General features: G+C 45.2%; 4 protein-coding genes and 1 non-coding gene across 10 annotated transcripts; 3 read left to right on the top strand and 2 right to left on the bottom strand.

Moving 5' to 3' along the window:
- The first annotated feature begins 65,016 nt into the window (after positions 1 to 65,016).
- On the top strand, positions 65,017 to 189,443 carry NSD1 (nuclear receptor binding SET domain protein 1). 2 transcript variants are annotated; one of them, XM_056575029.1, is made up of 23 exons: positions 65,017 to 65,592; positions 66,150 to 67,018; positions 89,752 to 89,875; positions 107,596 to 107,765; positions 122,635 to 124,708; positions 128,392 to 128,516; positions 133,959 to 134,193; positions 134,714 to 134,832; positions 135,238 to 135,295; positions 141,062 to 141,168; positions 141,309 to 141,449; positions 142,403 to 142,526; positions 142,649 to 142,849; positions 143,808 to 143,987; positions 144,261 to 144,417; positions 144,502 to 144,707; positions 144,787 to 144,899; positions 160,802 to 161,071; positions 161,225 to 161,341; positions 180,505 to 180,646; positions 180,918 to 181,024; positions 182,753 to 182,942; positions 185,158 to 189,443. In XM_056575029.1, exons 2-23 carry the CDS (start codon positions 66,167 to 66,169, stop codon positions 186,657 to 186,659), a joined length of 7,314 nt encoding a protein of 2,437 aa, XP_056431004.1. In that variant the 5' UTR covers positions 65,017 to 65,592; positions 66,150 to 66,166; the 3' UTR covers positions 186,660 to 189,443. The 2 variants fall into 2 exon arrangements, with proteins under 2 accessions (XP_056431004.1, XP_056431005.1); XM_056575030.1 differs by lacking the exon at positions 65,017 to 65,592 and adding an exon at positions 65,628 to 66,024.
- On the top strand, positions 77,568 to 77,755 carry LOC130267960 (U2 spliceosomal RNA). Its single transcript, XR_008843351.1, has one exon. It is a non-coding gene; the product is annotated as a U2 spliceosomal RNA (small nuclear RNA).
- Positions 189,444 to 216,072: 26,629 nt separating the features above from the next.
- RAB24 (RAB24, member RAS oncogene family) lies at positions 216,073 to 264,190 on the bottom strand. 4 transcript variants are annotated; one of them, XM_056575033.1, is made up of 9 exons: positions 264,052 to 264,190; positions 263,554 to 263,774; positions 244,054 to 244,122; positions 241,263 to 241,341; positions 226,569 to 226,636; positions 226,389 to 226,488; positions 222,788 to 222,838; positions 219,780 to 219,842; positions 216,073 to 216,644 (listed from the first exon to the last, which is right to left on the bottom strand). In XM_056575033.1, exons 2-9 carry the CDS (start codon positions 263,668 to 263,670, stop codon positions 216,580 to 216,582), a joined length of 612 nt encoding a protein of 203 aa, XP_056431008.1. In that variant the 5' UTR covers positions 263,671 to 263,774; positions 264,052 to 264,190; the 3' UTR covers positions 216,073 to 216,579. The 4 variants fall into 4 exon arrangements, with proteins under 4 accessions (XP_056431008.1, XP_056431007.1, XP_056431009.1 ...); XM_056575032.1 differs by having other exon boundaries at positions 264,017 to 264,136; XM_056575034.1 differs by having other exon boundaries at positions 264,032 to 264,133.
- On the top strand, positions 264,087 to 270,425 carry PRELID1 (PRELI domain containing 1). Of its 2 annotated transcripts, none has more exons than XM_056575035.1 (6): positions 264,087 to 264,226; positions 265,393 to 265,621; positions 267,771 to 267,996; positions 268,512 to 268,625; positions 269,481 to 269,559; positions 270,055 to 270,425. In XM_056575035.1, the coding sequence occupies exons 2-6, from the start codon at positions 265,530 to 265,532 to the stop codon at positions 270,192 to 270,194; spliced, it is 651 nt and encodes a 216-aa protein (XP_056431010.1). In that variant the 5' UTR covers positions 264,087 to 264,226; positions 265,393 to 265,529; the 3' UTR covers positions 270,195 to 270,425. The 2 variants fall into 2 exon arrangements, with proteins under 2 accessions (XP_056431010.1, XP_056431011.1); XM_056575036.1 differs by lacking the exon at positions 264,087 to 264,226 and adding an exon at positions 264,385 to 264,408.
- A 9,098-nt stretch (positions 270,426 to 279,523) lies between these two features.
- MXD3 (MAX dimerization protein 3) lies at positions 279,524 to 287,525 on the bottom strand. The gene is made up of 6 exons (XM_056575028.1): positions 286,754 to 287,525; positions 284,817 to 284,913; positions 283,958 to 283,987; positions 283,622 to 283,736; positions 281,514 to 281,688; positions 279,524 to 280,702 (listed from the first exon to the last, which is right to left on the bottom strand). The coding sequence occupies exons 1-6, from the start codon at positions 286,821 to 286,823 to the stop codon at positions 280,584 to 280,586; spliced, it is 606 nt and encodes a 201-aa protein (XP_056431003.1). The 5' UTR covers positions 286,824 to 287,525; the 3' UTR covers positions 279,524 to 280,583.
- Between the last annotated feature and the right edge of the window lie 833 nt (positions 287,526 to 288,358).

Here is a 288,358-nt window from a genome sequence, read left to right as displayed (position 1 = left end):
TCAATATAAAATGTATTTAAAATATCAATTTTCCTTTCAAGCAGAGAGTTTCAAAGTTAGAAAAATGCAAAATTTTCTAAATTTTCATGAAATTTTGGGATTTTTCACCAAGAAAGGATGCAAGTAACGACGAAAATTTACCACTATGTTAAAGTAGAATATGTCACGAAAAAACAATCTCAGCATCAGAATAATCGGTAAAAGCATCCCAGAGTTATTAATGCATAAAGTGACAGTGGTCAGAATTGCAAGAAAAGGGCTGAGTCCTTAAGGTGAAAATAGGCTGAGTCCCTAAGGGGTTAATTACATAGTTGAGCAAAGAAAGCAAATAAGGGTTGACACTACACTATGCAATATGCTCTACACATTTTCCATCCAGTCCGGAGAGTCTATGTAATCCACCAGCTACACAGTGGCTCAGGTTGCATTAGCGGTGCTCAGCTTTTGACAGATAGTAGATACACAACACAAAAGGAGAGTGGCAGTAAAAAATCTGTCAATTTATTGTGGGCGTAACAAGAGCATACACACTCTTTACAGGGGATATTGCAGAGGCTAAACATTCTTTCTTCATAAATCTACTATCCATAATTTGTAATGTTATTTTGTTTTAAACAAATTTAATTTGAATGTGTTTAATGAGTCCACCATCACAACATTATATGGTAGAGAGTTCCATAGTCTTACTGCTCTTACAGTAAAGAATCCCCATCTATGATGATGGTAAAAATATCTTTCCTCTAGATGAAGAGGATGTCCCCTTTGCGTGGTTACAGGTCTAGGTATAAAAAGATCACTAGAAAAATCTCTGTACTGTTCATTCATATATTTTTACATTGTGATTAAATTGCCTCTAAGACATCTTTTCTCCAAACTAAATAACCCCAAACTTGATAACCTTTCTTGGAACGCTAATCCTACCATTTCCTTAACCGTGACATTAACCTTGGTCATCCCCCTATGCACCCACTCCACTTTAGCTAAGTCCATTTAATACAGGTGCCCAAATTGGACACAATACTTCATCTGTGGTCTGACTTCATCTATGTTCTTGTCACAAACCTCTATGCCTCTTTTGATGCGTCCAATTACATTATTAGCCTTGGAAGCAGCTGCCTGGTACTTGTCACTAGTCACCAGTTGAAATGATTGTCTTTTATATCCCCAAGTTCTTTTGTAGTGGTAGTTTTACCCAGAGTTTATTATGTAGAACAAATTTGTACATTTTTTTTATGGTCCAAGTGCATTTTCCACATAAAACTTTCTCAGGTCCCTCTGTAATATTACATTATACTCCTCTGTGGTGATTACCTTACTTACCTTACCCAGTTTAGTGTTGTTTGCAAATATTGAAATTCTACTCTGTAATCCCTCTACATTAATAAACATATTATAAAGAAGTGGACCCAAAACTGCCCCCTTCGGTACCCTTCTTGTTACTTTCACTCAATCGGAGTAAGGTCCATTGATAACTACCAGTGGGGATCCGGGCTGGTATGCAGGAAGGGCACTGGAGTGGATCCTCTGTGTCAGTGAGGCGATGGCGTGGGCCGTACCAGGGGAACGGAATCTAAGAGGTTACTGGTTTTCACCAGAGCCCGCCGCAAAGCGGGATGGACTTGCTGTGGCAGGTAACCCCCAGGTCGTTCCACCTGATAGCGACTCAACCTCACTGACAGCTGAGACAGGCGCGGTACACAAGGACAAGGCAAGGCGAGGTCAGACTAGCAGAAGGTCAAGGCAGGCGGCAAGGTTCGTAGGCAGGGGCAACGGCAAGGGGTCAGGATACACAGGCTAGGGAACACACAGAAACGCTTTCTCAGGGCACAAGGCAACAAGATACGGTGAGGACAGGAAGGGGAAATGGGATTATATAGTGTGGGGAGTGATTGGAACTGATTGGGCCAGGCACCGATTAATGGTGCACTGGCCCTTTAAATCTGAGAGACCCGGCGCACGCGCAGGTGAGTGGAACGTGATGCGACCCGCGGGCAGGCACATCCTGACGCGCGGATCGCATCCCCGCCGGGGGACACAAAGCAGCGGTCCCAGTCAGCGAGTCTGACCGGGGCGCTGCAAGCAAGATCAGAATGCCGCGAGCGCTCCAGGGGAGGAGCGGGACCCGGAGCGCTCGGCGTTACAGTACCCCCCCCCTTAGGTCTCCCCCTCTTTTTGGAACCAAGAAATTTGTGGATAAGCTCCTTGTCCAGAATATTGGCCTCAGGTTCCCAGGACCTTTCCTCAGGACCACAATTCTCCTAGTCAACCCCAAATTTTTTTTTACCTCGAACAACCTTGGAGGCGAGGATCTCCTTGACAGAAAAGACATCAGAGGAGCCAGAGACAGGAGCAGGAACAGTGACCTTGGGAGAATAACGGTTAAGTATGAGAGGTTTGAGAAGAGAAACATGGAAAGAGTTGGGAATACGAAGAGAAGAGGGAAGATGGAGCTTGTAGGAGACGGAATTGATTTGATTTTTGATTATAAATGGCCCAAGGTACCGAGGACCAAGCTTGTAGCTAGGGACACGGAAACGGATGTATTTGGCAGAGATCCACACTTTGTAAGGAGGAATTCTTCTCTTCTTATCAGCATGTCTCTTCATGCGGGATGAGGCCAGTAAGAGCGACTTTTGAGTCTCCTTCCAGATAGAGGAGAAGTCTTGTGTCAATTCATCTACGGCAGGAACTCCAGAAGAAGTGGTAATGGGGTGGGGGGGAAGCGGGTGACGGCCGTACACCACTAAAAAATGGAGATTTGGAGGAAGATTCAGAATTTTTGAAATTGTACGAGAATTCAGCCCAGGGCAGAAGGCCAATCATCTTAACGGGAGGAGACAAAATGTCGCAGGTAGTCCCCAAGAATCTGGTTTACTCCATTGGATTGGGGATGATAAGCGGAAGAAAAATGTTATTTGATTTTTAATTGACTGCAGAGTGCTCTCCAAAATTTTGAGACAAATTGGACACCTCTATCAGAGACGATATGCGTGGGAAGCCCATGGAGACGAAAAATTCGCAGAAAAAATTGTTTCTCCAATTGTGGCGCAGAAGGAAGACCTGGAAGCGGGACAAAATGAGCCATTTTGGAAAAATGATCAACGACCACCCAAATGACAGTGTTATGATGAGAAGAAGGTAAGTCGGTGATGAAGTCCATAGCTATATGGGACCATGGCTGTTCAGGCACAGGCAGAGGAAGGAGAAGACCTGCAGGTTTCTGGCGTGGAGTTTTGTCACGTGCACACACTGTACAGGCCCGTACGAAATCGGTCACATCATTCTCCAGGGAAGGCCACCAGTAGTGTCTGGCAATTAAAGGGTACCTCTCATCAAATAAACTTTTGATATATTTTAGATTAATGAATGTTGAATAACTTTCCAATAGCATGTTAATGAAAAATATGCTTCTTTCTATTGTATTTTCCTGATCAGTCCTGTCAGCAAGCATTTATGACTCATGCTGGAGTCCTAAACACTCAGAGCTGCCAGCCTGCTTTGTTCACAGCCAAACAGGCTGTGAACAAAGCAGGCTGGCAGCTCTGAGTGTTCTCCTTTGTGAACAAAGCAGGCTGGCAGCTCGTAGTGTTTAGGACTCCAGAATGAGTCTGAAATGCTTGCTGCCAGGACTGGTAGGGAGACCCTCAGAGGTCATTTCTTCAAAGTGGAAAATTAAATAGAAAGAAGCATATTTTGTAATAACATGCAATTGTAAATTTATTCTGCATACATTAATCTATGATATATCAAAAGTTTTTTTGATGAGAGGTACCCTTTAACTGTATGGACTTTTTGATTCCAGCATGACCAGCCAGATGGGAGGAATGACCCCATTTGAGAGTCTGGAGGCGAAGACGAGGAGGAACATAAGTTTTTCCCAAAGGAACAGGCACCAGAGAAGCAGGGGCAGAGGAGATCAGACACTCAGGAGGTATGATGTGCTGAGGAAGAGCTTCGGATTCAGAGGCATCAGTGGAACGTGATAGAGTATCAGCCCTGACATTCTTGTCCACAGGACGAAAATGAATTTGAAAATTGAAACGGGCAAAAAACAAAGACCATCTAGCCTGGCGAGGATTTAACCGCTGGGCGGATTGAAGATAAGACAAATTTTTATGGTCTGTGTAGATGGTGATGGGATGAAGAGATCCTTCCAGAAGATGTCTCCACTCCTCAAGTGCCAACTTAATGGCCAATAGTTCACGGTCTCCTATAGAATAGTTTTTTTCAGGAGGAGAAAAGGTTTTGGAGAAAAATCCGCAAGTGGCATTTTTTCCCTTAGCGTTTTTTTGAAGAAGAACAGCTCCGGCTCCAACTGAGGAGGCATCAACCTCAAGGAAAAAAGGCTTCAGAGGACCTGGCCTGGACAAAACTGGTGCAGAAGTGAAGGCGGCCTTAAGGCGAATAAAAGCTTTATCCGCTTGGGGGGGCCAGGACCTCGGATTCGCGTCTTTCTTAGTCAGTGCCACAATAGGAGCAACAATGGTGGAGAAATGGGGAATGAACTAACGATAGTAGTTGGCAAATCTGAGGAAGCGCTGGATGGCATGAAGTCCAGAGGGGCGAGGCCAATCCAACACCGTGGAGAGCTTGTCAGGATCCATTTGAAGACCTTGACCGGAGACTAGGTATCCCAGGAAAGGAAGACAGCTGCGTTCAAAAATAAATTTTTCAAACTTGGCGTACAGATGATTAACACAAAGTCGCTGGAGCACTTGACGGACATGGAGACGATGTTCTTCCAGGTTGGAAGAATAAATTAGGATGTCATCCTGCTGTGGGGGCAGAAGTTGCTGTAGCATGGCCGTCAACTGAGTCAGTTGTTGTCCTTGTTGAGCGATCAGCTGGGATTGCTGGGAGACCACGGTGTTGAGGTCAGCAATACTGGGCAGCGGCACCTCAGCGGGATCCATGGCAGGATCTACTGTCGGAATCCGGGCTGGTATGCAGGAAGGGCACTGGAGTGGATCCTCTGTGTCAGTGAGGCGATGGCGTGGGCCGTACCAGGGGAACGGAATCTAAGAGGTTACTGGTTTTCACCAGAGCCCGCCGCAAACCGGGATGGACTTGCTGCGGCAGGTAACCCCCAGGTCGTTCCACCTGATAGCGACTCAACCTCACTGACAGCTGAGACAGGCGCGGTACACAAGGACAAGGCAAGGCAAGGTCAGATGTAGCAGAAGGTCAAGGCAGGCGGCAAGGTTCGTAGTCAGGGGCAACGGCAAGGGGTCAGGATACACAGGCTAGGGAACACACAGAAACGCTTTCTCAGGGCACAAGGCAACAAGATCCGGAAAGGACAGGAAGGGGAAGTGGCATTATATAGTGTGGGGAGTGATTGGAACTGATTGGGCCAGGCACCAATTAATGGTGCACTGGCCCTTTAAATCTGAGAGACCCGGCGCGCGTGCGTCCTAGAGAGCGGGGCCACACGCGCCGGGACTGAGCAGGAGGATGGGGCAGGTGAGTGGAACGGGATGCGACCCGCGGGCAGGCACGTCCCGCCGCGCGGATCGTATCCCCACCGGGGGACACAGAGCAGCGCTCCCGGTCAGCGAGTCTGACCGGGGCGCTGCAAGCAAGATCAGAACGCCGCGAGTGCTCCGGGGGAGGAGCGGGCCCCGGAGCGCTCGGTGTTACACTACCCTTTTATATAATTTTGAAGGAGAAATTATCATTCATTTCATACTTAGTATTTTCTTAATTGCATGTTACTCTAAACAGCCTGATAAAAGGAAGGATAAATGAAGAAGACATTCATAGGAGGGTCACGTGACGAGAGGATGTGATCTCGTCAGCTCCGGCCGCTCCAGGGCTCTCTCCCTCCTCTCCCCCCCCCCCCCAGGAGGCATGATGCTGACCCTGGGACTAACGTCCCTGACTAGGGCGAAAAAAGAAAGAAAGAGAGGAAAGAGAGAAAAAAGAAAAACCACCTGACGGACGGATCTGCTCCCCGCGGTGGTATGGAGATGGAGGTGTCCGATGTGGGAGGGGGTGTGGCGGCCTCGCTGCAGTGGACAGTGGTGGTGGAGGTGAACGGGCTGAGAGGCGCACAAACAGCAGAAAAGAGATCCGGCAGGAAGAAGAGGAGGAGACGGAGCGCAAGCACGAGTGATGCAAAGCAGCTCGAGGGACCACGTGAGCGGGCTCGGCGTGCGACGGAACACGCTGGCCGCTCCGGGAGCCCTGCAATCAGCTCGGGTAACAGAGGCCAGGATCAGTGCCAGACTGGTGGGAAGGGACCAAGCGGCGGTGAGCTGGAATCTATTTCTTTTAACTGAAGTCTGTTGTAGGAAATCTTTTTTGAAATGCAGGCTGGCAATGGCAGTCTATGAGAGTCTTGTGGGGTATACTTCCTCACCCTGGTTACAGATGACAGGATAAGCATGTGAGATCGAGAAATCTGGATGAGCTACTGTACTGAAAGTGGTGGAGGGGGGGGGGGCAGAGGTGTGTCGGAGCTACCACAGTTTTGGAACTAAAAAGTGACTTCCCCCCTCACTATATCTCTATACCCCTTATAATCCTCCAGCTACCCCTCCTCTATATGGATATTGTTGTGAAGAGTATATGTGAATGTGATTGGCAGTCTGTAGGACTGGGTATATAAGCTGATTACCTTATGTGGGGGAAATTTTCAGCTACCCCCAAGGTGAAACAAAAATGTGTTAACCGAAGGCATCGGGAGAGAGGAGGAGGTGTATACTGTAAAGAATTGCTCTGCCTGAATCTATAAAATAACCCACTGAAGAAAGATGAGCTGGTGACTCTGTTATTGAAGGGTGTATGATTTTTTGCAGGACGTATGCATTAAGATTTACAGCTTAGAGCCGGCAGAGTTGAACAACAGATGTCACGATCCCGGCTGGTAGGAGGTGGATCCTCTGTGCCAGAGAGGGATTGGCGTGGACCGTGCTAGTGGACCGGTTCTAAGTCACTACTGGTGTTCACCAGAGCCCGCCGCAAAGCGGGATGGTCTTGCTGCAGCGGTAGTGACCAGGTCGTATCCACTAGCAACGGCTCAACCTCTCTGACTGCTGAAGATAGGCGCGGTACAAGGGAGTAGACAAAGCAAGGTCGGACGTAGCAGAAGGTCGGGGCAGGCAGCAAGAATCGTAGTCAATAAGGCAAGCAGGAGGTCAAGTACACGGTATGGATAAACACAGTAACGCTTTCACTAGGCTCTAAGGCAACAAGATCCGGCAGGGAAGTGCAGGGACAGAGAACAGATATAGTCTGGGAGCAGGTGGAAGCCAATTAAGCTAATTGGGCCAGGCACCAATCATTGGTGCACTGGCCCTTTAAGTCTCAGGGAGCTGGCGCGCGCGCGCCCTAGAGAGCGGAGCCGCGCGCGCCAGCACAAGACAGCAGGGGACCGGGACGGGTAAGTGACCTGGGATGCGATTCGCGAGCGGGCGCGTCCCGCTGTGCGAATCGCATCCCCGACGGCCATGACAGTGCAGCGCTCCCGGTCAGCGGGACCGACCGGGGCGCTGCGAAGAGAGAGACGCCGTAAGCGCTCCGGGGAGGAGCGGGGACCCGGAGCGCTAGGCGTAACAGTACCCCCCCCCCCTTAGGTCTCCCCTTCTCTTTGTCCGGTAACTGCCTCCCCTGGGATGAGGAGACCGGGAAAGAATGGAGGGTTTCCTCAACGGCAGGCAGTCCAGCAGGAGTGGGAATGGGGAGGGAGGGCAGAGGGCGAGGCCTGGCACGGGGCAGTGTGACACCAGGACGGGGGTCATGGGGAGGCACCGAGGCTTGCCTGACTGGACTGGGAGGGGGGAAGAGGCACTTCTTATGGCAGGACGGCAGACCGGTTACAGGGGGAACCACAGGGTCACGGCAGGGAGTACTGGGAACCGGTTTAAGGCAGTCCTTGAAACAAGAGGAACCCCAGCTCTTGATCTCCCCTGTGGACCAATCCAGGGTTGGGGAATGGTGTTGAAGCCAGGGTAGTCCAAGGAGAATTTCGGAAGTGCAATTGGAGAGGACCAAAAACTCAATTTTTTCGTGATGAGGTCCGATGCACATTAGGAGGGGCTCCGTGCGGTAACGCACGGTGCAATCCAACCTGACTCCGTTGACCGCGGAAATGTAGAGTGGCTTGACGAGACGGGTCACCGGGATGCGGAATTTATTCACCAAGGACTCACAAATAAAATTCCCAGAGGCACCAGAGTCCAGGCAGGCCACGGCTGAGAGGGAGGAGTTGGCTGAAGGGGAAATCCGCACGGGCACCGTGAGACGTGGAGAAGCCGACTTAGAATCAAGAGACGCCACACCCACGAGAGCTGGGTGCGAGCGTGCGTTTCCCAGACGTGGAGGACGGATAGGGCAATCCACCAAGAAATGTTCGGTACTGGCACAGTACAGACAAAGATTTTCCTCCCTATGGCGATTCCTCTCCTCCTGGGTCAGGCGAGACCGATCCACTTGCATGGCCTCCTCGGCGGGAGGCCTAGGCGTAGATTGCAATGGAGACTGTGGGAGAGGTGCCCAGAGATCTAAGTCTTTTTCCTGGCGGAGCTCCTGATGTCTCTCAGAAAAACGCATGTCAATGCGAGTGGCTAGATGAATGAGTTCATGCAGGTTAGCAGGAATTTCTCGTGCGGCCAGAACATCTTTAATGTTGCTGGATAGGCCTTTTTTAAAGGTCGCGCAGAGGGCCTCATTATTCCAGGATAGTTCAGAAGCAAGAGTACGGAATTGTATGGCGTACTCGCCAACGGAAGAATTACCCTGGACCAGGTTCAGCAGGGCAGTCTCAGCAGAAGAGGCTCGGGCAGGTTCCTCAAAGACACTTCGAATTTCCGAGAAGAAGGAGTGTACAGAGGCAGTGACGGGGTCATCGCGGTCCCAGAGCGGTGTGGCCCATGACAGGGCTTTTCCAGACAGAAGGCTGACTACGAAAGCAACCTTAGACCTTTCAGTAGGAAACTGGTCTGACATCATCTCCAAGTGCAGGGAACATTGCGAAAGAAAGCCACGGCAAAACTTAGAGTCTCCATCAAATTCGTCCGGCAGGGACAAGCAGAGGCTAGGAGTGGCCACTCGCTGCGGAAGGGGTGCAGGAGCTGGCGGAGGAGATGGTTGCTGCTGTAGCAGAGGCAGAAGTTGCGACTGAAGTTGTTGCACCATGGTGGACACTTCCGACAGCTGGTGGGTTAGATGGGCGATCTGTCGGGATTGCTGGGCGACCACCGTGGTGAGATCAGAGATAGCTGGCAGAGGTACTTCAGCGGGATCCATGGCCGGATCTACTGTCACGATCCCGGCTGGTAGGAGGTGGATCCTCTGTGCCAGAGAGGGATTGGCGTGGACCGTGCTAGTGGACCGGTTCTAAGTCACTACTGGTGTTCACCAGAGCCCGCCGCAAAGCGGGATGGTCTTGCTGCGGCGGTAGTGACCAGGTCGTATCCACTAGCAACGGCTCAACCTCTCTGACTGCTGAAGATAGGCGCGGTACAAGGGAGTAGACAAAGCAAGGTCGGACGTAGCAGAAGGTCGGGGCAGGCAGCAAGAATCGTAGTCAATAAGGCAAGCAGGAGGTCAAGTACACGGTATGGATAAACACAGTAACGCTTTCACTAGGCTCTAAGGCAACAAGATCCGGCAGGGAAGTGCAGGGACAGAGAACAGATATAGTCTGGGAGCAGGTGGAAGCCAATTAAGCTAATTGGGCCAGGCACCAATCATTGGTGCACTGGCCCTTTAAGTCTCAGGGAGCTGGCGCGCGCGCGCCCTAGAGAGCGGAGCCGCGCGCGCCAGCACAAGACAGCAGGGGACCGGGACGGGTAAGTGACCTGGGATGCGATTCGCGAGCGGGCGCGTCCCGCTGTGCGAATCGCATCCCCGACGGCCATGACAGTGCAGCGCTCCCGGTCAGCGGGACCGACCGGGGCACTGCGAAGAGAGAGACGCCGTAAGCGCTCCGGGGAGGAGCGGGGACCCGGAGCGCTAGGCGTAACAGTACCCCCCCCCTTAGGTCTCCCCTTCTCTTTGTCCGGTAACTGCCTCCCCTGGGATGAGGAGATCGGGAAAGAATGGAGGGTTTCCTCAACGGCAGGCAGTCCAGCAGGAGTGGGAATGGGGAGGGAGGGCAGAGGGCGAGGCCTGGCACGGGGCAGTGTGACACCAGGACGGGGGCCATGGGGAGGCACCGAGGCTTGCCTGACTGGACTGGGAGGGGGGAAGAGGCACTTCTTATGGCAGGACGGCAGACCGGTTACAGGGGGAACCACAGGGTCACGGCAGGGAGTACTGGGAACCGGTTTAAGGCAGTCCTTGAAACAAGAGGAACCCCAGCTCTTGATCTCCCCTGTGGACCAATCCAGGGTTGGGGAATGGTGTTGAAGCCAGGGTAGTCCAAGGAGAATTTCGGAAGTGCAATTGGAGAGGACCAAAAACTCAATTTTTTCGTGATGAGGTCCGATGCACATTAGGAGGGGCTCCGTGCGGTAACGCACGGTGCAATCCAACCTGACTCCGTTGACCGCGGAAATGTAGAGTGGCTTGACGAGACGGGTCACCGGGATGCGGAATTTATTCACCAAGGACTCACAAATAAAATTCCCAGAGGCACCAGAGTCCAGGCAGGCCACGGCTGAGAGGGAGGAGTTGGCTGAAGGGGAAATCCGCACGGGCACCGTGAGACGTGGAGAAGCCGACTTAGAATCAAGAGACGCCACACCCACGAGAGCTGGGTGCGAGCGTGCGTTTCCCAGACGTGGAGGACGGATAGGGCAATCCACCAAGAAATGTTCGGTACTGGCACAGTACAGACAAAGATTTTCCTCCCTACGGCGATTCCTCTCCTCCTGGGTCAGGCGAGACCGATCCACTTGCATGGCCTCCTCGGCGGGAGGCCTAGGCGTAGATTGCAATGGAGACTGTGGGAGAGGTGCCCAGAGATCTAAGTCTTTTTCCTGGCGGAGCTCCTGATGTCTCTCAGAAAAACGCATGTCAATGCGAGTGGTTGGATGAATGAGTTCATGCAGGTTAGCAGGAATTTCTCGTGCGGCCAGAACATCTTTAATGTTGCTGGATAGGCCTTTTTTAAAGGTCGCGCAGAGGGCCTCATTATTCCAGGATAGTTCAGAAGCAAGAGTACGGAATTGTATGGCGTACTCGCCAACGGAAGAATTACCCTGGACCAGGTTCAGCAGGGCAGTCTCAGCAGAAGAGGCTCGGGCAGGTTCCTCAAAGACACTTCGAATTTCCGAGAAGAAGGAGTGTACAGAGGCAGTGACGGGGTCATCGCGGTCCCAGAGCGGTGTGGCCCATGACAGGGCTTTTCCAGACAGAAGGCTGACTACGAAAGCAACCTTAGACCTTTCAGTAGGAAACTGGTCCGACATCATCTCCAAGTGCAGGGAACATTGCGAAAGAAAGCCACGGCAAAACTTAGAGTCCCCATCAAATTTGTCCGGCAGGGACAAGCGGAGGCTAGGAGTGGCCACTCGCTGCGGAAGGGGTGCAGGAGCTGGCGGAGGAGATGGTTGCTGCTGTAGCAGAGGCAGAAGTTGCGACTGAAGTTGTTGCACCATGGTGGACACTTCCGACAGCTGGTGGGTTAGATGGGCGATCTGTCGGGATTGCTGGGCGACCACCGTGGTGAGATCAGAGATAGCTGGCAGAGGTACTTCAGCGGGATCCATGGCCGGATCTACTGTCACGATCCCGGCTGGTAGGAGGTGGATCCTCTGTGCCAGAGAGGGATTGGCGTGGACCGTGCTAGTGGGCCGGTTCTAAGTCACTACTGGTGTTCACCAGAGCCCGCCGCAAAGCGGGATGGTCTTGCTGCGGCGGTAGTGACCAGGTCGTATCCACTAGCAACGGCTCAACCTCTCTGACTGCTGAAGATAGGCGCGGTACAAGGGAGTAGACAAAGCAAGGTCGGACGTAGCAGAAGGTCGGGGCAGGCAGCAAGAATCGTAGTCAATAAGGCAAGCAGGAGGTCAAGTACACGGTATGGATAAACACAGTAACGCTTTCACTAGGCTCTAAGGCAACAAGATCCGGCAGGGAAGTGCAGGGACAGAGAACAGATATAGTCTGGGAGCAGGTGGAAGCCAATTAAGCTAATTGGGCCAGGCACCAATCATTGGTGCACTGGCCCTTTAAGTCTCAGGGAGCTGGCGCGCGCGCGCCCTAGAGAGCGGAGCCGCGCGCGCCAGCACAAGACAGCAGGGGACCGGGACGGGTAAGTGACCTGCGATGCGATTCGCGAGCGGGCGCGTCCCGCTGTGCGAATCGCATCCCCGACGGCCATGACAGTGCAGCGCTCCCGGTCAGCGGGACCGACCGGGGCGCTGCGGAGAGAGAGACGCCGTAAGCGCTCCGGGGAGGAGCGGGGACCCGGAGCGCTAGGCGTAACAACAGAACTGTAAGTCTATTACTTTTTAAAAACCTTCACGCCTCAAGGGGGGGAAAAGGTAAGAAAGCACCATGGACCTTTTTTTTTTGCCTCTTTTCTGTGCAGGTGTTCTCCTTGAGTATAACATAAAAAAAACAACCAAATTAATATGGCTCCCAAGATCCAGCCTAGGAGATCAGGCGGGAATGTTACAGGAGAAGCAGGCAAAATGGACAAATTTCTAAAATCACCTAAAGAAACAATAAAAACTAGAACACAAAGACATGGGGACAGCATGTACGGCTCTAAATATGCAGCCCTTCAGGAGGAAGGAGGAACAGAGGAGGGAGAGAGTGAAGATGTGAATAATTCCATGCTAACTTCCATATTAAGTGGTGTGGAAAAAAGTAATAAAGCATTAGAAGACTTAACTGTACAAGTGGGCAGTCTCAGCTCAGATGTGAGTTTTATCCGTGAAGATATAAAAAAGGTGAAAGAAAGAGTGGGAAAATAGAGAGCATGGTGCCCCAGATGGACGGTAAACTACAAAGCATCGAGAAAGTGCAGGAAGAACTCACAAAGGAAAATCGGGAAAAAAAGGGACGACAGCCTGGAAATCGGTTAGAAGTAGAGATGATGGAGTAAAAGAGTATGGGGACTCAGGGTAGCCAAGGAGGTAAAATGTTAGTATGGAATATTAGAGGTATTAAGGAGAGGAGGAAAAGAGTAGCTATTATGGATAGGGTTAAAAATTATCTACCTGCAGTGGTATGTTTGCTAGAAACACATTTAACAAAAGAATCTGTCCATCGAATGAAAAAGAAATGGGCTGTTCAAGAATTCCACTCGTTTGGAACAAACTACTCATCGGGGGTCTCGGTGTTGATTCATGGTAAAATGAATATGCAGGTAAAAAATGCTCGCTGTGATGATAGAGGGAGATTTGTTTTTCTCCACGTAGAGTAGAATATGGTACAAGTTATTCTTGCATTTGTTTATATTCCTCCCCCTTTCAAAACAGAGGTATTGGTTAATCTGGTGAATTTTTTAAGTGATAAAAATTACAAAGATTTATATATTATGGGGGATTTTAACTCAGTAATGGATAACAAAAGGGACCGGAGAGGAGGAGTAATGAGGGAGGGGAGGAATATCCTGGCAGATTTTTGTAAAGAAGCAGGTTGGAGAGATGTATGGAGAAACCTGAATCCTTTGCGAGAAAATTTTTCCTGTTTTAATTTGAGCCATAAAACTGCATCACGTATCGATATGATTCTGGCCAATGATAGTGGAGCAAGGGGTTTTGAAAAAATTGTCTATGAGCCCAAGGGCTTATCTGATCACTCCATGATGGTCTGTAGTTTTGGTGGTGAAGATCGGGTCCCCCCCCCCCCCCAGAACATGAATAGAAATATTAATCCGCATTGGTTTGAGGTGGAAGATGTGACAAAGGGTATAGAGGAGGAGATTAAATGGTTTTGGGCTACAAATAAAGGTTCGGCCGATATATTTATGGTTTGGGATGCTATGAAAGCATATTTGAGGGGGATTTTGTCCCGAAATATAACCCAGTTTAGGAGGAAAGTAAGGAAGAAAGAAGGTAACTTGGTAGATCAGATTAAAAAATTGGAGGAAGTTTATGCAATTGATGCCAGAGATGAGAACTGGGAAAAACTGGAACAAGCGCAAAAAGAATATAAAGAGTTAATGCTTGAGAAGGCACAACATAGGATCTTTTTCTGGGGACAAAAACGCTATGCGGAAGGGGGGAAATCCAATAAGTGGCTCTCTGTTATAATAAAAAATCAAAGGGAAAATACGGACGGAATTACTAACTTAGAAAATACGGACGGAATTACTAACTTAGAAAATAAACAGGGATTAATAGTAACAGATCAAGAGGAGATAAGGAAGATAGCGATGGAGTATTATCAAACATTATATGAATCTGAGGGGGGAAAATCAGAATCGGCGATTAAAACATTTTTACAAAATTTAGTTCTGCCAAGTTTAAATGAGGAGGGGAAGAAGAAAATGAATGAGGGGATTAGCCTGGGGGAAGTCCAAGAAGCATTGAGAACATGTGCGGGGAATTCCGCCCCAGGGTCTGATGGGTTCTCATTTGATTTTTATAAAAGATTCCATGGGTCTCTGCTGCCCTACTTGTTGGAGATTATTAATGAATCCTTGGAAAGAGGGGCTATGACCCCTTCAATGTCTCAAGCAGTGATAATATTGATCCCCAAGAAGGGGGGCAACAGGGAAAAGATGGAGAATTACCGTCCTATATCACTATTGAATATGGATTACAACATTTTTGCAAAAGTATGGGCAGGAAGATTAAAAAAGGTTTTGGGTGAGATGATAGGGCAAGAACAAAGGGGTTTTATGGTAGGTAGGAATATGTTTTCAAATATACACAGGACATTCCTTAACATTCAAACACGTGGAGGGGATCCCCGCTCCATCCTGTCGTTGGACGCCAACAAAGCGTTCAACAGGGTGGAGTGGGGTTTCCTCTTTGGGGTGGTGGAAAGATTTAGTTTGGGCACTTTATTCTTAAAAGCTATAAAGACGATTTATTCAGCTCCTATAGCAAAAATTAGTATTAATGGGAAATTTACGAATAAGCTTTTTTTTTAAAAAGAGGTTCAAGACAGGGATGTCCGTTATCACCTTTATTATTTGCACTCTTTATAGAGCCATTAGCAGCTATGGTTAGGAACACAGAAGTCTTTCAAGGGTTTGGGGTACAAGGGGATAGAGAAAGAATGTTATTATATGCCGATGATGTGCTTTTGTTTGTTAGGAATCCGGTAGAGAAAGTACAGGAAGTGATTAGGTTAGTGGAAAAATTTGGATATTTCTCAGGAATGAAAATTAATTGGCATAAGTCTGGTCTCATGCCTTTGGATGAAGAAATTGAGGTCCCTATTGGCCCTGTAAAAGTACTAAGACTTAATGATAGTTTGGAATATCTGGGTGTTAAGATCTCTAGCGCTGTCTTGGAGTTTGAGAGATTAAATTTGGAACCTCTGATGGAGAAGGTAAGGGGAAAGGTAAATACATGGAGGAAAATGAGATTGGGAATGGCAGATAGAATAGGACTGCTGAAAATGGTATTACTCCCCATGATAACACATTATTTGAGAGCTTCTCCCATATGGATTAATAAGACTTGGTTTCAAAAATTGGAAAGTATATTAAACAATCTTATAAGGGGTGGAAAAAGAGTTAGGATCAAGAGTCAGTATTTGTACCATCCCTTAGAGGAAGGAGGGCTGGGTCTCCCTAATTTTCATCAATACTTCATAGCATCCCAATTAACATTGATTATTCAAGAGCAACAAACATTGTTGGATTATTTGGAAAGGGGGTGTAAGAAATATGGGTCCATATGGGAGTGGTTGGAGAGTGGGAGGTTGAAGAAGGGTGTAGAAGAGGAGAACATAGCTAAAGATTTATTGGTACAAGTATGGGATAGTATGAAGTCAGCAACAGGGATAATGAGTAGTGTGTGGTGCACCCCCTTATGGGAAAATGAGAACTTCCCAGAAATAAAGAAAATTGCAGAATATGTGAATTGGGAAGATAAAGGAATTAGGTTGTTGGAGCAGGTTTGCACAAAGGGGGAAATAATAGATTGGGAGTGTTTGAGTGAACGCTTTAATCTAAAAAATACGAATTACTTTGGTTACATACAGTTAAAACACGCCTGGGGACAGGAAGAACCGAAAGGAAAATTAAAGGTAGGGTGTTATCACATTACAGAATATATTAAAAGTGCACGGGGGGGGGGGGAAAGAAAATAATGAGTACTTTATATAAAATGTTAGGCCAGAAGGGTTGGGAGGACGTAGTCAAATGGTTAGGACAGGCACTTGATATAGGTGGAATTTCAGAAGAAGAGTGGAAACTGGTGTTAAAGAATATTAGAAGAACAACGATCAATGCAAATAATAGGGTGTCTTTTTTGATGTTAATATATCGGGCACAGTACTCACCGCAATTTCTTTATTAAAATTAATGTTAGGGAGAATGCACAATGCCCCAAGTGTGGGTTTGAGGGAAGTAATTGGTTACATATGATATGGAATTGCACGAAGTTGCTAAAATTTTGGAGTGTAGTGTTTGAAACTATTAAAGTTAGAATAGGTGTGGTATTGCTCCTTGAACCTAAGGTTGCAATTTATGGATTAGGAACAATGGGAACTAAGCATACTGATCTCATACTTGGAGTATTAGGAGTGGCAAAGAATTTAATTCTTAGGAAATGGTTGGCCCCAGCGGTTCCATCAAGGGAAGAATGGTTAGGAGGAATAAATAAGGTTCCAATTTATGAGTTGTTGTGGTTCAAGGACAGTGAAAGAAATAAAAAAATCGAGAATAAATGGCTACCCTGGGAGAAAGGAGAGAGCAGATAGTGAAAAGGAGAAAAGAGTAAGAGAGGAGTAGGAAAAGGAAGGAAGTCAATGGATTTTGGGCAGGCTGTCTTAAGGGGAGGGAGGGAAAAGGGAGGGGGAGGGGTTTTGTTAATTTTCTTTTGTGATAATGATGTAAGCATTAATGGACTTTGTATGTATTAAATTTATAATAAAAAAAAAAGAAGACATTCATAGGAATTAGGAAGCATGACAAGCTTAAAATATATTGCTGAAACATGATGTTAGCTACATAACTTGACAGTCATCAGAGTGGTACAATAATTGCTGACTTTTACAAAGGGGAAGCAGCCTCAAACTGGAGCACAAAGACCCGCCAGAAAATATGCACGCAACCTCTGAATTATGCAGATTAAGATCATCTTAAATTCAGTGGTATGATATACCACATTTCATCTTAAAGGGGCTATACCATTTTAAAAAACAAACAAAAAAAAAAACCTTTTATCTATAGAATAGGTTATTTAGTGCCTTGTTGAAGCATTCTTTCCCTCTGATAAAACAATCCAATGGCATAAAAAAAAAAAAGGGAAAATAGCCACTATACGTAATGTATGGTGAACTGAAAATATGTTATATTAAATCTGCTCTGGACAAGAGGGTGGTCTTATCAAAAATGTGTTCTTTCACTGTAAATAAATAAAAAAAATACTGAAATGTTTTGAGCACATTTATATTTACCCCGTTTTCCAAGAAACACCTAAATAATATTTGATCCAAACTATCACTTGAGAAGTGTAAAAATGCATTAAATGCAGCCCCCTTGTGTGCAATGAAATCAAATTTGGAATGACGGAGTGCTGTAGTTGTCTAATATTTTGATACAGGTAGTCTGTTGGGTGCAGGGAAACTCCAGAAGAGGAAGGTGAAGAAGAGAAGCGGGGGTTCCATCTCTGAACGAGTGTCATGGCCCCAGACTTGAACAGAGGGACCCAATTCACCAAAGGGCAGTACAACTTTTACAAAAATTGTTAAATTTATGAAACCTTCATCAGCTGGGGTAAAGACATAAAAACACAAAATGTATCGGCAGATAAAATCCATTTAGCCCTTCTACAGGATGGCTATTCCATACATCCACTACTCTCTCAGTAAATAAATACTTCCTGATTTTACTTTTACCCCTCTAATTAAAAACTACAGTATGTCCTCTTGTGGTAGTTTTTCTTATTTTATATATACTCTCATTCTCCTTTAACACTGCCGTTGCACCCCGTCAAGAACGGCCATCAAACTTTCTTTTTATTTTCCAAGTTTGATGGCCGTCATTTTGATTGAAGGGGCAACAGCGGGTGCCGAAGGACCCCATTATAGTCAATAGAGTCCATTGGGCGCCGCTGTCTTTCAGTGGGAGTAGCGGGAGAAAAAGACTGCGCAAGCAGTATTTTTTCTCCCATTATTCCCCTGGGCTTCCCAGATGGCTGTAACAATGCCGTGTCCTAACGGCAGTGTGAAAGAAGCCTTACTGCGTTGATTCCCTTTATGAATTCAAAAGTTTCTACTATATCCCCTCTATCTCATCTTTCTTCCAAGTTATAAATGTTAAGGTCCTCTAACCGTCCCTGGTAGGTTTTATCCCATAATCCATGTAATAGTTAAGTAGCTCTTCTCTGAACTCTCTCCAAAGTATGTATATCCTTCTAGATACGGTTTCCAGAGCTGCGCACAATACTCTACTACTTTGGATAGGGGATAAGATGTCTATGGGTGGAGTACCCCTTTAAACTTTCATTTACAGTTACATCAGATACAAAATCTATATTTGAGAATACGAAATCTAAAATGGTCTTCGATCGGGTTCGCTCCTCAACTACTAGTTGCAGAGATAATATCAGTATGAAATTTAAAATATCTGTACTTCTGGCAGAACTAGCTATTTTGGTTTTCCAGTTTGCATCCATCAGAAAGATTAAAGTCTCCCATAATGATAACTGGCCTTTTTAGCTATTTCCTCAACTAGTAGATCATCTAATTTTTTTTGGCATGGCGGTCTATAGAGCACACCTACACGAGTTACTGTATGATTATCAAACTGCAACTCAACCCAGACTGACTCTCTATGTTTGGGTTGTATTAGGTTATATTGTATAAAACGAGAAGAGATTAAAACCTCCGTCACCAGGAGAAGGTCTATTGGATAAGGGGACAATAAGCGTTTACTGGAAAGAAAGAAGGAAGTGCAGGTCATGGACACTAAAGATCCAGAAGTATTGCAAACAATTCTTTTAGAGGTGCAAGCCTGTATTAAGACAATAGGTGATGGCGGCTTAATTGGGCATTTTGGCCTCCGAAGTATCCTTTTTAAAGGATGATGCTATAAAGCTAAGACAAAGAATGCTTGTTAACCACTTAAGGACCACGGGCGTACAGGTACGCCCTCGCTCATTGGTACTTAACCTCTTGAGGATGCAGGGCGTATGCATACGCCCTGCATCCCCGATCCTTAAGGACTCAGGGCGTACCTGAACGCCCTGGTCCCATTTACCGGGATTAAACCGTTCTCACCAGCAGCCAGGACCCACGGCTAATGCCGGGCACGGCCGATCGGGCTGATGCCCGGCATTAACCCTTTAAAATGAAAGTAAAATAATCCCAACAAAATCGCGATGTCCCTATCAGCTTACCGGACGACGGGAGGGTCCTCACCTGCCTCTCCGTCATCCGATCGGCGACCTACTGCTCCATGCCTGTCTAGGAGCAGCAGAGTGCCGGTCACACTGATCAATGCTTTGCAATGGCAGAGCACTGATCAGTGTATGCAATCAGAAGATTGCATGTTTTAGCCCCCTATGGGGGCAAAAAAAAGTCAAAAAATTTTTTTTTTAAAGTTCATTAACCCTTTTCTTATTAAAAGTTTAAATAAAATTTTTTAAATAAAATAAAAGCTAAATCACACGGTCGATTGCGTTCACATAAAAAAATTGTGCATTTTTGGTCACTTCGTATAATATAAAAATATTGATAAAAAGCGATCAAAATGTCCCATCAAAACAAAAATGGTACCTATAAACACTACAGATGAAGGTGCAAAAACGGAAAAATAAAAAAGTTATAGGGGTCATAAGATGCCAATTTTAAACATCCTAATTTTGGTGCACGTAGATTATACATTTTTTAAGTATTAAAATAAAATAAAAACCTACATAAATTGGTTATCCTTATAACCGAATGGACCTACAGAATAGAGATAAGGTGTAATTTTTACCAAATATTGCACTGCATAGAAACGGGAACTCCCAAAATTTACAAAATGGCGATTTATTTTTTTTATTTCACCGCAGGTTATATTCTAAAATAAGTTATGTAATTGCAAAGTACAATTGGTGATGCAAAAAACAAACCTTTATATAGGTCTGTAGGTGCAAAATTGAAAGCGTTATGATTTTTAGAAAGGAAGGATAAAAAAGCGAAAATGCATAAAACGAAAATTTGTCCTTAAGGTGAAAATAGTCCCTAAGGGGTTAAGGACAAAGGGCGTACTTGTACGCCCGTGGGAAATGTCGGTCCTCGAGCGCCGGGCGGGGACCGGACTGGGATGACTGCTGATATCTATCACACCAGCGATTTGCGGCAAATCCAGGTCATACAGGTCCCCGGTGACCCGGAAAATAAGAGGGATCGAGGTTGTCCAAGACATTCACGATCCCCCTGAAAGGATAGGAGTGAGGTGGCCGGGGTGCCACTCCTCCTACGACTGCTATTGGTCGGTCAGAAGCGACCGTCCAATAGCAGATCGGAGGCGGGGGGGGTCACGATCACACCCTATTGGTCCAGCCAAGACGCTAGAGAGAGTGTGATGGTGCAAGGGTTAAAGCCGCCAGACCTCTGGGTATCCACTACTAGTCCCAGCAAGTCACCAAATTAACCCTCAGATAAACGTGTTTCCACCCGAGCTGCCTTCAGAAAGGTGAGCTCATATATTTAGAGATCAAAGACCAGAGCTGATTAATTAAACATTTAATCTGATAAAAGGTATCACAGTGCTATGCATAAAAATAAACAAATGACATACAGGTATAAGAATATATATAAGAGTTTAGCAAGACAAGTTCAGAAAGCAAAAATGAAGTTCTTACAGCACGATGATATTAGCAGTCCATGAGAGAGAGTGAGGTTCCAGCTGTTCTTAGGATGGTCTTGTCAGCTTGTTCCACAGCATTGAACACCCAACTTTTAGTCTAGAATTGTTTAAATATATCATAACTGCTTTCTTGGGAGGGAGACTCCATTTCCCCCTCCCCTCTGATCCCACCAGTGGGACTTCTCTCTTCCTGGCCCCTTATCTGTTTGATTATATGATGGGACCAGGGTGCATGACTTCAAAGATGTAAACACACAGCCAGACCCCCCAATAAACTGCAATACACAAAAGACACAGGATACACCATCTGAATGACCCCTCACCCCCCAGGTCTTAGTTTATACATAGATGCAATTATAAAACACATGTTTGTATCCATAATCAGGCCTTGGGCCTGACAGGGTGTTTGTTTAAAGTTCGGTTCCCCTGTTCTGCCCACCCACAGTAGTCCGGGCAGAATGGGGGAACCGACGGTGACCGTCGCCGGAGGTCCACTTACCATCAGCGATCTGCGTCGGGCGACAGAGGACGGCGATGCGGGTCCCTGGTGTGGCGATCCTACGGAAGCCGGTGAGTGGTTGCCTAGCAACATCTGGAGAGCTACAGTTTTGAGACCACTATACAGTGGTCTCTAAACTGTAGCCCTCCAGATGTTGCAAAACTACAACTCTAAGCATGCTCAGACAGCTGTTTGCTGTTGTGCATGCTGGGATTTGCAGTTTTTCAACAGATGGAGGGGTACAGTGTGGAGATAACTGTGCAGTGGTCTCTAAACTGTGGCCCTTCAGATCTTGAAAAACTACAACTCCCAGCATGTCCAAACAGCAAACAGGGAGTTGCGTACCTCCAGCTGTTGCATGATTACATCTCCCAACATGCCCACCGATGATCAGTACATGCTGAGAGTTGTAGTTTTGCAACAGCTGAAGGCACACTGGTTGGAAAATACTGAGATAGGTAACAGAACCTAACTGAAGGTTTTCCAACCAGTGTGCCTCCAGCTGTTGCAAAAGTACAACTCCCAGCATGCACGGTCTTCCCCCCCCCCATGTGAATGTTCAGGGTAGATTGACACGGGTGGGTTTACAGTGAGTTTCCTGCTTCAAGTTTGTGCTGTGGCAAATTTTCCGCCACAGCGCAAACTTCTAGCGGGAAACTCACTGTAAACCTCCACCAGTGCGACTGTACCCTAAAAGCACTACGCTACACTAACACATAATAAAGGGTAAAACACTACATATACACCCCCTTACCCTGCTCCCCCCCCTCAATACAAATGAAAACATATTGTGCGGCAGTGTTTACAAAACGGAGCCTCCAGCTGTTGCAAAACAACTGCCCAGGCATGCTGGGAGTCTAGCAACTGCTGGAGGCACCCTGTTTGGGAATCACTGGCGTAGAATACCCCTATGTCCACCCCTATGCAATCCCTAATTTAGTCCTCAAATGTGCATGGCACTCTCTCACTTCGGAGGCCTGTCGTATTTCAAGGAAACAGTTTAGGGCCACATATGGGGTATTTCCGTACTTGGGAGCAATTGCACTACAAATTTTGGGGGGCTTTTTCTCCTTTTACCCCTTATGAAAAGGAAAAGTTGGGGTCTACATCAGCCTGCTAGTGTAAAAAAATGAAAATTTTACACTAACATGCTTGTGTTGCCCCATACTTTTTATTTTCACAAGAGGTAAAAGGAAAAAAAAAAACACCCAAAATTTGTAACACAATTTCACAAAAATAGTACAAAAATACCCCATATGTGGGCATAAAATGCTCTGCAAACGCACAATAAGGCTCAGGAGTGAGAGCGCACTATGTACATTTGAGGCCTAAATTGGTGATTTGCACAGGGGTGGCTGATTTTTCAGTGGTTCTAACATAAACATAAAAAAATAAATACGCACATGTGACCGTATTTTGGAAACTACACCGCTCACAGAACATAACAAGGGGTATAGTAAGCCTTAACTTCCCACAGGTGTTTGATGAATTTTCGTTAAAGTTGGATGGGATAAAGCTGGTGTTACCCCAAATTTTTCATTTTTACAAGGGAAAATATGAAAAGCCCCCCAGAAATTTGTAACCCCATTTCATCTGAGTAAGAACATACCCCATATGTGGATGTAAAGTACTCTGCGGGTGCACTAAAATGCTCAGAAGAGAAGGAGCACCATTGGGCTTTTGGAGATAAAATTTGTCCGGAATTGAAGGCCGTGTGTGTTTACAAAGCCCCCATAGTGCCAGAAGAAAGGACCCCCCCCCCCCTCCATTTTGGAAACTACACCCCTCATGTAATGTACTAAGGGGTGCAGTGAGCATTTACGCCCCACAGGTGTCTGACAGATTTTAAAATTTTTCATTTGCACAGCCCACTGTTCCAAAGATCTATCAAACGCCAGTGGGGTGTAAATGCTCATTGCAACTTTATTAAATTCTGTGAGGGGTGTAGTTTCCAAAATGGGGTCACATATGGGGGGGGGTCCAATGTTCTGGCTAGAGATGAGCGAACTTTTGAAAAATTTGATTCGGACGATTCACCGAATTTTTAGAAAAAATGTGGTTCGATCCGAATTTATTTGTGGTGAATCTATATTAAAAACAGCTATTTCTGGCCTATAGAGAGCCTCAATAGGGGTGTAGAACACTTTTCTGTGTTCTAACACGCATATGGAGTGTGCTGAGGTAGTGACATAATACTGTTATTCAGAATAACATGGAGATTACCGACATAGCTTTTAGAATCACTGCCGCAGACCGGCACAATGACAGAGCCTGGAGGTGGCATCAGTATGAGGAGACCATATAGTGGCTGGATGATACAGCATGGGGGTTTTGGCAGCATGAGGAGACCATATAGTGGCTGAATGACACAGCGTGTAGGTGCTGGCAGGATGAGAAGACCATTTAGTGGCTGAATGACACAGCTTGGATGAGGATGAAGCATGAGGAGACCCATATAGTGGCTGAATGACACAGCGTGGAGGTGTTGGCAGAATGAGGAGCCCATATAGTGGCTCAATAACACAGCCTGGAGTTGGCAAAAGCATGAGGAGACCATTGAAATATAAGAATATATACTCATCAGCCTGAGTAGACACCAGGGCTTCACAATCCCTAAGAAAAAAACTGTCCTAGGCTCAGCAACATCACTAGTAGTTGCTCAATGACTCAGACAAGAGCAGTCAGCAGCAGGAGTACACAAGAGGGTTTCATAACCCCTAAGAATGAAATATAAATGTTGAAATCTCAATGAAATATGTATGTAAGCTAGTGCTAACATCTAAAAATGTAAGGCCCAAGCACAGCAGCATCAGTAAGCCAAGTAGTTCCTGAAACATACAGTCAGGAGCAGGCATCAGCAGTACACCAGAGGGTTTCATAACCCCTAAGATTTAAAGATTAACCTCTTAAGGACCCAGCCATTTTACACCTTAGGACCCGGCCATTTTTTGAACATCTGACCACTGTCACTTTAAACATTAATAACTCTGGAATGCTTTTAGTTATCATTCTGATTCCGGGATTTTTTTTCGTGACATATTCTACTTTAACATAGTGGTAAAAAAAAATTGTAACTTGCATTCTTTCTTGGTGAAAAATTTGAAAATTTTATGAAAAATTTGAAAATTTTGCATTTTTCTAACTTTGAAGCTCTCTGTTTGTAAGGAAAATGGATATTCAAAATATTTTAATTTTTTTTTCACATATACAATATGTCTACTTTATGTTTGCATCATAAAATTGACAAGTTTTTACTTTTGGAAGACACCAGAGGGCTTCAAAGTTCAGCATCAATTTTCCAATTTTTCACAAAATTTCCAAACTCACTATTTTTCAGGGACCAGTTCAGGTTTGAAGTGGATTTGAAGGGTCTTCATCTTAGAAATACCCCATAAATGACCCCATTATAAAAACTGCACCCCCTAAAGTATTCATAATGACATTCAGTCAGCATTTTAACCCTTTAAGTATGTCACAGGAATAGCAGGAAAGTGAAGGAGAAAATTCACAATCTTCATTTTTTACACTCGCATGTTCTAGTAGACCCAATTTTTGAATTTTTACGAGGGGTAAAAGGAGAAAATGTATACTTATATTTGTAGCCCAATTTCTCTCGAGTAAGCACATACCTCATATGTCTATGTAAAGTGTTCGGTGGGCGCAATAGAGGGCTCAGAACCGAAGGCGTGACAAGGGGATTTTGGAGAGTACGTTTTTCTGAAATGGTTTTTGGGGGGCATGTTGCATTTAGGAAGCCCCTATGGTGCCAGAACAGCAAAAAAAACACATGCCATACCATTTTGGAAACAAGACCCCTTGAGGAACGTAACAAGGAATTAAGTGAGCCTTAATACCCCACATGTGTTTCACAACTTTTGCATATGTAAAAAAATAAAATAAAATTTCACTAAAATGTGTGTTTCCCCCCAAATTTCACATTTTTGCAAAGGTTAATAGCAGAAAATACCGCCCAAAATTTGTAACCCCATCTCTTCTGAGTATGGAGGTACCCCATAAGTTGACCTGAAGTGCACTACGGGCGAACTACAATGCTGAGAAGAGAAGGAGTCATATTTGGCTTTTTGAGAGAAAATTTTGCTCGGGGGCATGTCCCATATAGGAAGCCCCTATGGTGCCAGGACAGCAAAAAATACCCACATGGCATACCATTTTGGAAACTAGACCCCTTGAGGAACGTAACAAGGAATAAAGTGAGCCTTAATACCCCACACGGGTTTCACGACTTTTGCATACGTAAAAAAAAAAAAAAATCATTAAAATGGGTGTTTCCCCCCAAATTTCACATTTTTACAAGGGTTAATAGCAAAAAATACCCCCCAAAATTTGAAACCCCATCTCTTCTGAGTATGGAGGTACCCCATAAGTTGACCTGAAGTGCACAACGAGCGAACTACAATGCTCAGAAGAGAAGGAGTCATATTTGGCTTTTTGAGAGCAAATTTTGCTCGGGGGGGGGCATGTTGCATTTAGGAAGCCCCTATGGTGCCAGGACAGCAAAATAACCCCCACATGGCATACCATTTTGGAAACTAGACCCCTTGAGGAATGTAACAAGGGGTACAGTGAGCATTTACCCCCATTGGTGTCTGTCAGATCTTTGGAACAGTGGTCTGTACAACATTTTTAATTTGCACAGCCCACTTTTCCAAAGATCTGTCAGACACCAGTGGGGTGTAAATTCTCACTGAACCCCTCATTACATTCCGTGATGGGTGTAGTTTCCGAAATGGGGTCACATGTGGGGTTTAGTTTTTTTTGCGTTTGTCAAAACCGCTGTAACAATCAGCCACCCCTGTGCAAATCACCTCAAATGTACATGGTGCACTCTCCCTTCTGGGCCTTGTTGTGCGCCCCCAGAGCACTTTGCGCCCACATATGGGGTATCTCCGTACTCAGAAGAAATTGCGTTACAAATTTTGTGGGGCTTTTTTCCCTTTTACCTCTTGTCAAAATTAAAAGTATAGGGCAACACCAGCATGTTAGTGTAAAAAAATAATTTTTTTACACTAACATGCTGGTGTAGACCCCAACTTCACATTTTCATAAGGGGTGAAAGGAGAAAAAGCCCCCCAAAATTTGTTAGGCAATTTCTCCCGAGTACGGCGATACCCCATATGTGACCCTAAACTGTTGCCCTGAAATACGACAGGGCTCCAAAGTGAGAGCGCCATGCGCATTTGAGGCCTAAATTAGGGATTTGCATAGGGGTGGACATAGGGGTATTCTACCCAGTGATTCCCAAACAGGGTGCCTCCAGCTGTTGCAAAACTCCCAGCATGCTTGGACAGTCAACGGCTGTCCAGCAATACTGGGAGTTGTTGTTTTGCAACAGCTGGAGGCTCCATTTTGGAAACAGTGGCGTACCAGACGTTTTTCATTTTTATTGGGGAGGGGGGCTGTGTAGGGGTATGTGTATATGTAGTGTTTTTTACTTTTTATTTTATTTTGTGTTAGTGTAGTGTAGTGTTTTTAGGGTACAGTCACACGAGCGGGGGGGTTACAGCGACTTTGAGCTGCTGCGCAAAATTTGCTGTATCGCAAACTTGCAGCCTGATACTCACTGTAAGCCCCCTGCCCATGTGAATGTATCCTGTACATTCACAGGGGGGACCTCCAGCTGTTGCAAAACTACAACTCCCAGCATGCACAGTCTATCAGTGCATGCTGGTAGTTATAGTTTTGCCACAGCTGGAGGCTCACGGGTTGGGAAACACTGAGTAAGGAAACAGACAATGTTTCCCAACCAGTGTGCCTCCAGTTGTTGCAAAACCACAACTCTCAGCATTCTCAAGCATGCTGGGAGTAGTAGTTCGGCAACATCTTTAGAGCCAGATGTTGCCGAACTACAACTCCCAGCATGCTTGGAGTTGTAGTTTTGCAACATCTGGAGGACTAGTTTGTAGACCACTAATACAGTGGTTCCCAATCTGTGCCCTTCCAGATGTTGCAAAACTACAACTCCCAGTATGCCAAAACTGTCCAGGCATGCTGGGAGTTGTAGTTATGCAACATCTGAAGGGCCAGATGTTACAGAACTACAACTCCCAGCATGCCTGGACAGTAAGGGCATGCTGAGGATGTGTAGTTTTGCAACATCTGGAAGGGCACAGTGGTCCCAAACTGTGGACCTCCAGATGTTGCAAAACTGCAACTCCCAGCATGCCCAGACGCCAAGGGCTACAGGGTCCCATTACAGCAATGCATGTCGCTTTACGGCGACGTGCATTGCTGTAAAGGGCCCGACCGCGGCTGAAGATCTACTCACCTGTCGCCGCCGCCGCCATCTTCCTCGCCGGGATCCGGGTCTTCAGGGACGAGGTAAGTATCGGGGCCGGTCCCCAGCACTCCCCCGTCCCCCGCCACGTCCTCCGGTCTTCCTCCCGTCCTCTCCGGACTTTCAGGGGCCGGGCAGGACGGGAGGAAGTAACCGCCCCCCTCCTGCGATTGGTCGGTTAACTAACCGACAGATCGCAGGGGGATCGGAGGAGGTGGCAGGCTTGCCACCTCGCTCCTAGGCTCCAGCATGGTCCTGGCTGTCTGTGACAGCCGGGATCATGCGAAATTACCGGGCGGTCGGGTCCCAGAGATCCGATCAGCCCGGTATCGCCGCAGATCGCAAGGGCGATTTCCCTTGCGATTTGCGGTGATCGCCGACATGGGGGGCCTACATGGCCCCCCTCGGCGTTTGCCCTGGATGCCTGCTGAAGGATTTCAGCAGGCATCCAGTTCCGATCTCTGCCCGGCGCGCGGCAGAGACCGGAAAACGCCAGGGCGTATGGATACGCCCTGGGTCCTTAAGGCCCAGGGTGTGAGGGCGTATCCATATGCCCTGGGTCCTTAATAGGTTAATGCTGAAATTTCTATTAAGCATGTATTTAGCTAGTGCTAAACATCCAAAAATGTAAGGCCCAAGCCCAGAGGCATCAGTAAGCCAAGTAATTCCTGAAAGACAAAGGAGCAGTCAGGAGCAGGCATCAGCAGTACCCAAGAGGGTTTCATAACCCCTTACATTGAAAGATTAAGCTTGAAATCTCAATTAAGCATTCATGTTAGCTAGTGCTACCATAACATATTTGGAGTTAATATCCCAGTCCCAGCAGCATCAGAAAACGATATATTGGCTGAATGACACAGCTTGGAGGTGGGGAAAGCATAAGGAGCCCATATAGTATCTGAATGGTACAGCCTGAAGGTGTCTGCAGCATGAGGAGACCATATAGTGGCTGAATGGCACAGCCAGGAGTTGGCAGCAGCATGAGTAGACACTAAGCCTTCACAATCCCTAAGATTAAAAGATGAATTCAGAAATGTAAACCAAAGATTTTGGGTAACTAGTGCTACCATAACAATATTTTTATTCCCAGACCCAGGCTCAGCAGCAGTGTCAGTAAACCATATGTTGCCTGAATGACACAGCCTGGAGTTGGCATAATCATGGGGAGACCATTGAAATGTATAATTTTGAAATTTAAATTTAAGATTTTGAAATTTTAATAAAAAATTTTGAAATTGAACTTTTAACTCCCAAGGTTTAGTGTCCCGGGCCCCGGCATGTGGGGACAAAGGACCAAATCTAACTGTTACTGCCTGCGCTCCGGACACACATGTCGGCCATGAGCGCATTTTTCATACTCCCGGCGGGTCCGGGATGCGCATCGCGGGACGCGCCCTCATGCGAATCCCGGCCCGTCACTCATCCAGTACTGCTGCCGCTTCCGCTCCTGTGTCTCGGCCCTGTCGCGCATGCCCCCGTCTCCTAGGGCGTGCGCGATGGAGCTCTGAGATTTAAAGGGCCAGTACGCCCTTAATTACTGTATGCACCTGACACTAACTAATAAAGTCCCTGTACCTCCCACACTTCCCTGCCGGATCTTCAGTGCACTTTGCCTAAGAGAAAGCATTCCCATTGCCTGTTTTGCCTACCCGTGTTACCAGACTTACTTGCTACGTTTTTTGACTACAAACCTTTGCCGCCTGCCTTGACCTTCTGCTACGTTTACTACGCCTCTGTCTCATCCTCCTGTACCTCTCCTTGCCCAGTACCTGTGTGGTCGAGCCATATCGGGGGTAGCGACCTGGGTGTCGCCTGCCGCAGCAAATCCATCCTGCCTTGTAGCGGGCTCTGGTGAAGACCAGCAGCACCTTAGACTCCGCTCCCCGATACGGTCTGAGTCATCAGCCACACAGGTAGAGGATCCACTACCTGCTCCGTGACATCCACATCCAGGTACGTGACACTAACAAGGAGTCACATGTCACATGGCAGCACAATGACAGAGCCTGGAGGTGGCATCAGTAGGAGGAGACCATATAGTGTTTGAATGGCACAGCCTGGAGTTGGCTAAAGCATGAGAAGACACCACATAGTGGCTAAGACAATAGGGCCACACAATCTCTAAGAATAAAAGATTAATTTTGAAATTTCCATTGAAGATGTATGGTACCTAGTGCTACCATAAACATATATAGGTAATGTCCTAGGCCCAGCAGCATCACTAAACAATGTAGTTGCTTAATGACACAGACAGGAGAAGGCAGCAGCACACAAGAGTACACAAGAGAGGTTCACATCCCCTAACATTAAAAGGTGAATGTTGAAATTTCTATTGAAGATGCATGTTAGCTAGTGCTACCATCCCAAAATTAAAGGCCCAAGCCCAGCAGCATCAGTAAGCCAAGAAGTTCCTGAAACACACAGTCAGGAGCAGGCAGCAGCAGTACTCAAGAGGGTTTCATAACCCCTAATATTGAAAGATCAATGTTGAAATCTCTATTGAAGAGGTATGTTACCTCGTGCTATCATCAAAGAATTTAAGGCCCAAGCCCAGCAGCATCACTAAACCATATAGTTGCTCAAATACGCAGCCTGGAGCAGGCATCAGCATGAGTTTACAAGAGGGCTTCAAAAGCCCTAACATTAAAATGTTAATGCCGAAATCTGTATACAAGATGAATGTTAGCTAGTGCTAACATCCAAAAATTTTAGGCACAGGCCCAGTAGCATCAGTAACCCAAGTAGTTCCTGAAACACACATCCTGGATCAGGCAGCAGGATGCGTACATAAGAGGGCTTCACAAGCCCTAACATTAAAAGATCAATGTCGAAATCTCGATGGAGCATGTATGTTTGCTAGTGCTAACATTAAAAATTGTAGGTAATATCCAAGACAGTCCCAGCAGCATCAGAAAACAATATATTGGCTGAATGACACAGCCTGGAGGGGGGGAAAGCATAAGGAGCCTATATAGTGTCTGAATGCTACAGTATGGAGTTGGCCGAAGCATGAGGAGACCATATAGTGGCTGAATGAAACAGCCTGGAGGTGGCAGCAGCAGCTTCAGGAGTCCTGAAAGTGACCTGGTGACAGAGTGGTGCAGTGGGTGGCAATACCAGTACCCAATGATGAAGGTGGCTGGAATGTTTGTAACTGGGTAGCAGTGCCTTAAATCTGTTTTGCACTATTCATATTTGTGAAGTGTTGGTGTGACACCATGGTCAATCTATTCTGGTGCATCTGGCATTGGTGGGTGGAAATCCTGGCTGATCCATGCCTGAGACGAGTTCTCCTTGGGGTGACTATGGCCCCCGCCGCACTAAACACCCGCTCTGATGCCACACTACTGGCCAGGCAGGACAGCTTTTCAAGGGCAAACTCTGCTAGTTGCGGCCATAAATCAAGTTTGGCTGCCCAGAAGTCCAGCGGATCTTCAATATTTGTTGACATGGCCATGTCAAGGTATGCCACCACCTGCTGGTTCAGGTCCTGCTCCATGTCTACCTGCTGCTGATGAGTTGCTTCACTATGCAGGTGAAGAAAGGCAACAATTAGATATAGGGGGGCTCAACTCATGTATACATTAAATATATCTTAAAGGGGTATTCCGCCACTAGACATCTTATCCCCTATCCAAAGGATAGGGGATAAGATGTCAGATCGCCGGGGTCCCGCTGCCGGGGACCCCGGGGATCGCTGCTGCAGCACCTCGCTATCATTACTGCGCAGAGCGAGATCGCTCTGCACGTAATGACGGGCAATACAGGGGCCGGAGCATCGTCACGTCACGGCTCCGCCCCTTGTGATGTCACGGCCCGCCCCCGTCAATACAAGTCTATGGGAAGGGGGCGTGGCGGTCTTCACGCCCCCTGCCATAGACTTGCATTAAACGGACGGGCCATGATGTCATGAGGGGCGGAGCCATGACGTCACGCTGCTCCGGCCCCTGTATCGCCCGTCATTACACACAGAACGAACTCGCTCTGTGCAGTAATGATGGCGGGGTGCCGCAGCGGCGATCCCTGGGGTCCCCAGCAGCGGGACCGCGGCGAGCTAACATATTATCCCCTATCCTTTGGATAGGGGATAAGATGCCAGGGGCGGAATACCCCTTTAAGTACGGGGGGTGCAGCTCCAGTGAAAAAACAAACATGACAACTAGACACAAAAGAAATCACTGGAATGAGCGCACACCACCAATTTAATAATGAAAATACAAAAATTATTTATTACACATATTAACAATCCATATAAAGGGAAACACTTAAAAAAATTAAAATAGCCCAAAAAAGAGCATAGCACAACCCTGGGGAAGGGCCATGAACCCCCTCCCACAGGTAAGTGACCCCGTATGTAATAAACACACAGTGCAATGATGACAAATAGTAACACTATGTCCCAATTACCTATCCTGCTCAAGCATAGAAAAATTTATATGACAAAAAGTAAAGTCCTGAATAATAATTAGGCGAGAGACAGAGATGGACATCCAATATCAAAAAGGACGGGGTCACGCCAGAGCCCCACGCGTTCCGTCGCAAGGCGACTTCCTCAGGGGTGTTGTGCTAAAAGAGTCTCTCCCTTCACTATAAATACAAGTCATAATTAGGGCAATACCTGACAGCTGAGCTCATTCCGCGCCCGCCATTCCTGTACGTCATACAAGTGTTTCCTGTAAGGGTGACTTCCGGTCTCCATGTCACGTGATCTCGGGAGGCTAAGTCCCGATCACGTGACAAATTCTTGCGAGACAATACCTGATGAGCTGCGGGCTCAGTATAGAGTGAATTGAACCATCAGTAAAGTAATTTGCGCTTGTCCAAACGAAAAGCCAACCGCGCATGCAATATACCGCATATTCGTGGTTATGGTGAGCGCTCAATCATCACTATGGAAAAATAGCTGATGCGCATGTTTGCTTACTAACGCATGTGCAGCAGCTATTTTTCCATAGTGATGATTGAGCGCGTGCGCGATAACGCTTGAAGCTGACATTTAGCTTCATTATACTTGGTATGGCGTAGTCTCGCGAGACTAGCTGAGTGCTCACCATAACCACGAATATGCGGCATATTGCGGACCGGTGCGCATGCGCGGTTGGCTTTTCGTTTGGACATGCGCACATTACTTTACTGATGGTTCAATTCACTCTATACTGAGCCCGCAGCTCATCGGGTATTGTTTCGCGAGAATTTGTCACGTGATTGAGACTTAGCCTCTCGAGATCATGTGACATGGAGACCGGAAATCACCCTTACAGGAAACACTTGTATGACATACAGGAATGGCGGGCGCGGAGTGAGCTCACCTGTCAGGTATTGCCCTAATTATGACTTGAATTTATAGTGAAAGGAGAGACTCTTTAAGCACAACACCCCTGAGGAAGTCGCTTTGCGACGGAACGCGCGGGACTCTGGCGTGACCCCGTCCTTTTTGATATTGGATGTCCATCTCTGTCTCTCGCCTAAGTATTATTCAGCACTTTACTTATTGTCACATTCATTTTTCTATGCTTGAGCAGGATAGGTAATTGGGACATAGTGTTACTATTTGTCATCATTGCACTGTGTGTTTATTACATACGGGGTCACTTACCTGTGGGAGGGGGTTCATGGCCCTTCCCCAGGGTTGTGCTATGCTCTTTTTTGGGCTATTTTAATTTTTTTAAGTGTTTCCCTTTATATGGATTGTTAATATGTGTAATAAAGAATTTTTGTATTTTCATTATTAAATTGGTGGTGTGCGCTCATTCCAGTGATTTCTTTTGTGTCTAGTGGTGAAGAAAGGTACTCATCAGCGACTGTAGACTCAGGCTGCTGCAGCCATGGCAGTGGAAGGTGAGCGCAGAGGGCCCCCCGAGTAAGACCTGCTAGTGGATGGACGATGGCGCTGATAGGCATCGGCCAACTGACTACGTAGGATCTCTCTGTAGTAGGTCAGTTTGTCCTCCTTCTCAGTGGGTGTAAAAAAGGCCCCATTTTGTGTCGGTAGCGAGGGTCCAATAAGGTGGAGAGCCAGAAGTCATCCCACTGCCGAATGGTGACAATTCGGCTTTCACTACGCAAGCAAGTGAGCATGCATCGTGCCATTTGTGCAAGTGACTCAGAGGGACTCCTTGCCTCCATCTCCACTGCATACTGTCATGGTGTGTCTGGGTTCTCTGTCTCGCCACCTGTCAGATGTAGAAACACTGCCGATCTCATGAAACCTAAACTGTGCTCCACTGTACCCCTCATCCTCCTCCTCCTCCAGTTCAGCCCCCACAGGACTCATGTGGCCGTGAGATGTAACCACAACGTCTCCATTGCCCAGACCAGCCATCATTTCCAACATTTGTTGTAGGAAATGAAGCAGTGGAATGACATCGTTCATCCCGTAATCCTGGCGACCTACGTATAATGTGGCTTCCTCAAAGGGCCTGAGCAAACCGCAGGTGTCACGTATGAGCTGCCACTGGTTCACATTGAAGTTACACACAAGAGTACCCGTATCAGCTTGGATCATCAAGAAATCGGTGATGGCTTTTCTCTAGTTCGTACAGTCGGTCCAACATATGGAGGGTGGAATTCCAACGTGTGGCAAGGTCACAAATCAGACTATGTTTGGGGATACCATTCTGACGCTGCAGCTGATGGAGGGTGTGCTTTGTGGTGTACGAGTGGCTGACATGCATGCAAAATGTCCTTCCCATACTTAGGATGTCTCGCAAATGGAGGGAACACTTCAGGAACTGCTTGACAACTAGATTTAACACTTGCAATGCAGGGCGCATGTTTCACCCTTCCTTGTCGCAGCACGGCCAAGATGTTCTTCCCTTTGTCGGTCACCATGGTTCCTATTTCCAGATTTTGTGGAGTAAGCAATGCTCTGATTTCTTTACGAATGACTTTTAGCAGTTCCTCCCCTGTGTGACTCTTTTCGCCAAGGCAAACCATGTGAAGAACAGCGTGACACCACCATGCCCTGCACACATGGTATGCTGAAGGGCCACTGAGACTTGTTCGGGCAGTGGAGGCTGAGGACAAGGTGGAGGATGAGGAGGCAGAGTGGCACATTGTCACAGGACCAATGGGCTGACAGAATGGAGGAGGAAGCGGCGTGACCTGTCCAAGTTGGGGTTGTGGCTTTGCAGGAACCACATTCACCCAGTGAGCCGTAAAGGACATGTATTGTCCCTGACCGTAGTTACAGCTCCAGACATCGGTGCTGCCATGCACTTTGGTATACACCAACAGGCTGAAGGACTGGCCCACCTTCTTTTCCACAAAATTGTGCAGCGCTGGAACTGCCTTCTTCTCCACCTTGGCTCCACACAAGCCATCAGTTCTCTGAAAGGTGCAGAGTCCACCACTTGAGGGACTGCAGCACCAGCAACTTAGACAAGAGTACATTCAGCTTCTGCACCATTGGATGAGTGGGTGCAGAAGCTGAATGAGTGGTGGAGCCTTGGCTGGCTGAAACAGGGAGCGGCATGCCACTGGGTGATTCAGTAGGCTGGACCACTACATCGGAGCCACGGTTCTCCCAGGCCGCTTTATGGTGACGAAGCATGTGTTGACGCAGGGCCATGGTGCCAACATTGAGACCCTATCCACACTTCACCTTCTGCTGATTTTGCATGTGGCTATGTGAACCTCCTCCGGATGCTTGATGAAAAACGACCACACAGCTGAGTAGCTGATTTTCCCACCAACAGTCAGCACTAATTGACTGCTACTGCCGCCATCTCCAGGAACGCCTGTTCCACTACCTCCCGGGAAGGTAGGCTGCCGCGAAGCAGGTGGTCTCCCCTGGGCACGTTTGGCTCCAGAATTTCCACTTCTGCCACCAGGCTGACTGCAAACCATGCTTCCACCTTGCTGGCTCAGCTGCTGCCTCACAGGCAACCTGCAACTCTCTTCTCCTGATGGTGAGGAAGACCCTTCTGCACCCGGCTCCCAATTGCGATCGGCTTCATCATCATCAACAAGTGTCTGCATGTCACTGATGTATTTCTCAGGTTCCTCAACAGTGTCTGCTTCAGGACCCTGAACCCTGGCAACACCACCTCCCACGTCACTCTCCTCATCACTACTTGCCCGCCTAGCAGAGCAAGCGGCCGGTGTCTCCTCCACTCCTTGGCTGGGCAGTAGCTGCTGACTGTCCTCTATTAGATCGTCCTCTGTGAATACTGGAGATGAACCCACAGCATAAGATACTTCTGAAGGAGAGGGAACAGCATAGGACAGAGGCAATGGGAGGACAGGGACTGCTCCCGGGCCATGCCAACTGAAGGTTGTGTCTGAGGAACCCACCGACGGTTCAGGGTGTCAGATGTCACTTGTGACGAAGTGGATGACCGTGTTAACCAATCGACGACGACAGATGGGTTGCTGGTCAAGACACGACCGCTAGCTGATAATGCGAGCTCAGGCCTCTCGCTGCGACTCCTGCTGCCACTCACCCCTAGTCTGCTGCAACCTCTGTCTAAGGATTTAGGCCTCTGCCACTCCTCTATGCACGTTTTGGCACTTCTCTGCCTGACATACTTAGTGCGTATATGAGGGGAGTACAATATGCTTCACTACGCTTAAAACAGTATTTGTCAAGAAGAGCAGCAGGTGTGCATTTTTTGCTGTCCTTTCATAGTACCTAGGCCCTTGACAGATTAACAGGTACAAAATAGTACACTACTTAGATGTAGGTATATAGTATGCACTAATGAGGGCAGAAAAATGCTCTACAGTACACTTACAAAAGTATCTGAGTACAACACCAGCTGATGACTACTTTTGCCTGTACTTTCACAGTATGTAGGCCCTTTATAGATTAACAAGTACAAAATAGTACACTACTTAGATGTATGAATGCGGTATGCACTTATGAGGGCCGAAAAATGCACTACAATGCGCCTAAAAACTCTGTATATTTGTAAAACACCAGCTGGTGATTACTTACCCCTGGCCTTTCACATTATGTAGGCCCTTGACAGATTAACAGGTACACAATAGTACTAGGGATGAGCGAACTTTTCAAAAATTCAATTTGGCCGATTTGCCAAATTTTCTGAAAAAGTTCAATTTGATCCGAATTTTTTTGCAGCGAATCTATATTAAAAAAGGCTATTTCTAGCCTACTGACAGCCTCAAGAGAGGTATAGAACACTTTTCTGTGTTCTAAAACGTACATGGAGTTTGCTGGGGTAGTGAAATAATACTGTTATTCAGAATAACATGCAGATTCCCGGCATCGCATTTAGAATCACTGCCGCACAGCAGCACAATGACAGAGCCTGGTGGTGGCATCAGTGTGAGGAGACCATATAGTGGCTGAATGACTCAGCGTGGAGGTGTTGGCAACATAAGGAGACCATATAGTGGCTGAATGGCACAGCGTGGAGGTGTTGGCAGCATGATGACACCATATAGTGGCTGAATGACACAGCTTGGATGAGGCTGAAGCATGAGGACACCATATAGTGGCTGAATGACACAGCGTGGAGGTGTTGGCAGCATGAGGACACCATATAGTGGCTGAATGACACAGCATGGAGGTGTTGGCAGCATGAGGAGACCATATAGATGAATTTAGACATTTAAACCGAAGATTTTGGATAGCGGGTGCTACCTATGATAAAATTTTAATTTCCCAGGCCCAGCAGTGGCAACAGTAAACCATATATTTCCTGAATAACACAGCCTGGAGTTGGCTGATACACGAGTACACACCAGGGTTTCACCATCCCTAAGAAAAAACACAACAATTTTTGAAGAAGAATTTGGATAGCGGGTGCTACCTATGATAAAATTTGAATTCCCAGATCCAGGCCCAGCAGCGGCATCAGTAAACCATATATTGCCTGAATGACACAGCCTGGAGTTGGCTGATGCACGAGTACACACCAGGGCTTCACAATCCCCCCCCCCCAAAAAACACAACAATTTTAAAAAAAAATTGAAGATTTTGGATAGCGGGTGCTACCTGTGATAAAATTTGAATTTCCCAGAACCAGGCCAGCAGCGGCATCAGTAAACCATATATTGCCTGAATGACACCGCCTGGAGGTGGCTGATGCATGAGTACACACCAGGGCTTCATAATCCCCCCCCCCAAAAAAAACACAACAATTTTAGAAATTTTAGAAGATGATTTTGGATAGCGGGTGCTACCTATGATAAAAATTAGAATTTCCCAGATCCAGGCCCAGCAGCGGCATCAGTAAACCATATATTGCCTGAATGACACAGCCTGGAGTTGGCTAATGCATGAGGAGACCATTGAAATGTCAGATTTTTTTTATTTGAAATTTAAATCAAACTTTGAGTGTCCCGGACCCCAGCGTGTGGGTACAAAGGACCAAATCCAACAAGCCCCCACAGGGCTCATGTGGCCTTGAGATGTAGGCCCTGACTGGCCATTGTTTCCAAGACTTTTCACCAAGGGAAACCATGTGAAGAACAGCGTGACAACGCCGTGCCCTGCACACATGGTATGCTGAAGGGCCACTGAGACTTGTCCGGGCAGTGGAGGCTTAGGACACAGTGGAGGATGTGGAGGCGGAGTCGCACACTGTCACAGGACCAACGGGCTGACAGAGTGGAGCAGGAAGCAGCATGAGTACACAAGAAGGGTTCACAACCCCTAAAATTAAAAGGTGAACTTTGAAATCTCTATTGAAGATGCATGTTAGGTAGTGCTACCATCCAAAAATGTAAGGCCCAAGCCCAGAAGCATCAGTAAGCCAAGTAATTCTTGAAAGACCCAGGAGCTGACATCAGCAGTACACCTGAGGGTTTCATAACCCCTTTACATTGCAAGATCAATGTTGAAATTTCAATTAAAGGGGTACGCTCTGTGCGTAATGACGGGCGATACAGGAGACGGAGCAGCGTGACGTCATGGCTCCGCCCCTCGTGACATCATGGCCCGTCCCCTTAATGCAAGTCTATGGCAGGGGGCGTGATGACCACCACGCCCCCTCCCATAGACTTGTATTGAAAGGGGCGGGCCGTGACATCACGAGGGGCGGAGCCATGGCGTAACGATGCTCCGGCCCCTGTATTACCCGTCATTACGTGCAGAGTGAACTCGCTCTGTGCTGTAATGATAGCACAGTGCCGCAGCGGGGATCCCCAGCAGCGGGACCGCGGCGATCTGACATCTTATCCCCTATCCTTTGGATAGGGGATAAGATGTCTAGGGGTGGAGTACCCCTTTAGGCTAGTGCTAAATATCACAAAATTTGAGGGCCAAGGCCAGAAGCAGCATTAATTAAATTAGTTCCTGATAAAAACAGTCAGGAAAAGGCATCTGCAGTACACCGGGGGATTTAATAAGCAATAAGATTGAAATATCAATTAATTCGAGGATTTTAATTATGTAACTCAAGATCACCCGATAGCAGATTCTAAACTATATGGTGTCTGAATGCCACATCCTTGAGGTGGCTGGAGCAATAGGAAGCCATTATGGCTCACACACATAGGAAATAGGTACATCCAAAGAAGCAACAAGTAATTAATTAGAGGATTTTAATTATTTAACTCAAGATCACCTCATAGCAGATTCTAGACTATACTGTCACGATTCGGCTAGCTGGTTGTGGATCCTCTGTGTCAGCGAGGGATTGGCGTGGACCGTGCCGGTGGACCGGTTCTAAGATGCTACTGGTATTCACCAAAGCCCGCCGCAAAGCGGGATGGTCTTGCTGCGGCGGTAGCAACCAGGTCGTATCCACTAGCAACGGCTCAACCTCGCTGACTGCTGAGAAGGCGTGGGACAGAAGGACTAGGCAGAGGTTCGTAGTCAATATGGCAATAGCAGGAGGTCAGGAACACAGTATGGACAAACACAGTAAAAGCTTTCTCAAGGCACTAGGGCAACAAGATCCGGCGAGGGAGTGCAGGGGAAGTGAGGTATAAGTAGGGAGTGCACAGGTGCAAGCTAATTAAGGTGATTGGGCCAGGCACCATCATTGGTGCACTGGCCCTTTAAATCTCAGAGCGCTGGCGCGCGCGCGCCCTAGAGAGCGGAGCCGCGCGCGCCAGAGCATGACAGCCGAGGACCGGGACAGGTAAGTGACCTGGGATGCGATTCGCGGGCGGGCGCGTCCCGCTATGCGAATCGCATCCCCGCCGGCCATGTCAGTGCAGCGCTCCCGGTCAGCGGGTCTGACCGGGGCGCTGCAGGGAGAGAAACGCCGCGAGCGCTTCGGGGAGGAGCAGGGACCCGGAGCGCTCGGCGTAACAGTACCCCCCCCCCCCCTTAGGTCTCCCCCTCTTTTTGTCGGGATGTCGCTCCACAGAGGACGAGAACATCGGGAGCGACTGTAGAGTCTCCCTCCGGGGGACAGCGAAGTCCTGGGTATGCCCCTGCATGGCAGACAGACCAGAAGTAGTGGGAATTTGGAGGGGGGGCAGAGGGTGAGGCTTGACACGGGGCAGAGTGTCACCAGGACGGGTACTATGAGGGGGCACGGCACAGTCCTGACAGGCCTTGGGGAGACCAGGCACAGGAGGGGACACTGAGGACCGACAGACGGGGCTGGGAGCAGACGTGAGGCACTCCTTGCGGCAAGCAGGACCCCAATTCTTGATCTCCCCGGTGGTCCAGTCAAGGGTGGGAGAATGGTGCTGGAGCCATGGCAGACCGAGGAGGATTTCAGAGGTACAGCCGGGCAAAACCAAAAATTCAATTTCCTCGAGATGCGATCCAATGTTCATAAGAAGGGGCACTGTGCGATAACGCACAGTGCAGTGCAGCTTGACCCCGTTGACCGACGAAATATAGAGCGGCTTGATGAGACGGGTCACCGGGATGCACTACGTATCAAGCAAAGAGGCCAGAATAAAATTTCCAGAAGAACCAGAGTCCAAGACGGCCACAGCAGAGAAGGAGGAGTTGGCAGAAGGAGAAATCCGTACGGGCACAGAGAGAGATGGAGAAGCAGACTCCGTACCCAGAGACGCCAGGCCCACATGAGCAGGTTGCGTGCGTGCATTTTCCAGACGTGGAGGACGAATAGGGCAATTCACCAAGAAATGTTCGGTACTAGCGCAGTACAGACATAGATTTTTGTCCCTACGGCGAGACCTCTCTTCAATAGTCAGGCGAGACCGATCTACTTGCATAGGCTCCTCGGCGGGAGGCACAGGGGTAGATTGCAAGGGATACCGAGAGAGAGGTGCCCAGGGATTAAGGTCTTTTTCCTGGCGGAGTTCCTGGTGTCTTTCCGAAAAACGCATGTCAATGCGGGTGGCCAAATGGATAAGTTCATGCAGGTTGGCAGGAATCTCTCGTGCGGCCAGCACATCTTTGATGTTACTGGATAGGCCTTTTTTAAAGGTCGCGCAGAGAGCCTCGTTGTTCCAAGATAATTCGGAAGCGAGAGTACGAAATCGGATGGCGTACTCGCCTACTGAAGAATTACCCTGGACCAGGTTCAGCAGGGCAGTCTCGGCAGAAGAAGCTCGGGCTGGTTCCTCGAAGACACTGCGAACCTCAGAGAAGAAGGAGTGTACAGAGGCGGTGACAGGGTCATCGCAGTCCCAGAGCGGTGTGGCCCAAGACAAAGCCTTCCCAGACAGGAGACTGACCACGAAAGCCACCTTCGACCGTTCTGTAGGAAATTGGTCCGACAACATCTCCAAATGTAGGGAACATTGTGACAAAAAACCACGGCAGAGTCTAGAGTCCCCATCAAATTTGTCCGGCAGGGACAAGCGGAGGTTAGGAGCGGCCGCTCGCTGCGGAGGAGGTGCAGGAGCCGGCGGAGGAGAAGGTTGTTGCTGTTGCAGCTGCTGTAGCTGTGACTGAAGTTGCTGTAGCTGTGGCTGAAGTTGCTGAAGCTGTGACTGAAGTTGCTGTGTCATGGTGGTCAAGTACGACAACTGGTTTTCTTGTTGGGCTATCAGTCGGGATTGCTGGGCGACCAGCGTGGATATATCAGCGATACTTGGCAGCGGCACGTCAGCGGGATCCATGGCCGGATCTACTGTCACGATTCGGCTAGCTGGTTGTGGATCCTCTGTGTCAGCGAGGGATTGGCGTGGACCGTGCCGGTGGACCGGTTCTAAGATGCTACTGGTATTCACCAGAGCCCGCCGCAAAGCGGGATGGTCTTGCTGCTGCGGTAGCAACCAGGTCGTATCCACTAGCAACGGCTCAACCTCGCTGACTGCTGAGAAGGCGTGGGACAGAAGGACTAGGCAAAGACAAGGTCAGACGTAGCAGAAGGTCGGGGCAGGCGGCAAGGTTCGTAGTCAATATGGCAATAGCAGGAGGTCAGGAACACAGTATGGACAAACACAGTAAAAGCTTTCTCAAGGCACTAGGGAAACAAGATCCGGCGAGGGAGTGCAGGGGAAGTGAGGTATAAGTAGGGAGTGCACAGGTGCAAGCTAATTAAGGTGATTGGGCCAGGCACCATCATTGGTGCACTGGCCCTTTAACCCCTTAAGGACCCAGCCCAAATATACCTTAAGGACCCGGCCATTTTTTGAACATCTGACCACTGTCACTTTAAGCATTAATAACTCTGGGATGCTTTTACCTTTCATTCTGATTCCGAGATTGTTTTTTCGTGACATATTCTACTTTATGTTAGTGGTAAAATTTTGTCGATACTTGCATCATTTCTTGGTGAAAAATTCCAAAATTTGATGAAAAAATTGAAAATTTTGCATTTTTTTAACTTTGAAGCTCACTGCTTGTAAGGAAAATGGATATTCCAAATAAATTATATATTGATTCACATATACAATATGTCTACTTTATGTTTGCATCATAAAATTGACGTGTTTTTACTTTTGGAAGACACCAGAGGGCTTCAAAGTTCAGCAGCAATTTTCCAATTTTTCACAAAATTTTCAAAATCGGAATTTTTCAGGGACCAGTTCAGTTTTGAAGTGGAGTTGAAGGGCCTTCATATTAGAAATACCCCACAAATGACCCCATTATAAAAACTGCACCCCTCAAAGTATTCAAAATGACATTCAGTAAGTGTGTTAACCCTTTAGGTGTTTCACAGGAATAGCAGCAAAGTGAAGGAGAAAATTCAAAATCTTCATTTTTTACACTCGCATGTTCTTGTAGACCCAGTTTTTGAATTTTTACAAGGGGTAATAGATGAAAAATCCCCCCAAAATTTGTAACCCAATTTCTTTTGAGTAAGGAAATACCTCATATGTGTATGTCAAGTGTTCGGCGAGTGCACTAGAGGGCTCAGAAGGGAAGGAGCGACAATAGGATTTTGGAGAGGGAATTTTGCTGAAATGGTTTTTGGGGGGCATGTCACATTTAGGAAGCCCCTATGGTGCCAGAACAGCAGAAAACCCCAACATGGCATACCATTTTGGAAACTAGACCCCTCAAGGCACGTAACAAGGGGTCCAGTGAGCCTTTACACCCCACAGGTGTTTGACGACTTTTCGTTAAAGTCGGATGTGTAAATGAAAAAAAAAAATTTTCACTAAAGTGCAGTTTTTCCCCCAAATTTACCATTTTTACAAAGGGTAATGGGAGAAAATGCCCCCCAAATTTGTAACCCCATCTCTTCTGAGTATGGAAATACCCCATGTTAGGACGTAAAATGCTCTGCGGGCAAACTACAATGCTCAGAAGAGAAGGAGTCACATTTGGCTTTTTGAAAGCAACTTTTGCTGAAATGTTTTTTTGGGGGCATGTCGCATTTAGGAAGCCCCTGTGGTGCCAGAACAGCAAAAAATACCCACATGGCATACTATTTTGGAAACTACACCCCTCAAGGAACGTAACAAGGGGTCCGCTGAGCCTTAATACCCCACAGGTGTTTGACGACTTTTCGTTAAAGTTGGATGTGTAAATGAAAATTATTTTTTTTTTTTACTAAAATGCAGTTTTTCCCCAAAATTTTACATTTTTACAAGGGGTAATAGGAGAAAATGACCCCCAAAATGTGTAACCCCATTTCTTCTGAGTATGGAAATACCCCATGTTAGGACGTAAAATGCTCTGCTGGCGAACTACAATGCTCAGAAGAGGAGGAGCGCCATTGAGCTTTTGGAAAGAGAATTAGTTTGGAATGGTAGTCAGGGGCCATGTGCGTTTACAAAGCCCCCCGTGGTGCCAGAACAGTGGAACCCCCCACATGTGACCCCATTTTGGAAACTACACCCCTCACAGAATTTAATAAGGGGTGCAGTGAGTATTTACACCCCACAGATCTTTGAAACAGTGGGCTGTGTAAATGAAAAAGTTTATTTTTCATTTTTACGGACCACTGTTCCAAAAATCTGTCAGACATCTGTGGGGCGTAAATTCTCAATGTACCCCTTATTACATTACGTGAGGGGTGTAGTTTCCAAAATGGGGTCACATGTGTCGGGGGTCCATTGTTCTGGCACTATGGGGGCTTTGTAAACACATGTGGCCTTCAATTCCGGACAAATTTTCTCTACAAAATCCCAATGGCGCTCCTTCTCTTCTGAGCATTGTAGTTCGCCCGCAGAGCACTTTAAATTCACATATGGGGTATGTTCTTACTCAGAAGAGATGGGTTTACAAATTTGGGGGGGCTTTTTTCCTATTTCCCGATGTGAAAATGAAAAATTTAGGGTAACACCAGCATTTTAGTGAAAAAATATAATTTTTTTCATTTTCCCATCCAACTTTAATGAAAATTCGTCAAACACCTGTGGGGTGTTCAGGCTCACTATACCCCTTGTCACGTTCGGTGAGGGGTGTAGTTTCCAAAATGGGGTCACATCCGCTGTAAAATCAGCCACCCCTGTGCAAATCACCAATTTAGGCCTCAAATGTACATGGTGCACTCTCACTCCTGAGCCTTGTTGTGTGCCCGCAGAGCATTTTACGCCCACATCTGGGGTATTTCTGTACTCAGGAGAAATTGCGTTACAAATTTTGGGGGTCTTTTTTTCCTTTTACCGCTTGTGGAAATAAAAAGTATGAGGCAACACCAGCATGTTAGTGTAAAAAAATAAAAAAATTTACACTAACAGGCTGGTGTAGCCCCCAACTTTTCCTTTTCACAAGCGGTAAAAGGAAAAAAATACCCCCAAAATTTGTAGTGTAATTTCTCCCGAGTACGGAGATACCCCATATGTGGCCCTAAACTGTTTCCTTGAAATACGACAGGGCTCCGAAGTAAGAGAGCACCATGCGCATTTGAGGACTAAATTAGGGATTGCATAGGGGTGGACATAGGGGTATTCTACGCCAGTGATTCCCAAACAGGGTGCCTCCAGCTGTTGCTAAACTCCCAGCATGCCTGGACAGTCAGTGGCTGTCCAGAAATGCTGGGAGTTGTTGTTTTGCAACAGCTGGAGGCTCCGTTTTGGAAACCCTGCCATACAAGACGTTTTAAATTGTTTATTGGGGGGGGGGGGGGGGACAGTGTAAGGGGTGTATATGTAGTGTTTTACCCTTTATTAGGTGTTAGTGTAGTGTAGTGTTTTTAGGGTACATTCACACTGGCGGGTTACGGTGAATTTCCCGCTAGGAGTTTGCACTGCGGCAAAAAATTTGCCGCAGCCCAAACTTGAAGCAGGAAATTTACTGTAAACCCGCCTATGTGAATGTACCCTGTACGTTCACATGGGGGGGCAAACCTCCAGCTGTTTCAAAACTACAACTCCCAGCATGTACTGACAGACCGTGCATGCTGGGAGTTGTAGTTTTGCAACAGCTGGAGGCACACTGGTTGGAAAACCTTCAGTTAGGTTCTGTTACCTAACTCAATATTTTCCAACCAGTGTGCCTCCAGCTGTTGCAAAACTACAACTCCCAGCATGTACTAATCACCGAAGGGCATGCTGGGAGATGTAGTTATGAAATAGCTGGAGGTACCCAACTACAACTCCCAGCATGCCGAGACAGCTGTTTGCTTTCTGGGCATGCTGGGAATTGCAGTTTTGCAACATCTGGAGAGCTACAGTTTTTAGACCACTGCACAGTGATCTCCAAACTGTGGACCTCCAGATGTTGCAAAACTACAACTCCCAGCATGTCCAGACAACAAACAGCTATGTGGGCATGCTAGGAGTTGTAGTTTTGCAAGATCTGGAGGGATATAGTTTAGAGACCACTGTATAGTGGTCTCAAACTGCAGCCCTCCAGCTGTTGCAAAACTACATATTCCAGCATGCCCAAACAGCTGTCTGGGCATGCTGGGAGTTGTAGTTTTGCAACATCTGGAGGGCTACAGTTAGAGACCACGGTCTCAGACCGTAGCCCTCCAGATCTACTTACCGGCTTCCGTAGGATCCCGGCAGCCGTCCTCTTCAGACGCACGTGACGCCGCCCGCCGATCAACGTCGCCGCAGCCTCCGGACGGGTAAGTGGACGTCGGCGCCTGGTCCCCTTCGGTTCCCCGTTCTGCCCCGCCTATTGTGGGTGGGCAGGACGGGGAAAACCCCCCCGCCCCCGGTCTGCTATTGGTCGTCGCATCTGACGATCAATAGCAGACCAATAGCAGGGATAGGAGGGGTGGCAACCCTGCCACCTCACTCCTATGCCTACAGGGGGATCGTGGGTGTCTTAGACAACCGCGATCCACCTTCTATTCCGGGTCACCGGGTCACAATAGACCCGTATGACCCGGAATCGGCGCAAATCACAAGTGTGAATTCACTTGCGATTTGCGCCGATCGCCGACGGGGGGGGGGTCTGATGACCCCCCTGGGCATTTGCACGGGGTGCCTGCTGATTGATATCAGCAGTCACCCCGGCCCGGTCCCCGCCCGGCGCGCGGCGGGGACCGAAATTCCCACGGGCGTATGGATACGCCCTGGGTCCTTAAGTACCAGGACGTCAAGGCGTATCCATACGCCCTAGGTCCTTAAGTGGTTAAATCTCAGAGCGCTGGCGCGCGCGCGCCCTAGAGAGCGGAGCCGCGCGCGCCAGAGCATGACAGCCGGGGACCGGGACAGGTAAGTGACCTGGGATGCGATTCGCGGGAGGGCGCGTCCCGCTATGCGAATCGCATCCCCGCCGGCCATGTCAGTGCAGCGCTCCCGGTCAGCGGGTCTGACCGGGGCGCTGCAGGGAGAGAAACGCCGCGAGCACTTCGGGGAGGAGCAGGGACCCGGAGCGCTCGGCGTAACATATACAGTGTCTGAATGCCACATCCTTGATGTGGCTGAAGCAATGGGAAGCCATTATGGCTCACACACATAGGAAATAGATACATCCAAAGAAACAAAAAGTAATTAATTTGAGGATTTTAATTATGTAACTCAAGATCAACTGATAGCAGATTCTAGACTATACGGTGTCTGAATGCCACATCATTGAGGTGGCTGAAGCAATGGGAAATCACTATGGCTCACACACATAGCAAATAGGTCCATTCAAAGAAGCAAAAAGTAAATCCTTCGAGGATTTTAATTATTTAACTCAAGATCAACAGATTGCAGATTCTATCTCAGAAATTCAGACAGACACTCCAATTTAAATAGAAAGTAAAAATGACAACCTTTAGACACTCTCATTAAAAGTGGTTAACAGTGTTGAGTCACATGACACAGCAGTCAGCTGAAGCCCGGTTCCATCAAATAAAGACTCGCACAAAATTGAAATTCCCACAATAAAGAATAGACTGAATAAAAAAAGGCTAACTTCAGTGTTTATTAAAAGGTGTACTAGAAGAATTCAATAGTTCTCTCAGTCAGAAGAAAATATTAAAGTTGTTTTAGGTATGTTGTCTGATTTAATTACCTTTGTGTTAGAACAAGTGCATATCCAAGAGTCCAGAAGACTCTATAATGCATGACGGTGGACCACAAAAAGGCATTCTTCTCTAAAGTAATGTGTTCTGACATAAAGGGGCAGAGTTCATCCCATCCCTTATTTTGGCAACATTTTTATTTAAAAAAATCACACACAACAAGCGTTCCATGGTGTCATGGTTAGTACTCTGGAAAATTCAAGTTTACTTCTGAGAAAATTATCAGAAAATTTGAAAAAAACTGAACCCAAGAGGGTTTATTAACCCCATACATTGCACCATAAATTTTGAAATTTAAATTAAGCATGTATGCATCTAGTCCAAAAATCCAAAAATTTAAGGCCCAAGACTAAAAGCATCAGTTATCCAAGTAGTTCCTGAAAGACACAGTCAGGAAAAGGCATCAGCAGTACACAAGAAGATTTCATAACACCTAAGATTAAAAGATCAATGTTGAAATCTCAATTAAGCATGTATGTAAGCTAGTACAAAACATCCAAATTTAAGGCCCAAGCCCAGAAGTATTAATAAGCCAAGTAGTTCCTGAAACACACAGTTAGGAGCAGGTATCAGCAGTACACAAGAGGGTTTCATAACCCCTTACATTGAAAGATCAAAGTTGAAATTTCTATTAAGCATGTATTTATCTCGTGCCAAACATACAAAAAATTTAAGGCCCAAGCCAGAAGCATCAGTAAGCCAAGTAATTCCTGAAAGACACAGGAGCAGGCATCAGCAGTACACCTGAGGGTTTCATAACCCCTTTACATTGCAAGATCAATGTTGAAATTTGCATTAAGCATGTATTTAGCTACTGCTAAGCATCCAAAAATTAAAGGCCCAAGGCCCGAAGCATCAGTGAGGGAATTAGTTCCTGAAAGAGACAAAGGATGAGTCAGGAGCAGGCATTTCCAGTACCCAAGAGGGTTTCATAACCCCTTACATTTAAAGGGGTACTACCGTGCTGACAACTTATCCCCTATCTAAAGGATAGGGGATAAGTTGCCTGATCGCGCTGGGTCCCGCCGCTGGGGACCCCCGCGATCTCGCATGCAGCACCCCGCTCTCATCAGGCCCCGGAGCGAATATCTGCTCCGGATCTGATGACGGGGCCGGTGATCGTGACGTCACAGTTCCGCCCCCTGTGACAGTTGTCTCGCCTCCTGCCATAGACTTACATTGAGAGGGCGGAGCGTGATGTCACATGGGGGCGGAGCCATGATGTCACAATACTCCGGCCCCGTGATCGGCATTCATCAGACCCGCAGCGATGTTCGCTCAGGGGCCTGATGAGAGCGGGGTGCTGCGTGCGAGATTGCGGGGGTCCCCAGTGGCGGGACCCCACGCGATCAGGCAACTTATCCCCTATTCTTTAGATAAGGGATAAGTTGTCAGCACGGTAGTACCCCTTTAAAGATCAATGTTTCATAACCCCTTTACATTGCAAGATCAATGTTGAAATTTGCATTAAGCATGTATTTAGCTACTCCTAAACTTCCAAAAATTAAAGGCACAAGGCCAGAAGCATCAATGAGGCAAGTAGTTCCTGAAAGAGACACAGGATGAGTCAGGAGCAGGCATTCGCAGTACCTAAGAAGGTTTCTGTTACGCTGAGCGCTCCGGGTCCCCGCTCCTCCCCGGAGCGCTCGCTACACTCTTCCCGCTGCAGCGCTCCGGTCAGATCCACTGACCCGGGGCGCTGCGATTCCGCTTCCAGCCGGGGTGCGATTCGCGATGCGGGTAGCGCCCGCTCGCGATGCGCACCCCGGCTCCCGTACCTGACTCGCTCTCCCTCGGTCCTGTCCCGGCGCGCGCGGCCCCGCTCCCTAGGGCGCGCGCGCCGGGTCTTTGCGATTTAAAGGGCCACTGCGCCGCTGATTGGCGCAGTGATTCCAGTTAGTGTCTTCACCTGTGCACTTCCCTATATCACCTCACTTCCCCTGCACTTCCTTGCCGGATCTTGTTGCCATTGTGCCAGTGAAAGCGTTCCTTGTGTGTTCCTAGCCTGTGTTCCAGACCTCCTGCCGTTGCCCCTGACTACGATCCTTGCTGCCTGCCCCGACCTTCTGCTACGTCCGACCTTGCTTCTGTCTACTCCCTTGTACCGCGCCTATCTTCAGCAGCCAGAGAGGTGAGCCGTTGCTAGTGGATACGACCTGGTCACTACCGCCGCAGCAAGACCATCCCGCTTTGCAGCGGGCTCTGGTGAAAACCAGTAGTGGCTTAGAACCGATCCACTAGCACGGTCCACGCCAATCCCTCTCTGGCACAGAGGATCCACTACCTGCCAGCCGGCATCGTGACAGTAGATCCGGCCATGGATCCCGCTGAAGTTCCTCTGCCAGTTGTCGCTGACCTTACCACGGTGGTCGCCCAGCAGTCACAACAGATAGCGCAACAAGGCCAACAGCTGTCTCAACTGACCGTTATGCTACAGCAGTTACTACCACAGCTTCAGCAGTCATCTCCTCCGCCAGCTCCTGCACCTCCTCCGCAGCGAGTGGCCGCTCCTGGTCTACGCCTATCCTTGCCGGATAAATTTGATGGGGACTCTAAGTTTTGCCGTGGCTTTCTTTCCCAATGTTCCCTGCATCTGGAGATGATGTCGGACCTGTTTCCCACTGAAAGGTCTAAGGTGGCTTTCGTAGTCAGCCTTCTCTCTGGAAAAGCCCTGTCTTGGGCCACACCGCTCTGGGACCGCAATGACCCCGTCACTGCCTCTATACACTCCTTCTTCTCGGAAATCCGAAGTGTCTTTGAGGAACCTGCCCGAGCCTCTTCTGCTGAGACTGCCCTGTTGAACCTGGTCCAGGGTAATTCTTCCGTTGGCGAGTATGCCGTCCAATTCCGTACTCTTGCTTCAGAATTATCCTGGAATAATGAGGCCCTCTGCGCGACCTTTAAAAAAGGCCTATCCAGCAACATTAAAGATGTTCTGGCCGCACGAGAAATTCCTGCTAATCTACATGAACTTATTCACCTAGCCACTCGCATTGACATGCGTTTTTCCGAAAGGCGTCAGGAGCTCCGCCAAGATATGGACTCTGTTCGCACGAGGCGTTTCTTCTCCTCGGCTCCTCTCTCCTCTGGTCCTCTGCAATCCGTTCCTGTGCCTCCCGCCGTGGAGGCTATGCAGGTCGACCGGTCTCGCCTGACACCTCAAGAGAGGACACGACGCCGCATGGAGAACCTCTGCCTGTACTGTGCTAGTACCGAACACTTCCTGAGGGATTGTCCTATCCGTCCTCCCCGCCTGGAAAGACGTACGCTGACTCCGCACAAAGGTGAGACAGTCCTTGATGTCTACTCTGCTTCTCCACGTCTTACTGTGCCTGTGCGGATGTCTGCCTCTGCCTTCTCCTTCTCTACTGTGGCCTTCTTGGACTCTGGATCTGCAGGAAATTTTATTTTGGCCTCTCTCGTCAACAGGTTCAACATCCCAGTGACCAGTCTCGCCAGACCCCTTTACATCAATTGTGTAAACAATGAAAGATTGGACTGTACCATACGTTTCCGCACGGAGCCCCTTCTTATGAGCATCGGATCTCATCACGAGAGGATTGAACTTTTGGTCCTCCCCAATTGCACCTCGGAAATTCTCCTTGGACTTCCCTGGCTTCAACTTCATTCCCCAACCCTGGATTGGTCCACTGGGGAGATCAAGAGTTGGGGGCCCTCTTGTTCCAAGGACTGTCTAAAACCGGTTCCCAGTAACCCTTGCCGTGACTCTGTGGTTCCTCCAGTAACCGGTCTCCCTAAGGCCTATATGGACTTCGCGGATGTTTTCTGCAAAAAACAAGCTGAGACTCTACCTCCTCACAGGCCTTATGATTGTCCTATCGACCTCCTCCCGGGCACTACTCCACCCCGGGGCAGAATTTATCCTCTCTCTGCCCCAGAGACTCTTGCCATGTCGGAATACGTCCAGGAAAATTTAAAAAAGGGCTTTATCCGTAAATCCTCCTCTCCTGCCGGAGCCGGATTTTTCTTTGTGTCCAAAAAAGATGGCTCCCTACGTCCTTGCATTGACTACCGCGGTCTTAATAAAATCACGGTTAAGAACCGCTACCCCCTACCCCTCATCTCTGAACTCTTTGATCGCCTCCAAGGTGCCCGCATCTTTACTAAATTGGACTTAAGAGGCGCCTATAACCTCATCCGCATCAGAGAGGGGGATGAGTGGAAAACGGCATTTAACACCAGGGATGGACACTTTGAGTATCTGGTCATGCCCTTTGGCCTGTGCAACGCCCCTGCTGTCTTCCAAGACTTTGTTAATGAAATTTTTCGTGATCTGTTATACTCCTGTGTTGTTGTATATCTGGACGATATCCTAATTTTTTCTGCCAATCTAGAAGAACACCGCCAGCATGTCCGTATGGTTCTTCAGAGACTTCGTGACAATCAACTCTATGCCAAAATTGAGAAATGTCTGTTTGAATGCCAATCTCTTCCTTTTCTAGGATATTTGGTCTCTGGCCAGGGACTACAAATGGATCCAGACAAACTCTCTGCCGTCTTAGATTGGCCACGCCCCTCTGGACTCCGTGCTATCCAACGCTTTTTGGGGTTCGCCAATTATTACAGGCAATTTATTCCACATTTTTCTACCGTTGTGGCTCCTATCGTGGCTTTAACCAAAAAAAATGCCGATCCCAAGTCTTGGCCTCCTCAAGCGGAAGACGCCTTTAAACGACTCAAGTCTGCCTTTTCTTCGGCTCCCGTGCTCTCCAGACCTGACCCTTCCAAACCCTTCCTATTGGAGGTTGATGCCTCCTCAGTGGGAGCTGGAGCTGTTCTTCTACAAAAAAATTCTTCCGGGCATGCTGTCACTTGTGGTTTTTTTTCTAGGACCTTCTCTCCGGCGGAGAGGAACTACTCCATCGGGGATCGAGAGCTTCTAGCCATTAAATTAGCACTTGAGGAATGGAGGCATCTGCTGGAGGGATCAAGATTTCCAGTTATTATTTACACCGACCACAAGAACCTCTCATACCTCCAGTCTGCCCAACGGCTGAATCCTCGCCAGGCCCGGTGGTCTCTGTTCTTTGCCCGATTTAATTTTGAGATTCACTTTCGTCCTGCCGATAAGAACATTAGGGCCGATGCTCTCTCTCGTTCCTCGGATGCCTCAGAAGTTGAACTCTCTCCGCAACACATCATTCCACCTGACTGCCTGATCTCCACTTCTCCTGCCTCCATCAGACAAACTCCTCCAGGAAAGACCTTTGTTTCTCCACACCAACGCCTCGGAATCCTCAAATGGGGTCACTCCTCCCATCTCGCAGGTCATGTGGGCATCAAGAAATCTGTGCAACTCATCTCCCGCTTCTATTGGTTTCCGACTCTGGAGACGGATGTTGTGGACTTTGTGCGAGCCTGCACTATCTGTGCCCGGGATAAGACTCCTCGCCAGAAGCCCGCTGGTTTTCTTCATCCCCTGCCTGTCCCCGAACAGCCTTGGTCTCTGATTGGTATGGATTTTATTACTGATTTACCCCCTTCCCGTGGCAACACTGTTATTTGGGTGGTCGTTGATCGATTCTCCAAAATGGCACATTTCATCCCTCTTCCTGGTCTTCCTTCAGCGCCTCAGTTGGCTAAACAATTTTTTGTACACATTTTTCGTCTTCACGGGTTGCCTACGCAGATCGTCTCGGATAGAGGCGTCCAATTCGTGTCTAAATTCTGGAGGGCTCTCTGTAAACAACTCAAGATTAAATTAAATTTTTCTTCTGCATATCATCCCCAGTCCAATGGACAAGTAGAAAGAATTAACCAGGTCTTGGGTGATTATTTGCGACATTTTGTTTCCTCCCGCCAGGATGACTGGGCAGATCTCCTTCCATGGGCCGAATTCTCGTACAACTTCAGAGTCTCTGAATCTTCCTCCAAATCCCCATTTTTCGTGGTGTACGGCCGTCACCCTCTTCCCCCCCTCCCTACCCCCTTGCCCTCTGGTCTGCCCGCTGTGGATGAAATTTCTCGTGACCTTTCCACCATATGGAGAGAGACCCAAAATTCTCTCTTACAGGCTTCATCACGCATGAAGAAGTTCGCGGATAAGAAAAGAAGAGCTCCTCCCGTTTTTTCCCCTGGAGACAAGGTATGGCTCTCCGCTAAATATGTCCGCTTCCGTGTCCCTAGCTACAAGTTGGGACCACGCTATCTTGGTCCTTTCAAAATTTTGTGTCAAATTAATCCTGTCTCTTACAAACTTCTTCTTCCTCCTTCTCTTCGTATCCCTAATGCCTTTCACGTCTCTCTTCTTAAACCACTCATCCTCAACCGTTTTTCTCCCAAATCTGTTCCTCCCACTCCTGTTTCCGGCTCCTCGGACATCTTTTCTGTCAAAGAGATCTTAGCTTCTAAAAAGGTCAGAGGGAAAACTTTTTTTTTAGTGGACTGGGAGGGTTGTGGTCCTGAAGAGAGATCCTGGGAACCTGAGGACAACATCCTAGACAAAAGTCTGCTCCTCAGGTTCTCAGGCTCTAAGAAGAGGGGGAGACCAAAGGGGGGGGGTACTGTTACGCTGAGCGCTCCGGGTCCCCGCTCCTCCCCGGAGCGCTCGCTACACTCTTCCCGCTGCAGCGCTCCGGTCAGATCCACTGACCCGGGGCGCTGCGATTCCGCTTCCAGCCGGGGTGCGATTCGCGATGCGGGTAGCGCCCGCTCGCGATGCGCACCCCGGCTCCCGTACCTGACTCGCTCTCCCTCGGTCCTGTCCCGGCGCGCGCGGCCCCGCTCCCTAGGGCGCGCGCGTGCCGGGTCTTTGCGATTTAAAGGGCCACTGCGCCGCTGATTGGCGCAGTGATTCCAGTTAGTGTCTTCACCTGTGCACTTCCCTATATCACCTCACTTCCCCTGCACTTCCTTGCCGGATCTTGTTGCCATTGTGCCAGTGAAAGCGTTCCTTGTGTGTTCCTAGCCTGTGTTCCAGACCTCCTGCCGTTGCCCCTGACTACGATCCTTGCTGCCTGCCCCGACCTTCTGCTACGTCCGACCTTGCTTCTGTCTACTCCCTTGTACCGCGCCTATCTTCAGCAGCCAGAGAGGTGAGCCGTTGCTAGTGGATACGACCTGGTCACTACCGCCGCAGCAAGACCATCCCGCTTTGCGGCGGGCTCTGGTGAAAACCAGTAGTGGCTTAGAACCGATCCACTAGCACGGTCCACGCCAATCCCTCTCTGGCACAGAGGATCCACTACCTGCCAGCCGGCATCGTGACAGTTTCATAAACCCTTACATTTAAGGATCAATGTTGAAATTTGCATTAAGCATGTATTTAGCTACTGCTAAACATCCAAAACTTAAAGGCCCAAGGCCTGAAGTACCCGTGAGGCAAGTAGTTCCTGATAGACACAGGATGAGTCAGGAGCAGGCATTCACAGTACCCCAGAGGGTTTCATAACCCTAATTGATAGGGTGTAGCAGCATGGTCAATCTACTCTGAGGCATCTGGCATTGGTGGCTGGAAATCCTGGCTGATCCAGCCCTGATTCATCTTGACAAAGGTCAGTCTCTCCACATTTTTCGTGGACAGACGAGTTAGCCTTGGGGTGACTATGGCCCCGCTGCACTAAACACCCGCTCTGATGGCACACTACTGGCGGGGCAGTTTCCAGGGCAAACTCTGCTAGTTGCGGCCATAAATCAAGTTTGGCTGCCCAGAAGTCCAGCGGATCTTCAATGTTTGTTGGCATGGCCATGTCAAGGTATGCCACCACCTGCTGGTTCAGGTCCTGCTCCATGTCTACCTGCTGCTGATGAGTTGCTTCAGTATGCGGGTGAAGAAAGCTACTCATCAGCGACTGTAGACTCAGGCTGCTGCTAATGGAGCTGGTACGCTCCTGCCACCCCTGCCCTCCTTAGCCACCATGGCAGTGGAAGGAGAGCGCAGAGGGCCCCCCGAGTCAGACCTGCGAGTGGATGGACCATGTTGCCGATAGGCATCGGCCAACTGACTACATAGGATCTCTCAGTAGTAGGTCAGTTTGTCCTCCCTCTCAGTGGGTGTAAAAAAGGCCCCCATTCTGGGACGGTAGCGAGGGTCAAATAAGGTGGAGAGCCAGAAGTCATCCCGCTGACGAATTTTGACAATTAGGGGGTCACTACGCAAGCAACTGAGCATGCATTGTGCCATTTGTGCCAGTGACTCGGACGGACTACCTGCATACTGCCACGGTGTGTCTGGGTCCTCTGTCTTGCCTTCCTCATAACCCTCTAGCTCCTCTGGCTGCTCCTGCTCCTCCTCTCCTGTCCAATGACTAGAAACATCGGCCATCTCATCCAACTTAAACTGTGCTCCACTCTGCCCCTCATCCTCCTCCTCCAGTTCAGTCCCCACAGGGCTCATGTAGCCTTGAGATGTAGGCGCAACATCTCCATTGCCGAGACCAGCCATCGTTTCAATCATTTGCTGTAGGAAATGTAGGAGTGGAATTACATCGTTCATGCTGTAATCCAGGCAATTTACAAATAATGTGTCTTCCTCAAAGGGCCTCAGCAAACCGCAGGTGTCACTTATGAGCTGCCACTGGTTCACATTGAAGTTACATCGGGGAGTACTCCTATCTGCTTGGATCATCAAGAAATCGGTGGGTTTTATTTTGTTCGTATAGTCTGTCGAACATATGGAGGGTGGAATTCCAACGTGTGGCAACGTCACAAATAAGACTATGTTGTGGGATACCGTTCTGACACTGCAGCTCAAGGAGGGTGTGCTTTGCGGTGTACGAGTGGCTGAAGTGCATGCACAGTTTCCTTGCCATTGTCAGGATGTTTTGCAAATGGGGTGAAGACTTCAGGATGTGCTTGACAACCAGATTTAACATGTGTGCCATGCAGGGAGCATGTTTCACACTTCCTTGTCACAGCGCGGAGATGATGTTCTTCCCGTTGTCTGTCACCATGGTTCCCATTTCCAGATTTCGTGGAGTAAGCCATACTCGGATTTCTTAACGAATGAATTTTAGCAGTTTCACCCCTGTGTGACTCTGTTCGCCAAGGCAAACCATGTGAAGAACAGCTTGACACCGCCGTGCCCTACACACATGGTACGATGAAGGGCCACCGAGATTTGTACGTGCAGTGGAGGCCGAGGACATGGTGGAGGATGAGGAGGCGGAGTCGCACACTGTCACAGGACCAACTGTCTGAGAGCGAGAGAGTGGAGGAGGAAGCGGTGTGACCTGTCCAAGTTGCTGTTGTGGCTGTGCAGGAACCACATTTACCCAGTGGGCCATAAAAGACAAGTATTGTCCCTGCCCGTAGTTACAGCTCCACACGTAGGCGCTGCCGGGCACTTTTGAACACACCGACAGGCTCAAGGACTGGCCCACCTTCTCTTGTACAAACTTATGCAGGGCTGGTAATGCCCTATTAGCAAAGAAATGACGGCTTGGGACTCTCCACCTCGGCTCGGCACAAGCCATCAATTCTCTGAAAGGTGCAGAGTCCACCACTTGAAAAGGGAGGGACCGCAGCATCAGTAACTTGGACAGGAGCACATTCAACTTCTGCGCCGTTGGATGAGTGGGCGCTTACCGTTGTCTCTTGGACATGGCTTCGCCGATGGATTGTTGGCGGAATGGCTGACTAAAAGCGGGAGAAGCAGGAGCATCTGGAGTGACAGAAGGAGGGTTTGACACACAGCTCCCTTCGGCTGAGGTGGTGGTCTTGGCTGGATGAAGGAGGGAGCAGATGGCCACTGGGTGATGCAGCAGGCTGGACCACTACATCAGAGCCACGATTCTCCCAGGCCACTTTATGGTGGCGAAGCATGTGTTGACGCAGGGCCGTGGTGCCAACATTGGGACCCTGGCCATGCTTCACCTTCTGCCGACATATCTTGCTATGTGAACCTCATCCGGATGCCTGATGAAAAACTGCCACACCGCCGAGTAGCTGATTTTCCCACCTACAGTCTGCACTAATTGACTGCTACTGTCGCCGTCTCCAGGAACCCCTGTTCCACTACTTCCCAGAAAGGTAGGCTGCCGTGAAGCAGGTGGTCTCCCCTGGGCACGTTTGTCTCCAGAATTTCCACTCCTGCCACCATGCTTACTGCCAACCGTGCTACCGCTTTGCTGGCTCAGCTGCTGCCTCAAGGGCAACCTGCAACTCTCTTCTCCTGATGATGATGAAGCCCCTTCTGCACCCGGCTCCCAATTGCGATCGGCTTCATCATCATCAACAGGTGTCTGCATGTCACTGATGTCCTCCTCAGGTTCCCCAACAGTGTCCGCTTCAGGACCCTGAACCCTGGCAACACCACCTCTCACGTCACTCTCCGCATCACTACTTGGCCGCCTAGCGGAGCAAGCGGCGCATGTCTCCTCCCCTTTTTGGCTGGGCAGTAGCTGCTGACTGTCCTCTATTAGATCGTCCTCAGTGAATAGTGGAGCTGAACCCACAGCATAAGATACTTCTCTAGGAGAGGGAACAGCATAGGACAAGCCTTTGTCCTATGCTGTTCCCTCTCTTATAGAAGTATCTTATGCTGTGGGTTCAGCTCCACTATTCACTGAGGACAGGGACTGCTCCCGGGCCATGCCAACTGAGGGTTGTGTCTGAGGAACCCACCGACTGTTGACTGGGGGTGTCAGATGTCACTTGTGATGAAGTGGATGAGCGTGTTAACCAATCTACGATGGCAGATGGGTTGCTGGTCGAGACACGACCGCTGGCTGTTAATGGGAGCTCAGGCCTCTCACTGCGACTCCTGCTGCCACTCGCCCCTAGTCTGCTGCCTACTCTGCCTGAACTATTTAGGCCTCTGCCACTCCTCTGTGCACATCCTGGCACTTCTCTGCCTGACATAATTAATGCGTATATGAGGGTATTACAATACGCTTCACTACTCTTTAAACAGTCTTTGTCTAGAACAGCAGCAGGGGATTACTTTTGGCTGTCCTTTCACAGTATGTAGGCCCTTGACAGATTAACAGGTACAAAATGGTACAATACTTGGATGTACATATGCGGTATGCACTGATGAGGAAAGAAAAATGTGCAACACTACGCAGAGAAAATCAGTATTTTTTGTAAAACACCAGCCAGTGCTATTGTTTGGACTTTCACAGTATGTAGGCCCTTGACAGATTAAAAGGTACAACATGGTACACTAATTAGATGTACATATGCGGTATGCACTGATGAGGGCAGAAAAATGTGCAACAATACGCAGAAAAACTCTGTATTTTTGTAAAACACCAGCTGGTGAGTACTATTGTTGGGACTTTCACAGTATGTAGGCCCTTGACAGATTAACAGGTGTCAATTTTTATTCCTGAGTCACCAACAAACTCAGGAATCACAAGCTCGTGGTCCGAGTCCAGACAAGTTCGCCAGTACCAGGCACCAGTAAACTTGGCTGGGGGGCTTGACTAGTAAGAGCGCCAGGGGGACTCATGCTAGCATGTCTCACAGGGTCACGAGCAGAGGAGGTTTGCGGTCCCGGATGGCGGCGACTCCGCCGCCTTTTTTGGCTCATCATCAGAACTAGATGAAGAGGAGTACGAGGAAATAAGGAAGGTGGGGTCTTCCTTGTCCTCTGTGGAGCTTTCAGTGTCGGAGGCAAGTATGGCATATGCCTCCTCTGCTGAAAACGCCCTGGGGGCTATTTCCCTACTCTGATGGGGATGGGGGGTGTGTGTATGTGTGTGTGGGAAAAACTTTATTTGTGTATGTGCTGTGTGTGGTGTGGTGCGAGACTACCTCCCTAACCCGCCCTAACCTAACTAAACCTAACCTAACAGAAAAAATATATAAACTAAAAAGGGCCTACCCTCAAAAAAATGCTGATCACTGACAGCGCTGGGGAAGGCCACACACAGAGGTACAGTCCGTCCACACAGCACAGACCTGCTACTGGTGGCACGGACCGCCTATAGGTGCAAAAAATTTTTTTAAACCCGCTATAACCCGAAAAACGCATGCACCACAAAAAAACAAAAAAACAAAACAAACGCTGATCAGTACTACGGGACTGATCAGCGGCGGGTGGGCTTTAGCCATTAGTCCATAGAAGAAGAGGTTCCAGCTCCCGAAAAAATTATAAGTTTTAAAAGTCCAAAATTTATTCAGTCCATATTAAAATCAAAAAGGAAAAACACCCTGTGGTTAAAAACCCCCCACGCCGACGCGTTTCGGACTGTCTAGTCCTTAGTCATGGCACAGGAAAGGAATAGTAACTGACCTTATATATCCTTTGTGAGTAACTGATACATTCAGTAACCACCTGGTTGACTCCCAGGATCTGGCGTCTGCCGTCATTTCCTGGGTGTAACCTCGGAACTTTCAGAATTCTCCCAACAAATTAACCCCTTAGTATATAGATGAATGGAAAACCATATTCATTCATTCTAGGCTGCAATTCAGAAGAGTCATAATGAGGGAAAAACTAACCATCCTGTAACCTTCTCTATACCTTATAGTGTTCAATTCAACCAAATCAAGAATATTATAAACAAACATCTCCCTGTTCTTCTTGATAATGAGGAGAACTGTAAGATCTTAAACAATGGAGTACGAATTGTTGCGAAAAAAGGCAAATCATTACAGGGGAGATTGTCAAATAGCGATTTTAGAATGCCTAAGACAGTTGGTTGAGCACTAAAGGTAACTATAGATGCTCACATGCGAGATGCAGCCTTTGTAAACATATGGTACACAGTAAGCAGTTTTATTCACCAGCAAATGGTAAATTATTTGATATCAATTCCTTTATTAACTGTGATACTACTCATGTAGTCTACTCAGCAATCTGTATGCACCTCTAGGAAACTAAAAAAACGTTTTTATGAGCATTTTTATGTTAAACAAGGGGTTTTCAAAAGGGAGGCTTTTTGGATATTAAGGCTTGACTCACGCCAGCCACAGGGTTTAAATTCCCGTAACGATCTTTCATACTTTTATTGATGATTCTGTATTATCGGGAGAATTGTGAAACATTATTATTGTATAAAAAAAATTTCCCTTGTGGTCCGAATTGCAGCCTAGATGTCACGATGCCGGCTGGCAGGTAGTGGATCCTCTGTGCCAGAGAGGGATTGGCGTGGACCGTGCTAGTGGATCGGTTCTAAGTCACTACTGGTTTTCACCAGAGCCCGCCGCAAAGCGGGATGGTCTTGCTGCGGCGGTAGTGACCAGGTCGTATCCACTAGCAACGGCTCAACCTCTCTGGCTGCTGAAGATAGGCGCGGTACAAGGGAGTAGACAGAAGCAAGGTCGGACGTAGCAGAAGGTCGGGGCAGGCAGCAAGGATCGTAGTCAGGGGCAACGGCAGGAGGTCTGGAACACAGGCTAGGAACATACAAGGAAACGCTTTCACTGGCACGATGGCAACAAGATCCGGCAAGGAAGTGCAGGGGAAGTGAGGTGATATAGGGAAGTGCACAGGTGATAACACTAATTGGAACCACTGCGCCAATCAGCGGCGCAGTGGCCCTTTAAATCGCAAAGACCCGGCGCGCGCGCGCCCTAGGGAGCGGGGCCGCGCGCGCCGGGACAGGACTGACGGAGAGCGAGTCAGGTACGGGAGCCGGGGTGCGCATCGCGAGCGGGCGCTACCCGCATCGCGAATCGCATCCCGGCTGGAGGCGGTATCGCAGCGCCCCGGGTCAGTGGATCTGACCGGAGCGCTGCAGTGAGGAGAGTGTAGCGAGCGCTCCGGGGAGGAGCGGGGACCCGGAGCGCTAGGCGTAACACTAGAATGAATGAATATGGTTTTCCGTTCATCTATATACTAAGGGGTTAATTTGTTGGGAGAATTCTGAAAGTTCCGAGGTTACACCCAGGAAATGACGGCAGATGCCAGATCCTGGGAGTCAACCAGGTGGTTACTGAATGTATCAGTTACTCACAAAGGATATATAAGGTCAGTTACTATTCCCTTCCTGTGCCATGACTAAGGACTAGACAGTCCGAAACGCGTCGGCGTGGGGGGTTTTTAACCACAGGGTGTTTTTCCTTTTTGATTTTAATATGGACTGAATAAATTTTGGACTTTTAAAACTTATAATTTTTTCGGGAGCTGGAACCTCTTCTTCTATGGTCTATCTATACCAGGACAACGGCTTGGCTTCTACTCCGGGCTTCCGAACCAATTCCTACGAGTGTCAGGATCAAATCATTACAAACGGTGAGCTGGCTATACACCTTTTTCTTTGTTTTAGCCATTAGTGGCAGACCGCTCTTTTATGGCCCCAAAAAAACATTGGCGCAGACCGCAGTGACCCTGTACGGCCCGGGTCATGCAGCTAAAGGTGCTGCGGACCCGCAGACATCTACAGATGGTACACTGACAAAAAAAATTATCATTTTTTTACCTCCTAACGCTGTCTCTGCCTAATCTAAACTTTCCCTAAACGCTGCAGTGCTAGGGGGCACAGAACATTGCCAGATGGCACTTTTATGACTGTGAGGGGGGAGAATCAGCACAGGGCTCCGCTCTGCTCAGCACCAGTTGGTAAAATGGTGCTGATCAGAGCGGAGCAACATGCTCCTGCCGTCCTCCTCCCTCCTCATACACTGTGATTGGTGTGTTCACTACAACCGCCCAATTACATCATTATGGGGGGGCAACACTGCCACCTCCCAGTACTGTACGGATGGTGATTGGTGGTGTATATTACACCACTGATCATCATCCTTATCTGGGACCCAGATGACCCGGAATTGTCCTCAGGACCTTCGTCGGCACTCTGCCGGGATGCCAGCTGAATGATTTCAGCAGGCATTCGGCTCCAATCCCTGCCTGGTGAGCGGCGGGGAACGGAATCGCAGCAAATCGCCAGTTAGAATTGACCGGCGATTACCGATATGGGCCCCCTCGGCGATGTGTCGGGATGCCTGCTTAGTGGCAGGGACCAGAAATGCTCAGGGAGTACAGGTACGCCCTAAGTCCTTAAGGGTCAGGGATGCAGGGCGTATGCGTCCCCAAGAGGTTAAGGGAGCAAACAGGAAATAGCCAGTTCACAAAAACATAACATCAGCTTTATGGTAGTCTCACAACATAGCCATTTAGCCCCAAGACAAGTGCGGATCCTTCCTAAGCATGGCTATTACTGTCTGGCAGGAACATACTAAAATCAATTAATGAATAACCCCTTTAAGGCCTCTTTCACAATACAGTCGGACTCCAGCGGCAATTCCTTAAAAAATGACTGAAGTTAAGTGGAGAAAAATGTGTGCATGCACAATTGTTTTCTCTGCTAAACTCCACTAAACTACTGGATCTTCTAGAGCTAGGGGATAAGTTAATTTTGGCTGGTGTTCTCCTTTAATATATATATATATATATATATATATATATATTTTTTTTTTTTTTTAACTCAATGGCCCTCATTTACTAACCCTGGAGTGTAGGTTTCTTTGTGGGTTTTAATTCCCTACAATTTATTTTCCATGGTATTTACTAAGGTTTCCCTAAATTTTCCACTTTCCCTACACTTTGCTTTTTATACACATGCTCTGATCTCTAGGGTTTTCCTCAGGTCAAATCCACCACATTTTATGTGGAAACCTTAGTAAATATGTTGTTTTTTTGTGAAAATGTCGTGAATACGCCCCTTTTTGGAGACCATGCCCCTTTTTCAGGTTGTCTTAGCAAAAGAGAGTTAGTCGGGGGTTCTTCAATTCTGGCGCAAATTCAGGCGCGACAGAATCTGGCGCACAACCCGACAAAACATGTCAGGTTTGCAATAGTAAATGAGGGCCAATGTGTGTATGTATGTGCGTATGTTCCCGCGTCACGTCCAAACGGCTGAAGATATTAACATGAAACTTGGCACGTGTTACTTATATGTCAACAACAAACATAGGATAGGTAATTTAACCCTTACTCACCCCCATTTGCCAGGGTCGGGGTTTTTGTTTAAAGGGGTACTCTGCACCCCTAGACATCTTATCCCCTATCCAAAGGCTGGAGATATTTCAATACCTGGAACACATATTACAGGTCGGGATATGAGGACGGGATGGGAGGTCGAGATAGGAGGACGGGATGGTCGGGATAGTAGGTCGAGATAGGAGGTCAGGATAGGAGGACAGGATAGGAGGACAGGATAGGAGGTCGAGATAGGAGGACAGGATAGGAGTACGGGTTAGGAGGACGGGTTAGGAGGTCGGGATATGGGGTTGGGATATAACAACAATATATGAGGACGGGATATGAAGTCAAAAGCTTCCTCCTTTGTTTATTTTCCTCCCCAACAAGGATTAGGAAGGAAAAACCGGGCAATGCCGGGTACTCAGCTAATATATATATATATATATATATATATATATATATATATAAAACTCAACGTGTGTCTGTATGTGTGTGTGCATGTTCCAGCATCACGTCCAAACGGCTAAAGATATAAACATGAAACTTGGCACACATGTTACTTATATGTCAACAACAAAGATAGGATAAGAAGGGAAAAAACGGTCAATGCCAGGTACTCAGCTAGTTTAGATATATAAAATTAGTTGTGCGCATCTTAGAAATCAAAATTCCAAGACATTTGGATTCAGATTTTTAGGATCATCTTACCTTTGCCACTGGTTAGGTGTAGGGACATAAATTCCTGAAAACTGCGCCCCACACAAACTAATTTCTTTGAATTGCGCTGCACCTTTCCTGCATTTGGGTTCAGCGTTATTCAAAGAGATTTGTTTATGTTGCGGGTGGGGGTGCAGTCTTCAGGTAATTTCCTGAGGGTGGGGTGCCATCATGCTGTACCCTCATGTTTGTGGAAGGGTCGGAGGGGGATTGCATTTACGCTGTACCCTCATGTTTGTGGTGGTGTCAGAGGTGGCAGCAGGGTGGGGGCACCAAATGCACATATGTCTGGGTAGACAAAAATCTTTGCACCAGCCCTGCCACCAAGAACATCAGCATTGAGTTTGTATGTTCTTCCTGGGTTTGTACAGTTTTCTTTCAGACTTAAAACTGTGGAATTTAGATTGTGAGCAGCAGAACCCATGTGAGTAATGACAAGCTTTGTAAAGTGCTGTGGAATATGTTGGCGCTGTATAAAAGAATTACTATTTCTGTCAGCCATTTCTGTTCCTCTGCCTCTCTCTGCCCTCTAGTTTTCGGAATCACCACAACAGGTTATGGAGTTGCCAGTCCGGCAGTTCTCCTGTGTCCCCTGCAGAGGAGGAGCCGCAGTACAGCCTCCTCAGTGTATTAGTAGTGTACACGACGATTTGAATTCCGAGGCCTAGTGTGCGGGGTGCAGAGTGGCCTCTAGGTGGCGGAGCACGGCTCTGGACTGGAGCTCCGCAGTCCTCATGTTTATTCATTGCTGGTGACTGGAGACAAAGTAGCGAATCAATGCTGTGGTGTATAAGACGGATGGCAGTTCTGTTCTCCATAACGTTATGTGGCGTCAATAATGTCTCCCTGTGGCAGGCTTTATGCCTCTTTCGTCCAGTCACTCATGGTGCTGGGGCTCCCCAGGACAGGCCGCACCCGGCCGCCATGTTCATTTTGTGTACCTCTTGCACTAGCACTGCTTGGTGAGAGGACACAAGTGTATCGTGAGGTGGGGGCGAATGACCTTCTGAGTCATGGTGAGGGAGGAGGAGGAGGGGAGGTGGCCTGTCGGAGGGGTAGAAGCCGCTGTATAAGGAGCAGCACACTGCCATGTTCTCTCAGCTGGTTCACACCGCCATTGCCTGTGGGCCGGGAACTTGCCATATTTACAGCGGCCAGCAGGGGGTGCACACAAAGCCTGTACTTTACATATTACATTGAAGCGCGTCCTGTGATTGTATAGAGCGCCCCCTACTGCCGACGTCTAGCACACAATGGCTTCCCTATGTATTCTCCTAATGCAGCGATCACTTCAGCCATCGTGTTCCCCTTTATAATGTATGTGGCAAAGGCTGTCAATCATCGTGATCCTAGGCTCGTCCAGTCAGCTATGCGAGCGGAGCCATAGTGGGGCCAGCCTATGCTAAGTACCCCAGCTTTGTGCAGTGCCCCCAGTGCCCGGCCTGCAGTATTACCCCTCCCCCACCACACACACACACACACACACCAGCAGGCTAGCCTCCCGAGCAGCCAACTACCCCGGCGCAGACTGCAGCCTCCCCTCCCCCACGCAGGCTCCGCACGCCTCCCGTCCTCTTCCAGGAGAGCAGCAGTGGCCGCAGCGTGCAGTGCGGGGGGAGCAGGCCAGTGGACCGGGCCTAGCGCCGTGTGATGAGGGGCAGGCGCACGGTAAGGCCGGGGCTCACGGCTCCATCTTCCATGTGTATTAGGGCACACTGGACTTTTTCCTGGGCGCCTTATTTATTGCATGCAGTTTGTATGTGGGTGCGCTTGGCGGCTGCACGTTACCGCATGCGTTGTTGTGCACGTAACCTGCGCTCCCTGTTTACATAATACGGGGGGGGGGGGACACAAAGCCGGTTCCCGGGATTAACCCTGGCATTGCCGGATCCGTGTACACTCTGCATCCCCCGGCGGGGCTCACATGGTGGTGTTGGGGGAGGGCACACCGAGGTCCCCGGCACACCGAGCTGCTGCAGCCGCCTCCTCCTCCTCCTCACCCCCGGCAGTGAGCGCTCACCGGCAGACATTGTAGGCCTCTGCCCGCCGCCTCCTGCCGCTGGTGGCTGCCATTTTGGCCGGAGGACGTGATTGCACTTGGTAGGTGTGAGTGAATGGAGCTGCCTCCGTGCCCATCATTGGAGGGGGCAGCCATTGTATGTTTAGCAGGACTACCTGCCATTGTTCACTGCTGCCTTGTGCTGATCTTTGTGTTTTGTGTCTAGGTCAGTGCCTGCACAGGATGGATGAAGCCTGTAATCTAGGCAGGCTCAACAGTGCTGCTGGATACTACAACTCCATAGAGGCCAATGCCCCCTATAAAAGGTGCCTGGAGCCACGCACTCGCTGCAACACACCATTGACTTCTACCCTGCAAAATACCCCAGGATATGGGCAGGATTCCTCTTCCCATTACATTCCTCTACAAAGGCTCCAAGACCTCGCCTCTATGATGGATATAGAAGACTTGAACGGATCACATGAAATGGAAAGACCCGAAGCCAATTCCCAATCGTATTTCTATAATTGTAATGAGCCGGCGATTCAGGCCGCCAGACCGGATCCCAACCATGGCTATGCAGACGCTCCTTTAAAGTTCAATAAACCTGTAAAAAATGGAATGCACCCTTTGGATTCTTACCATCACATGGACCCTGAATATGGCATGGAGCATCTAAATTATAATCTAGAGGAATCTGGATTTGGCATGGAATTGCCTGCGTATGGACAGCAGTCTTCATCAGTAGAAAGTATTGGGGAAACTGACACCAAGATAAGCACCGCTCCAGGCTTTGATACTGAATTAGCGGATTTGGTTCCCTTAGATTGGGGAGAAGATGGTGAAAATCCACTGCAGAGTAAGGACATGGAGAGAAAAACTTCTTTTTTAGCAATGATTCAAGACCCAGAAATTCCTAATGGGGCCCATGCCAGTGCATTATCAGACAGCCTTTTAGCTCCCGCTCAATTGGATAAGCTTGGTGGCCAAGGTCCACTTTCTTTGCACGGAGATGAATCAATGTCTCTAGATGAAGATCTAGAAGTTTCTGAAGAAAACCATGAACTTTCTCCTGGGAACTTGGATTTACAAGATGTAAGCAAAGTCTGGTATTTTCAGAGGGTTTAACAATTGGTTACTTGGCGGATTATTACCATGGTGCAAAACTAACATGTCCAGTGTTTAAAACTAAGCAAAAAGATTTTCTTTTAAGGGTTGTCTTGTCGATCAGCTGTCAGAGTTGCAAAGACCCAGCAAACAGCTGTATGGGGAAGATAAGGCCAGCTTTGTGTAGTAAGACATGGTAGACTGGCATTGTTGTGATGGTACATCCCTTTTCAAGGGTTTTGTAACCATCTTAGTTATTCAGCTATTGCTTAGGTATCATGATGATAGAAAGTCAGTGTGCTTTGTAGGTGTCATGACACTAAGGGTTTATACTTACTGTATCCATAAGTGGTGGTGCTTGGCCTGGGACCATCACCGGCTGCTAGAGTAATATCTCTTTAAGGTTTGAGACATCTATTTTTTTTTTATTTTTTTACAAATTTAAAGGTATTATCTGGTGGTTAAAAATGAATGGCTTGTCTTCAGTATTGGCTAAATGGGGGACTGGCATCCACCAAGACCTATTGATAAGAGACTGTAGCACTTTAAGGGGTAATCCATCAAACCCATTTTGGTGTCCAGACTGTTTAACAAAAAACAGCCTTTACTTATATCCCTCAGCCTCCGATATCTACCACCCAGCCTCTATCACCGTACAGAGTCTCTGCTGAACTTCACTTCCTGGAGTTGCAGGCAGAAAATGAAGTTACCCTTCATCCAATCACTGGCCACCGGTTTACTGCCTTGGCTAGTGATTGGCTGAACGGCAGTGTGACTTAGGCTTCTTTCACACTACAAAATTCTCCATTTTTAAACATCCGTATGAAGTTCCGTCTGTAAACCAGCTGAAATTGGCAGTAAAAAAATCCTATACGTCCGTTAAAAAATCCCATTATAGTCTATGGGATTTTCTAATAGCCGTTTGAATCCGTTATTGATAATGGACGTTATTTTGTGACAGAAGATAGTAACGGGAGAAATAGTCATTAACTATTTCTCCCGTTACTATCTTCTGTCACAAAATAACGTCCGTTATCAATAACGGATTCAAACGAATATTAGAAAATCCCATAGACTATAATGGGATTTTCTAACGGACGTATAGGATTTTGTTACTGCCGTTTTCAGACGGAACTTTATACGGATGTTTAAAAACGGAGAATTTTGTAGTGTGAAAGAAGGTGTCTGCATCTCTAGAGAGAAAAGATCGCAGAGACTGGTACTAGTTATTGGGAGCCAATGGCCCATAAAAACACTTTTAATCCACAAGCAAAACCAGCAGCGCTTTATTTACATGTAAACGTGCCGTAAGGGTAAACCTTCAGATTATTTGTATAAAATTATCTGCAGAACAAATGTGCACAGAATTGTGTGGATTTCCTCTTGCAGATTTTGGTGTGGTTAGGTGGGTGCGCTGAAACAAAATCTGCAGCAGTACTTTGACTCTCTATGGCAGGAGAATGAAACTTTGTACAGCCTGTTACTGGCTCTGTACTGTATTCCATTATTGTTTTTACCTGCAAAATTAGCAGACATTGACTCCTGTATGAATTAACCCTTAGGACACCAGTTTTATGCTGCCACCTATATTTTTTCTCATTTAAAGGGGTTATATGGTCAAAACTGTTTTTAACCTATGTGCCCAGGCTTGCAATTAATACAAAAAAAGCTTTTACATACCTCCCTTACTCCCCGCCAAGTTCCGGTGTTAGGTGGTCCCGTCTGCGGCTGCTGACACTCAGGTTCTCATGGCTGCAGATCGTAGCTTCTGCAGCTGACGTAGCACACAGTGCTGCGTAGCCAATCGCTAGCAGAGGCGGGACACTGCTGTGGCCTGTTATTGGCTGAGCGGCACTGTGTGATTGTCTGTCTGCAGCCGAAGACGGGACCACCTGTCACCGGAGCCTGATAGGGAGCTACGAATAATCTTTTTATTTTATTTGCATGCCTAGGCACATAAGGTTAAAGTTTTGGCTGGGTAACTTCTTTAAGGCATTTAGTGAAAGGTTTTGCGACAATGTCATCTCCAAAAATCAAGGACAGACCGCAGGTCTAATTCAAATTACACAATAATGGTGAGCCCTGATGTTGCCAGAGTGAGTCATTACCAGGTTTAACGCTACATAACTAGGTGGAACACCTTAAATAAATAGGGGTTTCTTACAATGTTTGGATGCCCTCCCGTTCCCTTACAGTATGGTAGTGAGGCCAAAGTAGTCATCAAGGCACGTGGCATCCTAAAGCAGTCACGGTGCACTGAGGTGTAATCACACCTACTCAGGCATGATTGACAGCTCCAGTACAGCCGACATCACCTAGAAGTTGCTTTTTGCCATGGATATTGCTGTCTGGGCCTGCGCAAGCTTTCAGTAAAAGGCGATGACGTAGCTGTCAATCCTGCATGAGTTGGGTGTGACGTATTTCAGAATGCCATATGCCCCAATGACTGTTTGGTCTTTATTACCATACAGAGCAGGACTTGGTTAAAACTATTTTTTTTACACTAAGGACTACAGACAGGAAGACATCTAGACATGATAAAAAAAATTAAAAAAAAACTTTATTCCATATAACTTGTTGCCTCCATTTACACTATGTAAAATCTGATGACAGGCTCCCTTGAAACCCTAAAAAATGAATTTAACTGATTTCATTTACCCGCAGAAAACTTCCGCAATGACCATATTTTAAACGCAAATATAAGCCATCTTGGCTACTCGTTTCAAGATGCTCTAAATCATTGATTTCATTTTTCAAAGAATGGAATAAGTATCCATAATGTTCAACCTTTCCTCTCTATCTTATGCCCTTCAAATTGATAATTGTAATTCTGTTCTTAAAGGAGTACTCTAGTGCAGACTACTCCTACTCCGTCCTGCCCGGGCTGCAAAATAAATGAAAATGAACCATCACTCACCTCCCTGGGTTCCCGCGGAGCGCCACTACAGCTGATCGGTCCTCCGGTCCATCTCCTTCACACTTCCGTGTGAACGAAGCGTCACATGGTGCTCAGCCTATTATGGGCCGAGGCTGAACATCGCGACGGCCGGCGATAGGCTGAGCGCCATGTGACTGCCCGGAAGTATGAAGGAGATGCACCGGAGGACCGATCAGCTGTAGTGGCGCTTCGCGGGACCCCAGGGAGGTGAGTGATGGTTCATTTTCATTTATTTTGCAGCCCGGGCAGGACGGAGCAGGAATACTCTGCACCAGAGTACTCCTTTAAGTGTTGATTCAATTTTCTTGACATTCATTATTAGTTTAAAGGGGTATTCCAGGCCAAAACTTTTTTTTATATATCAACTGGCTCCGGAAAGTTAAACAGATTTGTAAATTACTTCTATTAAAAAATCTTAATCCTTCCAATATTTATTAGCTTCTGAAGTTGAGTTGTTGTTTTCTGTCTAACTGCTCTCTGATGACTCGCGTCCCGGGAGCTGTGCAGTTCCTATGGGGATATTCTCCCATCATGCACAGCTCCCAGAACATGACATCATCATTGAGCAGTTAGACAGAAAACTTCAGAAGCTAATAACTATTGGGAGGATTAAGACTTTTTTAATAGAAGTAATTTACAAATCTGTTTAACTTTCCGGAGCCGATATAGATAGATAGCTATATATATTTTTGCCTGGAATACCCCTTTAACCCCTTAAGGACGCAGCCCTTTTGGGCCTTAAGGACGCAGACAATTTTATTTTTCCGTTTTCATTTTTTCCTCCTCGCCTTCAAAAAAATCATAACTCTTATATTTTCATCCACAGACTAGTATGAGGGCTTGTTTTTTGCGCGACCAGTTGTCTGTTGTAATGCCATCACTCACTTTACCATAAAATGTATGGCGCAACTAAAAAAAATACTACTTGTGTGGGGAAATTAAAAAGAAAACCGCAATGTTGCTAATTTTGGAAGGTTTCGTTTTCACGCTGTGCAAATTACGGTAAAAATGACGTGTTCTTTATTCTTTGGGTCAATACGATTAAAATTATACCCATGATAACATACTTTTCTATTACTGTTGCGCATAAAAAAAAAATCACAAACTTTTTAACCAAATTAGTACATTTAAAATCCCCCTATTTTGAAGACCTATAAGGGCCTATAAGTATGAGGGCTCATTTTTTGCGCCGTGATCTGTACTTTTTATTGATACCATATTTGCTTATATAAAACTTTTAATACATTTTTTTTTTTTTTTTGGAATAAAATGTTATAAAAAAAAAAAGCAGCTATTTTGGACTTTTTTTTTTATGTCCACGCCCTCCATTAACATTTTATTTTAATAGTTCAGATATTTTTGCACGTGGCGATACCAAATATGTATATAAAATATTTTAACACTTTTTGGGGGTGAAATGGGGAAAATGTAACATTAACGTTTTTATTGGGGGAGGGTGTTTTTCACTTTTTTTTTAACTTTTTTGTTTTTACACTTTAATAGTCCCCATAGGGGACTATTTATAGCAACCATTCAATTGCTAATCCTGTTCAGTGCTATATATAGGACATAGCACTGATCAGCATTATCGGTCATCTTCTGCTCTGGTCTGCGGGAAGGCAAATCAGAGCAGAAGACTCCCGGAAGGCAGCGGAGCCAGGTGAGGGGACCTCCGTCTGCCGTGCTGGATGATCGGATCGCCGCGGCAGCGCTGCGGGCAATCCGATCATCCATTTTAGTGACCGCGATGCTGCGGATGCCGTGATCTGTATTGATCACGGCATCTGAGGGGTTAATGGCGGACATCTGCGGGATCGCGGGTGTCCGCCATTACCGCCGGGTCCCTGGCTGTGATCAACAGCCGGGACCTGCCGCGCATGATCCGGACATCGCGCCGATGCCCGCGGTTATGCTTAAGACATAAATGTATGTCCTGGTGCTGTAAATACCACCTCACCAGGACGTACATTTACATCCTTCGTTAAGGGGTTAAATACTTTTGATTGTCTGCAATGTTTCCTATATATTGGATATTGATCTTGATCTTCTCAAAGTGCAAAGATAACAAAGGCATCTCCCCTGCAGGGCCAGATCTATTTAGGTTGTTATTAGACATCTATCTAAAAAAAAAAAAAAACACTAGACCTTTTAAAATTTAGAAAATAGGGCCACAGTTACGATTTAAATATGTTCTGATACGCTACTGACAAAGCATATACAAAATAGAGCGACGGTGTACGGTGGAGGTATGAGGAGATTACTATATTTGCCCACAATTTATGGAACTCATTGCGAAAGAGTGGTAAATTTTGCGCAAAAGTGGTAAACTGCTTCTACCATAAACAAATGATACACGTCCCCCATTAGGTACAAAACCCTTTCTCCAAATTGTTAGTTTGTGTTCTACAGCTTCTGTTAGTAAAAGATGGACTTCTAATCTGCTTAGAAGGTGGCACAGCAGAGAAGAGAGAGGCTGATAAGAACCCCAACAGAATGTTCTTTGACGGACAGAAGCTGTAGAACAAACTAAACTTCATAAATATGTATGGAGAAAGTAATTGGAGGATGTTCATAATGGGTGGTGTAGGTGAACGATTATCTGTATGTGCAGCAAATGTATTAAATGGTGCAGGGTATGTGATCAATATGGTGCTAGCGTGCAATTTTCTGAAATTACACTTTAGTACACCGCTATGTATGGATCTTCTCTGCATCTTTTTAACCCGTTGCGCAAAAACTTTATTAACCCCTTAACGCATCTTCTGAGGTATGACGCCCGCTCAGCAGGTGAGCGCGCATCATACCCGGTGGGTCCTGGTTGCTATAAGCAACCAGGACCCGTAGCTAAATCCGGACACCGCCGATCGTGCTGATGTCCGGTATTCACTATTTAGACGCGGCGATCAAAGTTGATCGCCACGTCTAAAGTGAAAGTAAAAGCCTCCCGGCAGCTCAGTCGGGCTGATTGGGACCATCGTGGTAAAATTGCGATGTCCCGATTAGCTAGTACGCAGCAGAAGGGTGCCTTACCTACCTCCTGCGCGTCCGTTCGGCGATTGATTGCTCAAAGCCTGAAATCCAGGCTTGAGCAATCAACCGCCGATAACACTAATCCCTGCCATTGAATGCAATGGCAGTGATCAGTGTTAGAGATGAGCGAACTTACAGTAAATTCTTTTCGTCACGAACTTCTCGGCTCGGCAGTTGAGGACTTATACTGCATAAATTAGTTCAGCTTTCAGGTGCTCCCGTGGGCTGGAAAAGGTGGATACAGTCCTAGGAGACTCTTTCCTAGGACTGTATCCACCTTTTCCAGCCCACCGGAGCACCTGAAGGCTGAACTAATTTATGCAGGAAAAGTCATCAACTGCCGAGCTGAGAAGTTTGTGACGTGATCGAATTTACTGTAAGTTCGCTCATCTCTAATCGGTGTATTGAATCAATGTACTGCATGTTATAGTCCCCTATGGGAGCTACAACATTGCCAAAAAAGTGAAAAAAAAGTTAATAAAGATCATTTAACCCCTTCCCCAATAAGTTTGAATCAGCCCTTTTTTCCCCAATAAAAAAAAAAAAACTGTGTAAATAAAAATAAACATATGTGGTATCGCTGCGTGCATAAATGTCCGAACTATAAAAATAAATCGTTAATTAAACCGCATGTTCAATGGTGTGTGTGCAAACAGTCCAAAATAACGTAGTTTTGGTGACTTAGTTTTTTATTCATTTTTTATGGTAAAAAATAAATAAAAAAGTCCGATCAAAACAAAAATGGTACCGATAAAAAAACTTGAGATCACGGCGCAAAAATGAGCGCTCATACCACTCCGTACATGGAGAAATAAAAAAGTTATAGGGGTCAGAAGATGACAATTTTAAACTTATAAATTTTCCTGCATGTAGTTATGATTTTTTTCAGAAGTACGACAAAATCAAACCTATATAATTAGGGTATCATTTTAACCGTATGGACCTACAGAATAAAGATGATGTGTCCTTTTTACCGAAAAATTTACTGCATAGAAACGGAAGCCCCCCAAATTTTTGTCTCACAATTTTTTTTTTTCCCGTTTCACCATAGATTTTGGGGTAAAATGTCTGATGTCGTTACAAAGTAGAATTGGTGGCGCAGAAAAATAAGCAATCAAATAAATTTTTAGGTGCAAAATTGAAAGTGTTATTTTTAGAAGGTGATGGAAAAAACGAAAATGCTAAAACTGAAAAACCCTCTGTCCTTAAAGGGGTTCTCCGCCCCTAGACATCTTATCCCCTATCCAAAGGATAGGGGATACGATGTCATATCGCCGCGGTGCCGCTGCTGGGGAGCCCCGAGATCCCCACTGCGGCACTGCGCTATCATTAAAGCACAGAGCGAGTTCGCTCTGCACGTAATGACGCGCAATACAGGGGCCTGAGCATCGTTACGTCACGGCTCTGCCCCTCGTTACGTCACGGGCCGCCCCTTTCAATACAAGTCTATGGGAGGGGGCGCCGCGATCGTCACGCCCCCTGCCATAGACTTGCATTAAGGGGACGAGCCGTGATGTCATGAGGGGCGGAGCCATGACTTCACGCAACTCCGCCCCCTGTATCGCCCGTCATTATGCACAGAGCGAACTCGCTCTGTGCTTTAATGATAGCGCAGTGCCGCACTGGGGATCTCGGGGCTCCCCAGCAGCGGCACCGCGGCGATCTGACATCTTATCCCCTATCCTTTGGATAGGGGATAAGATGTTTAGGGGCGGAGTACCCCTTTAAGGGGTTAAAATACAATTCACTGGCAGTTTTGTAAGGCTGGGTCCACACTACGTTTTGTCCCATACGGGAGCGCATACGGCAGGGGGGAGCTAAACGCTCGCGCTCCCGTATATGACCGTATGCGCTCCCGTATGTCATTCATTTCAATGAGCCGACCGGAGTGAGACGTTCGGTCCGGTCGGCTCATTTTTGCGCCGTATGCACTTTTACAACCGGACCTAAAACCGTGGTTGACCACAGTTTTAGGTCCGGTTGTAAAAGCGCATACGGCGCAAAAATGAGCCGACCGGACCGAACGTTTCACTCCGGTCGGCTCATTGAAATGAATGACATACGGGAGCGCATACGGTCACATACGGGAGTGCGAGCTTTTAGCTCCCCCCTGCCGTATGCGCTCCCGTATGGGACAAAACGTAGTGTGGACCCAGCCTAAGCTGGGTCTGGGCTGGTGTATGTTTGTAGTGTATTTGAGGGCTTTGCTACAAACTTGGCAAAATTTGCACAAATTTTGGGACTTTTCTAAACCAAAAAAGGCTCTAAACCTGTTTATAAGCCTCCACCTTTGTTTTTATTTTTGCCAGAATAAAAGGAAAAAAGGCTTTTCTTAGGGTATGAGCACACTGCGTTTCTGACTAATACAAAGCTGTTGTGGTTTTTGCGAAATTTCCAGGACTGGAGTTTAGTATTGCATTCTACAGGAGCAACCCTTTTTTTTTAGTGCAGTTGCTCCAGAAAATGTATCACTTGTGAATAGGTTGTTTGTTAGGTGCAGTGTGAGCAAAGTATTGTTGAAAGGGATACTCCGATGGAAAACAATTTTTATTTTTATTTTTTTTAATCAACTGGTGCCAGAGAGTTAAACAGATTTGTAAATTCTATTTAAAAATCGAAATCCTTCCAGTACTTATCAGCTGCTGTATAATACAGAGGAAGTTACTTTCTTTTTGAATTTCTTTTCTGTCTGACCACAGTGCTCTCTGCTGACACCTTTTATCCATGTCAGTAACTGTCCAGAGCAGGAACAAATCCCCATAGCAAACCTATCCTGCTCTGGACAGTTCCTGACATGGACAGAGGTGTCAGACAGAATATCAAAAAGAACTTCCTCTATATTAAACAGCAGCTGATAAGTACTGGAAGGATTAAGATTTTTAAATAGAAGTCATTTACTTTCTGGCACCTGTTGATTAAAAAAAAAAAAAAAAAGTTTTCCACTGGAGTACCCCTAGACATCTTATCCCCTATCCAAAGGAAAGGGGATAAGATGTCTGATCGGGGGGGGGGGGTCCCGCCACTGGGGACCCCTGCAATATAGCATGCAGCACCCACCAGTTTCTGGTCCGGAAGTGCTGGAGGGTCTTGGTCCCGACCATGACTCCTCCCCCACCCGTGTGACCTCACGCCCCGTCCCCTCAATGCAAGTCTATGGGAGGGGGCGTGACGGCCATAGGATGTCTAGGGGTGGAGTACCCCTTTAAGTCAGGACTACTCATGAGCTGCAGGCCCCTCCAGCTGCTTTCTGCACAGTTATAGAAGACTGTCACTTAGCAGTGGGTTGACAGGATTAGCCTGCAGCTGAAGGATGTGGAAACTCTAGAGAGCGCGCATATCTTTGAGAGGACTCCAGGCCCAAACACTTGGCTTGTGCAGGGTCTGATAACTTGATTTTATAAAAATGCCATCATATTAATGTTGTGCCACATTGCTGAAATCTTGGTGTCACTACTTTATGCTGCCCACAGAGTGGCACAGACATGGTGACAGAATTTTGCCTTGGGACGTGAACATGGTGTGACATGGCTTGATTGTAGACTCTATTTATTGGCTCGAGCGTGTAGTTTTTTTTTTTTTTTTTTACCTGCATTATTGATCCTCTAGATAGAAACTAGCCTTAGAATTCAAGGCGTTTTCCAGGGCTTCACTATTGATTGCCTGTCGGATTGAAGTGGTTGGAAAGACGATCAGTAAAGTTCCAGAAGACTTAACCTAGGAACAAGTACTGAGGCCATGTTCACACGGCAGAATGTTTGTGAGGAATGCTTTATGAATCTTGCTGTTCATATGGCAGAATTTCCATGCCAGATGTTTCCACCATTCCACCATGTGAATATAGCTTAGGTGTTAAATGGGGTACTGCTTTGAAAAGTGACTTATCCCCTTTCCACAGGATAGGGGATAAGTGTAATATCACTGGGAAACCCCAACCCCCCCATGATCTCCTGAATGGGCCCCGGCTCTCTGAGAGGAGTGTGTGCTGGGGTCGGCAGAAGTTGCATTAATTCTCTGTAGAAGCGTGGAAGAGACCCGAAAGCTGTACTTGAGTATCTCTGGTGCTCCCTTAGAAATTTATATGGACCACTTGTCCACTCCAGCACGCGCTCCTGTCAGAAAGCCAGGTCGTGTTCAGGATAGGGGAAAAGTTACTTTTCGTTGCAGTACCCCTTTAAACTGGCCCACTCTCTCTGTTGGGTTTTCTGAGGTTACTGAAACAGTCTTTTAGAAATTTGCATAGGTTCTATTTTGGTGGGTGAATGACAGAATGGTTGGAGCTTAGTAAAGAATCCTGAGGCAGGATTTCAAAATCTTTAGGGGGTTGGAGGCTTTGTTGCAGCCTTTTTGTCTTAAGCTGGATTTACATGAGCATAATATGGGAGGGTTTTAGCTTTCATATTAAGGCTGCAAGTCCCGGCTCAACCACCGGTCACTTGACCTGAACTGACAGTGTCATAGATCACTATGATGCTGTTAGATTGGATGATTAAACCCACGAACTGAAAAAACCTGGTTGACTATGAATTTCAGACTGAATCCAAAGTCAGGTGCTCCGAACATAAACCAAGCATTGCTTCTCGACCTTTTGGCTAAGATCAAGTGTAGTATTTGTAATCAGTTTTATTGGTGGATCAGGCACCACTGATGTATGACTGGTGAGGATGGGTGCTGCATGGAAGGGGCAGGTGTCCCGGGGCTGGTTTAGAAGGAATCAGCTCAACAGCTATCCTGATGTGACCTGCTTTCTTCGGGTCTCACCATGAGGCTGGGAAGGTGCAGAGCGCTACCATCACCGCTAGCGGGGTCCCTGTGCCCACTAGCGGTGTCACAAGAATGCAGAGCGCGGCTCTGTTCCCCGTCCCTGTCAGCTCTCGGGGTACGGGAACAGATTTAAAAGCCTCGCGCGCAGCTAACGTAGTACTGCGCAGGCGCAGTATTGCGCAAATAGCTCCTAGCGCTGCCTACGTTAGCACTACGCTATTTGCGTAGTGCTGCGCGCGAGGCTTTTAAATCTGTTCCCTTACCCTGAGAGCTGACAGGGACGGGGAACAGAGCCGCGCTCGGCATTCTTGTGACACCGCTAGTGGGCACAGGGACCCCGCTAGCGGTGATGGTAGCGCTCGGCATTCTTGTGACACTGCTAGTGGGCACAGGGACCCCGCTAGCGGTGATGGTAGCGCTCGGCATTCTTGTGACACCGCTAGTGGGCACAGGGACCCCACTAGCAGTGATGGTAGCGCTCGCGGGGGGCACATTTGACACCGCCAGTGGGCACAGGGACCCCGCTCGTGGGGGGAGGGGGGGGGGACAGGCGGTAATACTGTGATACCGCGATAATAAAAAAAATACCGTGATATTCATTTTAGGCCATACCGCCCAGCACTAGGCTCACTGAGTGGAAGCACTGGCACCATATCGCTACACCTTGTGGCACTCACCTCTAAATTCCCGGCCTTCTGGCTAGGATCAGAAAAACTTTTATAGATCCGGCCGGATGTCCTGGCAGTAAACTTGCACACATTCTCATTTTGTTTTCTTTTTGTTCACTGTGTCACTTTTTGCGTGCTGTGTCCTCCGGATTTGTCAGGATGTGGTAGCCCTTCTCTATGTCCCTCCTGGCGGTCTAGGGGAGGTGTGTGTGGCCATCCGGTTCCGCACCTCCCTGCAAAAACCCCGGGTACTCCTGCATGGGCAGGGTACCGACTGTTAACGGCTCTGCGGGATGATGGTCACGCACAAGGGATGGCTGATGGCCACGGGAAAATAAAGGGCAACTACTTCCTGCTGATTCTCTTTTTGGCTGTACTTGCTGTGGACATGTCAAAAACTGTTTAAAGAAAAGCCACGAAAATAGAAGCCATTCACAGGATAGGAGATAGCTATTTGACTGAACCAGTGCTCTCTTAGCTCTCTTTCAATGGGACTTAAAAACATAGCTGGGTTCAGTGCTCAGCTGCAGTGTTTGGAAGTCCCATAGCTTTTTGTGTGTGTGTGTATTTTTTACAGAATATTTTCCAAGGCATATGTTTATTGGACTGAATTGACCCTTAACGACATAAATGTACATGAGGTGGTACACCAGGACGTACATTTATGTCGTATACATAACCGTGAGCATCGGAGCGATGCTCGGGTCATGCGCGGCAGGTCTCGGCTGCTGATAGCAGCCAGGGACCCGGTGGTAATGGCGGACGTCCGCGATCACGCAGATGTCTGCCGTTAACCCCTCTAATGCCGTGATCAATACAGATCACGGCATCTGCAGTATTGCGGTCTATAAAATGGATGATCGGATCGCCCGCAGCATTGCCGTGGCGATCCGATCATCCAGAACGGCAGACCGAGGTCCCCTCACCTGTCTCCGCTGCCTTCCACGGGGCTTCTGCTCTGGTCTGCGATCGAGCAGACCAGAGCAGAAGTTGAGCGATAATACTGATCAGTGCTATGCCATATGCATAGCACTGAACAGTATTAGCAATTCAATGATTGCTATAAATAGTCCCCTATGGGGATTGTTAAAGTGTAAAAATAAAAGTAAAATAAGTTTTAAAAAGATAAAAAAAATAATAATAATAATTTGAAAAACACCCCTCCCCCAATAAAAACACATTGTCCCATTTTCCCTATTTCGCCCCCAAAAAGTGTAAAAAAAATAATAATAATAATAAAAAAATATATATTTTAATGTACACATTTGGTATTGTCGCGTGCGTAAATATGCGAACTATTAAATTAGAATGTTAATTATACCGAACGGTGTAAACGTGAAAAAAAGGCCAAAATTTGCTGCCTTTTTATAACATTTTATTCAAAAATTGATAAAAAAATGTATTAAAAGTTTTATATGAGCAAATATGGTATCAATAAAAAGTACAGATCATGAGCCCTCATACCGCCGCTTATACGGAAAAAAGAAGAATTTATAGGTCTTCAAATTAGGGGGATTTTAAACGTACTAATTCGGTTAAAAAGTTTGCGATGCTTTTTTTTTTTTTAAAGCGCAACAGTAATAGAAAAGTATGTTGTCATGGGTATCATTTTAATGGTATTGACCCAAAGAATAAAGAACACATGTCATTTTTACCGTAAATTGTACGGCGTGAAAACGAAACCTTCCAAAATTAGCAAAATTGTGGTTTTCTTTTTAATTTCCCCACACAAATAGTATTTTTTTTGCTTGCGTCAAACATTTTATGGTAAAGTGAGTGATGGCATTACAACGGACAACTGGTCGCGCAAAAAAGAAGCCCTTATACTAGTCTGTGGATGAAAATGTAAAAGAGTGTTATGAGTCCTTAAGGCCCAAATGGTCTGAGTCCTTAAGGGATTAACCCTTTAACGACGCAGGACGTATATTTACGTCCTGCGCCGGCTCCCGCGATATGAAGCGGGGTCGCTCTGCGACCCCGCATCACATCGCGTCAGTCCCAACGCTCATCAACGGCCGGGACCCGCGGCTAATACCACACATCGCCGATCGTGGCGATGTGCGGTATTAACCCTTTAGAAGCGGCGGTCAAAGCTGACCGCAGCTTCTAAAGCGAAAGGGAAAGTACCCCGGCTAGTCAGTCGGGCCGTTCGGGACCGCCGTGGTGAAATCGCGGCGTCCCGAACAGCTTGCAGGACAGCGGGAGGGCCCTTACCTGCCTCCTCTGTGTCCGATCGACGAATGACTGCTCCGTGCCTGAGATCCAGGCAGGAGCAGTCAAGCGCCGATAACGCTGATCACAGGCGTGTTAATACACGCCTGTGATCAGGATGAGAGATCAGTGTGTGCAGTGTTATAGGTCCCTATGGGACCTATAACACTGCAAAAAAAAAAAGTAAAAAAAAGTGTTAATAAAGGTCATTTAACCCCTTCCCTAATAAAAGTTTGAATCACCCCCGCTTTTCCCATAAAAAAAATAAAACGTGGTATCGCCGCGTGCGTAAATGTCCGAACTATAAAAATATATCATTAATTAAACCGCACGGTCAATGGCGTACGCGAAAAAAAATTCCAAACAAATGAATAAAAAGTGATCAAAAAGTCCGATCAAAACAAAAATGAGACCGATAAAAACTTCAGATCATGGCGCAAAAAATGAGCCCTCATACCGCCCTGTACGTTGAAAAATAAAAAAGTTATAGGGATCAGAAGAGGACATTTTTAAACGTATACATTTTCCTGCATGTAGTTATGATTTTTTCCAGAAGTGCGACAAAATCAAACCTATATAAGTAGGGTATCATTTTAACCGTATGGACCTACAGAATAATGTGTCATTTTTACCGAAATATGTACTGCGTAGAAACGGAAGCCCCCAAAAGTTACAAAATGGCGTTTTTTCTTCGATTTTGTCGCACAATGATTTTTTTTTTCCGTTTCGTCTGAATTTTTGGGTAAAATGACTGATGTCACTGCAAAGTAGAATTGGTGACGCAAAAAATAAGCCATCATATGGATTTTTAGGTGGAAAATTGAAAGGGTTATGATTTTTAAAAGGTAAGGAGGAAGAAACGAAAGTGCAAAAACGGAAAAACCCTGAGTCCTTAAGGGGTTAAAGGGGTATTCCAGGAAAAAAAAACTCAACTTCAGCAGCTCATAAGTACTGAATGGATTAAGATTTTTTAATATAAGTAATTTACAAATCTGTTTAACTTTCTGGAGCCAATTGAGATTTTATATATATATATATATATATATATATATATATATATATATATATATATATATATATATTCTCAATTCTCTCTCTCTCTCTCTCTATATATATATATATATATATATATATATATATATATATATATATATATATATATATGTATGTGTGTGTGTGTGTTTTTTTTTTTCCTGGATAACCCCTTTTAAAAAGCACTAAAATGTTTGTTAAAATGCAGCAGTATAGGGTCTGACCTGTATCACTTGTTTTATGCTGGCAAGCCACTGATATTCTTTAGCCCAGTATCCTTCCCTTTCATGTTCTACCTACATCTAGTCATGCAAAACTAACATGTTTTATAAGTGCTAGGACAATATACATCATACAGCTGTGAAGCATGCAAGTTCAGTTCAGTACACAGAAGTCGGCAGAGGATTATAGAACTTATTGCTGACACAAATGCCGGCAAGTAGACAATAATATCAAGTTATAACAGCTCAGACAATTTACACCAGCAACTTGTGGAGCTATACGATGAGAGGATGTCGAGTCAGGTAGTTTAACCCCTTAAGGACCAGGCCAATTTTCACTGTAGGACCTTAGCGTTTTTTGCACATCTGACCACTTTCACTTTAAGCATTAATAACTCTGGGATGCTTTTACCTATCATTCTGATTCCGAGATTGTTTTTTCGTGACATATTCTACTTTGTTAGTGGTAAAATTTTGTCGATACTTGCACCATTTCTTAGTGAAAAATTGAAAAATTTGCATTTTTCTAACTTTGAAGCTCTCTGCTTGTAAGGAAAATAGACATACCAAATAAATTATATTTCATTTCACATATACAATATGTCTACTTTAGGTTTGCATCATAAAGTTGACATGTTTTTACTTTTGGACGACATTAGAGGGCTCCAAAGTTCAGCAGCAAATTTTCAAATTTTTCACCAAATTTTCAAAATCGGAATTTTTCATGGACCAGTTCAGGTTTGAAGGGCCTTCATATTAGAAATACTCCACAAATGACCCCATTATAAAAACTACACCCCTCAAAGTATTCAAAATGACATTCAGTAAGTGTGTTAACCCTTTAGATGTTTCACAGGAATAGCAGCAAAGTGAAGGAAAAAATATAAAATCTTAATTTTTTACACTTGCGTATTCTTGCAGACCCAGTTTTTGAATTTTTACAAGAGGTAAAAGGAAAAAAATCCTCTCAAAATTTGTAACCCAATTTCTCTTGAGTAAGAAAATACCTCATATGTGTATGTCAAGTGTTCGACGGGCTCTGTAGAGGGCTCATAAGGGAGGGAGCGACAATGGGATTTTGGAGAGTGAGTTTTTCTGAAATGGTTTCTGGGGGGCATGTCACATTTAGGAAGCCCCTATGGTGCCAGAACAGCAAGAAAAAAAAAACACATGGCATACTAATTTGGAAACTACACCCCTCAGGGAATGTAACAAGGGGTACAGGGAGCCTTAACACCCCACAGGTAGTTCACGACTTTTTGTTTAAAGTCAGATGTGTAAATGAAGAAAGAAAATTTTTTCACTAAAATGCTGGTTTTTCCCCAAATTTTAAATTTTTACTAGGGGTAATAGGAGAAAATTACCCTCAAAATTTGTAACCCCATGTGTGGACGTCAAGAGCTCTGCTGGTGCACTACAATGCTCAGAAGAGAAGGAGCGCCATTAAGCTTTTGAAAAGGGAATTTGTTTGGAATGGAAGTCAGGGGCCATGTGTGTTTACAAAGCCCCCTGTGGTGCCAGAACAGTGGACCCCCCACATGTGACCCCACTTTGGAAACTACACCCCTCACAGAATATAGTAAGTGGTGCAGTGAGTATATACACCCCACTGGCGTTTAACATATCTTTGGAACAGTGGGCTGTGCAAATGGAAAATTACAATTTTCATTTTCACGGACCACTGTTCCAAAAATCTGTCCGACCCCTGTGGGGCGTAAATGCTCACTGTACCCCTTATTACATTACATGAGGGGTGTAGTTTCCAAAATGGGGTCACATGTGGGTATTTATATTTTTGCATTTATGTCAAAACGGCTGTAAAATCAGCCACCCCTGTGCAAATCACCAATTTAGGCCTCAAATGTACATAGTGCACTCTCACTCCTGAGCCTTGTTGTGCCGCCGCCGAGCATTTTACGCCCACATATGGGGTATTTCTATACTCTGTACAAATTTTGGGGGTCTTTTTTTCCTTTTACCTCTTGTGAAAATAAAAAAGTAAAGGACAACCCTAGCATGTTAGTGTAAAAAAATTTTTTTTTTACACTAACAGGCTGGTGTAGACCCCAACATTTCTTTTTCATAAGGGGTAAAAGGAGAAAAAGCCCCCCAAAATTTGTAGTGCAATTTCTCCCGAGTACGGAAATACCCCATATGTGGCCGTAAACGGTTTCCTTGAAATGCGACAGGGCTCCGAAGTGAGAGCACCATGCGCATTTGAGGACTAAATTAGGGATTGCATAGGGGTGGACATAGGGGTATTGTACGCCAGTGATTCCCAAACAGGGTGCCTCCAGCTGTTGCTAAACTCCCAGCATACCTGGACAGTCAGTGGGTGTCCGGAAATGCTGGGAGTTGTTGTTTTGCAACAGTTGGAGGCTCCGTTTTGGAAACACTGCTGTACGATACGTTTTCATTTTTATTGGAGGGGGCAGTGTAAGGGGGTGTATATGTAGTGTTTTACTCTTTATTTTGTATTAGTGTAGTGTAGTGTAGTGTTTTTAGGGTACATTCACACTGGCGGCGGTTTACAGTGAGCTTACTGCTAGGAGTGCATGCTGGGAGTTGTACTTTTGCAACAGCTGGCAGCACGCTGGTTGGAAAACCTTCAGTAAGGTTCTGTTACCTAACTCAGTATTTACCAGCCAGTGTGCCTCCAGCTGTTGCAAAACTACAACTCCCAGCATGTACTGATCGCCGAAGGGCATGCTGGGAGGTGTAGTTATGCAACAGCTGGAGGTACGCAACTACAACTCCCAGCATGCCGAGACAGCTGTTGGCTGTTTGGGCATGCTGGGATTTGCAGTTTTGCAACATCTGTAGGGCTACAATTTAGAGATCTCCAAACTGTGGACCTCCAGCTGTTGCAAAACTACAGATCCCAGCATGCCCAGACAGCAAACTGCCAGTGATCTCCAAACTGGGGCCCTCCAGCTGTTGCAAAACTACAAATCCCTGCATGCCCTAACAGCTGTCTGAGCATGCTGGGAGTTGTAGTTTTGCAATATCTGAAGGGTTACAGTTTAGAGACCACCGTATAGTGGTCTCAAACTGTACCCTCCAGATGTTGCTAGGCAACTTACCGGCTTCCGTTGGATCCAAGGAGCCAGCCGCACGACATCGCCGGACTCCGATCTCCTCCACCGATGGTTGCCCGAAGCCTCGCCTGCGGGGTAAGTGGACGTCGGCGCCGGTCCTCTGTCGGTTGCCCGTTCTGCCTTGCCTATTGTGGGTGGGCAGAACGGGGAAACCGAAAGTAAAGCCCCCCCCCACCCCCGATCTGCTATTGGTGGTCGTGTCTAGACCACCAATAGCAGGGATAGGAGGGGTGGAACCCCTGCCACCTCACTCCTATCAGTTCAGGGGGATCGTGGGTGTCTTGGACAACCACGATCCCCGTTATATTCCGGGTCACCATAGACCCGTAATGACCCAGAATCGTGCAAATTGCAAGTGTGAATTCACTTGCGATTTGCAGCGATCGCCGACATGGGGGGGGGGTCTGATGACCCCCCCTGGGCATTTGCACAGGGTGCCTGCTGATCGATATCAGCAGTCACCCCCGTCCGTTCCCCGCCCGGTGTGCGTCAGGGACCGAAATTCCCACGGACGTACAGGTACGCCCGTGGTACTAAAGTACCAGGGTGCAAAGGCGTACCTGTACGCCCTTGGTCCTTAACCCCTTAATGACCAAGGGCGTACAGGTACGCCTTTGCTCCCTGGTATTTAAGGACCAAGGGCGTACCTGTTAGGGATCGACCCATTATCGGTATGGCCGATAATCACGATTTTGGGCATTATCGGCAATTATCTTGCCGATAAACCGATAATGCCCCCGCCGCACCGCACCCCCGACCCACCGCACCGCGTCGCACCCCCCACCGTGATGCTGGGCGGTATACCGGTATGGATTTTTGCCCATACCGCTATACCGGTCGGGCCCCTCCCCCACCCTCCGAGTCAATAAAAAAATTAAACTTACCCGTAATGGGGGTGGTCCGGGCCATCCATCCTTCCTTCCTGTAGTGCGTTCCGGGTGAAGAGTGAACCGGTCCGGGCTGTCCTTCTTCTCCGGCGGTCATCTTCTCCACTCCGGGCAGGCTCCGGCCTAGTACACTGCATAGACGTCGCTACTCTGTGAAGTCAGGTGCGTCACTGCGCAGCGGTGTCTATGCAGCGTAGTAGGCCGGAGCCTGCCCGGAGTGGAGAAGATGACCGCCGGAGAAGGACAGCCCGGACCGGTTCACCCGGATCGCCCCCCGACACTAAAGGAACGATGGATGGATGGCCCGGACCACCCTGACAGGTAGGGGGAGAGAAGCGGGTGGCGGCGGTGGCCTATGGCCCCGCAAAAGCCACTGCAGATTATTGATTTAAAGCGCCCGCTTTAAATCAATGATCTGCAGCAGTGTCGCAGGGGGTTAAATAGCCGATAACTTATACCGGAATATCGCTATAAGTTATCGGCTATCGGCCCTAACCTGCACAGATTATCGGTATCGGCCCTAAAAAAACGATATCTGTCGATCCCTAGTACCTGTACGCCCGTGGGAATTTTGGTCCCTGCCGGGCGGGGACCGGACCGGGGTGACTGCTGATATCTATCAGCAGGCACCCCGCACAAATGCCCAGGGGGGGGGGTCATCAGACCCCCTCATGTCGGCGATCAGCGCAAATCGCAAGAGAATTCACACTTGCGATTTGCGCGATTCCGGGTCATTAATGGTCTATGGTGACCCGGAATAATAGGGGGATCGCGGGTGTCTAAGACACCCACAATCCCCCTGAAGAGAGAGGAGTGAGGTGGCAGGGGTGCCACCCCTCCTATCCCTGCGATTGGTGGTCTAGACGCGACCACCAATAGCAGATCAGGGGCGGGGGGGGGTAACTTTTGTTTTCCCCGTTCTGCCCACCCACAATAGGCGGGGCAGAACGGGGAAATGACAGAGGACCGGTGCCGGAGTCCACTTACCGATCTGTGGAGGCTGCGGGCGACGATCGGTGTCGGAGATCAGCGGGCGGCGATGTCGTGCAGCAGGCTCCCTGGATCCGACGGAAGCCAGTAAGTTGCCTAGCAACATCGGGAGGGCTGCAGTCCGAGACCACTATATAGTGGTCTCTATACTGTAGCACTCCAGATGTTGCAAAACTACAACTCCCAGCATGCCCAGACAGCTGTTTGGGCATGCTGGGAGTTGTAGTTTTGCAACAGCTGGTGGGCTACAGTTTGAGACCACAGGGTACATTCACACGGGCAAGCTTACAGTAAGTTTTCTGCTTCAAGTATGAGCTGCGGCAAATTTTTCGCCGCAGCGCAAACTCCTAGCAGGGAACTCACTGTAAACCTCCGCCAGTTAACCCCTTAAGGACGCAGGACGTAAATGTACGTCCTGGTGAGGTGGTACTTAACGCACCAGGACGTACATTTACGTCCTAAGCAAAACCGCGGGCATCGGAGCGATGCCCGTGTCATGCGTGGCTGATCCCGGCTGCTGATCGCAGCCAGGGACCCGCCGGCAATGGCCGATGCCCGCGATCTCGCGGGCGTCCGCCATTAACCCCTCAGGTGCCGGGATCAATACAGATCCCGGCATCTGCGGCAGTTCGCCATTTAAATGAACGATCGGATCACCCGCAGCGCTGCTGCGGGGATCCGATCATTCATAACGCCGCACGGAGGTCCCCTCTCCTTCCTCCGTGCGGCTCCCGGCGTCTCCTGCTCTGGTCTGTGATCGAGCAGACCAGAGCAGGAGATGACCGATAATACTGATTTGTTCTATGTCCTATACATAGAACAGATCAGTATTAGCAATCATGGTATTGCTATGAATAGTCCCCTATGGGGACTATTCAAGTGTAAAAAAAAATGTAAAAGTAAAAAAAAAGTGAAAAATCCCCTCCCCCAATAAAAAAGTAAAACGTCCGTTTTTTCCTATTTTATCCCCAAAAAGCGTAAAAAACATTTTTTATAGACATATTTGGTATCGCCGCGTGCGTAAATGTCCGAACTATTAAAATAAAATGTTAATGATCCCGTACGGTGAACGGCGTGAACGAAAAAAAATAAAAAAGTCCAAAATTCCTACTTTTTTAATACATTTTATAAAAAAAATAATTATAAAAAATGTATTAAAAGTTTTTTATATGCAAATGTGGTATCAAAAAAAAGTACAGATCATGGCGCAAAAAATGAGCCCCCATACCGCCACTTATACGGAAAAATAAAAAAGTTAGAGGTCATCAAAATAAAGGGATTATAAACTTACTAATTTGGTTTAAAAGTTTGTGATTTTTTTTAAGCGCAACAATAATATAAAAGTATATAATAATGGGTATCATTTTAATCGTATTGACCCTCAGAATAAAGAACACACATCATTTTTACCATAAATTGTACGGCGTGAAAACAAAACCTTCCAAAATTTGCAAAATTGCGTTTTTCGTTTTAATTTCCCCACAAAAATAGTGTTTTTTGGTTGCGACATACATTTTATGATATAATGAGTGATGTCATTACAAAGGACAACTGGTCGCGCAAAAAAACAAGCCCTCATACTAGTCTGTGGATGAAAATATAAAAGTTATGATTTTTAGAAGGCGAGGAGGAAAAAATGAAAACGTAAAAATTAAATTGTCTGAGTCCTTAAGGCCAAAATGGGCTGAGTCCTTAAGGGGTTAAATTCAGATTGCATTTCCACTCTTGACATCTGAACTTTTCTTAGAGGACCAGTGTTCTCTCCTGACCTATACTTTTATTCCCAATGAAATTGTGGAACTTTTCTTAGATTTCCATGTTTTTGTTCCATTCTTATGTTATTCACCTTAAGAATGTATGAATAAATTTGAGTAGGTTACAATGGCCTGGCAATGAATAATGATATTAATATCGAACATATGGCCGGTCAGGACTGTGACAGCATCTCTGTTGCACCTTGTACCTAGAGCTGTCTTGTAGTTTGTCTAGTTGCTACCCAGGTAGCATATTATAAGAAGAAAGTTAATTTTTTTTATTTTTTTTATGCATGGATTGCCCACTGTCAATCTAGGCCTCTGCTGTAAGCTAGGATGTTTTCACACAGGCTCCAGTTGCATGGAGTTTCCTCCTATTTTCCTTTGTAACTTGTATGAAAGAGGCTGTGTGTGTGTCTTAGCTCCTTTCTCTGTCTCAGAATAAGCAGTAAAAGAGAAGGGGGCTGGCTTATGTGATAAAGTGAGAGGAAGCTGTCTGCCAGCCAAGCCTGTGTCAGGGTGCCATGGTTTACAGCAGACAGGGTCGGAAATCAGGTGATATTTGCTTTGTGGAAGAGTGCTCAGAAAAACCCCAAAACATTTTAAGGGCTCAAGCTTGAAGGGAACTGGTTATCACTTTCATGTTGCCTCTACCACATGTCATCAGGGTGGTCCCCGATGCGTTCTCTGCCTTAGGGTGGGTTCACACTATGATTTTACAGTACGGGAACCGGCTGGTAGGAGTGAAAATCGGGCGCTCCCCTATCCCGTGGTATGCTGCGGTTTTAGGTCCGGTTACGAAACCGGATGCGGGCCAAAAATGAGCTGACCGGAGTCACTTTTTGACTCTAGTCAGCTCGTTGAAATTAATGAGATACGGGCCAGGTCCGGTTACTGTACTTTAAAATCGAAGTGTGAACCCACCCTTACTAGCCTTGACTGATCTATTAATCAAGCCTGGCAGGGAAGGCAGAAGCCACTGGTGGCTCAGGCACCATGAAAGTGATAACATGAAAGTGATAACCCAGCCAATGCCTGCTTAACCAATCATTAAGCTTCTCTTTACAGTGCAAGTTAGGGTAGATAACCTGTTTTTGTTTCAAATATTTTTTCCCCCCTCTTCCTCACTAGAGACAGCCAAGGAGAAAAATACCTGTCCCCATGTTTGAAGAAGGGGATGTTGTTTGGGCAAAATTCGGTCAACGCCCGTGGTGGCCATGCAGAATTTGTGCTGATCCTCGGCAGGATGTCAAAGGTAAGTGGAAAGTGCACGAACAATTATGTTTTTATTATGTATCTCTTCAAATAATCTTTTTTCCATTTAGGTTATGGCACCATGTTCTGGACTTTGGTGCAGGTATGCTGCTGGCGATTTTTGGATTAAAGGGGTACTCCAGGGAAGTTAAGAAACATAAAAATGCCCCAAAGCCACCACAATACCTCTTTAGTCTGTGTCCTCTGCAGTTATCCATCTAGTTTTTGCAGCTCTTTTGGCCCCTGATGTCTCCTAAATACTTTTTCCTTGTTTGCAGCACAGACAACAACTCCCAGAAGTCAGTGCTGCTCTGTGTATTGGCTGCCAGCCAACTGCTTTCACTATCTAAGTGCATATTCACACTGCAACTTATACACTGTACGTGTCTTTTCTTTCAGACCATACTTCCCCCAGCAATAAATCACGCTGTGCTCTGAATAGCAGAAGTCAGTAATAAGATTTTCTGCAGTAAAACAGCAGCTTTTTGCTCAGTTCTCAGGCTGAGAATCTTCACTGCTCTTCTGTCAGGGCTCACAAGCTCCTCACACAGGGAGGGGAGGTATGGCTGTACAGCCAGAGCTCAAGACCAAACAGAAATCAGACAGAAATCAGGTGGTGTCTTGGAGAGGGGGCCAAAGTGGATCTAAAAATAAAAATTTTCTCTCACTTGCTGCATGTAAGTGACAGCTGAAAGAGGGAAACTGTTCTATATAGCTAATGAATGATATTTAGACAAATTCATAGGTTGGTGAGAGGGAAAGGATGGGCTATGGGTTTAGTTCCCCGGAGTACCCCTTTAATATGCTATTTGGAACACTTGCTTACCTTGCTTAAAACTAGTGATCACAGCAGGTATTAGTAGGGGGACCTGGTGCGATAAAAAACTTTTTATGATCATATTTGTTACTAATGACAAAAAAGTTGATGTATTTAAAGGACATCTGCAGCGTGATTAACACTTATCCCCTATCCACAGGATAGGGGATAAGTGTTTGATACCGGGGGGTCCGACCGCTGGGACCCCCTGTGATCTCCTGTATGGGGCCACGGCTGTCCCGTGCAGGGGGGCGTGCCAGCCGCAGCATGAGGTTGAGGCCGGCACGCCTCCTCCATACATCTCTATGGGAGAGGCGGGGAGGCAGCGTTCGTGCCTCCCCCAATAGAACTGTATTGGGACGGGGAGGAGACGGGGCATCACCGTCGACCTCCAAGTCGACGCTACGCGCCTTAGCGCTCACTATGAGCGCTAATGGTGGTGCCCCGTTATGGAGATCATGGGGGGGTCCCAGCGGTCGAACCCCCCGCGATCAAACACTTATCACCTATCTTGTAGATATGGGATAAGTGTATATTGCGCTGCAGTTGTCCTTTAATAGGGATCGACCGATTATCGGTTTAGCCGATATTATCGGCCGATATTCACGATTTTGGGCGTTATCGGCAATTACCTTGCCGATAATCCGATAATGCCACGCCCCCAATACCGCCCCCACCGCGCCGCACCACCCACCGCACCGCGACCGCCCCCCTCACCGACCCACCGCCCCGGCCCCATTGCCTCCCCCATCCCCGGTTTTATAATTACCTGTTCCCAGGGCCTGGGGTCCCCGCTACTTCTGGCTCCTGCTGACAGCTCAGGAGGACGCCACCGGAGCCAGATGTAGAGTGGACCCCGGGAACAGGTAATTATAAAACTGGGGATGGCATGGGGCTGGTGCGGTTTGGGTGGGGTGGGGTGGGGTGCGGTGCGGCGGTGGCAAGTGGCGGTGATAGGACTCAGGAGGACCCCCGGACAGGCAGGGGAGAAAAGCGGGGGGCGGCAGCGACCTATGGCACCACAAAAGCCGCCGCAGTTCGTTGGGGGGGGGGGGGGGGGGGGATAAATAGCCGATAACTTATACCTGAAAATCGGTATAAGTTATCGGCTATCGGCCCTAACCTCCACAGATTATCGCAATCGGCCCTAAAAAATCAATATTGGTCGTTCCCTAGTATTTAAACCACACTTATGGATTTTGCATAATCCATTTTTGCATGGTAGTAAAGTCTGCAACACCTGTGCTTAAATTGCAGAGTAAGCTTTCCCCATTAAAGTCACTGCTGTGTTCACATGTTGGAATGTCTGCACGGAAAATTTCTGTGTGGACGTGCCAACGACGGCGGAGCGCCAGCAGAACATGCCGATGCTAGGACCACACAGAAATGCACTGTCTTGTGGACAGCAATGCATTTCTGTGCGGACTCCCCAGAATGAATAAACACATCTATGCTTTTTGCGGACTCCAGAATCAGGATTTCCGCCATGTGCACAGTGCAGCAAAATCACACAGAAATCAATGGGACTGCAGCGAAATGTCCATGCGGAATTCTTCTGCAGAATTTCGCACGGAAATCGTGTGAACATAGCCACTAGGGAAAATCTGCAATAAAACTGCAGCAGATCAGACACAACAATTGACGTGCTGTGGTAGCATCTGTATATAAGTTGTGCCCCTGTCCCAGCAGGATATACCCGCCTTCAGGCTCTGAGCTAATCAGTTTAAGTTCCAGATCATTAGGAGGAGACCAATAGGTCAAAGAAAGACCCAAGAACTGTCCGAGAACCAAAAGAAAAAAACATAACTGAAAACACCCTCGGACAGAGAACGAAAGGAAAAAAAAACCAAAAAGGGCGGGAGCTGTGTCCCCCAATGGATCCTTCGAGAGAGATTTTACGGTAAGTGTTAAAAAATCTCCTTTTCTCTATCGGCTCCATTGGGGGACACAGACAGTGGGACGTAGCAAAGCCGTCCCTTGGGTGGGCAGATAAGTAATCAGGCAGACGGCCGATCCACTGCCGCCTGCAGCACTTTATGCCCCAGACTAGCATCAGCCGATGCGAAGTTTGAACCCGGTAAAACCTTGAGAAAGTGTACACAGACGACCAGGAAGCCGCCTTGCAAATCTGCCAGACCGAGGCCCTATTCTGGAGAGCCCAGGATGCCCCCACAGAACATATGGAATGAGCCACAACCCTGAAAGGAGGAATCTTCCCTTTACAGCGATAGGCTTCCGAAATGGCGGACCGAATCCACCTAGAAATGGTAGCCTTGGAAGCAGGTTGTCCCTTGCGATGACCTTCCGTAAGGACGAAAAAGGAATCACACTGACTAAACGAAGAAGTGACGGAGATATAAGACCGAACAATGTCCTTAGGATGCGAAGGAGCCGGACAAAAAGACGGGAGGACAATGTCCTCATTCAGATGAAAAGCCGAGACCACCTTAGGCAAAAAGGAAGGATCTGCTGGAAAACGACCTTGTCCTGGTGGATCACCAGAAACGGAGAACGGCAGGAAAGAGCTGCCAATTCAGACACCTTCCGGATGGAGGTGATAGCCACAAGAAATGCCACTTTCCAAGAAAGGAGGCGAAGAGGGGCTCAAAGGGTGCACCCTGGAGGGCACTCGGAACCAAGTTCAAGTCCCAAGGGGGAGAAGGTGACCGATAAGGAGGAACGGCGTGCGCCACTCCTTGCAGGAAGGTCCGGACATGAGAATTAGAAGCCAAGGGTCGCTGGAAAAGAACAGTAAGGGCCGAAACCTGACCTTTAAGGGAACTGAGAGACAACCCCAGTTCCAGCCCCGACTGTAAAAAGGAGAGGAGATGGGGAACTGAGAAGGTCACCGGGGAGAAGTCCTAAGCTTCACACCAACAAAAATTAAGACCGGCAAGTACGGTGGTAAATTCTAGCGGAGGAGGGCTTACGAGCCTTGAGCATGGTGTGAATGACTTGTGAGGAGAACCCTCGGGCCCTCAAAACCGCAGTCTCAACCGCCATGCCGTCAAATGCAGCGACTGTAAATTGGGGTGGCAAAGAGGACCCTGAGAGAGAAGGTCCGGGCGAAGCGGAAGGCGCAGAAGGGCACCGTCCAGGAACCTGACTACGTCGGCATACCACGACCTTCGGGACCAATCTGGAGCTACCAGAATGGCGGAAAAACGACCTCTGCCTTGAGCTTCCTCAGCACTCTGGGAAGGAGCGGAAGAAGAGGGAACAGATAAGGCAGAGCGAACCCCGTCCAAGGAATCACTAGGGCGTCCACGGCCAAGGCCTGAGGGTCTCGGGACTTGGACACAAATGGAAGAATTTTCCGACACTGCCGGAACGCGAAGAGGTCCACGTCCGGAAGGCCCCAGAGGTCGCAGAGCTGCGTGAAGACCTCCGGATGAAGAGACCACTCGCCGGGGTCGGGTGAGGACCGACTGAGGAAGTCCACTTCCCAGTTGAGCACTCCTGGAATGTAGATCGCCGAAATGTCCGGAACCTTGCTTTCTGCCCAGATGAGAATCTTGGTCACCTCGGCCATGGCTGCCGAGCAGAGAGTGCCTTGTCGATTTATGTACACCACATCCGTGGCGTTGTCCGACTGGACACGGACAGGACGGGACTGAAGCCGGGACTCCCAAAGAAGAAGACAAAGAAGAATCGCCCGTAATTCCAATATGTTTATCGGAAGAAGGGTCTCCTGGGGAGCCCAGAGAAGAGACCCTGAACCGTCCAATCCCTTAACACGCCGCCCCAGCCTGACAGGCTGGCATCCGTCGTAACCACCTGCCAATGAAGGGGAAGGAAAGACCGTCCCTGGAGAAGAACGGGCGAGCGGAGCCACCAGAGCAGAGACTGACGGACCCTGGGAGGGAGAGTAATATGACGATCCAGGGACAGAGGCGACCTGTTCCATCGAGAAAGAATCGCCAGATGGAGAGGGCGGTAATGGAACTGAGCAAAGGGCACGGCCTCCATGGCTGCCACCATCCGACCCAGGACTCCCATACAAGTGCGTATGGAGACTGATGCCTGAGTCCGTAGGGAGCGGACCCCCTTCCGCAGCGCCAGACACTTATCCGGCGGAAGACAAATTCGGGCAGAGGCCATGTCGAAGCGAAACCCCAGAAAGGTTAGAGACTGGGTAGGCCGGAGGACTGACTTGTCCCGATTGACCAGCCAGCCGAAACGATCCAGAGTGTGGAGAGTGACGTCCAGATTCTCCAGAGTCTGGGCTCCGGATGGATGCCAGATGCCTCTCGACCCTAACAGGCCCAACACGGGCGCATGGACCTTCGTAAAGACCAGAGGAGCCTTGGCTAGGCCGAAGGGGAGAGCTACAAATTGAAAGTGCCCCTCCGGAACCGCAAAGCGGAGGTACCGATGATGGCCCGGAAATATTGGCACATGGAGGTAGGCATCTTTGATGTCCACCGATGAAAGGAACTCCCCCGTTCCAGGGACGCCACCACCGAGCGGAGGATTCCATCCGGAAGTGGCGGATGAGAAGATGACGGTTGAGACGCTTGAGGTCTAGGATTGGCCGTACAGAACCGTCCTTCTTGGGGACCACAAAGAGATTTGAATAGAAACCCCGAAAACGTTCCTCTCGGGGGACGGGAACAATGACCCCCTGGAGAAGTAGGGACTGGAGAGCAGCACGAAATTGCTTCGCCAGGGGAGGAGACCGGGGGGCCCGGGATTGAAAAAAAGCGATCCCTCGGAAGGGAGGCAAATTCGATTTGGTAACCGTTTGGATACCACGTCCTTGACCCAAAAGTCCTGAATGTATGAGGTCCAGATGTCTCGGAAACAAAAGACGACCTCCCACCCGCAAGGAAACCGCGGGTGGGGGCCTGACTTCATGCAGAAGTGGGTTTGCGGTTGCCCGATTTGGGTGCAAAACGGCCAGAGCGGTTGGAGCCCGACTTCCAGGACGGACGTGCCGAAACGAGGGAGCCTTCTTGTCCCTCGAGGGCGCCTGCCCGGACCCCTTGTTGGAGCCAGAGGTCCGAAAGGACCGAAGGGAAAAAGACTTCCTTTGGTAAGTAGGACAAGCCTTATTTTGAGGTAACAAGGAACTCTTACCTCCCGTTGCCTCGGAGATAATCTCATCAAGGCGTTTGCCAAAAAGACGGCCACCCATAAAGGGAAGCTCAGTGAGAGACCTTTTGGAAGCGGCATCTGCATTCCAAGCCTTAAGCCACATAGAGCGGCGGAGGGCTGCTAGATGACCCTCAGCAAAGGCAGAACAACGGGCTGCCTGCATGGAAGCTGCACATAAGTCCTCAGCCTTAGCACAACGGAGAGCATGAGCAGATAGATCCTCTGGGGGGGATCCCGCTAAGATATCCTGATGGAGCTGTTGACACCACTCCGACAGGGCCTTGGACACCCATGTCGAAGCGAAGATGGGGAAAAAAGAGAAGAGCCAGCTGCTTCTATAGCGAACTTTGCTAAGGATTCTACCTTTTTGTACGCGGGATCCTTGAAGGCAGCGTCATCTGCCAAAGGCAGTGCAGTCGCCTTTGATATCCGGGAGATTGGTGGGTCCACAGAGGGAGGGGAAGCCACCTTAGTGACAAAGTCCTTGTCAAATGGATAACATTCCTGAGTTGTCTTGACTCCCGGGAATCTCTTGTCTGACGACATTCTGAAATCCGCATGGAAACATCCAAAGTCAGTGTGAGAGCTGAACCTTTGAGGTGCTGGCTTAGTACGATGAAAGGATACTCCTGGATTGACATCCGAAGATCCTGGGTCCTCCAAGTGAAAGGTGTTTCTTATGGCTGTAACCAATGAGTTCACCTTAGCAATTGAGTCCGAGCGGTCCTCTGGGTCAAATGCCGGTTCGGAAGCCTCGTCCACTAGTTCACCAGGGGAATGTGAATGGGTAGAGGCAGTCTTGGAGGGGGGGCGATCCAGACCGGGTACGCGGCTCTGGCGTGGCAGAGCGGCGACTCCGGGAACGTCCTCTAGAGGAGCGACGTTTGTGCCCATATGATAGGAGCGGGACCCGCGAAGGGAACGCCCACGTCTATCCGAAGACTCAATGGAAGGGTCAGACGAGGCACCCCTAGCACGCTTGTGAGAGCGTGAGGTACAAGGGAATGAAGAGCGGGCCCTCTCAGAGGTCCTGCGCTGGGATGACCCCTTCAAAGCGGACACTATTTCGCGGGAGGCCTCAGCCACTGAACGGTAGACTTGGGACAAGTCATACATACACTGGGTCAGGGAAGAAACCCAGGCTGGAGGAGCGGCTGAACCCACTGGACCGAAGGGGCACCAGGGGGACTGGGGCAGCAGAGGAGCATGCAGAGCCAGTGGGTCCAGCGGAACCAGGCATCTAGGTAGTACAGTGCTTGCAGGTATAGTAAGTCACGAAGTTCCCAGGCTCCTGTTCAGAGGGATGAACAGCCCTGGGTACGACATAAAGGGTTAAAAAGAAGGCAGGCACTTCTCACCAGATCTGTGTCCCCTATTAGCTGCAGTGAGGAGACATTGCTCTGTGCAGCAGCTAGACTAATAAGGCCAGCTTATAGGGAGGGAGGGGCTTGCCTAGCACGAAGTAACTGACCCCTAAACACAGAGAATGGCGCCCACAGCGTTGATTGGGCGCTGATTGGGCGCTGCTTCGCGCCTCTGAGAGCTCCCCCCCGGTAGTGGGCAGAGCTACAGCGTCAGGGAAGAAGTGTCATGGCGCCCGCTCCTTGTCCCGAGCGCCCATATAACTGTATATGCGCTCGGGGGAACGGAGCGGGCGGCCAGAGCGCCGGCAGCCTCTGCCGGCGAAAAGGAAAGTAAAACAAAGCCGGTGCAGAAGCGCCCGGCTCATAACCGCGCCGCGGCTGCAGCCGCGTATAAGGCGCTCTGAAGGATATATATGCGCTCAGGGCCAGAGCGCCGGCAGCCTCTGCCGGCGAAATGAAGTACAACTGAGCCGGCGCTGAAGCGCCCGGCTCATAACAGCACCGCGGCTGCAGCCGCGTATAAGGCGCTGTGAGGAGAGAAATAAGCCGGCGCTGAAAGCGCTCGAGCAGAAAAAGCGCTGCGGCTGACAGCCGCATATGAGGAGCTCAGTAGTGTCCAAAAACACAAAGCACACACAATAAAGGAATCTTTGGAATAATATATGCCCCCTTAGTAAAACTGCTGCCGCAGCAAATGCAGCCCCTGTTAAAAAAGAGTCCCAAAAATTGAGGTGGGCCAAGACAGGGGGGTCTCCAGAGGTTGCGAGGCTGTACCTGTGGAAAAAGGTACTTACCTCAGTCTGAAGAACTTACCTAATGGAGTCTTCAGTGAAGTCTTCAGCCAGCTTATGGTCCCTGCATCACGCCTGGCTGCTATGCGCGAGCGAGGCGAGCAGAGACATAGGGGGACCCGGACCCATGAGGTACCACCCAGGCACTGGCCGTTGGCGAAGGGGGGTTAACAGCGCATATACGAAATGTCTGTGCCCCCTTACTCGCAATGGGGAAACAGGGAACCGCAGTCCCTGAGTCCCCACCTGAAAACAGAAAAGAAAAGGAATTATAAAACTAACACGTCCCTAACTAGGTAAGCAAAAAATCAGAAGACCTGGTCTGGAGAAACCCAGACCCTGTCCACCTCCTCAGACACTAAGCTTAAACTGACTAGCTCAGAGCCTGAAGGCGGGTCTATCCTGCTGGGAGGAGCCAACTGTTTTTGTTGCCATAGTGTCACCTCCTAGAGACTGCAAGATACACCCACTGTCTGTCTGTGTCCCCCAATGGAGCCGATAGAGAAAAAAGGATCACATACTAAGTTATGTGTTTCCTAGTATGGGAATTTGGCAAGTAGGTGGCTTAGTGAGACAAGCCCTTACAAGTAAATCATCCCTCAAAACCTATATAGGAAGTTTTCTGTACAGGTAAGTTCAGTATTTCACTTCCCAGAAGTTATAATCATAGTCAAGTCTACTGTATGCAGGGTTCTTGCTCTGAAGAACATACTTTGGCTGGGTTATTGGAGGCTGTGCTGTGGGTAAAGGCAGTATTAGACATCCCAAGCCGCCCTATAGTTGAGTGCTTATCTCGTATATCAGCACTTGTTTACAGAGCCTATTAGATGGCTCGAGCGTGGTGCTGGTAGAGCCGTACAGACGATCCCTGGATCTTTAGTGTGGACCTTTGCAGCAGTCACACGGAGGTACGCGGGCTGATAACTTTTTTGGCCTGTCTTTTAGATGACCGTAACAGTCTGTGATGTTTTCTTGTGATGTGCCTTGCAGGCTCCTCGCCTTCCAGTGACACTTTTTATCCTGCTCCCTGATGTCAAACAAGTGCTGCTTCCCGATAATGGCGCCTTGATCTGTAATCCTGGTATAGTTTGATAGATATAGATACATATCTGTTATCTTATAGATATCTATATAGCCATACTGTAGATATTCATAAATGTTATTTGGTAGAGCACAGTTCAGGGTTCTTGTTGCTTGCTGTGCTGTGTAGTCATTGTCAGCAGGATATTTTGGCTAATAGGGGGAGATTTATCAAAACCTGTCCAGAGGAAAAGTTGCCCATAGCAACCAACCAGATCACTTCTTTCATTTTTAACAAGGCCTCTGCAAAATGAAAGAAGCAATCTGATTGGTTACTATGGGCAACTGGGCAACTTTTCCTCTGCACAGGTTTTGATAAATCTGCCCCATAATTTTTAATGCAATGCATAGGCACTGTCATTGGAACTAGCTTTGCATAGCGCAAAAACAAATATAAGAAATTTTAAGATATGATTTTTTTTAAGAATAGTAAATAAGTCTCAGATGGTGGGGGGTCCGACCTCTGGGGCCCCCTGTGATCTCCTGTACGGGGCCCCGGCAGCCCGCGGGAAGGGTGCGTGTTGACCACCGCACGAAGCGGCGGCTGACACGACCTCTCAATTCAACTCTATGGCAGAGCCGGAGCGCTGCCTTCGGCAATCTCCAGCTCTGCCATAGGGTTGTATTGAGGGGGCATGTCGGCGTGCGGTGGTCGACAAACCACGTGGCGTGCGGTGGTTGGTATACATTTTTCAGCACTGGACTACCCCTTTAAATCACAGTAACTTTTCTTTTTTTTCTTTTTTTTTTAGCCCCCATAGGAGACTGCCATAAGCATAGCATTGATAAGTGTTATCGGCGCTCTGCTGCTTCAGCCTGCTGAGCAGGCATAGAGCAGCATATCGCCGATTGGATGGAGAGGAGGCAGGTAGGGACCCTCCCCCTGTCCTCTCAGCTGTTCACGACGCTGCGATTTCAACGCAACGGTCCCGATCAGCCAGGAACTGTTTACTTTCACTTTTGGGGTTAAGGGGTTAATCCTGGGCATCACCACGATTGGTGATGTCGTCTGGCATTAGACAGCCTACCCGTCTATGAAGCGGGGTCAGCCCGTGACACTGCGTCATAGCAGCGGAGTGGGACCAGGACGTATTTTTCCATATACGGGGCTGTTTGAGGGCTCATTTTTTGCATGGTCTGTAGTTTTTATCCGGTACTTTTTTTTGTTTTGGTGGGACTTTTTGAATGATATATATAATTTACACACACAGCAATACCACATATATGTATGTTTATTTTTGTTTACATATATATAATTTAATTTTTTATGGGAAAAGGGGGCCATTCAAAGTTTTATTAGGGAAGGGGTCAAATCGCTTTTTTTTTTTTTCTTCGTTGAATCGCATTTATCTTTTTTTTACTCTATTTTTTAGTCCCCATAAGGGACTACATGCATACACTGAACAATGCTATGCCACTTTCATTTTAGATGCCGTGCCTAAAGGGTTAATGCCGGGCACCAGCCTGATTGTTGATGCCCGGCATTAACCTTTGGTCCTGGCTGCTGATCAGCCTGTGAGCGTCCTTTTAAACACCGGTAAGGGGACCAGGGCATACTTGTATGCCCTTAGTCCTTAAGTACCAGGATGCAAGGGTGTACCCATATGCCCTTCATCCTTAAGGCAGGGGTTAAATAAATTTATTTACTTTTTTTACATTTCTACACCATTTTATAGTCCCCATACGGCACTATTACTTGCAATCTTCTGATTGCATACACTGTTCAATGCTATGACATAGCATAGGTCAGTGTGATCGGTGCTTCATTGCTCCAGTCTGCCATGGCTGACTGGAGCTTTGGATTACCGATTGGACAGCAAGGAGGCAGGTTAGGGTCCTTCTGCCCTCCTCTCAGCTGATCGGGGTACCACGGTGGTCCCGATCAGTACCGCTGAGAAGCCGGGAAGGTGTTTTTTAAATGCCGCAATCAACTTTGATTGAGGCGTCTAAGGGGTTAATCCTGAGCATCACCGTGATCGGTAATGTACGGCATTAGCCACAGGACCTGACGGGATCACCCCGCTATGACCCACGCTCAGCTCCTGAGCGCACGTCATAGAAAGGGAGCGGAACAAAGGAATACAAGTACGCCCTTCGTCCTTAAGAGGTTATTAATGTTTCATAAATTATTCATTCTAGCAGTTATGAAAACTTAAAATTTAGACCTTAATTATTATCTCTCTATCGGCTCCTTTGGGGGGACACAGACCGTGGGTGTATGCTGCTGTCTCTAGGAGGTGTGACAGTATGGTAATAAAAAAAAGTCTGCTCCTCCCAGCAGGAGATACCCGCCTTCAGGCTCTGAGCTAATCAGTTTAAGCTTAGTGTCTGAAGGAGGTGGACATGGTCTGGAATTCTCCAGACCGGGTCTTTTGATTTTTAGTTTTCCTAGTATAGGGACGTGTTAGTTTTTTTTATTCCCTTTTCCTTTCTGTTTTCAGGTGGGGACTCAGGGACTCCGGTTCCCTGTTTCCCCATTGCGAGTAAGGGGGCACAGACATTGCGTATATGCGCTGTTCACCTTCCCTCGCCAACGGTCAGCGCCTGGGTTGGTACCTCATGGGTCCGGGTCCCCCTATTTCCCAGCTCGCGCATAGCAGCCAGGCGTGATGCAGGTAACTAAAGCTGACTGAAGACTCCGTTAGGTAAGTTCTTCTGATTGAGTTAAGTACTCTTCCCCCCCCCCCCTTTTCTCCATAGGTACGGACTTGCAACCTCTGGGGATCCCCTGTTTTTGGCCCACCTTTCAGGTTATGGGGCTGGCTTATACAGGGGCTGAACTTTTATTCTGGGGGAGCAGTGGCACCTTAGGGGGCATGTAATATGTGTCCTACATTGGGCACTTCACTGTATGTATGTGTGTGTGTGTTTTAGTGCGACTATGTCCACAGCACCTTATATGCGGCTGTCAGCCGCAGCGCTGATACTGGCCGGGAGCTTTCTCTCACTTTCTCCAGCAGTCTCTGCCAGCGTATAGGCCGCCCACTCTATTCCCCCGAGCGCATATGCGGCTGACGTGTGCTCGGGACCAGGAGCGGGTGCCATTACAGTTTCTTCTCGGCCGTTTATAGCTCCGCCCACAGTGCTGGGAGCTCTGAGGCGCGAAGCAGCCTCCAATCAGCAGCCTCCAATCAGTAAGAAGGGGCCAATTAGTTAGTGCCTTGCTTCAGGCACGCCCCTCTCTTCCTATTGGCTGGCCTGTTCCTTCACTCTAGCTGCACGGAGCCAAGTTCTCCTCACTGCAGCTGCCAGGGGACACAGACTAGGGTGAGAAAGTTCCTGTCTTTTTTTCTCATTATGTCCGTACCCAAAGCTGTTCCTCCCTCTAAACAGAAACCTGGAGCTTCAGTGACTTATTTTGTCTGTAAGCACTGTAATACAAAGATGTCTGGCTCTGCTGAGCCCACTTGCCCTGCCTGCTCCACTGCTCCCCCTGATGCCCTTTCGGTTCCGGTGGGTTAAGCCGCTCCACCAGCCTGGGTTTCTTCCCTGACCCAGTATATGGCTAACTTGACCCAAGTCTCCCGTTCGGTGGCTGAGGCCTCCCGGGAAGTGGTGTCCGCCTTGAAGGGGTCTTCCCTGCGCAGGGCCTCCACCACATACTTCACACTCTCACAAGCGTACTAGGGGTGCTTCGTCTGACTCTTCCATTGAGTCTTCAGATAGACGTGAGCGTTCCCCTCGTGGGTCCCGCCCCCCCTGTCATCTGGGCACAAACGTCGCTCCTCCAGAGGACGTTCTTGGAGTCGCCGCTCTGCCACACCAGAGCCGCGTACCCGGTCAGGGTCGCCCCCCCTCCAGGACTGCCTCTACTCATTCACATTCTCCTGGTGAACTAGCGGACGAGGCTTCCAAGCCGGCATCTGACTCAGAGGACCGCTCGGACTCAATTGCAACGGTGAACTCATTGGTGACAGCCATAAGAGACACCTGTCACTTAGAGGACCTAGGATCTTTGAATGTCAATTCAGGAGTATCCTTTCATCGTGCTAAGCCAGCACCTCAAAGGTTCAGCTCTCATACTGACTTTGACAACATTCTGGAATCCGCATGGAAACATCCAGACAAGAGGTTCCCGGGAATCAAGACGATTCAAGAACGTTATCCATTTGACAAGGACTTTGTCACTAAGGTGGTTTCCCCTCCCTCAGTGGACCCACCAATCTCCCGGATCTCTAAGGCGACTACATTGCCTCTGGCAGATGCCGCTGCCTTCAAGGATCCCACAGACAAGAAGGTAGAATCCTTAGCGAAGTTTGCCTCTGAAGCAGCTGGCTCTTCTCTTCTTCCCATCTTCGCCTCGACATGGGTGTCCAAGGCCCTGTCGGAGTGGTGCCAAAAGCTCCATCAGGATATCTTAGCGGGATCCCCCCCAGAGGATCTATCTGCTCTGGCTCTCCAATGCTCTAAAGCTGGGGACTTCCTGTGCGCAGCTTCCATGCAGTCAGCCCGTTGTTCTGCCTTTGCTGTGGGTTACCTAGCGGCTCTCTGCCGCTCTGTGGCTTAAAGCTTGGAATGCGGATGCCGCTTCCAAAAGGTCTCTCACTGAGCTTCCCTTTATGGGTGGCCGTCTTTTTGGCAAACGCCTTGATGAGATTATCCCCGAGACAACGGGAGGTAAGAGTTCCTTTTCCTTTCGGTCCTTTCGGACCTCTGGCTCCAGCAAAGGGTCCGGGCAGGCGCCCTCGCGGGACAAGAAGGCTCCCTCGTTCCGGGCACGCCCGTCTAGGAAGTCGGACTCCAACCGGTCCGGCCGTTTTGCGCCTATATCAGGCAACCGCAAACCCACTTCTGCATGAAGTGAGGCCCCCACCCGCGGTTTCTTCTCGGGTGGGAGGTCGTCTCTTGCTTTTTCGAGACATCTGGACCTCACACATTCAGGACTCTTGGGTCAGGGACGTGGTGTCCAATGGTTACCAAATCGAATTCGTCTCCCTTCCGATGGATCGCTTTTTACGATCCCGGGCCCCACGGTCTCCGCCTTCTGGCGAAGCAATTTCGAGTGGCTCTCCAGTCTCTGCTTCTCCAGGGGGTTATCGTTCCTGTTCCTCCAGGGGAACAGTTTCGGGGTTTCTATTCAAATCTTTTTGTGGTCCCCAAGAAGGACTGTTCTGTGCGACCAATCCTAGGCCTCAAGCGTCTCAACCGTCGCCACCTTATCCGCCACTTCCGAATGGAATCTCTCTGTTCGGTGGTGGCGTCCCTGGAACAAGGGGAGTTCCTTTCATCGGTGGACATCAAGGATGCCTACCTCCATGTGCTGATATTTCCAGGCCATCATCGGTACCTCCGCTTTGCGGTTCCGGAGGGGCACTTTCAATTCGTAGCCGTTCTCTTTGGTCTAGCCACGGCTCCTCGGGTCTTTACAAAGATCCTTGCGCCAGTGATGGGCCTGTTACGGTCGAGGGGAATCTCGGTGATACCCTATCTGGACAACCTTCTCATCAAGGCTCCAACCAGAGCCCAGACTCTGGAGAATCTGTATGTCACTCTCCACACTCTGGATCGTTTCGGGTGGCTGGTCAACCAGGACAAGTCAGTCCTCCGTCCTACCCAGTCTCAAACCTTCCTGGGACTTCGATTCGATACGGCCTCTGCCCAAATTTGTCTTCCGCCGGACAAACGTCTGGTGCTTCGGTCGGGGGTCCGCTTCCTTGTATGGAAGTCCTGGGTCGGATGGTGGCAACTATGGAGGCCGTACCCTTTGCCCAGTTTCATTACCGCCCCCTTCAACTGGCGATTCTCTCTCGATGGAACAGGTCTCCTCTGTCCCTCAATCGTCAGATTGTTCTCCCTCGCAGGGTCCGTCAGTCTCTGCTCTGGTGGCTCCGCTCCCCCCTTCTTCTCCAAGGGCGGTCATTTCTTCCCCTTCACTGGCAGGTAGTTACAACGGATGCCAGCCTGTCAAAGCAGAGGACTTCCCCGCCATTCTGGTAGCTCCAGATTGGCCCCGAAGGTCGTGGTACGCCGACGTAGTCGGGCTCCTGGACGACGCTCCACTGCGCCTTCCGCTCCGTCCGGACCTGCTCTCTCAGGGTCCTCTTTGCCACCCCAATTTACAGTCGCTGCATTTGACGGCGTGGCGGTTGAGACCGCGGTTTTGAGGGCCCGCGGGTTCTCTTCCCAAGTCATTCACACCATGCTCAAGGCTCGTAAGCCCTCCTCCGCAAGAATTTACCACCGTACTTGGCGGTCTTATTTTCGTTGGTGTGAAGCTCAGGACTTCTCCCCGGTGACCTTCTCGGTTCCCTGTCTTCTCTCCTTTTTACAGTCGGGGTTGGAACTGGGGTTGTCTCTCAGTTCACTTAAAGGTCAGGTTTCGGCCCTTGCTGTTCTTTTCCAGCGGCCCCTGGCTTCTAATTCTCATGTCCGAACCTTCCTTCAAGGAGTGGCACACGCTGTTCCTCCTTATCGGTCACCCTCTCCCCCTTGGGACTTGAATTTGGTTCTGAGTGCCCTCCAGGGTGCACCCTTTGAGCCCCTTAGAGAGTTGTCTCTTCGCCTCCTTTCTTGGAAAGTGGCATTTCTTGTTGCTATCACCTCCATCCGGAGGGTGTCTGAATTGGCAGCTCTTTCCTGCCATTCTCAGTTTCTGGTGATCCACCAGGACAAGGTTGTTTTCTGGCCAGATCCTTCCTTTTTGCCTAAGGTGGTTTGGGCCTTTCATCTCAATGAGGACATTGTCCTCCTGTCCTTTTGTCTTGCTCCTTCTCATCCTGAGGAGCGCTTACTACACAAACTGGATGTAGTTCGGGCTGTTCGGTCTTATCTCTCCATCACTTCTTCGTTTCGTCAGTGTGATCCCTTAATAAATAGGGCCTAAATTCGCTTGCAAATACCCCAAAAAACTAAAGTCTTGTACGACTATAAAATTGTTGTACCAGGTATTCTGGCAGGCAATGTACAAACTGTTTGTCCCCACCAACTCAACAATCACTCTGTAACCAGCACAGTTAACAATGTTTAACCCCTTAAGGACTGAGGGGTTTTCGGTTTTTGCACTTTCGTTTTTTCCTCCTCACCTTTTAAAAATCATAACCCTTTCAATTTTGCACCTAAAAATCCATATGATGGCTTATTTTTTGCGCCACCATTTCTACTTTGCAGTGACAGCAGTCAATTTACCCAAAAATCTACAGCGAAACGGAAAAAAAATCATTGTGCAACGAAATTGAAGAGAAAACACAATTTTGTAACTTTTGGGGGCTTCCATTTCTATGCTTCCATTTCTATTTTTAGTAAAAATGACACCTGATCTTTATTCTGTAGGTACAAACGATTAAAATGATACCCTACTTATCAGTTTGATTTTTGTCGCACTTTTATAAAAAATCATAACTACATGCATGGAAATTTATACGTTTAAAATTGTCATCTTCTGACCCCTATAACTTTTTTATTTTTCTGCGTATGGGGCCGTATGAGGGCTCATTTTTTGCACCGTGATCTGACGTTTTTAACGGTACAATTTTTGTGTTGATCTGACTTTTTGATCGCTTTTTACTCATTTTTTCATGATGTAAAAAGCAACCAAAAATACGTTATTTTGGAATTTTTTTGCGCGTACGCCATTGACCGTGCGGTTTAATTAATTAATGATATATTTTTATAGTTCGGACATTTACGCACGTGAGGATAACACATATGTTTATTTTTATTTACACAGTTTCTTTTTTTTTTATGGGAAAAGGGGGGTGATTTGAACTTTTATTAGGGAAGGGGTTAAATGACCTTTGTTAACTTTTTTTTTTTAACTTTTTTTTTTGCAGTGTTATAGGTCCCATAGGGAGCTATAGCACTGCACACACTGATCTCCTATGCTGATCCCTGCAGAGCCATAGCTCTGCACGGATCAGCGAGATAGGGGCTCGATTGCTCAAGCCTGTAGTTCAGGCTTGGAGCAATCAAACTCTGATCGGACGCCGCTGACACAGGTAAGGAGACCTCCGCCTGCGTCCCAGCTGATCGGAACATCGCGATTTTATCGCGATGTCCCGATCAGCCCGACTGAGCTGCCGGGAAGCGTTAACTTTCGTTTTCAGACGCGGCGGTCAACTTTGATCGCCTCATCTGAAGGGTTAACAGCGCGCGGCACAACGATCGGTGCCGCACGCTGTTAGCCCAGGGTCCCGGCTATGATTAGCAGCCGGGACCGACCCGGTGTGATGCGGGGTCACGGTGTGACCCCGTTTTTAACACAGGGAGCGAGCTCAGGACGTACAGGTATGTCCTAAGTCCTTAAGGGGTTAATGAGAAAATTTATAGCTAAACTAAAACATACTTACAAACATCACTGGATCTACCCAAGATCAGACATCCAAGATAATGGATAGGGAATAGGTTGTATTTCCCTGGAATATCACTTTAACCTTGACTGAAAACCCATGCCTGCCAAAACAGGTAAGCACAAGTCCTATACAAGAACCTCTGCATTATTCTCTAATAGCCTACGCTGCACAATATTATATAAGCAAAAATGTATGTATATATATATATTTTTTATAGGCTTTAAATAACATTATTCTGTAAATTACAAATTTCTCCCCCCCCCCCCCCTTTGAATATTTTACAGAAGTAGACACTAAAAACCCACCTCGGCAGTATTATGTGGAAACTTTGGGAGAGCTTACTGAGAAGGTTTGGGTTACTTCTAAAGCAGTTGTTCGTTTCAAAGGGATATATCAGTTTGAAAGATTGCCAGACTCGCAACATCCTCAAAAGATAAAGGAAAGTTTTCACAAGGTAAGTACTATTATGCTTAAATGCAGCTTCCTCACTTATTGAAATTTAGTTTTTTACTCAAAACCTGCTTCTTTTCCATATAAAAAAGAACTTCTCATGCTCTTAAAGGAATAAAGGGAGGCGGGGGATGTCACGTCACACATGGAGGATGATTAACCCCTTAACGACGCAGGACGTATATTTACGTCATGCGACGGCTCCCGCGATATGAAGCGGGATCGCGCCGCGATCCCGCATCATATCGCGTCGGTCCCGGCGCTCATCAACGGGACCCGCGGCTAATACCTCACATCGCCGATCGCGGCGATGTGCGGTATTAACCCTTTCGAAGCGGCGGTCAAAGCTGACCGCCGCTGTAAAAGTGAAAGTGACCAGGCTGCTCAGTCGGGCTGTTCGGGACCGCCGCGGTGACATCGCGGCGTCCCGAACAGCTGACCGGACACCGGGAGGGCCCTTACCTGCCTCCTCGGTGTCCGATCGGCGAATGACTGCTCCGTGCCTGAGATCCAGGCAGGAGCAGTCAAGCGCCGATAACACTGATCACAAGCGTGTTAATACACGCCTGTGATCTGTGTAAAAGATCAGTGTGTGCAGTGTTATAGGTCCCTATGGGACCTATAACACTGCAAAAAAAATGTTAAAAAAAAAAGTGTTAATAAAGGTCATTTAACCCCTTCCCTAATAAAAGTTTGAATCACCCCCCTTTTCCCATAAAAAAATAACAGTGTAAAAAAAAAATAAACATATGTGGTATCGCCGGGTGCGTAAATGTCCGAACTATAAAAATATATAATTAATTAAACCGCACGGTCAATGGCGTACGCGCAAAAAAATTCCAAAGTCCAAAAAAGCGTATTTTGGTCACTTTTTATACCATTAAAAAATGAATAAAAAGTGATCAAAAAGTCCGATCAAAACGAAAATCATACCGATAAAAACTTCAGATCACGGCGCAAAAAATTAGTCCTCATACCGGCCCGTACGTAGAAAAATAAAAAAGTTATAGGGGTCAGAAGATGACATTTTTAAACGTATAAATTTTCCTGCATGTAGTTATGATTTTTTCCAGAAGTGCGACAAAATCAAACCTATATAAGTAGGGTATCATTTTAACCGTATGGACCTACAGAATAATAAGGTGTAATTTTTACAGAAATATGCACTGCGTAGAAACGGAAGCCCCCAAAAGTTAAAAAATGGCGTGTTTTTTTAGATTTTGTCGCACAATGATTTTTTTTTTCCGTTTCGCCGTGCATTTTTGGGTAAAATGACTGTCACTGCAAAGTAGAATTGGCGAAGCAAAAATTAAGCCATAATATGCATTTTTAAGTGGAAAATTTAAAGGGTTATGATTTTTAAAAGGTAAGGAGGAAAAAACGAAAGTGCAAAAACGGAAAAACCCTGAGTCCTTAAGGGGTTAAAGGGGTATTCCGGCTTTATACATCCTATCCCCTATCAAAATGACAGGGGATAAGATGTATGATCGTGGGGGTCCTGCCGCTGGGACCCCCGCGATCTTTTGTGCAGCCCCCTCCATTCATGTCAACGGCCGTCACACCTCCTCCCATAGACATGAATGGAGGGGTTGTGGCGTGGCGTCACGAGGTGGCGTGGCTTCAGGCCTCGGAGGCAGTGCCCGGCACAGAATGCCGGGGGCTGCACCGTGATTGCGAGGGTCTCAGCAGCGGGACCCCTGCGATCATAAATCTTATCCTCTATCCTTTGGATAGGGGGTAAGATGTATAAAGCCAGAATACCCCTTTAACCCCTTAAGGACTGAGCCCTTTTTCACCTTAAGGACTCGGCCATTTTTTGCAAATCTGACCACTGTCACTTTAAACATTAATAACTCTGGAATGCTTTTAGTTATCATTCTGATTCCGAGATAGTTTTTTCGTGACATATTCTACTTTAACGTAGTGGTAAGATTTTTTGCTAACTTGCATCCTTTCTTGGTGAAAAATCCCAAAATTTGATGAAAAATTTGAAAATTTTGCATTTTTCTAACTTTGAAGCTCTCTGCTTGTAAGGAAAATGAATATTCAAAATAATATTTTTTTTTATTCACACATACAATATGTCTACTTTATATTTGCATCATAAAATTGAGGAGTTTTTACTTTTGGAAGATACCAGAGGGCTTCAAAGTTCCGCAGCAATTTTCCAATTTTTCACAAAATTTTGAAACTAGCTTTTTTTCAGGGACCAGTTCAGGTTTGAAGTGGATTTGAAGGGTCTTCATATTAGAAATACCCCATAAATGACCCCATTATAAAAACTGCACCCCCGAAAGTATTCAAAATGACATTCAGTAAGCGTTTTAACCCTTTACGGGTTTCACAGGAATAGCAGCAAAGTGAAGGAGAAAATACACAATCTTCATTTTTTACACTCGCTTGTTCTTGCAAAAATTCAAAAATTGGGTCTACAAGGGGTAAAAAGGAGAAAATTTTTACTTGTATTTGAAACCCAATTTCTCTCGAGTAAGCACATACCTCATATGTCTATGTTAATTGTTCGGTGGGCGCAGTAGAGGGCTCAGAAGGGAAGGAGCGTCAAATGGTTTTTGGGGGGCATGTCACCTATAGGAAGCCCCTATGGTGCCAGAACAGCAAAAAACCCCACATGGCATACCATTTTGGAAACTAGACCCCTCGGGGAACGTAACAAGGGGTAATGTGAACCTTAATACCCCACAGGTGATTCACGACTTTTGCATATGTAAAAAAAAAAAAAAAAATTTTTTTTACCTAAAATGCTTGGTTTCCCTAAAGTTTAACATTTTTAAAAAGGGTAATAGCAGAAAATACACCCCAAAATTTGAAGCCCAATTTCTCCCGATTCAGAAAACACCCCATATGGGGGTGAAAAGTGCTCTGCTGGCGCACTACAGGTCTCAGAAGAGAAGGAGTCACATTTGGCTTTTTTGAAGGAAATTTTGCTCTGGGGGCATGCCGCATTTAGGAAGCCCCTATGGTGCCAGGACAGCAAAAAAAAAAAACACATGGCATACCATTTTGGAAACTAGACCCCTCGGGGAACGTAACAAGGGGTAAAGTGAACCTTAATACCCTACAGGTGTTTCACGACTTTTGCATATGTAAAAAAAAAATTTACCTAAAATGCTTGGTTTCCCAAAAAATGTACATTTATACAAAGGGTTAAAGCAGAAAATACCCCCCAAAATTTGAAGCCCAATTTTTCCCGATTCAGAAAACACCCCATATGGGGGTGAAAAGTGCTCTGTTGGCGCACTACAGGTCTCAGAAGAGAAGGAGTCACATTTGGCTTTTTTAAAGCAAATTTTGCTCTGGGGGCATGCCGCATTTAGGAAGCCCCTATGGTGCCAGGACCGCAAAAAATACCCACATGGCATACCATTTTGGAAACTAGAGCCCTCGGGGAATGTAACAACCTTAATACCCCACAGGCGTTTCACGACTATTGCATATGTAAAAAAAATTAAAAATTTTTTACCTAAAATGCTTCTTTTCCCAAAAACTTTACATTTTTAAAAAGGGTAAAAGCAGAAAATACCCCCCAAAATTTGAAGCCCAATTTCTAACGAGTACGGCGATACCCCATATGTGACCCTTAACTGTTGCCTTGAAATACGACAGGGCTCCAAAGTGAGAGCGCCATGCGCATTTGAGGCCTTAATTAGGGATTGCATAGGGGTGGACATAGGGGTATTCTACGCCAGTGATTCCCAAACAGGGTGCCTCCAGCTGTTGCAAAACTCCCAGCACGCCTGGACAGTCAACGGCTGTCCGACAATACTGGGAGTTGTTGTTTTGCAACAGCTGGAGGCTCAGTTTTGGAAACCATGGCGTACCAGACGTTTTTCATTTTTATTGGGGAGGGGAGGGGGGTTGTATAGGGGTATGTGTATATGTAGCGTTTTTTACTTTTTATTTTATTTTGTGGTAGTGTAGTGTAGTGTTTTTAGGGTACAGTCGCACGGGCGGGGGTTCACAGTAGTTTCTCGCTGGCAGTTTGAGCTGTTGCAGAAAATTTGCTGCAGCTCAAACTTGCAGCCGAATACTTACTGTAAGCCTCCGCCCATGTGAGTGTACCCTGTACATTCACATTGGGGGGGGGACATCCAGCTGTTGCAAAACTACAACTCCCAGCATGCGCTGACAGACTGTACATGCTGAGAGTTTGTTTTGCAACAGCTGTAGGCACACTGGTTATGTATCACGGAGTTTGTGACCTTACTCAGTGTTTCAAAACCAGTGTGCCTCCAGCTGTTGCAAAACTACAACTGTCACGCCCCCTCTCATAGGTTTGCATTCAGGGGCGGAGCCGTGACGTCACACGGGAGCAGAGCCATGACGTCAAAACACGCTGTCCCCGTGATCGACAGTAATCAGACCCGGAGCGAACACGCTCCGGGGACTAATTTTAATGGGGTGCGGCATGCAAGATCATGGGGGTCCCCAGCGGCGGGACCCCCGCAATCAGGCATCTTATCCCCTATCCTTTGGATAGGGGATAAGATGTCTAAGCGCCGGAGTACCCCTTTAAGCTCTTACCGTTACTTAATTTTTGGGGTTTGTCCACAATCCTGACTTCCATGGGGGTATCCCACCACCTATATTTTGCCTTTGGCAGACCAAGGGACTATGTAGACTTGCCTCTTTTGTTGATAGATCTAGGTGACATCTGTGCACCTTTACCTACCAAAGACCAAAGTTTGACATCTTGGGGCCCCCACCCATTCTCTTACCTGCAAGCCTTTAGTTATCTTCCTAGTATCACACAACACAAGAAGGACAATGAACGTTTCCTCTCCCTGATTACCTTGCAATTAAGTATTATCTAAGGGTGGGGTCACATCACGTTTTTCAACTATGGTTCCCGCATATGTTTTCGTTAGTGAAAACGTATGGAATGGTATTGAAAACGGTATACATAGGCAAAGCATTGCAAACCGTATGCACCCTGATGCGTACGGTTTGCTTGCAATACGGTTTTTAACAGAACTCCAAACCGTGTTCGACCACGGTTTTGACTCTGGGTTAAAAGCCGTATTGCAACCGCATACTTTTTTTTTTTTTTTTTAAATGGACGTCACGGGAAATGTATACGGTTCCATACGGGAAACCGTATGCGTTTTTTTCCTTTTGCACATATGCATGTGCATTCTAAAGTCCCAACCCAAGACCCCTCCCATTAAAAATGGACAACATTTTCAAAAACTTATGTTATTTTTTTTTTTTTAATAAAAACGGATGGAACTGTATGCACTTTCAAAAACAGTATACGGTTTAAAAAACGCATACGGTTTACTTTTTCCCATACTGTTCAATCTGTTTTTTGCCATACGGTTTTCTTGAGAAAAACGGATTGAAAACAGTATGGCAAAAACGTGATGTGAACCCAGCCTTATGCTGACATGCAAACTTCTCTACTTGGATGGGAAATCCGGCTTGTCGTACTGGGTGACTTTACTCGACATTACCACTGACTACATCTTAAAGGCTTTGCTAAATACCTTCCATCTGCATTTTATAGATTTTTGAGAGATCACACATAGGACATATATTTCCTCCCACAGGGGTTGCCTTATTACACCACTTATCACACATGCCAAAAAATGTAGATGTAGCCCTCATGCTGACCTCATGCTTTGTTTTTGGTTTTGTCCTTCTTTTAAAGCCTTCTATTTCCGCCTTTTCCTCTCACCTCACATTGGTGTGTTTAGTATTCTCTTTCCCGGTGAGATTGGTCCATGAGAAACGACTCTTGTTCTGTATATCCGCTGCTGCTAGAAAATCCATACCCCATTGCTGGATATCAAATTCACCTCTCTTTACCTGTCTTCTCCTTAAAATCTTGAATTCATCTTCAGTATGAACTGAATAGTCTTCATAGCTCAGGGAGGAGTCGGGTTAAAAAAAGTCTTCCTTACCTGGGCTAGCGTCCTACCTTTTTTCCCTGCACATATCAGACAAAAACTGAAGGACTGCTTTGGGCTAACTGAGTAGTACTTAGAGCAATCCATAGGTGGTAGAGATCCACTAGGCTCTGACTGACAGCACTTACACACCTTTCCCTCATGGTATACTTTTGGGTTTATGCTCCTCCATGTGCCCAGTTGCCAAAAGGAGTGTGATCTATCTTGCCCTTTGGGGACTTGGGTTCCAGCTCAGATTCTATTAATCGCAAGTTGGACTTCTATACCAAGAAAGCTTGAGAGGCAGTAGTAGTTTTTTTCTATCTGATGAATCATTCTATTTTCAAAAACTTTCAGCTAGAACAGCTTCCATTTCCACTAGAAGGGTGATATGTTTGAAAGCTTGCAAAAGTGTCCACTTTTCAAAAGGGAAACTTCGTCCCCATTTATAAGAGCCAAGAACCAGTGATTGGTCAGCAGCCCTCAATATTTTAACACTACTTCTTCAATTGGGGTAATATAGACTTGGATAGAACCCAATAAATGTTGATATGAGTCTTAAAGAGAGAAATTACAATTTACACATTATCATTTTACGAAATTTCTGAAAAAGTGTAAACTGTCTTGTGTCTTCTCAATGAAAACAGTAGGGCCACATTGCATGCAAAATACACACACAATATATTTTTTTTCCCAGAGCTATAGACAGCACATCACATTGCCGTTCAGCCAAGCATTTTGAGGTGTGACACCTCTACCAAGTCTGAAAAAAAGGATGTAACAGCGCTCCGTGGTGTAATAAGAGGACCATTCAAGATATATGTAAAGCTGTATAGCTGCTCACCTGGTACAGTTGTGTAACCACATACACAACAATGGTGAGCGTATGATAATCGGGTGTCCGCAGCCCACCGGCTTAAAACAATTGTAGAAAGAAAGTATCTTCAGCAGGAACGCCGGCTCAGAGTGGCGCTGGACACAGACAGCAGAAGGTAAGTAAAAGCAAAGGTAATTTATTTTCCCAGAATGCAACGCGTTTCACTGCAAAGGCAGCTTCATCAGGCATAGGTGAGAACAACAGAATGATGCATTTATCTTGGTACTATTTAGTCACAGCAGGAGGAAAAACTCCATGGACCAATGAATACTAGACAAATACATTAACAAATAAAAATTCAGATGATTTTTACCCTAAAAGTGCATAAACAAATAATAATGAATCATGATCATAAGAGGGAAATTTTTGAAAACAAAAAATACACATATTTATATAGAAAAATGAAAAATGCAGTCACATAATAAATGGGCAACATTGTGTGCACAAATAAAACATGCGCTCCAAGCAAAAATATAAAAAATATTAGACCTGATGTTATGAGGATTAACAAACGAAAATGTTTGAAAATATCAACTACCGTATTTTTCGCCGTATAAGATGCACTTTTTCTTTCCCAAAACGTGGGGGGAAAAGTTGGTGCGTCTTATACGGCGAATATACGCCCGAGGCTGCTGCGGGCGAGAGCGGGAAGTCAGCGGTAAGTACAGAGGCTGCGGCGGTGCGGTACAGCGCTGACTACCCGCTCCCCACCCGCAGCAGCCTCATGACCGCCGGTGAATTTTTCCCCTCACACCGGCTATGTTTATTGCCCTATGCCTGGAACATACAGTTCCGGGCGCCGGGCAGGTGAATTACTAATAACTGTATACTAAAAACCAGGGTGCCTCCAGCTGTTATGAAACTACAACTCCCAGCATGCCCGGCCCGGCAAAGGCTGTCTGGGCATGCGGGTAGATGTAGTTTCACAACAGCTGGAGGCCCCTGGTTTTTAATATACAGTATTAGTTTTTACCTGCTCTGGCCGCCCCCCGCCTGCAGCCGCACACAGGAGCCGGCCCGGGCAGATAAAATCATAGGTTTTCCTATGCCGGACATCACTATGTCCTGAAAAATCTTTTCGGGACATAAGGATGTCCGTGGGTCACTAACCATTCCCCGGCCGATGCGCGCCTTCCTCCGGTCCTCCTGCGGTCTTCCTGCGATCCTCCCCCTCTCTATGGTTGTACGCACAGGACCTCTGTGACGTCCCGCACGTACAACCATAGAGGCGCCGGAGGACCGGAGAAAGACGCGCGCCGACCGGGGCCTGGTGAGTGACCGGCGGTGTGTAATCTTCAGTGTTCTGGTCACCGCTCCTCTGGTCCCGGCACCTACTGCTATGGTCCATAGGCCATAGCAGTAGATTGTGACACCGGGCCTGAGGAGCGGTGACCGGAACACTGAGGGGGCAGCAGTACAGACATACAGCCTCCAGCTGTACACTGTATATGGCTGGAAGCTGTATGTCTGTGGGGGGGGGGGGGGGGGTGCTGCCTACCATTGTGGGGGAACTATACTGCCAACTATTGTGGGGGGGGGGGGGAGGAACTGCCAACTATTGTGGGGGGGGGGGGAAGGAGCTGCCTACCATTGTGGGGGAACTATACTGCCAACTATTGTGGGGGAACTATGCTGCCAACCATTGTGGGTGAACTATACTGCCAACCATTGTGGGGGAACTATACTGCCAACCATTGTGGGGGAACTATACTGCCAACCATTGTGGGGGAACTATACTGCCAACCATTGTGGGGGAACTATACTGCCAACCATTGTGGAGGGGGGGAGCTGCCGACCATTGTGGGGGAACTATGCTGACAACTATTGTGGGGGAACTATGCTGACAACCATTGTGGGTGAACTATACTGCCAACCATTGTGGGTGAACTATACTGCCAACCATTGTGGGGGAACTATACTGCCAACCATTGTGGGGGAACTATACTGCCAACCATTGTGGGGGAACTATACTGCCAACCATTGTGGAGGGGGGGGAGCTGCCTACCATTGTGGGGGAACTATGCTGACAGCTATTGTGGGGGGGAGCTGCCAGTGCCTACCATTGTGGGGGAACTATACTGCCAACCATTGTGGGGGAACTATACTGCCAACCATTGTGGGGGAACTATACTGCCAACCATTGTGGGGGAACTATACTGCCAACCATTGTGGAGGGGGGGGAGCTGCCTACCATTGTGGGGGAACTATACTGCCAACTATTGTGGGGGAACTATGCTGCCAACCATTGTTGGGGAACTATACTGCCAACCATTGTTGGGGAACTATACTGCCAACCATTGTGGGGGAACTATACTGCCAACCATTGTGGGGGAACTATACTGCCAACCATTGTGGAGGGGGGGGGGGGAGCTGCCTACCATTGTGGGGGAACTATACTGACAACTATTGTGGGGGGGAGCTGCCAGTGCCTACCATTGTGGGGGAACTATACTGCCAACCATTGTGGGGGAACTATACTGCCAACTATTGTGGGGGAACGATACTGCCAACCATTGTGGAGGGGGGGAGCTGCCTACCATTGTGGGGGAACTATACTGCCAACTATTGTGGGGGGTAGCTGCCAGTGCCAACCATTGTGGGGGAACTATACTGCCAACTATTGTGGGGAAACTATACTGCCAACCATTGTGGGGGGGAGGGGGGAGGAGCTGCCTACCATTGTGGGGGAACTATACTGCCAACTATTGTGGGGGAACTATACTGCCAACCATTGTGGGGGGGAGAGGAGCTGCCTACCATTGTGGGGGAACTATACTGCGAACTATTGTGGGGGAACTGAACTGCCAACTATTGTGAGGGAACTATACTGATATAAAATATTTTACTACAGTATTTGGTTCAGAATCTTTTTTTTTTCTTCTAGATTTTCCTCCTTTAAAATTGGGTGCGTCTTATATGCCGGAGTGTCTTATATGGCGAAAAATACGGGTAAATACTAGAAAGGGCAAGCATGTTAATATATATGGTAATAAACTGGAAACTACTTTTTTTTTTTTTCTTGGGTTTTCAGTTTACCATATATATGTGTGTATATATAATATACACAGTGACCCCCCCCCCCCCCCTACAATGGCCGCCAACCTATGATAATTTCAACATACAATGGCCTCACAGAGGCCTTCGCATGTTGAATGCAGCATCAACATACAATGCTTTTGTATGTTGGGCCATCGCACAAATGGTTATCCGGCAGCGCAGACTGCTTCAGCTGCCGCCGGATAGCCGTTTAAGGTGCCCCATGTGGTCCGGTGACTATCACATGTCCCGGCGCTATGGACCGTCCTCTTCGGGATCCCCTGCATCGCTGTCGCTCTCTGTCGTCGGGATGATGGCGATAAGAAAAGACGGTCCCGGGCAGCGGAGACGGTCTGGAGCGGCGGGGACACCACGGGGACGCGGCGACAGCGATGGACGGCGACATCCAGGGCAGCGGTGACGGTCAGAAGCGGCGGGGACAGGTGAGTATACCTTCCTATATATAACATACATACAATGGTTTCAACAAACAATGGTTCATTTGGAACGAATTACCATCGTATGTTGCGGGACCACTGTACATATATTTTTTTTATCTATGTTCTATTCTTGCGCACAATGCTTTCCCTTTCTAGTATTTAGTTGATATTATTTTCAAAAACTTTTTATTTATTAATCCTCATAACATAACATCAGTTCTCATATTATTTTTATATTTTTGCTTGAGCTCAAGTTTTATTCGTGCACACAATGTTGCCCATTTATTATTTTTCATTTTTCTATTTTTATATATAAATGTGTATTTTTTGTTTTCAAAAATTTCCCTCTTATGATCATCCATTATTATTTTTTTATGCACTTTTAGGGTAAAAATCTGAATTTTTATTTATTTGTAAATGTATTTGTCTAGTATTCATTGGTCCACAGAGTTTTTCCTCCTGCTGTGACTAATTGATTCCAAGATAAATGCATCATTCGGTTGTTCTCACCTATGCCTGATGAAGCTGCCTTTGCAGTGAAACGCGTTGCATTCTGGGAAAATAAATTACCTTTGCTTTTACTTACCTTCTGCTGTCTGTGTCCAGCGCCATGCTGAGCCGGCGTTCCTGCTGAAGCTACTTTATTGCTACACCTCTACCAAGTGGCTGTGACCTATTGTCTGCTGCTCCAGGAAGAAAGGTTTACCAGATACCCAGCACTTGATAAGAGTCACCTTATACAGCCTGGGCACATTTATTGAAAAGAGAAATGCGGCAGAAATCTTTTAAGTTCCCCTGTGCCCAGGCTGCAAAAACTTAAAAAACAAACCTTTAAACTCACCTTCCTACATTCCCCCTTTGCCCCTGGTATCTGCGTCCCGTAGGCCTTGGACGTCACACAGCGGTCAGCTTATCGCTGACCCCAGTGATGTCCCTTCTCGGCCGGTGATGGGCTCAGCGCACTGTTATGTAAGGAGCCGGCCCGAGCTCCTTACATGACAGTGCACTCAGCCTATTACTGGCCTAGGCGGGATATCGCTGAGGCCAGCTATACGCTTACCACAGTGTGACGTTTTGAACCTAAGAAGCACGGAGTCGAGCAGCGTCGGAGGAACGGTATGCCGATACTGGGGGAACGTAGGAAGATGAGTAAAAAAAAATTTTTTTTTTTTGTTTTTTGCAGGCCGGGCTCAGGGAAACTTAAAAGATTTGACGCATTTCTCCTTTAAAAAAAAAAAAAATTTTTTTGCTGGATAATCCGTTTTAAGAATGTAATTTGCCAAGGTGATACACATGCACAATTGGTGGCTGACTAAATACTTTTTTGCCCCACTGTATGTGTAAGTTCTCCCACTTAAAAAGAAGAGTATTGTAATTTTCATCATAGGTATACCTTAACTATGAGAGACCTAATGAGAAAAAAAATCCATAAAATCATTGTCTGATTTTTTTTTTTTTTTAAGAATTTATTTGCAAATTATGGTGGAAAATAAGTTTTTGGTCCCCTACAAACAAGCAACATTTCTGACTCTCACAGACCTGTAACTTCTTCAAGAGTGTTCTCTGTCCTCCGCCCACTTGTTACCTGTATTAATGTCACCTGTTTGAACTGGTTATCAGTATAAAAGACACCTGTCCACAACCTCAGTCACACTCCAAACTACTACTCCACTATGGCCAAGAACAAAGAGCTGTCGAAAGACACCAGAAACAAAATTGTAGACCTGCACCAGGCTGGGAAGACTGAATCTGCAATAGGCAAGCAGCTTGGTGTGAAGAAATCAACTGTGGGAACAATTATTAGAAAATGGAAGACATACAAGACCACTGATAAATCCCCTCCTTCGATCTGGGGCTCCACACAAGATCTCACCCGGTGGTGTCAAAATGATCACAAGAACAGTGAGCAAAAATCCCAGAACCACACGGGGGGGGACCTAGTGAATGACCTGCAGAGAGCTGGGACTAAAGTAACAAAGGCTACCATCAGTAACCTACTACGCCACCAGAGACTCAAATCATGCTGTGCCAGAGGTGTCCCCCTGCATAAGCCAGTACATGTCCGGGCCCGTTTGAAGTTTGCTAGAGAGCATTTGGATGATTCAGAAGAGTATTGGGAGAATGTCCTGGTCAGATGAAACCAAAGTATAACTTTTTGGTAAAACTCAACTCGTCGTGTTTGGAGTAGAAAGAATGCTGAGTTGCATACAAAGAACACCATAACTACTGTGAAGCATGAGGGTGGAAACATCATGCTTTGGGACTGTTTTTCTATTAAGGACCAGGACGACTGATCCGTGTAAAGGAAAGAGTGAATGAGGCCATGTGTCGTGAGATTTTGAGTGAAAATCTCCCATCAGCTAGGGCATTGAAGATGAAACGTGGCTGGGTCTTTAAGCATGACAATGATCCCAAACACACTGCCTGGGCAACAAAGTTGTGGCTTTGTAAGGAGCTTTCCAAAGTCCTGGAGTGGCCTAGCCAGTCTCCAGATCTCCACCCCATAGAAAACCTTTGAAGGGAGTTGAAAGTTTGTGTTGCCCAGCGACAGCCCCAAAACATCACTGCTCTAGAGGAGATCTGCATGGAGGAATGGGCCAAAATACCAGCAACAGTGTGTGAAAAAACTTGTGAAGACTTAAAGAAAATGTTTCACCTCTGTCATTGCCAACAAAGGGTGTATAACAAAGTATTGAGATTAACTTTTGTTTTTGACCAAATTCTTATTTTCCACCATAATTTGCAAATAAATTCTTTAAAAATCATACAATGTGATTTTAAGGATTTTTTTTTTCTTATAATCTCTCTTAGTTGAGGTATACCTATGATGAAAATTAAAGGCCTTTCTCATCTTTTTTAAGTGGGAAAACTTGTACAATTGGTGGCTGACTAAATACTTTTTTACCCCACTGTATATTACTCATAATATTTACAAAAATCAATAATTACCGCCTGGACATGTGGACGTAATACCCAGGACAATGGACGTAAATGTACGTCCTGATGCGTTGGTACTTAACACACCAGGATGCACATTTACCGGACCGTTCATGATGCGATCACCGGACCGGTGCCCATATCATGCAAGGCAGGTCCCGGCTGCGATCAGCAGCCAGGGAGCCTGCAGTAATGGCAGACATCAGCAATCGTGCCGATGTCCGCCATTAACCCCTCAAATGCCGTGATAAATACAGATTATGGCATCTGCGGAAATGCGGGCGTTTAAATGGATGATCTGATCACTCGTGGCACTGCCATGGGGATTCGATCATCTATCATGGCGGCCGGAGGTCCCCTTACTTGCTCCGGCTATCATCTCGGGGTCTTTTTCTATGGTCTGACATCGAGCAGACCAGAGAAGATCGCCGGTAATACTGATCAGTACTATGCCTATGCTTAGCACTGTTCAGTATATGCAATCTAAAGATTGCTATAAATGTTCCCCTATGGTGACCTTAAAAGTGTAAAAGACCAAAAAAGTGAAAAAGACCCTCCCCCAAAAAAAATTCGCCCCTTTTATTAATTTTATCCCCAAAAAAAAAAAAGAATAAATCCTCCTGTGCGTAAATGTCCGAAATATCAAAATATAATGTTAATTATCCTGTACAGTTAATGGCGTAAACATTTCAAAAATAAATATATATATATAATTTTAGACACACATACGTATGTATATATAAAATTTCAGCTTTTTTCACATTTAAAAAAAAAATAAAATTACATATTAGCAAAATTGGTACTGATAAAAAGTACAGATCCCGGCACAAAAAAAATTAACCGTACACTTCATGGTAAAAACATGTAATTTTTACCGTAACGTGTACAGCGTGAAAATTAAAGCTTTCAAAATTTGCTTAATTGCATTTTCTTTTCAATTTCCCCACACAAATAATAATGTTTTGGTTGTGCCATACATTTTATGGTGAAATGAGTGATGTCATTACAAAGGACAATTGGTAACCCAAAAAACAAGCCGTTCTATGGGTCTGTGGATAAAAATGAATTATGATTTTTAGAATGCGAGGAGGAAAAAACTAAAATGCAAAAATAAAATTGGCTGTGTCCTTAAAGGGGTACACCCGTGGAAAACTTTTTTTTTTTTTAAATCAACTGGTGCCAGAAAGTTAAACAGATTTGTAAATTACTTCTATTAAAAAATCTTAATCCTTCCAGTACTTTTTAGGGGCTATATACTACAGAGGAAATGCTTATCTTTTTAGATTTCTCTGATGTCATGACCACAGTGCTCTCTGCTGACATCTGCTGTCCATTTTAAGAACTGTCCAGAGCAGGAGAAAATCCCCATAGCAAACATATGCTGCTCTGGACAGTTCCTAAAATGGACAGCAGAGGTCAGCAGAGAGCACTGTAGTCATGACATCAGAGAAATCTAAAGAGATAAGCATTTCCTCTGTAGTATATAGCCCCTAAAACGTACTGGAAGGATTAAGATTTTTTTTAATAGAAGTAATTTACAAATCTGTTTAACTTTCTGGCACCAGTTGATTTTAAAAAAAAAAGTTTTCCACGGGAGTACTCCTTTAAGGCCAAAATGGGCTTGTTCCTTAAGGGGTTAAATGTCCATTTAAATATGGTTATTTCTTACCTTTTCAGATTCCATCTAAACTCCTATCACAATGGCAGTCAAGCATTGCCCATGCTGTAGACTGCCTTTCCAAGACAGAATATGGAGATCTTGTGCATCTTGGAAGTCATGCTGATCAACAAGTGGAGTATGCTGAAAAGGAGTTCAATGGCACAATGAACAGCGGATTGAATGGTTATGTCAAGTCCACTGTGCTTACCCCTCTCCCATCCCCTTGCGATAAAATAAACTCTGTTAATAAAAAAGGCATTAGCCATAAGCCTATAACGAAGATTGCTGCCAACACCAAACAGTTGCATGAAGACTCTGTTAACTCTATAAAACCAATGTCTCCCGATTATTTGTGTAGCAAAATCGACGATACTAAGTTTACATTCTCACAGAAGGAGGTTAATGCCGGACAAGGATTTAATGACACCTACCACCTTAATCAGGAAGTTAGTTCCAGGGCAAATAGTTGTGATTTAACTTCCGGCATTTCCTCAAAGTTGTGTGAGAACAGTGCCTGTCTTGTGGAGCAAGATCCTTGCTTGGTGGAAACAAAATCTCAGAGTGACAGTGAGTCCTCTACATCTGAACTCTTTAATCTTCAGACTGATATGAGTCCTAAGCAGTGTGAAAGGTCAGAAGGATTGTTGACAGGAATTAGTAAAAATAAGAAACGGGCAAGAGACTCCTCTGTATCCAGCCCTGTAAACAAGAAGCCTGCTACATTTAAAGAATTACAGGAATGCAACAAAGACACAAAGTCCCCTAATAAAGAGCAGCCCATGATGGCCGATAAATTGGACAGTCCAAGTGCGCAGAGTAATGAGGGTTTTCCAAGTGACTCTCAATCATACAAAACCACTGTTATTTCTTCAGCATCAGATTCTTCTCTGAATTTAGTGTTTAGAGGTAACAGTGAACATAACAATTCAACTATGGAAGAAATGCCTCTAAAAGTAGATAACGATTCTTGTTCAGATGTGGAGAATTTATCATTGCATCCAGAACCTGAAAATGTTAAGGTAAGCTCCACAACTGGAAATGAGGATCTGCCAGCAGTTACTATGAATTGTCATAGAAGATCTTGTGGTCCTTTACAGGTGGGGGAAGTCAAGCATTTAATGTCTGGACTAAAGGAACCATCCAGTAGGGCAGGTAAAGAGGACACTTGTGAAAGCGCAGACGCAGAACAATCTCAGCAGAATAAAATTCCCATGGAACCAGGTTATGAATATAGCACCCTATTGATGATGATCAAAGATATGCATGATTCCAAGGCAAAGGAGCGGCAAATAATGACTGGACAGAATACAGATTCCATGTATAGCCGTCAAGACATCTCTTCTGAAAAAAGATCAGTGATGGTATGTAAGCAGTCAATGACTAGTGTGAAGTCTGACTATAAGCCTAATGACAGTACCAGTTCTGTGATGGTTGACTCTGCTAAATTACTGTCTAGTGCACCACCTCGGCCTGTGTCCGTAGGTAGTGTGGACAATTCACTAAACCTTAATTGTAAAGTAGCTTGCTCAAACAAAAGATTTATAAAACCATGTATTCTGCAGAAAAGAAGAGTCCAGACTACAGAAAAACAAATTTTGGATAAATCAATTAACTCAATTTGTGAGGGCAACTCGTCTTCAGTTCTTGCAAAACACTCATTTGCTGGAAGTGCACTTGGTGGGACAGAGCTGGATTCTTCCTTCCACTGCAAGCCATCCCCCAAAAAAGAGACACTAACAAAAGAAAATGTAGGTACTTTTGCCCAGTCAGTTGTAAAAACCCATGATGCAAGGAAAGCACAGCCTCACCAAAGCCATAACAGTGAAGTGCTGGTTGCAGCAGAATCTGAACAACAGAGTGCTGAGTGCCTAGGATTGGATGAGTCTGAGTCGAACTGTGTTGCACCAAAAAAGCGCTGGCAAAGGTTTAAGCAAACTGGTAAAGTGAGCCAAAGCAGTAGCTCTTGTAGCCTTCCTACTGCCAATCAGCTTGACAAAGAAGAGACGGCACCTCAGCAGTCGGATTCTCCTGCTGCAATTTCAGCAACTGGGTTTTCTGAAGTGGTAACACAAGCAGGACCACCTAAGCGAGGTAACTCATTCTTCTAATAAATACTTTTTGTATATGCTTTCAGGCCACATTCAAAAATTCTCACTTATTTAGTGCCAAACCTAAGTGTGGCACATGAACTGGGTACTATGATTCATGTGCTGTGGACTAAGCAGGAGGTTCACCAACTAAAATTCTGAATTAGGTGGTTTCTGCAGCATATGCATTTTCAGATAAATGAGTCTCTGAAATGGCTGAATGTTTTCAGTTTTTTTTCAAATGCAATCATCAAGTGCTATTGGCAAGCCACTCATCTGCAGTGTCCATTTTAAAAGGCAAAAACTTTACATGAAAACTGTCAGCTTGTTCACCCACACTAAACCCAATACACTGGGTTATAGCGTGTGTGAACAGGTGTCCACTTACAAAAGTACATCCAGTAGGTCCTGAGCTATGCCCCCAGAAGTTTCTCTGCTAAATGCAGTGAATTGCGCGCTAGAGGCAGGCCCTGACAGCTCTTCGTTGTCTGTAACGATTCCACGTTACTAGGACGTGGAGTCAGTCATATGAACATTCTGCTCATTATGGCGTGAGAGCTGAATGTAGTCAGTCAGCACATGCTCTCTATGCAAAGAGCAGAATGCTTATGTGACCAGTGACTCCACCTCACTAGGTCTGCGCTGAGCTATGTCCCCCAGTAGATTTCTTGCTAAATTCAGTGAATTGTAAGCTGACTGCTACATATTCATTGTCTGTGACTCCATGTCCTAGTCACATGAGCTCTGCTCTTTGCATAGAATGCATGTGCTGATTGACTATATTAAGCTCTCACATGGTAATGAGCAGAGCTCCCATGTGACCAATGATTTCATGTTACTAAGACGTGAAGTCACAGACCATAGAGATGTAAATTGAGTCAGCGCGGCCTCGCCTTTAGGGACCAAATTACTGAATTTATCAGAGGATCTTCTGGGGGACGTAGCTCAGGACCTACTTGGATGTATTTTTAGTAAGGGTCCCCTCGTTGGACTCCTGATCATCCACACTATAACCCAATGTATTGTAATGTAATGGGCTGACAGTTTTCCTTTAAAGGGAACCTGTCATCTCTTATATGGCCCGAATCAGGGTGGTTCCCAGTGGCTTCTCTTGGCCCCACCAGCCTTGATTGATAGATCTTTCCCTTTACCCAAGGCTGGTGGTGCTGAATAGGAGCCACTGTTGACTACCCCAATAATGTGGGATTCGGGCAGCATTAAAGTGATCACAGGTTTCCTTTTTAAAAATTCCTTAATTTCTTCCTTTCATTCCAATCCTTTTTCTAATTTTACAGTTAACCCTTTATGATTCATCATGAGCAATTTGACCTGATGTTTTTAAAAGTGCAGGCTACCGTTCTGGACACAATAGTGCAGCATACACAGCATGTTCTATCAGCTGTAGAATGGCTGCTGTTCTCAAAACGTTTTACATCCATATCATGTTTGTATAAGGCTGTGTTCACATCTCTCTGTTGCAGGTTCTGTCATCTAGTTTTCCAATCTTAAGACACAGTAGAGACGACTAAAATGCAAATGTAAAGAGAACTTGATATATTTACAATATGGAAGCATATGAAAGGCTTTATAAATAAAAATGCTGATGACAAAACGCAAACACAGCTCTAAAACTATGGACTGAGTACCTGATACTCAGATCCTAGTAGTGATGGTGAAATGTTTTATGTGACTAGTATTAAGTGTGTCTTAAAGGGGTTACACCAGTGAAAAACTTTTTTTTTTTAATCAACTGGTGAAAGAAAGTTAAACAGATTTGTAAATTAAAAGAGGGGAAAAAAATGTGCAAGTGCAGCTCCCAATTATTATATATCACTAACCGAGGTCAGAACAGGGCATGCAACTATACCCCAGTTGCAAAAATAGAAAATACAAACAATTTGCCCAGACCTTCAAGGATAGTGTAAATAGTGGTATAAATACTGTATAAAGAGTAATATGAAATGGATTACTGGGACGTGCTTCAATAATAATTTGTTTGTTTTATTAAAATAACATAATTATAAAATGCAGTAAGTTACTCCTCACAGGGCCCGTGTGAGAAGAACACATAAAATGTAGACAATCTTATAATATAAATAAATCAATCAATCAATCACTGGTATACATGAATGGCTTGATATAAGCAGATAGTTCCTAGAACTGAAATTCGCAATAGGATGCTGATAGAAATTATGTGTCCTTTTGGACAAAGCAGTTTGTATCAATAGTATATTATGTTACCGGTCCTGTATGTGATTGTTGTAACAGCTTTGGCAGCTCACGAGGCAGGTAGAGTTGTTCCCGTGCCTGAATGGATTACGGCACAAAAGAGCTCCGAGCGGTGGTCCTAGATGGTACCGGAGATGTACCTGGCAAAGTCCTATAGCAGGCGGTGGTGGTCGTCACAGGTTGGAGGCACTGGCGGTTTCGGGAGACCATCTAAGTCCTCACCGCTGGACTTACATGGTGACAAGGTATAACCGGAGACCGCACGTTGGGTGCAGGGAGCTTGCCTCGTGTTGCCGGCGTGTGACGTCAGCGAAACCAAAGTTGGAGTTGTAATAACAGGACCGGACACATATAGGACTGGATCGACTTCAGCATAAAAGTCCACAGAATATGTTCGCTTCCTCCGCAAGTAGTAAGCACAATTCATATTTAGCGTTATACCAGTGATGATGCAAACAGGACTAGACGCGTTTCAGGGTTCTCTAATGCGACCCTTTCCTCAGTAGTCATAGATTTGTAAATTACTTCTATAAAAAAAAATCTTAATTCTTCCTGTACTTATTAGCTGCTGACATCTCTGTCCATTTTAGGAACTGTCCAGAGTAAAAGGAAATCCCCATAGCAAACACATGCTGTTCTGGACAGTTCCTAAAATGGACAGATGTCAGCAGAGAGCACTGTGCTCGTGATGTCAGCAGATAGCTCTGTGTTTCAAAAAGAAAAGACTTTCCGCTGTAGTATTCAGCAGCTAATAAGTACAGGAAGGATTAAGATTTTTTAATAGAAGTAATTTACAAATCTGTTTAACTTTCTGGCACCAGTTGATTAAAAAAAAAAAAAATCACCTTAGTACCCCTTTAAGTTTGATATCGCTGTTAACTGAATGCTTATTTAGTCAGTTTTTTCCTAACCATGGTCAACTGGATGTTCATATTCATTTCAATATGGCGAATATGTGAATAAACAGATTGAATAAAGCATTGACCATGTGAAAATGCAATTTCCCCGTCCAGTCAGGAGGGCACCAAACACATGACAAAGTTGTCCCCTCCTCCAAGTTCGGCTGAGTTGAATGACCTTCATCTCAATTGAGTGGTCAGTTTTTTATGTAGCCTCTCACTATAGGGAACTTTTAAAGCTTTACTGCAACTTAAAAAAAACTTATTACTTATCTAGCCACCGATGGCCAGATATAGCTAGGAAAAACCCGGCTGTATGCTTCACTCCCAGCAAGAAGTCGGATGAAGCGCACAGCTGTGTGCATCTTCTTGCTGTTTTTAGAGTTCTGTGGGGGTGTCTGCCGAGACCCCACCTGATCAAAACTTTTGGCATGTCACATTTTGAGGTTGTTCAACTGAAAGTTGCAGTGAAGCAGAAACCTAAAAGTATTCAGAAAGTAGATAATGTAGAAGAATGGTTACTGGTAATGGTTATACTTTTGTTTGTTTTTGTTTTCAGGGACAAATTGGGGTAGAAAACACAGAAGAAAATCCAAAAAGCGAGCCCTAAATCATGCAGATGATCTCTGGACATCCGTCGCTTCAAAGAAGCGGAATTGCAGTCAGCCTGTTGCTTCTTCTCTGGTAAACATCTCTATTCATCCTTCTTATTCAGAAACTGCTATAATGGTTTTTAATGTTTCTCATCTGGGCTTCAAATAAATAAAGGAATATTAGTGGTGCTGCTATTAATAATTGATGCCAAAGGTTAAAGTCACTTTGTGATTGATTTAGTTTTGTGTTAATTCCACATCTGAAAGTCTGTAAAGTATAGTAAAATATGAGTGAATGTGTGTAATGTAGATTTTGTTGTGGATTTGCAGCATTCTCCTCTGAGGGGGGAAAAAAAAAGCTTGTCCCTTAATGAAGGCATCCTATTTCAAAATTCTTTGAAAGTAAGAATAGATGCAGTCAATAAGAAACTTTAACCTTAAAGTGAATGTGTTGCCTAGACCTATTTTACTAAGTAGGGCCAAATACTAAAACACCCTTCCCCCATAATTTAGAGTAGTACTTTATGGCAAAGCCCTCCTAGATGTATGCACAGTGAGCATCCCTAAACCCTTTATTCTTTGTATGTACCAGGTTTTTAAGCATGTCTGTGACCTGTGCCGGGGTGGTGTCCCCTTTCACTGTAATGCTGCACAGATCACTTTCCAGCAATTTCCTCCTTATCACGGCCAGAACAGTAAATCTCAGCTTATTTTTTAAGCTTAGTGGTGAAATTCAAAGCTGCAAGATTTCATGAATATTTATTTAAAAATATAATAAGCAAATTATAAAAAAAATTGATTAACCTGTTGGGGACCAAGGGTGTACAGGTACGACCTTGCTCCCTGGTACTTAAGACCAAGGGCGTACTGGACCGGGATGCCTGCTGAAATCATTCACCCAAACCCAAAGGCTGTCTGGGCATGCTGGGAGTTGTAGTTTTGCAACATCTGGAGGGCCACAGTTTGAAGACCACTGTGCAGTGGTGTCCAAACTGTAGCCCTTCCAGATGTTGCAAAACTACAACTCCCTGCATGCCCAGACAGTCTGAGCATGCTTGGAGTTGAAGTTTTGCAACATCTGGAGGGCCACAGTTTGGACACTACTACACAGTGGTCTCCAAACTGTTCTCCTACAGTTGTTGCATAACTACAACTCCCAACATGTCCTTCTGTAGTCTGGGCATGCTGGGAGTTGTAGTTTGAGTTAAGTAACAAACTCAGTGTTTTGCAACCAGTGTGCCTTCAGCTGTTTCATAACTACAACCCCCAGCATGCACGGACAGCCAAAGTTAGCTGAGTGTTAGTAGTATGCCTCCTGCTGTTGCATAACTACAAGTCCCAGCATGTCTTCCAGCTGTCACTGCATGCTGAGAGTTGTAGTTTTTGCAACAGCTGGAGGCACACTGGTTGCCAAAGGGCATGCTGAGAGTGTTAGTAGTGTGCCTCCAGCTGTTGCAAACTACAACCTCCAGCATGCACGGACAGCCAAAGGGCGTGCTGGGAGTTCTAGTTTTGCAACAGCTGGAGGTTTGCCCCCCCCCCATGTGAATGTACATGGTACATTCACACGGACGGGTTTACAGTGAGTTTTTCGCTGCAAGTTTGAGATGCAGCAAATTTTCCGCTGCAGCTCAAACTCCCAGCGGGAAACTCGCTGTAAACCCCCGCCCGTATGAATGTACCCATAAAACACTACACTACGCTACACTAACACAAAATAAAGAGTAAAACACTACATATTCATATACCCCTACACAGTCCCATCCCCCCCACTCAAATAAAAAAAGAAGTCTTGTACGACACTGTTTCCAAAACGGAGCCTGCGGCTGTTGCAAAACAACTCCCAGTATTGTTGGACAGCCATTGACTGTCGAGGCATGCTGGGAGTTTTTCAAAAGCTGGATGCACCTTGTTTGGGAAACACTGCCGTAGGTTAATTTTGGTATCGGAGGCATATATAAATACCTCATATGTGGATGTAAAGTGCTCTGCGGTCGCACTACAATGCTCAGAAGAGAAGGAACGCCATTGGACTTTTGGAGAGAGAATGTCTGGAATTTAAGGCCATGTGTGTTTGCAAAGCCCCCATAGTGCCAGAACAATGGACCCACCCCACATGTGACCCCATTTTGGAAACTACACCCCTCATGTAATGTAATAAGGGGTACAGTGAGCAGTTATGCCCCACATGTGTCTGACAATCTTTTGGAACAGTGATCCGTAAAAATGTAAATTTTAATTTGTACAGCCCACTGTTCCAAAGATCTGTGAAAAGCCAGTGGGGTGTAAATACTCACTGCACCCCTTATTAAATTCTGTGAGGGGTGTAGTTTCCAAAATGGGGGTCACATGTGGGGGGTCCTCTGTTCTGGCACCACGGGGGCTTTGTAAGCGCACACGGCCCCTGGCTTCCATTCCAAACAAAGTTCCTTTACACAAAAGTGTAAAGGCTCACTGTACCCCTTATGTGCCTTGAGGGTTGTTGTTTTCCAAATAGTGTGCCATTTGGGGCATTTTTTGCTGTACTGGCACCATAGGGGCTTCCTAAACGTGACATGCCCCCCAAAAACCATTTCAGCAAAATTTGCTTTCCAAAAGCCATATGTGGCTCCTTCTCTTCTGACCATTGTAGTGCGCCAGCAGAGCACTTGACGTCCACACATGGGGTATTTCCATAATCAGAAGAAATGGGGTTACATATTTTGGGGGGCATTTTCTCCTATTACCTCTTGTAAAAATTGTAAATTTGGGAAAAAAATCTGCATTTCAGTGAAAAATATGTTTTTCATTTACACCTCCGACTTTACCGAAAAGTAATCAAACACCTGTGAGGTTTTAAAGGGGTACTCCCACCCTAGACATCTTATCCCCTATCAAAGGCACCATAGGGGCTTCCTAAATGTGATATTCCCCCCAAAAACCATTTCCGCAAAATTCACTTTCCAAAATCAAAATTGTTGCTCCTTCTCTTCTGAGCCCTCTAATGCACCCACAGAGCACTTTACTTTCACATATGAGGTATTTCCTTAGTTTTGCTGCTATTCCTGTGAAACACCTAAAGGGTTAACAAACTTTCTGAATGTCATTTTGAAAACTTTGAGGGGTGCAGTTTTTATAATGGTCATTTGTGGGGTATTTCTAATAAGAAGGGCCTTCAAATCCACTTCAAAACTGAACTGAAAAATTCAGATTTTGAAAATTTTGTGAAAAATAAAAAAATTGCTGCTGAATTTTGAAGCCCTTTGTCTTCCAAAAGTAAAAACATGTCAACTTTATGATGGAAACATAAAGTAGACATATTGTATGTGTGAATCAATATATAATTTATTTGGAATATCTGTTTTCCTTACAAGCAGAGAGCTTCAAAGTTAGAAAAATGCTACATTTTCATCAAATTTTTTAATTTTTCACCAAGAAATGATGCAGGTATCGACAAAAATTTACCACTAACATAAAGTAGAATATGTCACGAAAAAACAGTCTCTGAATCAGAATGAAAAGTAAAAGCATCCCAGAGTTATTAATGCATAAAGTGACAGAGGTCAGAATTGCAAAAAATGCTCCCGTCCTTAGGGTTATAATGGGCTCCGTCCCCAAGGGGTTAAGGTGAAAATGGTTTGGGTTCCAAAGGGGTTAAAACAATAGGTAATTTGTTACACATTTCCCCTTTAAGGAGACAATCCATTTTCATTTTTTAGTTTTCTTTTCTTCATTCTTTTTTAAGAAGCGTAACTTGCAGTGCTTGATGATGTCTCAATGCTATCAGTGGCTATATGTGTATACATGTACGTGTGTTTAAAAAAAAAATCTTTTTCGAGATTTATGGGAAGAAAAAATGCCAGATCCAGACAATGCAATGCTTTTAAAGAATGCTACTGATGAGTGAAAAAATGTCAAAAACCAAAACTCCATGTAGATATGGCATTTCATATATCCTTATTGACTCCCAGCTGACATCTGGCTGTAGAGTTTCCGACCTGAGAACATGCCATCAGTGAACAAAACCAGGGTGTCTTTTTCCGGCCTTACATATATGCTTTGTATACATGAAACTTGTACAGACCTTCAGTTTTATACTTTAGAAATATTATAATAACATAATATAAAACATGACCATAAAATGAAGCAAATAATAATGTAGCCTGGATTGGTCATGACGAAAGCAAAAAAGTGAATATCCATTAGTTGTGCATGTCGACAAATTTGGCCTAGTTACATAGAGGTGGACCTTTTAATGGTTTTTGTTCCTAGTTTGTAACCTAACTAGAAGTCTGTGTAAGATGATTGTCTACACGCGCTGGGCACGAATTACAAACAGGGTGCCGCGTGCATGATCCCGGGTGTCCCCAGCTGCGGAACTCCCTCGATCAGGCATCTTATAAGATGTGTAAGCACTGGAGTACCCCTTTAAAAGGGCTCAGGAGGCAGTTACTTGAAAATAAACAATGGTCTGAAACTGAACTTCTATGGGGGAGTTTTCTAGTCATGCTTTGTGATCTGTGCAGAGCTCTTTGGGCAGAGAGAAGGAGAGGGTGACCTCTGATAATCTCAGATTGTGAATGGCCCAACTTCTCTATACACTGGTGTCCTCCTTCACTGTTATCCTATCTTTGATAAGGAAAGTGATCTATATAAAACAGGAAGTGTCAGACTGTTATAAGGGTTAGTGGCCAGAACAACTCAACTTCAGCAGCTGACAATTATTGGAAGGATTAAGATTTTTGTATAGAAGTAATTTACAAATCTGTTTAACTTTCTGGAGCCAGTTGATAATATAAAAAATTTTTTTTTCCTGGAATACCTCTTTAAACAGAATTGTAAATTACTTCTATTAAAAAATCTTAACCCTTCCAGTACTTGTCAGCTGCTGTATGCTCCAGAGAAAGTTGAGTTGTTCTTTTCTGTCTGACCACAGTGCTCTCTGATTTCACCTCTGTCCTTATCAGGAACTGTCCAGAGCAGGAGAGTTTTGCTATGGGGATTTTCTTCTACTCTGGACAGTTCCTGACATGGACAGAGGTGTCAGCAGAAAGCCCTGGGGTCAGACAGAAAAGAACAACTCTTCCTCTGTCTTGTAAGCAGCTAAGTACTTACTGAAAGGATTAAGATTTTTAGTAGAAGTAATTTACAAATCAGTTTAACTTTCTGGAGCCAGTTGATATGAAAAAAAATTGTTTTCCACCAGAGTACCCCTTTAATGTCCGCACTGACATTGAGCGCCTCCCTATCCACTTCTGCACATTTGGAATCTTCTGCCGGAATCATATGTAACTTCCGGTGTGTAAACAGAGAAGCAGAATCAGATTAAAATCAATAAGGGCCGGCTGCAAGCAGAATCCACTTGGAATTTCCATAGTGTGAATGAGGCCCTTAGAGAATGTATGGTTTTAGAAGAGCTGAATTTAATCTGCCCTACAGAAGAATGCAAGTCATAAAGGAAAAGCATGCTGGCTCTTAAGGTCTTTTTCAATGTATATAACACATTGATATTCTTATCTAAGTTTTATATTTATAACTTTTGTATTTATAACAGCCTGATGTCCCTAAAGAGAGAGGCCGCGTAGGACGCCCACGTAATAGTGACCGAATTAAGGATATTGACGAACAGTCCCTGCAGTCAACTTGTGATACAAATGATGGATCAGCTGTGGAAACAAATTCTCCAGGGTTTTTTTGCAGTAATGTTTCCATAAAAACTGAGAATACTACTCCATCATTGTCTTCAGATGTGTCTGAGCAACCTGATGGGGGTGCAGAGTCAAAGCAAGGTGTGAAAAGTGGAAATACAGTAGTTGTCAATCTATTTTTTTTCTTTATAAATATATACATCAGTGTGGTTTTTCTGTTAATGTCCGTATCTGTTATTAGTTTTGTCAACTGTTCTGTACGAGAACCATGGGCACTGATAACATATCATAGGCACAGCTGTTATTTTTCTTGTGTTTTCCTCCACAATAGAAACATTGCAATGTATCCCAGATACATTCAGCTGTAAGAACAGTAGATTGCAGTCAGCTGCAAATGTAGATAGGGTGGTCTGGGTTTAGTAGTCCTTAAGAGGTAGGTGTGGTTACATTCAGGCCCAGAAGTTTGGGGGAGCCCAATAAAGTGTCCCTTCCCTGTATAAGTAGACCAGTACTAAATTGAACCATTCTAGTTAAAGGGGCATTCTTACAGACTCTGCATTGGGGCCTAGCTGCTTTAAGTTCTGCTTTGGTCCTTGTGTATCTAGCAACTTAAGATCAGAAATAATAGTTTTTTTTTTTTTTTTTTTTTTTTAAACTAAAGCACAATGTAGGAGCAGGCGCAAGAGTAAGCTTATTCCCAGAGTGTGTGAATTTGATGACTTGGATGAACAGCTTGGCCTTAAAGAGGAAGAAGAGGAAAATACTTTCACCCCTTCAAAGGTAGCATGTTTTACTTCTAATTTTATAAATTAATGGTTTTCAAAAGGAATCTAGAGTATGTGATTTCTTTGCATAAGGGCACTCTACTAAAAGAGGTCTCCCCATCTAAAGAAGTTATTTCCTATATACAGGGTAGGGGATAACAAGCTGATCGGTGGTGGTCTTACTGCTATAACCCTCACTGATCCTAAAAAAATTGTATTCAGTATGCCCATAGAGAATCAATGTAGAACTTGCACTGCACACGCAGTGCACATCGTTCATTCTAGGGACCATTTTCTTTTCAGGATTAGTGAGGGTCCCAGCAGTTCAACTCTTTGTTGTCCACAATGATCCACAAGATCCTTTTTATAGTGGCTTTTCGGTTACAGCTTTTTGAACCATGTCTATTTTTGTTTTTTCCAGCCTTCAGTGTCAGTCCCTCAGAAAAAAAGTTCCCGGAAGCGTATCCGATACCGAGCAGGTATGACTCAAACAAATGTTTTCTGATTTACTGTCACTGGTACTGATACTGGTTATAGGGGTTTTCTGGCCTAATATGATTGATGGCCCTTTCTCAGCATAGGCCTCCAATCCCTGATTGTGAGATGAGAATAGAGATGCAACGATTGATGCGACGAATCCCGTTATCGAATAATCGCCCAATTTGTTGTCCGCAGCCAGGAGGCTGCTGCAGTCAGGTGCAAGTCCTGAAAATCCCGCAGCAGCCTCAGTGACAGTGAGTCATTGTGGAAATTGTATCACCTGAAGCCCGGGACATGCAGTTCCGGGTGCCGGGCAGGTGAAATCTTCAGACATATAGCCCTGCTTCGGAGGAATTCACATATAACGGGGCAATCTGTTTTGGCCTGTAATTAAACTCCTATAGCTGCAGCTTATAGCGAGCCACGCTGGATGACAGCGTCCCGGCGTAGGCTGACCGAGGATGCGGTCCAGTAACCACAATGACCGCAGAGCCCCTGAGCTTGCCGGAGCGCACTGGGGGGCGGAGTACAGGTAGCAGGGGATCAGAGAGGAGGAGAGGGGAGGGGGTTGGGCTGAAATATCATGACACGGGGGGCATCAGAGGAGGGTTATAATGACACGGGGCATCGGGGGGGGGGGGGGGAGAGAATATAATGGCACAGGGGGCATCAGAGGGGGGGGGGGATAATATTATGGCCCTACTTAATAAAGTGTGTGCAGAGCACACCGCTATACCCGTGGCGGTATGTGCAGAGCATTGCACCCTTGTGCTTGTAGTACAGACACAAGGGTGCAATGCTCTGCACATACCCCCATTGGTAAAGCAGTGTGTATGTAGTACATGGTCGTATGTGCAGAGCATTGCATCCTAGTGTTTTTAGTACTACAGACATGGGTCGGGTGCAATGCTCTGCAGTCTGCACATACTCCCATGTGTATAGAAGTGCTATTTAAAAAAAGTAAACAAAAATTTAAATAAACCGCTCCACCAACCTCTGTACAAAAAAAAGTTTAAAAAAAATATATAAATACTGTACATTTTCTTTTTTTACATATCTGATACTGCCGCATGGCTAACTGTCTGAACTATTAAAATTAAATGTTAGTAAATCATTAACATTTTATTTTAATAGTTCAGATAGTTACCCATGCGGCAATATCAAATTTACTCTGATTTCTGTACATGATCATTAATTATGACCCTGTACAGCAACCGGCTGCTGCTGCTTGGTCACATCACATGCTAGAAACTTTTAATATGGCCATTATACATCATTTTTCAAGTAGAATCAGCTGAGCCCCTTTTTTTTGGCATTTTGACGTTTTTTCCGATTAATCAATGAAATAATCGACAACTAATATTGACCTGGCGGGAGTTCAGGGGGTTATGGCGGCAGGTGGCTCTGCCCTTCTTCTCCCCCTCAGCCAGCGTTCTATCCGGGAGGCCAGGCAGCACTCCTATCCAGGTGCTTGCTCTGTACGGGCCATTCTTATGACTGACGGGTACTTATATGGTGGGCATTATTCTGTGCGCCTCCAGCTGCACCTAGCTCCGCCCCTCTACCATTGCAGTAGAGCGGTACTGCTGGCCTCCCTAAGCTCAGCCCAGCGGGAGTTCTTCCAGACGACCCGCTCTCCCGGACTCTGAGCTGTGCGACTGCTTACCAGGCGCTTCTATAGTGTGCTGCTCCGAGCAGTCACCGCTCCTAAGGCTGCCCGCATGCGAGCTGCTCATGGTGTGGGCATCATATCCCCTCTCCCTTTAGGGTTCATGCGGCCACTTAAAGCGCGGGGCGCCTTGCTCCCCGCTCTTCCTTCCTGCCATGTTCAGTACAATCACAAAAAAGTCATTCTAGTCACTCTGACCATTTGGTGTTGCTTGGCGCCCTCCGTGGTCATTAATTGAATCGTATTTCCATTTCTTCTTGTGTGGTCCCTCTTGACATCCAATAGCTATTGCAGGTTTGTAATATCTGTTTTTATTAGCTTAATATCTGCTGGGCTTCTTTCCTAGGGACTGTATATGGGAGCTGCCTTTAGGGATCGACCAATATCGTTTTTTTTAGGACCGATACTCTGTAGAGGTTAGGGCCGATAGCCGATAACTTATACCGAGACAATGTAATAGAGCAGCAGGAAACGCTAGCAGAATGCTTGGATGTATAGGGAGAGGTATAAACAGTATAAAGATAGAAGTGCTCATGCCACTGTACAGAAGACTGGTGAGGCATCACTTGGAGTATTGTGCGCATTACTGGAGGCCATATCTCCAGAAGGATATAGATACTCTAGAGAGAGTTCAGAGAAGAGCTACTAAACTAGTACATGGATTGCAGGATAAAACTTACCAGGAAAGGTTAAAGGACCTTAACATGTATAGCTTGGAAGAAAGACGAGACAGAGGGGATATGATAGACTTTTAAATACATAAAGGGAATTAACACTGTAAATGAGGAGAGCATATTTAAAAGAAAAACTGCCACAAGAGGACATAGTTTTAAATTAGAGGGACAAATGTTTAAAAGTCATATCAGAAAGTATTACTTTACTGAGAGAGTAGTGGATGCATGGAATAGCCTTCCTGCAGAAGTGGTCACTGCAAATAGAGTGAAGGAGTTTAAACATGCATGAGATAAGCATAAGGCTATCCTTCATATAAAATAGGGCCAGGGACTGTTGATAGGATTTAGATTGGCAGACTAGATGGGCCAAATGTTTCTTATCTACCGACACATTCTATGTCTCTATGTTTACTTTGTTCAGTTGCCCCTGTTCCTTCAGTGCCTGGCGCACTTGTCATTCCCCCTTCCAATGGTCAGTGCCTGAGTTTCATCTCGACCACCAATTGTTTTCCCCTCCACTGGGTTGAGGGATGGACTATTTCGCTAAGTGCTTTCTATTGCTAAGATGGAGCCTTCTCTCTCCTCCCACCATATGGTGGGGTATCTGGCTGGGCCCTGTTTTTTGCTGCGAGCATTCAGAAGAGCTTTTAGCAGTCATGCTTGTGTGCTTACTGCCCACTATTTCAGCCTGGCTCTCTTCCTGTTTCTTAGTTATCTACTGCTGCTTATTGCTTATGCAGCCTTGGCACTCTCCTCTGTTGGAGGAGTTTATGAGATCATGGCGATTGGCGACAGCCGGTCTAGCCACTGTCTGTTGTTTGGGTCCTGCCATTGCTCTCCTCCTCCCTCGGCGCGATCTCCTTGGAGGGTGTTTTCACCCTTCTCTTTGACAGTGTCACTTGCGCTGCACTGACACCGCAGTCTTCTGGGGTAAACTTCCTGTGCCCAGAACCTGGGAATTCCAGCTGGGTTCCTTTTTGTTCCCCCTCCATTCCCTTTCAGACAGGATGTTGCTTTGCAGTGCTCTGGTCTGCTCGGACTGCTGGGGTCCAAGACCGGTTAGTCTCCTTGTCTTGGACACTATCCTGGGATGCCGTGGTGTGCCTTCTCTTCTAGGTCGGCCCTCCTAATTCTTGGGCCTTAGTGATTATTGAGGTCTCGGGCATGTCTAGGGATCCTGCCCAGACTTCTCCACGATCCCATTTGTGGAATAGTCTCTCTGTACCGCACTTCTTTTTGTCTTGACATGGAAGTTTGTCACCCGGAGCATTTCACGGATGTTGGGTTTCTTTACCCTTCAGGTGTACATCTTCCAGGTGCCTCGGGAACCTCCAGTTCCCATGTCTGTCGCTCGGGTGTTCCGGGATGCCCCTTTTCATGGCGTTCCTCTCCTTTTTTTTTTGGCCGTTCTTACCTTCTGTCTCCTCCTACGGAGTCCATGTACTCCCCAGATGGAAGGCGTTCTGGTCATCCTGATTCTACCATTCGAGCTGATTTCGCCTCCCGGGTGCTTGCAGCGGGCCCCTGGAATGGGTGTTGGGTCTGCAGATGTTCAGGTCATTGTTCTCATGTGCCAGACCTCTCTAGAGCTGGTGTCCATCTTTCTTTTTTCCAGTGGTTTTCTGGTCTCTCTCTTCTGTGCTCGTCTTCTGCTTAGGCGTACGCTGCCCTCCCTGATGTTTTTCCGCCATGTTCTCTTCATTCAGCTGACTCTGGATGGGGTTCTCTTGTTGTGCCCCTTTTTCCATTTTTGTTTTCCAGCTGAGCTAGCCTCTGGTTCTGTGTTCCTTGGAGTTGATTTCCTACCTCCTTCTGGGATGGTTCGACCCATCTGGCTTCCTAGTCGACTTTTTCTTCTGACTTTATGAACGTAGGTCAGAGTCTCTGCATAGGATAGTCCCTTCCTTTGGCATTCTAGTCCATCTCTATGGATGGGGGATCTTCCGGCAGCTGAGTTTCTGGGCCTCTGTTTTCTCTGGCCTGGGGTCTTGTCCACAGACCTTACGGTCAAGTGGACTCAGTCTCAGGGCTTATTTTTCTCTGATGGTTGTTATTCCCACCCTAGGAGACTGCTTTGTAACGTCCCATCAGTATCTGTGCCTCCCCACTGTAGAGCGACCGGGAAAAGGAGATATTTTTTTTTGTATTCACCGTACCCACCCGTTTCTTCCTTCTTGTCCGGATACTCTTCCGGTTCTTGGGTTTTTATCCAGGATTTTTTTCTAGGGTCCTTCAGACATGTTTCTTTTTTGGCTTCTCCTACTGCTTTGTGACAAAACTGATTACCTCACTTCCAGTGGGCAGGTATATCCTGCCAGGGAGGAGCTGACTTTTTTTTCCTAGTGGCAAGAGCATATACCCCATCAGTATAGTTTTCCCCAATGAAGACTACCAGAGAGATTTTACGGTGAGTACAAAAAAAATCTCCTTTTACCAGTGTTCACATTCGTATGGAAACCAATAGTATAAATCCATGGTCAGGACTCAGTAGAAAATGGACATGCTCCGGATTTAAATACCTGCAACACACGTCAGTTTTCTTGAAGACAACATTTCTTTAGCCAGCTACTGTTATCCTCTCTTAATTATTACCTATGCACATCCACAGGTAAAAGTATAATTTTTCCCCATAGGTTTTATAACCAAGACAGCCCCTTAAAATATGTAGCCCAAGATAATAATTTCTCTTGAATGACTCTTTAAAGGGGTACTCCGTCCCTAGACAACGTATCCCCTATCCAAAGGATAGGGGATAAGATGTCTGATCGCAGGGGTCCTGCCACAGGGGCCTCCGCGATCTCTGCGGCATCCGGTGCACGGAGCGAACTTTGCTCCGTGCTGGATGACTAGCGATGCGGTGCCGGAGGCTTGTGACTTCACGGCCATGCCCCCTCCCATAGACTGCATTGAGGGGGCGTGGTGTGGCTTCACGAGGGGGGATTAGATGTGATGTGGCGAGACTCTGGCGCTGCATCCATGAGCCTCTGGCGCTGCATTCTAAATGAACGCCGGGTGCAGCAAGGAGATAGCATCTTATCCCCTAGGCTAATGTTTGTGTCGTTGACCTCGCTAAGAGGTCGACAGACAGACTTCTCCGTACAGCTCTTTAGGAGAGGCCAGAAATGCACAAACCCCCACGATAAGACACTTATACCCTATCCTGCAGATAGGGGATAAGTTCTATAAGGCTGCAGTACTCATTTAATCATTTATGAAAGAAAGCAGTCCTGAGAAAGAGGTCTTATATGTATCTGTTTTGGTGGTTAACCTGGATTCAATGTGAGCACTGACCTGTGAGTAACATGGTCCTCTTTGTCTTTCCTATGTATATAAGGCTCTTCTGCCTTCCAATAGAGTAAAATTTTTGATGTATTTTGTACATAAAACATACTGATCTTACCAAGTTCACCCACATTTTTCAGCATCCAGCAGGCTATCTGAGAATCGAAAGCGTCGAAAACGACTAAGACTTGCTGGCAGATTTAAAAAGGAAAAAACCCGAATGCGTCGGGAATCATCAATTTCCGAGGTGAGTAAAGGAGATATAAGTTTCTTGTTTGTTAAATGTAGTTCAGAGGCACTGCAATGCTCTGCAAAATATCTACTGGATTTACCTAATTTTGTCTGTAAAGTTGTGTTTGCTCATCTGTACCTGTGTTTTGTATATAGAGAGAGCTCCATGAAAATGGTGCAGCCAGTCCAAGTGACACAGCTGAAGAAGGTCTGGAGCATGAACATGGATCTACCTTTAAGAAGGCACAATTTGAGCGAGGTGGTGGTGGAGCTGCCATGAAAGAGAATGTGTGTCAGGTATAGTGCCAGTTTCCAATTTTTTTTTTCTCTGAACCATTCTTTTGGCTACCTTGCATTTGTATTGATGTCTAAATATGTAAGTTTGTAGTATACAAATAAGTCATGGCCAGATGATTTGTGACCGACAGAAATTATTATAATTTTTTTTTCACGAAGTGTCTTGCTTCAGTGTTTTAAGATCCTTTAGTCAGTTGTTTCTAGGGAAGTACAATTTTAAGCATTTCATAAGCTATTTGAGTTAATGCAAAGACTATTTTCAGTGTTGACCCTTCTTTTTTTAACGGGTGTATTGCCACCTGGCATATACGCAGCGTATTTCACGCTGTGCAAAATTTGCAGCAGCAGCAGGAAATACACTGCGTATTCCTCGCTCACTATACACACAGGGCTTTCAGACAGCAGCCCTATGCATGTAGTGAGTTTGAAGCTGGGCCGTGTGACTGTGACGCGCGGCTCCGCCTCCAAAACTCACTGCACACACAGGGATGCCGCTGCAAATTTTGCGCAGCGTGAAATACGCTGCGTGTACGCCAGGTGGGAACGCACCCTTAGATATTTGCAACTTTTCGGTCGATTCTAGATATCGGCTTTTCAGCTGAATCCTCCCTGATGACAAACCATTCTTGTCTAATCGTTGCTTGGAGTTTATCACAATTTGTTCTTTTATTTGTTAAATCCTTAAAAACAGGTTGGATTTGGGTTCTCGGTGGGTTTGCGATCTGGCTGAACCATTTAGTTATCACTTTTGAGCTGATACACACAGCTACCCAGGTGCAGAAGGGAGCTCACTCTGCAGTTGCTGTGTGACTGCCAGCAGTGCATCCGCAGCCTCAAATACACTGGCAATACTCTGTGGGACCCTGCTCTTACTGTTCTGTTGGAGAAAAAAAAATGTATGTTATGTTGTTGCAGTATATTTGGATATTGTCCCATCGCTTTCTTTTCTTTAGGTGTGTGAAAAACCAGGAGAGCTGCTGCTGTGTGAAGCTCAGTGCTGTGGAGCATTTCACTTGCAGTGCCTTGGTTTAAAAGACATGCCTCGGGGAAAATTTATATGCAGTGAGTGCTCTTCAGGTAAGTGTCAAATTTATTGGCTTTTATTCTTCTAGAACATACTTGTAACATTGCCGCCAGTTTACAGTGTTCAGCCTAGTTTCGCCCTGCACTGCACTTCTTTTCTTTTCCATTCTCTTAAGGTGTCCATACCTGTTTTGTATGCAAATCCTCAGATGAAGGAGTTAAACGCTGCTCACTTCCTCTGTGCGGAAAGTACTACCATGAAGATTGCGCTTTTAATTATTTTGGGACCCTTCAACTGAACAAAGGGTTCCGCTGTTCTTTACATGTCTGCGTCACATGTCATTCCAACAACCCTGGCAATCCATCTGCTTCAAAAGGTGAGTTGTATTAGATATGACAGTGATGATCATAAAGAAAAGTATTGGGTAAGATGGTTTACCTTTGAAACATTTTTTCACATTTCAAGTGGAGTACCCAACCCCCAGAAAAAGAAATGTCAATTTGTAAACTTCCAAGACACTGAGCAGAGTTGCATGATCCATACCACTGGATTGCAGGCTGCAGCTTCTAAAGAAAATGCAAACAAAACATAGTTCTACAAAGTTTGAGGTTCCTTTTTTTTTTTTTTTTTTACATCTTTTACTATGCAGTAAAGGCAGCATGTTAATGACAGCTGTAGCTGCAGTTGCTATTGGCCATGGCATCTAGGAGGTTAAATGACCAGCATCAGAGGTAACTTAGGCTGGGTTCACACCACATTTTTGCAATACAATTCCCGTATATGTTTTCAATTTGAAAACCATATGGAACCGTATTGAAGACCGTATTTTTTTTTTAATTAAAAACCTGATACGGGAACTGTATTGCAAAAACTTGGGGTGAACCTAGCCTTATGCTGCTCACTGACGGCAAGTGCTGATAGGATGTGCTTCTATGGCAGATGTTGCCAAAGGAATAAAGACAAAAAATGATATATATATATATTATTTTTTAAAATTGAATAAAGCATTGCCAACAGTTGCAGTTACAGAAAATAACCCAGTGAACAGCTATGACATTTTACAAAATGCATGTCATCCTACAGAGCTGAGTGCCTGTGGACACACATGTTCACTCACTTTTTCCACAGCCAGTTTTCTACTGATCCTGTCTGAAAATGATCAGAGCTTCTGCAGTAACAAAACGGAGCAGAAGTTGGTGAAAGTCGTATTCTTTTTATGGCAGATACACTGCGGATTACTTTAGCTATTCCATGGTTTGTGCTTTGAAAAAAAAGAAAAACATTAAATGTGTATATGTATGTATATGTATTAAATGTCCTTTATTTTGGCACAGGTCGTTTGATGAGATGTGTACGATGCCCAGTTGCTTATCATGCCAACGATTTCTGTCAGGCCGCAGGAACAGTTACTTTGGCTTCTAATAGTATTATTTGCCCAAACCACTTTACTCCTCGCAGAAATTGTAAGAACCATGAGCATATTAATGTCAGCTGGTGTTTTGTGTGCTCGGAAGGTAAGTTAAATACAATGCACCATTGTTTATTATTGCCAGATGGCTTTTGTTGTGCTGTAAAAGTTGTAAAAGTGTTTTGGGGATTAACCCCTTGATTTATGGACCTCCGGTTGTGTATTTGTAGGACCATCTTGGTAATTTGTAATCTCTTTTTAAATGTATGTCCTTTGTAAAAGTGTTACAAAATGTTTAATAAAAAATAATGTGACTTAAAAAAAAAAATAGTAAAATGCAATATTCTGGAGTTTGTGAAGTATTTTTTCTTTGTTTCAGGGGGAAGTCTTCTTTGTTGTGAGTCCTGTCCAGCTGCTTTTCACCGTGAATGTCTTAACATTGACATGCCAGAGGGAAACTGGTTCTGCAATGACTGTAAAGCTGGCAAAAAGCCTCATTACAAAGAAGTGTATTGGGTTAAAGTCGGGAGATACAGGTAATAGTCTATCTTTTTTATTACAACACTGTCCATCTTTCCTGAAAATGGGTATAGAAACATTTTTGTTTTTCCTTGATGCAGGTGGTGGCCTGCTGAGGTTTGTCATCCTAAGACCATTCCAACAAATATCCAGAAGATGAAACATGATATTGGAGAGTTTCCAGTCTTGTTTTTCGGTTCTAAGGACTACTTATGGACTCACCAGGCTAGGGTATTTCCTTACATGGAGGGAGATGCTCTTAACAAAGATAAGATGAGCAAGGGAGTAGATGCCGTTTACAAGAAAGGTATGCTGGAAAAGAGTCCAGGTTGTGTTTTTGATAGCACTTCTACATTTTGCATTTATAATATATTGTTTTCCTTTAGGTCTGATGGAAGCTGCAGAAAGATTTGAAGAGTTAAAAGCACAGAAAGAAATGAGACAACTACAAGAGGAAAAGAAAAATGATAAAAAGCCACCACCTTATAAGCACATTAAAGTAAGTAGCGCAGTGTTGACCTCTTCCTACAACCTCCCTCCATAGTATATTCAGTTACATATAATGGAGAAGAGCATAAAAATATTTGTATTATTGTTTTTAACCTACATATCTATGGTCTTAGTTAAATCACTTAATTAAAGGTGTTCTCAGGATAGGCTATCAGTATCTAATTGGTGTGGTACTGATATTATGAACTTTTTAGATTGTAGTATGCTTCAGCCAATGATTTACATAAATGCTTGTATATTTATTTGAGGAACATGAAAAGGAGTATAGTGTGTTGGCTTGGCCTCCAGATTCCAGCCTGTGGGAGGTGCTAGAAAAACGAATTAGGACCTATAGAGGCCCCATCCTTACAGCACCTAAAAGCAATCTGTCTGCCCCATATCCTTTTCAGAGTTCAAGTGTCAAGCCCAGTATGTTAATCAGTTTAGGCACGAAGGGGTGGGGGTGGGAGGAGGCGTGAATGTTGCAGCTCACTACTGCCTACTTAAAATTTAAGCTCTGAACATGATATGGAGCAAACAGATTCATTTTTAAAGGATCTAACATTTTGGTACCAGCCATCACAGGATAAATTCATAGATTCCTTGATTTGTCAGTTGTTTTGGCAGCACAAGGTGGACCTACACAGTATTTGTCAGGTAGTTTCAATGTTTGTGGGCTTAATTTAGCTTAATGCACAACTGTTACAAATTTGTACTAGCAGCCCTGATCAGCCAGAAATATGCTCTTATGATAGTCAGGAACTGTCGGATAGGTGGGGCTATGAACAAAGGGACAGAGGGGTGAATAGGGGTTGGACAAGGATGTGATCAGAGGGTTGGACAATGGAGACTGACGGGGTAAGAGGGGAGGACAAGTGGGTTGACTGGGGGGGGGGGGGGGTGAACATGGGTGACAGAGGTGTGGATAGGGAGGGGTGACCAAGGTGGACCGGGGTGGACATGGAAAAAGGATGACAAGGGGGATAAAAGAGGGGTGACAGGGGTGAATAGGGGGGTGGACATGGGTGACAGGGGGGTGTCAGAGGGGTGAATAGGGGGTGGACATGGGTGACAGAGGGGTAGACTGGGGTGGTGGTCTGAGGGTTGCCCGGGGAGGGACGTGGGTGACAGGGGGATGAACAGGGGTGACTGGAGTGGACAAGGATGACAAGGGGTTTAAAAGGGGTGACAAAGGAATATGGGTGACAAGGGGGGGGGTGTACATGGGGGACGGGGGTGGAGGGGGTGTAGTGCTGGGAGGTATACTGGTCTATACCGAATACCAGTATGTTTTTCCTGCACGATATGAATTTTTCTTATATCCTGGTCGGGCCTCTCCCCCCTCAAATGAGTGAATGTATTATCAGCCGTAGCGGCTGTCCCCAAATCGGGGAAATAATCATATGTTCTCCCTGTCCTCCTGTGAGACATTGGTGCTTTAAATTAATGAGATGCAGGCCACCGGCGCATTAAATGGTTATGTTGCCGGCACTTTAAATGGTTAAGTTGGCGCCCACTGCGCTTTAAATGGTTAAGTTGCCAGCCGCGGTGCTTTAAATGAATGGGATGCAAGCCGCAGCAAGCTGTCACCTCCCCCATGGGTGACAAGGGGTGGAAAGGGTACAGTACCTTAAGCAAGCCAGCTCTGGAATCGGGCACAGCTTGCAGTTCCACTGCATATTCCCCTCTTCAGTGTAGCAGGGCACAATTTTCAGCTCACTGCGCCGCAGGAGGAGATGGGGGGATGCCGAGAGACGCTGTGCCACCCCTATCTCCCCTGCAGCACCCGGGCAGTTCCAAACGGCATTCCAGTGTGCCCCGGCACCCCGGTTGGGAATCACTGATCTATACAGTTCTATTTCCATCTCTTATTGTTTTTGGAATACTACAGTCCTTGGGTAATGTTTTCAAATCAACAGGTGCCAGAGAGTTTAACAGATTTTTAAATAACTTCTGTTAAAAAATCTTAAGCCTTCCATTACTTATCAGCTGCTGTATGCGCCACAGGAAGTTGTGTAGTTCTTTCTAATCTGACGACAGTGCTCTCTGCTGCCACCTCTGTCCGTAGCAAAAGACGTTTGCTATGGGGAGTTGTTCCTCTGCTGGGCAATTCCTGACAGACAGAGGTGGTAGCAGAGAGCACTGTGGTCAGACTGGATAGAACTACACAACTTTCTCTGTAGTATAAAGCAGCTAAGTACCTGAAGGATTAAGATTTTTAAATAGAAAAAAGTTACAGATCTGTTTATTTTTCTGGCACCAGTTGAATTAAAAACTTATGTTTTCCACTGGAGTACCCCTTTAAGAAAGGAGTTCTTGGTTGGCATTTTAGTTTAACTCCTTGCTGCCCTAGGATGTATGCATATGTAAGTTGCTAGCTAGTAAGCGCAAGTGGAGTTATGCAATTGTCCTAGAGCTCTCCTTCACCATGTAATGCACTGCAGGAGTTCGCCGACGGGACTCGGCTTTCTTTCACACTCCGGGAGCAGGCTGTAGCCGGTCACATGCGCGCTGCAGGGGGCTGCTTTACTCCTCCCTCCTCTGCCAATGGGGCTATAGCGCGCGCTCTGGGGGTCAGGGCTCTGACCACTCAGGTGTTTCGCGCGCTGCAGGGGTCAGTTGGCCCCTCCTTCCCTACTCCGGCACCAGCATGGACCTGGCTGGATACACTCTCCTCTCAGCCTGTGCTCAGCTCTGCATCCCGGCGGTCAACTTGTGCTGCTGTGGGCTCCAGCGCATACCTTCAAGACTGGACACAGAATCTTGGGTGAGATCACTCCTTCTCTGTCTGTCTGGCTGTCTGACTTACTAGTGCTGCTCATGTCCATCCGTTCTCCCTCCCTCCCCGACAGGCAGCCTCTGCACTGTTCACTTATTACTAGTGTTCAAGCTGTAAAACCAAAATACCAGGTGGGTCGACTGAACCTACCTGCTCGCCCTGTGCATCCCTGCTGCCCATTCCTTCCCAAGCTACCTTTCAGGATGACCTGCCGGCCTTTGAGAGATCCGATCCCTCTCCTCAGTGGGTCTCCACCATTTCTCAGATGATCTCAGACTTGGCCAGGGTCTCCCAGGAAGTGGTTTCCGCTTTGGGGCGGTCCTCCTTGCATTTGTCCCGGACTACGGTAGATCCTCCCTCCCGCCATTCCCTACGGCCCTCCCATGGCCGCCTCTCCTCTGACTCTTCCTCAGACGTGTGGGGCCCTGACACTACCGCTCCCTTTTTTCCTCCTCCAGACACCGCCAGAACTGGTCCCAGTCTTCGCGACCCCCCCCCCCCCCCCCCCCCTGCTCTCAGTCCACCTCCACCCATTCCAAGTCTCCCACGGTGCGCTCTGGTCTCCAGGGGAGCTTGTGGACTCGGAAGAGACTTCCCGTATGTCAGATTTTGGTGGATAGTCTCGTGTCGGCAGTCGGGAACACCTTCCACCTGCAGGGCCCACGAACTTCAGGTGCAGTCCCTTAATTGTCCTTTCACCGTGCACGTCGGGCACCTCAGGTTTTCAGCCCACACACTGAATTTGACGAGCTGTTAGAGATGGCCTGGAAGCTTCCTGATAAGCGCTTCCACAGGACTAAGAAGCTCCGGGCTCTCTTTCCCTTTCCTCAGGACCTGGTTACTAAGTGGTCTTCACCTCCTACGGTGGACCCTCCTGTTTTGCGGCTGTCTAAGTCTACTACCCTGCCGCTGGCTGATGCAGCCTCCTTTTAAAGATCCCTCTGGTAAGCGCATCTAAAATTTGATGAAATTCGCTTTTGAGGCAGCAGGTACTGCTTTGGCACCAGCCTTTGCCTCTACTTGGGTAACCAAGGCCCTTTCGGTTTGGGCCAGTCAATTGCATCAGGGTATTTTAGCCTGCTCATCCTCTGGCGATTTGGCAGATCTAGCACAGCAAATCACTAATTCAGGGGACTACCTCTGCTCTGCCTCCTTGAAGTCGGTTCGCTGTGCTGCCTTTGCTTCGGGCAATCTAGTGGCTCTTCGTCGCTCCATGTGGCTTAAAGCTTGGAATGCTGATGCGGCCGCTAAGCGTTCCCTTAGTGAGCTTCCCATTCTGGGGTCTCGTCTCTTTGGCAAACGCCTAGATGAACTCATTGGAGGCTACCGGGGGCAAGAGTCGCCTCTTGCACCAAAAGCATCAGCGCCGCTCGGACTCGCGGCGGAAGAATTTTCCTTTTGCTCATTTTGTTTCTCCGGTCACTCGGGCAAACAGACGACCTCACAGGATAGGAAGGCTCCATCTTTCAAGTCTTTCCCCTCCTGGAAATCATTTCCCCGCTCCAACCGCCCCTCTTCCAAGTCCGGGACTCTCAAGCCTCCCACTGCCTGAGGTTGTGCCCCCATCCAAGTCTTCCCCTCGGGTGAGTGGTCGCCTGTCCACCTTTTGGAACGTTTGGCAAGCGCACGTTGAGGATTCTTGGGTTCGTCAGGTCGTGTCCCAGGGCTATCGAAAATAATTATCTTCTATTCCCCGGGAATGTTTTTTCAGGTCCCACCCCCCTCGGTCTCCCGATCTTGCTGCAGCTTTTCAGGTGGCCCTTCACACCCTCCTGTCCAAGGGAGTGATTGTGCCAGTCCCTCCTCGGGAACAGTTTTCGGGGTTCTATTCCAATCTTTTCGTGGTTCCCAAGAAGGGTGGCACTGTCCAGCCCATTCTCGATTTGAAGCTTCTCAACAGTCATGTGCGGCTGTGGCATTTCCGGATGGAAACCCTGTGGTCAGTTGTCGCCTCCATGAATCCGGGGCAGTTTCTCTTTTGTGGACATACGGGACACCTACTTACACATTCCTATCTTCCCGTCCCACCAGACTTTTCTCAGATTCGCAGTTCCTGCGGGTCATTTTCAGTTTGACACCCTGCCCTCTCGGGGCTCTCCTCCACTCTTGGGGTGTTTCGGTCCTCCCCTATCTGGATGACCTACTCATCAAGTTGCCCTCCCTGGAGCAGAACTGGGTCAGTCTCAGCATCACTCTACAGACCCTCTCTAGTTTCGGTTGGATAATCAACAGAGAGAAATCCAACCTGGCTCTGTCCCAGAGATCTGCTTCGACACAGTGGCGGCCCGCCTTACTCTTCTGGAGGACAAGCTCCAGGAGCTGTTGTTGGGGATGTGCTTGCTTTGGCAGCCGGGTCTGATTCCTGTCCATGCCTGCATGTCCGTTCTGGGCAGGATGGTAGCTTCCATGGAGGCAGTCCCCTTCGCCCAATTTCGGTACCTTCCTCTTCAGTGGGTATATCCTGTTGGAAGGAGCCGACTTTCTTTAGTTTTTTTTTACTAGTGTCCGCCTCCTAGTGGCAAGCAGCATATACCCATGGTCCCGTGTCCCCAAATAGAAGCTGAGAGAGAGAGATTTTACAATAAGTCTAAAGATCTACTTATAGAGGTTATAGGAGAAAATGCCCCCCAAAATTTGTACCCCCGTTTCTTTGGAGTATGAAAATACCCCATACGGGGATGTAAAGTGCTCTGAAGAGAAGGACTGCCATTGGGCTTCTTGAGAGAGAGAATTTGTTGAGAGAGAGGCACCCCATGGTGCCAGAAAAGTGGAGCCCCCCACATGTGACCCTATTTCGGAAACTGCACCCCTCACAGAATGTAATAAGGGGTGCAGTGAGCTTTTACACCCCACTGACGTTTGACAGACTTTTGGAACAGTAGGCTGTGCAAATGAAAAATTTTATTTTTCATTTTCATGGACCACTGTTGAAAAAATCTGTCAGACACCAGTGGGGTGTAAATGCTCACTGCATCTCTTATTACATTCCATGAGGGGTGTAATTTCCAAAATGGGGTCACATGGGGGGGGGGAGGTCCACTGTTCTGGCACCATGGGGGCTTTGTAAACACACATGGCCTTCAATTCCAGACACACTTTCTCTCTAAAAGCCCAATGGCGCTCCTTCTCTTCTGAGCCCTGTAGTGCGCCAGCAGAGCACTTTACGTTCACACATGGGATATTTATATACTCAGAAGAAATGGTGTTACAAATTATGGGGGGCTTTTTTTCCTATTACCCCATGTGAAAATAAAACATTTTGGATAACATTAGCATATTAGTGAATATTTTTTTTTCATTTTTACATCTAACTTTAACAAAAGTTCTTCAAACACCTGTGCGGTGTTAAAGGGGTACTCCGGTGCTTAGATATCTTATCCCCTATCCAAAGGATAGGGGATAAGATGCCTGATCGCGGGAGTCCCGCCGATGGGGACCCCCGTGATCTTGCACGCGGCACCCCGTTTGTAATCAGTCCCCGGAGCGGGTTCCCTCCGGGACTGATTACCGGCGACCACACTGCGGGCGGCGTGTGACGTCACGCCCCCACCCTCATGTGATGTCACACTCCGCCCCTCAATGCAAGTCTACAAGAGGGGGCCTACGGGGACTGATTACAAACGGGGTGCCGCGTGCAAGTTCACGGGGTTCCCCAGCGGCGAGACTCCCGCGATCAGCCATCTTATCCCCTATCCTTTGGATAGGGGATAAGATGTCTAAGAACCGGAGTACCCCTTTAATGGGGTACTCCGCCCCTGGCATCTTATCCCCTATCCAAAGGATAGGGGATAAGATGTTAGATCGCTGCGGTCCTGCTGCTGGGGACCCCGGGGATCGCCGCTGCGGCACCCCGCCATCATTACTGCACAGAGCGAGTTCACTCTGTGCGTAATGACGGGCGATACAGGGGCCGGAGCAGCGTGCCGTCATGGCTCCGCCCCTCATGACATCACGGCCCGTCCCCTTAATGCAAGTCTATGGCAGGGGGTGTGACTACCGCCACGCCCCCTCCCATAGACTTGTATTGACGGGGGCGGGCCGTGACATCACGAGGGGCGGAGCCGTGACGTAACGATGCTCCGGCCCCTGTATTGCCCGTCATTACATGCAGAGCGATCTCGCTCTGCGCAGTAATGATAGCGGGGTGCTGCAGCAGCGATCCCCGGGGTTCCCAGCAGCGGGACCCCTGCGATCTGACATCTTATCCCTTATCCTTTGGATATGGGATAAGATGTCTAGGGGCGGAGTACCCCTTTAAGGCTCACTATACCCTTTGTTACGTTCCGTGAGGGGTGTAGTTTCCAAAATTGGGTCACGTGGGTGTTTTTTTTTTTTTTTTTGTTTGCATTTATGTCAGAACCACTGTAACGATCAGCCATCCCTGTGCAAATGATCTCAAATGTATAATGGCGCTCTCGCTCCTGAGCCTTGTTGTGCGCCCACAGAGCATTTTACGTCCACATATGGGGTATTTCCGTACTAAGGAGAATTTGCGTTATTGGGGGTCTTTTTTTCCATTTACCTCTTGTGAAAATGAAAGGTATGGGGCAACACCAGCATGTTAGTGTAAAATGTTTTATTTTTTTACAATAACAACCCCAGCTTTACATTTTCATAAGGGTTAAAGAGAAAAAGCCCCCCAAAATTTGTTAGGCAATTTCTCCCAAGTACGGCAATACCCCATATGTGGCACTAAACTGTTTCCTTGAAATATGACAGGGCTCCGAAGTGAGAGAGCGCCATGCGCATTTGAGGCCTTAATAAGGGATTTGCATAGGGACTGATCCAGATGCAAGAATTTCACTTGCCTCAGATACGAAAATTACTCTACTGCAGCGTTTCCCAAATGGGGTACCTCCAGCTGTTGCAAAACTCCCAGCATGCCTGGACTGTCAATTGCTATGCGGCAATACTGGGAGTTGTATTCTTGCAACAGCTGGAGGCTCCATTTTGGAAACTCTGCCGTACAAGATGTTTTTCATTTTTATTGGGGGTTGTAACTGTGTAGGGGTATGTGTGTGTGTGTGTGTGTGTGTGTATGTATATGTATGTATATATATAGATAGATAGTGTTTTCCTTTTTTACTTTTGTGTAGTGTTTTTAGGGTACATTCACACAGGCAGGGGTTCACAGTGAGTTTTTCGCTCTGAGTTTGAGCTGCAGCAGAACTCGCAACAGCTGAAGGCACACTGATTGCGAAACACTGACTTGGGTAACAATTTCTGTTTCGCAACCAGTGTGAATTCAGCTGTTGCAAAAATTACAAGTCTCAGCATGCTGGGACTTGTAGTTTTTGCAACAGCTGGAGGCATACTACTACAACTTCCAGCATGCCCTTTGGCTGTGTGTGTGCATGGTAGGAGTTGTAGTTATGCAACAGCTGGAGGCACACTTTTTCATAACTAAATAACTCCAAGCATGCCCAGACAGCCAAAGGGCATGCTGGGAGTTGCAGTTGTGCCTCCAGATGTTGCAAAACTACAACTCCCAGCATGCCCTTTGGCTCTGCACTCTGGGAGTTTTTGCTAAGCAACTACAGGAGGCAAACAGTGCTTACAACCTGCTGTTGGATCCCTCCGCAACAGACCGGCACCTCAGACCGTCGCCGCCGCAGGATACCGCCGCTACACCAGACCCTGAATGAGCCTCCCCCACTGCCAATCACCCCCTCCCTCCACCGCTGATGCCACACAGCAAGACGGGTGATTTGTTGGCTAATCACGCTGATCGAGAGGTGGCACCAGTGCCCCCCCACTCCTGCTGGGCAAGGGGGATTGGTGCCGACTCGGACTGCACCAGTCACCCTTTTTTTCCGGGTCACTGTGACCCGATTGACTTGGAATCGCCGTAAATCGCCAATCTGAATTGATCAACGATCGCTGACATGGGGGGGATCTCAGGACCCCCCCAGGGGTTTGCACGGAGTGCCTGCTGAATTATTTCAGCAGGCATCCTAGTCCGGTCCCTGCCCGGCGAGCGGCGGGGACCGGAATTCCCAAGGGCATACAGGTACGCCTTGGGTCCTTAAGTACCAGGACGTCAGGGCGTACCTGCCTTGGTCCTTAACGGGTTAATATAGCAGTCTGTCAATAGCAAACTTCTGTCATCTTTTATTTTTTCAGATGCATTTCTGGTAGTTTTTTGCAACTACCTAACAAGGTTTGCAGGAATAAGACCTGCAAACTAAATAAAATTTTACACTTTAGGTAAAGGACAGCTACCTAGCACAAGCTGATTGGTATAAGTGACTGGCCTTCAAGTGCCGTCTGAAAAGTAATGAATGCATACTATGCTTGTAAATACTGCTTCCAGTGAGGTCCTGAATGGGGGCAGGGCTTCTCTTCAGTTGAAGCGAGCAAAACTGAGACTGAGTGGATGTCAGAATGTTGTTTATACAGCACTTCCTGGAAGAAAGTGCTGTGTCACATGTGGAGAATGGCTAAGATTCCCTAAAACAAGTGTACTTCATATGTAATACCCTTCACATAAAGGGACTAAATAGGAGTAATGTTACTTTACTTAACCCCTTTAAGAGTATACCAGGAGATTCCTCCCACCTAAAGGTCTAATAACTAGAGCAGATATTTGTCCAAAATCCAAGCTAATGGAGAGAGGACTATAATTTCATAATGTGAATATAGTTAGTGACTGGACTCGCTGAGCTGATGCATGTAAAAGTAAATCATGTGATCTGTTACTGATAAACCTGTAAAAGTGATAACTGGCTAGCCAATGAATGCTGTTAAAGGCAGAGTATTTTGGGAAAAGTCTACGAGTTCTGAGAACCATATTTTGAGCTTGGAACAACTTATTGCATAGAATTTTTAAATAGGCTTCAATGTAGTGACACACAATGAGGTGGGACATAACTATAGGGATGTAAAGGGCATGATAGCTCCTGGCCCAGGAGCTTAATCAGTTAAGGACCCAGGCCGTACAGGTACGCCCTGGTAATTAAGGACCCAGGGCGTACCTATACGTCTGTGGGAATTTTGCAGGGACCGGGGTGACTGCTGATATCCTTCAGCAGGCACCCCAGCGCAAATGGCCAGGGGGGTCATTACAGTGGTCTCTAAACTGTAGCCCTCCAGATGTTGCAAAGCTACAACTCCCAGCATGCCCAGACAGCTGTTTGGGCATGCTGGGATTTGTAGTTTTGCAACAGCTGGAGGGCTACAGTTTGGAAATCACTGTGCAGTGGTCTCTAAACTTTGGCCCTCTAAATCTTGCAAAACTACAACTCCTAGCATGCCCACACTGCAGTTTGCTGTTGGGCATGCTGGGATTTGTAGTTTTGTAACAGCTGGAGGGCTACAGTTTGGAGATCACTGTGCAGTGGTCTCTAAACTGTAGCCCTTGAGGATGTTACAAAACTGCAAATCCCAGTATGCCCAAACAGCTGTCTCTGCATGCTGGGAGTTGTAGTTTTGCAACAGCTGGAGGCACACTGGTTGACAAATACTGAGTTAGGTAACAGAACCTAACTGAAGGTTTTCCAACCAGTGTGCCCCGAGCTGTTGCAAAAGTACAACTCCCAGCATGCACGGTCTGTCAGTAAATGCTGGGAGTTGTAGCAAACTCCTAGCGGGAAACTCACCGTAAACCCGCAAGTGCGAATGTACCCTAAAAACACCATACTACACTAACACAAAATTAAGGGTAAAGCACAACATATACACCCCCTTACACTGCCCCCCCCCCCCCCCCCCGAATAAAATTGAAAAACGTATCGTATGGCAGTGTTTTCAAAACGGAGCCTCCAGCTGTTACAAAACAACAACTCCCATCATTTCCGGACAGCCATTGACTGTCCAGGTATGCTGGGAGTTTAGCAACAGCTGGAGGCACCCTGTTTGGGAATCACTGGCGTAGAATACCCCTATGTCCACCCCTATGCAATCCCTAATTTAGTCCTCAAATGCGCATGGTGCTCTCTCACTTCGGAGCCCTGTTGTATTTCAAGGAAACAGTTTAGGGACACATATGGGGTATTTCCGTACTCCGGGAGCAGTTGCACTACAAATTTTGGGGCGCTTTTTCTCCTTTTACCCCTTATGAAAAGGAAAATAGGGAGGCTACACCAGCCTGTTAGTGTAAAAAATGTTTACACTAACATGCTGGTGTTGCCCCATACTTTTTATTTTCATAGGCGGTAAAAGGGAAAAAAAAAAAAGGCCCCCAAAATTTGTAACGTAATTTCTCCTGAGTACGTAAATACCCCATATGTGGGCGTAAAATGCTCTGCAGGCCCACAACAAGACTCAGGAGTAAGAGCACACCATGTACATTTGAGGCCTAAATTGGTGATTTGCACAGGGGTGGCTGATTTTTACAGCGGTTCTGACATAAATGCAAAAAAATAAATACGCACATGTGACCCCATATTGGAAACTACACCCCTCACAGAATGTAACAAGGGGTATAGTGAGCTTTAACACCCCACAGGTGTTGCTACCCTAAATGTTTCATTTTCACAAGGGAAAATAGGGAGAAAAAATCAACCCAAAATTTGTAACCCCATTTCTTCTGAGTAAGAACATACCCCATATGTGGATGTAAAGTGATCTGCGGGTGCACTACAATGCTCAGAAGAGAAGGAGTTCCATTGGGCTTTTGAAGAGAAAATTTGTCCGGAATTGAAGGCCATGTGTGTTTACAAAGCCCCCATAGTGCCAGAACAATGGACCCACCCCACATCTGACCCCATTTTGAAAACTACACACCTCATGTAATGTAATAAGGGGTACAGTGAGCATTTACGCCCCACATGTCTGTCAGATTTTTGGAACAGTGGTCCGTAAAAATGAAAAATTAAATTTTTCATTTGCACAGCCCACTGTTCCAAAGATCTGTCAAATGCCAGTGGGGTGTAATTACTCACTGCACCCCCTATTACATTCTGGGAGGGGGGTGTAGTTTCCAAAATGGGGTCACATGTGGGGGGGGGGGTGTCAACTGTTCTGGCACCACAGGGACTTTGTAAACGCACATGGCCCCTGACTTCCATTCCAAACAAATTCACTCTCCAAAAGCTCAATGGCGCTCCTTCTCTTCTGAACATTGTATTTCGCCCGCTGAGCACTTCATGTCCACACATGGAGTATTTCCATACTCTGAAGAAATGGAGTTACATATTTTGGGGGACATTTTCTCCTATTACGCCTTGTAAAACTGAAATTTGGGGGAAAAACCAGCATTTTAGTGAGAAATTATTTCTTTTTTCAATTACACATCCAAATTTAACAAAAATTTAACACCTGTGAGTTGTTAAGGCTCACTGTACCCCTTATTTTGTTCCTTGAGGGGTATAGTTTCCAAAATAGTATGCCATGTGTTTTTTTTTTTTTTTTTTTTTTTTGCTGTTCTGGCACCATAGGGGCTTACTAAATGCGACATGCCCCCCCAAAAACCATTTCAGCTAAATTTGCTTTCCAAAAGCCAAATGTGACGACTCCTCTTCTGAGCATTGTAGTTCGCCAGCAGAGCATTTGACGTCCACACATGGGGTATTTCCATATTCAGAAGAGATGGGGTTACAAATTTTGGGGGGCATTTTCTCCTCTTCCCCAAATTTGGGGGGAAAACTAGTCTTAGTGAAAAAATAAATAAAAAATAATGTACACATCCAAATTTAAGGAAAAGTCGTCAAACAGCTGTGGGGTGTTAAGGCTCACTGTATCCCTTTTTACGTTCCTTGAGGGGTGTAGTTTCCAAAATAGTATGCCATGTGTTTTTTATTTTATTTTTATTTTTTTTGCTGTTCTGGCATCATAGGGTCTTCCTAAATGTGACATGCCCCCCAAAAACCATTTAAGAAAAACTCACTCTCCAAAATCCCACTGTCGCTCCTTCCCTTCTGAGCCCTCTAGTGCACCCACAGAGCACTTGACATACACATGAGGTATTTTCTTACTCGAGAGAAATTGGGTTACAAATTTTAGGAAGATTTGCTGCTATTCTTGTGAAATACAAGGGTTAACAAACGTTTTGAATGTCATTTTGAATACTTTGAGGTGTGCACTTTTTATAATGGGGTAATTTATGGGGTATTTCTAATATGAAGGCCCTTCAAATCCACTTCAAAACTGAACTGGTTGATTTAGAAAATTTTTTGAAAAATTAGAAAGTTGCTGCTGAACTTTGAAGCCCTCTGATGTCTTCCAAAAGTAAAAACATGTCAACTTTATGATGCCAACATAAAGTAGACATATTGTATATGTGAATTAATATATCATTTATTTTGACTATCCATTTTCCTTATAAGCAGAGAGCTTCAAAGTTAAAACAAATGCAAAAAAATGATGCAAGTATCGACAAAATTTTACCTCTAACATATAGTAGAATGTCACGTAAAAACAAACTCTAAATCAGAATGAAAAGTAAAAGCATCCCAGAGTTATTATTGCTTAAAGTGACAGTGGTCAGATGTGCAAAAAATGGCCGGGTCCTACAGTGAATATTGGCTGGGTCCTTAAGGGGTTAAAGAGGGACCCATTAGATCTCTTCCCTGTAGGAGGAGACCATTACTATAGCTGTTGAATTATAGTGGGGGCCCAGTTATAGATTTGCATTGGGGCCCCATCTGTTGAAGTTAGATCTGTGTAAGGAAGATATAAAACCTATATATAAAGTATAGTTGGTGAGAGAAAATGAAACTCCTTGCCATCAGGCTCTTTTAATGCCCAAAGTAATGTTATCTAATACCAACCAGTTAAATTTTTCTAAATAATATACATTAGTTCAATAGGGGAAGAAGCCAGAAGGTCATCAGGACATAACACAATACTGACTTAGGGTGCATTTACACCATGTTTTTGAGATACGGCACCTGGATCTGATGGAAGAATTTAAACACAGTCAGCTGCCATATGCCCGCTGGACCTGCACCCCACCCCATTACTTTGGTTGAGCCAGACAGAGTCAGATAGTGATTTTGGATGGCTAATTTTTTGAACCTTATTAGTTTTTTTGCCGGACCACGGTTTTCAGTCAGGCAACAAAACTGGATAAGGTACAAACAAAATACTCATTCAAATAAATTGGGGTGCGGGTCCAGTGGGGATATGGTAGCATGTTTTTTTTTTTGTTGTTTTTGTTTTTTTATTCTCCCGCGGTATCGATCTTCCGTATCCCCAAAATGTAGTGTAAATGCACCATAAGCCTTCTGATAAATTTGCTTGTGATCTCATGGAGAAAACCCAATGAGGTTCTAAGATCACTCTAAATGTGTCAGATCAAAACATTATGAAAAGGCTACCATATTTTATTCTGACCCTATTTCTAAACTCATCTGGTCAACATAGGCATGTATAACCTGAAAATGCTCTATGGGGAATTTATTATTGGGCCTGGTGTGTGGTTTTGTTTTTCATAATTTTTTTGCTTTGAATTTCATGAATTTGACAGGCATTTATTGAAAGTTTGCACAGTAGCCCTGATTTACTGAGTGGAGTGGAGTTTTCTTTTTGGGTTTTGATTCCCTACAAGTATTTTTCCGCGATATTTACTAATGTTTCCCTTTTGTTTTGAACTTTTTTCCTACGTTTTGCTTTTTTTAGTTTTTACAACTTCTGTGAGCTTTGGGGGGTTTTCAGAGCTCAACTCCACCACATTTTCTGTGGAAACCCTAGTAAATATGTTGGTATTTTTTTTAAATGTCAGGGATACACATGTATTCTAAGGAAAATGGAGAGTTGGTCGGGTTTTTGGGATCTTTGGTGCAAATTCTGGCGCAGACGCAATGCGCCAAATTCTGACACACATCCCGTCAAGAGGTTGGGTTTACAATAGTAAATCAGGGCCAGTGTGTTCTACATTTCACGCAAGTACACTAAAAAAGGCTGTGAGAATAAAACCAGATAAAAAAGCTTTGCCCTAGAGCTCTGCTTGAGGTGGTGTAGTTTTGTGAATTTCTGGTGTGTTTGTGGGGGTTGTGTTTTATGTGAATTTTCCACATGATAAATTCATTACTACTGCAGCACATCCAGTGCAATACGCTTAGCTGGTCACTTTTTATGAAGGCATGGTGCAGACAGATGTGGTTTAGAAATTCACCAAAATGTTTTATTATTAAAGGGTACCTCTCATCAAATAAACTTTTGATATATTTTAGATTAATGAATGTTGAATAACTTTCCAATAGCATGTTAATGAAAAATATGCTTCTGTCTATTGTATTTTTCCTGATCAGTCCTGTCAGCAAGCATTTCTGACTCATGCTGGAGTCCTAAACACTCAGAGCTGCCAGCCTGCTTTGTTCACAGCCAAACAGGCTGTGAACAAAGCAGGCTGGCAGATCTGAGTGTTCTCCTTTGAGAACAAAGCAGACTGGCAGCTCGTAGTGTTTAGGACTCCAGCATGAGTCTGAAATGCTTTCTGCCAGGACTGGTAGGGAGACCCCTAGTGGTCATTTCTTCATAGTGGAAAATTAAATAGAAAGAAGAATATTTTTTAATAACATGCAATTGTGAAGTTATTCTGCATACATTAATCTATAATATATCAAAAGTTTTTTTGATGAGAGGTACCCTTTAATGGATTTGAAAATATATGCGCACAAATTACACAAACTCAGTCAGAAGAGAAGTTCTTGGCTCATAGAACAGTTGAGAGAGATTTCCTCTGTCCGATCAGAAATGCCATTTTCCAGTATTCGAAAACAGTGGGCGGAGCATCACATAAGCCACGGCCCCAACCAGGACCTCACTGGAAGCAGTATTTACATGCACTTTATTATTTTTTGGAGAACACTTGGAAACATAGCCTATACCCATCAGCTGTTGCTAGGTGTCGGCGTTTTAAAAAGTGTTTTACCATTGGCACTCCACACCTGCTTCAATGCTTCCTTGTATTAATCTTGCTTCCACCATTGCATTTTGGTGTTTGTCGGGATGTAAAATGACACTTTGTATTCAGAAATAGTCTGAGCCAGAAGACCTTTGTCCCAATGAACATTTTGCTTCTGATCTGAAAACAAGATTTGCTAATTTTACCTTTGACTTGTTACTTATGATGTATGTATTCATTTATACACTATGCACATCAAGTCGATTCAGCTCCCTGCAAGGGTAAAATACTTACTGAAGTTTCTGGTATATTTTGGATGGTACACTAACTGCACTTTTGTTGGCAGGTTAACAGACCCGTCGGGAAGGTTCAAATCTTAACTGCTGATCTGTCAGAAATTCCACGTTGTAACTGTAAAGCCTCAGATGAGAACCCTTGTGGTCAGGACTCTGAATGCATTAACCGTATGCTGCTGTATGAATGCCATCCTTCTGTGTGCCCTGCCGGTGAAAGCTGCCAGAATCAGGCTTTCTCTAAACGTCAGTATCCAGAAGTGGAGATTTTCCGAACTCTGAGCAGAGGTTGGGGGCTACGTTGCAAGACTGATATTAAAAAAGTATGTTGCTTTTCTTTACATAGCAATTATCACAATATGTTGTATGTCCTTTAGTTCAGTTTGTTGCTTATTTTGGCAAATACACCATTAAACTCTGAGACCAGTTATCTCTTTTTCTATACATAATTAATTTGTTTGGTGTATTCCATGTAGGGTGAATTTGTAAATGAGTATGTGGGAGAAATGATTGATGAAGAAGAATGTCATGCTCGAATCCGCTATGCCCAGGAACATGATATCTCAAACTTCTACATGCTTACCCTTGATAAGGTAATATTAGATTTTTACTTACTAATATTGACAGTAGATGGAGGATAAGTGCTTAAAGGGTACTCCGGTGGAAAACTTTATTTATTTTAAATCACCTGATGCCAGAAAGTTAAACAGATTTGTAAATTCTATAAAAAATATCTTAATCCTTCCAGTACTTATTAGTGGCTGTATACTACAGAGAAAGTTCTTTTCTTTTGGGATTTCTTTTCAGTCTGACCACGGTGCTCTCTGCTGACACCACTGTCCATTTTAGGAACTGTCCAGAGCAGGAGAGGTTTGCTATGGGGATTTTCTCCTGCTCTGGACAGTTCCTGACATGGCCAGAGATGTCAGCAGAGAGCACTGTGGTCGTGACAGAAAATAAATCCAAATGGAAAATTTCTCTGTATTATACAGCCGCTAATAAATACTGGAAGGATTAAGATTGTTTAATGGAAGTAATTTACAAATCTGTTTAACTTTCTGGCACCAGTTGATTAAAAAAAAAAAAAAATATATATATATATATATATATATATATATATATAGTTTTCCACTGGAGTAACCCTTTAAATGGCCCCTGTCATTTGGAAAAACTTGAATCTACGGGGTCTGAGTGTTCAGACCTCCACCGATCAGGAGACAGCCAGGAGAAGTTTGCACCCAGCTCATTTTCTCCCGGTTCTTTGTCACGTGATCAAGGCAAAGACGCATTGTAAGTCTATGAGCGTGTCTCGATCATGTAACATGGAGCCTGAAGAGAAATGTGCAGCGACAACTTCTCTTAGCTTGTTCTCCTGAAAGGCAGAGGTCTGAACACTCGGACCCCTGCCGATCAAAACTTTTGGCATGCTGCTAGGACATGTCAAAAGTTTTTCCAAATGACAAGTACTCTTTTATTGTTTGAGTTTAATGCCTTTGAGGTGGAACAATGTCTGTTTTGTGTGCGGGAAATCTGGGTAGTACTGTTATGACACCTAATAGTGGATAAGTCACATCTATTCAAGCCAAAAGTAATGAACTTCAAGGCCTCAAAAAAATCACTGAAGTGCCTAAAATATAGCTTTTATTAAATCTTTTAAAGGAAATCTGTCATCAGAATCACCCACACTAAACCTGTTACACAGGCTTGTAGTGCGGGTGATCCTGATTAAAACGCTCCTTACCTGGTTAAAAACGGTTCAGCGCTTCTTAAGATATCTTTATTTTTAGTTTTGTGTTATTCCCTGGCTTGGGACTCAGTGGGAGGTGTTATCATCTGGGACTCGGCCACACGTCATTCTAGCTGGGCGGAGCTGCCGCCCAGCTCATGAATATTCATGAACTTATCCTCCTGGTCTAATTCTTCTTTCTCAGTCTAAGTTCATGAATATTCATGAGCCGGGCGGCAGCTCCGCCCAGCTAGAATGACGTGTGGCCGAGTCCCAGATGATAACACCTCCCACTGAGTCCCAAGCCAGGGAATAACAGAAAACTAAAAATAAAGATATCTTAAGAAGCGCTGAACCATTTTTAACCAGGTAAGGAGCGTTTTAATCAGGATCACCCGCACTACAAGCCTGTGTAACAGGTTTAGTGCGGGTGATTCTGATGACAGATTTCCTTTAAAATAACACCAAGCAGAAAAAAAAAACCTGAACACCCAAAGTGAATATAATATGCCTCCTCTACTGGTGGGCATCTCTGGGTATTTTCAAATAACCTGCTGCAATAATAAAGTGTGACTAGGTATCATTTTCCCAATAAACAGTTGTGCTAGGTACTAATGGGTACCTTAATGTTTAACGTAACACTGATACCAAGCATCTGAGGTCAGATATAGCCTACAAAATGCAGCCACACATCAGACCTCAGATGTACATCATATATGTTTACATAAAATACACATTACTCACATAGTCTCCCAGCGTGTTTCTATCACCATAAACACACAATAGTATGGTGACCTTCTCAGATATACAATACTGGAAAGTAATCCCACGAAAAGGTGCATGGTGCAGCATGTATGTCAAAGCAAATTGATGCAACATTCAACATATAAAGCAGTGTAGAAAAACTCCACAAACATTGGTGATGCCAACAGAACATATAATGGAATGTATGAGCTCCTGTAAAAGGAAAGTACCATGCAGGGCCTGCTCAATGCACAGTGGCGCTCAAGTGTTTAGGAGTTGCCTTACATTAAAGTCAGACAGATATTGACATCAGATTCTGGATGCCAAATCACACAGTAATGTATATGTGCCAATTACAGCATAGTGTTGTGTGTGCCACTGAATCTTCCCAGGTACCTTCCACTGATCACTACTATAGAACCTCTCCGGAGAGTTGATCTTGACCTCTGCAGTTGCAGATGGACAGGACTGCAATGTACCGGTGGTGTGTAAAGGAACTACCAAATGTCAGGATTTTATAAAAACTATATTTCTCTATCGGCTCCATTGGGGGACACAGACCGTGGGTGTATCGTTCTGTCTCTAGGAGGTGTGAAACTATGGTAATAAAAAAGTCAGCTCCTCCCAGCAGGATATACCCGCCTTCAGGCTCTGAGCTAGTCAGTTTAAGCTTAGTGTCTGAAGGAGGTGGGGACTCAGGAACTGTGGTTTACTGTTTCCCCATTGCGAGTAAGGGGGCACAGACATTGCGTATATGCGCTGTTAACCCCCTCTAACCAACGGTCAGCGTCTGGGTGGTACCTCAAGGGTCCGGGTCCCCCTTTTTTCTCTGCTCGCCTCGCTCGCGCATAGCAGCCAGGCGTGATGCAGGGACAAAAAGCTGACTGAAGACTTCACTGAAGACTCCATTAGGTAAGTTCTTCTGACTGAGGTAAGTACTTTCCCCTTTTTTCCCATAGGTATAGACTCGCAACCTCTGGGGACCCCCTGTTTTGGCCCTCCTTCAGTGTATGGGGCTTGATTTTACAGGGGCTGCAGTTATGCTGGGGGAGCAGCGACACCTGAGGGGGCATATTTTTACAAGGCACCTTACTTTGGAGGGCATGTGTTGGGGAGTTCTTTAATGTGTGTGTGTGTGTATGTGTTTGGTGCAACTACTCAGCGCCTTATATGCGGCTGTTAGCCGCGGCGCTGCTTCGGGTCGGGTGCTTTCAGCGCCCGCTTCCTTCTTATGCTTGCAGCGCCTTATACGCGGCTGTTACGAGCCGGGCGCTTCAGCGCCGGCTTACTTTATGTTCGCCGGCAACCTCTGCCGGCATTCTGGATGCCCGCTCTGTTCCCCCGAGCGCATATACAGCTAGGCAGGTGCGCTCATGACAAGGAGCGGACGCCATGACAGTTCTTCTTCGGCCGGTCTGTGGCTCCGCCCACTGAGCTGGGAGCTCTCAGAGGCGCGAAGCAGCGTCCTATCAGCGCTGTGGGTGCGATTTTCTTGGGTAGGAGTCGGTTACTGTGTGCCTTGCTCCAGGCACGCCCCTCCCTCCCTATTGGCTGGCCTGTTCAGTCTCTCTGGCTGCACGGAGCGAGTTCTCCTCACTGCAGCTGACAGGGGACACAGACTAGGGTGAGAAAGTTCCTGTGTTCCTTTTTACCCCATTATGTCCGTACCCAGGGCTGTTCCTCTTTCTAATCAGAAACCTTGGAATTCAGTGACTTACTATATCTGTAAGCACTGTAATACCAAGATGCCTGGCTCCGCTGAGCCCGCTTGCTCTGCCTGTTCCCCCAGACCCCCTGGTGCCCCCTGATGCCTCTTCGGTCCTGGTGGGTTCAGCCGCTCCTCCAGCTTGGGTTTCTTCCTTGACTCAGTATATGGCTGACTTGACCCAAGTCTCCCGTTCGGTGGCTGAGGCCTCCCGGGAAATGGTGTCCACCTTGAAGGGGTCTTCCCTGCGCAGGACCTCTGAGAGGGCCCGCTCCTCGTCTCCTCGTACTTCACGCTCTCTCAAGCGTGCTAGGGATGCCTCGTCTGACTCTTCAATTGAGCCTTCGGATAGACCTGAGCGTTCCCCTCGCGGATCCCGCCCCCCTTTCATCTGGGCACAGACGTCGCTCCTCCAGAGGACGTGCTCAGTCGCCGCTCTGCCACGCCAGAGCCGCATACCCGGTCTGGATCACCCCCCTCCAGGACTGCCTCTACTCACTCACATTCCCCTGGTGAACTAGTGGACGAGGCTTCCGAACCGGCATCTGACTCAGAGGACCGCTCGGACTTAATTGCTACAGTGAACTCATTGGTGACAGCCATAAGAGACACCTTTCACTTGGAGGACCCAGGATCTTCGGATGTCAATCCAGGAGTATCCTTTCATCGTACTAAGCCAGCACCTCAAAGGTTCAGCTCTCACGCTGACTTTGACGACATTCTGTAATCCGCATGGAAACTTCCAGACAAGAGATTCACGGGTGTCAAAAGAATTCAAGAGCGTTATCCATTTGACAAGGACTTTGTTGCTAAGTGGATCCACCAATCTCTTGGATCTCTAAGGCGACTACACTGCCTCTGGCAGATGCCGCTGCCTTCAAGGATCCCGCGGACAAGAAGGTAGAATCTTTAGCAAAGTTCGCTTCTGAAGCAGCTGGCTCTTCTCTTCTTCCCATCTTCGCCTCGACATAGGTCTCCAAGGCCCTGTCGGAGTGGTGCCAACAGCTCCATCAGGATATCTTAGCGGGATCCCCCCAGAGGACCTATCTGCTCTGGCTCTCCGATGCACCAAGGCTGGGGACTTTCTATGCCCAGCTTCCATGCAGTCAGCCCGTTGTTCTGCCTTTGCTGTGGGTCACCTAGCAGCCCTCTGCCGCTCTATGTGGCTTAAAGCTTGGAATGCTTATGCTGCTTCCAAAAGGTGTTTCACTGAGCTTCCTTTTACGGGCGGCCGTCTTTTTGGCAAACGCCTTGATGAGATTATCTCTTAGGCAACGGGAGGTAAGAGTTCCTTGTTACCTCAAAATAAGGCTCGCCCTACTTCCCAAAGGAAGTCCTTTTCCTTTCCGACCTCTGGCCCCAGTAAGGGGTCCGGATAGGCGCCCTCGCGGGACAAGAAGGCGCCTTCATTCCGGGCCCGCCCGTCTTGGTAGTCGGACTCCAACCGCTCTGGCCGTTTTGCGCCCAAATCGGGCAACCGCAAACCCACTTCTGCATGAAGTGAGGCCTCCACCCGCGGTTTCTTTGCGGGTGGGAGGTCGTCTCTTGTTTTTCAGAGACATCTGGACCTCACACATTCAGGACTCTTGGGTCAGGGACGTGGTGTCCAATGGTTACAGAATCGAATTTGCCTCCCTTCCGAGGGATCGCTTTTTTCAATCCCGGGCCCCCCGGTCTCCTCCCCATGCGAAGCAATTCCGTGCGGCTCTCCAGGGGAACGTTTTCGGGGTTTCTATTCAAATCTTTGTGGTCCCCAAGAAGGACGGGTCTGTACGACCAATCCTAGATCTCAAGTGTCTCAACCGTCATCTTCTCATCCGCCACTTCCGGATGGAATCTCTCCGCTCGGTGGTGGCGTCCCTGGAACAGGGGGAGTTCCTTTCATCGGTGGATATCAAAGATGCCTACCTCCATGTGCCAATATTTCCGGGCCATCATCTGTACCTCCGTTTTGCGGTTCCGGAGGGGCACTTTCAATTTGTAGCCCTTCCCTTCGGTCTAGCCACAGCTCCTCGGGTCTTTACAAAGATCCTTGCGCCAGTGGTGGGCCTGTTACGGTCGAAGGGGATCTCGGTGATACCCTATCTGGACGACCTTCTCATCAAGGCTCCAACCAGAGACCAGACTCTGGAGAATCTGGACGTCACTCTCCACACTCTGACTCGCTTCGGTTGGCTGGTCAACCGGGTCAAGTCAGTCCTCCGGCCTACTCAGTCTCTAACCTTTCTGGGGCTTCGATTTGACACTGCCTCTGCTCGAATTTGTCTTCCACCGGACAAACGTCTGGCGCTTCGGAAGGGGGTCCGCTCCCTGTGGACTCAGGTATCAGTCTCCATCCGCACTTGTATGGAAGTCCTGGGTCGGATGGTGGCAACTATGGAGGCCGTACCCTTTGCCCAGTTTCATTACCCCCCCCCCTAACTGGCGATTCTCGCTCGATGGAACAGATCTCCTCTGTCCCTCGATCGTCAGATTGTTCTCCCTCTCCGGGTCAGTCAGTCTCTGCTCTGGTGGCTCCGCTCCCCCCTTCTTCTCCAAGGGCGGTCGTTTCTTCCCCTTCATTGGCAGGCTGTTACAACGGATGCCAGCCTGTCGGGATGGGGCGGCGTGTTCAGGGATTGGACGGTTCAGGGACTCTGGTCTCCCCAGGAGACCCTTCTTCCGATGAACATATTGGAATTATGGGCAATTCTTCTTTGTCTTCTTCATTGGGAGCCCCGTCTTCAGTCCCATCCTGCCTGCGTTCAGTTGGACAACGCCACGGCCGTGGCATACATAAATTGACAGGGCGGCACTCGCAGCTCGGCAGCCATGGCCAAGGTAACCAAAATTCTCTCCTGGGCGGACAGTAAGGTTCCGGCCATTTCGGCGATCCACATTCCGGGAGTGCTCAACTGGGAAGCAGACTTCCTCAGTCGGTCCTCACCCGACCCCGGCGAGTGGTCTCTTCAGCCGGAGGTCTTCACGCAGCTCTGTGACCTCTGGGGCGTTCCGGACGTGGACCTCTTCGCGTCCCGGCACAATCGGAAAATTTTTCAGTTTGTGTCCAAGTCCCGGGACCCTCAGGCTTTGGCCGTGGACGCCCTAGTGATTCCTTGGGCAGTCCCCGCCATTCTGGTAGCTCCAGAGTGGCCCCGAAGGTCGTGGTACGCCGATGTAGTCAGGCTCCCGGACGACGCTTCTCTGCGCCTTCCGTTCCGCCCGGATCTACTCTCTCAGGGTCCTCTTTGCCACCCCAATTTACAGTCGCTGCATTTGACGGCGTGGCGGTTGAGCCTGCGGGTTCTCTTCCCAAGTCATTCGCACCATGCTCAAGGCTCGTAAGCCCTCCTCCGCAAGAATTTACCACCGTACTTGGCGGTCTTATTTTCGTTGGTGTGAAGCTCAGGACTTCTCCCCGGTGACCTTCTCTGTTCCCAGTCTTCTCTCCTTTTTGCAGTCGGGGTTGGAACTGGGGTTGTCTCTCAGTTCCCTTAAAGGTCAGGTTTCGGCCCTGGCTGTTCTTTTCCAGCGGCCCCTGGCTTCTAATCCTCATGTCCGGACCTTCCTGCAAGGAGTGGTGCACGCTGTTCCACCCTCTCCTCCTCGGGACTTGAATTTGGTTCTGAGTGCCCTCCAGGATGCACCCTTTGAGCCCCTTAGAGAGGTGTCTCTCCGCCTCCTTTCTTGGAAAGTGGCGTTTCTTGTGGCTATCGCCTCCATCCGGAGGGTGTCTGAATTGGCAGCTCTTTCCTGCCGTTCTCCGTTTCTAGTGATCCACCAGGACAAGGTCGTTATCCGGCCAGACCCTTCCTTTTTACCTAAGGTCGTCTCAGCTTTTCATCTCAATGAGGACATTGTCCTCCCGTCCTTTTGTCCGGCTCCTTCTCATCCTAAGGAGCGCTTACTACAGAAGCTGGACGTACTTCGGGCTGTTCGGTCTTATCTCTCCATCACTACTTCGTTTAGTCAGTGTGATTCCTTTTTCGGCCTTACAGAAGGTCGTCGCAAGGGACAACCTGCTTCCAAGGCCACCATTTCTAGGTGGATTCGGTCTGCCATTTCGGAAGCCTATCGCTGTAAGGGGAAGATTCCTCCTTTCAGGGTTGTGGCTCATTCCACACGTTCTGTTGGGGCATCCTGGGCTCTCCAGAATAGAGCCTCGGCCTCGCAGATTTGCAAGACGGCTACCTGGTCGTCTTTGCACACTTTCTCGAGGTTTTACCGGGTTCATACTTTCGCATCGGCTGATGCTAGTCTGGGGCGTAAAGTGTTGCAGGCGGCAGTGGATCGGCCGTCTGCCTGATTACTTATCTGCCCACCCAAGGGACGGCTTTGGTACGTCCCACGGTCTGTGTCCCCCAATGGAGCCGATAGAGAAAAGGAGATTTTTTTTTAACACTTACCATAAAATCTTTCTCGAAGGATCCATTGGGGGACACAGCTCGCGCCCTTTTTGGGTTTTTCCTTTAGTTCTCTGTCCGAGGGTGTGTTCAGTTATGTTTTTTCTGCTGGTTCTCGGACAGTTTTAGGTTTTTCCTTGACCTATTGGTCTCCTCCTATTGCTCTGGAACTTAAACTGACTAGCTCAGAGCCTGAAGGCGGGTATATCCTTCTGGGAGGAGCTGACTTTTTTATTACCATAGTGTCACACCTCCTAGAGACAGCAAGATACACCCACGGTCTGTGTCCCATGGATCCTTCGAGAAAGAGATTTTACGGTAAGTGTTAAAAAAAAATATCTCCTTGTTAGGCACTTAAAGTTATTTTTGTTATGCAGTGCTGTTATAAGTAGTATGCAAAGTCTCCTTTTTCTCTAACACCATATATGTGCTGCGATTAGGAAACCACAATATAAATGTCACATATGTAATTATTAAACAATAATATGTAATGGGCCCCGTATATGTTTTTTTATAACCTCTACCACCACCTGGTTCATGCTATGTTTTTTTTTTTTTTCAATGAAAAATTTTCTGCATTAAAATGCTTGTTAAACATGAAATGTACTGCACTGGCTGTTGTCATATTAACTATATTTACAGGAAAAATATAGATTGTAGAAATGTAGATGTGTTCCTGACAGTAGGCGACAAACACCTGCTTACCTAACTCTTGATTTAAAACATCAGGAGACCTGATGCTACAGTTATGTAATAATAGGGCATTTTGTGAGGATTTACACTTTTAGTTTTATATTTACTCACAATCGGAGACATTTATCATCGTTGCTTTGGTAAGCGAGTCCTGTAGGCATTTTTTTCTTGCTTTTGGTTTTGCTTATGTGTGACATATTTATCATACTATCACAGGGGGGGGTTGATAAATTTGGCTCACATAAGGAAAAAAACAATAAATCGCTTTTGAATTAATTTATTTTGCACCCATAAGAAAAAAACATGAAATGACTTCAGAACAACACTTTGTAACACCACCTCCTCTCCTCTGTGACTTTTCTGCTCTAAAATCGCAGTTGTGAAAAAAAATGTGTTAAATATAAATATTTTTTTAACCCCCTTTGGACACAGGGTTTTTTATTTTTGCACTTTTGGTTTTTTTTTCTCCTCACCTTCTAAAAGTCATAACGCTTTCAATTTTCCACCTTACATATAAAGCCTTGTTTTTTGCACCACTAATTTTACTTTGATAAAAAGCAGAAAAATTTGGCTGGTTCTGAAGGACTATAAAGAAATGATAAGATGCCAAAAAAAAAAATATATATTATTATAATAATAATAATAAAATAAAATGTATAATAAAATGAGAAGAGTGTGTGTGTTATTAAATGATAATGGGAAAGAATATGTAGTAAATATAGCTGTAATGAATGGTAGAGAATAGTGAGTAATAAATGTAGTTGTGGTATTGGTGTATGTGACAGTGGAATAATGTCTGGGTGTGAATGGAAACGGTGTTGGTGTTAATGTAATATAGCAAATGAACCAAAAGGATATATGGATTTACGTGTGTTGCAATAACTCATGTGCTGACCATGTCCAAAGTATAACAGTTTATTAGATACAATTTATCAACATAAACATAACACTAATAATGCAAGTGCTGGATCCTAGCACTAACCTACAGCGCTTGTTGTAGTTTAAGAAGAATATATTGCATAAAAATTTTTTTTGCATAAAAAATTATTAAAATTAGTACAATTGGTTCAAACAGTCTCAAGAAGTATGCGGAACAGGTGGAAAGTGAAAGTTGGGTGGTGGGAGCGCCTGCAGTGCCCTTGCAGGCGCTGGAGTACCACAGTTCTTTGCCCACTCCTATTTGACAAGATGAGAGTTCCTCATTAGTAGTAAGGAGGAAAGATGGAATGGGTGCCGGACAAGCTGGTGTATAGACTTGGAGGTAGTACAGTAGTTGGTGAACGGCTCGGCGGCCGTCTAATAACACAGCACGGCGGCTATGCGGCAAAACAAATACACGGCACGGTGGCCGTGAAGGTGGAATAAAGTCCCGTCGGTACAGCGTACCTCTTACCCTGTGGGATATGGCAGTCCTCTCCTTCTTCTGTGGTGATTACCTAATGGTGACAGCCGGGTCTGCCTTGCAGCAGTCTGATCGTCCAGGTCAGGTTACCACTCTGTCAGAGATCGGGTAGGCGCTCAGAGTTGTAGACGTGGAGCAATAGGCGAAGATGGTGCATGCAGCGGTGGTGGCGGTGATGTCCTAGCTGATGTCCGCGGTGTGTCCGGTACTTTGTTTGAGACTGAGGGTAATGTCAATGAGCTGTTGAGCTGGATCAAACGCGTTTCGGTCCGCCTGGGACCTTCTTCAGTGATCAAATGGAGTCTCCCACTTATCCAGAGCTATAAATAGCTGGAATTTGGCAGTCAAATTGGGTGAGTGAAAAAACCTGACAGAGTGGTAACCTGACCTGGACGATCAGACTGCTGCAAGGCAGACCCGGCTGTCACCATTAGGTAATCACCACAGAAGAAGGAGAGGACTGCCATATCCCACAGGGTAAGAGGTACGCTGTACCGACGGGACTTTATTCCACCTTCACCGCATAGCTGCCGTGCTGTGTTATTAGACGGCCGCCGAGCCGTTCACCAACTACTGTACTACCTCCAAGTCTGTACACCAGCTTGTCCGGCACCCATTCCATCTTTCCTCCTTACTACTAATGAGGAACTCTCATCTTGTCAAATAGGAGTGGGCAAAGAACTGTGGTACTCCAGCGCCTGCAAGTGCACTGCAGGCGCTCCCACCACCCAACTTTCACTTTCCACCTGTTCCCCATACTTCTTGAGACTGTTTGAACCAATTGTACTAATTTTAATAATTTTTTATGCAAAAAAATTTTTATGCAATATATTCTTCTTAAACTACAACAAGCGCTGTAGGTTAGTGCTAGGATCCAGCACTTGCATTATTAGTGTTATGTTTATGTTGATAAATTGTATCTAATAAACTGTTATACTTTGGACATGGTCAGCACATGAGTTATTGCAACACACGTAAATCCATATATCCTTTTGGTTCATTTGCTATATTACATTAACACCAACACCGTTTCCATTCACACCCGGACATTATTCCACTGTCACATACACCAATACCACAACTACATTTATTACTCACTATTCTCTACCATTCATTACAGCTATATTTACTACATATTCTTTCCATTATCATTTAATAACACACAGTGGCGTTGCTAGGGTTGGTGTCACCCGGTGCGGTAGAAAATGGTGTCACCCCATACCTACCCCCCCCCCCCCCCCCCCCCACATAAAAGTTTTTAGCCTGTTGTGACGGATGCCACTGGTGTAGCGCATTGTGAAAAATTCCAGTATAATAATTAAATATACCAATTGCCACAGAATGGAAAAGCGCTAAAAAGGTTTTCACCATTTAAAACTACAACTCCCAGAATTACTTAAATGCTTAAATGGGTACTCCGCTGGAAATTATTTTCTTTAGAATCAACTGGTGCCAGGAAGTTAAAATCTGAATCCTTCAAGTAAGTAATTTACAAACCTGTTTAACTTTCTGGCACCAGTTGATTTAAAAGAAAATGTTTTGCAGCAGAGTACCCCTTTAAGCAGTGGTGAGGTTATGCTGGGAGTTAAGTTTCACTCATCTAACTGCAGAACTTACAAGTGACTATAGCTCTGATAGGACATAATGAGGAGAATACACAATGATATCAGTGACTACAGGTGACGTCTTCTCTATAGTGAGGAGAATACACAATGACATCAGTGACTACAGGTGACGTCTTCTCTATAGTGAGGAGAATACACAATGATATCAGTGATTACAGGTGACGTCTTCTCTATAGTGAGGAGAATACACAATGATATCAGTGACTACAGGTGACGTCTTCTCTATAGTGAGGAGAATACACAATGATATCAGTGACTACAGGTGACGTCTTCTCTATAGTGAGGAGAATACACAATGATATCAGTGATTACAGGTGACGTCTTCTCTATAGTGAGGAGAATACACAATGATATCAGTGACTACAGGTGACGTCTTCTCTATAGTGAGGAGAATACACAATGATATCAGTGACTACAGGTGACGTCTTCTCTATAGTGAGGAGAATACACAATGATATCAGTGATTACAGGTGACGTCTTCTCTATAGTGAGGAGAATACACAATGATATCAGTGACTACAGGTGACGTCTTCTCTATAGTGAGGAGAATACACAATGATATCAGTGACTACAGGTGACGTCTTCTCTTTAGTCTTTCCTTATCTAATTCAGATGGTACATACCACCGGGTCCAGCTAAATGTTCTCTCTGCAGAATGTGACGCCCAGATGTCTCCTCACTATGTCAGCGCATTCTCATCCTCTATATGAAAATAATTATTATTATTATAAACCTGCCAGACACTGTATCCTCTAAATATAATAAACTAGTATACACTAGGGCTGCACGATATATCGCAAAAACAATCGAATCGCAATTTTTGCCATATATCGATATGGCCCCCGGGAAAATTTGCGATTATCTGCCCGGGCAGATCCCGTGTGCGGCTGCAGTGCAGGCCGGCCAGGGCAAATAAAAACAAATTTAAATATTAAAAGTCTGTTTCCCAACCGGGGTGCCTCCAGCTGTTATGAAACTACAACTCCCAGCATGCCCGGACAGACAAAAGCTGTCCGGGCATGCTGGGAGTTGTAGTTTCACAACAGCTGGAGGCACCCTGGTAGAGAAACACTGATCTAAGTAAAGGGCGCAGGGATAAAAAATAATAAAAACATTATGCTCACCTCTTCCCGGTCCCTGCATGTGTACACCTCCGTGCGGTCCCGGTGTCTCTATACAAGCTGTAGGACCTTTACCTTTAGCCAATCACTGGCCGCAGCGGTGTCACATGTCAAGCCAGTGATTGGCTAAAAGGTAAAAGTCCTCAAAGGTCTGCAAACACACACAAACCTAGGGGAATATGTGACAAGGGGTGGAGGGGGCAGAATGTGACAAGAGGGGGAATATGTAACAAGGGGGGGGGGGAATATGTAACAAGGGGGGGGGGGAATATGTAACAAGGGAGGGCAGAATGCGACAAGGGGGGAATATGTAACAAGGGGGGGAATATGTAACAAGGGGGGAGGGGGAATATGTGACAAGGGGGGGAGGGGAATATGTGACAAGGGGGGGAGGGGGAATATGTGACAAGGGGGGAGGGGGAATATGTGACAAGGGGGGGAGGGGGAATATGTAACAAGGGGGAACAGAATGTGACAAGAGGGGGAATATGACAAGAGGGGGAGGGGCAGAATGTGACAAGAGAGGCAGAATGTGACAAGAGGGGGGGAGATGTGAGATGTGAAATGGGCGGTGGGCATAAAATGGGTGAATAGTTGTAAAATTGAGGAGATTGGACATGAAATAAGGGGATTTCACTATATATTTATTACATTGCATCACATTGCCCAAAATCGCAATCGCACATTTTTCTCATATCGTGCAGCCCTAGTATACACTACACTCTATGAATATAAACCTCACACACCGTGCCCCCAGCAGTAGCACCCCCATCATCCACCAGCTGATGCTATTACCACAGAACAGGGGGGTAGGGGGAATGGGCGGGAAGGGGGTGCCCTGGCAACACCCCCAGCAGTAGCACCCCATCATCCACCAACACCCCCCCCATTCCCCCTTATGGTAATAGAATCAGCTTCTGGATTATGGGGGTGCTACTGCTGGGGGAGGGTGCTGGTGGATGATGGGGGTGTTACTGCTGGGGGGGTGCTGGTTGATGATAGGAGTGCTACTGCTGGGGGAGGGGGGCGGGTGCTGGTGCATGATGGTGGTGCTACTAATGGGGGGGGGGTGCTGGTGGATGATGGGGTGCAGCCTCATCCACCAGCAACACCTCCCCCCAGAAATAGCACCCCCATCATCCACCATGACCAGCAACACCTCCCCCCAGAAATAGCACCCCCATCATACACCAGCACCCCCCCCTGCTGGATGATGGTGGTGCTACTGCTGGGGGGTGCTGGTGTATGATGGGGTGCAGCCTCATCCACCAGCAATAGCACCCCCATCATCCACCAGCACCCCCCCCCCTTCTGGATGATGGTGGTGCTACTGCTGGGGGGGGGTGCTGGTGTATGATGGGGTGCAGCCTCATCATCCACCAGCAACACCTCCCCCCCAGAAATAGCACCCCCATCATAAACCAGCACCCCCCACCCAGCTGGATGATGGTGATGCTACTGCTGGGGGGTCCTGGTGGATGATGGGGTGCAGCCTCATCATCCACCAGCACCCCCCCCTTCTGGATGATGGTGGTGCTACTGCTGGGGGGGGGGGTGCTGGTGTATGATGGGGTGCAGCCTCATCATCCACCAGCAACGCCTCCCCCCCCCCAGAAATAGCACCCCCATCATAAACCAGCACCCACCACCCAGCTGGATGATGGGATGCAGACTCATAATCCACTAGCAACAACCCCCCCTCCCCAGAACTCCCACAGCACCACTTTTTTCTCTGTACCTGGCTGGCTCGGCTGCTCCAACTGTCCCCGGGCTCACTAGTGTGGGCCTGATCAGTGCGGACGGCGCGTGATGTTAGCGCCGTCCATCTAGCTCCGCCCGCCGACGTCCCGTCACAAGCCGGGACGTGTGCCGGAGCTACGGGGGCAGTTTGGTGCAGCGCTAATTGCGGGGGGGGGGGAGGGGGGTGGCGTTTGGTGCTGTCAACGCTGAGGACCGGGGGGGGGGGGGGGGGGCTGTGGTTTGGGGTGCTGTCAGTGCTGCGGACCGGGTGAGGGGGTGGGTGCTAGCTGTCAGCGCCAACTGAGGACCGGGGGGGAGGGTTGGGGGGTGCTGTCAGCGATAACTGAGGACCGGGGGGGGGGGGGGGGGTGCTGTCAGCTGTAACTGAGGACCGGGGGGGGGGGTGCTGTCAGCGATAACTGGGCAGTGTGGTGTCACCCCATCAGCCCGGTGTCACCCGGTGCGGTCCGCACCCCGGTCACAACGCCACTGATAACACACACACTCTTCTCATTTTATTATACATTTTATTTTATTTAATTATTATTATAATAATTTTTATTTATTTATTTTTTTGCATCTTATCATCATTTCTATATAGTCCTTGAGAACCAGCCAAATTTTTCTGCTTTTTATCATTTTCTCCAGTGGTTAGAGGATACCATTCTAGGCTAATTTCTCGGACAATACACTGTGAGATAGAGTACCCCCACCTATTGTTATTTGAAACTAATTTTACTTTGTAATGACAATAATTTCACCACAAGATCTACGGCGAAACAAAAAAAAAAATTTTGTGGGACAAAATTGGGGGGGAACGCCATTTTATAATTTTAGGACCTTCAGTTTCTACCCAGTGCACTTTTCTGTAAAAATTACACATTCTATGTATTCTGCAGGTCCATACAACTAGGATTCTTTCACACTGCCTTTGTGACACGGCAGGGTGATGTCTGTCGGAGAATCGGTGGAGAATAGCGGGAGGAAAAATACATCATGAAACATTTTTTCCTCCGGCTACTCTTGTCAAACAACATTGCCCGACAGACCCTATAATAGTGAATGGCATCTGTCGGGACCCTTGGTTTTCTGTTGAGCCCGGTCAAAAATAATGTCCGTTAAGGCACAAAAATAAAAAGTGTCTGACGGACGTTTGTGGCAGTGTGAAAGGGGCCTTATATAGGTTTGATTTTGTTTTTTGCTTTTTTCCAAAAAATTTTTATTATTTAAATGAAAATTAGCATGTTTAAAATTGTCCTCTTCTGACCCCCTCTAACTTTTTTTTATTTTTCCGTATACAGGGATGTGTGAAGGCTCTTTTTTTCATCACATGAGTTGTAGTTTAGAAACAGCGAAACTCCAGCTGTTGCTAAATTACAAATAACTTTCCCAGACAACCAAAGGCTGTAGCTTAGCAACAGCTGGAGGCTCCCTGTTAGGAAAAGCTGGTTTATGGGCTTTTTCCCTAAGGGAGGGCACTATAAATGTACTCACCAATTTTCTATGTTTTTTTTCTTATTCTTTCAGATCCGTTTATGCAGAGGACTTCTTCGGATTCTGTGGACTACGTCGATACCCAGCGTTTTTTTTTTTTATATTAATAAAATGGTTAACAATGGCTTGTGGGGGGGAATGTTTTTTTAGAATAAAAGTTTTAAGTGTTTGTTTTTTGTTTAAATTTACTTTACAGGCTTAGTAGTGGAAGCCATCTTATAGACTGAATCCATTACTAAACAGGGACTTAGTGCTAGCCACAAAAACAGCTAGCACGAACGCCTAATTATTACCCCGATACCCACTGCCACAGAGGTGCCATTAAGAGCCAGTACCAACAGGCCCGGAGCGTCAAAATTGGTGCTCCTGGGCCTAGGTGGTATCAGTCTGGCGTTATTTTACTGGGGAGGGCCAGTAACAATAGTCCTCACCCACCCTGATAACGTCAGGCTGTTGCTGCTTGATTTGGTATCTAAAATAAAAATACAAATGACCCCCACATGTTTTTTGCATAAATAATGAAACCATTAAAAAAAAAAAAAAAAAAAAATTTGGGGTTCCACCATTTTCATTCTCAGCCAGATACCAACTAAACAGCAACAGCCTGATGTTACAAGGGTGGGCAGGGACCATTGTTACTGGCCCTCCCCAGCCTAAATAACGCCAGCCTATTACCACCTAGGACCAGGAGTGCCATTTTTTATGCTCCGGGCCACTTCGTACCAGCTCTTAACTGCACTTCTGTGGCGGTGGGTACCAGGATAATAATTAGGGTTTAGCGCTAGCTGTTTTTGGGGCTAGCACTAGCTAGCTTAGTAATGATTCAGTCTATAAGATGGCTTCCACTACTAAGCCTGTTAAGAAAATTTAAACAAAAAAAAACCTCAACACTTTTTATAAACTTTATTCCAAAAAACACTCCATTTTATTATTAACTAAAAAAAAAAGCTGGTCAACGACGTAGTCCACTGAATCCGAAGAAGTCCTCTGCGTACACAGCTCTGAAATAAGAAAAAAACATGAAAAATAGGTTAGTACATTTCCTCCTTTCAAGAAAACGCCCATAAACCAGCTTTCCTAACAGGGAGCCTCCAGCTGTTGCTAAACTACAACCCCATCATTTCCAGACAGCCTTTGGTTGTCTAGGAAAGATATAAGTTGTAACTTAGCAACAGCTGGAGTCTCGCTGTTTCTAAACTACAACTCCCGTCATGGAAGTTGTAGTTTAACAACAGTTGGAGGCACCAGATTCTCCCCGGCCACCCTCCCGCTAGCTCTTTGCAAGACTGCGACTCCCAGCATGCCCTAACAGTGAGGATATGCTGGGAGTTGTAGTTGTAACAGCTGGTAGTTGCGGGCGGGTGGCCGGGGAGAGGACCCCCTGCTTATTGCCAAGCTCCCTCCCAGATTATTGCCAACACCCCCACCCCACCCCCCTGCTTATTGCCCACACTCACAACCCAGCCGCTCTCCTCCTGTGTGTGAAGTGTCCCCTTGCCGCCGCTCACAGCAGCCCCTGCTCCAGATCTCCCACCCGCTGGCTAGCCGTTACAGGACTACAAGTCCAAGCATGTTGTCGATGAGGACATGCTGGGAGTTGTAGTTGCAACAGCTAGTAGTTGCGGGCGGATGGCCGGCTGCAAGGAATATGAAACTACACTATAACTTCATATTTCCCGGCCTGAGCTGTAATTGACCAAGACCGACCAGCCAATTACAGCTCAGGACGGAAATTATGAAGTTACAGTGTAGTTTCATATTCCTTGCAGCCGGCCAGCTCCGCTACCCGGCCACCCGCCCTCAACTACCAGCTGTTGCAACTACAACTCCCAGCATGTCCTCACTGACAAGGCATGCTGGCTGGGAGTTGTACTCCTGTAACTGCTAGCAGGCGGGTGGGAGATCTGGAGCAGAGCAGCGGCGAGGCAAAGATAAGTGCTGGTGAGGGGGACGTTACACACACGGGAGGAGAGCAGCCGGGTGGGGGTGTTGGCAATTGACAAGGGGGGTGTTGGCAATAAAAGGGCGGGGGGGCGCATGCTTAGAGTGGTAGTCCTGTAACGGCTAGCTGGCGGGGATGCAGAGATACGCGACGGTGGGGGGACGTGACAAACAGGAGGAGAGCCGGAGACATGATTTCATATTTCCTGCAGGAGCTGTGGTCTCGGCTCCTGGCCGGAAATATGAAATCCCGCTCTCCAAAGCAAGTTTTGTAAGCCAGGTCCGGACTGGCTTACATTTACGCTGCTTTGGAGGCGCTTGCGACTTTTGTGCGACTGTCGCACTTGATAAATCCCTGACCACTGCAAAGTGAAATCTGAAATTTGCTTTGGTAAGCTCTTTTGTAGATTTTGCTTGCAGCCAAAAGTCACACAAAAAATTGCTTAGGCGCTGATGCGACTTTTTGTGCTACTTTTGTAAACAAAAAAAGCTCTAAATCCCTTGATAAATTTCCCCCAACATCACCCATTCTTTAAATATATTTGTTACTGATTCCCATAGCATATAGAGTTCCTTTTGGGCATCTAGTGGAAAGTTTAAAAGGGCATTCCAGGAATTTTTACTTGACTATTAGTTCATATTATAGTGTCTGTACCTGTGTGTGATGGTTTTCTCAATATTCATCTGTGATTTTCACCCCAATATTTATTTTTACCAGCATACAAAATGACTGTTGTCTTGGATTTTTCCCAGCTTGCAATGCGGCCGAGACCTGACTCACTAGTCAGCTGATGACAGGGAGCCTGTCTGCTTCAATGGGTGGAGGGATCAATCTGCAACTAATGCGCACCCTGATTGAAAACCACAGGTCTTTTGTTTCAATGGGTGGGGTGGCTGATGTGTGGGAGGGAGGAAAATGGAATTGTGGGATTTGTAGTAAAAAAAAAACAAGTTAAACAGGAAATACAAGTTCACAAAAAGCTAGCCACAGTATTATGGTAATCTCATGACATAGCCATTTAGCCCCAAGACAAGCGCAGATCCTTCCTAAGCATGTCTATTACTGTCTGGCAGGTATGTACTAAAATCACCTTATGGTGGAGAACCCCTTTAAATGCGCAGGTCCAGTGTTTTGTTTAGGTTCCTGAATACTGAGCTTGATCTGTCTGTGTCTTTGTTATAGGATCGTGTCATTGATGCTGGGCCAAAGGGAAATTTTGCACGTTTTATGAACCACTGCTGCCAGCCAAACTGCGAAACTCAGAAATGGACTGTGAATGGTGACACCCGAGTGGGTCTTTTTGCCCTGTGTGACGTTAAAGCTGGTAAGTGTTAAACTTTGTCACATAGTATGCAATATAGACATTGGAGATCACAGTATAAGGTGCTTTGTGCATAGAATAGTGTTTACTAAAAGAAGCCATTTTTAAATCACTATAAGCAAAGTATCTGGGGGGGGGGTTACTCTTTAACTAAACAGTGAAAAAAAAGTGTGAACTGCGAGTGGGTTTTTATTTATTTGTTTAATTTTTTTATCGCATACCATTTAGAAGACAAGTACATCCTGGTATTATGTTTGACCTTTTAACTTTTCAGGAACAGAGTTAACTTTCAACTACAACTTGGAATGTCTTGGAAATGGGAAGACTGTGTGTAAATGTGGCGCTCCAAATTGCAGTGGTTTCCTTGGTGTTAGGCCTAAGGTTTGTGTTGTGAAATAAAAATTCTGTGTGTTAGAACTTTGTTTCTGTGGTTTGGTCCATACTGTGCTACCTGAGTTTTGTTATATTTTAATTTTAGAATTTACATGTCTGTGTATGTTCTGACTAAGGTGCAGTACCATGGACTGTGGATGAGGAGAATGTCCCCTGCTTGTGAAAACATTCTCAAATATTGTGTAATTAATCACCCCAGGCTCCAGAAGATGATCCCCATCCTAAACTTGTGTTTCTGCACCATTGTATTTCACTGGAGCCATATCAGTTTTCTGGCAAGAAATCCTTGTGAATATTAAACATGCTGTTGATCTTGAAATCCATATTGCACCTGCATTACCTGTGGATTTGACTAGGATTTATCCATGCTTAGATCCATTAAGGATCCACAGCATGTGAAAATGTTCTTTAGTGTTTTTGTACCTAAAAGCAGTATTTAAAGTGCACCTCCAGTTATAAATGATTTTATTTATAAATGAAATATACTACAGCATTCTTTGCAGTTTACATCAAAGGCAGTGTTGTCAGACTGTGTTCTGAGTACAACAGACATCATTGCTGCACACTCCTTCAGCTGTCTATATCCAGCAGGTAGTCTCCACTGCTTAGCGCCTATCATTTATGAAAGAAGCTGCGCTGGATAGAGGCTCCCTGCTGCTATGGGTGCAAAGGAGATACAGGCAAAAGGCTAATGTTTCCTGCTGGAGCTATGTTGATGAACTGTGCAGCACATGTCTATGCTTATGGAGCTCAAAGAGGATGGCTAAGGATCTCAGCTATCATTGGGGGTAAAGCACCATGGGTAGCTGCCTCTAGGAAGCTAATGCTAGTTAAAAGGAATTGACTCCACCTATTCTGGGCTTACACATCCCACAGACACCAGGTAGTCCATTTTAGCCTAGTGCCCTTAAGAGGCAGATATGACCTGTTTAGCGTGTATTTACCTGCTATACTACCCTGTCATAATCCCCTGAGGGTGTGAGGAAAGCAGGTAGTTGTCTACGCTAGTCTTCCTTTCCCAATGGTCACCCACAGCTGTGTGGTGCTGGTTACTGAATTCTCTGTGCCAGGTTACTGAAGGGTGACCCTGCGAGCACCTAGAGACATCAGTCAGGCAAGTATAAAATTCTTTTGAGTGTCTGGTCTTGGCGTTTTCTCATTGTTCGCTTTCTCTCATTTTGGACCTTTTTCCCTTCTTCTATTGGCCTTAGAGGATGCCTAGACCTTGGAGACCCTTTAGGCTAGGTTCACATGTCGGAATTTCTGTGTGGAATTCCGCTTGGAATGTCCGCACCGGTATTCTGCTGCAGCAGAGTCCAGTTGAATTCTACGAAATTCTACTGCTCTGTGCGCACGGTGTAATTTCCATGCCCGCTGTTTCCAGCACAGAAATTCCATTTTCTGTGTCCGCACAAAGAATGAAAACATTGATTCTTTGTGCAGAGTTCGCATGGACTGCATAACCGTCTGAGACAGCGCATTCCTGTGCAGTCCTAGCACTCTCTGGAATGTCTGCATGGAGCTTCTCAGTGCAGACATTCCAGCGTGTGAACATAGCCTTAGGGCTCCTCTGTAGCACCCTTGTCCCTTGATTTAATTTAAAACTGGAGGTACTCTTTAATAATACATTTAACTTGCACACACATCAGAGCAATTGTCATTATTGTGTTATCTTTAGTACATACTTGACTAATGTTTCTTTAATTTCACATCCAGAATCAAACTGCTGTTGCTGAAGATAGGGCCAGGAGAAAATATGTGAAGCGCAAGAAAGCGGAGATGGTTAAAGAGCATGAAGATGAGTGTTTCAGTTGTGGAGATGGGGGACAGCTTGTATCCTGCAAAAAGCCTGGTTGCCCTAAAGTATACCATGCAGACTGCTTAAGTTTAACTCGAAGACCTGCAGGTAAAGAGACATTACTTTGCTTTGGCTGTATTATGTGCCAAGTGAAAGTTGTAGAAATTGATAGATAATTGTGAAGTAGTAATTGCAGTTTATTTGTTGAAATTGTGTCCTTTAAAAAATTATCCACCATAATTGTATGCATTGGGTGCTGCTTGCAGTGCAAAAAGTGTAGATGGTCCCCAATAGGACAGTCCTCTTTAACCATCCAGTGTTGTCAGTAATAATGCACTGTATTGGAATCGAGCCGTTGAATTTTCTACACACAATGGCTAGAAATTGCACCACTCAGTCTTCTCACACAGTCACAGTGTCTAGTGGGGGTATATGTCCATGCCACTTAACGCACATTGTAAATAACCCCTTAAAGGGGTTCTCCACTGCCCTGCCTTGCTTAGCTCCGCTCGCAGCGTCCGGAAGTTTATTACTCCAAACGCTGTGTGCGGGCTTCCGTGTTCGAGGCCACCCCCTCATGACGTCACGCCCACCCCCTCAACGAAAGTCTATGGGAAGGGAGCGGAGCTCCGGAAGGCAGGGCAGTGGAGAACCCCTTTTAAGTAATCAGGGTTTTTCAGTTCTTGCATGTTCATTTTTTCCTCATCACCTTCTAAAAATCATAAAGCTTTCAATGTTGCACACAAAACTCCATATGATGGCTTATTTTTTGCGCCACTAATTCTGCTTTGCAGTGACATTAGTAATTTTACAAAAAATTCCACGGCAAAACGAAATTTTTTTTTATTGTGTGACAAAATTGAAGAAAAAATGCCATTTTGTAACTTTTGGGGGCTTCAGTTTCTACGCAGTGCATTTTCTGGTAAAAATGACACCTTCTCTTTATTCTGTAGGTCCATACGATTAAAATGATACCCTACTTTATATAGGTTTGATTTTGTTGTACTTCTGAAAAAAATCATAACTAAATGCAGGAAAAATTATACGTTAAAAATTCTGATATTCTGACCCCTATAACTTTTTATTTTTCTGCATACCGGCCGATTTGAGGGCTCATTTTTTGCGCCGTGATCTGAAGTTTTTTCGGTACCATGTTTGTATTGATCGGAATTATTGATCGCTTTTATTCATTTTTTCATTATATAAAAAGTGACCAAAAATATGCTATTTTGAACTTTGGAATTCTTTGCGCGTACGCCATTGATCGTGCGGTTTAATTTGGACATTTCTGCATACGGCGATACCACATATTTTTATTGACACTTTTTTTTATGGGAAAAGGGGTGTGATTCAAACTTTTATTAGGGAAGGGGTTAAATGACCTTAAACTTATTTTAATTTTTTTTGCAGTGTTATAGCTCCCATTGGGTGCTATAACACTGCACACACTGATCTTTTACACTGATCCCTGCAAAGCCATAGCTTTGCATTCATCAGTGTTATAGGTGGTCTATTGCTCAAGCCTGTATCTCAGGCTTGGAGCATTCAATCGCCGATCGGACACGACTGAGACAGGTGAGGAGACCTCCGTTCGCGTGCTAGCTGATCGGGACGGTCCCGCGATGGTCCCGATCAGCCCGACTGAGCTGCCGGGAAGCTTCCACTTTCATTTTAGATGCGGCGATTAGCTTTGATCGCCGCCTCTAAAGGGCTAATAGCGCGCGGCACACCGATCAGTGCTGCACGCTATTAGCCTAGGGTCCCAGCTATCATTAGCCACCGGGACCGACCCAGTATGACGCGGGGTGACTGCGTTAAAGAGGTTAAAAATGTCTGGATTTTGCCGTATGGAATATTGTAGATTTCCGTGCATGTCCATCCACCATTTTTAAACCTGTGTTTTCCAACCAGGTTGCCTCCCGCTGCTGAAAAAGTACAACTCCCAGCATGCCCAGACAGCCAACGGCTGTCCGGGCATGCTGGGAGTTGTAGTTTTGCTACAGCTGGAGGAACCCTGATAGGGAAACACTGATTTAAACAGTAAGAACTCAGAGGCCAAAACAACATACTTTTGGCCTCCATCGAGTAAAGTGGGTCTATGGATTCCTTATGCATTGAGAAGATGTGGTGTAAAAATTGCCTTATTTGCCCATATTGGTCTCCAGAAGCCTTGTTGCCGAATTTGTGCTGCAAAGACAGATGCTTGTCCTCGCAAAGGCTGGGCAAGGTTGGTTCCCAGCATTGTTTGAGGGCAATTAAGCTAGTAATTTGTTTTTTTCTTTCTTTATAATCCCTCATGGAAATTCTCTTATTCTCATTGTAGGCAAGTGGGAATGTCCGTGGCATCAGTGTGATGTCTGTAGCAAGGAGGCAGCTTCATTCTGTGAAATGTGTCCAAGTTCCTTCTGCAAGCTTCACCGTGAGGGCATGCTCTTCATCTCCAAGCTGGATGGACGGTTATCCTGTACAGAGCATGACCCATGTGGACCACATCCTTTGGAGCCAGGGGAAATTCGAGAATCTGAATCGTCTTCAACAGAAAATGTGTCTCAACCATCAAAGGACACAGTACGCAATGTCAAGGAGAAATCGACAAGTAATAAGCAGAAGGTGCCACTAACAAAAATGCTGATGGCTCCCTCAGTTACTAGTACCTCAGAATCTGGTAATGTGTTGCTGGCTCTTGGGGGAAATTCGCTGCCTTCTGCGAAGGTTTTGGTAGGTTCCACCGAGAAAACATCTCTACCAGCTGGCAAATTACTTCTGACCCCTGGTATACGTAAATCACCTGTGGGGGGAAAACTGTTTCTTGCATCATCTGCACAGAAATCCTTGCCTGCAGGTAAAGTCCTCTTGGCTTCCTTAGGAAAAAAATCCTTATCCCCTGGTAAGGTTTTATTAGCTTCTATAGGTAAGAAAAATCTACCTGCTGGGAAGGTTCTGTTGACTTCTGTAGGGAAGGGTTCCTCTTCATCAGTTAGTAGAGTGCTGCTATCTCCTAGAGGGAAACAGTCTATACCAACTGGAAAGGTTGTATTGGCAACTGCTGGAAAATACCCAATAGAGGCGGGAAAGGTCCTCTTGACGACAACTACTGCTGTAAGACGACAGAGCACTGAAGAAAAACCTGATGATGATGAAGATGATGACGACGACGACGACGATGATGATGAAGATGACGACGATGATGATGAAGATGACGACGACAACGATGATGATGATGATGATGATGATGAAGATGATGACGATGATGACAAAGATCCGAAAGAGAAACCTGATCATGTTGATACATGTCCGGATGAAATAGAAATGGACAATGCTGTTCATCCTGTAAAAACACCATTGCTTGATTCAGAAGACAACTGTGATTCTTTACAGGAACAATTGACCCCAGTCTCTACTGAACAGAAAGAAAGTAGTCTCCAAAAAGAGCATCTAGAAAGTGTTACAAATCTGCCCCCTGATACTGTAGAACAGTCAAATAGATCACCTAACCATACAGGTGCGTATGAGCCAAACACTTATAAGGAAACACATTCTTTGGCAATGGAGAAAAAAAGACCTATTACTCCATCACCTTTGGAGGAGCCAGCTGATTTAGAACAGAACTTGGACCCTGCCTTACAAAACCAAACCGATGATGAAAAAACCTCCAACAATCCACCTGGAGATCTTTCATCTGGCAGAGTAAAAAAAACATTGCTTGAGGTTCAGCCGGAGGAGTCTGTTTCTGTAGATCAAAATGTTGCTACTGATTGTCAGCCAAAAACTGCATCTAGTCCTTGTCCAGCACCCGCTGTGTCTATAGCACCGGACAAGGACTGACACCTAGGACTAAACTAGAGGACATTTGGAGATGATTTGTTGTGACTGGCTGAGTTATACCACATATCTTGAATGTGGCTGTCATGTGCACGCACAAAACAGCTGCAGCATAATCTATATGGAGACAGTCATCACGCCGGCTGCTGCATTTAGTTTTTGCTTTTTAGTTGTTGGCTTCTTGCAGTTAGAGACTTCCAAATCACATGACTGATGAACTACTTATGTCTCATAACGCATCAGTGGGTTCTCGTGTCTAGTACATAATCAGGTCAAACGCTTTTCTTTGAAAGAGGCTGTGTTCTGTAGAAGAGCAATAAGGCACTTCTGTCAGTGTGGTAACTCTGCAAATAATGCTATGGGCCTTGATGGCAGGGAAAAGAGAGAGGTGCCTTATTAAAATGTTGTATTTTAAGCTGTGGATTTCAGGAAATCTTTAAATGCCAATGGACCTCAATGGATTGTGTGTGTTTGGGTTAGAATACTTGTTTCTTGCCTGGTCAACTTATTCTAATGTTGTGATCTGTTACTGCATGTCTGAGGTTTGTTCCTGTGACATCAGGTTGTAGTATTTGGACACAGAACCTCACGGTATTTGTTACTCATGCCAAAGTACACCTACCAATGTAGACTTGTATTATGGCATGTGTTGTAGGCTGTTGCTGCAGTATTAAATCATTAATGTGAATCCTTCCATTGAACCATGCAGATTACATCATCTGGTAAGTGACCAGTGTCGATCCAAGAAAAAACTTGAGCCCTAAAGTGATCATAAGGGAAAGGAAAAAGTAGAATCCCACATGCATAATGCTGTTAACCTGCCTATTGTATTGGTATTTGCAGCTAAAAGATCCCTCCAGAATCATGTAAATTTCTTCAAATAGGGACCGCAAAGGTCCCTGTGTGAGCAAAGAGAATTGTGAGAATAAAGCTTTATCGTTTTATAATGAAAAGGTTTGACACTTTCTACTATGTTGTGTTTCAGTTTCTTACCATTTTCTGTGTAGAAAGTAAAAAAAAAAATTCGACTGCCTCTTTACTGGTTTTTAGAAAGCTAAGCAGCCTAATACTGTACATTTCACCTACCCTGATATATTATAGCAGTCTTGTGTCTAAATTACCAGGATAGAAGGGAGGTTGTGTTGTAAATGGATTTATTAAAGATCTTAAAAATGGTGAGGAGCTGAAACACGAAATATAACAGAAAGTTGGAGAGCTTTTCATTTATACACGGATTAAGCATTATTTATAGAAAACCAATGCAGCTGTAACTGTGGAATCCTTTATTTCCTTTTTGTCAACTATGAAATGAAAAATGCATTATATTGTACTGTGCTCAGGCCTTTCCTTGCACTTTGGATTTGGGCCTGAAGTGACTGCGGGCTGTGTATGGAGACATATTGCCTAAGTGGACAAGAGAGAGTCAGCCACATAGTAGAGGTCATATTAAGGGTTGCAGTGGTCACGTCAGTCCCTCACACACCACACTAAAATGTTTCTGCACATTAAACTCACACCTGCCTCTATTGAATCCTGAGCTACCTTACGATGGCAATTTTGGTGCTATGGGCAGCTGTGCTTAATGTTTTACTGTATGTTTTTTTTTTTTCTTCTTTTTTTTATATTTCGATGTAAACATTGGTGTTGGTGTCTTCACCAGTGCCTCTATGACATGAGTTGAAGTTTCACTTTCACATTTTTGTTTATCTGGTCCTGTGAACATTTGTAAATTTTAACTTTCAATGGTTTGGTTTAGCGTGCCGAAAATTTTTATATTTTTTTGTTTATTAATAAACTAGACCATTGTGATTTTAAAACGTTGTAAATGCATGAATGTTGCAGAATCGTTTTTTCTTTTTGTGCATATTCTTTTTTTTTGCAGCAAAAATGTATCTCTTTTTCTCTTCTTTCTTATACACATGCCCAGCCAATTCCAGCAGAGCTTCAAGATGAATTGTAAGGATCACTACTGGAGAATTATGCCATCCTCTACATAAATTGACTGGGTGTGTAACATCTCTCTGATTCCAGCTATATTCCTGAGGCAGTGGTCAGGTCATAGCAACAGAAGAGGTGAGGCAGTCCTGTACTACATAAAGCACATAAGGGGTGCGGCGCAAACTATGCCTGATCTGGTGTAGACAAATGCCTTGTTTTTAACAATGAGAATGTCAGGTAGTCTTTTTATATTTATCCTGCAGCCGGCATATGAAGGCAAAGTATAGTACATCCAAAAATGGGAAACATTCCGTCTAATCCTATCGTTGAGTATTCCATTCTGTGTATGTTTTAACCCATTACCACTGATATTGTTTGAGGACTAACGTGGACAGAGATTGCAGTTCTAGCCTCTTGAATAAGCCTACTTGAAATACCATGTTCAAGACTCCACATTCACTGGTGCTACCCAACTGTAGAGAAGCAAAGCTATTTTCTGAATTCCAGTTCCATCCTCCTGACTTTACATAAGTGATCTGAATGACTGAAGAGATACTGGGTGTAACGCTCTTCAATACATCTTGAGAAGGCAGCACGTATGAGATAACTGGTTCCTTTTTTTCTTCTTTGTTGTGTAACTAGGCTCTTGCATTTTGTCATTAGTGGAAGGTGGTTGTGCACCTTCTATGAATATGTACTGTAATTCTTTGTATATAGAAGAAAACACGATACTGTAAAGTTTAAGTCTACTCTGGACTCCTGTCTTATTGTTTTTGTTTGTTTTCTGTTCAGGAACTTAGTTGAACAGATTTTCTCATCTACACTAGGCTTCTTTCCAAATAAATTAGAATATCTTGTTCTTAAAAACAATTAAAATGTTCTATTCATTATTGTGAACAGTGCTCAAAAGCTTATTCATGAGAGCCTTCCTTTATATTCCACTAGTCTTGGTTGATTATTCATAATTTATAGATCTTGATTTTCAACACTAGTGGAAAAATTTTTCATAGTGGACATAAGATTTCTTTCAAATCTTATTCATATAACTAATGACTGTAATCCACTGGGAATCTGCAGCAAATCTGACCCATATGCTGGACAAGAATGGGAAAATGGCTTAAAGGTGTCCAATTTCTTGAAACCTTTTTTTTCTGTTGCCTGGGACTGTGTTTTAATTTATAACCACTGATTTAATCCTTCCATTATTACACTCCTGAACTGCACCAACTCTCCTATATACAGAAGCTCACATGGGCATTTTAGTTTGTACACCACAAATATACAGGGTGATTTACAAGGATGGTTATAGCCAATAAAACATAGCACAAATTAATGTCACACTGTGCAAGATTTAACAGTATGTAGAAAGCCTATTGGGCTGAATTTGTGCGAGGGGGCGTGAATTCCCATGCCCCCTGCACCTACAGGCGGGGCCAAGCAGGGGGCGCCACTATAAAACGCCCCCGCAACATACAGGCGGGCATACGTGGTTTCCAGGTCGGAAGGAGTGCAACAACGTGAGGTCCCATGTCTACAGGAACTTTACTAGGATCTGGTAACCCGGGTTCCTCGGCCCCCTTCCCAGCCCCCCCCCCCCCTTACATAGCACTGTTATCCCCGTCACCTCATTCCCGGTCCGGCTGTGTTTCTCCTGCTGCGATCCCGGAGCCGGGCCGGTGACGTCACTCCCCTGTGCAATGAGGTCCTTCTTCCAGCACGCTCGCTTCTAGCGTGGTCGGCATGAACACAATTCTCGGGCGGCGGACGGGGGTTGTCCACCGACTCCGGGACCCGCTTCGGCTCCCCTCCGCCGGCTGCCCGTGGCTCCGGCGGTGTGCCCGGCGTGCTGGGTTGCCGGGGCAACGCTGCTGAGCCACGCAGTGGGCGGAGAGCCGGAATCTCTGCAGCAGTTGGCTCCCTGGCAACCACCACGCAGCCAAGCCGTGGCAGTGGCACCCTGGGACCCCGGGGCTCACGCCGAGGCGGGTGTCACCCCACGCGGCCAATGCAGGGTGAGGCACATGCTGGTCAATACAAGTAAACTGCTAAGAAACGGTGCGGTCACCAGGCACCAAGGATATAAAAACACAGTAGTTTGAATCCCTATTCGCCACATCATCCATAACAGCCCTTGCAGTCACTATAACTTAGTACTGCAGTCACCCAGCACCCACAGAGTGCAGTCACTCATAAGCTTCCATACTGTGCAGTCACTTACAGCTTCCATACTGTGCAGTCACTCGTAGCTTTCACTCCATACAGTCACTCATAGCTATCACTCCGTGCAGTCACTCATAGCTTCACACCGTACAGTCACTCATAGCTTCCATACTGTTCAGTCACTCATAGCTTTCACACCATGCAGTCACTCATAGCTTTCACTCCGTGCAGTCACTCATAGCTTTCACACCGTGCAGTCGCTCATAGCATTTATACCGTGCAGTCACTTATAGCTTCTTACCGTGCAGTCACTCATAGCTTTCACTCCATGCAGTCACTCATAGCTTTCACTCCATGCAGTCACTCATAGCTTTCACTCCGTGCAGTCTCTCGTAGCTTCCATACCGTGCAGTCAGTCATAGCATTCATACCGTGCAGTCAGTCATAGCATTCATACCGTGCAGTCAGTCATAGCATTCATACTGTGCAGTCACTCATAGCATTCATACTGTGCAGTCACTCATAGCATTCATACTGTGCAGTCAGTCATAGCGTTCATACTGCGCAGTCACTCACAGCGTTTCATTCTTAGTCACTAGTAGTGTTTTGTGCCGTACAGTCACTCATCAACGTTTCATACTGTGCAGCCACTCTTAGCTTCATACCGTACAGTCACTCTTAGCATTTATACCGTCACAGTTACCAGCAGCATTCATACCGTGCAGTTACTCGTAGCATTTACACCGTGCAGTCACGCATAGCATTCATACCATGCAGCCGCTCATAGCATCATACTGGGCAGTCGCTCATAGCATCATACAGTCCGCTCACTTAGAGCGTCATACTGCGCAGTCACTCATGTAATTTATACTGTGCAGTCGCTCGGCACCCATACTCTGCAGTCACACATACCACCATACTGTGCAGCCACCCACACCATTTATACTGTGCAGTCCTAGCGTCTATACCATGCAACTACTCGCAGCTCATACCATGCAGTCACTCATAGAATATTTCTACGCATAGCTTCACACGATACTTAACTCATGGCTTTCACACCGCACACAACACGTATACGGTACATACACTCTTAACATTTACCGCTCTTACATTATTCAGTACTATACCGCTCACCGCTTTATACTGCATACGCTCAAGCATTTTACACCGCGTATAAACATTCATAATATTTATCCTGCATAACAGGCGCTCTAGTGGCACAGGCAGGGCATACAGTTACTGTGTTGTATAGAGCACACACGTCATAGCTTCATGCAGTGGGTTCAGCACGTCGTCTACAGCACACATGTGTTCAGGGTCACGTACAGCAAGTACAGTCACGGCTATACAGAATACACGCTCACAGTGTCACGTTACAGTGGGTACAGCTGTGGTATCGTGTACGGTTCGTGCGCTCTTGGTATCGCCTACAGTGGGTACAGTTAGCTGTTGCATTCAATAAACACGCTCAGTTAAACACAGTGGGCACACTTATAGTATCACACACAGTACACACGCTCATACTGTTACATACAGGGAGTACAGTCACATTGTCGTATACAGCACACACGCTCAGAATGTTATATGCAGTGAGTACAGCTATAGTATGCTTACTGTTCATGATAATAGTTCCATGCAGTGGGTACAGTTCCATTATATGCACACAGTACATACGCTTATCACGCCACACACTGTGAGTACAGTCACTATGCCGAACGCGCATACCTCCTAGCACCGCATTGTGCCCGTCATGGTCATACTGCACTGACGTGTGCCGTTGCATCCACACAGGTGCGCATATGGGTTGCTCTGTACGTACGCTCATAACTATTGTCGCATTTAGCTCCTCGCTGGGTTTCCACACACATGCTCATAGTTAGTACTGTTCATACGCATAACCTTTCTCAGTATACCTTACACACGCTCGCAGCTTCGTACTGTACAGATATTCTCAGGTTGTACGGCACAATCACAAAAAGTCACACTGCACACACGTCGGTACCGGCTATTGGTCCCCGTAGCCGACATACCACACTCTCGTTACCATAGTTACTGCTCAGTCACAGATCAAGCATCCGTATCTCGTCATACGCTCACCACTTACCTTCTAACTGGTCCCACAGCATGCACTAAAATTGTGGTCACTGACACGTCATTCTGCACATTCATACCACGACACAAGTGGTCTACACCCACTTCACCTGCCACGTTCTGCAGGGAGACGCGCTACTGATTTGTTGTTACTGACATGTCTTCTGAATAACTTCACGACACACGTGGTTGTTTCCCTGTCATACCTGCCTCGTCTGCAGGGGGCAGCACTGCGTAGTTGCTGTTACTGACACTTCTTCAGATCTTCAGAGCACGACATCACTAAACACAGATGGTTGGCATACCCCTCTTATGCCATGCCCACAGGGGTTTACACCGAGTAATGGTGGTTGTTGACCCAGATCACACACTTCAAAAAAAAAAAAAATTTAAAAATTAAGGAAAATATGTACACTCTTATGTATGTACTCCACAACACGTACCCACTGATCCATGTTACTTTCACCACTCTCTTGTTTTCTCACCAGTTACTTGGTCACACACTGACTCTGCTACTGACACGTCTTCAGAGCCTCGCACGTCTTCTCACCCACCAAGTTCCTCAGGTCTGTCTCGCTTCAGTGGGGGTCCTGGTGAAGTCTGTTGTTCCTGACTCTGCTTCAGTGCAATATGACTCAATACACATAGACAGTGGGTCAACCGTCTCGCTGACACGTCTTCAGTGGGGGCCCCTGCGTATGCTGTTCTGACGCTTCTTCAGCGCAACAGCATTCACTTATTCTCATTTCATTTTTCCATGCATACATCATGTCGGGCACTCAGCTGCAATTCATTCCCGCATTACTAAAAAAAAAAAAAGTGAAGGAAAATATGTACACTCTTATGTATGTACTTTACAACACGTACCCACTGATCCATGTTACTTTCACAACTCTTGTTTGCTTACCACAGTTACTCGCTTCACATGCTGACGCTGTTACTGACACGTCTTCAGAGCCTCCTGCGTCCTCTCACCCACCAAGTTCCTCAGGTCTGTCTCGCTTCAGTCTGTTGTTCCTGACTCTGCTTCAGTGCAATATGACTCGATACACATATGACTCGATACTCCATGCATACATCATGTCAGGCACTCGGCTGCCATTCACTCCCGCGTTACCAAAAAAAAAAATGAACTACCATCTCCACCTGCCACGCTTGCAGGGAGATTTACGGCTTAGTCAATGTTTCCCTAACACAGGTCATGGAGTCACAATTTCACGACTCATAGGTGGTTATTTCACGCATTAATCTGTCTTGTCCACTCATGTCAACGTCACGCTAACAGCTATCACTTCCACAGACACGAGGGTTACTCAAAGACCTGTCACGCCTACAGGTACGAGGTTCGAGTCAGACTGCCATTCCAGGCACAGCGGTTACGCAAAGACCTGTCACATCCACAGGCACGAGGGTATGCGAGGCCTGTCAGACTACAGGTACGATAGTCAAATAGAGGCCTTCCAGATCCACAGGCACGAGGGCATGCAAGACCTGTCAATATCTACAGGTACGATAGTCACGGAGAGCTCGGTCATGTCTGCGGACACAGTGATTCTGTTGATGCCTGTCTGCAAGCATGATAGTCCTTAGGCTTAATTGTTACTGAGATTTGTCGAGTCTGCAGGCATGATTAGGATGAGGAGGCCCGTCGTTCGCTGCAGGTCATTACTCCTGAGACCATATTCGTGACGGTATGTTGTCAGGTTAGGATATGGCTCACTGTACAGTCCAGTCAACTCTTCATATCACTTAACTAACAATTAAGATTTTGCCACTTATCAGCAGGGACAGGAGGATATGTTATGCCCGACAAGCTCTATCGGTTTCCCCTTTCTGCTATTACCAGTGAGCATGTCAATATGAACGAATCGGCTAGTACGTAGTCAGGTACCATTCCAGTGCCGGGTCGGACGCAGTAGGCGTCACCACCATATCTTCTCAGTGTCAGATACTGCCTCGTGGTCGCCAGCCGGCAGGCACAACTCTCTTGGTTTCTTGAGTCTAGCAAGAACAGTTTAGGGGAAGATAGACATGACTAGTTGTGGTGTTGGTTATTATGGTCAGGAATGTTGTTATGAATTCTACTTCTTGATTTTTTGCCCTCTATAGGCGTGCCCTCATACGCGGTTATGGGCACAACTCAACCGCTTCGTCAGTCATTCTTATTTATATAGGTACATAGGTTTGTATGTAGGTGCAATCTTAAGTACGGAACAACTCAAACCGCTTGGTAAGTCAATGTATGGTTTGCATAGTTGTGTATTCAGTGCTTGCTACCACAAGCTGGAATGTAAGTCCTGAGCACAAACTACAAATGTTCAAAGTAATTACCGTTGGTGGCACAGCGTCTAGGTAGTATTGTCGGGGATTGGCCGAGGTGAGGCATTAAAATGTGAGTGACCACTGCTGCATATGCTGAGGGCCGGTGTAAGGGATTCACACCAGACAGGATGTTGGTATAGTATCTCCCTTCTCAGCATACTCACTAAGGAGCTGCCCAAGGAGTTCTGTTTAATTCAGGAAGTATATTTGGTTTTTACATTTGACAAAGGAGGAGGTTTAGTTATGATGTCAAAATCAGCATGTTACATTTTGATTGGTTATTTGAGCTTTATCTCTGTATATATTAGCATATTTTAGGCATCTATTTCTCTCTCGGCCAAAGTTCACTCATGTGGCTCTCTTCACTCTGAGGGTGCATTCCCACAGGGCGTATACGCAGCGTATTTGACGCTGCGCAAAATGTATGGCAGCAGCAGGAAATACGCTGCGTATTCCTTGCTCACTATACACACGGCTTTCCGACGGCAGCCCTGTGTGTGTAGTGAGTTTTGGAGGCGGGGCCATGTGTCGGAGTGTCTGTGATGCGCGGCTCCGCCTCCAAAACTCACTGCGCACACAGGGCTGCCGCCGGAAAGCCCTGTGTGTATAGTGAGCAAGGGATACACAGCGTATTTCCTGCTGCTGCCATTAATTTTTGCGCAGCGTCAAATACGCTGCGTATACGCCCTGTGGGAACGCACCCTTAGTCTGGAAAAACCTGGATGCGTATCTTCCTCACACATTTTTTCTTCTAACGTCTTAACTTCCAAGGTTTCAATCTTAGTCACGAGCAGATAGCAAGATCAGGAACATGACATCAGGAACATGGTGTATAGTTTGAGTAGGTAACAAATATCTTTTTTTCAGCATTAGAAATGGCATATACATATATGTCTTATATGTATGTGTGTGTATATATATATATATATATATATATATATATATATATATATATATTTATATATTTATATATTATTGATAGTCAGAATCATTTTAATCAACTTGACAGTATTCCAGTACTGTCCATATGTGTGCCAGCACATTCTCTTATATGGACTCCAGTGTGTCAATGTGTTGTATCAGGTTGTTCAGATCCTGTGGTAGATACAGTCATGGCCGTAAATGTTGGCACCCCTGACATTTTTCTAGAAAATGAAGTATTTCTCACAGAAGAGGATTGCGGTAACACATGTTTTTCTATACACATGTTTATACCCTTTGTGTGTATTGGAACTAAAAAAAGGAGGAAAAAAAGCAAATTGGACAGAATGTCACACCAAACTCCAGAAATGGGCTGGACAAAATTATTGGTACCCTTTCAAAATAATGGAAAAATAAGATTGTTTCAAGCATGTGATGCTCCTTTAAACTAATCTGGGGCAAGTAACCGGTGTGGGCAATACAATAATCACACCTGAAAGCAGATAAAAAGGAGAGAAGTTCATTTAGTCTTTGCTTTGTGTGTGCCACACTAAGCAGGGAAAACAGAAAGAGAAGAGAACTGTCTGAGGACTTGAGAACCAAAATTGTGGAAAATATCAACAGTCTCAAGGTTACAAGTCCATCTCCAGAGATCTAGATTTGCCTTTGTCCACAGTGCACAACATTACAAACTATCTGTCGACATTTAAATGAAATGCTATGGCAGGAGACCCAGGAGGACCCCACTGCTGACACAGAGACATAAAAAAGCAAGGCTACATTTTGCCAAAATGAACTTGAGTAAGCCAAAAATCCTTCTGGGAAAACGTCTTGTGGACAGATGAGACCAAGATAGAGCTTTTTGGTAAAGCACATCGTTCTACTGTTTACCGAAAACGGAATGAGGCCTACAAAGAAAAGAACACAGTACCTACAGTGAAATATGGTGGAGGTTCAATGATTTTTGGGGATTGTTTTGCTGCCTTTGGCACTGGGTGCCTTGAATGTGTGCAAGGCATCATGAAATTGGAGATTTTCCTAGTCCTAATGACGGAAAATAAGGATTTTATAAATGACAGGAGGAGAGCATTTAGCATTATCTCTCTTACTGCTCAATAATGTTAACAAATAGCAGCAAGATAATTGATAATAAAGATATTGAGAAAAAAAAGTGTACATATGCAAATGAGAACAGGTACAGGTGATATAAGGTCTAGACGGACCAAACACTTACTCTTTCTTTATGCAAGGAAAATTAGAGATGAGGATGATGTATAAGCAGCATACAACCGGAACCTTGATAACCGAAGGGAAGGTAGATCTTTCTTGGTGAGAAGAGTGGGTATGTAGATAAATCCTAAAACTTTAAAGGACAACTGTAGTGGTCAAAAATCCCTGCCCAAATGTTCCCCAAACAAAAGTTATACAATTCAGTCAATTAGTTCTGTTTACCTATATGCAGCCGTTTCTGAGATATTAGAGTTGCCAGCATAGCCCAGTAGTCCTGCGTCCGTCCCCTATTCATTACATTGCAGCCGCCATCTTGGGGACGGAGATCTCTTCCTCCCAGCAGTGTTTGTGCTCCCCCTAGCCTCTGTCAGGTCCTCCCTGCTTATGCATATGCATGAGCGGGTGCTTTCTGAGGCAGCCATAGGCTCAGCCTCAGAAACGCCCCTATCTGTAAGATTCAAGCAGGGGGAGAATGAGGACGTCCACAGCTCCTCCCCCCTCCCCTGCTCTGTCTACATAGGACCTCACTTATCACAGGGAGGTTTCAAGTTTTCATGGGGGAAAACATAGAGCAAACCACAGAGCAGGGAGGGGGGAGGGGAGGACGTGTGTGTGGAGGAGACATATTACACTGCACGGGCTGGTGGTGTATAGACTACAGGGAATAAATATCATACTGGAGATGATTCTGTGTGTGAGATGGGGGGGGGGGGGGGGACTACTGAATGACACATGCTGGGAGTTGTAGTCCCTGTTATGTGTGTGTGTATGCCAGTGTTTCCCAACCAGGGAATGCTGGGAGTAGTAGTTTTGCAACATCTGGAGGCACCCTGGTTGGGAAACACTGGTGTATGAACTACAACTCCCAGGAGACTACAGAGATACAATAGAGGTGTTTGTGAACTACAACTCCCAGGAGACTACAGAGATACAATAGAGGTGTTGGTGAACTATCACCCCCAGGAGACTACAGAGATACAATAGAGGTGTTGGTGAACTACAACTCCCAGGAGACTACAGAGATAAAATAGGTGTTGGTGAACTACAACCCCCAGGAGACTACAGAGATACAATAGAGGTGTTGGTGAACTACAACACCCAGGAGACTACAGAGATACAATAGAGGTGTTGGTGAACTACAACCCCCAGGAGACTACAGAGATACAATATAGGTGTTGGTGAACTACAACACCCAGGAGACTACAGAGTTACAATAGAGGTGTTTGTGAACTACAACTCCCAGGAGTCTCCTGATACAGTAGAGGTGTTGGTGAACTACAACTCCTTTATACACTCAAACAGCAGAAAGCTGACAGGGCATGCTGGGATTTGTAGTCTTGCAACAGCTGGAGGCACCACTGGAATTCCCAGCATGCCCGAACAGCATATAAAATAACTGGGCATGCTTGGAGTTGTAGTTGTGAAAAAGATGGAGGAACCCCTATCAGGACCGTTTTATAGACAAACAATTATGTTTTTTTTTTTCCATTTTTACTTTCACTATCCACTCTCCAGTGCTGACACTGCTGATTCTAGCTATGCAGACTGTCTGTCTACAGTGAGCACGGAGGCAGCTGCTTCATCACTGGACAGGAGCCAGCATGGGGAGGGGGAGATGAGCATAAGGGGAGGGTGTATGCATAGGGAAGGGAGATGTGGGCGTTACAATATAATAATTTGCTCGGGGGGATAGAACAGGGGGAGGGCAGCAGCTTACAGGAAGTAAGCACAAGGCATGATGGGAGATGTAGTTTTACTTTCACTTCTCCGTAATTCGTGTGCTGATAACGGGAGAACGACTGGGCCAATTTTGATGGGGGAGACATCGTTGGAAAGGTCTTTCAAAGACCTATTAAATGAGGTTAAAAAAAAAGTTTTTTTGCCCAGCACTGCAGATGTCCTTTAACCCCTTAAGGACACATGACGTACTGGAACGTCATGTGTCCACTCCCGATCTATAACGCGGGGCCACGGCGTGGCCCCGCGTCATAGCGGGTCGGGCCCGGCCTCTAACAACGGCCGGGACCCGTGGCTAATAGCGCGCGGCATTGATCGCTGTGCCGCGCGCTATTAACCCTTTAGACGCGGCGTTCAAAGTTGAACGCCGCGTCTAAAGTGAAACCGAAAGCATCCCGGCTAGCTCAGTGGGCTGTTCGGGATAGCCGCGGTGAAATCGCGGCATCCCGAACAGCTGACAGGACAGCGGGAGGGCCCCTACCTGCCTCCTCGCTGTCCGATCGCCGAATGACTGCTCAGTGCCTGAGATCCAGGCATGAGCAGTCATGCGGCAGAATCGTTGATCACTGGTTTCTTATGAGAAACCAGTGATCAACATAGAAGATCAGTGTGTGCAGTGTTATAGGTCCCTATGGGACCTATAACACTGCAAAAAAAAAGTGAAAAAAAAAAGTGAATAAAGATCATTTAACTCCTCCCCTATTAAAAGTTTGAATCACCCCCCTTTTCCAATAAAAAAAAAAACACAGTGTAAATAAAAATAAAAATAAACATATGTGGTATCACCGCGTGCGGAAATGTCCGAATTATAAAAATATATCATTAATTAAACCGCTCGGTCAATGGCGTGCGCGCAAAAAAATTCCAAAGTCCAAAATAGTGCATTTTTGGTCACTTTTTATATCATTTAAAAATGAATAAAAAGTGATCAATAAGTCCTATCAATGCAAAAATGGTACCGTTAAAAACTTCAGATCACGGCGCAAAAAATGAGCCCTCATACCGCCCCATACACGGAAAAATAAAAAAGTTATAGGGGTCAGAAGATGACAATTTTAAACGTATTAATTTTCCTGCATGTAGTTATGATTTTTTCCAGAAGTCCGACAAAATCAAACCTATATAAGTAGGGTATCATTTTAATCGTATGGACCTACAGAATACATATCAGGTGTCATTTTTACCGAAAAATGTACTACGTAGAAACGGAAGCCCCCAAAAGTTACAAAACAGCGTTTTTTTTTTCAATTTTGTCGCACAATGATTTTTTTTCCCGCTTCACCATAGATTTTTGGGCAAAATGACTGACGTCATTACAAAGTAGAATTGGTGGCGCAAAAAATAAGCCATCATATGGATTTTTAGGTGTAAATTTGAAAGAGTTATGATTTTTTAAAGGCAAGGAGCAAAAAACGAAAATGCAAAAACGGAAAAACCTCCGGTCCTTAAGGGGTTAAGAAGTTTTGCATGTAGAAGAATTCGAGAAGACTTATGAGAAATCCAACAGGAAACACAGGAACGATAAATCCATCGTAGAACACCAATTATTGCACCTTTGGAACATAGATCCTGAATTTCTATTTTCACCAGATTTTGATCCTCTTTGGAAAATTGTATTGGATGAGGAGAGGAGGATAAGTTTGTATAGGAGGGAATACAAATTCTATTTGGTATCCCATGACTATTTAGAACCCATGTATATGATGTGATCATATTCCAGACTTGGATAAAATAAGCTATTCTCCCCTTAAAGGAATTTGAGAAGAAAAATGTGGAATAACCCTTACCTGTAGTGGGTCTAGACTTTGAGTATCCTGGATAACCTCTGGCACGCCACGGTCTTCCTCTTGAAGGAAAAAATGGGGTGGCTTGGTATGGGTTTGAAGGGGTTTGGAACCGATCTGTACGGAAGTGGCTCGAGACTGAGGTTGTCATTCATAGGGCTGGCAGCTGGGAAACCTGCCCCTACGTTTCCCAGCCCTGGCAAAAACTCTAGGTTGAAAAACTTTACGTAAAGATGATTGTGCTTTGTTGAGGGACGAAAACAGTCCCACGTACTTATTTATTTCTTTAATAAAAGAAGTGCCAAAAAGACATCCTTAGGGGGTGTAGAGTCAGAAGTCGCTAAATGAATTAGCTGTGGGTCCAGTTTCATTAGCACAGACATCTTTCTCTCTGTGCAGATAAAGGAGTTAATGTTGCCGAACATGCAGATGGCACGTTTTGCCTATACTTTCAAAGCGTTGACGTCAACTGGTTCCCCCCAAGAGGTATCTTCTTCTGACAGGTTGAGAATTTTTATAAGTGGCCCTAAAAGGTCGAGGAGCCTATGTTTAATGATCTTAAAGGAGTAGTCCAGTGGTGACTCAGTGGTTTACAACTTATCCCCTATCTTAAGGATAGGGGATAAGTTGCAGATCGCGGGGGGTCCGACCCCTGGGGCCCCCTGCGATCTCCTGTACGGAGCCCCGACAGCCCGAGGGAAGGGGGCGTGTCGACCTCCGCACGAAGCGGCGGCCGACACGCCCCCTCAATACAACTCTATGGCAGAGCCGAAGCGCTGCCTTCGGCAATCTCCGGCTCTGCCATTGAGATGTATTGAGGGGGCGTGTCGGCCGCCGCTTCGTGCGGGGGTCGACACCCGCTATCTCGGCGGAGAGCCGGGGCCCCGTACAGGGAGATCGCGGGGGGCCCCAGCGGTCGGACCCCCCGCGATCCCAAACTTATCCCCTATCCTTAGGATAGGGGATAAGTTTTTCACCACTGGACTACCCCTTTAAAAGACCGGTCAACCCCTTTTTTGGGTTTTTTGCCCGACTTGTTTAAATATTTAATTAAAATGGGGTCTAGTTCAGGTTTAACCGACATTTTTTGAGTGAGAGTAGGGCGAGGGCATTCGCAACAAAGCTTGTTCCTTGTAGCCCTATCCAAGGGTTTTTTGATCCACAGATTAATAAACTGAGCATTTAGTGGATGGGGGACCCACTCACCCCATCTAGGATGTTTAATTAAATCTTGGTTGAAGAAAGGTTCCCCCCCCCCCCCTCAAAGAAATGATTTAGGGTCATCAAAACCCAATAGCTAATCTCCTTTATCGGACATATCCTCGTAATCTGAGTCATCCTATTTGTCCGAAAAAATATAATAATCTCATCAGAGGATGACTGGTCCGGGGAGGAAATGTAAGAATCAGGCTTTTTTATAGCAGAAGCCTTAGAGGCTTTAGAAACCCGTTTTTTAACTAACTCCTCCCGGGCGGAGGGTATGGGGTGCTGTGTAGCATCAGGAATTTCCACAGAAACCTGGTCCTTGGCCCATTTGGATTTATTTTAAGCTTTTAAAGGAGCGGTAGACAAAAATTGCCTTTTATGGGAGGATTTCCGTAGGTGTTTCAAACCTCTGGCCAATTTAGAGGTAGAGTCCTCTGCCGACCAGAAGTGGTCTGACGGCATGGAAGGACCTGCTTTAGGAGAATGTGGAGGTCCTAGACGAGACATAGCCATGGCAACAGATCTGGCGACCACTAGAGATGAGCGAAGTTACAGTAATTCGGTTCGTCACGAACGTCTTGGCTCGGTAGTTGCTGACCTTAGCTTACATAAATTAGTTCAGCTTTCAGGTGCTTCGGTGGGCTGTAAAAGGTGTATACAGTCCTAGGAGACTCTCTCCTAGGACTGTATCCACCTTTTCCAGCCCACTGGAGCACCTGAAAGCTGAACTAATTTATGCAGGCTAAAGTCAGCAACTGCTGAGCCGAGAAGTTCGAGACAAATCGAATCACTATAACTTCGCTCATGTCTAGGCAGGAATAGATGACATGGCAGAGTGCACAGCAGATTGTACTGATTTTGTCACTGACTGGTCTACCATGGCCTGTATAGCAGTTGTTCATATATTCAAACCCTTGGGGTACAGTAATTTTCCCAGCCTCCTAATTAGCCATAATGAATGAGAGAGAATTTTTTTGGCAGAGGGGTAATTCAAACAATGAATATATCTGTATATATTGAGGGGTCAAGTATTTTGCCCATGGAGAGGAACACCGCTTCTGGTGTAAAACGGAGATTCAAAAAGGCCATTAGCACTCTGCAGGCTTTCTGGGTAAGAGGTATGCGAAGTAACTCATCACACCACCTTCTCAGGTAGCGTGTCCTAAGATCAGCTCTACGCACACTTTTATAGAGACCTTTGGTTGGAAGGGTACCTTGAACCATTAACCATAAATCACTTTAGGTGGTCACTAAATCCCTATGTTAACCAACCAAATAAAATTAGTGAACTAACTAATCTTTATTGTTGAATGAAAGTGAAAACTAAACACACACAATTAAAATACTGTGTGCTTCTTTGCCCTATGAGTAGGTAGTATAGGTTAAACTGTGCGGTCACATGAATCCGCTGATGTTATCACCATATATCAAGTTAGCACCTCTGCAGTAGGTGCTTGTGGGCTGCAGAACACAGTAATTAAAATCGCTGACAAGATGCCCCCCTCAACGTTTCACCACAGCTGTGGCTTTGTCAAGAGGCTAATGGGCACTGCATGTCAAGAACGCCGAGATGAAGTTTATGAAACCTTCTATCATGATGTTATGACAACAATCTAATGAAAATTGTGGTTGCTAATTGACATATCTGTGTTCCAATCAGACGCCTCTAAGATCATGATTGACAATTGGACAATATGGAGTGCCCAATAGAAGAAAGACAAGTGGCACTGTTAGATTTGCCACTTTCACCGGAAACATCAATGACACGGGCTGCGCAGAAGGAGCTGCGCGATCTTTTAGATTCTCAAGATCCTTCTGTTTTGCATTCGTTACTTACCTGCGCGCTGGAAGCTGCGCACGGACTTAGAATATAAATGAAATAAGTGCCTAGATGCGCAGTGTCAGTTGCGCTAACTGATAGGCGCTAACTGATAGACCCTATCGGTAAGTAATTTAGTTGTTATGCGCTATCTGCGGATATTTTAACTGGAGTCCTGATCAGTGAGCGAGACTGGCAGTGTGTAAACATCAGTCTCCTGCGCGTACACTTAACCGTTTTTTGTGTGTAAATCTATCCCAGCCATCTATGTTATAATCAATTCTCATTCAGCATTCCATATAGTGGACATTTGAAGTAAGTATTCTGTATGTAGGAGAGATCTAACGGAATATAATATTAACCATCAAGTCAACTCACTAATATTATGGGGAAATTGTTAGAATTGAATATAAGGAAATAAAAATAATTAAAAATATGTACATCCATTATGATGGCTCTTGTCTATTGCTGCTATCTATAGATTGCTGATGACATTATTTTTTATTATTTAAAATGTGCCCATTCTATTTCTGGAATGATTAACTAAATAATCATGTTCCAGAGGCAGTCCAAGGAACATGTACAAGCCAATAAAAATGTGTGGTATTCTATTTTAGAATTCACGAGATTAAATTATGGCATTCCGATTTTGCGTGTTATGATAGTTTAGAGCGCTCTGTATTAGTGCTAGGCGGTATACCGGTATTTTTTTTCTGTACAATGTAAATTTTTCCAATATCGGTTGGGCCCCTCCACCCCCCCCCCCCCCCCTTCTCGAATGAATAAATTATCAGCCACAGCGGCTTTCCACACATCGGGGAACTAATCATATGTCGCTTTAAATGAATGAGATGCAGGCCGCCGTTGCTTTAAATGAATGAGATGCGGTCCGCTGGCGCTTTAAATGATTATTGTAAGCCGGAAGCTGTCACCTCCCCCAGTAAGTGCTAAAAGCCTCGCTTTTAGTGCTTGCAGGGGGGAGGTGACCGCTTCCTGCTCTCAACTTAATTGTTTCCAGCGCCACGGCCCGCAACTTAATCGTTTAAAGTGCCTCATTCATTTAAAGCACCGGCGGCCAACAAGTCGTACATTTAAAGCACCGCGCCCTTTAAATGAATGGGGGGGGGGAGGATTTAGAGAAGCAGATTAGTTCCGAAGGAGGGGGGGAAATACTGTTAAATACCGTGGAACCGCCATAACTTACAAAAATACTGTGATATGCATTTTTGGTCATACCGCCCAGCACTAATTTGTATATTGATCTATTGACAAAAATTGTATATTGACAAGGATTATAATAAGGCTATGAAGGTAAATCCTTCATTGAGCCCATTAGGGCTCAAAGATTGTAGTTTATATATCCATTTGGCCTCAATTTTTAGTAAAAGTTTTTCTAGATTTCCCTTTCTAGGGCAAAACTTAGGACGAATGAATCCCCAGAACTTGATTTTAGAAACATCTCCGTTGTGTACTTCCCACATGTGTTTGGCTATAGGGGTTTCAGCCCTAGTATTGATAGTGCTTTTATGTTTGGAAATTCTCCTACATAATTGTTGGACAGTTTTGCCAATGTACAGTTTGGGACAGTCGCATTGTACGACATAGACCACACCCATGCTTTGACAGTTGATGAAGTCTCTTACTTTGTATTTTCATTCATTTATTGGATTGCTGAAGGATTTAACATGCAGCATAAATTTACAAAAAGTACATCTACCACAGGGCAAAGAACCTGTGATTGTGGATTGGAGCCAGGTTGATGGTCTATTTTCAGAATAGTGGCTGTGAACTAAGTGTTCCCTAAGGTTCTTCCCTCTATGGTAGGTGATGGAAGGATATTCTTATATTACATTTCGTAGGTCTGGGTCCGCCAAGAGTATCCATTCTAACACTGATGGCTGGGCTAGATTTAAACACAAACGGTAAAGTGTATGCGCAGCGTCTGTTCGCACAGGAGACTGATGTTTACACACTGCCAGTCTCGCTCATTGATCAGGATTCCAGTTAAAATATCCGCAGCTAGCGCATGCGCATAACGAAATTACTTACCGATAGGGTCTATCAGTTAGCGCAACGGACACTGCGCATCTAGGCACTTATTTCATTTATATTCTAAGTCCGTGCGGAGCTTCCAGTGCGCAGGTAACCCATGCGCATACATAACGGAAGGATCTTTAGAATCTAACAGATCGCGCAGCTCCTGTGCAGCCCGTGTCACTGATGTTTCCGGTGAAAGTAGCAAATCTAAAAGTGCCACTTGTCTGTCTTCTATTGGGCACTCCATAGTGCATTATGTATGGTGGCGTCCAATTGTCAATCATGATCTTAGAGGTGTCTGATTGGAACACAGATATGTCAATTAACAACCACAATTTTCATTGGATTGATGTCATAATAACATCATGATAGGTTTTATAAACCTCATCTCTGCATTCTTGACATGCAGTGCCCATTAGCCTCTTGACAAAGCTACAGCCGTACTGCTAATTACTGTGTGCTGTGTTAGCACTACTGCAGAGGTGCTAACTTGATATATGGTGATAACATCAGCGGATTCTGGTGACCGCACATAGGGCAAGGCGAGCTCAGGGAGGACAGAAACCTCCCGTGGAGCAGAAAGGCAAAGAAGAACACAGTATTTTAATTTTGTGTTTAGTTTTCACTTTTATTCAACAATAAAGATAAGTTAGTTCACTAATTTTATTTGGTTGGTAAACATAGGGATTTAGTGACCACCCAAGGTGATTTATGGTTAATGGTCTAAGCTCTGGCTCCAGTTACAGTAGGTATACTTCAGGAATAAACAAGGCGTCCAATTAAATAAAAAATGAACGCTAACTGAAGCAAATTATATATATATATATATATATATATATATATATATATATATATATATACTCAGTCGTGTGCAAGATACGGAGCACTCGCCTTGGACACTGTTTGATGCAGACAAACTTCTTTATTGAAGGAACAAGTAGGGCGACATAGCAGGGAGGTGGAAGATGGTCAGGAACGGGAGGATGCTGCCTGTGGGCGACGGTCCGTTATCGCGCGTCTTGCTCTTCGTCAGGCCCCTTCCGGCAGGTGAACATCAGACAGGTAAAATACACAGTTACAGGGGGAGGGAACACAGAAAAAACACACCCAACAGCAGTCCTTGCATTAACTCTATGTGTACCTACACCAAAACTTAAAACCAATTCTGATAGTGGTCGCAGCAGGTATATATCACTACATTTATTTATCTTGAAAGAGAAGATGAATGGAGGAAGGACATTTAAAGTATTGCATTCATTTCATTATGATCATTCAAGCCCAGGGGTCCTACCGCATCCAAGCGGAGCATCCATCTGGCTTCTTTCATCATCATTTGATCTTTTGTCCTTCCGCCATACACTCGCTAACAGTCGTTTCAATGCGGCAAATTTAATTGATTCTGGGTTACCTGCGTGTACATTTAGCATATGGTTAATAAATCGCATGGACCCTTTGCCTGTCTTCAATGAGTGGAGGTGCTCCCTGATTCTGTGAAATAATGGGCGGACGGTTTTACCGATGTAGTAAAACCTGCATCCACACTTGATGGCGTAAACCACGTGGTCTGAACGACATGTTATGCACTGTCTTATCTGAACTGTATACCTACCTAATTTAACCGTTTTAGTCTTCATATTATACCTACAAAAAGAAGAGCCGCAGCTGACATTTCCTACAGGGCGAGTATCAAGTAACCATTCCTTTTTATCATTGTTCTTTGTCGTTGTTTAATATAATGTATAGTTTTATTCTTTCTGTATGAATTGATTGGAGATACATTGGTAAGTGGGCAAAGGTCGGTGTCTACTTGCAAGATATGCCAATATTTATTCATTGCTTTTTTTACAGCATTATTCATGTTAGTATTCCTGAATGAAAAGAAGGCTCGCTCTTGCGTGTTTTTACGTTTGGGTGTTTTCAAGAGGGTCTCTCTCGGGATGGTGTCTATCTGCTGTTTTGCATGTTGGCATACTGTGAGAGGGTAACTGCGCTGCCTCAGCCTATTCTGTAAATCCTGAACTTGAGTTTCAAATCCTTCTGTAGTGTTATTAATTCTTTAGTCTCACCATTTGCCCATAAGGGATGCTATCTCGGACCTGGGAGGGGTGAGAGGATTTATAGTGCAGTAGAGCATTTTTAGAGATCTCTTTTCGAAAACCCGAAGTAACTATTTCACCATCTATCACATCTATTTTTATGTCGAGGAATTCCAGTGATGACCCCCCATATACGGAAGTAAATTTCATGTTGACATCATTTGTCATTTAGGTAGGATACAAACTCCTGGAACTCCTCGCAGGTCCCGTCCCACACGATTAATAAATTGTTCTTTTCATTCAGGAATACTAACATGAATAATGCTGTAAAAAAAGCAATGAATAAATATTGGCATATCTTGCAAGTAGACACCGACCTTTGCCCACTTACCAATGTATCTCCATTCATTACATACAGAAAGAATAAAACTATACATGATTTTATTAAACAACGACAGAGAAAGAACAATGATAAAAAGGATTGGTTACTTGATACTCGCCCAGTAGGAAATTTCAGCTGCGGCTCTTGTTCTTTTTGTAGGTATAATATGAAGACTAAAACAGTTAAATTAGGTGGGTATACAGTTCAGATTAGACAGTGCATAACGTGTCGTTCAGACCACATGGTTTACGCCATCAAGTGTGGATGCGGGTTTTACTACATCGGTAAAACCGTCCGCCCATTATTTCACAGAATCAGGGAGCACCTCCACTCATTGAAGACAGGCAAAGGGTCCATGCGATTTATTAACCATATGCTAAATGTACACGCAGGTAACCCAGAATCAATTAAATTTGCCGCATTGAAACGACTGTTAGCGAGTGTATGGCGGAAGGACAAAAGATCAAATGATGATGAAAGAAGCCAGATGGATGCTCCGCTTGGATGCGGTAGGACCCCTGGGCTTGAATGATCATAATGAAATGAATGCAATACTTTAAATGTCCTTCCTCCATTCATCTTATCTTTCAAGATAAATAAATGTAGTGATATATACCTGCTGCGACCACTATCAGAATTGGTTTTAAGTTTTGGTGTAGGTACACATAAAGTTAATGCAAGGACTGCTGTTGGGTGTGTTTTTTCTGTGTTCCCTCCCCCTGTAACTGTGTATTTTACCTGTCTGATGTTCACCTGCCGGAAGGGACCTGACGAAGCGTAAGATGTGCGATAACGGACTGTCGCCCACCGGCAGCATCTTCCACCTCCCTGCTTTTTCATCCTACTTGTTCCTTCAATAAAGAAGTTTATCTGCATCAAACAGTGTCCGAGGTGAGTGCTCCGTATCTTGCACACGACTGAGATTGTATGAACTTACCTTCTGTTCACGAGCACCGCAGACACAGATGCACATCATCACGGAGTAGCTTGGACTCATTTTTTTTGACAAGCTTAATAGGGGCTGAAAGAACCTTAGCTGTGCCCAGTCTCCTCTTGCTTTGAACTGAGATGTATAACAGTGACCTAAGAAGGTCAGGCTGTAATATATCTGAAAATTAGCAAATATATATATATTAAAATAATTTGAGATGAGCGAACTTACAGTAAATTAGATTTGTCAGTTGATAACTTATCCTGCATAAATTAGTTCAGCTTTCAGATGCCCCAGTGGGCTGGAAAAGGTGGATACAGTCCTAGGAAAGAGTCTCCTAGGACTGTATCCACCTTTTCCAGCCCACCGGAGCACCTGAAAGCTGAACTAATTTATGCAGGATAAGTCATCAACTGCTGAGAAGTTTGTGACGAATCGAATTTACTGTAAGTTTGCTGTGTGAATACGTTCACTTGAGTAGTGAGAGCGATGAGGAGAATGCTGCTGCCGGAGCTGTGTGGTGAATTGAATAGTCCCGCGCTGGCAACTGATGACCAGTTGGAGTGCAACTCTCGGCCGGGAGAAGATGGAGGACTGCAAGAGAACTATGTAGCTCCGGAAGAGCGCTGAAGGCGCCGATGTGGATAAAGGAACAAGATTAAAAGTATGTACGTGTAACAAACGAGTGTAAGAGTAATAGGAATTGAATTTATGTATAGAAAGATATAGATATATTAATATAGAAAAGAACGGAGAGATGAGTCATATGCACCGGAGCAGGGAATAATAAGTAAAGGAAATCCAAATTTGACAATAATGAGAATAAGAAAAATAATGTGAAGTAAATATATATATAGAGAGAGAAAATGTACATATATATAACATAGCAAATACTTATCTCTTGAAAGAGCAGCAAGAAATAGGAAGTGTTTGGTCCGTCTAGTCCTTACATCACCTGTACCTGCAGTTGATCGGTTACCTGTTCTCATTTGCATATGTACACTTTTTTTTCCCTCAATATCTTTATCAATTATCTTGCTGCTATTTGTTAACATTATTGAGCAGTAAAAGAGAGAGAATGCAAAATGCAAGCCTCCTGTCTTGTGATAAAATCTGAGGATTACCAACGGATTTTGGGTCGCACTGTACAGCCCAGTGTCAGAAAGCTGGGTTTGCGTCCGAGATCTTGGGTCTTCCAGCAGGACAATGACCCCAAACATACATCAAAAAGCACCCAGAAATGGATGGCAACAAAGCGCTGGGGTGTTCTGAAGTGGCCAGCAATGAGTCCAGATCTAAATCCCATTGAACACCTGTGGAGAGATCTTAAAATTGCTGTTGGGAAAAGGCGCCCTTCCAATAAGAGAGACCTGGAGCAGTTTGCAAAGGAAGAGTGGTCCAACATTCCGGCTGAGAGGTGTAAGAACCTTATTGATGGTTATAGGAAGCGACTGATTTCAGTTATTTTTTCCAAAGGGTGTGCAATCAAATATTAAGTTAAGGGGGCCAATAATTTTGTCCAGCACATTTTTGGGGTGACATTGTCTAATTAGCTTTTTTTCCTCCCTTTTTTGGTTTAGTTCCAATACACACAATAAACATGTGTATAGCAAAACATGTTACTGCAATCCTTTTCTATGAGAAATACTTAATTTTCTTGAAAAATGTCAGGGGTGCCAACATTTACGGCCATGACTGTACACTGAGTGTGCTGTAACCCCACATAAAGCTGACACAGTGTGTTAGATCTGGCAACCATGGAGGCCAGTGCAACATTGGTGAATAGTTTATGGCACAGCTAATCAAATGTTCCAGTAGTTTTCATATAGTTCTCTGTAAACATCCAAAAGAAAATGTGGAGATGGTAATATTTACTTACATAGTGCCAACAAATTCTGCAACACTTTTTTTTAAATTCTTAGGCGACAAATATCAGACTCAAAATTAGAAACTAATTGTTTGAATGAGGAATGAGGGCTCTGCTCGCATGACCTTACAGTCTATAAGAAGGTGCACAGTCCTGCTGATAGAAGATCTGCAAAATGTAGGTTCTGTTGTATAAGCTGTTCTTTTAACATGTATGGGTAGAAGTGACATTGGGGGAAATTTATCAAAACCTGTGCAGAGGAAAGATTGACCAGTTTCTCATAGCAACCAGTCAGATCACTTCTTTCATTTTGTAAAGGGCCTTTTAAATAAAAAATGAAAGCAGTGATCTGGTTGCTATGGGCAACTGGTCAACTTTTCCTTTGCGCAGGTTTTGATAAATTCCCCCCATTATCCTTATGTTTGGGTTAGTCCCTCATTCGCCATAAGGGCACATGGTTTTTCTGAGCCCCAAATTCTAATACTTTGCGACTGACCTCATATTGTGGCGATATTTTACTCATCCTGTATTACTGCACATAAAATGCCTCCATGTAGGGAAAGTTTCCTTTTCTTTTTAATAATACCTAGACATTGAGTGCATTGTAAGAGGGTATACTGATATGTCATGACTGCAGACAAGATGGTTGGGAGGACCAAAGCAGCAGAGCTGGACACTGAGGATTAAATGGGTAAGTATAGCTTCTCTGCTGTATTTTTATTATAGCAGCATTTTATAGAGGTTAGATATCCATTTCATCATTTGGGTGAATAATCAGTTTCACATATGAAATGTTTATAGAAAATATCATCACTATCCTAATACGTGATCTCATGAGCTAGTTTTCTAATGATGTATATCAGACTTATCAGAATGTTGTAGGACTAGCTTCCCTGTAACCAATTTCATTATGGTATCCTGTTGGTTTAGTGACTCGCATGTAATTTGCTTCACGTATTATAGGGATTGCCTCATGAAGACAACCTTTTTTTTTAGTTACAAGCCAGTTTGGTACTGCTGAGGTTAGTCACTGTGACCTGGTTTATTTAATAGTAAAGAATGGGTCCATATAGGTCATTGCTGATTTGAGGGAATTTCCCTACTGTTTACAGCCTTTGTGCCAGTGGGAGTGTCCCAAGTGTCTACAGTCCCCTGGCTTGTATAGTTTTTATGCTAACTGTGTTGTCCTTATGTCTATAGCTTCCCCCCCCCCCTTTTTTTTTTTTTTATGACCTGGCTGAAGCATGTGGTACTCAGATTAGAGTTGATCTGGAGCTCATGGACAAAAAAAAAAAAAGCCTTGCTAAACAGGTCTTACTGTAATCTAGAAGCTTTTTGTATTCAGTATAAAAAAAAAATTATACATGTAAATAGTCCACTTCCAATATATAAATCCCCCAAACCTTCCCCCTTTAGGCTTGGTTCCATGTCTGACACCATGTCTCCCCAATGACTGTTAAAAACCATCAAATCATGCCCTGAGCTACCTACAATTGTTAGTCAAATTACTTCCCTACTTCACCTTCTCCCTCCCTTAACCAGGATAGAAGACAAAAAAGGAAAGGAGGAGAGAGAAAGAAGGGGGAAAAAAAAAAAAAAAAGATATAAAATAAAAAAATCTCCTTTTCTCCATACAGTTTTCCACCGTTCCTCCTCTTCTAATATCTCTCGTTTATTATTATTAATCTACATTCCAAAAAAAAAAGTGTCACTGTGTATGCCTTTTATCCTGTGTGGTGAATAAAGCATGAAAAAGTGATTTCAGTTTGCGCTGAACTATTGTTCAATCTGAAGTATTCATAAGAGACATGGTCCTTCCCAGTGTCGCACAGGGCTAAATAGGGTGAGCTGAACACCTTTCCTTGGATTGTACATTCCAGAAAGGAATTATACCATCTCTTAGCACCATCCTCCTTGACTTTCTCATGATCAACCACAAACCTGTCTATAACCTGTCTCCAGGATCAACAACCTTGTGGAATATCAATTGTATATATTTACTCTGTTATATCATTTAGGCCTCTACTGCCTATAGCATAAGTAGATTTGCTCAGCCATCTAGAAGCTTTAAACAGGGCTGTCTTATCCACAACCTTGTTTCTAGAGCTGTGAGGATTTAACTATTATTTTAGCCATGACATTAAAGGTGTACTCCACCCCTAGACATGTTATCCCCTATCCAAAGGGGGATAACATGTCTAAGCGTGGGTGTCCTTATCCCTCCCACGCAATCTCCAACCGGCACTGCAGTGTTCGTGGCGTCATGCCAGGCCTCCTTCATTCATGTCTGTGGGAGGGGGGGTGCTGGCCCGGAGTGTCCGGACCCCTTCCCCCCCCCCCCCCCAAGCAGACATGTTATTCCCTATCCTTTAAATAGAGGATAACTTGACTAGGGGAGGAGTTTCAAGAAATTAGATAGTAGATAAGGCCTACTCTCAAGATGGTCATATATTATATCTGTGACTTCCTTTTTTAATGTTTTCCTCATATCTTGTCCAAGAATATGGCCATATCAAATTCATCATAAAGGACTATTTGGCTAAAATAGTCAAAATCGATTTTAGAATACTGTCAAGATGGGACCTATTAGGCATTCCCATTTCAAGTGGATGAAGGAAACAATAAAGGAAAAGCCTTCCATTAGTTTGTGTATTTAGGAGGAAATGATTTTAGCAGTTCAGACCTCTACCTCTTTGGCTTCTCCTAGGACTATTAGGAATTCTGGTGGTTGAAGCCTTGAGAGACTCCAGGGCATTTAGATCCTACCCTACCTGGAGAGAGTGATGATTATTGCATTTTCCCTTACGATCCTATGTTCTCCACTTCACACTACTATAACTCTGCTTCGACACCTAGAGTTTTGCTGCTGTCAGATTACCTTTTAAAGACCACGCATGTATGAGGTGGATCTTCCAAGCAGCAGCATTCTCATTCTAGGAGAGTGGTCCCTCAATCTGAAGTACTTTCAAATGAGAATCTTCCCAAGTGGAATTTTATGGTGACCCAGTTTGCTTCATGGTCTTAAGAATTTCACCATCCAGAAATAAAAATTTCCACTGTACTCCTGTTCTTACAAGATGGGTTTCAAAAGGGACTTAGTGTACATTTTAGAGTATTTCACATGTGCACAAGTCATTTGTCTAAATGTGATCCATTAATCTTCGCCTAAATGGCCAATTGGGGAGATATACTCCTGGCTGGTTTCAGCTGTATATTGTTGTGCCGTATGAGACTAGCTTCACGCTGCATCTCCATAAGACCTGTCTCCAGCTGCGAGGCTCAGTGTTATGTAATTCTATGGCACAGGCTCTATGAAAACACAGCTGGAAGCTTCTCATATGGCACAGCAATATACAGATGAAAGCAGCAAGTGGAAAAGTTAATCTATTTAGGCACCAATGCTGCAAGATAGTAGTTTGTGGAAAAAGCTCAAGAGGTACATTTTAACAATTTTTTTTTTTTTTTTTATAGCCATAAAGGTCTTTTATAGATGTAAAGTCTGGTCACCTTCCTCTAAAAGCATGATTCTTTAAGACCTTAAACGTATACTCAGTTTGAAATATCTTATCCCCTATCCAAAAGGATAGGGAATAAGATGTTGGATCGCGGGGGTCCCACCGCTGGGCACCCCCGCGATCTCTGGGCTGGCAGCGGCGGCATCCAGAACACGGAAGCTTGCAGCTTCTGCGTTAGTGACGTCATGCCACGCCCCCTCCATACATGTCTATGGGAGGGGGCGTGATGGCTAGTACATAGCCGTCATGCCTCCTCCCATAGACTTGAATGGAGGGGGCGTGGCTGCTTGCATCTCCAGTCATCGGGAACAGAGCAGAGTTCGCTCCGGTTCTGCACCCGTCATTCAGTGCATGGATATGGGATAAGATGTTTCCAGTGGTGTACCCCTATAAAGGAACCTTAGAAGTGTTCTCCATGCACCAGTTGCTACATGGCATTTTTCTTTAGTCCTTAAAGTTAACTCCTCCTTTTATACCACTATACTTGTAAAGTGCTAATTTTTTTTGCACCAATTAAATTAGTCTGAACCTAGCCTAAGTGTTAGGTTTTGGACAAAATTATAGTCAATAGTCAAACAAGTCTGACTCAAGCAGTGCCAGTGACAAACTTCTTTTTGCCAAACAACTGTAAATGTGGTTTATAGCAGCACCATGGCTGCAACCTGTGAACCCGACAGTAATACAAGATTAAGCAGTAAAACGTATCATGCTGCTACTCAAATTCAAAATAGTGCTACACTTAAAATACTGAGATTGGTATAACTTCAAAATTATAGCATACCTGTCATATCCAACAAAAAAATTAAGAAGTTCTATTACTCAGGACCTAATCGTGTGGATAAAATTTTTATACCTTGCAGCTGTTGCTCACTTGGTTTGTCATTCTGTTCTCTGCATGTGCTGGGTCTCTTCATCCAGTCACTGCAGGCTGCTCTGTAACCCCCTCCTCCCTGCTGCAGTCTGATAGGACAGGAGAGGGCACAGAGAAGTGCTAGTCCCACCCTCACTTACTGGACTTTGTCCATGCCTGTGGACAAAGATGATGCTGCAGCGAGACAGGATTATGTTCTGGATATATGGGGTGTATTTTATAAGCTATGATTATTTAAAAAAAATATATTTAAATTTTTTTTTTTTAGAAAGGTTAATGTTTTGTCAAGATGTACAACAAATAAAACTTTCTTGAATCTGACAGTGCCCATTTAAGATTCTGGCCTTTAATATGATAATCTCATCCCTTGGGGTAATCTAGTTGAGGAAGGTGTCCAGATTTGGAAAGTGAAAGTTAAGGTGACACCATAACAGAATTATTTATGATAAAAAGTCATGTTATTTTGTGCAATTATCATTTTCTTATTTTCCCAAGTGAGGCTAAAGACGTAAAGCACCTAACCTTTCACCAATAAGAATAACATCATAAGTTTTACATTTTTGTTTTTCATATTCCATAAAAAGCATTTGAGATTTGGGAATTAAACTTTATTCAAAAACACATTCAATCTTTACTGGTTGAGGGGGAAAAGATTCTGTTATAAAACCAGTTACCCATTCTGTTAAGAGATTGCACTGTCCAGTTGACAGTCTGTAATAATATTCTTTAATTCAGGTTTAAAGTTTGTTGTGAAAATCTGATCACTCCAATTTATTTGTAAATGAATCTATGGAACCAGCTCCAGTGTGTCATGCTGTTTGGGGGAAGTCATCATCTTCTATGTATGCTAAATAACTTAGTTATGCACATTATGTAATAGACATAAAAAAATAAAAAAAAAGCACAATGTGGTGCTGAACTTAAGCATATAATGAATTCCAAAGAAGGCATGTAAGTTTGATGTTGCAATCACTGGGCAGATGTTAGCACAATATATGCCTTTAAAAAAAATAAACTATAAAGCATAAAGACAGTCAAAGAGATGATCTTGTCAAGGTCATGAACTCATTTCTTGTCTAGTGATGGCAGCAGGCATAAGACGTCAAGTCTCTTCTAAAGTTCAAGTCTACTCCCTTTGGCTCTGTAGATATTAAAGACAAGTGTTTTAACCAACAATAAGTCTAAACTGTCCCTTTTAAGGGCACATTCACACAGGTGGATTTTTTGCAGCAAATACCCACTGAAGTCAATGAGTAACAATAAAATGTGCAGATTTATCATGTGAATGTAGTTTAAAGGAGTATTCCAGCGCAAAATAATTTATAATTTATCCTTTGGATAGGGGATAAGTTATAGATCACGGGGGTCCGAGCGCTGGTGCCCCCATGGATCTCCTGGTCGGGGCCGCGGCAGTCTGCAGGAAGTGAAGTTTCAACCCCAGCAGAAAGCCACGGCAGACACGCCCCCTCCATGTAACTATGGGGTACATGGAGGGGGAGTGTTGGCCACCATGTCATGCAGGGACGGAACGTCCCCTTTCCACCATACTGCTGCGGCCCCATCCAGGAGATCCCGGGGGGCCACATCGCTCAGACCCCCTGCAATCTATAACCTATCCTTTGGATAGGGGATAAGTTATATTGCACTACAGATCTCCTTTAAGGCCATGTTAATGCAACAGAATTTTCAACTGGAATTCACTGGAAAAATTATACTGCAGCAAAGTCCAATTGTTTTCAATAGGATTCTGCAGCACCGTGGAATCCACACGGTGGAATTTCCAACTCTCAATTTTTCACCTAAAAATCCATATGATGGCTTATTTTTTGCGCCACCAATTCTACTTTGTAACGACATCAGTGATTTTACCCAAAAATCTACAGCAAAAAGGAAAAATCATATTGCGACAAAAAATTGAAAAAAAAAAACGCAATTTTGTAACTTTTGGGGGCTTCCGTTTCTACGTAGTACATTTTTCGGTAAAAATGACACATTCTCTTTATTCCGTAGGTCCATACGGTTAAAATGATATCCTACTTATATAGGTTTGATTTTGTCGTACTTCTGGAAAAAATCATAACTACATTTATATTTATATGTTTAAAATTGTCATCAGACGTTTTTAGCGGTACCATTTTTGCATTGATTGGACTTATTGATCGCTTTTTATTAATTTTTTCATGATATAAAAAGGCACCAAAAATGCTCTATTTTGGACTTTGGAATTTTTTTGCACATACGCCATTGACCGTGCGGTTTAATTAACAATATATTTTTATAATTCTGACGCAGAATTATTTTATAATTTCCGCACGCAGCGATACCACATGTTTATTTACACTTAAATGTTAAATGATCTTTATTCACTTTTTTTTTGCAGTGTTATAGCTCCCATATGGACCTATAACACTGCACACACAGATCTTTTACATTGATCACTGGTTTCTCATAAGAAACCACTGATCGATGATTCTGCCGCTTGACTGCTCATGCCTGGATCTCAGGCACTGAGCAGTCATTCGGTGATCGGACATCGAGGAGGCAGGTAGGGACCCTCCGGCTGTCATATAAGCTGTTCGGGATGCCGCGATTTCGCCACGGCGATCCCGAACAGCTCCCTGAGCAAACCGGCATGGTTTCAACTTTGAACACCGCGTCTAAAGGGTTAATAGCGCACGGCACCACGATCAATGCCGCGCGCTATTAGCCACGGGTCACGCCTTGGCCCCCCATTATAGAACGGGAGCGGACTCAGGACGTACAGGTTAAGGACCAGGCCAATTTTATTTTTGCATTTTCGTTTTTTCCTCCTCTCCTTCTAAAATCCATAACTCTTATATTTTCATCTACAGACCCATATAAGGGCTTGTTTTTTACGTGACCAATTGTACTTTGTAATAAAACCTCTCATTTTACCATAAAATGTACAGCGAACCCAAAAAAATTGTTTTTAGGGTGGAAATTTAAATGAAAACCAAAATTTTGCACATTTTGGAGGGTTTCGTTTTCACACTATCCACTTTACGGTAGAAATGACATGTGTTCTTTATTCTGTGGGTTAATACGATTAAAATGATACCCATGGCTAGATACTTTTATATTTTTGTACCGCTTAAAAAAAATCTAAAACTTTTTGTACAAAATCAGTAATCTAAAATTGCCCTATTTTGACCACCTATAACTTTTTCATTTTTCCGTATATAGGGCGGTATGAGGGCTAATTTTTTGCACCGTCATCTGTACTTTTTATTTATACCACATTTGCATATATAAAACTGATAATTTTTGATAATTTTTTTTTTTTAAACTGTGACAAAGCTGCATTTTTTTTTTTTACGTTTACGCCGTTCACCGTACCGGATCACTAACATTATATTTAGATAAATCGGACATTTACGCACACGGCGATACCAAATATGTTTATAAAAAAATAATTTTAAGCTTTTTGGGGGTAAAATGGGAAGAGAATTGGGGGAGGGGATTTTTAATTATTTTTTTACTTTTTATTTTTACATTTTTCAACTTTTTATATTTTTTTACACTTTTTATGTCCCCATAGGGGACTATCTATCTATAGCAATCATTTGATTGCTAATACTGTTCAGTGCTATGCATAGGTCATAGCACTGATCAGTATTATCGGCTATCTCCTGCTCTGGTCTGCTCGATTTCAGACCAGAGCAGGAGACGCCGGGAGACGGACGGAGGCAGGTGAGGGGACCACCATCCGCCATTACAGATGATAGGATCGCCGCGGCAGCGCTGCGGGCAATCCGATCATCTATTTTAACGTGTGAATTGCCGCAGATGCCGTGATCTGTACTGATCACTGCATCTGAGGGGTTAATGGCGGACATCCGCGCGATTGCGGATGTTGGCCATTACCGGCGGGTCCCTGGCTGCTGATAGCAGCCGGAACCTGCCGTGTATGACACTAGCACCGTGTACACAGAACGTAAATGTATGTCCTGGTGCGCGAACTACCACCAAGCCAGGATGTACATTTACGTCCATGGTCGTTAAGGGGTTGAGCACTGCAGAATTTAGGGAAAAAAATTCTAATCTGCAAAACTGTGGCCTTTAACAATCTGTTCGCGGCTGTGCTGTTGTGTGCGTAAAACTCCAGTCTACCTGTACAATAGTGCAAAGATTAATAACCTAGAAGAAAGCCACACCATCTCACATGGGCATGGTTTAGTCTTGTGCCTTTCTTTATTTAGGTCTGGTACAATCCCTTTCAAATAGAAAAATGCTATGAATAGGACATTATGCCCACCTGTTTGAACTTGGAAATCACTGTAATTCATATAATCTTCTGCAACTTTCTGAAATAGCTCATCTGGTTTACACAAAAAAAAAAAAAAACAACAGTTAAAAGATCAGGTAAGGTGTACAGCAAGAAATACATAAAGCACCAATGAATCTGAAGAACCTAATGAACAGAATATCAAAGTACAATGTGTATAGTGTCTACTTGGATTGATTACAAGAGGAAGTATATTTAGATACTAAGGGAAAGTATTCTTTTTCTCTGGTTGTAGCCATTACAACAGCAATGTGCCCTTATCATGGTCATGTAAAGTTAAAGCGTACCTGTCAGATCCCACAAAAAAAAAAAAAACATGTTATGGTGGGTTCACCCTACGTTTTCTCCCATATGGGAGCGCATACGGCAGGGGGGAGCTAAAACCTCGCGCTCCCGTATGCGCTCCCGTATGTCATTCATTTCAATGAGCCGACCGGAGTGAAACGTTCGGTCCGGTCGGCTCATTTTTGCACCGTATGCGCTTTTACAACCGGACCTAAAACTGTGGGCAACCACGGTTTGAGGTCCGGTTGTAAAAGCGCATACGGCGCAAAAATGAGCCGACCGGACCGAACGTTTCACTCCGGCCGGCTCATTGAAATGAATGACATACGGGAGCGCATAGAAAGGTATACGGGAGCGCAAGGTTTTAGCTCCCCCCTGCCGTATGCGCTCCCGTATGGGAGAAAACGTAGGGTGAACCCAGCCTTACTCAGCACTTAATCCTGATCACGTGCATGTAATTGTTATGTATCTATTACCAATATTTCACTAAAAAATAGCATATTACAGCTGCTCAATGTCTTTTCCATCTTATCAAAGGGAGGGGATGTTTCCCTCTCTTGCCTGCACTGTAATGACTCCTCCCCCCTCCCTCAGTCACTCTGCTGACTCACTCTACAACGCAGCTCTGCTCTCTAACCCTTTCCTCTCTGGTTTTATGCTGTACACACCTACACAATGATTATTGGTGATTGCCTGTACTCTACCATAGACAATATGGTGAGTGTATAACTTACATCTTCCTAATTAGTGCTAAAAGTACAGTGGTTTTTAGCATACATTTTTTTTTATCAGTTCCTATATCATTCATGTGTATCATTCTTTGCCAGTCCTGTAATGCTGGGACTTTAAGCTTTGGAATAGTTGGAGATACAGTTGTTTTCATAACTTTTTTTTTTTGTACCTGTGTTGCCTTCAACTGTGTGCCTAGAGCTTTTGCAAAACTACAACTCCCAGCATGCCCAGACATCCTTTGACTGTCCAGGCATGCTTTGAGTTGTAGTTTTGCAACAGCTGGAGGCACATGTTTGGTAAAACTCTTTGTTACAGTAGTGTTGCTGCAGGCTGTGTTCCTCCTGCAGCCTTGTCAATCAGCCATCTCGTATCCATGACGCTTGGACACTCTCATGCTGCTGTGGGACTCAGTGTCCCAGGAGGTATGGGGACCCCTAGAGGTGGGATTTTCAAAGGCAGTTTTCTTTAATAAAATCTAAATTATTTTAAAGAAGTTTATAAGAACTGTAAAATATAACTATTGTTTTGACAAGATGTAGAACATATAAAAAGTTTTTATATCTGACAGTGCCCATTTAAAACATTCAGAGGATGCAGCTTTGAATGACTAAGAAATACAGCCATCACACCACATCTGTTTGCATTGGGGAATACAAGGCATTCTGCAAACATACACCCAACTGAAGTCAAATAAGTGTTATGCCCTCCTTTTGTTTTTCTGCTAGATGAAATTGTGCAGACATCTGCACAATTTCACAGGGCGGAGGCCAGTTTAAAAAATAAAAATAAAATTATATATATATATATTTTTTTTTTATTAAACGTGTGTGAGTGTAACAGAGGTTCATACTTGTTACACATGCACAGAAGCAAGTCCTGTGTCTGTAGTACCGTATATACTCTAGTATAAGCCGAGTTTTTCAGCACGATTTTTCGTGCTGAAAACACCCCCCTCGGCTTATACTCGAGTGAACTCTCCGCCCTCAGTGGTCTTCAACGTGCGGACCTCCAGATGTTTCAAAACTACAACTCCCAGCAAGCCTGGGCTTGCGGGGAGTTGTAGTTTTAAAACCTCTGGAGATCCGCAGGTTGAAGCTCACTGCGGCCTTCGACATTATCCAGCCCCCCCCCCCCTCTCACCCCCTTTAGTTTTGTACTCACCTCAGCTCGGCGGGACGTTAGGGTGCACTGGTCCGGTGCTGCAGGACTGTCCGGTGGGGAGGTCGTCTGGTGGGATAGTGGTTTCGGGCTGCCATCTTCACCGGGGGCCTCTTCTCCGCGCTTCGGGCCCGGCCCCGGAATAGTCACGTTGCCTTGATGACGACGCAGAGGGACGTTCATTACCAACGTCCCTCTGTGTCGTCGTCAAGGCAACGCCTCTATTCTGGGCCCGAAGCGCGGAGAAGAGGCCTCCCGGTGAAGATGGCAGCCCGGAACCACTATCCCACCGGACAGTCCTGCAGCACCGGACCAGCGCACCCTACCGTCCCGCCGAGCGGAGGTGAGTACAAAACTAAAGGGGGGGGGGGGGGGCTGAATTATGTCGAAGGCCGCAGTGGTCTTCAACCTGCGGACCTCCAGAGGTTTCAAAACTACAACTCCCAGCAATGACATGTGGTGATGATGACAAGGGGATGATGAAGGGGGTGTGTGGCTTATACTGGAGTAAATAACTTCCTGGGATTTTGGGGTGAAATTAGGGGCCTCTGCTTATATTCGGGTCGGCTTATACTCGAGTATATACGGTATATCCACATTTTTTCAGAGAGCCAGGTACGTTTCTAGAGAGCACAGATCCTACAAAGGAAGGTTTTTCACTATCCCCTCCAATCCTGTTTTATTTGCCTTGCTAAATGATCTACAGTTACTATTATTACAGTCCATGCATCAGTCTGGCATATACAATGTGGAAATAAATTTATTTAAAATAAATCCCCAGTTCTAACCATACAAGAACTTACCTACGCTTTGTCCAGTTTTACTTGATGTTTCACAGAGGTGAGCTTTAATCTCTGTAAAAATGGACAAATATGGTTACTCACATTTACTGCCATCAGCAGGAATATACAATCATGGCTTTGTTCAAGCTGAAACACAGGCATGGACAAGGTCCAGTAAGTGAGGGTGGGCTAGTACTTCTCTGTATGATCAGAGAGGAGAGAGCACAGAGGAATACTATCAGACAGGAGAGATCACAGAGGAGAACTATCAGACAGGAGAGATCACAGAGGAATACTATCAGACAGGAGAGATCACAGAGGAGTGCTATCAGACAGGAGAGATCACAGAGGAGTACTATCAGACAGGAGAGATCACAGAGGAGAACTATCAGAAAGGAGAGATCACAGAGGAGTACTATCAGACAGGAGCGATCACAGAGGAGAACTATCAGAAAGGAGAGAGCACAGAGGAGAATTATCACAAAGGAGAGAGCACAGAGGAGAACTGTCAGACAGAAGAGAGCACAGAGGAGTCCTGTCAGACAGGAGAGAGCACAGAGGAGTTCTATCAGACAGGAGAGAGCACAGAGGAGTGCTATCAGACAGGAGAGAGCACAGAGGAGTGCTATCAGACAGGAGAGAGCACAGAGGAGTCCTATCAGACAGGAGAGCACAGAGGAGTCCTATCAGACAGGAGAGCACAGAGGAGTCCTATCAGACAGGAGAGAGCACAGAGGAGTGCTATGAGACAGGAGAGAGCACAGAGGAGTGCTATGAGACAGGAGAGAGCACAGAGGAGTGCTATCAGACAGGAGAGAGCACAGAGGAGTACTATCAGACAGGAGAGAGCACAGAGTGCTAGTCCATCCTCATTTACTGGACTTTGTCCATGCCTGTGCGTCAGCTTGGACAAAGCCATGACATAGACTTCCATTGAACCTGTACACCATGCACTTTACTTTCTAAGGACAGACCAGCACAAAGAGGCACAGTGCTCAGCTGAATATTTCTGCCCCTTTATTCTAGCGATCAGCGGGGTCTCAGGACCCAGATGTCCACCAATCACAACTTCTGACATGTCACTATTTCATATGGATTATATAGAATTTCATATGCCTGATTCATGATAGGCGATAGCGCAGCTAATGCCACACAGATCAACTGAGATACAATAAAAGAAAATACCATACCAACCTTCAGTTTTATCACAGATCAGCAAAGTTTTAGAAAACTTGCTGCATTTTGGCATAATTGTGGCTGCTGCATCTGACCATAACATTACCATGCACGCAAGAGTTTGTCACATGTAAATCATTCTATAAATAATACTATGGTCAGACAACCCCTATGCATCATGCTGTCATTTAGAATTGCTGTTCCTGTGAAGTATTTTGTTTGAGAAGTTGGTATTTAGAATCAAAGTACCTCCAGGACTATGATCAAACACACTACTTACTAACCGCACTGAACTAGCATGGTGGGAGTACATACTAGAGGCATGGCAAATAACCCCCAGAGTAAAAAAAAAAAAAAAAATACTCGTTTACACAGTGCTATCCTTTTATTAGTTCTTAACCCCTTAAGGCCTAATGGCACATTATATATAAGTCACAGCATGATTAGGAGACTGAAGCAGATCATGAGCTGAACCAGCTCCATATGCTGCAGGAAACAGTTGCTAACTACATATAAGCAGCCAGGATTGAAGATAACTCCGATCTCAGCTGCTTAGAATAGTGACCACACATCTAAGTGATTAGAGCAGTGTTTCCCAACCAGAGTGCCTCCAGCTGTGGCAAAACTACAACTCCCAGCATGCCCGGACAGCCTTTGGCTGTCCGGGCATGCTGGGAGTTGTAGTTTTGCCACAGCTGGAGGCACCCTGGTTGGGAAACAGTGGATTAGAGAGAGGGGGCTGCCACTGTGTTGTCATAACAGCTGGGGCCTAGTAAATGCCCCCAAGCCTGCCCTAATAGAGGCTATTTAAGAGGCTACTTTAAATGTTTGTTGATAGTACCGGGCAGACTGCTGGGGGGCACAGATTACAAGCCACTGTCATGTGACCACTGCAGCCAATCGAAAAGCAGAGGAGCGGCAGAGGACTGAAGAACCCTTTAACCCCTTAAGGACTCAGGGTTTTTTCATTTTTGTTTTTTCCTCCTCACGTACTTAAAATCATAACATTTTCAGTTTTCGACCTACAGACCTATATGATGGCTTGTTTTATGAGCCACCAAATTTACTTTGTAATGACATCAGTCATTTTACCCCAAAATCTATGGCAAAACGGAAAAAAATTCTTTGTGGGACAAATTTGAAAAACAAAAAAAAACATTTTGTAATTTTTGGAGGCTTCCGTTTCTACACAGTGCACTTTTCGGTAAAAATGAAACTATATTTATTCTGTAGGTCCATACTATTAAAATGATACCCAACCTAGATAGGATTGATTTTTTGCACGAAAATTAGTATGTTTAAAATTGTCTTTTTCTGACCCCTTTACACTTTTAAAATTTTCCGCATATGGGGCATATGAGGGCTCATTTTTGCCCTGTGATCTGAAGTTTTATCAGTACAATTTTTGTTTTGATTGGGCTTTTTGATAGCTTTTTATACATTTTCTAGGGTATACAATGTGACCAAAAATATGCAATTTTGGACTTTATTTTTTACGTATACACCACTGGCTGTGCCGTTTAATTAACGTTATAGTTTTATAGTTCCGATATTTATGCACGCGGCGATACCACGTTTATTTTTGTTTACATTTTTCTTTTTAAATGGGAAAAGGGGGGGGGGGTGATTCAAACTTAAAAAAAAGTTAATGTGAATTAACCCCTTCCCTAATTAATTTTTTTTGTTAACACTATTTTTAGTCCCCATAGGGACTGCATACACTGGATTGCATACACTGTTCAATGCTGCTGTATGCTATAGTCATCAGGGTTATCAGTGCTCGATTGCTCAAGCCTGCCATGGCTGTCTGGAGCATCAGATCACTGATCGGATGGCAAGGAGGCAGATAAGGGCCCTCCCGCTGTCCTCTCAGCTGATTAGGACACCGCAGATTTATCGCGGTGGTCCCGATCAGCTCCGCTGAGCTGCCAGGACTTTTCATTTTAGATGCCGCAATCAATTTTGATTGAGGTGTCTAAAGGGACAATCGGTGATATCCGGCAGTAGACAACTATCAGCCGCCGGGACCACTCCGCCATGACATGCGCTCAGCTCCTGAGCCCGCATTATAGAAGGGGAGCAGGCAAGGGGCATACATATACGCCCTGCATCCTTATAGGGTGAATCATTACATGGCATTTGTTTATATTTTATTTTACATGTGTTATGATAGACCTACCAGAATTTACACTACAATAAATAGTTTCAAGAATGAATGTACAGAGACATTCATGATAATGCATTACTGGAAGAATAGCCTCAGAATTCAAAGGGAAGTCTCCAGCAATAGAAAAGCAGAAGTTACAGGAAATGACACATTAGCGGAATTTCCATTATGGAAGATATGCGTGTTCCATTGTGTCCTTTGTACCGGGCATGAACAGGTCGTCATAAATGTCAATGCAGCAATGCATAATATGTCTGCTACTGTAGTGTTTGACTTTACCATCTGCATAATCCTGCACATCATGAAAGTCAACTTGTCTCATATTCTTGTCGTTTTCAACCAAGTCGCTCTTTGTGCCACATATGTATATTTGACAATGCTGAAATTAGAAGAAAAGATTATTAGGACCATGGGCAGAACATTGTTCCAGATGATAAATCAATGCTTAGGTATACCAACCTCTTCACAGCTCTGCAGTTCGTTCACCCAGAATTTTACCCTTTCAAAACTGCTGCAGTCTGTGAGATCTAAGGGGAGAAAACAAAGACGGTACTAGACAAAAAAATATTAAGGATGATAATGAAAATAATCTGACCTGATTCTGGCTCCTCTGGTGATTTAGGATCATTACAAAGAAATTAGTGTAAATAACAAATAGTTCCTCCTTGGGGCAATATACATTTTAGTTATAGTGATTACATATAATAAACACCTTCCAAGTGTGCAGTGCTGCAGCTTTCTCTAAGCCATGGTCACAGCAGGGGGTCCTGTCCTGAAGCTCCCTTGTTTTTAAAGGGGTACGCCGGTGGAAAACTTTTTTTTCTTTAAAGCAACTGGTGACACAGTTGAACAAATTTGTAAATTGCTTCTATTAAAAAATCTTAATCCTTCCAGTACTTATTAGCTGCTGAATACTACAGAGGAAATTATTTTCTTTTTGAAACACAGTACTCTCTGCTGACATCACGAGCACATTGCTCTCTGCTGACATCTATGTCCATTTTAGGAACTGTCCAGAGCAGAATATGTTTGCTATGGGGATTTTCTCCTACTCTGGACAGTTCTTAAAATGGACAGAGATGTCAGCAGAGAGCACTGTGCTCGTGATTCAGTAGAGAGCTTTGTGTTCCAAAAAGAAAGAATTTCCTCTGTAGTATTCAGCAGCTAATAAGAACTGGAAGGATTGAGATTTTTTTTAATGGAAGTCATTTACAAATCTGTTTAACTTTATGGCACCAGTTGATTTTAAAAAAATATTAAGTTTTCCACCGGAGTACCCCTTTATGGTCTATTCACACGTACAGTATTCTGTGCAGATTTGATGCACAGATTTGATGCGCAGGATTTTCTGCTGAAGATTTCAATGTAAACTGAACACAGCTTGAAATCCTGTGCATCAAATCTGCACAGAATACTGTACGTGTGAATAGACCCTAAGGCTAGGTTCAGACTACGGAATTTCCGCCGGAATTTTCGCTTTGAAATTTCCGGCAGAAATTCCACTTACTATAATGCATAGTGTAGTGAATGGTTTTCCGTTCACAAATTCACACTTCAGATTTTCCACTTCACAAATTCCGGATGAAAAATCCGCTAGAAAATTTCCGCCTGAAGAAAGGGGTTGCTCCTTCTTCAGGCGGAAATCCTAGCGGAACACATAGCAGTCTATAGGAGACTGCAGTGTCTGCGTGGTCCTAGCGCCGACTAATTCAGTCGGTGCAGGCGGAACTCGGAATCTCCGGGCGGAAATTTTCTGCCCGGAGATTCCGTAGTCTGAACCTAGCCTTAAAGCTCTCATTGATTTCAATGGAAGCTTCCATAAGGAATCCACTGAAAGGCGACTAGCAGGTTCCTTTTTTTTTTTTCCATGCATTTTTTTTTAAACCAGGTGGTATTTTCGAGCATGTACTATTGAAATGACTGGAAGATGGTTTTCCAGGTAAAACACATGTTTTTGTGTGCGGTTTTTGCCTGTGTTAAACAAGCTCTAAGTGAAATAAACACCATGCGGTTAATGCGATGCCCTTAGATGCTCATGCCTACATTCAGCTGCATTTTAGTAAGCAGCAAAAACCTATAGAGAACAATGAAAGGTTGCTGCACGCGGAATTTGCACAGAATTTCCGTGAGTAAATTCTACATAGAATCTCTGTACTAAGAAGAAGGCCTAAAGGTCTTTTATAGGAAATATACACAAACAAAAAAATTCCCCTGTATAAAGCAAGTTTGCCTTTTTGTCGTGCGGGATGTCTTCTACTGGTGCATGTGGGTTCTTGTTATCTGTTGATCAGTCTAAAAAGTCTTATTTGTATAAAAATGTATATTAATAATACTGAATTGTTGCAAAACTAATGAAATTACAGTAGTGCATTGAGAAGACTGGAACAAAGTCCATCACACACACCACAACACAATAGGGGGAATATATTGGCCCTGATTTACTAAGAGTGTTGTGTAGGTTACTTTGTGGGTTTTAATTCCCTACAATATTTTTTCCACCGTATTTACTAAGGTTTCCCTACATTTTTATTTATTTTTTTACTTATTTTTTTTACGCACGCTCTGTCAGGTTTCCCTCAGCTGAAATCCACCACATTTTATGTGGAAACCTTAATAAAATATGTAGGGTTTTTGTGAAAATGTCATGACCACGCCCCCTTTTCCCAACAGACACGCCTTTTTTTCGGGTTTTCTCAGTAAAATGGAGAGTTGGTCGGGTTAGTCAGTCAGAATTTCTGGTGCAATGAGCCAGAATCTGCCGCATAACACGACAAAACATGTCGGGTTTACAATAGTAAATCAGGGCCATTATGATTGGATGGGTATTATTGTCTATTTTTGGAGCAGTTGTTTGGCGCAGCAATTTTTTGTGTCAAAAGTGTGCGCCTTTTGAAGTAGAGAATTTTGTAAGGAGTTCTACAGTAGTCCGTTTTTTGGATTGGTTTGTGCAGTGATCACAATATTACCATGTGTGGTAATATTAAATGTCACATAGTTCTGGCACAAACAGCCCTCAAAAGGTGCAACCCCAACCCACACTTCGAAAAGGGCCTGTGAAGAACAAGTAAATAATGCGGTTTAATCTGTGCCAAATCTACCACATACTGTGCCCAAATTGATAAAATTTGACACATGACCACCAAAATCAAACACAAGAAAACCAGCTAGCAAAAGAGGCATACCACACACACTTTGGCCAAATTCCCCCCCCCCCCCCCCCCCCCATATGTGTGCAGGTCTGAATGCTGATCCAGCAAGAACTATGCTACTCTCATTCATTAGATGCTGGTGCACGCAGCAGTGGGCTTATTACATTTGTCACTACATATTCAGTAAGAGTGCGTTCACACCAGGCTTCCAAATAGGGTTGCCTCCTTTTTTGCAAAAAAAATAAACAAATACTGGCCATGCTAATTTGCATAATTAATTATATATGTGTGACATCACAGGATACACATTTGCGGGGGGGAAATTTTGTCCTATTAAGACCCCTATCACTTTTAGATTTCTCCTTATACAGGGCCTTTATGAGGGCTCATTTTTTGCGCTCCGATCAGTCGTTTTTAACAGTACTATTTTTGTTTTGATGTGACTTTTCGATCGCTTTTTTTTCTGTATTAAATTTGGGAGTTGCAGTTAGTTACTAACTACAACTCCCAGCATGCCCTGATACAGCCTGTGGCTCAGCAGCTGCCCCAAACAAAAACTATAACTCCCAGCATGTTGGACTATATAGTAGTATATAGTATAGGTGAGCGTTTTCTAACCAGGAGTGCCTCCAGCTGTTGCAAAACTACAACTCCCTGCATATTGGACTATATAGCAGTATATGATAGGTCAGTGTTTTCTAATCAGGAGTGCCTCCAGCTGTTGCAAAACTACAACTCCCAGCATGCCCGGACAGCCATTGGCTGTCCGGGCATGTTGGGAGTTGTAGTTTTGCAACAGCTGGAGGCGCTCTGGTTGGGAAACACTGGTATAATATATGGTGCAACATTCCGGGAGTTGGAGGATTGGCTGGATAAATACCGGCAGGGGGCACAGATACAAAATGGCATGATAATGTATCTGAGGGGAAAAAAAGCTGGAAAAATAATTCCGGGTAATCGGCGCCAACCGTCAGAGAAACGTCAGGGTAGATTGGTATATATTCAAGTAATTTCCAGACGCGTTTCAAGGTCTGCTACCTCTTTTTCAATGACTACAGCTATTGTACATACATACATTACACAGCGTTATATATAAGTAAAAAAGTAGGCGCCAAATTCAACTGCCGGTGCGAACCTAGCCGGACGTCATAGGTATGCGCTGTTGTAGCGCTACTCACTGACGTGTATTACAAATACACGTCAGTGATCTTGTTGGTGATTCATTCATAAAAAATACATAAAAGGTTCCGTTGCTAAAATCAATAATAAAAAGTTAATATTCAGTTCTATTAGATGAAAATATCCATTCGGGATAACTTGAAGTTGTATTATGTTAATCAAAAATATGTTAGCCCCAAGCTGCCTAAGAGGAGGAAAACAACCAAGAACAGAAGAGGAACACAAAGAATTATGAAAATGGCTGATTCAGATGCAGAGCAGAGGTTAGAACGAAAACATTGATAATGTTTAAAATAACACATAATTGATATACATATATACACCATATAGTCTAAACCCGTATATGGTTACGGTCACAAGCAAATACAACATGACTTTGGTAATATATATGGGTATAACACATCGGTGCACGTACAAATTTATATGATCTATACAGTGGTCCCTCAACATATGATGGTAATCTGTTCCAAATGGACCATCGTTTGTTGAAACCATTGTATGTTGAGGGATCCGTGCAATGTAAAGTATAGGACAGTGGTCTACAACCTGGAGACCTCCAGATGTTGCAAAACTACAACACCCAGCATGCCCGGACAGCCGTTGGCTAATAAAAAACAAACAGTTATGTGTCAGTTTAGTCTGGAATGTTCCTAGCACAGGCATTCGTACAAGCAATGCCATAGGACTCTGATTTGTCACATCGCATAGAATCGAATGCTTTATTTCAGATGCCATGTCTGAGAAATAGAAGAAGAATGTATGGAATGTTTCTGGCACAAGCTGCTATGTTGTAAGTGTCTCAAGGGTGAACTCCATTTCCATTACATTGTGTGTAACTACATGCAGTATTCTGGTAGCCTTTTCAAATTGTGTTATCCTATTATATATTGTGTACACGTTTGGCTTTGACAGATATGTTGTTTTAATGTTATGTTTGACCTCACAGTTATCAAGAATGTCTCCTAGGGGTTTATAGATAGCAAATATGTATTTACTATACTGCTGTACACTGTGTTGTATTTACTGTAGTATGGTAAATACGATTTCATGTATACATTAGTGAGATTTATTTCAAAATTAATTAAATTAAATAAAAAACACACAACTTTACATTATTTTCAATTGTCAAAAAAAAAGTCACACTTCTGATGCACATGTGGTGTATCAGGCATTCAGCTTTGTTTGGCATTTTATGCTATACGCATATCTTCATCCATGTCATAATGTTGTAGACAGCTGTGTACTTAAAGGGGTATTCCAGGGAAAAAACTTTTTTATATATCTCAACTGGATCCAGAAAGTTAAAACAGATTTGTAAATTACTTCTATTAAAAAAATCTTAATCCTTTCAATAATTATCAGCTGCTGAGTTTGAGTTGTTGTTTTCTGTCTGACAACAGTGCTCTCTGCTGACATCTCTGCTTGTCTCGGGAACTGCACAGAGTAGAAGAGGTTTGCTGTGGGGATTTGCGTCTAAACTGGGCGGTTCCCGAGACAAGTGTCATCAGAGAGCACTTAGACAGAAAAGAACATCTCAAATTCAGCAGCTCATAAGTAGTGAAAGGATTAAGATTTTTTTAATAGAAGTAATTTACAAATCTGTTTAACTTTCTGGAGCCAGTAGATATATATAAAAAAGTTTTTTCCTGGATAACCCTTTTAATCCAGCCCCTGTACCAGGTAAACTGTGATCTTTTTATAGGTACATACAAAAAAGAGGGGATGAGGGCTCCTCCAGATTTCAGAAACAGTCTTAAAAGGGGTACTCCACTGGAAAATATTATAATTTTTTTTTTAAATTAACTGGTGCCAGAAAGTTAAACAGATTTGTAAATTACTTATTCCTTCCAGTACTTATCAGTTGCTGTATAATACAGAGGAAGTTCTAAGGAATTAAGATTTTATAATAGAAGTAATTTACAAATCTGTTTAACTTTCTGGCACCAGTTGATTTGAAAAAAAAAAAAATGTTTTCCAGTGGAGTACCCCTTTAAAATAATTTGGGTAGATTTTAAAAGAATTATAGATAGTAATAAATATAAAAATATAATCTAAATATATAAGTATAAGAAATATATGCAGCAATAATGGCTTCTATCAATCGATGTTTATCATAAAAGACAATACAAACACAATTCAGAGTGCACTCATAACTAGAAGAGGAAAGAAATAAAATAATAAGAAAAATATTAAAATTCAAAAAAATAAAATCAAATAGGCTGGTCTCAATCATGCCGGTTACAGTCAAAGTCCTGATCCATATAAAGTGCTCAGTGGTTGCAAGCATTTGTAGCTGTGTAAACAGTTTATGTCGTACCTTTCCCTGTGTTGCGCTCCCCAACGGGGGTCACACTGGTTCACAGTCCGCACAGCCCAGGAATGGCGTCCTGATTCCCTGTTGTATAGTCTGCCACATGTAAGCATGGCAGTCCAAATTGCTCGTGACCACAGGAGCCGGACTTCTTAGACCTGTAGTCAAGATCTTTCACTTGCCAGGGAATACCGCTGCTTCACTTGCAGGGATTAAATTGGCCCCGCAGAAGCCGCTGCAGTTACATGATTTAAAGCGGCCACTGTAAATCATTGAACCGCAGCAGCTTCTGCGGGGACAGAAACAGTTTATCAGGGAATACATGCACCCGCATTTTAACAAGGATATTTGGGTAAAAAAACGTTTTTACCCAAATTTGCTTGGAAAAATGAGGGTGCGTGTTATAGGCCAGTGCGTGTTATACCCCGATAAATAGGGTATATAAAAACGACCCAAAAACTTTTAAGACTGTTTGTGAAACCCGGAGGAGCCCACATCCCCTCTTTTTTGTTTGTACTTTCTAATATAGTTTTATAAGGTGTTACTATTAGTGGGCACTCGGTTGTTAGGTAAATGAGACGCCAATCAAATGGTTTACAACACTTTTTATATTTGTTCATACTGATGACCTCTTTTTTGATGTGTTTTGGCCAATATATTTCTAATATAAACCGATGTTTATCGATATATACAATTCTTTATCGAAGTTGTGTCCCATTTTCTATATTTCTTAAGTCAAACTCTCTTTCTCCTTAGGGTCTGTTCTTTCGCTATCCAATAGAAAGTAAAGAAGTCACCTTGGTAATAGCCACAATAAGCACCTTGCTTCCACAACAGAGAACAAACAGGGCTCCAACTGATGATACAAAAAGCTAAATAAATTATTGCTTTTGTATGATTTCTTTGTATTGATATATCTTCTATAAATATCTATCATTCATCTATCATTATTAATTTAGCAAGTGTTCGTGAACCTATTAACTATGGCATTGCTTGAGTCCACTGTAAAACAAGAAGGGGACCCATTATGTGTGTGTCCTGCTGTCCCTATATACAGATCACTTTTAACCCCTTAAGGACGCTTTCAATTATGCACATAAAATTCCATATGATGGCTTATTTTTGCACCACCAATTCTACTTTGCAGTGACAGTCATTTTGGCAAAAAATCCACGGCGAAACAGAACAAAAATTCATTGTGCGACAAAATTGAAGAAAAAGTTAAATTTTGTAATTTTGGGGGCTTCCGTTTCTACGCAGTGCATTTTTCGGTAAAAATGACACCATTATTAATTTTTTTTTTTTTTTTTACTTTGTTTATTAAAGATTTTCATTTTTATAAATGACAAACAGATAAGACAGAATGCATAATCACCGACAGGATCAGGCAGAAGTGAGTAAGCATCACTCGCATAAATAGCAATCGCTGAAGTACATTAATAATAACCTGAAACAGTTGAGCAATGAGGCAGTCTGACGGTGCTCAATTGAGATAGCTGTCTAAATAATCATTCAACCATAGAAACAGGTATAATAGGATGTATAAGCACTAACAGGATCAGGTAGAGGCAAGTAAACATCACTCACTGAAGCATCAATCTCAGAAGCCCAGCAAGAGCGACATGAGCCAATCAGGAGATGCGGCAGTCTGACGTCACTTAAGTGTGAAAGCCAACCCATTAATCACTCATACAGACTCACATATATACAAAAAAAAAAAAAAAAAAAAAAAAAAAAAGGAGAAATGGAGGAGGGAAGAGGAAACACGCGGTGAAGAGTATGAGTAAAGTGCAGTAGAAAGGTAAAGGGGGAGACAATACAAAGTGCAGAAACCCATGGCAGAGGACCATCCCTTTCAACGATCAGGGAGACGTAGAGGGCCTAAGGTGTCACTGAGTGAGGCAAGAGAGTACCACTCCGTGTGTCTAAATGGTGTGACTATAGCTTCAATTTGGGACCTGGATAAGTGGGCAATCAAGGTCTTCCATTTGGCAAAGAATTTCTTTGCATTGCGTTCATGGTGTCTTTCTGTGTCTAGTCTGTCCACCTACAGAAAGTCTTTAAATTCTTCGATCACTGCTGATATAGTCGGCATTGCCGGTTTAATCCATTCCCGCAAGATGACACGTTTCGCAACCAGCAGAATGACGTGTACAAATTTCGGGATGTTGTTAAGACCTGCCCTTTCTGCTGTGGCCGGGTCGACAGACTGAAACAGAAGCGTCAATGGAGACTCAGGGAGTCCCACTTTCCAATGACAGTCAATATAGTCCACCACCTCTCCCCAAAAGCGTTTAGATTCCTCGCAAGACCAAATGCCATGAAAAAAGTCAGTCCCTGACAGGCCGCACTTAGGACAGGCGGTAATTCTATCAGGGAATGCCGCGGAGGCAGGGATATTGAAACCTAAATATCCATGATGCATCAGTTTAAAGAACGATTCTCGCCAGCGTTCATTGATAACGTTGGCCCTTACCCTCGACCATCCCTCCAGAATGTGTTCCCTGGCCTCTGAAGTTTAGAATCGACTCCCATTTGGCAAAGATAGTGTGTTTAGAAATCTTCAACAAACGGGCATTAATAGTTCTGTATAGGGAGGATATGGACATTTTTCTGGGTTGTGTGCCTAGTAAGTCTTCAAATGGGGAAGGGGATACTTCAGGCGAGGGGTCCCTCAATCTCGATGTACAAAATGACAGTATTTGAGAGACCTGGAGGAAGTGGGTCGCAGGTAGGTCAAAGGTCTGGAGAATTTCGTGGGGCAACAGCCACCTTCTCTCCTCTACATCTCCTCATCAGCTGTTTGGCCACCTCCACCCCCTTAGCGCGCCAGGCCTCAAATAATCTGTTCTCCCTTCCCGGAGTAAATTCCGGATGGCCCCAAAGATTGAGCCTCCCAGAGAGCAGAAAAGGTAACCCGTACGCTTTGCGTAGTGCCCGCCACGTCATATAGTATCCCTAACCATGAGTAAGCACTTGATATAGGTGGGGAGACCCGCGATCCGTGCATGCAGACGAGACACGAGATTCCAAAGGGGCGCATAGTCTGCTTCGATCTTATGATTAGAGTGGAAATCAGTGTCATACAGCCAATCCAGCACATGTCTAAAGAGGCAGGCTAGGTTATAGCCTCGTAGGTTCGGGAAAACCCACTCCACCGTTCACTCTGCTGAGCATCAGTTTTTGCAGAGAGATTCACAGTCGTTTCCCTGCCCATATGAATCGCGTGAATGCCGTATTGAGAGATGTAATATCCGAGTGTTTCAGAAGTATCGGGAGGGTCTGGAGTTGATATAACAATCTCGGGAAGCTTATCATTTTAATTAAATTAAATGGCATTTACCTAAAAATGTTATGGGAAGGTGGTGCCAGCGCTCAAGCTCATCGCGTATTCTTCTAAATAGTGGTGGATAATTTAGTGTATAAAGAGAAGAGGGGACTTTACCTATTTTAATCCCCAGGTATGTTATAGCAGATCTCACTAGACCTTCCGGTATGCCAATTGAGGTCCAGTAAGAGGCCGGTCTGGGTGGTCCTAACAGCAATAGTTCACTTTTATGTTGGTTAATCTTATATTCCGTAAATGACTCAAAGTGGGACAGGGTAGACATTAGGGCAGTATAATGGGCCTTTGGGTCGGCTAGGAAAATAAGAATATCCTCTCACGTTGGACTTTGATCCCCCTATAGACCCTGAGTCTTCTAAGTGGCGGGCCCCTGTCTCGTTCCTTTGAAGATGGGGAATGAGGGAGATAAAAATCCAGATGTAAACACCCTAGCTACAGGAGCCGCATATAAACCATTTAAGAAGGTCCGAAAACTCCCCCTTATCCCAACCTTCTCCAGCACCATCCCAAGCCAGTCCCACCGCACGTTATCAAACACTTTCTCAGCATCCAGTGTTAACAACACCAGCTGTTCTCCCGGCTTGGGACATTGCTGCACCCTGTCTAGAACAGCGAGAACCTTGCGTATGTTGGTGACTGCGGACCTATTCCGGACAAACCCCACCTGAGAGGAACCAATAAGTGCGGGCATAAGGGTGCTCAGGCGATCGGCCATAATTTTAGACATCAACTTGATGTCTTGGTTAATTAGTGAGATAGGACGGTATGACTGGGGTAGTAGGGGATCCTTGCCCGGTTTTAGCAGAAGTTTGATAATGGTCGTATTGGAATGGAGAGGCAAAGATCCAGAGTGTAGGACATGATTAAAGTAGGACGTCAATGGAGGGACCACCTGGTCCACCAGGATTTTATAGAACTCGCCCGTGAACCCATCTGGGTCCGGTGCCTTTGAATTGTGTAAATTTTTGATAGTCCTGCGGACCTCATCTTCCGTGAAATCCGCATTAAGGACATCTCGGTTCTCAGAATACAAATTTGGTGTTCGGACCAAGTCCAAAAACGTCCTACCAGCAGCCACGTCCACTGGGGAGGCTGAGTAGAGGGAGGAATAATAGGAATGAAAAATTGAGTTAATAGATTTGGGGTCTGTATGAATACCTCCTGAATCATCGTGCAACGAAGAAAAGTGTTCCGGGGTGTATCGCCCTTTTGCCAGACGTGCAAGTAGACGACCCGATTTATTTCCAAAGCGGAACAATTCCGCACGGAAACGAGAGTATGCAGCCTTACATTTGCGTTCAGACCAAAGGTCAAACGTGGTCTTGGCCGCCTTCCACGCCTGGCAAGCTGCTGTTGATGGTTGAGAAATGTATGCAATGTAGACCTGTTGGAGCTTTTTGCTAGCTTCCTGGAAGTGGTACTGGGATTTCTTTTTAACCGTGGTCATGTACGCCAGCAGACGACCCCTAAGAACCACCTTAGCCGACTCCCAGTACAGTGGTGCATCTGAGAAGTGTTCCCTATTAGACCAAGTAAACTCCAGCCACCAGCTTTTCAGGGAGTCAACAAAATTGTCATCCTTTGCCATATAAGTCGGAAATCGCCATTGAAAATCTGCCCCCCTTGGGAAGGAATCTGTAAGGGACATAGAAATGGGAGAGTGGTCAGAAATCACCATCACGTGGATATCTGACTCCACCACTCTAGAGAACAGGTCAGGAGACACTAAAAGATAATCTATGCGGGACCACGAATTATGACTGTGGGAGAAATGCATGAAGTCTCTGCTGTCTGGGTGCGTTACCCTCCAGGGGTCATTGAGACCCGTGGACGTCAAGAAAGATCCAAAGTTCCTATCACTCGGCCTAGTCTGTGACCTGTCCACCAATCCACCTCTTCGGTCCTCCAGGGTCACGGCCACCGCATTCATGTCTCCTCCCACTATTTTACTAGTCACCATGTCAGTCAACAACCGTTGTTCTAAGTCCAGGAAGTATGGTTTGTTATCTCCATTAGGTGCGTAACAGCTGTATAAGCTAAAGTCATGACCCTCATGTTGTAAGTGTACTCTCACCCAGCGTCCATCCGGATCCGCGTCGTGTGTGATGACCTTCCCAGTGAAGTGTTTATGTATGAGTATAAGGGTGCCAGCCTTACCTCCGACTGCAGACGAGCCATGTACAGAGCCTACCCACAAATTGTTCATGCGTTGCATATCGTCAGATGTAAGATGGGTCTCCTGTAGTAAGGCAACATCGGGGTGTAACCTGTTCAAGTGTCTCAGGATTTGCATTCTCTTGTTCGGTGAGCGAAGGTCCTTCACGTTCCAGGAAAAGACCAGCATGTCTGAAACAGACAGCTGAAAAGAAGGGAAGAGAAAAGAGAGGGGAGGGAGGAAGAGAGAAAAAAAAAAATACAAATCACACAATCTCTCACACACGCACACTCCCTATGATATCAGCAAGTACAGCTGAGGTTACAATTTAACTGTCAACCTGTAGAACTCTCAGCATAAACCACACTATGTAGAGCAATAAGGGTCAAAGTAGGAACAAGGAATACACTACGTGCGTAAGGAGCAACTTAGATGATCAGCACTGTGTTGGGGACTTCACTTTTTTCTGCCAGAGAGCAATACACTCCTCCCAACTCATGACTAGGAACTAGTGGTACAACATTAGCCAAATGGCCCTGCACCGAACCTCAGGCCCCCAGCCCCAAACCCCTATCCCCCCCCCCACAACCCCATAACAAAAACAAAGCACCCCCTAATCTCCCTTCGCGGAGGCACAACTGCAAGGCAAATCCCAAGTCCTGGGCGAAACTGAAATCAATACTGAAGACCAAGAGGTTATTAAAGTGTCATAGCGTCGAAGACGCTCCCAAGGAAGCGGACCTCAACTCCTCCTAAGTCGCTACTGGTCAGGGACCACTGGGTAGGAAACAGAATTAGTAGTCGTCGTGTTGGGAGTTCTGGCGGCATGACCCCCTAGGTAAGGAAGAGTCCTTCAGGGGTCCTTGGGCCCCTTTTTGGCTGTGGGCACCTGCTGGGCTGTTCAGAGCCGCTGCTGCAGCTGTGGGATTATGAAATACAGAAGAAGTGCCATCACTGTGAAAAATGCGCAAGGAAGCGGGAAATTGCAATTGAAATTTCATCTTGCGAGCAAATAGTTCAGAGCAAATGCCACTAAAGGCCCTTCGTCTCTGTGCCGCTGGTGCAGAAAAGTCCTCGAAAATGAGTATCTGGCAATCCCTTATAATTGGTGCTGACCATCTCCTATACGCCCGTAAGATGGACTATTGATCATTGTAGTCTAGGAGTTTGAAGATGACCTGTCTCGGTCTGTTAGATTGTCCGCTTTGTGAGGAACGCACTGCACCCCCTCGACTCCCTAGGTCCGGGCCCAGTCTGTGTGCCCTCTCCACCCTGCAATAGTGGTCAATGCCCAGAGTCTCAGTCAGTTCAATCCGGTGCCTGCCGCGGCTTATATGTGAAGAGTGAGAGACGCCGCTGCGCCTCTCCTTGCACAGCAACCGTTCCACGTGGCGCTGCGACAGCGCTCTGAGAGGAGGCCGGGCGACTGTTCGTGCGTGCGGGGGAATCCGTGCGGCTACGGAGCAGGTACCGCTCCATACAATCACCCGTGGAGCTAGGTGAGATGTCCGGGGTGCGAGGGGGTCCCGGGCAGCAGGGTTTGGCCAGTAGAGAGAGGTGGTCTGTGTCAGGAGGAGCGGGAGCTCGTTCAGCCACGTCCTCTCATGGCAGCGCCGGAACCGGAAGTCCCCACCTTATCTTTATTCTGTAGGTCCATACGGTTAAAATGATACCCTACTTATATAGGTTTGATTTTGTCATTCTGAAGTTTTTATCGGCACCATTTTTGTATTGATTGGACTTTTTGATCGCTTTTGATAAATTTTTTCATGATCAAAAATACGCAATTTTGGACTTTGGAATTTTTTTGCACGTACGCCATTGACCGTGCAGTTTAATTAATGATATATTTTTATAGTTTGGACATTTTCGAATTTTTATTTACACAGATTTTTTTTTTATGGGAAAAGGGGGGTGATTCAAACTTTTATTCGGACCTTTATTAACTTTTTTTTCACTTTTTTTTTTTTTTTGCAGTGTTATAGCTCCCATATGTAGCTATAACACTGTAAAAGATCAGTGTGTGCACTGATCCCTGCAAAGCCATAGCTTTGCATGGATCAGCGTTATAGGGGGTTGATTGCTCAAGCCTGTAGCTCAGGCTTAGAGCAATCAAATGCCAATCTGACGCAATGGAGCAAGGTAAGGGGACCTCCGCTCGTGTCCTAGCTGATAGGGACATAGCGATTTTATCGCGATAGTCCCGATCAGCCCGACTGAGCTGCTGGGAAACTTTTACTTTCGTTTTAGATGCGGGGATCAACTTTGATCGCCGTGTCTAAAAAGGGTTAATAACGCTGGCACAATGATCGTGCCGCACGCTATTAGCCCAGGGTCCCGGCTATCAAAAGCCGCAGATACCGACCCGGTATGATGCAGGGTCACGGCGTGACCCTGTTTTAAATACCGGGCGCAGGGCGTGCAGGTACTCCCTGCGTCCTTAAGAGGTTAAGTGTTCTTCAGGCAACAGGTTTTTTGTATTCTTGTTAATTTGATAGAGACATCACAGGGTTCCCTAGCAATTGCTCAAATGTAAAAGCAGTGGCTTCTGTATTCTAGAACTCAAAATAAGCAGTCGTGGGCTTTAGTGATTATTTCAGTTCCCTGTCACAATACAGAAGTGGCTGATTAGTGTGACAACCCGATCCTTCTGATGGCATCACCTCCACAGTGCCATCAGAGACAGCATGTAACCAGCACCTGACACGGATTATAATATTAGAACTTTAAATTACTTCGACAGAAAGAGGTTAAAAGCGTCTGACACCTGTGTATCGTTTGTCTCATTGATTTTAGTTAAATTTGTATAGAAAATGTTCTTTGGCTTCTCTCTACAGATGGTTCCACATGAGGTCACACTACTCTCAGACACATATGAATGCTCCTACAAGACAGAGAAAAGCCACACTCTTCTTCATGGAGTTGAGACACACCCTAATGAGTTAATATTTTCTGCCCAGTACAGAACATATCCATGGTATAAATAACAGGTAATAAATGATAATCTTTTTACCATAGCAGACAATGGCCGCTTTAGCTCCCCGATAATAAATGCGACTCATAGCTTCATAACGTTCTGAGCCTGCGGTATCCTGGAAAAAGGAAAGAAATGTCAACATAAGCTATGTAAACTATTATATGAAAAACGTATCTCTTAAAAATCCAAACCACACAATGTTTCTTTAATGCCCAAAGTAAATATTCATTACTTTCTTAACCAACTCTAATTAAAGGGGAGAATTTATCATTGTTTTTGTGGTGTTGTTGTTGCAGTTGATGTTTAGAGCCTTATTATTGGGTCTTTTGCTTTAGATGCTTTTTATAAAGTTGTGTAGCTTTGCCATAGTCTGGACATCCAATGCAGAGGCTATCCGGCACTGTGATAATGACAAGGGGTGTAATACTATGACTCCTTCGGCTGACTGACCGTTTCGGTGCTCACCATACGGACCGTTGCCCGTCCCACTCCCCCACCCCCCTTGTTCCTGTCCGCCCGCCTGCACTTCTACGAGAACGCTAACCTGGCTTGGTTGAAATAAAGAAGTTCTTCGTTGGTTAAAAGACCCGGTGAGTGCTCCATTCTTTTTACGTTCTGCTGCTTGGATATTTTTGCCATAGTCTGGTTAACTTTCTGCAGTGGTCATGAATATATCATCTGCAATTTGCCACAAACCTACACCAACCCAGACCTGGCTTCCAAAACTGGCTGTGGACAACATTTGTAAAAATGTACACATTTTGGTGCAGCGGTTTAAAGGGGTTATCCAGGGATAGAAAAACAAAGCTATTTTCTTTCAAAAACAGGTCCCTGTCTGTCCCCAGGTTGGGTGTGGTATTACAACTTGGCTCCATTCACTTCAATGGAACTGAGCTGCAGAACCACACCCATCCTGGAGACAGACAGGAGCGTTTTTTTTTTTTTAAGGAAATCAGCTGTTTTTCTAGTCCTGGATAACCCCTTTAAAAAGTTGCAAAGGTCCTCCTATACAAAGTTGTGTACGGAAGTGTAATTTTTAAAAGAAAATGTGTACTAGCACCATATTTATCACATGCCATGCAACAATTCAATGTTTGGTGCACTTACACACCTACCATCACACAAAGGTGTAAAAAAATTGTTCACCTATATCTCCCTGGATAAATTCCCCACATTGTATTTAAAGTCAGCTGCAGAACAGTTGCATTCAATTTGCAGCAGATCCACAGCATGTGTGGATGTTATGTCGTGTAAATCATTATAAATAGTCTGCAGCATAAAATCTGTGACATGAAATCCACAGAATATACAAAACAAACCTTAAAAGCTATGTTCACACAGCTGGATCTTCTGAGAGTCTCCCACTGCAGGTTTGAGTTGCAGAAAATCTGCAGCAGACCCCAACAGAAGTCAATGTAATCTGCAGATTTTCCAATGTGGTAAACTCACAGAAGATCCGGCCATGTGAACTGGGTAGCCATGAGCAATTCAGATTCTTCGTAGCGGCCTTTATTTAGGAACGGATGCATGTTAAAAATACAGAGAAGTGAGAAAGCTGTGGTAACCTCTACATTCACAGGCTGCTTGCCAACCGTGGACAATCGGAATTCTCTATTACTGAAAACTGTTGTACATCTAAGTAGTAGATACAGATCAGGAAACTGCTTATTCAATAGAAAATCCAGTTAAAACTATAGTTTCCTACATGTTCTCTTAAACAATCCCATCTGTCAGTCTTCTTTTCTTTTCTTGCTGCTTTAATCAATAAATGTAACACTGGGGCATTTGGCACCTATGAGTAACACATACAGAGACCAGAACTTCCTGCATGACGAAATTCCATGGACTGTTCCACAGAAGAATTTCACTGTGGGGATGGAAACCCCTATTACTTGTCTGGTATAGGAGAACATAGAGGAGGAAATGACATGGTCCTCTCTGCTGGCACAGACTGTACTAGCTCCAACTACCAATGTGATACTGTGCGGAGATGAAGGGGAAGGCAAGAGGTGTGATCAGAAGCAGACAGGAGGCTGAGCTGCAGAGCAGTGAGCACAATATACAAAGAAAAATGCCATAGCGATGGGAAAGAGGGGGTGCAGGGACAGAAAGATGGGTTTCTGCTAGAAGTTATCCTTAATACAATCCATACTAATATAAAGGAGATGCATCATGCATAAAAACTTATACCGTATCCAAAGTATAGGGGATAAGTTTTAGATTGTGGGGTTTGGGGCGACCGCTGGGACCCCCGCAATCTCCTGCATGGGCCTCCTGCTCTCCCCAGAAATGGGGTTTTCCAATCCCCACACAGAGTAGCGATCTACATGCCTCCTCCATATATCTCTAAGAGAGAGTTGTTCGGCTGTCTCCGGCTCTCCCATAGAGATGTATGGAGGGGAAAAGTTATTATCCATGATTCTTCTCCTTTAAAAGGAGTACTCTAGTGCAGAGTATTCCTGCTCCGTCCTGCCCGGGCTGCAAAATAAATGAAAATAAACCATCTCTTACCTCCCTGGGTTCCCGCGGAGCTCCACTACAGCTGATCGGTCCTCCGATCGGGCCTATTATGGGCCGAGGCAGAACATCGCGGCTGCCAGCGATAGGCTGAGCGCCATGTGACGCTTCGTTACACCCGGAAGTATGAAGAGGATTGACCGGAGGACCGATCAGCTGTAGTGGCGCTCCGCGGGAACCCAGGGAGGTGAGAGATGGTTCATTTTCATTTATTTTGCAGCCCGGGCAGGACGGAGCAGGAATACTCTGCACCAGAGTACTCCTTTAAACTTCACTCTTTTGATGATGGGATGCTCCCAGCACTACTTACCCAGATCCCTAGTGTCACATTCCGGCCTCCAACATTGATAGTTTTGGCAACAAATGCTGCTCCAATAGTCTATATAAAAAAAAAGGGAATAAGTACATGGTAAAACAGCATTAATTGTATTTATGCATACAGCAAGGTCCCCTGCACCGGATAGGTTAACGTAGAAGCAGATTTGCCTCAATCCTTCTTGCTCATATTAATACAGTAATCAGAATTGCCATACACTAGTCATGCTGGATCGGAGAAAAAAGATATAGAACTTAAAAAAATATATATATATATGAAAACTGGAAAAATGAGTTGCCTACCGCCACTACCCCTCCGGTATTGCTTCCCCAAGCTCCGATGCGGTCCTCTTCCTTGTTGATGGGGGTCAACATGTCAGATTGGCTAGCAATAGGCTGAGCGGCAGTGTGACATATTGGGTCCCAGCACTAGGAAGAAGACCTTGGCTCAAGGTGGGACATTGTTGCAGCCAGCAACTAGCTGAGGGTCATTCTGATGTGTTGACTTCTTTTTAAAGTTTAAGGGTCACTCACAGCACATCTGCAGCATATTTTACGCTGCGGATTCTGCTAAGAGCTGACACACAGGGCTACGCCACCACAGCACTGCCAGTGTGTGCAGTAAGGTGTGGAGGTGGGTCCAGAGTGCTGACATGACTGGGATCCACCTCCAAACTCTACTGCACACACAGACAGCGCTGCAGTAGAATTGCCCTGTGTGTCTGCTCTTAGCTGAATGATCTGAAGTGTATTCTCTGCCGGGTGAAAAACGAAGGTGGAATACGAAGCGGATGTGCTACAATGATGTGCTACATTAAAGCCACATAACTCCTTTAAAGGGCTCAAAACAATGCATGTGCATGAATACTCCAATAGCAGCAATGCTTCTAGGACGGAATAGCACCGTAAATTATGGTACGTAAATATACGCAATTTGACCTGTAGACTCACTCCTGGTTTTAATTGAAAATACTGATCAAAATTACCTAAATACCACATGCAAATCAGTGGTAGGCTGAAGGCAGAGGGGATTTTACATGCTGGATTCTGGGACACACCTAGCCTCAATAAAGGTGAGATGTCCTTAATATGTGAACAAATAAAGCAGGAAACTTAAATGGGTACTACACGGGAAAACAATTTTTTTTTTAAATCAACTGGTGCCAGAAAGTTAAACAGATTTGTAAATGATTTATTATAAATATCTTAATCCTTCCAGTACTTATCAGCTGCTGTATGCTTCACAGGAAGTTCTTTCCTTTTTGAATTACTTTCTGACCACAGTGCTCTCTGCTGACACCTCTGTCCATGTCAGGAACTGTCCAAAGCGGGAACAAATCCCCATAATAAACCTCTCCTGCTCCGGACAGTTCCTGACACAGACAGCGATGTCAGCAGAGAGCACTGTGGTCCGACAGAAAAGAAATTTAAAAAGAAAAGAACTTCCTTTGGAGCATACAGCAGCTGATAAGAATTTTTTAATAGAAGTACTCTACAAATCTATGTAACTTTCTGCCACCAGTGAATTTTAAAATAATTGTTTTCCACCGAAGTACCCCTATAAAGGGATTCTCCGGCCTAGAAATCTTCTGGCCGCTGGGACCCCCCCCTTGATTTCAGTCCTGGCACATCGGCTTCGGAGTGATGTCACACCCCCAGCATTCATGTCTATGGGAGGGGACATGACGGCTGCAGGCACAGCTGTCACGCCCCCTCCCATAGACATGAATGCTGGGGGCTGCGACCACAGACTGTCCTGGAATGGAAAAAAGGATGTGTCCCCCACCCCCCCATAAAAAGTGCCACTTCAGTTCATAGGCAGCGTATGGTAATGCGGTAATGGTGGATGAGCTACAATACCAGTCACAGCCTATGGACAAGTGCAGTGTTATTTCTGGGGAACAACAAGCTGATCCTTCTTTCCATCAGGATGAGATACTATCCAAAGAGGTCAGGAAAGGCTTTTCTTATATTTTGTAAGCCATTCCTGATGCCACCCAATGGTACTGAATCTTATTATTGGTGCGAAAATCCATGGCCCTTTGCACAGATGACATTTTTTGCATGGGTTGTAAAACATTATTCTGCCACACCAGATGCAGATGCAATTGTACACAAATTACATCATGGATGGCACAAAATTACTAAACATGGGCACAGGGTGAGAACCATAGGAGCAGTGCACACAGATATTTGCCTGCGGGATGAGGGTCATTTACTGTCACTGGACCATCACATTACACAATAAGCTCTGCTCTGATCATTGGTTAATACATTAACAGTGTTTTAACTCCACTTTATTGTTTAATAGTCTTTTAATATCTAAATGTGGTTAAATACAAGCTGTTATCTTTATATGTGGTTCTCAAGCTTTGGGATTTCTGATAAGAAACAACATATTAGGCCTCATTTACTAAGGCTTTTCCGAGTAGGTTTTGTAGGGCTTTTTGCATCGCATGTTTCATGCGACAGAATTTGCAACAAAAAAATCCAAAAAACCCTACTAACTCTCCACTTTGCTCAGAAAACCCTACAAAGGGACACGGTCATCAGGGATAGGGTGGTGTCTCTCCAAAAAAAACTACATTTTAGAAAGAAACCCACAAATTTACTAAGGTTTCCACATAAAATGTGGTGGATTTTAGCTCAGGAAAACCTAGATCAGAGCAGTTGTACAAAAAGCAACATGTAGGGAAAAGTGCAATATTAGTAAATACCATGACAAATTATCTGTCGGTAACAAAAACCCACAAACAAAACTACACTTCACTCTTAGTAAATGAGGACCAATAACTATTAGGGTAAACACTCAAAATGGGACCTCTGTCAGCACTACAAATCTCAGCATTTCCTGTCATTCAGCATTACAATTGTCAGCATTTAGGGACAGTGTGGAGGACATAATTTGTATATAGGCAGTGGGGGAGATTTAAAAGACCTTTGTAGAGAAAGAGTGGCTCAGTTGTCCATAGCAACCTGGTGGCTTCTTTTATTTTTTAAATTGAAAAAAGTGATCTGATCTGATCTGGTTGTTATGTGCAACTGCACCACTCTTCCTCTATACAGGTTTTGATAAATCTCTTCCTGTGTATGGGACATAAAGTGGGCACTATTATTGTGTGGGACAATGCACATTTGTAGTTTCTATAGAGGTTGGATTGTTTGGGCTGGGGCCAAAATGGAGAAGGAAAAGTAAAGTGAACAATGCCAAAGAAGACATCTCAGCATTTCCTGTCAGCCAGCATTACAATCTCAGCATTCCCTGTCAGTCAGCACCACAATCTCAGCATTTCCTGTCAGTCAGCACTACAATCTCAGCATTCCCTGTCAGTCAGCACCACAATCTCAGCATTTCCTGTCAGTCAGCACCACAATCTCAGCATTTCCTGTCAGTCAGCACTACAATCTCAGCATTCCCTGTCAGTCAGCACCACAATCTCAGCATTTCCTGTCAGTCAGCACTACAATCTCAGCATTTCCTGTCAGTCAGCACCACAATCTCAGCATTCCCTGTCAGTCAGCACCACAATCTCAGCATTTCCTGTCAGTCAGCACTACGATCTCAGCATTTCCTGTCAGTCAGCACTACGATCTCAGCATTTCCTGTCAGTCAGCATTATGATCTCAGCATTCCCTGTCAGTCAGCACTACGATCTCAGCATTCCCTGTCAGTCAGCACTACGATCTCAGCATTTCCTGTCAGTCAGCACTACGATCTCAGCATTTCCTGTCAGTCAGCATTACGATCTCAGCATTTCCTGTCAGTCAGCACTACGATCTCAGCATTTCCTGTCAGTCAGCACTACGATCTCAGCATTCCCTGTCAGTCAGCACTACAATCTCAGCATTCCCTGTCAGTCAGCACTACAATCTCAGCATTCCCTGTCAGTCAGCACTACAATCTCAGCATCCCCTGTCAGTCAGCACTACAATCTCAGCATTCCCTGTCAGTCAGCACTACAATCTCAGCATCCCCTGTCAGTCAGCACTACAATCTCAGCATTCCCTGTCAGTCAGCACCACAATCTCAGCATTCCCTGTCAGTCAGCACCACAATCTCAGCATTTCCTGTCAGTCAGCACCACAATCTCAGCATTTCCTGTCAGTCAGCACCACAATCTCAGCATTTCCTGTCAGTCAGCACCACAATCTCAGCATTCCCTGTCAGTCAGCACTACAATCTCAGCATTTCCTGTCAGTCAGCACCACAATCTCAGCATTCCCTGTCAGTCAGCACTACAATCTCAGCATTCCCTGTCAGTCAGCACTACAATCTCAGCATTTCCTGTCAGTCAGCACCACAATCTCAGCATTTCCTGTCAGTCAGCACCACAATCTCAGCATTCCCTGTCAGTCAGCACCACAATCTCAGCATTTCCTGTCAGTCAGCACCACAATCTCAGCATTTCCTGTAAATCAGCACTACAAGTCTCGGCATTAACTCATATATAGGGACGGTGTGGGAGTCACAATTACTCTAAAGTGACAGTGTGACTGGACAGGGGGATTTAACTACAATGTGGGGGCCTAACTGTACATATAATTGGGCTTAACTACTATATGGTGGCACAAAGTGGGCACTATTATTGTGTGGGATAATGCACATGTGGTGTGTACAGAGGTAGGATTGTGTGAAGTGAGGAGCCTAAGGCTATGTTCACAGTCTGCACAGAGATTCCACAGCATTGATTTCAATGGGATTCTGTTGCGCTGTTCACATAGCAGAATTTCCACGCCAGAAGCACACAGAATGCATTACGGTCTATGGGACAGCACATTTCCAAGCAGTCCTAGCACCAGTATGTTATGTTTGTGCTCTGCATTTAGGGGCAATGGGGAAATTCGTCAAGACCTGCGCTGAGTAAAAGTTGGCCAGTTGCCCATAGCAACCAATCAGAGACCTTTTTAAAAATGAAAGAAGCAATCTGATTGGTTGCTATGGGCAACTGGTCAACTCTGGACAGGTTTGGATGAATCTCCCCCAATGTCAGCACGGAGATTTTCCACGTGGACATTGCCGTGTAAACATAGCCTAACATGTTTGTCTGGCTGATCTGGCAGATTCCGTGGAGAAGATTTGTAGCCAAGAGAAGTCTTCAAGATGCCTTGGGCCAGATGGAGAAGGAAAAGAAAATGTAACAATGAAGACATCACCTGTGAGTCACTAGATGAAACTGTAATGACGTATACTTTCTGCACATTCTGTGACAGCTGGTATCTACCTCTACATGGTCACTGTACGGAGGGAATATTGGTCATTTTATACTGGATTTTTTTCTGACAGTAGTTTTGTGGGATATGACAGGTACTCTTTAACTAGTTCACAAACTCAATGTTATTCCTCTAAAATCTGCTAGGGATTTTATCAACTAAAATCTGAGCACATTTTTACATTTTGGCTGACTAAAATATGACCAAGACTGAAATTAAGTAGATGGCTAAAATACGCCTAGAATAATGTGAAATAATTATCAAAAGACTATGTGGCGTACCCCTCTAAATGATGAACACTGTACCTACTGTACAGTATGGGGGAGGCTCGGTTATGTTTTAGGTCTGGTTTGCTGCATCTGGCATAGGGTACAATAAAATCTCAAGGCTATGAAGGCATTCTGCCCAGTGTCAGGAAGCTTGGTTTTACTTGCAGGTCATCGTCCTCCAACAGGATAATGACCTAAAACCCAAGAATGGCTAAGAGCAAAATATTGGACTACTCTGAAGAGGACTTCTATGAGCCCTGATCTGAATCCTATTATTTTCTGCAGGAACAAAATTATTGTTTTATAGTATTAGGTGTTATGAATGTGACAATACCTTTTATCCATAGTTTTGTTTTTTTGTATTGATAAAGGGCTTTAAAGAGAAAGGGACGATAAAAAATGTTTACACTTTCTCTATTGAAAAACAAGTTATTTTAATACCTTTGCCTTTTCACCTGTCATACTATACTGCAGTACAGTATAAAGGTCTATTCACACAGCGGAATTTCCACCTGTGGAATTGCACCTCAAATTAAAGTCCATAGACTTCTATGGGGTTCCACACTCCCATTCACACTTCTGAATTTCCACTTGCGGAATTGGTGTGGAATCCGTGCAGAAATTCAGAGGTGTGAATAGGAGTTCGGAATCCCATAGAAGTCTATGGGCTTTAATTTGAGGCAGGACTCACAGGCTTCGTACTTGGCAGACAGTAGGCAATCAGCTGGCATCCTGCTGCCATGATAGGGGAAAGGGGGAGCATCATCATGGCAGTGACCACAGAGATAAATATATAGGGGGGATATCAATGCTTTTGTGTAGGATTTGGTGAAATATTTACGCAAATTTTTGAGCAATCATTTATTTGGCCAAAAAATTTTTCCTTTTGCACAAAAATGTTCAACTTTTTTTTTTTTTTTTTTTTTTTTTAACACCAGATTTACGGTGAAAACATTGATAAGTTGATTGAGTTTATTGTTCAAAGCGGACCTTTCAGCAGAAAAACATTGGTGTAGTCATGGGTGTAGAGCTATGGCTAGTCATCACGATTCTGGGCATACCTGTGATGTTCTAGTCAATTCACCTTTTTCAAGGGGAGGACAAAATCTAGACCCCCCCTCCCCCCATTTACCTTGCTTAAAAAATGTCATATAATTGACCAAAACATTGCACTCTGCATTTTCATGTCTATGTACCTATATCCTTTGTCTGGATACTTACATTGCATAGACGACACTGCACGCACTATGCACTTTGACATGTCATCCTTGATTTAAGATTGCACACATTTACAGCAATTTTGACAAATCCTACTAAAAATGTTGCACTGTAAAATGATAGTCTGTAGTGTACTGTGGATTTACACCTCTGTTTTCCTGTTGTCAGGTCCACTTTAGGTATGTTTGTTTTTTCCTGGACCAGGGATGTGGAAATCCTATCGCCCGACGCCCGAGACATGCAGTTCCGGGTGCCGGGCAGGTGAATTTCTATGACATTTAGCCCTGTTTTGGCAAGCAGGGCCTGACAGACAGTGATTGCATGGGGTAGCCGGAGGACTTACAGATCCATTGTAGAGGTAGCCAGAGGGCTTACCTCTGCTTCCATAGGGACCATGGCTCTGTCATTGATAGAGCCTGGTTGGACCGGGCTTTATCAATGGAGCGCAGAAAACACAGATCAATGTAGTTGTTTTTTTTTTAACTCTAGTTTCCCACATGTAGAAGCAGATACAGTTGTATACCACCTCAGCAATGCTCTCTGAGCTAAACAGCCTGAACTCCAGATTTTATATGAAAAAAGGTTTCTATGGAAAAGTGCCGGGACTGTCATTTATGAGGACAGAGGGGTGCAATGGGGATATATAGGGAGATGTATCAAAACCTGTTCAGAGGAAAGTGGACAAGTTGCTCAGATTACTTCATTTATTTTTAAAAAGGCCTCTGAAAAATGAAAGAAGCAATCTGAATGGATGCTATGGGCAATCCACTTCACTTTAACTCTGCACATGTTTTAATAAATCTCCACCATAGTGCCAAGATACTGGGATGTAAAATGATGGATGGGCTAATGTAGAAGGAAGTGTAGGGAGAGTCTGTGAAGAGAGGAAGCCCTCTCAGAAAGCATTACAGTACAAAACATCCTGTATGAGTAGAGGGGGGAGCAGTGGGAAAATGTCAGCATACAAGACATCCTGTATGTGGAAAGAGAGGTCCAGTGAGGAAGTGTCCAGACTAAGGCTGCGTTCACACGGCCATCTAGACCCCTCCCGTTCTTATCTCGTCAAAAATAAAAAAATAAAATTTTTAAATTAAAAACGGACAATAACGGATGTTATCATGGAGAAATGAGTCAGAAGGGACAAGCAAGGAGCTGGGTTATTGTAGTAAGAGGGACTGAAAAGGGTGCAAGGAAAAAGGCCACTTCTGGTTCTGAGCTCCCAAGCAAAATTGCCAAGATGGGTGATTGATTATGCGAGAGCCTCAGTATAAGAAGTGACAACCCTAGTGGATACTGGTCTCCCTAACAGCCAGGGGAACAGTCCAATAATAGTGTGAGGGATGGTAATGCAGGTAGGCAGTCCAACTAATAGTGTAGGGGATTCTAATCATGAAGGGGGGAGAGAATCCTTGAAGGGGTGGAGTATTTAAACTAGGTAAGTGGAGGGAGGACACTAGAGATGAGCGAACTTACAGTAAATTCGATTCGTCACAAACTTCTCGGCTCGGCAGTTGATGACTTATCCTGCATAAATTAGTTAAGCTTTCCGGTGCTCCGGTGGGCTGGAAAAGGTGGATACATTCCTAGGAAAGATTCTCCTAGGACTGTATCCACCTTTTCCAGCCCACGGGAGCACCTGAAAGCTGAACTAATTTACGCAGGATAAGTCATCAACTGCCGAGCCGAGAAGTTTGTGACGAATCGAATTTACTGTAAGTTCGCTCATCTCTAACTGTCACTTTAAGCATTTAATAACCCTGGGATGCTTTTACTTATAAATTTGATTCCGAGACAGTTTTTTCGTGACATATTCTACTTTATGTTCATGGTAAATTTTCGTTGATACTTACATAATTTCTTGGTGAAAAATTCCCAAATTTGATGGAAAAATTTGAAAATTTTGCATTTTTCTAACTTTGAAGCTCTCTGCTTGTAAGAAAATAGACATTCCAAATAAATTATACATTGATTCACAAATACAATAGGTCTACTTTATATTTGCATCATAAAGTTTAAATGTTTTTACTTTTGGAAGACATCAGAGGGCTTCAAAGTTCAGCAGCAATTGTCTACAAAATGTTCAAACATTTCAAAATTTTCAGTTCAGTTTTGAAGTGGATTTGAGGGGCCTTCATATTAGAAATACCCCATAAATGACCCAATTATAAAAACTGCACCCCTCAAAGTATTCAAAATGACATTCAGTAAGTGTGTTAAAGGGGTATTCCAGGATTTTTTTTTATTTGACTATGCTACAGGGGCTGTAAAGTTAGTGTAGTTTATAATATAGTGTCTGTACCTGTGTGTGATGGTTTTCTCACAATTCTTCTGTGATTTTCATCCCAATATTTATTTTTACTAGCATACAAAATGACTGCTGTCTCAGATTTTTCCCAGCTTGCAATGCGGTCGAGACCTGACTGACTAGTCAGATGATGACAGGGAGCCTGTCTGCTTCAATGGGTGGAGAGAGCAATCTGCAAGTAATGCAACAGAAAACCACAGGTCTGCAGCTCATTTATGTTTCACTGGGTGGGGTAGCTGATGTGTGGGAAGGAGGAAAATGGTATCATGGGATTTGTAGGCAAACGAGAAAACTGAAAACAGGAAATACAAGTTCACAGAAAGCTAGCCACACTGTTCTGGTAATCTCACAGCATAGCCATTTAGCCCAAGACAAGCGCAGATCCTTCCTAAGCATGTCCGTTACTGTCTGCCAGGTACGTACTAAAAATCACCTTATGCTGGATAACCCCTTTAACCCTTTAGGTGTTTCACAGGAATAGCAGCAAAGTGAAGGAGAAAATTCTAAATCTTCATTTTTTACACTCGCATGTTCTTGTAGACCCAGTTTTTGAATTTTTACAAGTGGTAATAGGAGAAAAAGCCCACCAAAATATGTAACCCAACTTCTCTCGAGAAGGAAATACCTCATATGTGTATGTCAAGTGTTCGGCGGGCGCAGTAGAGGGCTCAGAAGGGAAGGAGCGACAATGGGATTTTGGAAAGTGAATTTTGCTGAAATGGTTTTTGGGGGGCATGTCACATTTAGAAAGCCCCTATGGTGACAGAACAGCAGAAAACCCCACATGGCATACCATTTTGGAAACTACACCCCTCAAGGCACGTAACAAGGGGTACAGTTAGCCTTAAAACCCCACAGGTGTTTGATGACTTTTCGTTAAAATCGGATGTGTAAATGAAAAAAAAAAATTCACTAAAGTGCAGTTTTTTCCCCAAATTTACCATTTTTACAAAGGGTAATGGGAGAAAAGGCCCCCCAAAATTTGTAACCCCATCTCTTCTGAGTATGGAAATACCCGATGTTAGGACGTAAAATGCTCTGCGGGCGAACTACAATGCTCAGAAGAGAAGGAGCGCCATTGAGCTTTTGGAAAGAGAATTTGTTTGGAATGGTAGTCAGGGGCCATGTGCGTTTACAAAGCCCCCCCCCCCGTGGTGCCAGAACAGTGGACCCCCCCACATGTGACCCCATTTTGGAAATTACACCCCTCACAGAATTTAATGAGGGGTGCAGTGAGTATTTACACCCCACTGGCGTTGGACAGATCTTTGGAACAGTGGGCTGTGCAAATGAAAAATTAAATTTTTCATTTTCAAGGACCACTGTTCCAAAAATCTGTCAGACACCTGTGGGGCGCAAATGCTCACTGCACCCCTTAATACATTACATGAGGGGTGCAGTTTCCAAAATGGAGTCACATGTGGGGAGTCTATTGTTCTGGCATTATGGGGGCTTTGTAAACACACGTGGCCTTCAATTCCTGACAAATTTTCTCTTCAAAATCCCAATGGCGTTCCTTCTCTTCTGAGCTTTGTAGTTCGCCCGCAGAGAACTTTACATCCACATATGGGGTATTTTCTTACTCAGAAGAAATGGGGTTACAAATTTTGGGGGGCTTTTTTCCTATTTTCCATTGTGAAAATGAAAAATTTTGGGTACCACCAGCATTTTAGTGAAAACATTTTTTCTTCATTTTCCCATCCAAATTTAATGAAAATTTGGCAAACACATGTGGGGTGTTAAGGCTCACTATACCCCTTGTCACGTTCCGTGAGGAGTGTAGTTTCCAAAATGGGGTCACATGTGGGTATTTATGTTTTTGAATTTATGTCAGAACCGCTGTAAAATCAGCCACCCCTGTGCAAATCACCAATTTAGGCCTCAAATGTACATGGTGCGCTCTCACTCCTGAGCCTTGTTTTGCACCCGCAGAGCATTTTACGCCCACATATGGGCTATTTCCGTACTCAGGAGAAATTGTGTTACAAATTTTGGAGGTATGGGGCAACACCAGCATGTTAGTGTACAATTTTTAATTTTTTTACACTAACAGGCTGGCGTAGCCCAAAGTTTTCCTTTTCATAAGGGGTAAAAGGAGAAAAAGCCCCCCCAAAATTTGTAGTGCAATGTCTCCCGAGTACGGAAATACCCCATATGTGGCCCTAAACTGTTTCCTTGAAATACGACAGGGCTCCAAATTGAGAGAGCGCCATGCGCATTTGAGGACTCAATTAGGGATTGCATAGGGGTATTCGCCAGTGATTCCCAAACAGGGTGCCTCCAGCTGTTGCTAAACTCCTAGCATGCCTGGACAGTCAGTGGCTGTCCAGAAATGCTGGGAGTTGTTGTTTTGCAACAGCTGGAGGCTCCATTTTGGAAACCCTGCCGTAAAATATGTTTTTAATTTTTATTGGGGGGGGGGGCAGTGTAAAGGGGTGTATATGTAGTGTTTTACCCCTTATTTTGTGTTAGTGAAGTGTAGTGTTTTTGGGGTACATTCGCACTGGCGTGTTACAGTGAGTTTCCCGCTAGGAGTTTGCGCTGCAGCGAAAAATTTGCCGCAGCCCAAACTTGAAGCAGGAAACTGACTGTAAAGCTGACTGTGTGAGTGTACCCTGTACATTCACATGGGGGGGGGACAAACCTCCAGCTGTTTCAAAACAACAACTCCCAGCATGTACTGACAGACCATGCATGCTGGGAGTTGTACTTTTGCAACAGCTGGAAGCACACTGGTTGGAAAACCTTCAGTTAGGTTCTGTTACCGAACTCCGTATTTTCCAACCATTGTGCCTCCAACTGTTGCAAAACTACAACTCCCAGCATGTACTGATTGCCGAAGGGCATGCTGGGAGATGTAGTTATGCAACAGCTGGAGGTACTTAACTACAACTCCCAGCATGCCGAGACAGCTGTTTGGACATGCTGGGATTTGCAGTTTTGCAACATCTGGAGGGCTACAGTTTATAGACCATTGCACAGTGATCTCCAAACTGTGACCCTCCAGATGTTGCAAAACTACAAATCCCAGCATGCCCAGACAGCAAACAGCTGTTTGGGCATGCTGGAATATGTAGTTTTGCAAGATCTGGAGGGATACAGTTTAGAGACCACTGTATAGTGGTCTCAAACTGTAGCCCTCCAACTGTTGCAAAACTACATATTCCAGCATGCCCAAACAGCTGTCTGGGCATGCTGGGAGTTGTAGTTTTGCAACATCTAGAGGGCTACAGTTTAGAGACCACTTACCAACTTCCGTACGATCCAGGGAGCCGTCCTCTTCTGCCGCACGTCATCGCTGCCCACCGATCACCATCGCCCGCTGCCTCCGGATCGGTAAGTGGACTTCGGCGCCCGGTCCCCTTCACTTTCCCCGTTCTGCCCCACCTATTGTGGGTGGGCAGGACGGGGAAAATGAAAGTTAGCCCCCCCCCCCCCCGATCTGCTATTGGTTGTCGCTTCTGACGACCAATAGCAGGGATAGGAGGGGTGGCACCCCTGCCACCTCACTCCTATCGTTTCAGGGGGATCGTAGTTGTCTTAGACAACCGTGATTCCCCTTATATTTCGGGTCACCGGGTCACCATAGACCCGTATGACCCGGAATCGGGCAAATCGCAAGTGTGAATTCACTTGCTATTTGCGCCGATCGCCGACATGAGGGATCTGATGACCCCCCTGGGCATTTGCGCGGGGTGCCTGCTGATTGATATCAGTAGTCACCCAGGTATGCATACGCCCTTCGTCCCCAACAGGTTAAGAGCAGTGGATAAGGATATCAATGTGTTACAAACTAGAAGTGAAAACAAATGTACACTTAATAAATCACATTACTGATACTGAGTATGTGTAAAACTAGATGGCAATGTAAAATTTAGGTTCATAAATGCCAGAAGTCTACCAAGAAAAATAGGGGCAGCATGAGGCCTTGTTACTGGAGGAACACATTGATGTGGTTGCCGTCACCAAGACATGGCTAGACTCCTCACATAACTGGGCTGTCTGCAGGGGTTTACACTGTTTCGCAAGGATAGGACAAGCAGGAAAGGTGGAGGAGTATGTCTGCATGTTAGAAGTGATGTGAAAGATGCCATAGCGTGTGAGGATGTGAAATCCTTGTGGGTAGAACTACAAAAGGAGGGAAACACTGAAAAGATTATTTTTGGTGTAATCTATAGATCCCCAAAACCACTAAGGAGATAAATGTTCAGCTGCATACACAAATAGAGGGGGCTCCCCGGGCAGGTACAGTGGTAATAATGGGAGATTTTAACTATCCAGATATAGATTCGGCTAAAACTGAAGGGGAGAAAATTCCTAAATTTATTGCAGGATAATTTTATGGGCCAGTTTGTAGAGAACCCAACAAGATGTGACGCTCTATTGGATCTGGTCATTTCTAACAATGCAGAGCTGGTTGGGAATGTAACTGTGTGCGGACACCTTGGTAATAGCGACCACAATATAGTTACTTTTCGCTTAAAGTGTAGAAAACAAAGACATGTTGGGAGGGCAAGAACATATTTTAAAAAGGCAAATTTCCCTGGGCTGAGAGCTGCGCATCAGGTCATAGTCTGGGAGGGGTTGTTATCAAATACTGATACAGATGCTAGATGGGAGATTTTCAAATCAACACCAAAAACCTACTATACAGCTAAATGTATCCATATGGGGAACATGTATAAGCAATTAAAAATAAATGCTACATGGCTTACAACTGATGTTAAAATAAACAAAACAAAAAAGTAGCATTTAAAAAATACAAATCAGAGGAGTCATCTTTAGCCTTTAAAAACTACAAAGAGCTTAATAAAAATCTGTGTGTTAAAAAATAATAAAAAAAAATAAATTAAAAAAGGCAGTGTAAATGTGGACAAATAAAACAAAACAAAAAGATGGCCAAAGAGAAAACAGAGCAGCTGAATGGGTTCTATTTAGCTCTGTATATATACATAAAGAGGGAGAAGCCGATGCAGGTCGGGTCAGCGCTGATAATACATCATGTAATGTACTGTACTAGCCTAATGTAATGTATACTGTTCCGAATGCTGGAGCCGGAAGCTCGTGACGTCATAGCCCCGCCCCCTCATGATGTGACGTCATAAGGGGGCGGGTTATGGCGTCACGAGCTCCCGTCTCCAGCGTTCGGAACAGTATGTTCCAAACGCTGAGCAGTGGAGTACCCCTCTAACGTCCATTGTATGGAAGTTGATTAAAGGAATGGTGCCCGATTATAAGTCGTGTACCCCAAGGTTCAGTTCTGGGCGCGCTTTTTTTTCCCCCCACTTATTTATAATTGATCGCGGATGGGATAACAGCTCTATTTCTATCTTTGCAGATGAAACCAAGCTTTGAAGCACAGTACAGTCTATAGAAGACATGCATAAGTTACACACTGAATGTCTGGGTATCCACTAGGAAAATGAGGTTTTATGTGGATAACTGTAAAGTTATGTATGTGTGTACTAGAAACCTGCATGCAACAGAAGTCTCAGGGTTAGTAATAACCTGCAGCACCATGGGGGAGATTTACCAAAACCTGTCCAGTTGAAAAGTTGCAGAGTTGCCCATAGCAACCAATCCGATCGCTTCTTTCAGTTTTGAAATGGCTTGTGAAAAATGAAAGAAGCGATCTGATTGGTTGCTATGTGCAACTCAGCAACTTTTCCTCTGGACAGGTTTTGATAAATCTCCCCCCATGTGTCCTAGGGGGGAGTAATACTAGGGGGTGTACTCGTAGGTCATAGACTACAGGACAGCATTCTATGTCAAGAAGCAGCTTCTAAGGCTGGCAGGATATTGTCATGTATCAAATGAAGCATGGACTGGCAGGACAGGGACATAATACTCCCCCTTTATAGATCACTGGTACGGCCTCACCTGGAATATGCTGTTCGGTTTTGGGCACTGGTTAAGGCTGGTTTCATGAATAAATGGATAAAATAACTGATCACAACGGATCCTAACGTGTAGCCAATGTCAATTATTTTAAGGGACATTATATTGAAATAACGGTCATCTGTTATGATCCATTACTGTCCGCTAATTTTAACCTTTTACAATGTGACTTCCTGGTTGTGAGGCTTTACTGAGCTTACTCAATAGCAAAAACAGATCATAACGGAATATACAAATAACGGACACTAACGGGTGCCATTAGCTGTCATCCATAGACTTCAAGGTTACATTTTTAACCTCCGCTATACGTCCACTATTCTTCACGGGAGAGAAATGAGTGCATGCAGCCTATTGTCCCGTCAAAAGAACGGACTAGAAGTAAAACTGACTGCAACTGATGACAGCAGATGCTCAAAAGATCCCAATGACATTAATGGGATCCTCTGACAGCCCTTATCAGGAGTTATGAATAGAAGAGCATTACAGGGATCATTTACAGGTTGACAATGGCAGTGTGAAAGTGGCCTTATAAAAGGGACGTTATAGAGCTGGAAGGGTACAGAGACACGCAAAAAAACTAATAAGAGGCATGGAACATCTTAGCTATGAGGAAGGATTAAAGGAATAACAGTTTAGTCTTGCGAAGAGATGTTTAAGGGGATATGATTAACCATTTTAAGTATATAAACTGACCATACAAAAAATATGGGGAAAAACTGTTCCAGATAAAAGCATCTCAAAAGACAAGGGGGCACTGCCTTTGTCTGGAGAAATATATAGTGACAGAATATAGATATATGAGGGTAGAGGGGTACAGTGGGGATATAGATATATGAGGGTAGAGGGTACAGTGGGGATATAGATATATGAGGGTAGAGGGGTACAGTGGGGATATAGATATATGAGGGTAGAGGGTACAGTGGGGTATAGTGACAGGATATAGATAAATGAGGGTACAGTGGGGATATAGTGACAGGATATAGATATATGAGGGTAGAGGGGTACAGTGGGGATATAGTGACAGGATATAGATATATGAGGGTAGAGGGGTACAGTGGGGATATAGTGACAGGATATAGATATATGAGGGTAGAGGGGTACAGTGGGGATATAGTGACAGGATATAGATATATGAGGGTAGAGGGGTACAGTGGGGATATAGTGACAGGATATAGATATATGAGGGTAGAGGGGTACAGTGGGGATATAGATATGAGGGTAGAGGGTACAGTGGGGTATAGTGACAGGATATAGATATATGAGGGTGCAGTGGGGATATAGTGACAGGATATAGATATATGAGGGTAGAGGGGTACAGTGGGGATATAGTGACAGGATATAGATATATGAGGGTACAGTGGGGATATAGTGACAGGATATAGATATATGAGGGTAGAGGGGTACAGTGGGGTATAGTGACAGGATATAGATATATGAGGGTAGAGGAGTACAGTGGGGATATAGTGACAGGATATAGATATATGAGGGTAGAGGGGTACAGTGGGGATATAGTGACAGGATATAGCTATATGAGGGTAGAGGGGTACAGTGGGGATATAGATATATGAGGGTAGAGGGTACAGTGGGATATAGTGACAGGATATAGATATATGAGGGTAGAGGAGTACAGTGGGGATATAGTGACAGGATATAGATATGAGGGTAGAGGGTACAGTGGGATATAGTGACAGGATATAGATATATGAGGGTAGAGGAGTACAGTGGGGATATAGTGACAGGATATAGATATGAGGGTAGAGGGTACAGTGGGATATAGTGACAGGATATAGATATATGAGGGTAGAGGGGTACAGTTGGGATATAGATATATGAGGGTAGAGGGGTACAGTGGGGATATAGATGAGGGTAGAGGGGTACAGTGGGGATATAGATATATGAGGGTAGAGGGGTACAGTGGGGATATAGTGACAGGATATAGATATATGAGGGTAGAGGGGTACAGTGGGGATATAGTGACAGGATATAGATATATGAGGGTAGAGGGGTACAGTGGGGATATAGATATATGAGGGTAGAGGGTACAGTGGGAGATAGTGACAGGATATAGATATATGAGGGTAGAGGGGTACAGTGGGGATATAGTGACAGGATATAGATATATGAGGGTAGAGGGGTACAGTGGGGATATAGATATATGAGGGTAGAGGGGTACAGTTGGGATATAGATATATGAGGGTAGAGGGGTACAGTGGGGATATAGATGAGGGTAGAGGGGTACAGTGGGATATAGTGACAGGATATAGATATATGAGGGTAGAGGAGTACAGTGAGATATAGTGACAGGATATAGATATGAGGGTAGAGGGTACAGTGGGGATATAGATATGAGGGAAGAGGGGTACAGTGGGGATATAGTGACAGGATATAGATATGAGGGTAGAGGGGTACAGTGGGGATATAGATATATGAGGGTAGAGGGGTACAGTGGGGATATAGATATATGAGGGTAGAGGAGTACAGTGGGATATAGTGACAGGATATAGATATATGAGGGTAGAGGGGTACAGTGGGGATATAGATATGAGGGTAGAGGGGTACAGTGGGGATATAGATATATGAGGGTAGAGGGGTACAGTGGGGATATAGATATATGAGGGTAGAGGGGTACAGTGGGGATATAGATATATGAGGGTACAGTGGGATATAGTGACAGGATATAGATATATGAGGGTAGAGGGGTACAGTGGGATATAGTGACAGGATATAGATATATGAGGGTAGAGTGGGGATATAGTGACAGGATATAGATATATGAGGGTAGAGGGGTACAGTGGGGATATAGATATATGAGGGTAGAGGATACAGTGGGGATATAGATATATGAGGGTACAGTGGGATATAGTGACAGGATATAGATATATGAGGGTAGAGGGTACAGTGGGATATAGTCACAGGATATAAATATATGAGGATAGAGGGGTACAGTGGGGATATAGTGACAGGATATAGATATATGAGGATAGAGGGGTACAGTGGGGATATAGTGACAGGATATAGATATATGAGGGTAGAGGGGTACAGTGGGATATAGTGACAGGATATAGATATATGAGGGTAGAGGGTACAGTGGGATATAGTGACAGGATATAGATATATGAGGGTAGAGGGTAGAGTGGGATATAGTGACAGGATATAGATATATGAGGGTAGAGGGTAGAGTGGGATATAGTGACAGGATATAGATATATGAGGGTAGAGGGTAGAGTGGGGATATAGTGACAGGATATAGATATATGAGGGTAGAGGGTACAGTGGGATATAGTGACAGGATATAGATATATGAGGGTAGAGGGTACAGTGGGGATATAGATATGAGGGTAGAGGGGTACAGTGGGGATATAGATATATGAGGGTAGAGGGGTACAGTGGGGATATAGATATGAGGGTAGAGGGGTACAGTGGGGATATAGATATGAGGGTAGAGGGGTACAGTGGGGATATAGATATGAGGGTAGAGGGGTACAGTGGGGATATAGATATATGAGGGTAGAGGGGTACAGTGGGGATATAGATATATGAGGGTAGAGGGTACAGTGGGGATATAGATATGAGGGTAGAGGGGTACAGTGAGGATATAGATATGAGGGTAGAGGGGTACAGTGGGGATATAGATATGAGGGTAGAGGGGTACAGTGGGAATATAGATATGAGGGTAGAGGGGTACAGTGGGGATATAGATATGAGGGTAGAGGGGTACAGTGGGGATATAGATATGAGGGTAGAGGGGTACAGTGGGGATATAGATATGAGGGTAGAGGGGTACAGTGGGGATATAGATATGAGGGTAGAGGGGTACAGTGGGGATATAGATATGAGGGTAGAGGGGTACAGTGGGGATATAGATATGAGGGTAGAGGGGTACAGTGGGGATATAGATATATGAGGGTAGAGGGGTACAGTGGGGATATAGATATGAGGGTAGAGGGGTACAGTGAGGATATAGATATGAGGGTAGAGGGGTACAGTGGGGATATAGATATGAGGGTAGAGGGGTACAGTGGGGATATAGATATGAGGGTAGAGGGGTACAGTGGGGATATAGATATGAGGGTAGAGGGGTACAGTGGGGATATAGATATGAGGGTAGAGGGGTACAGTGGGGATATAGATATGAGGGTAGAGGGGTACAGTGGGGATATAGATATGAGGGTAGAGGGGTACAGTGGGGATATAGATATGAGGGTAGAGGGGTACAGTGGGGATATAGATATGAGGGTAGAGGGTACAGTGGGGATATAGATATGAGGGTAGAGGGGTACAGTGGGGATATAGATATGAGGGTAGAGGGGTACAGTGGGGATATAGATATGAGGGTAGAGGGGTACAGTGGGGATATAGATATGAGGGTAGAGGGGTACAGTGGGATATACATTGGGATTAAGCATGAGGGAAGGGCTGGTGCAGTGAGGCAGTGACGGGACAGTGGGGGCAGGGAGAGCTCCGAGAAGGTGTCAGGATAAGGGTTCGGTTCCGGTGCCGGTGTCGGTGTAGTGCCTACGGCTCCCGGGTGCCTGTGTACCGGCAGAGTCTTGTCGGGAAGCAGTGATAGGACTCCGGGGTCTCCGGCACTTACGTTCTGGTAGGGTCCCTGTAAGAAGCGGTGATGCACGTATCTTTCCACCAGGCTGGTCTTCCCCACAGACTCCTTCCCCAGCATCACCACCTTGGCATCGACCCGCTGCCCGCTCATGTTGTGTAACGTGAGGGCGACCAAGCAGAGGTAGAGCCGGCAGCGGATACGTCATCTGCCAGCCAGGACAGTCATTGGCTAGGGCCGGGTATTCAGGAGCGATGCTGGAAAGGAGATGACAGGTAGAGATGAGAATGCGGGTGAGCTCAGCAGGTGATCTGCCACCCTGCCCTCCACGTCTAGAACGTCCCCTATGGACGCGCCGGGTACAACACGTCGCTCACTGTCCACAGTGTCGCTCACGCCGCTGCACCTGCTCCCGTGACATGTCGTCTGTTATTCTCTACGGGGCCCAGTCTGTCACCAATCCAATAGCCCCGCCCTATCGTCAAAAAGGCACACCCACATGTCTCATGACTACCCAATGCCTGTGCACGTTACCGCCCACTCTTCATTAGACTCCGCCTATTCCAATTGTTTCCGGACGTGACGCCAGAATATGCTGCTGCTGCTAGGTCACGTGATGTCCGATCAGCCGCCTTCCCTTCCGGAAGTTCAGGGCGCTGAGCAGCAACCTCATGGCGGCCGACAGGAGCTGAGTCCTTGCATGGGGCAGGTAAGAGAGTACGCGGGACGGGCGCCAGTGTGTATGTGGTGAGGAGAGGACGGAGGAGCAGGCGCTGGGCATGCGCTGTTCTCTCCTTGTGTGGCCGTTCAATGACTACAGCTGTGACGTGCACTGGCCGTGCCCTCTACTCCATGACAGCTGTATCCTTCACTTATATTTCACGTGTACATGTGAGTAAACACGTTCCTGCACCGGTGGCTTATACCGGGGAATAATAGATGACATTCACATGAAGATCCTGTCATTAGCAGATTTCTAGAGAAGTGGTCACCAAACTGTGGACCGTCAGCTGTTGCAAAACTACAACTCCCAGCATGCCCGGACAGCCTTCGGCTGTCCGGGCATGCTGGGAGTTGTAGTTTTGCAACAACTTGGAAACGACCGCACTTCATAAAGCCATATAGAATCTAGTGATTCCCTTCATGTCATGGGATGTATCCAGGATAAACAGAAACTGACGCAGATGTGATTACATATATATTGGTGTTTCAGTTGTGATCATTTCTTCAAGAATGACAACAGGAAGGGCGGCCATATTGGTTGTCACTTCAAGTCCTCTAACCAGGAACCCTAAAAACCAGCTGTTACTATGTCAGTGTTTCCCAACCAGGGAGCCTCCAGATGTTGCAAAACTCCAACTCCCAGCCAAAGGCAGTCCAGGCATGCTGGTAGTTGTAGATTCGCAACACGTGGAGGCACCCTGGTTGGGAAACACTATTCTATGTGTACAGCGACAGGCTGCAAACCAGTCCTTACAGCTACAGATCGCTGAGTTGCTGTCCCTGAATCATGGAACTGCAACCATATGTTCATCTTAGATGTATTTCTGCCATTTGTGGGGTCGCGGACACTTACAAGTCGCACCATGACTGATTCAGGGAGAGCAACGCAGCAATCTTTGGCCACATGACTATGTTGCGATCAAAGCCGCCAAGTAGTCGTGGTCTGAAGGATAAAATGTGCTGACAGGGGGAAGATTTGTCATCTACCAGAGGGGGGTGCTGTATTGGTAAGCAGCTGTCTGCATTGGCTAATGCAGAAGACAACCTCGGTGATGTCAATAACCCCTCATATGCCGCTGCTGTTTACTTGTCATATACAGTATTACTTGTACTGGGTTATTATAATGCATATCTTGTCTTCCTTGTGCCCAGTCCCCGCACTAGGACGCACGCACGGCCTCACGCTGGATTCAGACGGTTTCCTAAGGTGACTTTCTCACCGCATCACTGCCGTCCTCTAATGGTTTCCTGAACCCATCGTACTTGGTGCAGTGATTCTTCTGGGAACAATGGTGAAGTATTTTCTAGGCTTGAACGAGCTGAAGAGCTCATGGGACCAAGTGTTTACGGCTTTTTGGCAGCGCTATCCCAACCCCTACAGGTAAGATGGGTGAATTATCTGGTGTGTCACCATCTGGAAAAGTAGTGACTACTATTGATTAGTGAAAGCTGTGCGCTCCTGTATGTTACTGGAGTGTATATTATTATTTATTATTATTTATTTATATAATATTTTTTTTTTTTGCCCTAGTAAAATGTCTAACCCCTGACAGGTGATGCCGGACATGTTGAATTTTAATTGTCTTAAGGATAAATTGCTACCAGGGCTATCTGACAGCGATTAACTCCTTCTCTTCCCCATTGAGAACACATGAATGTTCAGCTGTGCCAAACTGTGTGTATGGTGAAATCAGGAGACGTAGGGTTTGGCAAACGGCAATTGAAGGTGTGTGTGGCCACCTTTAAGTGTAAGGCTGGATTCACATAATATGTTTGCATCTTTACACCTGTATTATGGCAACAAATCCTGGCCCCACGGCAGGTTTAATGATCCCAACTGGCTGCATTATAGATCAGTGTAAATCCAGCCTGGCAGTAAGGGTCTAGTCACATCAGGTTTGAGCGATCTGCCTATCTGTAGGGCTTTTCATTTAAGAGCAGGGATGGGTCTCCAGCTACGGGTGTGCTATTTCCAAATGAGACTCTCCAGGGACCCTGATCTGTGGTTCTTGTGACTGACTGATTTTACAGTCTGGAGAGCAAATTGTTTTCAGTCTGCTCAAAGATGCGACATGAGGCAGTAAACCATCTGTGGCAACATATAGCCCTTGCAACGAATTCTAGACCAAGCTGTTTTGAGGCAGGAATGGCAGATGGGGTTCCTCAGAAGTGAAATTTTTTTATGGGTTTTGCTACTATATAAAAGATATCCAGTGCTTAAAAACTTATCCCCTATCCTAAGGATAGGGGATAAGTTTCAGATCGCGGGGGGTCCTATCGCTGGGGCCCCGGCAGCCCGCGGGAAGGGGGCGTGTTGACAACCACACAAAGCGGCGGCTGACACGCCCCCTCAAAACTCTATGGCAGACCCGGAGCGCTGCCTTCGGCAATATCCGGCTCTGCCATAGCGATGTATTGAGGGGGCGTGTCAGTCGCCGATTCGTGCGGTGGTCGACACCCACTGTCTGGCCAGCGAGCCGGGGCTCCGTACAGGAGATCACAGGGGGCCCCAACGGTCGGACCCCCTGCTATCTGAAACTTATCCCTTATCCTTAGGATAGGGGATACGTTTTCAGCACTGGACTACCCCTTTTAAAGTGTACCTGTCGTCAACAAAAACTTTTGATATAATGTAGATAATACAAATATATATATATATATATATATATATATATATATATATATAATGTGTGTGTGTGTGTGTATTTGTAATATACATTGGTTTAAAATTGTGTATTTTTTGGGTGAAAAAAAATGCTGACCCTGCAGCTATTGCCTGTATGTCTCTATGAGGAGTCCAAAAACAGGAAGTGTGGCAGGACAAGCAGGGCTCTGTGCAGACTCCTGGCTTGTCAATCATCCTGGTGTATGAGCCAGGAGCCCGGCTTGCCCTCGGTGCACACAGGCAATAGCTGCAGGGACAAAAATATACACATTTTTTAACCAATGTATATTACAAATATCCTATAATGTATACATGGTATTATCTACATTATATAAAAAGTTCTCTCCCTCGTTTTTCTGGCAATCTTACGTAGTATATTGAACCTTCTGTTAGGGTAGGTTCACATACATCAGCCTTTGCATAAACTTCTTTAAAGGGGTACTCCGCTGGCCAGTTTTCTTAACATTTTGTTTGGCTGTCACGGCCCTCCCATAGACTTGCAGTGAGGGGGCATGGCCTGAAGACACGAGGGGGCATAGTCGGCCCCGCGGTGCGCACACAGCGTTCGGAACTAAATGTTCCGAATGCTGGCCAGTGGAGTACCCCTTTAACTTAAATTTCAGCAACAAATCTCACACATATGGATTCACCCTTAGGAATCCAAATTGACATTCTGTGTTGGAAACTAGTGCCAGGCCATCAGACTTTCTAGATTTGGATACCAGATGTAAGGATTTTCTATTTTCTGTGTATACACTAGGTAACTTTTTTTTTTTTATTGTAAAGCAGTTGAAACACAGTTTTTATTTGGTTTTAATGAACTACATTTGATTGATATATATTTTCTTTCCTTATGGCCGAGAAGCAAACATGTCCTGACCGAAGACATTCTATACCGTGAGGTAACCAGTGACCACAAGCTGCTGACCAGGAGGCTACTAACAAAGACCAATCGCCTGCCGCGGTGGGCAGAGCGCTTTTTCCCGGCTAACGTGGCACACGCTGTGTATGTTTTAGAAGACTCCATAATTGATCTCCATAAGAAAAGCTTGACCACCTATACCTGGAACATTAACCACAGCACTGTCATGGTAATAGACCCAATATGGTTTTTAGAGTGTGTACTTAAAGGGGTACACTGCTGGAAAACATTTTTCTTTAAATCAACTGGTGCCAGAAAGTTAAACAGATTTGTAAATTACTTCTATTTAAAAATCTGAATCCTTCCAGTACTTATCAGCTGCTATTTGCTCCACAGGAGCTTTTCTGTCTGATCAGTGCTCTGCTGACACCTCTGTCCATGTCAGGAACTGTCCAGAGCAGGATAGGTTTGCTATGGGGATTTGCTCCTACTCTGGACAGTTCCTGACATGGACAGAGGTGTTGAAGAGAGCACTGTGGTCAGACAGAAAGGAAATAAAAAAAGAAATGAACTTCCTTTTGGAGCAAATAGCAGCTGATAAGTACTGGAAGGATTAAGATTTTTACATAGAAGTCATTTACAAATCTGTTTAATTTTCGAGCACCAGTTGATTTAAATAAATGTTTTCAAGCAGAATACCCCTTTAAGTACCATGTATATTTATCCCTTTTCCTTACCTTGCAGTCTGTGGAGGAACGCTGCGTATACTGTGAAAATCCAGAGAACAAATATTGGACCGAGATTAGAAGAGAGGCTTGGGTGTCCTCTAAAGTATTTGGTTTTAGTAGACCAATACAGGTGAGATAAGGTGGACTAAGCCGGTGATGTGATGCTTATAAAATGCATGACGGGTTATTCCTTAAAAACCCTGGTCATACAGGATTGATTCAATTATGTGCATCCTAAGCCAAGAAGTGATTAAGACAATAGGGCTTTATAGTGGACCTGTCAGCCATTTTGAGCAATTATAAAAATGCTAACAGGCCTATACAGGGGTTAGGGAGGGGAGGCCAACCATAGCTGATGTCTCGGTCATTTAACTTACGTGATCAAGTAAAGCTTTGTTGGAGCTCAAGGCCACTGTTGCAAGAGGTATATTCTTCTTGGTGCCCAGGGCCCTCTGTTTTGAGAATGCTCCTGGCCCCTCCTTTCAGCTGTGGTTGATAGCTCTCCTGTCCAATCATGAGACTACTAGAGCTATCAGTTATAGCAAGAGGAGGGGCCAGGACTACTTAGTACATACACCTAAAAAGAAGAGCCCACTTCCTGGGCACTTGTTGCGGCCGGAAGCTTCAACACCTTTTTTTCTGGTATGCAAGTTGCATAACCAAGACATCAGGTATGTTTGGACTCCCCAACCTCAGTATAGGGATGTCAGACAGATAGGGAGGAAACATGCATGCTGTGGCTTGGCACTGCCTTCTTGACACTTGAGCATTATATAGAGCTGACAGACTGTCTTAGACATCTGAACCATACTGTTATCCATTGTGTATGGGAGGCCTCATCACTGTCACATAAGAGGGGATAACTGGGTGACTTCTGTTTTTTTGGGGGGCCTAAAAGTACAAGAATAATAGAAACAGCACAGTGAACTATTCATCAAAATGTCAAAACTTCATAAATTTACCTCTTAACCTTCTTTTTTTCCAGGAGTTTGGCCTGGCTAGGTTTAAGAGTAACGTTACCAAGGCAATGAAAGGCTATGAATACATCTTGGCAAAAATGCAAGGTAAGTGGGCAAGACCCATCCAGCTGTTATAGAATCTCTTCTGCTATGCTTACCAGTGCAGTTTGCAATGTCTGAGTCATAAGAAAGGAAGGAGGTCACGTGAAAGGTAATGGTAGTAAACAAGTGAGCCATAGGATTTGTGCTAATAACATGTCATCATTCATTCCAGGGATAAGGAGGTAACTCAGAATCTTATAGTATATTACACTGGAGTATATAAAGTGTGTGTATATTTCAGGCACTCCTCTGGTATGAACATTAAACAGGAGGTGACATGTGTCAGACAGTAAGGTGTTCTATTGATTTGCTATTACCCTACAGTTAGTCTAAATATGTCCATTGTGTTGTAGGAACCACCTTTTTAGTGCCACATGCACCTTACAGGAACATCTATAGCTCTTAGTAGAACCAGTGGTGGTGGTTGTGCTTCATTTTAGGTAATATATCCCATGCAAAGGAAGCTAAGAATATATATTTATTTTTATTCTTTTTCAGGCGATACACCTGCCAGGACACTAGTGGAAACTGCAAAGGAGGCAACGGAAAAAGCAAAGGAGACAGCCCTTGCAGCAAAGGAGAAGGCCAAAGACTTGGCCAATAAGGCAGCTACCAGTAAGAAGCAACAGTATGTGTGACCTTCCTTGCGCTGCCTTTCTAAATTCTAGATCACTACACCAAAGGCCCTAGAGGCTGGCAGTGTTGCTGGGTTCATAGATCATCTGAACCAAATCATCCTTCCTATAGTTCAGTCAACTCTTTATCACATTGAACTGAAGAACACTTGAATGTTAACATGAGCAAAAAATGACAGACAATTACTATTTTCTAAGCTTTATTTATGATTAAAGAATGATCTGAATATCCTATTAAGTATCTTTCTTCTTGCCTAGGATAGGAAAAAGCACCTTTTTATGTAATGTTGGTCTGCAGCAGAAAACTCTGTGTCTCTCTCTGTGCACTTAAAAAATGACATCTTATCTTTATTCTGTAGGTCTATATGGCTACAAGGATAACCAATGTTGTGTAGGTTTTATTTTACTACTTAAAAATTATAACTACATGCACCAAAATTAGTATGTTTAAAATGGTCATTTTCTGACCCCTGTAACTAATTATTTTTCGCATACAGGGCTATAAGAAGGCTCATTTGTGGTCTAGTTTTTATCTGTACCATATTTGTTTTTGGTGGAACTTTTTGATCGTGATCAACTTTGATAGCGGCGCCTAAAAGGTTAATGCCAGGCATCGGCCCGATTGGTGGTGCCCAGCATTAACCTTGGGTCCTGGCAGCTGATAGCAGTTGGAACCCACTGGGTTTGAAGTGTGCTCACCCGGTAACGGGTCCACGGTGTACAGGTACGGCCTGCGTCCTTAACAGGTTAAATCTTAGCTTAAATGGCCATGATCTCTATAAGAAGGGGAAGACCTAAGGAAAGAGCTTCTACTGTCGCAACTCTCCTGAGCCCTTGTATCTTTTTCATGGTAAAAACTTCCCCCCCAGTATAGCACAATTTCCAAATTTTAGGCCCATATTTGCTATAGCCTGGAAGACACAGGTTACACTAGGCAGTACAGTGGCCAAGGCAGCCGTTCCACAATCAGCAAAATTTTCGTGGATTTGCCTTTTTCTGATGAACAGGACTAGTGCACCGAACTTCGCCAAGGATGGTATGGTTGCCTCGGCAACTGTACTGCCCTAGGTGGCCTGTGTCTCCCCATGCTAGAGCTGAAGATCGCACAGGCTCGAAACTTGGGATTTGTGCTTTAATTGATAGATTAAAGCACAATTTAATTGTCTGATCATTGTGGGTTCTAAGCTCATGCTGGTTGTTAAACGGGAGTACTGGTACCTTATATGTATCTGTCCTTGTCATATTGCAAAATATAGACACTGGTCCCAGCACTAGTGTGCATTGATTCAATGTAACTGTAAAGGGTCAAAGTTCTACACTTTTTGGGGGGGGAATGTGAGGCCAGTATGCTTCAGGTGGGAAAGTTTAAAACATTTGCAAAACAGAAACCCCATTTTGCTCAAATTTTGGACTTCTTGCCCAATTAGAAAGGTTTTTGTAAAGTAGGTAGTAAATGGGTCTGTCCTCCTGCAATGACAGATTTACTACAATTCACGCTAAAGAGCTAGAGTAAATTTTATCTGAAATCTACACCAGTTCAGGGCTAGCATACCCCTTAAAGGAAAACTGTAAGCCACTTCACCCACACTAAACCCATTATACTGGGTGCTAGTGTGGGTGAACTGGAGTTCAACAAGGGGTCACTTACTTTAGAGTTTGCCCTGGCTGCTGAGTTCTCCCCCGCCTAAGTTCTGTTTTTCCTCTGAAGTAGCGCTTTGAAGGCGGTCCCCAGTGTCCATATTTCTTTGGGTCCCGGAGGAAGGGGCCTAAGCCCGCCCCCAGGGTTTGCATATTCATTTTCTTCAACTCCATGTCATAGTGATGTGGAGTCGCATGCCCCCCGAAGCGCAGCGCTCTGTCTGCGGAGCGCATGCGCTTGAAAATTTTACACAGCTCTCACGTCCTGATGAGAGCTCTGCATCCCCGGAGAGCGCTCCTGACTTCTGTAGTGAGGGCCCGGCGTATGCGCAGTTGCAGAGCGCTCTCCGGGGACTCGCAGCTCTCATGTCATCAGGAAATCTTTCACCCTTTAATAATTGGGAGAGAAAATGTTCGTCTCCTGTAATAAAATCTATATTTTCCTTCACTAAAAACTAGGAAAACCCCAATTTTATTGCAAGAGACCTCACATTATGCATGTTTAAAGCATATATAACATAATTATGATAAAGATAAATTAAAACCATAGAAACGTGTGAATCAGGGCAGAAGTAAAAAGTTTTAAAAGTGGATTCTGATGACTAATCGGCTGCCTTTAAGATTTCGGATAAAGAACCACCAGCCTGTTTGACTTTAATGAACATAGCTCCCCTAGTGGAACGTGTTCCAAAGAGGGAGATATCAATGCCCACCAAAGCCATAGTTTGTCTCACCCACCTAGCTAAAGTAGGGGAAGAAACAGGAAGGTGAGGTTTAAAAAATGAGTGAGAAAAAGAGGGATTTCGAAGATTCTGTTTTCTCTTCGTAAGTTTTCAGACAGTCAACTACGCAAAGACTTTTGTGATGGGGAAAGGCTGGATAAAATACTTTTTGTAAGTTGGTTTTAGTACGTCTAGTTATATAGAATATCACTCCCTGAGGAGAAAATTCTCTCAGAAACCCTTTTAAAAGAAATTAAGCATAACAAAACTGTGAGTTTGAAGGATGACAATTAAGTAATTATCTCCCCAGGAATCAATGAGACGTAGGATGATGTTGACATCTCGCGTATATTGATACCTGGTTTGAGGCGGACGTCTGAATTGTATGCCTTTCATCAATTTACAAGTTAAGGGATGTCTACTCACTGGAAGGGCCTGAATCGGAAAATGATAGATATAGCCGATCAATGATCTTTACCTGAATCATATGATGAAGATAAAAAATGTGGGATTTGTGTTATAGGTGCATGTGTACGGAATCCAGATCATATTGATTGCACCAATGACACCAAATCTTCCAGGCAGATCCTTAAGCTGTTTTGGTACCTGGAGCCCAGGCGTCTGATAATAAATCTCTAGCTGAATGAGAAATTTCAGATTCAGATCCTGTTGGCCTGAAATGAACCAGGCTACTAGAGACAGTAGTTCCGACATAACTAAAGAATGAGGGTTGTTCAAAGGATCAGTCCGAATGGATTGGGAAAGAGGAAGTATTTGTGGAAAATCTTTGGTCATCCCTAAATTTTGTAGGAACTATGACTGGGTTGGCCACCAGTGAGTGATCATGACTGTGATGCAACCACCATAGTAGTTCTTCTCGAGTTTCTGGGGTTAAGGTAATTTCGTCGGAATATCCCAAAACCTTTCGTAAATGTTGAGGATTTAATGCCCAGTAATGTAATGGGGCTGGAAATATTGCCTGGATAGATGCTGTTAATAGATCTACTATGCGGGCAATGGTACGGAGTGACATATGAGGTTTGTTCAATACTGATCGGATTTCTTTCTTGGAGGAAAACAGAATAATAATGCATTTTGAGTGTCTATCAGAAAACCTAAAAATTCTATTTGGTAGGAATTAAAGCAGATTTCTCCATATTGATCAGGTTCGATAATAGTCAGTCCATTGAATATGAGTGTGAATGAGAGTCAATGATTGGGCTAATATCAGAATTAATTGGGCGCCTCGAGCTTTGGTTTGGATTTTGTAATTGAATTGGAGTGGTCACGAATTCTATTTGATAACCTAGAACAGCGTTCAAGATCCAAGGATCTGAGATAATTATGTTCCAGGTTTGGAAAAAATGGTTTATCCTTCCTCCTAATGAATGTGAGAAAAACACTGAAGATTCTGACTTGCCTACAGCGGGTTCCAGGTCTCCAGGCTCTTCCTCTTGTTGGAAAGAAAGAAAGGTGGTGGGATATGGATTTGATGGGAAGGAGGTAGTGGGGAAAGAGGATCTAGCCTCGAAATGGGGAGGGGCTCTATGAAAATTTCCTCCATAGGCTTATTGGCTGGGAAACCGCCCCCTGACGTTAACCAGCTCTGTCAAAAACCTTCCCTTGAAAGACCTTTTTTTAGGTTCCTTCACAAAGGAATCCCCAAAAAGGAGATCCTCTGTGGGGTCATCGGACAAGCTGGAGGTCCAGCTTCATTAAGACTGACCGTTTGCATTAGGAGCAGAGAGCAGCGTTAGCGCTGCCAAAGAAACAAATTGCCCATTGGGCCCATCCATGCAGTATGGTCAAGTCAACTAGCTTTTCAGAAATAATGTCCTCCTCTGCCAGATCAAGTATTTTTGTTAGCAGACCTTTAAAGGTCTATAAGCCTGTCCTGCACAGTCTTAAAGGAGTGGCCTACCCCCTTTTTGGGGGTTTTACTCATTTTTATTTAGAAATTTAACTAGAATAGGATCCAGTTCAGGGGTAAAGGACAGTTTTTGGGGAAGTGTGGGTCTTGCACGCTCCGCCTTATGTTTATTTCTGATGGTTCTATCTAAGGTTTTCCTGACCCAGGTACTAATATATTTAGTTACTTGAGAATGGGGCACCCATTCCCGACATGGGGTGTTTGATAAGGCTAGGGTTAAAAAAAAAAAAGGATGCCAGACGCATCCAAAATGACTGCGTTAGATTTATCCGGTACATCTATATCATCCTCTCCCTCATCCAGGAGGTCCTCATTCAGAAATATCATTTGAATCTGATGACTCAGAATTCTCATCAGAGGAATTGTTAGAAGTATTAAAAGAATTAGGCTTCATCCTATGGATGCTAGTTTTTTAATTACCACCTCAGGGTTATTGGATGTGGTTGTATAACGTCATGTAAATCGCTTTCTGGGAAAGCAGTAATGGTAACCTGGTCCTTTAGAATTTTTTATGGTTTCATCTTGTGAGATGGATTAGGACTGGTAGATAGAAGTCTCTCTTGTGAGACCAGCAGCCGTGTTAGTGGTGGAATCGTCTGCATATCAAAACTGCTCTGAGGGCGTACGTGGTGCCACCTGAGAATTGTGAGGAGCTGACTGGGACATTGCCATTGTCACAGCGAGAAATAACCTCCTGCATGGAGGACATGGCAGAGAGAGAGCGAGATCTCACAACACACAACTTTCAGCTGCAGCAACAATATATGGCCATGAGGGGAGTATAAGACCAGAAATGGACAAAATAGCTAGAATTGAGAAAAAGAACAGCAATGGATGCACAGGGAGAACGGAACTTGTGAGAGAAATACAATTGCCTTCCAACGGGAGTGAGCTGCTCCCGCCAGAAAGAGATGACATTTTCTTAATCTGCATCACGGCTGAGGACCAACCATAAATAAGTGTAGTCTCACAAGACACTGACAAGCAGTGTCTCGAGTGACGGGACCAGCGGAGGGGAGAGAAAAAATATATAGCGCAGAGAAACCGAAATGGAAAAAGAATTAAAGGGTGAAAACAGGTAACTGATAAGGGCAAAACGCCATAATATAAGTGTGTGGATTATAAACATGTGAAAAAATGAGAAAAAGATGAAAGGATAGTGTGTGTGTGTGTGTGTGTGTGTGTGTGTGTGTGTGTGTGTATAAGTGTATAATTAAAAAATGTTTTATATATATATATATATTTTTATATTTGGGGAAACAAGGTGGACAAAAAAAGAGAAAAACTATTTGAGAGCATAGGTGTACTTATCTTTGGTGAAGCAGCAAAGCGGACCTTATTCACCTGGCTCCAGAAAAAATCTTAATCTTTCCAGTACTTATCAGCTGCTAAAGTTGAGTTGTTCTTTTCTGTCTGATCACAGTGCTCTCTACTGCCACCTCTCTGTCTCAGGAACTGTCCAGAGCATGAGAGGTTTGCTATGGGGATTTGCTCCTAATCTGGACAGTTATTTAATAGTAATTTTACAAATCTGTTTTTTACCTTTTTAGAGCCTATTCATATGAAAAACATTTGTTTAACCCCTTTAAAGCCAAAACCAGTGGGAGCAAAGAAGTTGTTTGAATCTTTCTATTACTTTTCTGTGTTTTGAATCCACTCATAGCTTTAGCATAGTGACCAAATTAACACATGAATGAGGCCTAAATATTGTTCATTTTAAGTGTAAATTTAATGACTGGGGAAATTATTTCTGAGAATCTTACCCTGTTGACAACCACATGCAGAAAATGTGGGGCATTAGTTGTACCAGAAATTCTTGTCACCAGGGGGAAAACTACATTGTTTAAAATGTTTGAATGCCCATCAAGGTCTTATGACTAAGTTAATTTCAACAACTGATAACCCCAGGCTTCTCTACTACAGTGATTCCCCCCCCCCCCACCGACCTACGATGGCCATCACATAAACAGCTATCCCGCAGCGCAGACTTTTTCAGCTGCCACCGGATAGCTGTTTAATGTCCTCCGGTGAGTGTCGCTCACCTGCCTCCTACGTTCCGGACCGTCCTCTTCTTGCTCCACTGCATGGCCATCGCTCTCCTTCGTCGTCATCACGTCGCCGCGCATGCCATCCCGTCATCCAATGGGAGCGGCGTGCGCAGCGATGTGGTGATGGCCATGGAGAGCGACGATCCAGGGTGGCGGTGACGATCTGGAACGGCGGTGACACGTGAGTATAACTTTCTATATTATTATTATTATTGCACGAATCCCTCAACATATGATGGATTCAAGTAACGATGGTTCATTTGGAACAAATTGCCATCGTATGTTGAGGAATCACTGTAGAGTCAGAATAAAAGCAGTTGTACCCATAACTACCCCCTGCTTGTGACCAGAACACATGTGAACTCTGATTCTCATGTTTACGCCATCAGACGTTTTTGGTCTAGTTAGTTCTGGTGTGCATGTAGACATAGGTACAAACTTCGCCCATTTTGTAGTTTCATGTAATGTTCATACCAGGCTCTCCTTGTGTTAAACATGACTTTTTTGAGTCTTTTACAGTACATTACCAAGGGTATAAAGAGTTGGGTGGAATCTTCTTGCCAAGTGTCTAGTTTCAGGAAATGTGGCATTTGTTTGTCAAAAGTGTAGATGTTCCCCTTGCAGCAATGGGATTTATACATTGTAGGATAAATGTTATCAAGCATTGAATGCCAGTTTGCAGGTGGATTAATTTTAAAAAATTTGACATGTGTCTTTACATCGTAATAGCTTTAGAACGCTTTTTCTGAGCGGAGCGATTCTGAGATTTTGTTTTTTCGTGACATATTGTACTTTATATAAGTGGTGCATTTTTTTGTGAAAAACTTCAAAATATTGTGAAAAACTGGGCATTTTTTTTTTTATGGCGTTCACTGTGCGGTAAAAGTGTTATATTTATTGTGTTGGTACGATTATGGCGATTCCCCTTTTTATATTTCCTGTTCTGAGAAAAATGAGTGTTTTTCCCTTTTTTGTGTTATAATTTTCCGACAGACTTAACTTTTTTATATTTTTTGTCCACTGCCATTGAGTGAGGGCTTATATTTTGTGGGACAAGCTGTACTTATTATTATCATTTTCGCGATATATGCTACCTTTTTGATCTTTCTTCCGCTATTTGTACCAAAATTGGCGAAAATAGCACTTTTTTTTTTACTGCGTGAGGGATAATTTATTATAGCTGTATAGTACACATTACAGACGTGGCAAGACCTAGTTTGTATATGATTTTTTTTTTTGTTTTATAATACAGGGCTTTTATTGGGAAAGGGGCATTTTCTTTTTTTTTTTACACTTCATACTTTTATTGAAGAACCTTATTATTTTCACCACCTTTTACAGGTTATACTATGTAGCAATACATTTGTACTGCAGTACAGTATTGACCTGATGAGCTGCACACACTACAGCCTGGATCTCACAGGCTTCCGTAACAGGCAGACAGGATGTCATCATCTGACCTCCTGCTGCTATAGCAACCAACGGCAACCCGCGATTGTATTGCAGCGCGGCTGTTGGTGAACAGGGGGAGCACCCTCGCCCCCCCCCCCCCCCCGTCAACACCAGAGGTGCTGTGATCAGGATTGATCATGGCACCTATTGTGTTATTGCTGCCAGGACCAGCAGGACCCCAGCTGTGATTGACAGCCGGGTCCCGCCGCCACTCTCCTGAGCTGTGTGTGGTAGAGCAGGACATTGTCAGGACGTATGCATATGTCCCAGCGTACAAACATGTTGGGTGCTGGGAGGTGTTAATGTTACATCACTAATACAGCCTGTAAAAGGCATCTGAAAGATAAGCCACAATATGCAACTCTTTAGGCCCCACCTATGAGTCTTCAGAAATCATGTCTTTTTTTTTTTTTTTTTTTTTAAGATGTGTCTAAATTTATCTAAGTTCATATGACAATAAACAAGGCACACAATCTCATAATAAACTGGTAAGTTCTCCCCCAAAGCGCGTTTTGTTATTTTGTGGCATTTAGAAAAAAATATATATTTTCTAGATGGACAAAAAGCTTCAGTCACAAGTGTGTTATATGTCCACATATGTTTGGTCTTTTCAAGGAATCTAAATCCCAGAGCTGCTTAGTCAAAGCCAACATCATGGATGTTTTTTCCCCACCCCCCAGACCAGGCTGCATTTTTCTCATACATTATACAGTGACCCCTCGACCTACGATGGCCCCGACATACGATCATTTCAACATACGATGGCCTCTCAGAGGCCATCGCATGTTGAAGGCAGCATCAAGATACAATGCTTTTTTTATGTCGGGGCCATTGCATAAACGGCTATCCGGCAGTGCAGACTGCATCAGCTGCCTCCGGATAGCCGTTTACGGTGCCCCGTGTGCTCCGCTGACTATCACTTACCTGTCCTCGGGGCTCTGGCGCGTCCTCTTCGGGTTCCTCTGCATCGTCGGCGCTCTCCATCATCGTCATCACGTCACTGCGCACGCCGTCCCGTCATCCAATAGGAGCGGCGTACGTAGTGACGTGATGGCGGTGATGGAGAGCGAGGATGACGGAGAAGCAGAGGCTTTGCCGGAGTGTCGGGGATGCGGCGACATCCAGGGCAGTGGTGACGATCCAGAGCGGCGGGGACAGGTGAGTACAACTTCCAATACCAGTGGTCTACAACCTGCGGACCTTCAGATATTGCAAAACTACAACTCCCAGCATGCCCGGACAGCCGTTGGCTGTCCGGGCATGCTGGGTGTTGTATTTTTGCAATATCTGGAGGTCCGCAGGTTGTAGACCACTGTCCTGTACTTTCCATTGCACGGATCCCTCAACAAACGATGGTCCATTTGAAATGGATTACATCGTATGTTGAGGGACCACTGTATTAGTGTCAAATTTTGTAGTAATATATGGAACCTATGCAGAAGTCTTACGGACAGAACAACCCATTTTTCATGTTTTTTTTTTTTTCCCAACCCCCATCTAGTATGGCCTGTCCATTAGATCTAATGCTGGTACTAGCACTGCTGAAGCTCTATGTATTTCAATATGAAGAAGTACAAGCATTTCTACAGAACAAAAACCACATTTACTAAAATAGAAGTTACATTATAAAATGCTTATTCAGAGGTTCCCCCTCTTTACCCATACAAATAGTGGTTGGGCTCAGGAATGTAAGTAAGCTGCTCATCTTAAATCAGGGGGTATAACATCCAGTCCCTACTGCTGTAAGGAATGGTGGAGTCCTTCCAACTAAAAGCTTGTGCTATGCTAAGAGATCCGCTAAGGCAGCTCGATCAAGACGCTTCTCCTCTTCAGCAAGTGCATGGAAAAGTTTGGACTTTTTACAATAGATTATCAGTCATGTAAACATTAAACTTCCCAGAGATAATTTTATATTATTTTTCCACATGTTATTTTACTGGAAATAAAATGTGAGACTGATGACCCTGGAGAATGTGATTGAAATCTCACAAGCTTGCTTCCTGTAAGTCCTGCAGCATAGTTCTTAGACCTTTTATGAAGAATAAAAATATATTTATAGTTGTTTACATGGTGTTCCTTTAAGTGCACACATTACAAAGTGCTTCTTAGATGTCCGGGAGTGTTGTACAACCAGTGCACAGCAATGTGGTGAAAGAGGCTCCGGCATTTCTTTGTGTACAATAAATTATGTGATCAGGATGGCACTTAACATGGGACGTGCTGGTTACATAAGAGCCATGGTATCTAAACAGAACTATGTCCAGAGGTCCCAATAGTCTTCTTCAATATTAAAATACAGTTTTCTACAAAAGCATTGTTACTGCCATATGCTCTATACCCCAACAAAGAACTTAGCTGCAGTTCATCCACACAGCTATGCCAATGAAGGATGTAGAGTTCATAGTAGACTGTAGATCACCACCATGAAAGCTATGGGGGAGGGGAAATACACCTGTCCAAAGGAAGGACAGTCAGTTACTCTCCCTTCATGAGAAGATCCTTGAAGGGTTTCTGAGCTATGGCATTTTAGGAGTTGAATATATGCTAGTTAAGAGTCTTCATAAAGGTGTGTTATTGCTAATCGGGATTTTCATCACTGTTGTCAAAGCCAGGCATGGGCTGGAGTAGAGTAACTGTGCTCCATTCCAGCACTAAATGAAACAAATAGGTCCCCTTCATTGGCTCCCAGGATGACTCCTTCTACATCTACTTCCAAATCCTCTGTAAGACAAAAAGATATATAAAGTCTGTACAAGAAAAAAAAAAAGCAAGTAAACAGGCACTGCAAGTGTAGATTCAACTTGATAAATCACTAGAACAGCCACATGTGGTAATGGTAGCGGTCAGTACTCAATGTTGATAGTTAATAAACGATAAGATCACAATAAAAAAACATGGCAACTCACCAAGGCTGAGGTCTGTAAAGCAGTGGTTTATTCCGACCAGAAGAAGCGTCGTTTGACATGAAACGGATGTTGCCTTGTCCCACTCTCCCTCACTTTACCTGTTTTAGTGTCAGCATGGACTTGTGATGTGTGCTTCAATAAACCACTGCTTTACAGACGTCAGCCTCTGTGAGTTGCCATATCTTTATTGTGATTAGAGATGAGCGAATTTACAGTAAATTCAATTCGTTGCGAACTTCTTGGCTCGGCAGTTGATGACTTTATCCTGCGTAAATTAGTTCAGCCTTCAGGTGCTCCGGTGGGCTGGAAAAGGTGGATACATTCCTAGGAAAGTCTCCTAGGACTGTATCCACCTTTTCCAGCCCACCGGAGCACCTGAAAGCTGAACTAATTTATGCAGGAAAAGTCATCAACTGCCGAGCCGAGAAGTTCGTGACGAATCGAATTTACTGTAAGTTCGCTCATCTCCAATTGTGATCTTTTCGTGTATTACAAAGTGTATGTATGTACATATTCTATAAATATATACATATACACACACACTTACATACACTTTAATTCGGGATCTTTTTTTTTTTTTTTTTTTTTTTTTTTAAACCAGCCTTATTCCTCTTGCTGGGACCCACCTTGGTCAGAGTCTGACCGTTCAGATGACAATGTGGAAGAGTCCAAGCTATCTGCTCTTATACGTTCAGTGCTGCTAGAGGGTAGAAGCCGTTTTAGTCTTTGTCGTAGCCTCTGTTGCTCAGTCCTTAATTTTTCTTTTAGATTCTTTGCTCTCAGTTCCTGATCCTCCAGTTTCTGCAATAAATTAAATAAACAGGTCTCTTATCTTATACAAAGATTGTATTACTTTCCTCTCTTTGGGTACAGACCTTCCCTGCCATCTGGACAGGTCTGGTCCCCACAGGAACTCCCCTGCTCAGCCAAGCGCTGGCCGCTGCGCTATCCCATCTCAGTCAGTGATTGGTTGAGCGGGCAGTTCCTATAGAAACAATGCATCACAGGAACAAGAAAGAAGTTTGAACAGTGGAGCAAAGTTTTTCTATTGTATACCACCACTAGCCAAATACATTTTTTTGCTATTTAATCCTTGGCACTCTTTTGCCCTCCCTAAGGGTAAGGAAGGTCTATGGGTCTCATTTAAAGGAGTAGTCTAATGAAAAGTATCTTCAGTCTTTCCTTTGTGCCCAGGCTGCAAAAAAAAAAAAAAAAAAAAACTTTAACTCCCCTTCCTCCATTCCCCAGTAGCACCGCTAGAGCTGTTCAGTCCTCCGAACTGGTCTTCTTCCGTGTGCACAGATCATCGCACTGCTCTCAGTCGCCGGTGATAGGCTAAGCGCAGGGTGATGATCCGTACACACGAAAGAAGGAAAAAGACCAGATTGGAGGACTGTACAGCTGTAGCAGCACTACAGTTGAACAGAGGAAAGTGAGTTAAGGTTTTGGGGGGGTTTTTTGCAGCCCAGGCTGAAGATACTTTTCACTAGGCTACTCCTTTAACCCCTTTAACTGAGCGTTTTTCCACTTTAGTTTTTTCCTCCTTACCTTTTAAAAATCATAACCCTTTAAATTTTGCACCTAAAAATCCATATCATGGCTTATTTTTTGTGCCACCAATTCAACTTTGTAATGACGTTAGTCATTTTACCCAAAAATCTATGGCAAAAAAAATGCGACAAATTGAAGAAAAAATAGCATTTTGTAAATTTTGGGGGCTTCCGTTTCTACGCAGTACATTTTTCGGTAAAAATTACACATTATCTTTATTCTTTAGGTCAATACAATTAAAATGATACCCTACTTATATAGGTTTGATTTTGTCGTACTTCTAGAAATAAACTACATGCAGGAAAATGTATACGTTTAAAATTGTCATCTTCTGACCCCTATAACTTTATTTTTCCCCATACGGGGATGTATGAGGGCTCCTTTTTTGCACCGTAATGTGAAGTTTTTAATCGGTACCATTTTTTGTTCTTGTTAGACTTTTTGATTTTTATGGTTGGTTTTTATGGTATAAAGTGTGACCAAAAATACGCTATTTTGGACTTTGGAATTTTTCTGCGCATACGCCATTGACCGTGCAGTTTAATTAACAATATATTTATATAGGCAATGCCACTTTTTTTTTTTTATGGGAAAAGCAGGGTGATTCAAACTTATTAGGGAAGGGGTTAAATGATCTTGAACTTTTTTTTTTTTTGCAAAGTTATAACCCTGCCGTAGCGGTGTTCTGCGGCAAGGGGTTAATGTATACACAGTTTAAATTGCAAAGGAAGTTTAGTTCAGCACTGCTAGGTATATAAAAGCACACTGAAGACTGGTAATAGAGATGAAGGTTGCTGGAGTGAAGTGTATGGTGGTGTTCTGACACATGCGTAGCAAAAATCCAATAACAAGCAGAAAAATAGTCGTCGACGCACCAGTCTTCGTCTTCAAATCTTGGCTTTATTGAAACAAACTCACATAAAATGTTACAGGAGAGGGACAGTAGAGGATGGTACCTACCTTACCCCCAGCCCTACAGTCCCTCTCCTGTAACGTTTTATGTGAGTGTTTCAATAAAGCTAAGATTTGAAGATGAAGACTGGTGCGTCGCTGACAATTTTTCTGCTGGCTATTGCGTATACACAGTTTCCCCAGCACATAAGTTAATTTCACATTGCGGTGCACATTTCCCATATTAGACAAGTATTTCCCTATTGGAGCCTTACAATGTGCACTGACTCACTTTAATGTGCTGTCTGGCTCTGTGCAGGAGGCTGAGAGTTGTATGACGGGACGTGTCCACACTTAAAGGAACTTGCTGCTTTAACTGTTCTAGACACCTCCGCAGCTGAGCTCTCCTAGGAAAAGAATTGCAGATTGAATGTTTTGTACCTCATACATCACAGACAGCCATAGAGGTTTTTCTTAACTGTGTAAAATATATTCATTATTTCATGGCTGTAAAAGTGTTTGGGTACCACAAAATCACTTAGGACGAGAGGAGTTTAACAAGTGGTGAAGAAAACATTTCTGTAATTACATGAGAAAAGAAATGAAGACAAACAATATAGTCACTCACCGATGCTTCTCCAGCTCATTGTGGACAGACCTGAAAGTATATGAAAGGGGGGGGGGGACTGTTAAACTTTCAGGCAGAAATTGTAGACAAGAGTTCTGGGTAATCGTGAGTTAAGGAAAAAGCTGAATCTACCACCATTCTATCTGTTTTATATATTTCTAGTATAGGACAGGTTCAGGCTTTCTACCAGTATTTCAATCTCTGTCAGTGAACTCAATGATTAAGAGAATTTGCTGTATTTTGTATATGGTAAGTACAAGCAGAGCTATTAAAGCTTATTTTCCTTTCACACCACGTTTTCAGCCTACGGCTGCTGGATCCGGCTGGGGGAGGGGAAAACTGTGCACTCCCGTATGCCAGCCGGGCCGGCGCTGAAATCCATTTACTTAAAAGGAGCCAACCGGAGTCACCATTTGACTACGTTCGGCTCATTTCTGCCCCATATCCGGCTTTCTGACCGGACCTAAAACCGTAGTATACTATGGTTTTAGGTCCGGTCAGAAAACCGGATACGGGTCGAAAATGAGCCGACTGGAGTAAACTGTGACTCCGGTCGGCTTATTAAAGTAAATGGATTTCAGCGTCGGTCCGGCTGGGGTACAGGAGCGCACGGTTTTCCCCTCCCCCAGCCGGATCTGGCAGCCGTAGGCTGAAAACGTGGTGTGTAAGCACCCTTATAATGATATACATTGGTGACTAACGCTTATCTGGGATACTAATTGTAGTGCCAGAGACATGGATGAGAAGGTAGACAGTGAGCAGTCTACATGCATGAACACACTGCTTCCCATCAATTAAATCCAGCCACCCATTGTGATAGTTGACGTTGAACAATTGTTATTTGGTACCCAGCTCTTACCTAACACTGTCAGGGTTGCTGGTGGTCCTCTGCCGTTTCCTCCTACCAGGTGTAGAAGTATCGCAGGGTAGTATTGAGGCATATCCGTGTTCTGCTTCTGTTATAAAAGTAATTGTGGAGGATAACATTCAAATATGCTGATGAGTTACAATCTGCTGTTTTTTTTATATATATTAATGCCCCCCAGTGCTGCTGACATCAGTCCTGTCTTCTGGCCCCTGACACGTAATACTGCGGCTCAGCATGTCCAGGCCCGGCCATTTTCCTGGTGCCCGAGCCAGTACATGACACTGCGGTTCATCCCATCACCGGCCAAGGCGGGACATTGCTGCAGTCTACGATTAGCTGAACCGCAGGGTTACATGTCGGGCAACAAAAAACGGAAAAAAAGACAGGACAGCAATATCGCTGGCACCAGGTAAATTAATATTCATTACTTTTATTCTGGCAGCCCAGGCATAAGGGATAAAAAAATGTTTTCACTGGAGTTCTCCTTTAATGGGTGAGGTCTACTAGATAAACTACCATCACACTGGGCACCAAACTATTGTGTTTTGTGGCTATGATTTTAGTCACACACAAACTGTTGTGTCTTTGGTTAACAAAAAAAAAATGGCAGTTTTTGGTATGTTACATGTGTGTTTCCCAAGTCACATGATTCAAGGATGACAATCTGAATAATTTAATTCGTAATATGAAAAAAAAAACAGATTACTTATTGTGGGACAAGTTGTACTATGTAATGGCACCATTTTGGAAAACAACTTATTGATTACATCTTATTTCATATTTATTTTTTATGGAGGGGATAGTGGGGGGAAAAAGCAAAAGGCAAAATACTACTTTTTTTCCATTTAAAAAAAATAAATAAATAAGGGAAAAAAGCCGCCACACAGCTCCAAGAAAAAATGCATTGGGTATTGAAATTCGGCAAATAATCTATTCTCACTTGTAAGGTCACACGTGTCGTATTTCTGCAGCTTATTTTGCTACCCATTCATTTCAATGGGTAGAAAAACACATCAAAATATGCCAGGTGTGTCCCTTATAGTTCCGGCTGTTACTGACCTGAATATGTATAGGATTTATTAATTCTCTAGTGATTTGCAAACAGAAGAATGTGCTCTCATGTAATGCACTATACCCATCTACATTATACTATATCCAGCCACATACATTAGGCCTGATAAATGGAAACCAATCTCATAGCCAGGTTGCGTATTTGTTTGCGTAGACCTTTGGGTAGGTTGATACATTTCTCCCTCTGATCGCGGAATACCAAAACATCATGTTAAGGGGATCTGCGGCCTCATTGCTTTCTGGAGCTGAGCAGAGTCATCTAGGGACTGTACGAGACATGTGCGCTATTTAAAGAGTATCACACGTTTGAGACTGCTGAAAATAGACTGACTGTCGGGCATGCTGGAAGTTGTAGTTTTGCAACAGCTGAAGGCACACTGGTATGTATGTTTAGACTGAGTATCTTGTATAGATTTGCATTATGCAGCCTGTGCACAGATACATTGACATCCCATTTTGATGAATGGCCCCCAAGATGTAATCATCTGAAAATACATGTGGTGCCAAGGAGTAAGGGCATGTGCAGCATATGAACATACCCTAAAGGAAATACAGACTATGAATGTAATCTAGGGATAAACAACATGGAGCCTGGGGAGAGACAATGAAGAGGAGACTGCCTGGGGATTGTATGGCAGCTGGGATGATGGCACAGGCCTCAGGATCTCATAACAGGTGTTCTAGGAGGGGCAGGTAGTGGTTACACACAAAGAGCTGCCATAGCAGGATCACCCTCCACATAGTATACAGGAGGGGCATAGTCCGCTGGGGGGCGCTGCACAGTGATGTAAACACAAGAGGGGGAGGGGAGAAGATGGATAGCAGATGTGGCCCCGGTACTATGGGGCCCTCCTTACCTCTCTCCCTCCTCTCCACGTACTCGGCCGCCTGTAGCAGGACCTGCAGGTTGGTGGGCAGCTGCTCCATAGCTGGCAGTGCGGTATGTGGCAGCAGGGACGGTCGCTGTCACCTCTCCGTGTCACCCAAGGGCCCCGGCCTACCCAGCTTCTGCCGCTCTACACACGCGTCCTGTGAACGGGGATAGGCCTGGCAGGAGTCCTCGGTGACCCGGAGACACTGGGCCCGATCGGATTCAGCCGGAGATCCGGACGCTGTTTTCCTACACAATGTAACCAAGACTAAGCAGTCAGCTGACCCCGCCTAGACCACGCCCATATGTCACACACCCACTCAAGCTGTGCCCGCTACTGCCAACAAAGAGCTGTGCCCGCGGTGCCCGGACCCTGTATCCCCGGCTGGGCGGGTGCTGCCAGCCCTTTCTCCCGGTTTGTTCGTTGTTTCAGACGCTAACACTCGGTTATCACGGAGCTTCCTGAAACGGGCGGAGAATTCTGGAAGTTGATGGTGATTGGCTGATTAAAAGATGGGTGTGGACTACGGCGTGACGTCACCAAGGATGGCAACAGAATCAGGCGGGAATAGAGAATTCTTTCAAATTTTTAAATCCTCCATTTCAGGGATAATGGTGATTGAGCGGCGCATTGGGCGCCCCCTGCCGGGGAAAGAGAGGTAGTGCCCAGAAGGTGGGTAGCGGACTGCCCATAGTCCTCACCTCTCATCAGTACAACTGTGCACTTACATTACCGGACATAAGCACATACGGATTTGCTTTAGTAGTAAAAATCTAAATAACAGCTGAGACGTACAACGTTCGCCTACAATAAATATATATATATATATATATATATATATATACATACTGTATACATATACTGTGTGTGTGTGTGTGTATATATATATATATATGTATATATATATATATATATATATATATATATATATATATATATATATATATATATATATATAAATATAGTAGTGCTGTGTACCACCAGGACCCATATTTTACTAGCCTAAGAGACTGTTTAAATCCAATTCTCTCTATACATTGTGGACATACATAGGCATTCTGTAGTAGTAGTAGTAATGCCCCACTGTGTCCTACACAATACTGGGGGGCCCCTAGGAATGGTGCCACCTTATTTGCCACCACAGTAAGAGTTCCCCCTTATGCTTTAGAAGTGTTCCACCCTAGTATTAGTATAAACTCTTTGTGCCCCTACTCAATATCAACACCCCTTAGTGCCTCACTCAGTAATAGTAGCTGGTGCCATTACTAATAAAATAACGTCCTTTACTAATAATGCTCTGCTTGGTACCCTCCACTCAGTAATGATGACACCCCCCCCCCCCCCCCCCACACTCCATAATAACTAGGGAATACGAACCAGGACATCAGTCATTACTCTACACTTCACTCTCACAGGCTGCAGGGACAGGATCCCTACACAGGCCAATGCAATGCTGTACATAGTTATACTGTATTTATATATAAACAGCGTTGCATTGACCTGTGTAGAGACCCTGTCCCTGCAGCCTGTGATTAGGGAGCTGACAACTTCACAGTGTTTGGAGGGTGCAGATGCTGTTCAAGGTGGTGG

The sequence above is a fragment of the Hyla sarda genome, chromosome 4, assembly GCF_029499605.1.
Source record: "Hyla sarda isolate aHylSar1 chromosome 4, aHylSar1.hap1, whole genome shotgun sequence".
Taxonomy (NCBI): domain Eukaryota; kingdom Metazoa; phylum Chordata; class Amphibia; order Anura; family Hylidae; genus Hyla; species Hyla sarda.
The sequence above is the reverse complement of the archived record's forward strand: the minus strand, read 5'-3'. Positions and strand labels throughout refer to the sequence as shown.

Coding starts and splice junctions, on each gene's coding strand:
- NSD1 (XM_056575029.1), top strand. CDS start 66,167: ATGGATGAAGCCTGTAATCTAGGCAGGCTCAACAGTGCTGCTGGATAC. Junction 67,019..89,751: donor GGAACTTGGATTTACAAGAT/GTAAGCAAAGTC, acceptor CTTCCTCACTAG/AGACAGCCAAGGAGAAAAAT. Junction 141,169..141,308: donor GGGAATCATCAATTTCCGAG/GTGAGTAAAGGA, acceptor TTTTGTATATAG/AGAGAGCTCCATGAAAATGG.
- PRELID1 (XM_056575035.1), top strand. CDS start 265,530: ATGGTGAAGTATTTTCTAGGCTTGAACGAGCTGAAGAGCTCATGGGAC. Junction 265,622..267,770: donor CGCTATCCCAACCCCTACAG/GTAAGATGGGTG, acceptor ATGGCCGAGAAG/CAAACATGTCCTGACCGAAG. Junction 267,997..268,511: donor TTAACCACAGCACTGTCATG/GTAATAGACCCA, acceptor CTTACCTTGCAG/TCTGTGGAGGAACGCTGCGT.
- MXD3 (XM_056575028.1), bottom strand. CDS start 286,823: ATGGAGCAGCTGCCCACCAACCTGCAGGTCCTGCTACAGGCGGCCGAG. Junction 283,988..284,816: donor AGCAACCCTGACAGTGTTAG/GTAAGAGCTGGG, acceptor ATATACTTTCAG/GTCTGTCCACAATGAGCTGG. Junction 283,737..283,957: donor AATGAGCTGGAGAAGCATCG/GTGAGTGACTAT, acceptor TTCTTTTCCTAG/GAGAGCTCAGCTGCGGAGGT.